Source organism: Apodemus sylvaticus, chromosome 6 (assembly GCF_947179515.1).
Source record: "Apodemus sylvaticus chromosome 6, mApoSyl1.1, whole genome shotgun sequence".
NCBI lineage: Eukaryota > Metazoa > Chordata > Mammalia > Rodentia > Muridae > Apodemus > Apodemus sylvaticus.
This window is the reverse complement of record NC_067477.1, coordinates 1,201,733-1,490,090: the sequence shown is the minus strand read 5'-3', so window position 1 is coordinate 1,490,090 and position 288,358 is coordinate 1,201,733. Positions and strand designations below refer to the sequence as shown.

Here is a 288,358-nt window from a genome sequence, read left to right as displayed (position 1 = left end):
ATGATCACATTGGCAATTAGCCTTCAATACGTCAATTTAAAGGACCCATTAAGATAATCTAGAACTGAGTACTGTGTTTTCTCACAAGCCTTGCTGTCTATAGGTACATTAGCTAGCTTTGAGTCCTAATGACATTTTTCAGGTTGAGAAAATGTTTCCATAGAGGACAAATACTCTGAAATGAAGGTCAACAGGGTTTGCCCTCAAAAGCCCACACTACACCTGCACCATCAAGAGCCTAGTGTGGAAATACTGGGAAGATGGGAAGGAGCCTCAGACCAGAGAGAGAGGGTACAATGGAGACCCTGGGTTTTTTGTTTGTTTGTTTGTTTGTTTGTTTTTTGTTTTTAATTTTTATTGATTCACTGAGTAAGTGTGTGGAGGTATTTGAGTATGAATGTGTGCCACAGCAAGTGTATAGAGGTCAAAGGGCAACTTTTGGGAGACAGTTCTGGCATCCCACCTTATTGAGTCAGGGTCTCTCTTATTGTATATACTCCTGCAATATGTACTCCAGGATATATGGCCTTCAGGCTGATAGAAGATTCTCCCATTTCTGTCTCCTATCTCCCTGTAGGAATTCTGGGATTATACATGTGTCTGACCTGTGCCTTCACATATTAAACCCTCTCCCAACCTCTCTATTGGTCTTCTTTAAAATTCTTATCCCCCTTTTCTCACTTCCTTTTTCCCCATCCCACTCACCCTTGTATGTGTGTGTGTGTTTGTATGTGTGTGTGTGTTCGTGCATGCTGGCATGCAAACATTCACATATTTGTTGCATATGTGTTGAGGGAAGAGGACCATTTTAGGGTGTCAGTTCTCTCCTTCCACCATGTAGGTCCCAGGGATTGAACTCAGGTGGTCAGGACTGGGAATAAGTTCCTTAACCTGCTGAGTTCCCTTTTTAAGTTGGAACTCACTAACAGTTTCTAGGCTCTGTAAACTTACAAACCTTCTGACTTCAGACATTTGGTTTCATAGCTATGAACCTCTTTATTTCTCATCTATTAAAGAATGGTGTCTTCCTCATAGGCTTGCTACTCAGTTGGTAAGAAACCCTTAAGTAAGTGGGATTTATTATTATTTCCAGTGTCTCAAACAGCCTGTGTCCTCCCTAAAATACACAGACCAAAATACAAACAAACAAACAAACAAAAAACCCAAACTCTTTAACCTCTGGATTTTTGACTCAGTGTAGCAAACTTTAAGTCAGGATACCATTTTCATTAACTCTGATATTATATAGTCTTTCTGAGGCAGCATTGCTATGAAAACAATTGTTCATAAAGTAGAAGACGATAGCTATGTGCCCACAGTTTACCTTCCGGTAGAAAAGAAATGGAAGCCCAAGTATCCTCAGAAGTTTCCAACTCTCCAGCCCTATCAATGGCAAATGTGTGTTGCATTATATAAGGTTTTTAATAATTTAATATCTGAGGGATTACTAAGTACAAGTACAGTTAACATCCATCTGATTGGGAGGGGTTAATGATGCTGTTGGCTATTAAGATGAAGAGGATTTGAGAAAATAAGCCATCCTCACAGGTTCATAATGAACCATAGTAACTGCAGCACAAATGAATATGCAACACAAGCAATTTCCTAAAACTGTGAGAAGGCAGAAACCTTCACTTATAATATTTTGCTGCCCACAATTGAGATATCATAGTAAACACACTAAGGAGATTTGACAGATGGAGATGTGACAAATTCTTACCTAAAAGACCTTTTTGCTGCAAGATTTTCCTCCCTACCTCATTTGTTTCTTGGATTAATATGCAGGGTAAATCTTGACATTGATATAGGAATCAGTGTAGAAATGGATTAACAAGGGCTCTCTAGTTTTTCTCTTTTCTTCAAGTTCCCCCAATATTTGATGGCCTTATATGACCCTCTGAGATAGAGCATGTGATTGACTGCTATTTAAATCTTTAGCACCACACAAGACAATATGAGAACTGGGATGCTAAGCAAGGATTCACCATGGTTTCTACTCAAATCAGTGGAATAAATGTCTTTCTCTACAGCCTTAGAGGATAGTTCATTCATGCTGTAACTTCTAGGCTGGAGGTGTAATGTAGCTCAGTAGCAGAACACTTCCCCTGAAATGCCTAAGGCCCCTGAATTTCCTCACTAATTGTGGGTGTGGCAGGAGGGGTGCACTTCAGGAAGGGAGTGTATACTTGAATAGTAGAGCAAATGCTTGCAAATGCAAGGCCCTGGGTTTTATTCCCAACACATAATATGTTGAAATATGATTTCCATTTAAGTTCCTGGAGCAAGAACCAATCCCACTCATTCCTCCTTTACAAGAAAAAAAAATCTGACCTTTATTTTGTTGAGACAGGGGTCTCATTTGTTACCTACCTGGCCTGGAACTTGCTATGTAGGCTGGTTCTTCACTGAATTCACAGTGATCTGCCTACCTTTGCCTCCTGAATACTAGCATTAAAACTATGTGCCAACCCACCCAGCTCTGATCATTATTTTTATTGCAATTATCTTGAAAGGGCCTTTTTCTGAAATGGGATTGTTCTAGCTACCAATAAACTCTGCCAAACCCTAGAGACCAGTATATAATAAAGACAGTAAATTGGTATTTATCATTTCTCTGCTATTCAAGAATCTCATTTTATAGTTGGGGCTGGATGGTGGACATACATCTATCACCTCAATACTCATAAAGCTGAGGCAGGAAGATTGCTGAGAGTTTGAGGGTAGCCTAGGTTACATAAAAAAAAACTCTCTCAATAAATATAAACAAACATATAGATAAATAAATAACAAAACAAAAAACACAATAAGAGTCTCTTCTTTCAGAGAAGAGGGGAGAAAAGCAGAAATAGCTGCTAAGCTGCCAGCATGTTTGTTCAAGTGTCACCTAGGGGATTGGTCTGTAGGATGCAGACTATGGACATCACTTACCAAGTAAAAGAAAGTGAAGAGTGAAAGATTCAAAGTTTCCTGCTGCTGTCCATTTGGTTCTTATGTTTTTAAAGAAATCGTGTATTTAGATTCTTGTGTTAACTAGCAATCTTTCACTTGTAAGGGTAACTTTTATTCACCTGATGCAATTGTCATTTTGGAGACTTACTGCTGAATAAACTCACTCTCTCACACTTTCTGAACTCCGGCTGGCTGCTTCAACTCAGCTGTTCTGGCTCAAACTCCTCTCCAAGATGACTGATTCAAACTGACTTCTCTCAGCTTCTGACTGAACTACTCAGCTTGGCCTCAAACTAATTCTAGCAATCTGTGCTAATCTTCTAGCTCCTTATTCTCTGACTTCAACTGCCTCTGATGACCTGCACTGAACTGCATGAATTCACTCAACTCCCCTACCTTGCATTCATTGCACTGATTCCCAACTCCCTGACCGAACAGAACTGACTCTGATAAATCAGAAATCTCATGAATGTTGAAATTAAAGGCATTTATCACAATGCTGGGCCTAACCTTTTCTTTACCTGGAACTTGCTCTGTACCAAGCTGGCCTTGAACTCAGCAATCTGCTTGCCTCTGCCTCCTGAGATTAAAGGTGTATACTAAGGGCATGCCTATATACCAGCCAAAGCAGCCATGCTGCCAGATTAAAATTCCTAAATCCAGTCCTTAGCTCAAGAACAACAATTAGAAAGCAATAGGAAAGCTGGGAGTATAGCTCAATTGGTAGAGTACTTGCCTAGCATATAGGAAAGCTCTGAGCACTATTCCCAGTTCAATATAAATTGGTCATGGTACTCATCCTAGTTAGAGTTTCTGTTGTTATGATAAAACACCATGACCAAACACAACTTGGGCAGGAAAGGGTTTATCTGACTTATACATTGACATTGTTCATCACTGAAGCCGTCAGGACAGTAACTGAAACAAGGCATGAACCTAGAGACAGGAGCTGATGCAGAGACCATGAAGGGGTGCAGCTTACTGGCTTGCTCAGTATGTTTTGCTCAGTCTGTTGTCTTGTAGAACCTAAAACCAACAACCAGGCAATAAAGTCACCCACATTGGCTGGGCCCTCCCCTTCAATCATTAATTAAGAAAAAAACCCTACAGGCTTGACTCCAGCCTGATCTTATGGAGGCATTTTCTCAATTGAGGCTCCTTTCTGAGACCTCCAGCTTCTGTCAAGTTCACATGATCTAGTCAACACGAGGTGCTCCCAGTGCTTGGGATGTAGAGGCAAGAAGATCAGAAGTTCAAGGTCACCCTCAGTTTTGAATCTAAAGCCAGCCATGGATAGAGAAGACATCGTTTCAACACAAACAGAGCAAGGCAGGTGGAGCAGTGATGTCTTCAGCCTACTTGAGACCATATCCTAGGTTTACCTCTTGTGAGCTGCAGCTGACTATTTCTTACCCTTGAATTGCCATAGCTCAGCCTTTATCTCCTTATCTATAAACTGGAGAGAATCATACTACCTCCTTATAACAGGTCCAGGAGGATTAAATGACAAGAGCCACTAAAGGTTTTTAGTGCCAGGCATCTTGCAAGCCCTGGCTTTGTAAGCTATCATCATTAGTATTCATGCCACTATCAACAGGCTGGGTTCTAGATCAGAAAGATGAATGGACAGTGTAGACCCCACTCTGTGATGCCTGTCTTTGCTAACCCATGAGCCTTTTCCCTGTTGTTAATCATTTTGCTTCCATGTCCCAGAAGAAGTTGGGGGATGCATAGTAAAAATGGTTCCACAAAAGTGATTTTAAAAAGTCCACAGATAGAGAGTTTTGGGAGCCCTGCTTCCAATAACATTCTTAATATTTATTATTATCATTATTATCATTATTATTTTCAGTCATATGACATATGCACATTGGCAGGTGCCTGAGGAATCCAGAAGAAGATGTTAATTTCCGTGGAACTGGAGTGGCAGACGGGTGTGAACTCCCCCAGATGGGTGCTGGGTACCAAACTCAGGTCTTCTGCAAGAGCAGTACTCTTAACCACCGAGCCATCCCTCTAGTCCCCAGTTACCATTTTAAAAAAGCCCACATTAAAAAAAAAACCTAAACACCCCATCGAGTGTTACCCTCCCATATAAAACTATGCTTACAGTAGGAAGTTGAATTTTATGTCTGACTATTCTAAAAGAATCCATGCTGCTGATGCAATGTAGTAACTGTATCAGACCTCAATATCCCCAGTCAAATTGGGTGTTATGAACACTTACATACACAGCAGATAATAAACGAATTCTCTCTTTTCAAAGAGTGAGTTGATGTGTTGTAAATAAATCATTATATTACACCAAAGGTGCTAAAATCAGTAATCACCTTATCATCACTGGCTAGCCTTGTCTGAACTCCATTTTTTGTCCTAATTAAAGGAGAAAAGAGTAAAAGAAATCTTTGTAAACTGTCCTTCATACAATAGAGTTTCAGGCTGTAGGGGGTAGGATGATACATCCATTTCCACTTATAGTATTAGGGAATGGCTAAATTACTTTATGTGCACTCATGAGGGATGATATAATTTTCTAAGTCACATAAAAATACATAAACAGGAAGCAACTTGCTGCACCAGTTTCCTGGGAATTCACATAAATATGAATTTCAAAAAATAATACTAAAGAGTCTTTTTTTTTTCAAGTGTCTTCATTCTCTTTTGAGTTCTTGTCACTTAGCTGTTGACAGAGATTTTAGCTCTGAATGTATAGAGACCCATACATACAGCATCTGTGTTTGGAATATAAGACCTTAAAATGTTACCATTTCTAAGCATGCTTACCACTGTCTCTAATAAAATTAAGCTTGTATCCCTAGTCTGTCTATCGACTCAAGGCTGCATTTAAAATGTTGAGTGACCATTAATACTAGCAATGTGAATTTTATTTAAATTGATTTCGTATCTTCATCACCACTCCTTAAAATGAATCTTATTACTAGAGATAATGTATGTGTCAAAAAAGAAGCCTCAAATGCACTTCCTGTGCTCTTGACAGGGTGACAAAATATTTCTCCTATCCTTTCCTAATTGAGCTGCAGTACAAAGGAGGACATTACAATAATATTAATAATAGTTACATGGATATTTGTAGGTACTGTGTAACCCTTCAGTCCATTTTCCCAGACAATGGTGACTACAAAGAGGCTTCAAAATAGAACATTGCACAATATGAATGCCACTTTTTTCTATCTTACATTTTAAAAACATCATTGAAATCAGAAAGTTCATTTACAAAGGACTGGCAGTTGCAATCACAGCAATAATGTAGTGCTGAGAAAAAAAGGGTAATTGGTTTGGTAAAGATCGCTTTCCATTACACCATAAAGCACTACACAATAGGAAAGGTCGCCAATTAAGCAATCATGAATACCAAGTACTGAAGCTGATGAAAATAGGGCAGTGGTTTAAATAGATTTGCAAGCAATTTACCTTTTCACAATGTTGGCAATCTGATGCAATTTGCTTGCAATTTTGTCTGCTTTCAGTAGCACTCGAAGCTGACACTACACAGACCAAATGGCAAAGAGGCCCTGCATAGAAAATGTAAAACTATCTTGGCTGCATCAGGAAACCAGAATGGTGGTTCATCAGGAAAATTACAACAATTAACATAAGTGCTGCAAAAATCAACACTTTAAATGTCACACTCACTAGTCTGTCCAAAGACTGTAAAAGTACCATCACCATTGCTGGACTAACAGTAAATATGAAGCAATCACCAGCAAACCTTGGGCTGATGGCTTTACAATTGATGTGACATTCTCTGGGTGATAAAATAGCCTCTCATTTTACAAAAGTAAGTATTTTTCTTTTTTAGACTTAACCTGAATTATGTCAACACAAAATTTACGTTTAATTTTTTTCCAACTTTTTTCGACAAAGCCATTTCGTGCCATGTGATGGGTATAGTTGGTCTTGACATTTAAAAAAAATAACTTTATATTTCAGAGAATTAGAGCCAAGTTGATAAAAAAAATCCCTCCTCAAATATTGATCTGAGACTTTCAAATGTAAATCATGGCCCAGATTTATGTGGAAAGCCATTACGGAGGGTGAGGTGTGGCATGTCTGACCAGAACCTACTTTATTATCTTACAGAGGGCTCCAAAAAGCTTTCCTGGAGATTCCCTGGAGAACTGGCTGGAATTACAGATGCCATCAGATGTCTACAGCAATGTATTCCCAGCTAAAAGTTAGACACCTCGAAAATAATTGATAACTTCTGCTTTGGAGGCCATGTGAAGCTATAAATTTGTTAGGCTTTGGGGAGAATTGGCTTATAGTGTAACCCTGATGATTTCTCGGTGAGCTGGGAGGATCTCTCACAGTAAGAGAACAAGAGCAGAATATCAGAAAAATCTAAGTTTCATATCAATATTGACTGACGGAGAGAGTTATTTCACAGTTGTATCTAAAAAGAGCCATCTTCCTATTCTCTGTGAATTGTTTCATCTTTGGGCAAAAGGATAGGGTAACATTTTGACCTTCACAACCAGTTTTGCTTTTCCTGAGTTCACATGCTTTAATTCACACACCAATAAAGAAATGGCAGAATTAGGTTTGAAGTGATGGGAGGTAGCATATTCGCAGTAACAATGAAACAATGTTATTATGAGAAAGTTGGTGAAGAGTATGCTATGGAAGATGAACTCCTTCCTGTGTTCACTACCCAACATGGATTTCCTTTGTTCTTCTAAGTCTGCAGAGAACTGTATTTGAGAACTCAGGATGTCTTTAACTATGGGACCTAACAGATCATGTTGACATGTGATTCTTGGCTCTTTCCTCCAATGACCTCTCCTGGCATCACTACAGTGAGTGTCATCCAGTCAGGAGCTTCAGTCCCAATACTTTTATCAATATTTATTATTAAGCAATAATAATAGCTCCAAGGAAAAATTGTATCAGCGGGCAGTGGTAGCGCACACCTGTAATCCCAGCACTTTGGGAGGCAGAGGCAAGTGGATTTCTGAGTTCAAGGCCAGCCTGGTCTACAGAGTGAGTTCCAGGACAGCCCGGGCTATACAGAGAAACCCGGTCTCAATAAAACCAAATAATAAAAAAAAAACACAACCAAACAAAAACAAAAAAAAAGAAAAGAAAAGTTGTATCAAGTACCTGTTTCTCAGGTTCATTCAATGAATACCCGCAAGCATCATCCAATTAACATAAGTCTCTAGGGTGGTCATCCATACTACCCACTGAAAGCAGTATGAGGATACTGACCAGAGAACTGGGGTCCAATATGAGCCATGTTTGCCTTCTAGGAAGAAGTTCATTTCGTACCTGACAACAAGGGGCTTAGCCTCTGTGGAGCTAACTGTACAGTTGTCTTGAAATAGTCCCATTTTCTACAATATGAAGCTTCTAGGGGGAACTAGTTCCTCCTTGTTTTTAGAAACCCTATGTGTACCTGTTCTCTGAAGGAATGTGGACATCTGTTACCTGTAGTGGAAGACTTGGAGGGTAAAGTCACCATAGGAAATGTATGACCTTCAGCTACTATCTACAGCACGACAAGGGTGATTCTTTGGAAGTTTGGCATTAGCAGGCTCAAGGTAAATTATAGGCTTGGAATAGCAATAAGGAATTTGCCATATCACCAATAAAATGCTCAAAAGTTTATAAAATTGCTCCCAGAGAAGCAAACATTGAGAAGAATTCTCTCTTTCTCCCCTCTCTCCCTCCCTCCTTTTCTCCATCTCTTTGTGTGTGTGTGTGTGTGTGTGTGTGTGTTGACTTAGAATGTTTAAGGGAGTGGTATACAAGAGGGTAGGCAGAACCCTCTCATTAATTTTGGTAAATATAATGACCTGTGGGATTTTTTTTTCTCAGCTGCTGATTGGTACCACTGAAAACAATTATTACTGGTTAATTTCGCTACTGGCATAGTACATAGTAAATATTTTTGTTCTATCACTCTTTATTAACTGCAGAAAAGACTCTTTCGATTTTATTAATCAAATTTGTCAAAGCTACACACAGCTACTATATAACTCTAAAGCATAATGTCTGAACCCTCAAAGCGATTTCAATGCTAGTTACAGCTCTTAGAGGTGACTCCAAAGTTAAAAATTTAGTGGAATCCAGAACTCAGACTTGGAGTTAAATGAAAAAGTTACCGAGGAGGGAATTTTAGAGTCTTTATTAGTTTGGGTTGACATCTATGCTCAGTCTAGTTCTTTTCCAATTCAATGTAAGAATGTGGATAAAACGTTATATACAAGGCTACTCGACTAGACTAACTCCACTGCCAACCCCCCACCCCCAATAGCCACTGTAGAGGTTAGTATTTATCCAAATAAATGTTTTCAATTTTTAAAGAATCTCAAGAAAACAATGAAATGAAAGCATTTCTTAGTGAACATTTAAAGTATGAAAATAAAATGGCAGCTGTGAAGTCCCTTGGGTTAAATAACATCGGATAGAGTTTTACCCTGCTTTTTATTCACTGTGAGGCTGTAGGGAAATCACCTCATCTCTATGCCTAAATTTTGTCTTTTGTAAAGTAAAGACAGAAATCTTACAGGAATCTGGGTGCATGGGGAGCCTTGAATTAGAAATGGCACATATCAGATGTTTAAATAGAGAGCATTGGCTGTAGCCATACTGGCTATTTTAGCTGTGAGTTATGATGGTTGTGAAGTCTACCCTGGTAAGCAGCCAAAAGTCAGGCTTGTTGGTTTGTTTTCACGCTGGTTTTCAAGTGTTTGCAGTGTATCCAGAGCTAAAAATGGGAAATAGTTACTAGATTTGAGCAAGATAACCTGTGCTGAAACATTTGAATTGTGCTATAAAATTGAAGATACATTTAACATAATCAACAAGAAAAAAGGTTTCCTAGAGGGTACTTTTCATGTTACAACTTAATTTTTGGTCTTATAGTTTCCATATAAGACTCTTTCCCATCTATCATCTACCACATACTGACTGTGTATTCCCATACATCTATTCTGTCTAAAAAAAAAAAAAAAGCTATCTGTGGCTATCCTAATTTGTGTAAGCAGAGTCTGGTGTTCACACAATGACAAAAATCAACTATCAATGTAATCTTAGAATGTGTCCTATTGTTGAGCAATGCATGGCTATGCTACAAAACAGTTTTGAAGCTGGAACAATTTGAATTCCAAAGGCTTGGCACATGCTTGACAAATGGGGCTTAGAATTTCTCTCAAATCTATAGAATTAAGCTGATTCCAGTTCTTGTGATGTTTCCTGTATTAACAGTTCTGATAGCCTAGGATAGTAAGGTCTGGGATACAGAAGGCCTGGGATAGTGAGAAAGGAGTAAGAACTCAGAGCTCATGGTCCAGGCTGTCCAGGTAGGAATTCAGTGCAAATCTAGATCCAGAACAAGCTGGACCATGAGACCACAGTGTCTGTCAGAGATGAAGGATCTGGAACTGCCATTGAGAAGGGGAAGGAAATGCTTCTGTGAATGGTAAGATTTTATGAGCACATTTCTTTAAACTAGACTCTAGTGGTTCTCAAGTAGCCTACAATAGCTTCTCTAAGAAACAAGACTGTTGTTTCTCATGACTCACTGGAACTTAATTCAGAGCAGATGTATTTCCCTGAAGGTCTGTGACTACTTGTGAATCCCTGAGATAGTGTTATACTACTACTACACACACACACACACACACACACACACACACATACACACACACACCAAACATACATTGAGTCCCTAATATGGACATTACTTAGTGGAACATGTATGTAATCCGTGGTCTCCATCTCTAGAGAGCAAAGAGAATAGAGTAAGAGATGAGGATACACTATTGTAAGCACATATGCAAATAGAAGCATGGAAATTATAGATGCCTTAAAGAAAATGAAGGTGTCAAGGTTGGTGAATAAATATTGATGATGCCTGTGAATCCATAGTCCAGAGTATAGTGTTTCAATAAACGTTGCCCTTTCCTTCAAGCAAGGCTGATAAGAACATCAGGGAGTTGGTGCTTGAGACCATACTTACACATTTCCCTAGTTCTGTTTTAGACGGGTGGGAGAAACACTTCAATGTAAAAGAACAAAGAAGGAAAAAAGGCAGTGGAAACCCAGCCTCCTCATGGTCAGCAAACTCAAGTCTAGTTGCTACTCAAGTCTAGGAGACTATTTGGCATTTAAAGTGGGACCCTTGTCTGGTTTTAGACTCCTTGGTGCTGTGAATAAGAGAGTTTCTTCCATTAGTTATTCATAGCCTTTCACAGCATGCCCTCCATTTCTGGATTTTGGCATGCATTTTAATTTTCCCTCAAGTGTGCTTAAGACAAGATGACCCTACACTCCAGTTATCTTGAAAGGACAAGCTGAAGTCTGAATGGTTGGATTTTCATTCCAGTGAGGCCCCAATAGCAGTCTAAGGAGACCCAATGATGTCATCTTTATGACCTTAGTGTTCCAGGCTGAACTTGGACACAGCCCCAGGCTATCCAGCTCTTGACTATAAGGTAGCTATGAGCAAATGTGGATGTCACCTGCTAGAGGTTGCTTCAAACTGTACTTTCAGTTCACTGGAAGGGTAGAGTTCAAACAGGAAGTTACAGTCTGTGCCTATTTGTACATTAGTGAACTTTGTGTTTGTATTAGAAATCTTTGTATACACTGAGCTAATAAGCCCGATACCATCACATCTTGTTGTCCTGTGTGGAAGGCTATAGACACGTTTCTGTTGTGGAAGTTCTACCTGCAGAAAACTCGGTCCTTTCTCTACTTGTCCAGTGCTCTATTTAATACCTAATCATACACCATCATGTCCACAAGTACCCTACAGTGGCTCTCATTGCACCTGGGATCTATTGCTATTTGAATCAAGTGCAACAAAGGCCAAATCTTCCTAAGTTTTGATGGCTTTGTAGCCCCCACAGAATGGTGACTTTAGGTTTTGAAGAGTTTTTCCAAGGGAGGCCTTGGGGCTAAGATTATCAAATGTCACAGACTGAGCCTGTCTAACAGCCTTCTTGCCATGGAGCTACTTTATTTCCTGGCTCCTAAGTTTGGTGGGAATAAAAATATTGCACAGATGGGCCTATAACTGACCGTAGCCTGCCCCATTGTATGCCCAACCATCTCTAATTACAGCAACACATGAAAGGAAGAGATTTGAAAGGGCAGGTGACGGGAGAGGAGAGGAACCTGTTTGACTTAAACAGCACAGGATCCCTCACCATCAGGCCTGATGTACATCAGCCTGACAGCTAATTAGGGTAGACATGAATTTTTCCAATGTAACAGATGTTCGCTAATCAGGCCAGATTTGGAACCCTTGCGCCAGCAACATTTCATGCACAATTTAACTATCTAAAAGGAATAAACTACTTAATGCATTGTGCTGAAGGCACAGCTGTTTCACAATCAGAAAATTTGCTGTCAAAGATGTTCTCTTTAAAACTGACATGTTTTTATATAACTCTGATGGGGTGTTTATAATGTATTAATAGTTGTCAGCAAGAGCTGCTGTCATCATCAAGGAGTAAAATATTTCTGAAGGTATATTAAAATGAACAGACTCCTTTCTCTTCCCCCAAAATCCATTCAGATAATTTAACTAGGTTGAATGTGGTCTGCTGGGTTCCAGGGTGTATTTGAAACAAAGAACACCAATGTACGCGATCATTGTGTTCTAAAATTAAGACAAAAGCTCATGCCTCGCTTTTGGCTTTAGTGACTTAAAATAATCATAATTCCTCATTTGGTAGGGAAGGTGGACTTTTCTTTAAATCATTCTACTTTTTGTAGAAAGTCTCTGGACAGATAGCATTTCCACACCAAAAATGTTTTATTGAGGGAAACGAGGTTTTGCTCCTTACAAGCATGCACTAATGCAGCAATGTATAGAAATCTCTCCCTCGCCTTCTCTGTCTTCCTCCACTCTCTCTTGTAATTCATTTACTAATTGGCCCTCTATTATGACAAATGCCTGATAAATGTAAACTTGAAAATCTTTGTATTATCTTTTTAAAAGTCAGTTTAGTCTTGCTTTTTGTTACTTATACTTTTAAAATAGTGAAACAAAAACAGTAAGTGGTTGTCAAAAAAGTTCCTATCTTTTTAAAGTCTGAATGTGGAAGTCTTTGGGTTGTGTTTGAGGTAGACATCATATAGTGGGTCAGTAACTTAAGGTTGTGCAACAAAAAATAGGTTGTGGGGCTGTAGTGATCTGCACTGCCTGTATAATTTAGTAATTTGCTTATTTTAGTAACACAATTTATCAGTTTTTTCACTATTCTATAAAGCATAATTGTGCACTTTATTTTCAAGCAATGATGTTAAAAGTGTCATGAATTATGCTTTATTTGTCAAGAGAGCTGCGATTGATGGTTTATGTAGTTTCTATGGAGACTGGATTTCTATGACCCTCTTTTTCATGCACAGGCCCCTTTGCACTTGTGACTTCTAAGAACTGATTGGATCAGTAGCTCAGATCTGACAAATTCAAAAACGAGGTCTTCAAATTCCAGTCTCAATTGAGGAACTATCCTCAGGGTTGATAAGGGAGTGCAGGATTTTCTATGATTCAAGAGCATCCTGTTATATTTTTTTCCCCGATAGAATGAGCTTTTCACTAAAAACTATTTGCAGGCCAACCATATACAATGTCACACTTTCAAAGGATGATCCCTTGCCACATCCAGAAAGTATTTCCTACCTGTGTTCCAAAGTAGATCATCCCTGAGAGTTGTTCAAAGCAAATTAAAAAGATTGGAAATACAATGTGCCAATTTTACTACACTCCCTGTAGATATTCTGTATAAACATGCTTCCAACCATCATCCTTATGAAAGTCTTAAAGATACATATCTGAGTATTCAAGACAATTTCTTAGTCACCAGTAATTTTGTTTTTGTTTTGATTTTTTTTTGTTTTTTAATATGGGGCATGTTATGAGTTGTCTTTGTTAGGTTTACATTTGCTGTGATGGAATACCATGAATAAAATCCAACTTGGGGAGGAAAGGGTTTATTTCACTCACAGTTCCATGAATCGGGAACTCAAGCAGGGCAGGAACTAGAGGCAGGAGCTGATGTGGAGGCCAAGGAGGAGTGCTGCTTACTGGCTTGCTTTCCATGTCTAGCTCAGTCTGGTTTTTTTTTTTTTTTTTATAGATTTCAGGACTACCAACCCAGTGGTGATATCACCCTCCCCATCAATCAAAATTAAGAAAATGCCCTACAGACCCACCTACAGCCTCATCCTATGGAGGCATTTTTCTCACTTGATGCTCCCTCCTTTCTGATGCCTGTAGCTTCTGTCAAGGTGACATAAAACCAGTGAGGACATAAGCTAAGACTGCAATAAGGCTTTAAAACCCTCACATGAATCATAGGACCACAGTCTTCCTCTTTGATGATTCAGCTGAAATATGTGTATGTTATAGGATAATGCGAAAAGTGTAAAGATCTACACATTTAGATTTCCAGTTAAGGTAAAATTGGTATTTCCTATCATCTAGGAAAGGTTCCTTGCCTGGTCCTTCCACCTCCCCATGGGCTTCCATTGCCTTCCCTGGTTCCCTGTGATCTCACCTATTGTACTCTGCTTCCTGAAGCAAGAGCATAGGGTCTCTCTCCTTATCATTCCTGATTCACTTTTCTAGACTTAGAATGATTTCCCCTCTTCTTATTCTGTCTGACATCTCTTTGCTTGAGTCAACTTAATTAGAGTTTACTTTTTGATATCTCCCTGGAAACCCTACTCCATGCTGCCACTCCCTCAGCTCCTACTGTAAACTCTACTTATTTTCTTATTGCCTTTACAATATATAAAGTTATATATAACATTATATTATAACCATATTTAATATATCATTAACATATCACATACACATTCATATTTTGCTCTCAATTTTTGGCTATCCACTTCAAACCATATCTAGACCTAGTTTCTGGATGCTGTAACTACTAGCTATATGTTACTACTAAGTAATCTATATTAGGTACATTTTAAATGAGATATAATATCAAATGCCATTATTAAATTTTTCTCACTATCTCAGATATGGAATGTTTTTATATAGAGGAAGTTATGATCCACCAGAGACCAAAAGAAAATCTTGACATATGTGTACTTCTACGGTCTAGACTAGCAAGTTGTCTGGCACAGCTTTGTTTGTTCAGTGCATAGATGGATGGATGTGTGGGTTTACAGATAGCTATTTATATATAATTACTGAAGAGTATAAGGATCTCTCCAGAATCAAACGAAGTGTAGGGTGTAGATCACTGGAGCTAAGATTCCAAAGTTCAAGTTCAAGTCCATATTCTGATAGTAATTAATTCTCCACTCTTTGTTTACTTTTTCTCTTAACCTCCAAAGTTCCTATCTTTCTCATGTGTAAGATGGAAGAAGAAAACAGACATCACAGGATTGTTCAGTGGGTGTGTAGTAGGTTTCCACTCAGTGAAGGCTCCCATTATAACCTAACTGATCAGTTAATGGCATGGCAATACCACAGACACAAGATCCCAGGAGGCCATGTTCAAGTTGTGTTTGGATAAAATGAATCCATGTTCTTCTGGATGCTTTAATCACCTCGGACTTGCTTACCATACCTAACACACCACAAATGCTATGTTAATAAAACACTGTGTTGTTTAAGGGGAAATAATGACAAGAAAAAAGTCTCTGCTGTTCAATACTGATTTTCATTTTTCCAATATTTTCCTTCTTTCTTCATTTGGTTGAATTTATGGCTGCAAAACCCATGGATATGGAAGGCACACTGTACTTTAAAAGATGTCATTGAAGAGTTTTCTGTAAGATATCTGCACAAGAGTATATTAGGCCAAAGATCCTGAAAAGTAAAACTTAGCCTCTGTGACACTTTTTGGACAATATAATAGAACACTTTTTTTTTTAAGGAATGTTTTTCCATCATTTTTCAAAAATGCCTTGGAAAAGGGAGCTTCAGAGCTTCAGGCTTGCCACTTCTGACCTGCTTTCTTCAGAACAAACTTTGAAAGTTAGCTTTCCACACAAATAACCTTTCACACATGTCTGCAACTTATGGTTATCCCTTTATTGCTATTGCTATTTCTCTCTCTCTCTCTCTCTCTCTCTCTCTCTTTCTCTCTCTCTCTCTCTCTCTCTCTCTCTCTTTCTCTCTCTCTCTCCTTCACTATCCAACAGTGATTATACATATTTAAAAAAAAGTAGCCCTGTTTAAATGGAGCAGAATGTTGGCCAGAGACAATGACTAAAACTGAACCAGTAGGTAAGACTAGGTTCTTAGGGTTTCTATTCCTGCAGAAACATCATGACCAAGAAGCAAGTTGGGAAGGAAAGGGTTTATTCAGCGTACACTTTTTACATTGCTGTTGATCACCAAAGGAAGTTAGGACTGGAATTCAAGCAGGTTAGGAAGCAGGAGCTGATGCAGAGGCCATGGAGGGATGTTACTTACTGGCTTGCTTCCCCTGGCTTGCTCAGTTTGCTTTCTTATAGAACCCAAGACTACCAGCCCAGAGATAATACCACCCACAAGGGGCCCTCCCTGCTTGATCACTAATTGAGAAAATGCCTTACAGCTGGATCATCATGGAGGCATTTCCTCACTTGAAGCTCCTTTCTCTGTGATAACTCCAGCTTGTGTCAAGTTACACAAAACCAGTCAGTACACTAGGCTAGGGTCTCCGCTAGTTTCTGTTACCCTAGTGACTCTCTCCAAAGCTCCCTGTCTCAGCTTCCCTGCTTACAAATAAGGAATCACATTGCAACTCAGGGGCTTTAGTCCTACTTCTGTGGGGGGCAGGGGGCGTCTGAGATAAGGCTGAGCGAGACCCTTAGTTAAATCAGGTGGAACAGCTTTTGTCTTTTGCATGCCCCTTGAAGGTATGTGGTTTGCAGGTGTGCAAAGTTTATCTGTCAGAAAATTCCTCCGAAGTAGGGTTGCTAGATCAAAGGAGATAAGCATTCATTGCTTTCAGTGATAACAGTTTCCTAGACTTTCCTTTATACATGCATCCATTTATACGACTTCCAATAACAGCAAATTACCTCCTTTCCATGGGCTTATTAAAAAAATTATGCATTTTCACATTTGGGGAAAATTTGAGATTTTAATAGTATACTTTGAACTTGGATATTTTGTTAGGATTTTACATTTTGCTTGCACCAAGGTTCTGTTCTAAATCCAGGATGCATCCATTTTCTATTTACTATTTTCAAGTTATCATTATTACTTTTAGGTTTTTAAATTATTTTTAGAGTGTTTTGACCTGTTGGGACATCTGATTAACATGCAATCATTTTTCCAGCTTAATGCTTTTCTCTGGACTTACTTCCAGGTTTTGTTTCCATTCTGAGGTTTAAAGCATTACTTTCTATAAATTTATTCCACTCTTCTATAATGCTCGTTAAATTTTATTTTTTAATCACAGAGGCCTTTACACACTACAGTCTAAAATGTGGCTTTAGTTTTTGAATCTTTGAATGTACAATGTGAAGAAATAAACTTTTTCCACAATAAACTCGGTCACCACAGCTTTGGGACGCCCACTTCCCCAGCCCTCTGCACATGCACACTGACTTTAGGTCCCACTAGATCACTTACACACTGACTTGAGATCCTACTTGAGCCTGCACACTGACTTGAGGTCCCACTTGATCACCTGTTCACTGACTTGATATCCCACTTTATCGTTTCTGAGACCATATGCATCCAGAAAGACTTTCACTTTTATCAATTGGTCTAAGCATCTGGAATTTAGCCAGAACTTTTGGCCCTTTCTCAAAGCATCTGTGTTTCACTTTTTTTTTTTGACATTGAAATACACTTTATTAATAAAGAATGTTGAAGTGAGCATACCTGTTTAAATACAAAACACTTCTCAACTTGATAATCATTATATTAAAACTGATTTGCCAATCTTATTCACAAGTGTCATAGTTTATAGATAACTTAATTAATATCCCCTCTATTTATTCTTCCTCTTCCTCTTTGTCAGTTAAACTGATGACCATAAACACACTGATTCAAGGTCATCTGAAGTCTTACTGGTCTGAAAGGCTTCAGTGGACCTTTACTGGTATCTATAGAGGACCTGGAAGGAGGCTCTTGGCTGGTTGAAGGAAGATCTGATTCAGCAGATGCTTGGACAGGCTCCTCTTCTAACTGGCTATCAATTTTTAGGCCTGCCTCTGAACTAATACCTTCAGACTCTGCCTCTACAAATACTTCATCTCTGTTGTCACCTGATGCTGTTTCATTTGTTATGGATAAAGTACCTGTAGATGTTGTTACCACTGGAACAGACTTAGAAGCATGTTCTGAAGCATCAGCGATAGTACTCTCAGTAAACATAGTCACTGGGGCTGCTATTTGGAGAGGCATAGTGGGAACGCTGTGGCCGACAGACTCTTCTTCATGAGCTAGAAAGGGAGGTGTTCCATACATTCCCAAACCTTCTTGAGAAGCAAGATGACCAAGATCAGAGTGACTGGAACTTGTCTGTGGCACGTCTCTAGGTGGCCCAAACCGGAATCTAGGAGCACCAGCAACCCATGGGGAATAAATAGCTCCAGTAAACCCATCTGTGCCATGTGGCACCACAAGAGTTAGGGTGCTCGGAACTGTTCTGTATTTGTCATCAAAAAAGTGTTATTGGATGCCACCTATTCCTGGAATCAACTGAAGACCATGCCCTAAAGACTGCCTCTGGGTCATCTGAATTCTCAGAATTGGTGGTACCAACTCCTGAGATGGGGTGTGAATGGTCAGGCCTGGGGGAAGAGGATGAGGTGGGTGCCTTGGTGATTGTGGTGCTTGTGGAGTCTAAGTTATCCAAACTGCAGAACATTCCAGTCACCCTGAGACTGATATATGCACTTTTATCCTGCTTTGCCTAGTTCATTTTTGTAAAACTTGATTTGTCTACTAGACCCACAGAACCATAACACTTCCAAAGAAAGAACAGAGGACGTGTTGCAAGATATTTCCTATATATTTACATTGAGGCAGTGAGAGGCCAGTGATTGGAGGAAAGAGAGGAGGAGTAGCTAAGGGAAGTGACCAGCAGAAGAGAGCAGAGCAGAGAGGGAGCACAGGACTCCAGCTATACAGTATATAGTGGAGAGAAAAAATGGCTGGGATGCTGTGAGAGCTGGCTAAAAGAGATTGGCTTGGTGGCGACCGTGAGAGATGGCTTGAGCTGAGACCTGCCAGAACTTCGTGCAGACGTCTGGAGGGTAGTGCTCATTATTATTTACCCCCACAAGGACACTACTATTGAAATGAAAGCAGTGTGAGGGAGATAATACATGTGTGGAAGATGATTTGACACTCGTGGGGCGTTGATACCTCTCTATACATTTATGGAGAGATGATGCTGCATATATGAAGAGAAAATACATTGAGGGAGATGATACATGTGTGGGAGACAATATGACACATGTGGGGGATTCTGTTATAAGTATCCGTGAAGACAATGATGAGAATGACTTCTAAATGATTAAAAATGTTATTGAATGTAAAGATATATAGGGGCCTAGAGATATGGTTTTGTAATTAGGAGTATTTGTTGCTCTTCCAGAGGATTCAGGCCAGTTAGGACACAGACATACGTATGGGCAGGCAACACACTCATACACATAAAATTAAAATAAACAAAATAAAATATATAGCATTTTTTTCTTTACAATGTATACTTAAGTGAATTTTATCACTTCTAATGCTTTTTAAAGAACAAGTTCATGCTCAAGGAACAGAGACAGAACAATTATCTTTGTCGGCCAAAGAAGTTAACAATGTAACAATGCAATAAATAAAAGACCATTAGGAATTTTTTTTCAGATTAATAGCATATCACCACTGCTGTGCAAAATCCCTCACCACTACTCTATCCTCTGCAGCAGTTATAGATTTCTTCTGTCCTTTCCTTGTTGCACTTCATACAAACTTCCATTTAGCATTTTGTTCTGAATCATAGCATTGCCATTTGCCTGTCACTCCACTGAACTATTGGCTCCTTGTTCATCTTTGAAGCTCAAACAATAGATGGGAATTGCTGGCTCTTAGTAAGCAAACAACAAATGTGGGTGGAAGAGAGGAAGGCAGAGAAACGAGGGAGATAAGTATTCAGAGACATCAGAAGACACTGGAAACTGGGAAACTTGAATGGAAGAACACTGCTCAAGACCTTCTGTGACTCACATAATCCAGGCCTAATATTTCTAGTGAATACTTGGCAGCTAGGGTAATCTTATTAAAGGGATGTCAGATCATGCCTCCCCTCTCGTCAAAGCCCTTCCCGGATCCCAGAATATATGTGAATACTCTTACAATTGCTCTGGCCTGCATGATATAGCCAGGTGTCACGTCTGTGAACTCTTTTGCTCTTGTTCTTGCTGAATACTTCTCCCACCCCCAGGCACATACTACCTTCTCTACTGTTCCTCCAACATGCTGGAAATACTCTAGACATTTGCACTTACTACTCTGTCTAGAAAGTTCCCTTTTCTGATGACAGCTCTGCAATGCTCTTACACACACACACACACACACACACATACACTAACTGAAGAAATGAAAGTATGTTCATTGAGCAGATGTCTCCTATGCATCTGTTTTTCATTCATAGTTATCACTATGTGGAAGACATTTATTTTTACTCCTAATTAATCACATTTGTTTTATAATGAAAAGATTATCAAATACTTTGTCCCTATCAGTTGAAGCATGTGGTTTTTGTTCCTCATCTGTTAATGAAGTGTGTCACTATTTTAAATGTTGAACTATCCTTACATCCCAGGAATAAATCTTATTTTGTCATGGTGTATAGTCTTCCTAACATGCCATTGAATTGGGTTTGCTAGTATTTGGTTAAGGATTTCTGTACTAGTGAGCAGAAAGGATGTTGGGCTGTAGCTCTTTTTCTTTGAACTGATTAGCCTTACCTGTGCTTGGTTTCAGAGTACATCTGACCTCGTAGAATCACAAACCAACATTTCTCATCTCTTTAATATTTTTAGAATAAGTTTGAGGAGGATTGGTAAAAGTTCTTTAAATGTTGGGTAGAAACCCTCCACAGAGCTATTTGGTCTAAGGCTTTTTTTGGTGTTGGATTTATTATTATTATTATTACTATTACTGTTTCAATCTTCTTACTAGTTATGTAGCCATTTAGATACAGTTTGTTTCTTCTGCTTTAATCTTAGTTTTTATAGAAATATGACTTTTTTCATCTCATTCAGTTACTCCATAGTTAGTTGCTTTTTGGCTACTATGGGATTATGTGTCAGTTCTAAAGTTACAGTCTCTATTTTGACTTGGTACCAATTTAACTTTATAACATGTGAAAGCTTTCCTTATAGCTCTGTCCCTGCCTCCTTGGGAAGTTGTTGGAAATTACACGTTTAAACATTGTATGCCCCCAAACATAAGCTAGTGATTCTTTTAAATTCATTGGTGTCTTAAATTGTGTAAAAAAACAAAAACAAAAAACAAAAACAAAACAAAAAACACGGAGCTAGCTATACTAACAAAAATAACTTTGAAATTGATGCATTTTAAAAATGCATTTAATGAAGAACACAAAAGTTGGAGTTGCAAACTGCTGTGACAACACCTTCATTGCCCAACCATTTACTTTTGCTGAGATGCTGTGACTTTTACCTCGCTCTTCTCTCCAGCTACTCAACCTAATCAAAGAGTTTCTCTTCCCAGCACTGTTTCAAGTGCTCACATCTCTACAACAGCCTCACAAACAGGTGTTAGTGAAATTATCCTCTCATACACGAGGAAATGGAGGCATTAGTTGTCTCTGTGAACTCATTGGGGCCAGTAGAAAACATTAGACCTATCTCTTCCTATGCATTCCAGAGTCAGAGCAAATTATCAAATACTTTGTATACCCTTTGTATATAAAACATGTATACCCTTGTTCTTTGTCTTTACCTCATTTGGTGTCTAAGGATTTAGTCAGACCATTTCTTAAAAACTAAGTGGTGGGAGGATGGGATAGTGAGAGGAAACTGAGAAAGGGGATAACATTTGAAATGTAAATAAAGAATATATCCAATTTTTAAAAAGAGAAAGAAAAAGGGAAAAAAAAAGCTAAGTGGCTTCCCATTCCTCTAAGATAATGCTTAGAATCTTTACTATTCTTACCAGATTACTAAGCTCATACCTCAGTGTCTTTGGCTTTAACAGCAATCACCCTTACCCAAGCTCCATACTCCTTGCTCTGATCCAATGCTCTACCATTAATGAGCTCCAGGTCTTTGAATGTGGTGCTAACACTCATACTCCTGCCAACCTTGTACGGAACACTGCCACTAATACTCATCCCTGTTTCCCCTACTTGTCCCCACTTGTCCTTCAGGCCTCACTGTAAAAGGATGCCTGGTAATCTCAGGGTATTCTCTGCTTGGCTGCTACCCTTCAAGGTTGTGGGGTCCCAGGATGAGTTTGTCCACTCCTATGCTAATGGCTTCTAAATCTCTGTTCTGATCTCTCCTTGAAATACAGCCTTGGGGATCTAATCACTGACATCTCTGCATGGAAACACAAAATGAGTACTCCATCAGTAGAACACAGATTCAAGAACAACCCTGCTGTAAGTCTTAGTTCCCTTGTCGCCAACAAATATTCCAAACCCACTACCTTTTCCCAGTCTGTATTTTTTAGAACATGCCAACCTTGTAATTAGGATCCTTGCTTCATTCTTGCCATATGCAACAAACAGTGCAAAAATATATTTAAAATCTAGACTGCATAATGCATTCTCCTTCTCAGGATATTCCCCTCTTTCAATGTCTCCACACCCACTGACCTTACTCCTCTGTTGTTGACTATAAATGCATCTTGTACCTTCTAGGACTAACTTCACCTGCATGTGACAGGAAACCCCAAATAAAGATATATCCATTGTATATTTTATTCTTATATAAAACAAATACAGCCCTAAAGAGTCAAAGGACACAAGATGGGGGCTCCATGCTGTTTGTAACTATAATGATACTATCACCTAGACATGGCCTGTACCATGTGATCCAGGATAGTAGCTGGGTCTCCAGCCATTACAGTCATATTCCTACCAGAGAGAAGGTTACAAGGCATTTTTCTACCCTTTTAGGGAATAAATGTTTTATTCTATTGGCCAACCCCATCAACATAGCACATCACCCTGAGAAACTGTCTAGTGATTCTTTTTTTTTTTACTGTTCACCAGTATTTTATGCAGAGGCATACCACAGACTATTTAACCATCCAGTAAAAGTGTTAGGTTATCTACTACAAAGTGCTATACATTTTGGTATGGATTTTAGTGGTAACATAACATGTTCATTTTTGGGGGAGGGGAAATGCTCAGCAAGCCAATTGCTGGATGTAATAAATGTTTGCTAATATTGTTAAAAGCTACCCGATCTATTGTTTAACAAGGCAATAATTTGTAGGTGATCGAGTTCCTCTTCTCTGTTCAGGCTCTTCCAGAAACCCTTGGGGTTTTTGTTTATTTGTTTGTTTTGTTTTGCTTTGCTTTGCTTTGTTTTTAACCTGAGGTCTTCTCACCTATGCACCATGATGTCTTATTGTGGTTTTAATTAGTCTCTCCTTCCCAACTAATGGCACCGAGTATCTTTCTGTGTAGTGTTGTCCCTGACCATTTCTGTTTTTTTGTGAAATGCTACTATATGTCTCTGGTTTATTTTCTGGCCCTCTTCTTTAATAGTAAGCACTGGCTGTAAATACTCCAAAAGTCCATGGACAGGATTAGATGAGTTGATGTTTACTGCAGAAGGATTTTCTTATTCCCTGGAGAGGCTTCCTAGCATGGAACATACATATTTGATTTCTTAAACAGAGTCATTGGGGTTTAAGGATAGGAAGAGGGACGTAGGCTAAATAAAGAACAAGCAGGCTATTCTCTTTCTTGGAAGCTGAAGCATCATGTGAGGAAGTGTACTGATTGGCTTCATCAACTTGAAGGTTGGGGTGGTAGGCAGGTGGGCATGAGTTGTATAAGAAAGCAATCTGAGCTGGCCATGGAAAGTAAGCCAATAAGCAGAATTCCTCCACAGATTCTGAGTCAGTTCCTGCCTCCAGTTCTTGTCCTACCTTTCCTTGATGTAGTGGAAAATATAAGCCAAATAAACACTTTCTTCCCAAAGTTGTTTCTGGTCAGAATGTTCTACCACAGCAACTGATGAGTAAACACAAACCGAAATAAAAAACATCTAAATGGAAAATTGTTACTTTGCCCTAATAGTGAACAATTTTTACTTGTATAGTTTCATGGGGGCGTGGGGCAGATATGATGGCCATGGGTAAGTCTAGGAAGCTCTGAGATCAAGTATTTTTTAGGGTCCAGTCCTGTTGCCTTTTCACACACGAAAAAGCAACATATTCCTTTTCCTTCCATGAGGAAACAAATTAGCATTGATTATGCCACAGCTGTATTCAAATACCTGTTCCTGTTCTAAAGCCTGGACACACTGAAAGACATTTATTCAGTTCATTGTTTTTAAGAATATAACCTCACAGAGTCATTATATATTTACTCTGGACCTTTCTTACCTTGATTTATCATTTCATGTTACTTTTAAAATATGAAAAATGAGCAATTGTTTTTCACAATTTCACTGTATGAAAGTGAGTTTTCACTTAAATACACTGTTCCATCTCAGTTTTTATTTCGGTTTGTGTTTACTCATCAGTTGCTGTGGTAGAACATTCTGACCAGAAACAACTTTGGGAAGAAAGTGTTTATTTGGCTTATATTTCCCACTACATCAAGGAAAGGTAGGACCCTCCCGCCCCCGACAGGGTGTCTCTGTATAGTCCTGGCTGTCCTAGAACTCACTCTGTAGACCAGACTGGCCTCGAACTCAGAAATCTGCCTGCCTTTGCCTCCCAAGTGCTGGGATTAAAGGCGTGTGCCACCACCTCCCGGCGTTCCATATCTTTCTAACTGGAAAGTTATTCTGTAAAACTTGCCACAGAATAAAATCTCCCTTCATGATTTGGAGCAGCTCAGAGCAGATCAAAATATCAGCACACTAAGATGCACAGATCTGTCCCCTGTATCCAAAACTCTCTGAACTGGTTGTAGAAGTACTGGCCTTTAATCTCAGTACTCAGGAAGCAGAGGCAGGTGGATTTCTGAGTTCAAGGACAGCCTGGTCTACAAAGTGTGCTGCGGGAACAGCCAGGGCTACAAAGAGAGACCCTGTTTCAAAACCAACTAAAACAAAACAAAACAAAAACAAAAACAAAAACTCAAACCACATCAACGAACAGACAAACAAAAGTACTCCTGTAAGGGTTTCAGCACTTAGGATAGGGAGGATAGGGAGGGGCACACAGCTCCTGCCCACACAATGAGTCTTGGCTTTCCATCTCCTCTTCAGAAATGCAACAATGCAGATTTTGCAAGGGTTGCCAACCAACTAGGGCTCCAAGTTTCTCAAAGAAATGGCCTGATTAGAAAATCCTCGTGTTTCCTCCTCGCCACCCTTACCACACCTGCACCTCTCATTTCCTCTAAGGTACAGCGGCAAAACTGCATCTTTCAACCCTGGCTCTTTTATCTGATGTAGTGGATGACAGGTAATCTAGCTGAAAGTTCCGACAATTGCACCACCAGAAAAACACTGGCTGATGAAATCCGAGCAGTTATCACACTAACCATCACCTGTCAAGCCTCTTGCTTCAATTTAAGGGCGCATCAATTTTCTGAAGAGGAAATCAAGGGCAAAGAATAAAAGCGCTTCAGATAAACACTGACAAAGGTCCTTTCTGCTTTCTTCTTCTTCTTTTTTTTTAATTTATGATGGGATGTACTATCATAGGTTGCTCCGTGAGGTTTTATCAACTGTCCTGATACATCCCAGATAGCTCAGAATTCTTTGGCCATTGATGAAGTGCTATACAGCTCTCACAGAAAGGGCAGAAGATTTCCAACTGAAAATTACTTTCACTAAATACCACAAAGATATTGAAGGCAGAGAGCAGGTGGAGATGGGACAAATGACAGCGGTGTCTAACAATGAACCTCTCAGTTCTCTGGGCTGGCAGACAAGACTGATTAGAGTAAGAACATGAAATAATGTTTTCTTAAAGCCAGGGAGCATATTGTATAAAGTGTCAGGTACGAAGAGTTTGTATGTTCTTTGTGGTGAATTGAGAACCTGGTGCTGCTGACTGTACCCACAGTGTGGCCTGTCACAGCTACCAGGCCAAAGTGTATACATGCAAATTCTGGTGAGGAAAGAGAAGGAGGAGGGGCGTGTGTGAATGAAATAGTGGGTGGATGGAGAGAAGGACTTACAACTTGGACTTTTACAGGAAGATCTGCTTGGCTACAGGGACTGAAAAACCATAGAATTGGGGTGCTGGTGTTTTGTTATAATTGTTCTGGGGTTTTAGTGAGTAGCAAACACATAGGACAGGTACTGGTGTTTCCATCCTAGTTTTTGAGGTACTTGGAATTGACCCTAGGCTCGCGCGTGATAGTCCTCTCTCTTCTGTTACTTGTGTATCCCCTTAGTGTTTTCGGTTGAGACAGTCTCAAGCCCCAGCTTGTCTGGAACATAGCAGGCCTAAACTTTTATGATTCTCCTGCCTCAGCCTCTTGAATAGCTAGGATCATAGGCTTGTGTTACTAGGGTGAAATACTACTTTTGGTTATCTTAAGATATACAATTTGATGTGAGGCAAGCTGGAATTTTCTCACTGCTGATGCCTCTGGCAGCTTTTGGTCCACTGGAAAGTGGCAGCTGAGGCTCCTGAGGTATCAATAATTCCTTTGTTTCTTCAAATAGTAAACTATGTGTAGGATAGCCAGGCTTTTTTTTTTTTTAATCAACATTAAAGTGGGATTGGAGATAAAGAAAAATATTCTAAGAGCTTTGCAAGTCACATGGCAATAGACTCAGACTGCTGGCTGAGTAAAGGGAAAACAGCTATAGACCATTGAATGTAACTGAATTTTTCAGCTCTCCCAGCCAGGTGTACAGCCTATCCTTTAGGCGGGGAGGAATAAAGCAACAAGGAAGAGTGTGGACAATGGCTGATAAGTGCCTATAATCCTGATGCTTAGAAGGTAGAGACAGGAAGACTCAAGAATTCAAGACGCATAGAATATTTGCTGTCTATTGGTCACCCAGCTTTAAGGCTGATGAAGAAGGAATATTAAGAAGTTAATTTGCCTTTGACTCTAAGTCACATTCACCAGTGTGTGTGTGTGTGTGTGTGTATAATATATATATGAGAGAGTGTGTGTATGTGTATGTGTGTGTGAGTGTGTGTGTGTGTGTGTGTGTGTTAATCTATTTAATGGGAAAATTGTATTTTGGTTCAGTGTCATTTTAGGTCTGCTTAAACTCTTTGTAGTCCTCTGTGGTCACTGTATTATTAGTAAATGATATATGACTGTTGATTGATAATATTGATTAATGATTGATAAAATTTAAAAAATCACATTGTATGTGAATATAAACCACTAATGGTATTAATGGCCCTAAAGCAAAGGGAAAGTGTTAACTTTTCATGGGGCATAGGAAGCAATGGCCTCTCTTCTGTAATGGTGGGCAGGGTACTTCTATCACCTACTAGAAGCTGAAAGGAGAGATGTGTTTTCTGCGGCACTTCTAGTTCTATATAAAAGTTATCATGCAAGATATTCATTACTCTAACCCACAGTATTATTTTTTCTTATACTCGGAGTCTCTAGATATACTTGTGAGTAAGCATGGGAGGCTGCAATCTGCCTTTTCAGTTTTCTTTTACATTCGGCCTTTTATTGGAGAGTGGAAGAGGGTATGCACATGGAGGTCAGAGGACAGTCTGGGCAAGCTGGCTCTCCCTTCCCACCGACTGAGCCCTGGGGATGAAACGCAGGTTATCAGCTGTGGCTTCTAAGTGCCTTTACCCACTGAGCAGTGTTGCCAACTCTGCCTTTTCATCTTTAAAAGAGCCTTTAGTTTAATGCAGTTATGCCCACTTTTTTTTCTTCTTCTTCAGGGAATTTTACTTTCCCTACAAGTCATCTGGACATAATGGAGAATCATGTGAGATTTAAGACAAACTTGAGAGATTCTAATTCAAGTAAGTGGTGATGGCTTTAGTTTAAAGGTATGGGACACTGGAGATATTCAGATCAAGTGAAACTAGCCTTCATCTGGAAATGGGTAGCTCTCTTCTCCCTAAGAAAATCCCTCTGTGGAGGGACAGGATCCAAGGAGAATACTTCACAGCTCCCGGCACCCAGAGGGCAGTGGTTTCTGATGGGCCTCGTATACTGGTCATTTAGACTAAGAAAAGATTATGTGTGAGAAGGAAACGGCCTCATATTCCCTTAGTTAGAGAGCTTTGGTCAAGAAATTCCAACACATCAGCTGGTAAAAATTCATGTGGTTATGACTTTAGTATAATCTATTTTCAAATGTCTGCTGAGGTGAGGCCAAGCTCAGCATCTGGCTGTGGAGCTATGCGGGATCCCCATTCTCAGTGAAGAGAGTTGCTTCTCTGTGCTTTAGGGTTCTTTAGTTTAGGGTTCTTCTCCTCCTGTATTGTAATGAGCAAGGCTCGAGGTGTATCTCTTTCTAGGCTGGTGTTTCAGCGGCTTGCTCTATGTTTCTCTCCTTGGATAGCATAATTATTAATTCTTTTCTACTCTGAATAATAATTATATTCATAACTCTAAAAGAACCATTTTTTGTTTTGTATTTCTTTTTTTTTTTTTTTTTTTTTTTTTTTTTTTTTTTTTTGGTTTTGCTTTTGTTTTTGGCTTTTGTTTTCCCGAAACAGGGTTTCTCTGTGTAGCCCTGGCTGTCCTGGAACTCACTCTATAGACTAGGCTGGCCTCAAACTCAGAAATCCACCTGCCTCTGCCTCGCAATAAAAGAACCATTTCAGCCAGGTGGTGGTGGTGCACGCCTTTATTCCCAGCACTTGGGAGGCAGAGGCAGGCGGATTTCTGAGTTCGAAGCCAGCCTGGTCTGCAGAGTGAATTCCAGGACAGCCAGGGCTATTCAGAGAGACCCTGTCTCAAAAACAAAACAAACAAACAAACAAACAAATGAATAAAAGAACCATTTCAAACAGAAGATGTCGACAGTGCCTAGCATTGCCTAAACTGGGGCCTCACATGAATTCAAAACAAAGTTCTTAGCTAGAGATAAGAGCAACATACCTGTAATCAAATCACTACAGTGGATGCTGCTAGTAAACTGAATTAGCAATCACTAAAGATTTTTTAAAATTAAAAAGAAGCAGCATACTGACATGGTATATTTAGAAAATGACTATGTCTTGAATTTCTAACATTTTTATGTGGTTAATGGAAAGCTTTAGTTTTGTTTCACACACACACAAAATACCAAAAACAAAAGTAACAACAAAAACCCTCAAGCTGTGTTGTTGTTGTTTTGAAATAAAAAGAACCTGAACTGAAATTAGTTACATACATAGGCTGGGAGTGCTAGCCTGTACCTCTAACTCCAGCAACTAGAAAGCAGAGGCAGGTGGATCTCTGTGAGTTTCAGGACAGTCAGGAATACACAATGAGACCCCGGTCTAAAATACAGACCCACACATACACTCAAACCCACACCCATATCCACCCAGACATGCACACATACACATGCATACACACCCACATACACCCACATACACATGCATATACATACAGATACGTGCACACCACTTTGTACACATATATACATACACATACATACACATACACATGTACACACACACATCCACTCAAACCCACCCCCATATCCACCCAGACATGCACACATACACATGCACACCACTTCGTACACATACACACACATGCACACACACACACACACATGCACACATACACATTCATATATATACACATGCACACACACATACACATACACACCACTTCGTACACATATACATACACACACACCTCACCTCCACCTCACACAGTCGGAAGAACAATGACAGAGAAATAGCCATTGCCTATTAGAAAATTGTTTATTTTTTAAGCCTTCAATTGAAGACTCAAAAATTTAGAGAAATTTAGATTCTTTCAAAACTACTGTTTTCCTCAACTTACATTTTATTTAGTATCACAGCCAAACCATCAGCTTTTGAACATACAGTTTTCTATGACAGAAACAGTAATTCTAAATTAAATCCCATAATTATATATTACCACAAAATAAATTACAAATATGAGACTTTAAGGAACATACCATAAAATACAACATCATTTATAAATTCTTTAAGAGCAGGAAGCCTGTTTTCTGCCTCTCTTTACCTACTATGTTATGTAACAGCAGTAAATACTTTTTATAGAAATGAAAGCGAAGCTTAGCTGAGCTCGTGGTTCATTCATGACTTTGAGACACACACACACACATAGAGAGAGAGTCATATATATAAATCATTAAGCATATACTTCTGCCATTTATCTGGTGGGATAAAAATATAACTTCTTTTAAAATAGTTAATAAATTATCTTCTTCAAATCAAATAGAATAATACATCTTAAGTTATAATTCTAGATTTTGTTATAAATTTCATTTGTAGTACAAATGAAATAATTTTGCCTGATACATAGATGCTATTTTAATATGTAATAGTGATATTTTATATTCAAATCGTCTACTTTAGGCTTTTTTTTTTTTTTACCCCAGGAATAGCTAAACACACAGAACCTGGTAACTGGTGGGGATCTAGCTTGTGTGAAGTAAGAAGACAAACAGATGAAGCCCCCAGGAGAGCAAGAGTGTTTGTATTTTTATTCTGTGAGCACTTTTAGTTCTTCCTGTCTGAACTGAGTTTGTGTTACACGCTCACCCCATTCACAGACAATGAGGAGGTGGTAGGTGGTTTAACAGGAGCTCCTACCTGATCCGTTTTGTGTGTGTGTGTGTGTGTGTGTGTGTGTGTGTGTGTGTGATGTTAGCTGCACATACTGAGCTGAATGATGTGAGTTATGAACATGAAATTGCTTAGAAAGCACAAGAACCTTGGCAAACATTCACAAAGCAGTGCACAATGCTTTAATGCAGCTAAATGATTTAATGACAAGGAGGGAATTACTGTAAAACATAATCCCGGGCCTTGGCTATAACAGCGCCTGCTGTCTAGACTAAGAAATCCAAAATGGATTCCAGGAGGAAGCACAATGCCAGGCTGTGGCGTGCTTGCCTGGTCCTCCTATACTGTTATTACTGTTCAACAGTCCTGAAATCTGAATGGCAGTGGCCGGAGCCCTTTCAAACAACAGAAAGAAGGTCAATTTTTGTAATGAGGAAATGGAAGTGGTGGTGCCGGAGATCACTGACCCTTACAGTTTCTTGTGAGATGAAGGAGCAGTGAAGTGCACCAGGAAATTATGGTGTAGGACAGCGGTGACACCACCATCATAGAACAGAACCAAGCAACAAGGAGCAAATGCATGAAAATGTGCATAAATAAAATGCACACTATTGAATTTGGCTTGATTTCTCTTCTCCGACTGTGAAAAATTGGGCCCAACAGTTCTACAAGGAAAGGAAAAGGCAAAGGGACCGAACTTAAGTTCAAGTTTATGTCCAAGGACATATATTTAAAATGCTTAGCATGTGCTCACTTCGGCAGCACGTACGCTAAAATGTTAGGAGCTTATGGGCTAGGTATGGACCCGTTAGAAGAGACATTGCTCAAGTCTTCCACTTCCTTGCCAGTGGTCCAGGGACTACCTCCCAGATCCTATAGGCACTGAAGTATTTCAGAAGTGGGGTGGCAACTGTAGTGCAGAATCAGTGGTTGCTCACTAACCAACACACATTTGTTTCTGATTTGTGTGTGTGTGTGTGTGTGTGTGTGTGTGCCAGAGGTGAACATGAGTTGTCTTCCTCTATTGTTCTCACCCTATTATAATTTGAGACAGGGTCTTCCAGTGATCATGGTACTCACCTATTTAACAATACTGGTTGGTCAGCAAGCTCCAGGAAAACGTCCTTTTTCTGCCTCTGCAATGCTGGAACTAAGAGGTGCTCACAACCTCACCTAGCCTTTATGTGGATACTGGGGAACAAGTGCATGCCCCCATGCTGGCATTAGAGAGTACTTTACTGACAGAGCCATCTTCCCATCCTATTTTAGCATTTTAAAATCAACCTGCATATACCCGAGGCACACACTAGGTCTGCTCCTAACTCTGTTTCAATGCCATGCTGACTCAGACCATACTTTATAGTGTTTGGCAGAGGAAAAATAGCTTGATATCTGGGCTAGTTGAGTACATGACTTCAATATCTCATCATCTTATATCTCGTATCCTTTTACATTATGTTTCTGTATCATCCCCCCATTTGTAAGCCAGGAGCTTCTGACTAAGGGGAAGCCCAAGTTCATTACCATCTCTAATAACACTTATTTCACTGGATAATAACCTAATGTTTGATTCCAAAGAGGTTTGTGACACCTTCCTAGACTTTCTTTTTGGCAACAAACAAAACTATCATTCTAATGAGGTTAGGCCAGGCTTCGGAGCAATGTTTATGTGTAGCCGCCAGCAGCTACATGTAAACCGGGTTACCTGTTGAGAGAATTTTGGGGTCATAGGGAAGAGCGGCGAAAAGAAAGTACGGCTAAGTCAATGTTCACTGATCAAAGCCGTAAACTTTAATGGCGCCAGACCTTATAACAGTTCGGGCAAACCCTTCCCCCCAGACTCCAGGCTGAGTTCTGGTGGAAGTTGTCTAGCTTCTCTTGGAGGTCTTCGTCTTGACTGCTCCGGCAGCTGGGTGGGTCACCTGTTTAATTCAGGAATCCCTATACCTGGAGGAACAATGAACTTGACCTTTACTACGTGCACTCCACCCTAGGTGGAGCAGGATCCTGGCTAACTGGGAGAAGTTAACCTTGACCAAAGTCAAACTCTGACCAAGTGCAAGACTGCCCCAATATGGCTCTGTACATGTCCTCTCCTTTTTTTATTAATTTGAACACGAGGAGGTAGAAAACAAGTGGATAAATATCCTTCATAAGAAGGCGGGCCCTTAACCAGGAGGGGAAGCATTGACCGTAATTCCTCTTAAATATTGTATAACGTCTTTTTCAGAGGAGGGGTAATAGGCTCCCTTATTATTTTTAAGGACAGCCTCTCGACGTTAACCCCTATGCAATTAGGTGTACTTCCTGGGGACTCAGAAGCAGAAATTCACCTCCCCATGTAGTGCTTTGCCTCGCACGTCTCGCTGGTACCCATGTTTGTTCATAAACAAACACACATAGATCTGAGTTTTATGGTGGCTCTCTCTTTGGAGATCTACTTGTGTAAGTTTTGAAGCCAGGGGGGTCTGCAAGTGTCTTTAACAGACATGTAATCTCTCCATCCAGGTGAGCCTGGGTGGAGACAGCCAGTCTGCTTAACAGACAAGGTCAAGAGTTAAAGGTGGAATAGGATTAACTGTCCCAGAAGTATCCAATTCAGTTGTAAATTAACAACTTTAAGGACCCAAGGCTTGGCCTCTGAGGTGGGAGAGGTAGCCTTGTGAATCAAGAATTAAGCTGTTACTTCTCAGGAAAAGTGGAGACTATATGTTAAATTAACACAGCTGGCTGAAGATTGTTAGCCATCTTCAAAATTGGAATCTTCAATATTGGGATTATTTCTAGACTAGTCTATGGTTAAGTCAGCTGAACACAATAAGGAGAAGAGGTCATTTTAACTCTTCTTTAGATTAATTTTTCCTAAGCTAGCTTAACAGTCTCTATTTTCTGTCCCACAAAGTCTAAAAGCTTGAAGCTAGGCAATTTATCTAACCTGGGACATTTAACAATTGAGGTAAGTCAAGAACATATATCTAATATAGCTCTTATGTTACCATGGTCTGGGCATTCAGCAAGCACACAGTCAGCATATCTTCTGTTGTATTCTGTGGAAAAAACAGAGGACATGCCTTCTCCCCCAATATTAATCAGGATCATGGCATAATGTTAGTAAGTGAATTCCTTCATTTCACCTAGACATCAATATGTCTAATTACAAGATGTCATATACATTTAGCAAGGAGTTTCTTGGCATCTAAATTTTAAAATTTTAAAATTTTCTTAAAAACATGTAAGCATAATTTAAATTATATGCACAGGGACACAATTTCCCCTCTCTTCTTTCTTCCAAGAAGATATTGTTTTATTAATTTAAGTTGGAACACAAAGTATAAACCATAACATAGGCAATAACTATGTAATTATATAAAATATAGTTGTTTTTTCTGTTAGAGCAGTTGCAACTAGACAGCCTAAAAATGAATCATTAGTCACATGTACATATTTTTTTAATCTTTTAAATTAGAAATATGAATATCATTTATCTGTAATAACTAAGTCCTCTAGGATTAACACCATTACGTGGTAGAGGTAGAAATTGAGGACATCAAGAACAAATCTTTATAATTTGATGTGCACAAAATATAAAATTATTTCAAATACCTAAAGGACAGTCATTTAGAGAATATATCCTTTGTTCTTAGAAATTTGAATCACATTTGTACAAACTGTAGAAATTAAGAATTAGCAGTATTAAAAATGGACCAATTTTAAGCAATTATAAACCATGAGCTATGTATATCTACTATTATTAAAAGCTTGACCTTTAACATCTTAAAAATAGCTGCTATAGCACCCAATTCAGGTATCTGTGTTGAAGCAGGGAGAAACTTAAAGGAATAAACATGTGATCTGATAGTACAAATTATCTTTTGGATAACAATTATTAATTTTGTCTAAAAATGTTTGCCATGTAATAGACCAACCATTAATAATAAATTTGATTGTTGCTTGAAGCAAGGAACAAACGTTTCCTACCTTGAAAACAGAGGTTTAAGACCTTCTGTGGCAAGCTTAAAATGAGGTAAATATAAGATAAAGCCAATTAATATATCCTAACAACTTTTGAAAGCCATTTACCTAAAAATTCTAAAAGTCTATAGGAGCAAGGGCCTGTAACAAACATTCTATGAGCATTATACACTGAAAATTTTAAGATCTTTAAGATACAGTTTTTCAAACAAATTAATAAAAAAAGGGAGGACATGTACAGAGCCATATTGGGGCAGTCTTGCACTTGGTCAGAGTTTGACTTTGGTCAAGGTTAACTTCTCCCAGTTAGCCAGGATCCTGCTCCACCTAGGGTGGAGTGCACGTAGTAAAGGTCAAGTTCATTGTTCCTCCAGGTATAGGGATTCCTGAATTAAACAGGTGACCCACCCAGCTGCCGGAGCAGTCAAGACGAAGACCTCCAAGAGAAGCTAGACAACTTCCACCGGAACTCAGCCTGGAGTCTGGGGGGAAGGGTTTGCCCGAACTGTTATAAGGTCTGGCGCCATTAAAGTTTACGGCTTTGATCAGTGAACATTGACTTGGCCGTACGTTCTTTTCGCCGCTCTTCCCTATGACCCCAAAATTCTCTCAACAGGTAACCCGGTTTACATGTAGCTGCTGGCGGCTACATTTATGGTTTTAACATCTTTGCTTTTTTATTTTATTTTCATCAATTCAGTAATTGTGTTAATTTTAAGGGAGCAAAATGGGAAATTTTATAAATAGGATATAGAATAAGATATAGAATGATGAAGGCTTGGAAGGGACTCGAAGATCAAAGGTTCAATATCTTCTTTGTGGATTAACTGTAGTCACTTCTTGATGATTCTTCAGAGGCATCTGGAAGCCTAAATAAATGTTTACAGAAACCATCAGTCACACACCAGTATCAACTCTAACTTCTTCCCTATAACAATGGAAGAAATGCTCTCAGCTTAGTAACTAATAAAAAGAAGACATCCAGTCACCAAGAGGAAGCCAAGGGGCAGGTTGCAGGACTAGACATACCAGTTTGCCCAGTACACAAAACTGTGTATCATTCATAAATATCTAAAAGAAATGCCTCATGAGTGAGCTGAGCTCCCAAGCAGCTAAGTTGGACATAGACAAAAACATTTTTCAGGCTATGAACGGGATGAATATTTAAGGCAATTTCATAGACAAAAACATTTTTCAGGACAGGTCGGAGATGAGTTTTTAAGCCAATTTTTCAAACATACTTAACAAATACTCAGAAAGTGCTGTCTTGGCCACACACTGTTATTACCTTAAGTGCTGACACTTAAGTGATAGAAATAGGCTATGAAAGAAAAACCACAAAGGTCAGAAGTAGAAACCAGTGAATTAAAACTGTGTTGGCCTTTGTTCTGCCTTGTGCTGGACCAAAATATGTTGGTTTTTTTGTTTTTTGTTTTTGGGGGGTTTTGTTTTTTGTTTTTGTTGTTGTTGTTGTTGTTTAATACAAAGAAAATAAAAACTTTTTTACTCCAAGACAGGGTTTCTCTTTATAAAGCCCTGGCTTCTCTGGATCTCAAATGTAGACTAGGCTAGCCTTAAACTCAGAGATCTGCCTACCTGTGCCTCCAGAGTGCTGGGATCAAGGTGTGCACCACCCTATCCAGCTTTAAGCTCAAACTTTTAAGTCTCAGAAATGTTTGCTTTGAAGTCACCCATAAAAGAAAGTAGGGCAGAGAGCTCATAACTCTGAAAAACTATATGCCATGTCATGTATTTCAGGGTGACACCTTAAATTAATCATAAGTGAAAATAGCTGTAAAGAATGTAATATTGACATTTCAAAGTACAACTTTATATCACCGTTTTCTCTGAAAGTCGATGGAACATAAATGCCACAGGGATTTTACTCACAGCCATTTATTAAACAGTTGCAAAACTTGGATTTTCTCCTGGTTGAAGTGATCTTCCACGCCCCTTTCTCATGCCATTTTTATCCTAATATAAATGGTTAATATTTAAGCATCTTTTATTGATTATAATACTTCTCTGTTATACAACAAAAAGAATATAATTAAAAATGTTAACTTAAAATTTTCTGTCGTCACAATGCTCTGAGTACCATAAAAAGCTTGTACGAAACAATTTTTATTAGAAATGTCAGTAGGTGTTACAGGAATAGCTAGGCAAATAACATGTGCCACCAAGCCCAGCAATCTGAGTCTGACCCTTGGGACACATATGCATGTTATGTGGAATCCCCTCAACACACAAGCACACACACATAAATAAAACAAATACTACAAAATAAATGTAATTAAAGAAAATTAGTAGGCCAGAATATAATAAAATTATATCAAGATTTAAGATATGTGATTAAGATTATATTAAGTGTACAAATGCGTCCTCTAATGAAATGGATTAATAATTACACAGTCTTAATTACACCAGAATTATTTCCCATGCTAATGACAAATCACCCTTCTGTACGGTAGCCTAGGAATTACATAGACTGAATATTGTGATGTCTACAACCTATAGGTATATGATGCCAACATAGTCTAACAGAGAGCCCTACTCTTCAGTATCACCCTTAGCATGTCAAAGGTACTCAGAATGCATTAGCTTTCATGGTCTTCTTATTTCCCATCCTTTGAGGTTTCACTGTTGTTAGATAAACTACATCCCTCACAAACCAAGGCACTTATTTCCAAGTCCAAGAGTTTCATTTTAACAGGAATCTTTTAGATAAACAGGAACTGCTCGTTGATGTCATCACATCGTTGTCAAAACAGGAAGCAAAAAATAAAAAAAGTTTTGAACTGAATTATTAATATAGATATGCATGTAATTAAGTGGCTTAATGGACACATATATACCACACACACACACACACATACACTCTCACTCCACTCACACACACACTCTCTCTCTCTCACACACACACACACACATTCAATGTTACTGAAAAGACAATAAGTCCTACATAAGGACAGTTAATACTGCAAAACTACACTGTGAACTTAAAAGAGCTGTTTCTTTTCTGTTGCTAAACCTTTGTGAGCAAACACTATCCAGAGGCACAGAGCAGTTGCTTCCTTCTGAGAACAATGGGGTTTTAGAGGAGTCTACCTTTCCATTGGCATAAGGAGGCTGTAACAGAATGACTCCAATTTCTATCCCCTATCTAAACTCACTCCTTGTACTGCCACAGGCTGACTCCCATCACCTTCCTGCTCCTCACACTGGGAAAACACTCTCTGCAGAAGGTACTTAATAAACAACAACAAAGATGAAAAGACATTAATGACTCATTATCTTTTTTTTAACCAAAGTCTATTTTTTTTTTTTTTGCTGTGTGTTTGGCAAGGATATTCCTGATTCTCTTCTAAAGAAGTGTGCCAAGTACTTAAAGGCCTTTTGAAAAATAAACAAAATCCTGTTTCAAAATAAAAAATTTAGAAGTTCTTTGTAAAGGCTAAACTTGCATTTTGAATGTCCTTTTTGTTAGATGCCCAAATAGAGCAACTCAGCAGTAATTGCTATTTTATAATCTCCTGAATATTGAACTATTTATTATGCAAATTAACACCCTTTGGAGTGTGCACCCAACTATCCACGGAGTTCTCTTTTGTTTATGTATTTTATGTTTGCAGCTTTTGCCATTCAGTGTGAAGAAGCATCTTGATATTTACCAAGCAAAGGCCTATGCAACGTCTACTACACTCACATCAGCTACACTTCACATTCTTTGTTCTTAAGCAGAAGAAAGATGTATGATAGAAATGCAAAATTTGAGGAAGGAAAATAAAAGTTTATAACAGCTAGTAGAAACTTCCAGCAGAATTTTACTCTTATGATTATGGTATAACCATACTGTGACTCTAGAATCCACAGAAGAATGTGGCAGCTTAATAGACAGGGAGCCAGCAGAGCTACAGCATAGAATATCAGGTCCCAAGAAAAGGATTGCAACAGGGGCTTGTTGACAATGGTTTGATAAGGCTTTTCTGGGTTGACAAATTTTGCACTGGCCAGGTCAGTTGAACCTCTAATAAGATGTCCATGTGCAGCTCCACCCAACTTGGGCCTGGAGTTTTGGTGACAGTTTCACATATAGCTGTATAAAAGGAGAAGACAGACAATAAGAAATCATACCAAGAACCAGAGGTCCCAAATAATTCTGGTATTTCTAGTCTCTGGCCAGAACAAAACCAAAGACATGTCTGGTTTCTGGTGAAGAAAACCTGAAATTATAGCTGTAACAAGCTAAGTCAACCCACCTGATCTATTTCTTTGAGTAGAAGCTTTGCACACTCATAATGCTACACAGCATATCCACCCAGCTCCTCTTAGTGCCTTGTTAAGACAGGGCTCAAATCCACTGAAGCCTTCAGAGAAAGACGAGCCTCTGATCTCCCTCATTCATCCAATGTGGGCATGAGTCCAGAAAGTCCAACCTTCTGGAGTTCTGAGTGACAATATGCCACACAGGCTTCAGGGCTTGGTAAAGTATCAGGCAGCTGGAAAAATCTTAAAGTTTCTTAAGATCTTTGGAAATTTATGTTTGCTCCAAATGTGTGCAGAATCCTTAGGTGCCATCTCCAATTTTATCTCGCTTGTCATCATACTATGTTTGGTCATTGTACTTTGGAGACCTTAAACCACAAGAAACGGCATAAATCAATATGTATCCTGACAGGTTTAAAGTTCTAGAAGATGAATTGTAGTTGTCACCTTGTATATAGGCTGTGTTGTCTCTCTCTCTCTCTCTCTCTCTCTCTCTCTGGTGATGCTACCCATGTATCTCTGTGAGCAGTTCTCTGTCTGTTTCAGTGTGTCTATGTTAATATCTTTACCAAGGCACACACTAGTAACTCACTAATGAACAAGCTCACAGTGCCAACCACTGGGAAAATTAAAGATATTTCTTGATGGTGAGCAGTCAGTTGTGTTATAAAAATTCATTGTTTTGAGCATGGGTTCCCAACACTGAGATCTTAAACTAATTCCCAAAGATGTCTCCCCCTTCCCAAATCAAGCATTCTAAGTTGGGTATTCTTGAGTCTAACAGGCTAAAACTCCCTCTTGCCTCACCTGATAGAGCACTGGCTTAAGCTTAAGATGTTCTGCCTGCCACCTCTGCTTCTGGTTCAAATTTAATAACTTCTTTGAATGCTTACCTACCATACCATACGTGAAAACCTGGGTTCAATTGCCATGACCACCTGAATCATAAGTGTGGTAGAGACAGGACAATCTGAAGTTCAGGGGCATCCTCAGCTACATAAGGAATTTAAGACCAGCCTGGAATAAGACTCCATCTCAAAATAAAATAATAATAAAAATAAATAGTCTCCTACTGACAGCATGCCAGTCTACTTCCAACTATATTAATTACTTATGCTCCTTTTTGGAATGAAAGACTTGCTGTCATCTTCTTTACAATCACTATGTACCTGAGGGAACTCTTATGTCAATTGTCAAAGTCTCACCACATCATTTACCTAGACAGCGTCTATGGAAAATGAGACTCATCTAGTTCTATCTTTTCTTTTTAAAAGGAGAAAACCAAGTTGAATAAATTTCAGAGAATGGCCAAAGCCATGCCCGAACTAGAATGTAAGGACCCTGAGTATCAGGTGATTTCTAGAAAGGAGGTAATGTAGGGAATCCTTGTTTAATTTGACCTGCCAACAGAATCAGAGGAGTTGATATCATCACACAAAACCTGTACTTATCCTCAATCTATCAATCAACAACTCAAGTCCAAGTCTTTGACTACCTGTTATATGTAAGCTGGTTGGTCAGATGGGAAAGACATCAAGATCTGGTCAAAGATTGTGACTCAGGCTCAGAGCTCTCTAATATGACTCATTACCATGGTCCATCCAGGATAGGCCAAGCCTGCATACTTGCTTGTTGGCCTGGGAAGGCAGTAAGGACAGATAGGCTTTTACAGTGGACAGCTTACAATCTGTCACTTGCATGAGGGAAGCTAAGCGTATGCCCTGATTTTTCTTATCTATCAAGTAGGGTTATGAGATCAATCATATGGGAAGGCAGGGATAACTGAAGCAGGTATACGGGCACCAAGTATGGGCCTGACACTAAGTAGCTAATCAATAAAAGAATAACTGCAGTATAGCCACTGTTGTCTCTAGTAGCACCCAAATCAGATCATAGATGTCTATCAGAAACATTTAGGTGTCTCAGGATTTATCTGGCGCTAAAGATGGAAGGATGAAAGCTTGAATGAATATGGTAGCTTCTTTGGCAAACAGACAATCAGCAAGAGCTGTTTTTCACTCCATGTTCAGAACCCCTTCACACTTTGGTGACTGGTTATATCAATAGGGATTTCTTTCTCCAAGCTGGGAAGGAACTGTCCTGAGCTCAGTCAGGCTGTCACAGTTTGTCTCTGTGTCTTAAGAGGGTTGTGCAGATATTTAAAAGGTCTAAGAAAGAGCATTCTGGTTCAAGGGTTAATTTTAATGTGTGACCTTGACTAGGTTGTGGAGGACCCAGATATTTGATTAAACATGATTTCAGGGTATGCTTTTGAGCATTTTAAAAGATGAGTTAACACTGTTGTTGACAGACTCAGTAAAGCAGATTGCCCTCCCCAGTGTGGGTGGGCCTCATCCAGTCAGTCAAAGCCTGAAAAGTACGAGAGCCAAGCCTTTCCATTGCAATGCTGACCTTCTCTTGTTCGTCACAATCATGCTTAACTGGCATCATTGTCGCTCCAGCTTGAAGACCCGGATTATGGGATGTCTAGGTTAACATAAGTCTCTCCTCTCTCTTTCTTTCTCTCTCCCTTCTTCCCTCCTTCCCTCCTTCTCTCTCTCTCTCTCTCTCTCTCTCTCTCTCTCTCTCTCTCTCTCTCTCTCTCTCTCTCTGATTCTTGTTCATTCATTACCCAGAAAAACAAGTTGGAGAGAATTCAGGGACTGGCTAAAGCCATGCCAGGATTAGAATGAAAGAACACAGAATATCAGGCGATTTCCAGAAAAAGGGTAAGGCAGAATCTATTTCTCAGGAGAACTCAGACCAACACAGTCATTTACGAAAATCACACACGCCAGAAAGCAAGCAGCAGTGGATTTTCTATGAGGAAGAGAAAGAGCCAGGGTCATGTCCAGAGGAGCATGAGGCTAACAAGATTATATACAGAGTTACAGGACCCAGTTCTGAAGAAGTTGAATAGACCAAAAAAGCCATTTTTCTCTAAAGATTAAGAGGTGATATAGCCTAGTGGCAGAATTTAGGCTGAATCAGTCTTTGAGTTTCCATCTGATAATAATATGGGTTTATTTGGCCATTTAGAAATCCAGAGGATTTTTTTTTTTTAAAAAAAAGTGAGATTTACTATGAAAGTAGGGAATATAGAAATAGAAAATCCAAACTTGGCAATTGATTCTTATCAGCAACAATTATTCTGTATTTATTTATCGTATGTATATATCACTTAAACCATGGGGGGGGGGGAGTGGTCAAATGGTTTATTTCTCTGGATCTGTGATTTAGGGGAGAAAAAAGCCTGATCAAATTGTCTATCATTTTTCAAACTTTCTCCAGCAAGATGACTTAATATATAAAGATGCTTGCCACCAAGCCTGATGGCCTGAGTTCAATTCCTGAAACATACATGGAAGAGAGAGGCAACTCCCTCAAATTGTCTTCTGAGCAAACACATATACACACACAAATGTAAAAATCTATTTCTTCTTTTTCATTAATTTATTTGTTCACTTTGCATCCCTGAGCGTAGCCTCCTCCCTTTTCTCCTCCTAGTTCCACCCTCATAAATCCCTCTCTCATTACTCCCTCCCCATCTCCTCAGAGTAGGGGAAGCCCCCCCCCCTTGAGTACCAGCCCACCCTGGAACATTTAGTCCCAGCAGGACTAAGTGCCTCCTCTCCTACTGAGGCCCAAACAGGCAGTCCTGGTAGAGGAAGGGCATCCAATGGCAGGGAACAGAGTCAGAGACGTTCTCCGCTCTACTTGTTAGGGGTCCCACGTGAAGACCAAGATGCACATCTGCTCCAAATGTGTAGGGAGCCTAGGTCCAGCCCCTGCATGCTCTTTGGTTGATGGTTCTCTGTGAGCCCCCATGGGCCCTGGTTAGTTGACTCTGTAAGTCTTCTTGTAATGTCCTTGATCCCTCCAGCTCCCTCAATCCTCTCCCTTACTTTTCCACAAAACTGCCCAAGTTCCTTCCTCACTGCTCTATGTGTGTCCTTCCTGAAACTGCACACTTCCCCTGAATAGAGGAGAGCCAGTCTTCTATCAAGGCTACATGAGAAGCTGTGCTCCCCTGCTGGAACCTTCAGACAAGCTGTCTAGTAAAATCTATTTTTAAAAACAATTATTGTTCATACTCTGTTCTGAGTATCTTATACTCCACAGCCAGAGAGATCTTTCAGAGGGGAAGAAACTTTAGCTGTGCAGCATGCCCCATGGTTTTCTGTAATTTGCATAGGGTGACTGAGCTGGGCATCAGAAATAGCCTTGGCACAGCCGTTTTCCAAGTTCTGCTTATAAGACAGAAGGGCTTTATTTTAAATTTTTCTAATAGACTAGCTTTTCTAACCACCTTTGTCCATTATTCAACTCATGCAATCCATCACCAATGAATACATGAATATTTATGTGTATTTGTAATATGTATAGCATTTTAGCAGGCAATTCCCTTAAAGACTTCTCCAGTGTTCTGTGAACAAACATCACTGGGCTCCCATGACCCCTTTGTGTGCCAACTTTTAACCTGATTAATTGGATTTGCAATATCACAGACAAGCTCTTACGGGGAAACACAAATATAAAGCCTGTTACTAGGACAGTGAGTTAGAAATACCAGAGGAAGTCACACACACAAACACACACACCAGTTTCTGCTACCCAACAAGTTAAGCACTTTGTTTTATATGGAGATACCCTTACAGGGTTATACTTACCTTCTTGCTTGTATCTTTTCTGCTACAAAACTAGAAAAGTGAGAGGAGTCCACATGAATGAACTCAGAGATAAGAGCCATCTCGTCAATTCTGGTTTTCCATTCAGAGTCAGAACTAATTCGGAGGCAATAAGGAAATCTATCAGATAAAAGCTCCCATATCAAATTTTCGGCTTCTTTACTGATTACCTTTAAAGGACAATATTTAGATGCTTGGCACATCTGGGTTTCCATGTTACATTCCAGCATTTGACCACACTTGCTCAGAAGGAGATGGATTCATGGCACTATAGAGAACTGCTAAAACAAACAAACAAACAAACAAACAAACAAAACTCCTGCAGGAAGGGATACTTTAAAATGGGCTCAGCAACTGTCAATTCAACAGTACTTTCAGAATTACTTAGGAGGCAACCTCTGGCCATCCCTATGCGGGTTTAGGCAGACAGATAAAGTTAGCCCTTGGGATTGCTTGGAAGGAATGATCCAGGTTGGATTCCTTAAGGTGGGGAACACTCAGCTTACCCATGGGCAGCATTCTGTGGGCAGAAGATACATGCTAAGTTAATGGAGAGAGAGGACATGCATCTATCTCTGCTTCCTGACCTGGACACAGTGTGAACAGCTGCCTCGCACTCCTGTCAGCAATGGGACAAGGAATAATCAAGGCTACATGGACCTGCTCACAAGTCCATTGTGTCCTGATTGGTATGTTTCCTTCCTCTAGGAAGTAGAATTAAAGGGTCAAGGATTGGTTAGGAATGCATCTCTGAAGAGTGCCTCCCAAAGGGTGGTTTGAAGACCAGCTTCATCTGGTCCCTAGTGAAAAAATGCAAATTCTGGGGCTACAGACCAACTGAAGAGTCCATTTCATAAGCTCTCTTGGTATTCTCATGTTCCCTGTAGTTTGAGTACCCAGATTCAAAAGAATGAAAATCTTGGTGCATTTTTTTTTTTACCTTGAAAACAAAATTGTTCTGTTGTTGTTGTTGCGTATGTGTCTGCATGCACACACATGAGGACATATGCTTGCCCTATCACATGTGTGGAGGTCAAAGGACACCTTTTTGGAATTTCTTCCTCCACTGTGCTGAGGCGGGATCCCCTATTTCTGCCATGCTGTAATTTAGCTGGCCTTCTAGCTTCTGGGTGATTTCCCTGTCTCTGCCTCTCATCCCACTGGGATTATAGATATGTGCCACCATTTCCAGCTCTTTGCAAAGGTTCTGGAGATTGAACTCAGGTTGTCAGGCCTGCACATCAGGTGATTTTACCTGCTCAGTCATCTTGACATTTCAAAAGTTCCATCTTGGAGTCCTTTTGAAATGTCAAGGTACCTGGGCCTTCTTGAGACAAATCATACCATCATCTCTAGTGTGGAGCCAATTATCAATAGATTTGATACCTATGACGGTGATTGGATATGAAGGCTTTCTGGACATTGCAGATGTTTGAAATTAACCCATCCATTGACATTTTTGTGAGTCATTAGGTAACTCCACCAATCTCTGCTATATACAGACACTGCTGGGGATTTCTCTCCTGAAGTTACCAGGATAGGCACCTCTCAACTCAGGGAAAATCTGTCCTGCAGAGAACATCTGATTGGTACAAGAGAGAGACAACATGCTACTGGCATTTTGTGGGAATATCCAGTAGTACATAGTACTGACCTAGTAACAAAGAAAAGTCCAGTTAAAACTGACAGTAATGTTGAGGCTTTGCCACTCTCCTCTGGAGCATGTGATTTTTGAACCTAACCCTAACCTACTGTACACCCATGTTCAGAGATATGAATGCAATAAAACTGAATTTTTAAAATGATTTATAATACCCTTGCATGAGGACTAGACAGACAACTGAGCAGTTCAAAGCACTGACTGTTCTTCTAGAGGTTCTAAGTTCAATTACCATAGGATCAAAACCATCTATAATGGGATCCAATGCTGTCTTCTGGTATGTATGAAGACATCGACAGTGTACTCACATACATTAAATAAGTAAATAAATACATAAATAAATAAAAAAAACTTTGCATACTGTCTGAGGGTTTTACTGCTGTGAACCAACAGTATGACCAAAGCAACTCATATGAGGGTATTTAATTGGGGCTGGCTCACAGGTTCAGAGGTTCAGCCCATTATCACCAAGGCAGGAACATGGCAGCATCCAGGTATGTATGGTACAAGAGGAGCTGAGAGTTATACATCTGCATCTGAAGGCTGCTAGAAGAACTGGCTTTTAGGATGAGGTTTTGTAACCCACACCCACAGTGATGCACCTACTCCAACAAGGTCACACCTTCTAGTAGTGCCACTCCCTGGGCCGAGCATATATAAACCATCACACATACAAATGACTTATTTCTCTCTCCTCTATTGAGAGAAAGCAAGAAACATAAGTTTTTAATCTCTGTTCCTTCAGGCACCACCATCTAGAGACTACCTTCTTACTCACCAAGCCTCCTTTCTCATTTGGAAGCACATCTTGCAGTGTGTCACACAGTCTGGCAATGCTCTGATGTTACATCATCATGGCTGAGTTCACATGCCCAGGCTGTGGCCCAACTCCTAAGAGTGAGTGCTACCTTGCTGCTTCTTGGTACTCTTTGCAAAGTTTTTCAGTGAGTGCAAAATTCAAGCCCTGTGGTTTTATAACTCTGTAGACAATGTTTCTTGCCATGCTGTTGGAATTCCACAGTGATCTTACTCAGTATGCACAGGTCGTCTCCAAGGATTGAGCTTTCTGAACAAACCTTTCTTCTCTCCTTCATATAACCTTTACAAGAGAACACAGATTATTTCTTGTTCTATGTATTTAATTTTGTGCTGTCAGAAAAGATAGAATATTGCTAGTCAAAGTTAGGTAACAGTTAAAGACAAAATATGCCTTGGATATTTCTCCATATAGACTTTGAGTTTAAAGATATTTGTACTGGTGCAATATTCAAATCTAAGACTCTTTCAGTTTTGGTCTTTTTGGTTGTTTGGTTGGTTGGTTTTGTCTTTTGTTTACCTAAATCTGGAAAGCCTAAGTACATCGTTCCAGGGACACTTTATAACATTTAATATTTATTTTCTCTTTGAAAAAATGTCCTTTTCTTGACTAGTTACTAAATGGTTTTTGTTTTTTAGAATGAAGGCTAGAATGAAGATAGATCACATCAGAACTGCCATACTGTTTGCTAGGTTTGTTAGAAAATTGGTATTTCTCTTAGCCTCCTAAACAGCTTCCCAAGTCTCACTTCCTCCTGAGTCAGCAGCTAAAGGGTTAAGCCCTGGCACTTGAGTGGACACCTTAAAGATATGATAAAACTTCTCTTCCTATTGGACATGATTCAAGTAACTGTTTCTTGCATCAACCTTAAGCATGCGTGCCTCTCATTTTAAATCATGCGAATGATCCTCCAAAGATAACACTCCAATATAGCTATAGTTGTGCCATATCTCTAACGTGTGTGTGTGTGTGTGTGTGTGTGTGTGTGAATAAAAACGTATTTGATGTCTCATACACTCTCACCTCCTTAGCTTTTTCCTTCCACGGCAAACAGTGATGGTTTCTCCTCTTTCCAGGTTGCTCTTGCTACCATAACAATTCTCTGGCCTTCCCTAGGGGTTCGCCATGGTGAGATTTACTTGTCAAGGAGGGCCCATTTATCTTCTCCCTGACAAATTTCAACACATGCACAGCTCTAGCACGAACATTTCTGCAGATTAATCCCTCACCCTTCTCAAAGGGAGGAATTATTCTCAAACAATCTATTTCAATACAGAGTTCCTGGTGTGAAGTTAATTTCCACAAACCTTGTGAGTGTGCTACCAAAAAAAAAAAAAAAAAAAGCCATCTCAGTTATTCAGTGAGAACAGAAGCTCACTGAATGGCTTGTAGTTTTTCATCCTTATTGTTTAAAGGTAAACAGCAAAGAAAGATAGGGCAAAGCATGCGTTTTAAAAATCAGTGATTCCTGCTAGCTTTTGAAATGGCTTCTGTGTACAACAGACAGTGGCCATTAACCATTAATAAATATTTATTCAGCATCTACTACGAACCACTACATGTATATACCATGCTGTGAGTGGCTATAATTCATATTAGTGTGTAAACAAACATTGTGCGGTTTCTTTAAAAAAAAAAACAGGCAGGCTTTGCAAAAGCAACATGATATTTAGTTTAGTATGGATAACAGGGCTTTATTAAACATTCCCGTAGTTCTTCATAAGAATCCATTAACATTTGACCATTGAGATAGCTCAAAAAATACCAAATAGAGCAAGTATAGATTAATATACCCTGGGAAAATTACCAGATACTACAAATATGTAATAGGAAAAGCAGAAACGAACAAATAAAATAGGAAGTGAGCTGGTGATGGCCACAAACTGAATATGAATCAGCCATTCCGTGCTATTGTGATAAAAGTCAATATGATACCAATCAATAGGAATGGAGAGGCCAGGCTGAGGTGTAATTCTTCTTCTGGTCTCCCTATTAGTCAGAGGGAAGAAAGTCTCCTGACTTGGATACACCTTTAAAATAAAACAGTGTAATTGGGGATGCAGCTCAGTGGTGGAGCACCCATGTAACCTGCAGAAGATCTTGGGTTCCATCCCCAACACTGCAGGCTGATGAGTTAGGATTAACTGCTCTTAACAATCAGACCCACAAGGGCTTGAAGACTATTATTAACTATCCAGAGGTTTGTTTTTTTTATTTTATTTTTTAGGGAAATTCTAGACTTTGTGATGCTAATTAAATGGAAAAAATTTCAGTCTAAAGTAAAATGCATAGAAACTTCTGCTATAAAGAATCCTTTTATTATTTCATTAGAATGACAAAGAAATCAAATAGAAACTTGGCACATGGGAGGCAAGAGGATGTCTGTGAATTCAAGGATGGATTCCTTGAATTCTGAGTGAGAGAGAGAGAGAGAGAGAGAGAGAGAGAGAGAGAGAGAGAGTTCCTCACTCTAGAAAAGGAGCCCATAACAGAACAAAGGAACGATTGTACCAACTTTACAATGTCCAACTTCACAAACTGAAGAATTTTACAATTACTTACTCAAATACGGATGAGGGGTTATTTATTGAAGCAGAAATGACTCAAAGACAGTTGCATCAACAAAGTCATCACTCTCTCCTTCAGCATGAATGACAGCTCCCACAATCTGGGATCTTGGAATACACTGTACAGCCTATATAGCCAGTTCAACAGGGTTCCTGGCCATGGCAAGAACCACACAATAATTGTATCCATGCTACACAGATTTTTAACTTTATCCTCAGTTGCCTTATGAACTTGCTGTTGGTCAAGAAGATTACATGTGTGATATGTAAAAGGCTGGTTCTGCAGCCTGGGTTCCATTTTTGGGATGAGAGGGGGTAATGCTTTGATATAGAGAACTTGTCCTCTGACCACACCATCACTGTTTCATTGAATCCCAAGAATTTTTAACTAAAATATGCTATTTTATTTGCTGTTTGTTTGTTTTAGAATTTTGCCTTGATTCAGATAGAAAGGCTGGCTGTGATTCTCAAGTTTTAGCTGTATCCCCACCCTGGTTTTGTCTTTCATAAAGGCTCATGACAGCCCCTTCCTAATCTGCTTCAACACAGCTTGGGACAATTGCATGAAGGCAGAAGCACAAGGCATATTCTGTCCACCTCTTACTTATGTTTCCACTCACATTCTGAAGCTTCTTGAGTAAATGTTCTGGCAACTCATATAGTCAATTACTCATGAATATTAAGGATATCTCAGAAACTAAACACAAAACCTGAATTTGAAATGCTTGTTTTCAAATTTGGCCTTATTTATCCTCCCTTTCCTCATCATAATCATATTTTTATTGTTGTTGTTATTTATTATTATTATTTTGAGACAGGGTGTCATTGTGCAGCTCTAGCTTTTCTGGGTCTGACTCTTTAGACCAGGCTGGCTTCAAACTCAGAAATCCACCCAGCTCTGTGCCAAGTGCTGGAATTAAAGCTGTGGGCCATCATATCTGGCTTGGCCTTTTAGTTGTATTTCCATGCTTACAATAATCACATCCTATCATCAAATGGCTAAAAGTCTCAACATAAGATTGGTAAACACTCAGACTTTTAAAAGCTTAGGTACACAACAATTCAGAATACACTATGCGTGATGCTGCTTGCTCTTATGATAGGTAGGGATACTCCTCTTACAAGATTGAGCTGTAGGTTAAAATTGACTTAAATTGACTTCTGCTATGAACCATTGCTCACTGCTGATAATGTTTGGCAGCTAACTCAACTAGAAGCCACTGCCCAGGAATAACATTCCCAGTGCTAATTCCCAGAGTATAGTTCTTTCCATCTGGGGAGGTGACTCCAAGTCTCTCTCTGAGCATCTGTAGTATTTCTTGTTTACCAGTTTCTAGCCATGTTGTTCTGGCCTTGCCTCTCCTGAAGAGACAGCCTAAATTCCAGAGGTCAAAAGAAGCCTTAGAACAGACAGGACTCTAAACACCTAGGCTGATAGGCCTCACATACAGCACTGGCCACATCAAACTATGTCACCTAGTCAGGTCAGTACCTTAGTGTCTGCAAGTATACTCTATCGTGTTTGCACAATGAAACTATCAAAGGAAGCCTTTCTCAGATGTCCTTGCTAAACAATGCATGACTGAATATGAGTATGGGAATAGGTAACATATAAATATAGCTGTAAATATGAATTGTTATAAGTAGACACCTGCAAGCATGTAAAGTTATGATGCTCATAATGTTAAGGGGAATTACCTAGGCAAATTAGGTTTAGGGTTTTTTTTTTTCTCCTTAATTCTAAGAATAGTATAAAAACAGAGATGAGGGGGGACAGAATGACAAGATGAAGGCTCAAGCAATCACAAAGCCATTTAGCAAAGGATTCAATTCTAAATAAATTGGCCAATAGATAAAATGAATACTCAGTTCACATTTTAGGTGATATGGCTATGGGTGGACTGATAATGAGTTCTCTATAGAAAGATCTTCATTGCATCTGTCTTCTACTTTTTCATTTATCTTACTTTACTTTTATTTAATAAAGTTGCACAACTATTTTTAATGGGATGAAATACAAGCCTGTTCTGCCCTTCTATTGAAGAAAATAGATTGTTTCTTACCAAATACAAACAAAACAGTCCACAAGACAGATAATAAAGTTAAATTATAATATTTTACTGTTCTCATATTTACCTGAAAATTATTCCCAATAACATTTTTAATATATTGGCTAACCTTTATTGTACTTCATTTGATGATAATATTGTTTAAAATACACGATTGTCACAGAAACCTATTGAATTTCTCACAAATTAGCATCATAAAACAACTGGTCATACATCTACAGCATTCAGTGATTCTGGCTTCTTCATCTTGAAGCTGTGTTTGAGTGTACAGTGTTGAAAGATGATTGTCCACAAGAGATGAGATACTGAAATCTAAAAGCACATAATACATCTGATCCATAAAACCAAGGTTGCTAATTGGGCAATATTGTGCCTGCTTATAAATTGGCTATCATAAATATGATGAAGGTACCTCAGGATAGTACATGGAATTTCCTACCCATAAAATACATTTCATTAAATTGGACATTGCCTAACACATTTTATATTTTATAGTTTAAATAAAACTTATATACTACCACAAAATTGAGTTACTTAACCACCTAGCACAAATGCAATAGACACAGAGCAGGTCATTAGAATAAGAAGTAAAACTAATTAAAATTCGACAATTCTGTACCTTAAAAAAGCAAAATTTTTTCCATTAGAGGCCTAAACATAACTTTGTAAAAAACATATTAAATAATTTTTATCTTATCTACCTTGACATTAAAAAAATCACAAAAAAATCATTCACAACATGAAAATTCATTCATTCATCTTTCTTTCTTTTTCTTTCTTTCTTTCTTTCTTTCTTTCTTTCTTTCTTTCTTTCTTTCTTTCTTTCTTTCTTTCTTTCTTTCTTTCTTTCTCAAGACAGGGTTTCTCTAGGTCACCCTGACTGTCCTAGAACTCACTATGTAGACCTGACTGGCCCCAAACTCACAGAGATCTACCCGGCTCTACCTCCTGAGGACTGGGATTAAAGCCATGAGACACCAGTCCAAGATTTGGCTGACCTATTTTTTTTTAAGATTTATTTATTTATTTTATGTATGTGAGTACACTGTCTCTCTCTTCAGACACACCAGAAGAGGGCATCTGATCCCATTACGGATGGTTGTGAGCCACCGTGTGGTTGCTGGGAATTAAACTCATGACCTCTTGAAGAGCTGTCAGTGCTCTTAACCACTGAGCCATCTCTCCAGCCCCTGGCTGACCTATTTCAATAAGACATTTTAGTATCACTTTTCAGTTATTGAATATTTGTTTGAATAGTATTGTCTGTGCCAGTGGAGGCTCAGGACCAGCACTCTAAGAATGGGTCACAGGTACAAAATTTCTATATGATCAAGTCACTTCTGAGGTAGTAACTTCAAAACCTGTATGTATGAGCAAAGCTAAGGGGACCCATCAGATTTTATATACATGTCTGCAGATATATACATATGTATATACAAATAGCAATAATAATTAAAGATGAGATAATGAATTTAGGAAGGCTACAAGAGGAGTTGGAAGGAAAGGAGGAGCAGGAAGGATATAATGAAGTGCTCATTAATTTATATGAGTTAGTTGGGAACAAGTCTAGCTATAAGGCCTACACATTCATAGATTCTTTGTGTTAGTATTAGGAGCTGATGGGTTGAGATAGATCAGCAATAAACACATGCATGCATGTATTTTATCTTATTTTTATTTTATTTTATGTGAATCAGTATCTTGCCTGCATGCATATCTTTATAGCACATACATACCTGATATCTGTGAAAGCTGGAAGAGAGTATTGGATCCCCAAGAACTGGAGTTACAAATGGTTGTGAACTGCCATTTGGGAGCTAGAGACTGAACCTGGAGCCTCTGTGACAGTAACCGTGTCTGGCTGGCGAAGCCCACACTCCTGATTCTTTCCTAGAATGTTCCTATCTCTATCCAGATGTCCCACCTTTCCTCTTCTGTCCTGCTATAAGTTGGCAGCTCTTTATTAAACTAATCACAGGGTGATGATAGAGAGGAATTTTTACAACATATAAAGTAGGTGCTGAGCAATTGGATTAACAATACCAAAGTCCTGGACAGTTCTCAGTACTCTGCTGATAGAGAAATCCACATTTGAATAATACAAAGTCAACCTTCACACAGTGCACAAGAAGCTTACCCCCAGCATGTGTTTACTTTCTATTCAGCCTACCTTCTATAACTAACTTAAGATTGAAAACACCTCTGAAAGTTCTAAAATTTGCCAACAGCACACATCTATTTGCTTAAAAGTAACTACGGAACTATCTATTCATCAGCCCCCCAACTAAATAATCCTAGTCCCACACTAATCTTGATGTGAAAAGAATGCTAACAGGTTTGGTTCCTTAGTGAGTAATATTCCTTTTCCCTCCCTGAACAAGACATGACTGTGGCAGCTATTCATCCCTTCCAACTGTGTTTCAGTTTGGGAAGGGCCCTGACATAGTGGCGTGGATGTACCTGGGGGACAAATTTAAATCTTGTTACCCCTTTCTCACACTACTTCGAAAATGAAAGAATGCTTATTGAGTCTCCTGCGTAGTAACTGAGGGGACTACCTCTTAAATTCCACGCTGTGTTGAGATGACTCATGAGTCGGGAGCAGAGATCGTCGGGATCTTAAGAACCACTTTTTGAACATTTCCCTAAGGCTGCCCAGTGCGTTAATAGCCAAGGTACTTCTGAGATACTGTCAAATGAGAATTTAAGGTGAAAAAAACCTCTATTTGTCTTACTGAAAAAATGATTTTAGAAGACAAATTTTTAGCTCCGTTTATTGACTCTTTGGAGTCTTTAGCAGCCAGTCCTCTTCTGTGCCTAGTCTTGTGATCTTCTGCTCTTTCTTCCAACCTTCTGACCACCGTTATTTTTTATATGATTATTATTTCTTTGGAATTGGAAAATATGTTATTGAGAAGCATTTTTGGTTAGCTACAACTTGGTGAAAAGATACTCAGTCATGCTGTTGAAACTTTAGAGTGCTTCGGTGTTAGGAGAAATATTGATTAATATGGACATATTTTAAAACTGCTTAAGGTTCATCAATCAATTGTTAAACTTTCTTTTTGTTGCAGCAAGATTTAAGGAGTTTTATTACTGCTTTCTTATCTTTCCTCTACTTTCCCTCTCCCCCTTCACCCCCAAAGCTCGGGAGACCAGGTTCTTGAAAATTCTAGGTGAAAGATTTACCAATAACCTATCTCTCTAACATATTCCTTTTATTTTATTTTATTTTTTGCTTAGGAAAAACTTTGCAAATTTTAAGACTCAATTCAATCTGAAACACTGATTTCCACAATGCAAATAATTAGGCAAAATGGGTATAGTTACGCATTTCTTGCAAGCATTTCACAGATATTTCTCCCTTTGTTATGTAAGAGTTGGATCTACCCTGTGGAAGGAATCTCTGTGAATCCTAATCACTGGTATTATCATTCTACAGGTGACCTTCTTCAGGTGACTTTAGACTCAAAGCAAATAGCCTTAGTTGCTACCAGGAAAAGTAGGCTATACAAAATACATTTAGATAAACACAAAGGGCAAGAAGATAAAAAAAAAAGAAAGAAAAGAAAAGCATAAACAGTAACACCAGGGAATTGGCCTTTTACATTTAAACAGTGTTCCAATTTAATATATCATATACAATATTAAAATATGTGTCATTTACCTTTAAGTTACTTGCATCATTCGAAGTATCAACCTTTCCAAACCCTGAAAGATCTGGAAGTCAACAACTCAGCTGGACTATCTCACCAGAGAATCAGAACAAAAAAAGCTGCTTCCTCTGTGTCTCCACCCTTTTCTGCATGACAAAACTTCAGAACTGTGTGGATGGAAAGATATCTCTTGTCAGTCTGTCTGGGCTTACTCAGGTGGCCCCAAGCAGTCAGCTAGGTGGCCAGATGGGCCTGGGAGGTCTAAAGAAACCTCCATCTATCAGCTATCTGGTATAGCTATCAACTCAGAAACTCACTTGCCCTTTTCATCTTCCAGAAAGTAAAAGTTTTTTCAAGATGAATACTGAGACCTTCTGGGAATGACAGACACTGTAGTTTTTTTTAAGTCCTACTTTCTGTGTCACACAATACCATGTCTGGCAAATTCTGTGGCTTTAATAACTCATAAGTTAAAGCCAGAGTCAAGGTCCCCAAGAAGGGATTTCTCTTCTGTATGGAAAGTGATGAGATTGTATTGAATGGATACCTGGAACTGGAGGGATTCATGGTCAGTAATTAAGTTATATCTTTGATTGCAAATGCCAGCTACTCAGTTCCTAGGATAGGCATCTCATTCCAGAGTGTGAAATAAGTGTTCACTGTAAATGTAAGGCAGACATTTGAAAGACACTGTACACAGTGTAACTACAGTTATCTTTTCCAAACCAAACCAGAAACTTGGCCTGATTCCTATCATGCTTTACACTTCCATCCAATACATCCTATAGTATGACAGCAGCCTTAGTATTTTCTAAGAAAATCTAGCAGTTCAGATTCCAAGAGCTCTCCAAGGGTTTATTAGTCACCATTTCTAAATGGAACAGTGTTTCAAATACTCTTTTCAGTAACAACTATATGGCAACCACTATGTTACAGGCCCAAATGAAAAAGAAAGTGATATGTTACATATATTTGATGAAATGGTAGCATTTATGTAACAAGTCTGAAATGGTGCAATTAGAATACCAGTCCTGGAAAGATGGCTTCCTTCTTCCTTAGCATCTTTCTCCAACATGTTTCAAATGTCAGATCATTTACTAAAGAAACTACAAGTAAATACATTGCAATATAAACAGAGAAGGTTGGGCAGAGATCTGTTTTATGTTATTTAAATTCTACTGACAGCATCTACATTTTATAGCTTAGTAATCTTTCACTAGCTATGCCTTGATGTATGTAAAAATAGATAAATAACAAAATTAATAGCATTTATTTTGTCTCATTCAAAGATCCCCATTATTTGTGCTATAAATAACAGTGGCCATTAATACTTGTCTATGAACTGTAAGTACTTTTTAATTGTATCTCATTATGGCAAACACTACAGAGCACAGCTTTCTGCCCCTTTAGTTCTACGTAAAGAAACTATAGATTATAAAGAGGTGTGTCTCACTCACATAGGCATAGTCTTTGTGCCCAAAATCAAAAGATTTTTTCCCATTTTAAATGTTTCCCTTGGACAATGATCATTTTGTGTGTGAGAGCAGTGTTTTATCTTTTAATTTATTTAAACTGCTTGAAATGGACCAGCTGCAGATTTGGGAAGTATGTTGATGTTTATCTGAAGTCTTATCTTTATTAAATCACTTGTATTATTATCCTATATAAACAACTTAATAAACACAGTAAATACTTATCTAACTGGAGTCAGTAAGTCTATTGAGCCAGTCAATTTACTCTTAATTTTCTGAATTAAAAAAAAAAAAAAGATAAAACCTGCTGTATCAGTTGAGTCACTAGGGAAATTAAGTCTTCAGTTATCAAGTCTGCTGCCAAATCCAATGTCTCCCCATGAGAACTTGGAGAGCTTTTGACTCTTTCTTTTCTATAGGCATAGATGGAACCACATCCTGACCTTTTTGCACAATCTACTTCAAAAGTACCAGAATGAACAGGAAGATTTTCTTTTTCTCCACACACTCCCCTAGGCCCAGTAACTTTCAGTTGTCCTCCAATCTAAAGAATAGCACCAAAAGTCAGTATTTATTTATATTTATGTTATTATTATTTGTTAGTATTCATTCTCTTACTCATTATTTAAGAGCAAAGAGATGATTCTTCCAAATTGAAAGTCACAGAACATTTAGAGGATTCTTCGTGGTCTGAAGCCATGTGATCTATTATGGTAGCCACTAGCCACATAATTTAAATAAAACTTTAAGCTACTTTTTTAGTCAATTAATAATTTTTCAGGCACTCAGAAATTATATGAGATAAACATGCCTACCCTTAAAGAAGTCTATGGAACAGAATGTATCTAAACAAAACAAAAATGACCTGGGCACTCTAGCTTGAACACCTCTAATTTTTTTTCTTCTGTTCTACCTATATCTTATTGTGCTCATTAATTCACCCAGACAAACATATATTGAAACCTCCTTTCCTTCTCACCTTCCCTAGCAGGAACTAGTGTCATAGAAACTACTCCATTTTCAGATGAAACATGTTTTTCCTAAGTTAGGACACAAGTATTCAAGAGTACTAGCATTTAACATTTTTTTTTGTTCTGATGACAAACTCATTAAATTTCTTCACTGATCATTCAGTTTAGATGCAGAAGCCCATGACCACTTATGTATTCCACTTCACACTGTGCAAGTACATTTGATTTTATATGTGTTTCCTTAAAAAAATTTCATTGTCGGCCGGGCTGTGGTGGCACACACCTTTAATCCCAGCACTTGGGAAGCAGAGGCAGGTAGATTTCTGAGTTTGAGGCCAGCCTGGTCTACAGAGTGAGTTCCAGGACAGCCAGGGATATACAGAGAAACCCTGTCTCAGAAAAAAAAAAAAATCATTCTCAAAAGTAGCTAAGAATCTGGGTAAGATTTTTTACTTTTTTTGCTTGAATCCAGATCCTTCTGTGAGATTCTTCAGAGCCAAACCTTCCGCCCAAATAAAAGCTCAGGAAGTCAGAGGATGTTAAAAGCATGAAGATTTCTGTGCCACTTGTTTACTTAGAAGACAGTGAACAACTGCAAAGATTAAAGGCGCAATGATACAACCTTTCAGTGACAAGGACTGGTGCTGTTAGCATGCCATTGGTTTTTGAAATATATATATTTAAAGATGTATTCATGTGTGTCCATCTAAGTATATGCCACATATATGCAGGCACCTTCAGAGACCAGAAGATGGTATGAGATACCTTGGAGCAGGAGTTACTGGAGTTGTTAACAACCTAAAAATGAATGCTGGGAACTGAGGTCCTCTGGAATACCAGACAGTTCTTTTAACTACCGAGCATGCTCCTGCATGGCCCGTTTTTAAGTAATGGCCTTGAACATTGGTCCTTCTTCATGAGAACTGGGATTGCATGTCTGGACCAGCTTTATTGAGACTTTCACATGAGAAAGAAATGAAATGCAGTCTTTGCTCTCCTAAGCTTCTCAACAATTAGATATACCTTTGAATGTGTTAAATAAGAACCAGAGCATTCATCTTCATTTTAGGTCAGGACCCTGAGACAAAGATGTGTTCTAGTTCATTCTGACCAGAGATAGGTTACCAATTACATTATGAAACCACGATTGAGCCAGGGAATGGTACACTAATGATTTGAACTCAAACTTCTTGGTCTCTAGAACTGTAAGTAATATGCTTATTTTCAAGCTACTTAGTGTAAGGCATTCTGTTACAGCATCAAAAAAAAATGGACTAAGACAATCTTCTTGTGGCTATAACTTTCAACTTGACCTTTTCCTTCCTGCTTCAGAGTGCCCTTCAATGCCATAAGTACAGGAAACCTGAAGAAATAAGCAAGAGGGCACGGAGGAAAACTTGAAAGGGCACGTAGGACACTCAGTACTTCCTTGGGAATTGCCATGTGCAGGTGATAGCCTGGTCTATTATGTTACATTTTGTGGGCAGAGAGTGGGGGAGAATATTTGAGAAAAGAACTTCACTTAGAAGCTTTGAGGTGGAAGAGAAAAATGCTAAAAAAAAAAAAAAAAAAAAAAAAAAAAAAGCATGGTCTGTACTCATGCCTCCAATTCCACGTACTCCCCAGCAAAGCTTTCGTCTATTTCACAGAACAAAATACCTCAAAGGGAAATTGACTTTTCCCAGGAATAAGGGCAAAAGACACAGTGGCTGCTGAAGAACCCAGAAGGATTGTAACTTGACAGCACCAGAACATTCATCTTCATTTTTGGTAAGGACCCTGAGACGAAGATGTGTTCTAGTTCATTCTGACCAGAGATAGGTTACCAATTACATTATGAAACCATGATTGAGCCAGGGTACACTAATATGCTGTTCATTGTAACACTGTTTTCAGATCTTGCCTCTAGGACAATGTATATACAGACAGTTTTCACGCAGAAAATGTCTCATTTACTCTCCTAAAAAAACACTTTAGCAATTGTTGGTTTTCCTTATGTAAAGATCTTCACTGAGACCATTAAGCACTCCCTTCTTTCCTCCTCCAGCTCTTCTCTTGTTTTTGTGTCGTTGAGATTTTAATCTGAAAATGCAGCTCAGCAGGCAATAAGTAAAACCCAGAAGCTTCCATCTCCTAGCATATTTCTAAATCCTTTGATTGGCTAGAATCTAATATTAAACAATTTTTCAAAGCAATCGCATCATGACATTATTTTCTTGGCATTGAAGGAAAAAAAAAAACCATGACCCACTTTATTAACAGTATTCCTAGTCAAGCTTACAATAATTTCTGGCCTCTGCCCTTTGGTGATTTCCAAGGGATCTAGAAGCCTATATCACCTTGACTGATATGTGATATAACTATTTAGTACAGCTAGGAAATTAACTGTTCACCCTTTAGCCTGGGGCTTAATGGAATCCAGTCTTGATATCACTGGCACTACTTAATAACTCACACACAACCTCTTTCTGAGGCTTCAACAAATGCTGACCACTTGTTGCCTGTTCCGAGATTCCTCATTTCAGCCTTGCCAGCAAAGTGCATCCTTCCCACTCTCTCATAAATTCATTCAACAAATAGTCAGTTAGTACCTACAACTAGTTGTCAGATGCTTAACAATCATGGAGAGGTTACTGCGTTCATTCTAGTCAGAAAATCAGGTAGTGTTCACACTTTTTTTTTTTAACCTTATCTGTATAGACTTGCCTCCTATAGTTAGCAAAATCTCACCTTAAATTTCAGGTTGTTTTTTGGGTCACTGCAAGTCCCCGTGTTTATAACACAGAATTACATGGATGCAGGAGAAGAGTAGAAGTCCAGATAATTTAATGTGTTGGGAAGATATTATATGGTATATGAAACCAGAGTTCTAGACCCTGCTTAGCCCAACAACTTGAATGTATGAGGCAGCACTGAATTCAGTGTTAATATCATGGTACTTAGGAATCGTTGTTTGATTCTATGATTTTGGTTCCTTATTTCTCATAAATTGGAGGTGGAGGGGGGGATGGGAGAAAATTAAGAAAGTAACTTTGCCTGAAGGCATCACAAGCATCATTTGCTCTGTGTCCCCGCAATACTCAACACATACATCTATATGTTACATATTATTTTCTATAACCTGCCTTTTCCATTACAGTTTCCAATTCCTACCCTGTAATTTCTAAGTACACATAATTACTACTTCAGGTGTTAAATTCTACATTTGCAAGTATCTACACCCCAGCCCTCCAAAACAAAAGACAGCTAGCTAAATACAATTACCACATTATGAAATGTGCAAATTTTAGCAATAATAATGGTCTAAGAATATTCAGACTGAGACAGTTTTCCTCAGGTTCCTGATTTAAATGACCAAGTGATAAAAATCTACATTTCTTTCCTTTGATAATTTTGACTTTGGGTTGCGTATTTAATAAGTGACCAAATTCCACATGTTAGGAAACAGAAAGTAGAAATTAACAAGAAAATTGAATGTTACTATATGAATATTCACAGCCTGTCTCTGGAGAGAACATTTTATAGCCTCCTGGTTCTCATTTCAGTGTTCACTGAAACAATCCTTCCCCTACCTGCAAGCACATCTCTAGGCATTGAATGTATTACTACAGGAGAAGCCAAAGAGGTCTGTCCTTTGGTCACTTCTCTACCCACACAGGTAGACTGCTGTATGATCTTAATGCTGATGATGTGTGGCTTGATTAGGACTCATACACTGCATATTGTATGCAATCTAAATGTAGTGCTTTTATTGCCATACCCCCAGCAGTTCCTGGTAATATATTAGTAATAAGAATCACTCAAAATCATCAAGATTGAATGAATTATTTAAACAGGAATTATATTGCAAAAACTAAAATTCTGCCTCACAAAACCATAAAGCTGTACCTTTGGAAGATAATTTGACAATGTTCTCAGCCTCTGTCTTTTATCTGCAGCTTGTTTCTGTTGCAAGATATCTGATCATACTGTGAACCCTGAGGTTGTATACTGGAAAAACCTATCTCTAATTGTGGTGTGTCTCAGCCCTAGCACACACCTTTAATCCAAGAGTTTTCTGTTTATTATAAACAAGATTATAAAGTCAACCATGGGTCAAGAGATAGACCAAGCAACCAGTTGACAGGGAGTGAACATAGGAAAAAGCCACAGAGTGGGAGGAAGTCAGGAGGACAGAGAGACACACAGGAAGTAGAAAGGAGGCACTTTCTGTTGGAAGGTTTTTCAAGGCAGTGTGAAAAGGAGAACTGGCCTTTCCTTTTGAGATATTGACTGAGAAACTTCTTTAAGCTGGGTGCTTTCTCTGCCTATCTCAGCTAGCGGGTTTTCATCCTAGCATCTGGCTCCTGAGTCTTCTTTGGTAAAATCAAATGATTGAGATTTTGTTAAAAATGTTTCTACTCTTTATCAATAGGAATTTGTGCATTAACTATTGTTAAATCTTCAGTTCTTGTCAAAATTCAATTCAATATGCTCCCTGGCCTGGAAGGCCTATTTATGAGGCTATCCTATAGATATGCTTGTATATATAAAATATAATCTATGTAGAAAGGTAGTCGTGAAAACATTATTCAATATAGAAAGGATTGAAAGCAGCCTAAAATGTCCATCGGGGAAGGGCTGATTTAAAACCCCATGGCATATTCATAGAACAGACTTTTTTTTTTTTTTTTTTTTTTGGTTTTTCAAGACAGGGTTTCTCTGTGTAGCCCTGGCTGTCCTGGAACTCACTCTGTAGACCAAGCTGTCCTGGAACTCAGAGATCCACCTGCCTCTGGCTCCCAAGTGCTGGGATTAAAGGCATCCGCCACCACTGCCAGGCCAGACTGTTTTTCAGGGTTCAAAAACATTGATAAATGAAAAAAAAAATAAAGGTAAAAACATTATGTAACCTTTCTTCATTTGTATATATGTGCACGTATGTATGGGTGTATACATATACACATGCTCTATGCCATATGTATATTTATCAATGTATTAAGAACATATCTAAAAGTATGCATAAGAAGCAGGTTACCACTTACCCACAGGGAGGATATTAGTATCCTAATATATTGCATTTAAGGAATAGAGGAATCCCTTTGCTGCCTTCTGAACTTGCTGCTATGATCATGTTTCAGGTCAATACATGTGTAAATATTGCTTACACATATTAGCTTTTTAACATATTTATTTATTTATTTATTTATTTATTTATTTATTTATTTAATATGAATGTGCTACCTGCATGTACACCTGCATGCCAGAGAGCGCATCAGATCCCATTATAGATGGTTGTGAGCTACCATATGGTTGCTGGGACTTGAATTATGGACCTCTGGAAGAGCAGCTGGTACTCTTAACCACTGAGCCAACTCTTCAGCTGGCACACATTAGTTTTTTTAATCAATAAAATAATTGCGATGTCCCTAATTCTCATATATCTATGAAGAAACTGAACTTATTGTGGCTACTAGAATGGGTTACATGAAAATCACACATAATCAAGTACTTCCAGTGTATGTGGGCTGTGTGGTGTTTTTCTTTGTCTTCTCATTCTGACAACATGGCATCAGCCTGTATGTTCTACAGTTTCTTCATGAACCATAAGTCACAACACTGACAAATAGCCTATTTTTAGTTTAGAACCAGTCCAGGGCATTTTCCTTTGTGTTTCTTAGGGTATGGAGTTGGCTTAAAGCAGTTACTCTGAGTATGCACAGATGATTTTTAAGGACTCTGACTAGGGTCAGACTCATTCCTTAGCCCAATTCTAAGAGAAGCCAAAATATTTTGGGCTTGACCTTTAGTTATCACAGCATTCAGAAATCTTTTAGAAGGTATCCAGGTACATGCTTGCAATGGCTTGAAAAAGAGAAACTTAACTCAATTATTTTAAAGGCAATGACTTTGATTTTTCACTTTTCTTATTGTCAACTACTGATATCTATTGGCTTAAAAACAAATAAATAGATTATGTTCAAAGACTACCAGGAAGGATTTTTAATAAGTTTGAATCCCTCAAAAAGTAATGAAACTTTGTGTCAAGATGAATTTAGCACATTAAATCTGCTGTAGGTTTAGATCAATGCAGATGGCACCAAACACAACACAACAAAACAAAATAATATGAGGGAAGATTCAGAAACATTGATCATAGCCAAAATACGCCCCAGCACTGTGAAGAGGTTTACTTCAGTAATATCTGTGGTTATTGACTAAATCGATAAAACTCATTCTTTCAAGAGCATCCAATTATCAGCTTACTGTTGAGTAGACATTCTAATAAATCAGCATACTTTACATAGAATTAGACAAGGGCAACATGCAAATTAATAATAGCAAAAAAAATCTGGGGTGAACTCCCAGCAGGCCCAGAAAATCATCTTGTGATTAATTGTTTCATTTAAATTTGGTTCATAGAAGCAAACATTTCACAGCCATACCCATCTGATAGGTAGTTTATGGCTAGCCATATTAATAGAGTTTGATTAAGCACTTAAGAGAAAAGATCAATACACCTTTGTCATATTTACACAACAAAAGGCAGCATGTCAGTGAGTGGAAACCAGCAGGAATAGAGGTACTATATTATTCCCGAAGTTAACAGTAATATATTTTACAAGCACTTTAGTCATTTAGAAAATGGGCCTTATTAATAGAGCTCAACAGCTTAGATGCAATGAACTGAAAAATGAGTAAAGCAAAAGAATTTCCAGAAACAAAATAAATCAAGTCAGTTAATATTGATAATTCGTTTTGCAAGAAGCATACACAAATTATAAGTAGAAAAGATTTGGTTTACACCTTAGCAAAGTGTTATTAATTATGGCTCAGGCCATGTGATGGAAACTTAGATAACTACCCTAAAATTGTCCCAGAGTGTCATGAGCCTTCTTGCAAGATCCACTGAGAATTACCACTCCTTAGCAGAAATGTCCCACTAAATCAGTGTCTTGTTTTTATCTAGTGAGACTTCTCAGTGGGGTCACCAATCATTTACATCACCTGGAGAACTGACACATGGAGTTTGGTGAGCTGGGTTCCAGATGATCAGCAGCACACTTCAAGAAGAGAAACCAGCTTCTGAACACGGAGGAATTCACAAAGATCATCATTGATTCTCTAGGATTAGAGCCACTGGATGGGTCTGCACTGTCTTGGTCCCATAAAATAGTCTAATATAGCTGGCTCCTGAATAGATTGAGTTTAAAATTTAAGAGCTGAAACTTTAAGGGAAAAACTAGAAATGATATGTTACAGTCTACCCTTGTCCTACGTAAGGACAGGAAAACTGCTAATGGGAAATGGGTAGAGTGGAAACATTATCAACTCTGTAACCCCAAAAACCTGGGTTTGGGGCCAACCAGATGACTCAGTAAAGACACTTGCCAACATCCATGATGACTTGAATTTACTATCAGAACCACCTACAGTATAAAAGGAAAAAACTGATAACTGTAAATTGCCCTCTGGTCTCACTTCATTGTGGTATGCACATGCCACACCCTCCTTTCCCCAACACACAAAACAAATCTGGGGCTGACTCTTCTAACTACATTCCTACTGTCTTAGTTTTTTGGGGTGCAGTGGTGGTTTGTGTGCATGCGGTGTGCATGTATGCATATGTGTATACATACTTTGGGGATGTGTTATCATTGTTTTCACAACAGAATGCTACTATATGAGTAGCTTACAAAGAGCAAGAGAATTCTTTCCTATAACTCTAGAGTTAGAGAAGCCCCGGGTGAATACCAAGTACAGGCCCTCACTGAAGAGTTTCACAAGGCATATGGATGAGAATTCAAGAGACTGGATACTCAAATTTTGTCTTCTTAAAAGGCCACTAATCTTATCCTAGGGGCTTGCTCCATCTATATATCCCTAATTATCTTCAAAAGTTCTCACTTCTAAATACCACTGGGACATATGCTCTACCATGCCTTGTTTAATATGGTGCTAGAATCAAACTTAGGCTTGACATATGCTAGGCAAGCACTCTGTCAACTGAGCTATACTCTTGGTTCCTAGACTATATTCTTATTAAAAAAAAAAGACTGAATGTAGTAAAAAAAAATTGATATGTGATGGTTTTATAAGCTTAAGCCAATTATTCTTTTCTTGTTACTGTTGAACTTTTCAAATGCCAGACCCCTATCTCACCCTAGACTGACTATATCAAGATTCAAGGGAAGGAAAACTCAGTTTTACAATTTGGAAGTTGCACTGAATAAAGGAGGGAGGGTCATGATTGCTCCTTGTATGGTGGAAGAGCAGGTTTATTTTAAGTAAAAGGGAGAAAACATATAGAGGCAGAGGCAACTGGATCACTCTGGAAGAGTACAGAGTGAACATAATCCTGAGCTGGACCATATGAAGGAAAATGACAGGGAGTAGAGACGGGGGAGCCAGGAGACCAGTAGACCAGTAGACGAAGAGGCCAAAAGGGAAAACAGGTAAAAAGGACCCGTGAGCCAAAATGGCTGGATTATATAGGAAAGAGCACCTGGAGGAAGTGCAGCCCAATCCCTAGATTGGAGAATTTGGGTAGAGGGTGGGATGTACCAACTGGACCCTGTAACACATAGGGACTGAGAGATACTGGGAGAACATGGTGTCCAGTATCAGTTTTGATATGTTAATAGGCACCTTGGTTAGTCTTCTATCTTGGCTCTGAGACCTAACATGCACTCTGTGAAGATGAAGAAGCACTGATTTGTAGAGCCTCTCTGGAACATGCCAGTCATTTGGATTACCATGACTTACTTAATTATTCAAGAGAAGAAGTTCAGAGAAGCAACAAAGCCTGGTTTTGAATCCTCCTGATTCAAAGCAGGAATCATTATCAGATGAGCAACCACTAGCTTCCCATTTTCTAACCACATTTGCCAGATTTCCAATACTTTCTTATGTTTGATTCCAATCTCTAGAACTATTTCAAATGCTGTTCTTTCCTTATATTTGTGACATAACAGTAGAGAAGTCTATAAGGGAGGAAATTAAAATGTATCACTTGGATGCTTTCAAAATTGTGTGTGTGTGTGTATATATATATATATATATATATATATATATATCAACAATGGCCATTGTGGCTCAAATTATGGCAATTAGAACCTGTGTGTGTGTGTGTGTGTGTGTGTGTGTGTGTGTGTGTAATTTTTCACACTCCTCCTTTATTCTGTTCCACTGTCTACTCTCACATGATGCAGGAGCCTTGCACGGTGCTTAAAGTTAGAATTGCCACATGGTAAAATGTGTTATGAAGGAGAGTTAAAATTACAGGTCATCAAACTCTGCTGGTTATTCTGTGAAGCATTAGAGAAGAATGCAAATTATTAAAACTCCTGGGCAATCAATTAAAATTGATCCTGGTTTGCTCCTCATTGATTCTGTGGCTGAAACTTGGACAAGAGGGAGTGTCTCTTGGTGACAATAGCTATGAAGTAGTTCCACATGTCCATATTCTTAGATTCTGTGGTATATTGAACACCCTCTGTAAGTGGCAGGTATTCAAGATGGAGATCATTTAAATGTGGGGGAAAATATTATCTGGGAAAAAATACAAGAAAAGGAGATGTTTCCTGTAAGCCAATATTCAACAATAACCTACTCTATTAGAAATCTATCACTATTCATGTTTCAAGGGAAAAAAAAACTACAGATGGGTTTCTGGAAGAGAAAGGTGAAACTGATAGGATCTAAGTGGTATAATATGTAACAGACTGGCAGATGATGGTCTGTAACGATCTGACTGTTATTGCAGTTCAGCTTCTCCAGGTGGCCTCCTTTATGAATAGCTACTTTACCTCTTAGGGGCCAGATTCAAGAAGGACACCTGCTTATTGCTCTCTGTTTTGTATTCCACGTCACTACATTGACACTCCCTAGTCTTTCAATTCCAATGGAGGGCCTAAATGGGATTACTGTAGAGATTATTGTTTCTGATCCAGCAAGCCACTGATTTCTCCTTGTGATCTCTAGGCTGGTATTATTGACCTCACCTCAAGACCTTGATAGAAATACAATTTCTTATGGCCAGACTTTGTACAACTGAATCAGAAATTCTGATAATGGGGCCCAATTGTCTTTGTCTTAGCAAATGGTTCTGATACATGCCAAAAGCTAAAGTACAGCAGAGCAAACACTGTTGTTCTGAGGCCTCACAGTTACAATCCTTGTGTCCAAGATTGAGTGTGGGTAGCCTTATCACTTTAGTTCCTGCCACCAGTTGGCAGTTTTACAATGTCATTATCCACAGGAGAGGTTGCTGGTGTTGTTCTGTAACTTAGGCTAAGATCAATGGAAAGTTAGTACGGCATTCTTCTACCTTGAACTCCAAGGGCTATTTTGTACTTTTAAATGAAGATTTGCCTTGGGCCCTGGGTATAAATTATCAAAGGATGATGACAAATACTTGATTTGAGAGGTTGAGTGGACAGTTGATGCTTTATGGTTACACAGGTGATGGTATTCTTATGAACACAAGCTTCCAGGTAATCATCTCTGGTACCATTTCTTCAACCGTATATAGAGCTGAAAGCTAGAAGTGGGATGTAGAACAACTAGGGATAAAGCCAGAAAGCATGTCTTGAAGGAATGTGTGCAACAGGAATCTGACCAGGCATACCTGAAACACTGTCCTCTGCACTGTGTGGCCTCCTTAAGCTTCAAAAATAAAACCATTGGATTTGGAGACAAGGAAGATCCTTAGCAAATAGAAGATGTCTCTATCTCACAAAAAGGAAGCTATAGCCATCTAGACTGAGGTGCAGCATATTAATGCATGCTGATGACATACAAGCTGAGCCAGGAGCAAGAATTCTGTCTTCTGCCCCTTGTCCTTGCAATGCTTCACGCTGAGCCATCTGAGACCTGCCAGGACTCAAATCTGCTCATGCTGAGGTGGACTCAACTAACTGATGTAAACCATTCCTGACAGACACACTGTAGGTCAGAATGGGGGAAAAATAAGCAATTGTGTCCTGCAGTTCCTGGCAGACCTGACAATCTTTATAAACACTGGGTAATAACAGCTAAACTGTGAGGCAACTGATCCTTCCTAGTTTTTTTCTTTTTGGAGTGAATCCTGAAGTAATTATTGATGTGTTTATAAAAAGATAAAGAGGTATAAAATATGTTCTATGGGGGTGTGGTGAGGTATGGGGGAAGGGAATATCTCAGGGGGCCCATGCCAAAGGAATCCCTTCCCCCTGAGGTACTAGCCACAGGATGGTATAGTATAGAGTTTATTCGGGGCATGGGGAGAGGAGTTAAGAGGGTAGTAGAGGCAGAGAAAGGCAAAAAGAGGGAGAAAGTAGAGAAGTAGTGGCTGGCCATGGCCATGAGCACGTGGAGAGAGGGGGAAGGGAAGAGCCCAAGAGGGCAAGAGAGAAGCAAGTGGGAAGCTAGAAGGGGAAAGCATTCCCTTTTATAGTGGGCCAGGTCTACCTGGCTGTTGCCAGGTAACTGTGGGGTGGAGCTTAGGCAGTACGTTAACAATTTAGACTTTGAAACATTGCCAAGAGGATGACTTTCAAGCACTAACAGAGTACTTCCATGCTTCTTGCAGCTTCAGTAGGACAGAATACTGTGAAAGTATTTAAGATGTTGAAGAATTTTGAATGGCATGGCTTTAAAATGCTTAAATGATGTAGAAATATTTTAAAATGCTTAAATGATGTAGAAATATTTCACTTAATGCAACTTCAACTGTGTTTGGAACTATGTAGATTTTCATTATGCATTTAGAAAAATCATGGAAAGAAATACATCAAAATATCAGTAGTGTTCATTATAGTCATTTAGAAAGAAAATGACTTTGCTCTCTTCCTCCCACTTCAGGTCTGATATGTGTTTTTTTAAAATGAGTGTTTATTATATTTAAATCCAGAATAGAAATCTTAGAAGGGGAGGAAATGCTAGCAATTATTCTTTCATTGGTATTTCCTCAAATTCCCTTACAGGCAAACAGATTTTAATTTATATGTTTATCTGCCACCCACAAAAGCAGCTTCTTTTGAAAAAATTAAATTATTATCGAAAAATCCTCCATAAACCCACTAAGGAATTTAGTTGAAGTTTAGGTTTTTGAGTTTGTTGAAATTCCAAACACACATGGGCTATGACCAGAGGAAGGTAGCTTAGGCAAGTTTCTGATTAACCTTGGGAATTATGTTAAATTCCAAGGTCATGGAAATTTTTAAAAGTCACATGTTATGACTATCTATATTATTGAAGATGGCCTTTTAACTTAGCAATAACACATGGAATATGCCAGGAATTATTTCATTAATAAAATTCTTTGACAGGTTTACCTGGTATATAAATGTGAGTTAATAACTAAATTTTAAGTCCTCCTCCAATATTGTGGCCAATATTGTATGTTACAATTAATTAAGTAACTATAATTAAATACATTCAAAACTTAAAATATTTTCTGGAATGAGATAGTGTATAAATAAATAAATAATAAAAATTATGTATTATATCTTATTTATTAGTAATTTCAAAATGATATTTCAGACTGGCCTTGAAATCATGATCTTCTTACCTGAGGCTCCCAATTGCATATGTATGTATTTTTAGACAGCTCCAGGCGATAACTAAGTAAAGATGAATTCTTTAGAGCTCTGATTCTGAAGAAGCAAAGGAAATTTCAGAATACAAATCCTGTTATAATAAATAAAAATGATGTATCCTGGTATTCAGTTACTAATAATGAATAAGGGAAGTTATGATCCAAAAGGTTTTCCTAGGGAAGTGACCAGAGAAAGGTATGCTCTGAAAGAGACAAAATGCAGAGCAGTGAAATATGAGTTTAAAGTATCAAGACTAAAAATAGATAATTCAAAGAAGAAAAAAGCATATCTTCACTTTAAAATATTTTTGTGAGCAAAATGAAGGGAATGTCATCATTTCTGAAAATATAGTCACTTGGAATTCATTAGCTGCCTAGTCCTGGCAAGACTGAATACCTGTATGTATGTGGGAATAGGGAAGGAAGTCTAGACACAAAATGAGAAAATTAGAAGCAAAATTCATTCTAATTCTCTCCCTCATTCTCATCTCTCTTATTTCTCTCCCTACATTCTCAGCCTTCTTTTCACTTTTTACTTTAAGACAAGGTCTCATTAAGTTTCCTAGGCTAATTTTCTGTTTACTACTGTCTTAGGATTTTAATGCTCTGAACAGACACCATGATCAAGGCAAGTCTTATAAGGAAACATTTAATTGGGTCTGGCTTATAGGTTCAGAGGTCCAGCCCATTATCATCAAAGAGGGAGCATGGCAATGTCCAGGCAGACATGGGGCTGGAAGAGCTGAGAGTTCTACATCTTCATCTGAAGGCTTCTAGGAGAAGACTGGCTTCCAGGCAGCTAGGATGAGCGTCTTAAAGCTCACACCCACAGTGACACATCTACTCCAACAAGGCCACACCCACTCCAACAAGGCCTTACCTTCTAATAGTGTCACTCCCTGGGCCAAGCATATACAAACCATCACAACTGTGTCTTTGAGATTCTAATCCACCTGCTTCATCCTCCAGAAAAGCTGGGATTATCAGACTTAATTAGGTGTGGAGTTTCTTCTGAGGTTAAAAACAATGAGCATATACTGTCCTATATCTATGCTGAAAAGAGCTAGAGCCAAGACTGGCAGCTGGTTGTGCTCATTTGCAGTACTGCATACTGTGCAGCTGTAATGAGGGGCAATGGAACCTGTAAACACTGCAGCAGAGTGAGCCCCATGGATGGTACAGCAATAGGGAAAATAAGCAAGAGACAATTATAGGCTGTGTTATGTAGAAAAGGTAGAATAATGCTTGTGTTTAGCTTTATGAGTATTAATTTGTTTTTTCAAAAATGATTTTGCATGATTTAGTATGTGTGTGTGTGTAATCTATGTGCCACCATAAATGTGTGGAGATAAGAGGACAACTCTGAGAGTTACTTTAACATACAGATCTTGGGGACTGAATTCAAATTAACAGGTTTGGTAGCAAATGCCTTTACCTACAGATCCATTTTTCCCAGGTTCATTTATGTATTTGTGTTTGCCAAAGAACACACTGAATGGTAACCCAAGGAGCTGATAAAAGTAGTTAGCTGCAAAAGAAAAGAAAGCAAAGGAAAATGAAGATGGAAATTTTTAAGTGTTAAAACCTTCAATTATATGTGCCTTTGACTTGGGAACTACGTAAATGTTTTACATAATTTACAATAAATTTATACAAAAGGAATCCTTTTAGATGATAATGCACTAAAGCAAATTAATCTAGCTAAATACATTAATGTGACAATACTGCCATATCATTTCAGATTACTTTAAAATAAAATCATTGAATCATTTTAGTAGAATGAATAAAAGTCAACCACAATGAAATATTAACCTCCTGTGTTTTAAAAGCTGTTAGTGAAAGTACCTACACATATACATATGTGTCCTGGTTAGATTTCTGTCAGCTTGACCCAAGATAGAATCTTTAGTCTCAGAAAAGGAAAGATTAATTGAGAAAATGTCTCCATCAGATTGCTTGCAGGTAGGTCACTGAGGCATTTTCTTGGTTACTGATTGATTTTAGAAGGCCCAGCCCATTGAAGGCAGTGCCACTCTTGGACAGTTGGTCCTTAATAACATAAAAAACAAAAACAAAAACAAAACAAACAAACAAACAAACAAACAAACAAAAACAAGCTGAGAAAGCCAGAGGGAGCAAGCCAATAAGCAATGTCCCTCACTGGCTTATGTTTTAGTTCCTGCCTTTAGTTTCTGCCTTTTCTTCTGTGCTGGACTACACAAAGAACACATAGCCCATGGGCTCTTGAGGCACTCAGCCATTATGATGTCCACAAAGGATATGGTCAGTTTATTCACACACTCTATAATACCATGCTGACATAAAAGTTACACTCACCCTAGTTGGCTAGGCAGAAAACACTGTTGCAAGTTTTCACTGGGGAATTTTCTTCATGGAAGCCCAAGAAGATGCTTTGGAATCTTGTAGACTTGACACATGTCCACTGTGAAGTTCTTCAGCTATGACAGATCAGGAGGATGGCACTGATGGAGGTTCAGAAGGTCCTTAGGAGTATAGGCCAGTGCTGATGGGTGGGCCTGTGTGAGTCCAGCAGTGGTACCAAAAGTTCAATGGTCACTGTAATCAGGGCCACACACAGAGGCTGGTCTCAGGCCCACTTGCCAATGGGTATCAACACAAAGGGTAGAGAAGCCATCTTGCAGGAGCACAGCAGTTGAGAGACCATTTCTAAAGTTCCATTTTTGTATCATTTCTAGCATTTGTGCTATCAGGGCTCACAGCTTCGGGTTGGTTCACTAGCATATCAACATATCCATGAACTTAGTTCATTAGCAATGAATACACCAGAGCTGAACTCAGGACTAGAGCAGAAATTATTCAGAACATACCTAGTATATGTGTACCTACAGCAAAGTTAGCAAAGTCTAGTAGAGTTATATCAAAAGAATAAATAAGTCAACTTGAAGTGACTGCCCCACTGGAAAATCAGATGTCAGTAAACAAAAGAATGGCTACCAAATGCACTGAAAGCTGTACTTTTTACCTTAAAAGGTACCAGGCTGAACCTCTAGATAAGACTCCTCTCAACCCTCATTAGACATTCCTTATAGTAGATGACAACACGGAAGTCCCCAGTCAGTGTGCACACAATAGAGACTATGGCATACTCAGCAGTAAGTGGCATGAATGTATCACTCCCCTGCCTCAGAGGCTCAGGAAACTCCTCAGAAGAGGAAACAGAAAGACTGTCAAAGACAGAGGTTTTGGATAATTTCAATGAAACAATGTTATCTGGCCACAGCAAGACAGTTGCACATATAAACTTCATAGCAGTTATGACAATATGCGCATGATCTACCTAAGTTCAAGACAAACAGAATCCCAAGAGAGAGAAGGCACAAAATTTCACCATTAGATTAGGAACTATTTATATTTCATAGCTGCTGGATGGTAGAGAGGCAGTATTCTTTAAGGGTGTGACCCCATGTAGGTCAACTACACTCCAGGGCATAACACACTTGCATGAAGAGTTGACTAATAGAAATTGGACTTGATGGGTTTGGAAAAGAAGAAGAATCATAATTGGGTAGAAAAGAGGGTAAGAGCAGATAAGATGGATCTGGAAAGAGTCAGGGAAAGGAGTGACCAAATTACATTGTACAAAAATTTCAAAGAATTAATAAAAAAAGGTTTTTTAAAGTTACTATGATTTTAATTTTTTTAAAAAATTATTTATTTGTGTCAGCTATCTTAAGCCAGAGTTTCAGGTAGTTGTGGAGCTGCCTGATGTGCATGCTGGGAATCTACCTTGAGTCCTCTGCAAAAACAGTTATGTGCTTTTAACCACTGAGAAACTTCTCCAGCCCCAGAAGTTCCCAGGATTTTAATGCCTTTAATTAACTGGCACACTAAGTTTGTGTGTACACATCAGTAGCACATAGCCCCAGACAAAGAGGATGCTAACCTGCACTTGTTCTGTAAATTTCAAAGTGCCTCCAATGGATTTCTTTTTAAGTTAAGCAGCTTCACAAACTTACTGTTTTTAATTTATATTCCAGCCCTTATCTTAACACGCACACAAAAATAATGTAGAAGCTCTAAGTTCATTGCATGTACATTTTTAATGAATTAACTCCTAGTCAAGCCTACAAGTTTTTGCCTAGTATGTATTTTTATCATGGATCATTTTTCATGTGTTTTGTATGCAGGCTGTCTGTGTAACATGTTAGGAAGTAACAATTATCAATATCAAATCCATTTCAAGCCAAATTGAATAGAGGCATCAAGTACCCAAAGGCTTCCTGGGCATCACAAGTAGGAAGCAGTAACTGTAGAAGAATAGCTAGGAAAAAGAAAATCAGATTAAATAATTAGTGTCAATTAGCGCCAGCAAAATCATTCCATAAACAATTGGTCTCCGGTGCCCTGCTTAATTATGTGAGGCTTCTATGATCCTCACTAAGCATGCTTTGATTCATGTTGACTCTTGAGTTTCCCAGAGGTATAATTAATTATTGTCTTATACATAAACCCCTGGCAATTAATGGCAGGAGAAAACAATATAACACCCTTTTTAAAAAAGTATTCAAGAAGACCTTGACTGTGTGAGTGACCTCTGCAGTGTGTTTCAGGGGAGACCCATCACATAGTTAGAATAAGCATTTCAGGGTTGTAACTAAAAACTGACAAATGAAACACATGCACTCCCTACTTTGCACACCACAAAAGAAAGTACCATGTGCTGCGTTGCTCTTTAAAATGCTTGGTATTCACTACACACCACTCTAATTTGGTCTTGGACCTAATTAAAATACATTTTCAAACACCCAATTTAAATAATCAAACAGTTTACTTTGAGAGTATTGTGGATAGTGCAACCCACAACCTATTTTTTTAAAAGAAGATCCAAATTAAAATAGCATCCAATTATTCAGGTGTTCTTTGAAAGCTAGCACCTGGTCTTACAGCTCCTAAGTGGCAACTCAATCTTCCCCAGAGAATGGCAGATGCTAGCAAGGTTATCCTCCTCAGCAAACAAAGCTTGATATGTGGTCTATAACTGATGGTAGTTTCCCTCATAGAAATATTTAGGTCCTGTAAAATTTCCCTGGAGGCAGGTGTGATGGTCCACATCTGTAACTATGACACTCAGAAGCTGAGGCAGGAGAATTGCCACCAGTTTGAAACGAGTCATAGTTACAGTGAATGCCAGTCTGGGTCACATAGCAACACATTGTCCCCAAATGAAGCAAAGCAGAATTTCCCTGGCATTGATTTTGGAAGGCCCTAAAAGCATTACAGCTTCATGTGAGACCATTTTTTTTAAAAAAAAAATATATATATAAACAAACCCTTAGAATTTCCAATTTAGGCTGAGAATGGTGGCTCATGACTTTAATCTCAGTACTAAGGAGGCAGAGACAGGCAGATCTCTGTGAATCTGAGGCCAGCTGGGTCTGCAAAGTGAGTTCCAGGACAGCCAGGGCTGTTACACAGAGAAATCCTGTTTCAAAAAACCAAAAAGAAAAAAGAAGAAGAAAATTTCCAATTTAATAGGCTATTAAGCATATAAATCTAAAAAAAAAAAAAAGACAAACAAAAACAAACTGGTCCATCCCAAATTGTGACCCTCGCTATACAGTTGCCATACTGAGACCATAAGTAGTTTTAAGGTTCAATCCAAATTTTGATTGACATGTGTACCCACAAAATTCAAAATGAAGCACCATCTACAGAGACAGCTTGTTGTTTTTCTGCAGACAACATTGTTATTTTAAGATTGCAGGCAATGCGGTCACGTCTCCCTTGTCATGTCCTCCCTCATAACAACCACTAAGCTGAGCTTGTAGCCTCTCCTTCACTGATTCCCATAAATCTTCAGTGACTGTGAGAGTAGGTTAGTCCTAAGTGAGGGAGATAAAGTGTGACGCTATTGAATCCCTCGTACTAGATAACAAATAAATAAGACAGACAATAAATCACAGCTCTTCAGTCTTTACCATGGAAATATTTTATTTTCTTAGTAAGTTGTCAAACTCTATTCAATAATAATAATATCAGCAAATTTAATTTTGTAAAGCAAACTGATGAAAAAACACAACATAAAACCATGAGCTAAATCATGGTTCTTCCTCTCATTCTACATAGAGGCTTGATTGTTTCTAGAAAAATTAAGATGATTGGGAGACTAATCTCTAAAATAAATGCAAAGCACATGACACCATGATTCATGTCTAGTCTATTTTCCCAAATGACATAAAAATGTTTTCAATATACATTATTTTTAAATAGTGTTCTTATACATAATGAAATTAGTAATAATATACCTTAGCCCCATGGTTTTGAAGTCAGGGTTTCCTCAGATTTGATCAACTTTAAAATGTATCCCATATAAGCAGAGAGTGATGAGGAAGTCAACAAAAAAGGCATGAAAGCATTATTAGAAATATGCTTTGTGAGAGTTATATTTTAACTGTAAAACATGCACTAATAAGAATACTAAAAATTAACTGGCACTGAGTTAGTTATAACCCATGCTGCACTGGGTTTTAAGACATAGGTATGATTATGGGAAATTCAACAAAGAAATAAATAGTTTCTAGTAAATTTTACCATGTACATTATGGGGAAAGTTTAATAAAAAGTCATGATACACTTTACCCAAAAGCATTAAATAATTTACATGCAATGCTTAATATATCTGGGGGTGGCCAGGAGGTAACAGAAAATGCACAGCAGAAGAGACTCCTTCGGAAGAGAACTCCCAGGCTCTAGAGACACAACTTTAAAACTCGGGGCTGTGCACATTCATAGCAGACAGCAGGCACAATGACATGTTAAATCATCCACATGATGTATAGTTTAATGAACCCCCTTGTGTTGATCACGCTTGGCATTAATCAAGAGCCATGAACAGATTCCCTTATTTTCTCAATGCTGTTCTGATAAACTACAATTTCATTTAACCTTGGACAGCGACTTTAATAGCTTCCATGGGACAACTGTCGATACCTTTCTGGGTATACAGTGATTAAACCACAACTCAAGATGCATGTCATGAATTTTCTTCATTTGAAATTAGAATTTTTATTCTTAACATCCATTTGCATAAAATATGCTGAAGACACTGAGATGCGTAAGGATTTGCATTTATCCAAAGTCTAAATCTGCCATGCTGTATTGTAAGACAGTAATTGATATCATATTCATAAGCATTTCTACTAGTGTGTTTGTTTTACCTCTTGCAAATAATATAAATAATCTATCTGCCTTGGAAAGAAACTATGGAAGAAAGAAATTAAGAATCAAAGTTTACTTGACACTGCTCTGCTTTGCTGTTCCACTGTGCCCAAGACACAACAGAGGCAGATCTCCATACTCAATTGGGAAGTGAGGTGCCTACTATTCACTTTAAAAGCACAGGAAATGATCCTAGAACATGAACAGAGCTCACTAAACACAGATTGCTCAGAGGACAGTGCCATCCTGATTCAGATCCCCTTCTTGACCTCAGATTTACTTATTTACTAACTTTAACTGACATGAGGTTGATCTTCTAAAATTTAAAAGTGACAGCTAGGTGAAATGTACAGTTGGCTCAGTGTCTATATGTAGACATGGAAGTCCATAAGTTAAAGCATTTCCACCTCTTAAATTAGAGGTGGAACCTGATCTCTTAAATTAGACAAGAGTTTTCATATGGCTTCATTTGGAAAGTCCATAGCATCTCTGACTTCTATTAAGGGAGGAATTTGAGTAATCCACTAAAGGATGTAATTAATATGCCAAAAGACACATTATTATTACATGAAGAAGCTGGAGCTGGCAAATGAGGAGAATGAAAAGTATGAATCTGATGAGATACACGAAGCCCTCTATTAAAAACCAAACCAAACAAAAACAAAACAAAACTTATGATAGCCAGTATATGATGGCTACCTTGTAGGACTTGGAAGTTGAGATCAGAAAGCCTGTAGACAGTTTTAGGTATTCATATTGAGAAGGTGCTTTGTTTTGTTTCTCTGTGTTTTACATGTGGTACTGGAGGCTGAACATAGGGTCTCATACATGTGGGCATGCACTACATACTTGAGCTATTTCCCCAACCCTTACACTGAAAAACTATACTGTGAACTGTTTTTCTTTTAGTGACATCTCCCATTTTTAAAGTTGATTTTATAATTTGGCTTTTTGGAGTCCCACTGGAAGGAGTGGAAAGGTACATCTGGATCAGAGCACTTGATACAGCCTACCCAAGACTATCCATGGAGCTCTGGGAAAGCCATTTGTCAAGGTCTCTTAGAGATGGGTAGGTGTCTTAATCAGTGTTCTATTCCTGTAAAGAGACAATGAAGAGACACCATAACCACAAAACTCTTTATAAAGGAAAGCATTTAATTGGGGCTGGCTTACAGTTTCAGAGGTTTAATCCATTATTAACACAGTGGGAAGCATGGCAGCACATGATGCTGAAGAAGCTGAGAACTCTCTATCAGGTATCAGGGAAAATAGAGTGCCACTGGTCCTGGCTTGGACTTTTGAAATCTTGAAGACCACCTTCCTCCCCCCATAACACACTTCCTCTAACAAGGCCACATATATTCCAATAAAGTCACACCTCCTAATATTGCCACTCTCTATAGGCCTAAGGGGGCCTATTTTCATTCAAACCAACACAGAGAGGGGTTCTGTTTTATCTTTGAGCTTTTCCTGGGATTCGTGTTCTCAGATGTATGACTAACTTCAGTGAGTTACTCCGGTTTGAGTTTGGAATTGTACTTCTTTATTGTGACGGAGTTCCCACTTTGCACTGGGAGCATGTTTTGTGCTCAGTATTGGATTTCCCGAATATGCTCAGATGCTGGTTGCTTGGCAATACTTTAGAAAGTGGCAAAGAGCCATTTTTAATTATCAACCACATCTAATGCTCAGCTGCCTGAAGATACTGTTTGCTCTTCTTTATGCAAAAGAAAGGAAGGGCAGAGCCAGATTGCCTTTTTATAACACATCCATGTCTCCTTCTGTTTTGTGCTTCCAGGAGGATATGTAGCACTAGTAGGGTTTTATTAGGACACTCTTCTGCTGGAGAGAGTCTGATAAGAACAGCCCTAAGTGCAGGAACTCCTGAGTCCAGTGCTGTGAAAGAACACCTGTGCAGACAGGCCACTCTCAGAAGTCAATCAGATAAGTGAGGTGACCCAGACTCAAAAGATGAATCATGGTATGCACTCACTAATAAGTGGATATTAACCTAGAAAACTGGAATACCCAAAGCATAATCCACACATCAAATGAGGTACAAGAAGAACGGAGGAGTGGCCCCTTGTTCTGGAAAGACTCAGTGAAGCAGTATAGGGCAAAACCAGAACAGGGAAGTGGAAAGGGTTGGGTGGGAAAACAGGGGGAGGGAAGGGGGCTGATGCGACTTTCGGGGAGTGGGGGTCTAGAAAACGGGAAATCATTTGAAATGTAAATAAAAAATATATTGAAATGCTACAATTAAAACTAATGTTTTGTGAGGTATGAAGTTATATATTACATTCTTTTTATTTTGCATGTATGATATTTATAAATGTATGTTTGTGTTTGTGCATGCATGTAAAGGCCAGAGCTTACCACTAAGAATCTTCTGCCACCATGTTATTTGAGATGGGGTCTCTCACTCTCTCTCATTAACCCAGTATTCACTGAGTGGATGGACTGACTTCCGAGGTAGCTTCAAGTCTCCTCCTGTCTCTTCACCCCCCAATCCCTCCGTCAGTTTTAGGGTTATATACATATAATCCATGCAGTCATGCCTGGATTTTCCATGGGTTCTAGGGATCCAAACTCTGGTCTCTATGGTTGCATATCAGCCACTATACCAACTGAGTTGTTTCCACAGCCCTCACAGGCTTCATTATAAATATTAAAATCTAGTTTTAGATTTTGAACCCTCTTACACTTTGTGAAAGATCAGTTTTAGTTGGGTAGATTAGGACTTTCTGTTGGGTTTCAATATTCAAAAAACATTTAATGAAGTTGTAGGCCATTTTACTTTGAGTTATAAGGTTATATACACAAGGCAATGAAGTCTGGATTCTTTCCCTGAGCTCAACAGTCAAAATTTAATTGTTCCAGGATAGAAAACAATACACAAGTTTAGATTCCTTGAATATAACAAAAGGAGCATAAAGCACAGAAAGATTTTCCCCCCTCAGAACTGAAAACCTAGGAGTTGAACAGAGAGAGATCTGAAGAAGGGCTGCTTATTAAATCCAAAATCAGTAATAAAACAGATATTTAAACAATTTAAACCAAATGTTCAGTCTTACTCTCAGAAGAGCATGTGTTCTGTATAACAGCAAAGGCAACTATACCTATGGATCTAACTTAACTTTCCTTAGCCTTACACTCTGCACCATAGGTATACCATAGTTCATATTAAGTTCCATCTCTGTGATGTGGTGTATATCTCTTTTCTTACAAATTAGACAGTAAAACCCTTAAGCCTGCACTTTAAATAAGTTTTATGGTCAAATCCTCTGAGTTTTAATACAGGGCTCAATCATAATCAGTACCTGTTACCTTTGGTGTTGGGAGGAGTAGAGACGGAAGGAAATCAAGAAAAACTTAGAGGCTACTTAGTTAATTAGCTGCAAAGGCAATCTATTGCTACATAATTAAAATCAAGAAGGCAAAGTTCAGGGAGGAGCACAGAAGTCCTGGGGAGCCCCAGCAGACTACCTGTTCTGTGTCTCACCAGTTCTAAGCCTGGCTTCTCCTGCCAGGAACTAGGGCGATGTGGATCTCGTTTCACAGAAAGTAATAAATATCTCTATCCTGCCTTCAGGGGAAGATCTAAAATACCTTCCCTTTCTCCAAAGAAAGGGGGTATAAATGCTATACATTTTTATACCAAGCAACTACAGTGATTAGCAAGAGAAATTCATTTTAAAAGATTAGAACTGTTACTGTTTTATTGCTTAATAAATAGGAACTGAAATACTTATTTATTCATAATCCAAAAGCCTGGTGTGGTGGTATACACCTTTAATCCCAACACTTGAATGGCAGAAGAAGGCAGATCTCTGAGAGTTCAAGGTCAGCCTGATCTACATAGCACATACCAGGATTACATAGGGAAAACCTGTCTCAAAAAAAATTAAAAAATCATAATTCATCAGTAAGAACTTTTTCCATGTACACATCAATATATTTTTATATTAGACACAGGCACATGGTGGGGCACTGGCTCTCAACAGGCCCCAGCTCCACATCCAATCACCCACACACAGAAGAAGCAAGGATGCTATATGTGGTAGCTTTTAAAGGGAGAGGGTTAGACCTGGCCCTGGCTCATCTGGGAAACTAGCCCTTGAGATTTAGGAGTGTTCTGACAGGGAAAATGGGGTGGGGTTCCAACAAGATGAGTAAAGCAGAACTTAGCCTGAGTCTCTACTCAGTGCCGTCCACCACTAGGTAGCACAGCCCTAGGGTAGTCATAGCCCTTCCATTCCAAAACGGTCTACCAGAGCTGGAGCTAACAGAGGAAGAAAGAGCAGCAGAGATCAGATCTGGGGCCACCTCACCAGTGACTCAGGTTCTGGAGAGATGGGGCAGAAGATTGGAGTGGGAGAAGCCTGCTTGAAGCAGGAGACCCCGGAAAAGTGAGAGAAGGTAGCCAGGTCCACCCTTGGTCCAGCCTGAGCTGCCAGGATCTGAGTTGAGCAAAGTTCATTTCCTAATAATCTATAGAAAAGAAGCAGGTAGGAGCAGGAGCAGGTCCAAGGAGACAGGATGTCTGTTCTTGTTAGGGGGCCTCTGGTGCCCCTGGCTGGAAGCAGGCTATCTCTTGGAAGATCAGCTCCTTCAGCTGCTCCTTGGGGAGATCCTCCAGCTCCATGTGGAAGATGAACAACTTCTCAGCCACTGGCTCATCTATTGGATCATACATAGTACTGTTCCACGGAGGGGTAAGCCAGTGCTTCATCTACTGTGGTGAGCTTGTTCAGGTTGAAGGTTAACATCCGGTCCAGCAAGTCAAGAGCTTTTGGAGTCAGATTTGGAAAAAAACTTCGCCCAAGCCACCTTGGTTTTAAAAGGCAGAGACTGTAGGTAGTTTTGGGATTTCATATTAATGATACTGTTAAGGTCTTCTTGGGATGGGGAGCCCAGGATGCCTAGAATGTGGTTGAGCTGGTTCAGGTAGTGTTTGCAGGGGAAGATGGGACAGTTGGAGAGCATCTCAGCCAGAATGCAGCCTACAGACCAGATGCCAATGGATTTGGTGTAGCCTTTGGAGTTAATCATGATCTCTGGGTCTCGGTAGCAGCATGTGGCTATGTACTTGGTCATAAAGCCAGTGTGGTTATGTTAGCAATCCAGTCCCGGGCAGACCAAAATCACAGATCTTAAGGTTGCAGGTGGTATTGATGAGCAGATTGGAGGGCTTCAGGTCCCGATGCAGAATACTGGCAGAGGCCCCAGAGGATCTGTAGAGGAAGTAGCCGATGCGATCATTGCTCAGCTGCTGGCTCTTAAGCAGCTTGTGCAGGTCGGTCTCCATGAGGTCCTGAACAACATAAACATTCCTCATGGCTTCCAGGGTGGGTGTTCTGAGGATGTCTCAGATTCCTATGACATTCTCATGGTGGAATGGCAGCAAGATCTGGATTTCTCTCAGCGTGTGCTAGCAGTAGGTTTGATTCTCGAAGCGGCCGATCTTGATGGCCACTCTGGTCTTGAGTATGTGGACATAAGCAGAACTGACCATGCCGTGTGTGCCTAGCTGCATGTAACGTGAACCCACGTCCAATGGTTGCCCCCTCACTACCCGCACCTGCACCTCCCCCTCCCCTGTCCTCCACGTCCTTTGACCCCAGCAGCTCCTCTGGGCTCCCTGCCCCTGCCTCCCAGAGTCACAGCCTTAGCCATCTTCCCAGTAAGAATGTTTTAATGGTGAACTAGTAAAACTTAAATATCAACCACACCTATGAGAATCTGAAAGATTTGCTTGATAGGCCATCTGCTGGTACAGTTAAATCTTGAAAGTACAGCTTTTTCTTGTTTTGATAGCTACTCTGACCTATATTTGCATCTTTAGAACTCTTAACATTGTTACTATTATGTTGACATTTTAGCATTATCATCTTCTTAGCATAAAAATTTTTATAAAACAATCATTATATTTTTACTCACATTTAATTATCCCTTGATTTTCCCCTTTAATTGAAAATAGATTTTTTTTCCACATAATATATCCCAATTATGGTTTCTCCTCCCTCTACTCCTCCCAGTTCTTCCCCACGTCCCCTCCATCTGGATCCACCCCCTTTCTGTCTCTTATTAGAAAACAGATTTCTAAGGGATAATAATAAAATGAAATAAAGTCTAACAAGATAAAACAAAAACGAACACATAATGATTGAAAACAAAAAACAAAAACACAAGTGAAAGAGCCGAAGAGAAGGCACAGTAAATAGAGACATAGGCACATGCTCACCAATCCCATAAAAACACTGAACCTGGAGACATAATACAGACACAAAAGACATCCAGATAAAAGAGTGGAGGGCACATCAGGCGGTCTCCTAGAGAGCTGAGGAAGTGGGTTACAAGGAGAGGAGGGAAAGGTGAAGAGCCTCAGTTAGCCTACCTGCTTCCCTAGCCAGAGTATTTTCCCAGGGAATGCCTGCTGGAGATGGGAACCGAGGTGCAGTGATCTGTGGTGGGAGAGAAGCTTGGAGGGGAGGATCTGTGTGACCCGGTGGAGATGGGGGCAAGAGAGGAAGGGAGACTGCAACAGGGTGTCTGCTGCAGAACTGGAAATGAAACTGGGGTATTGGGTTAGGGAGAGTAAAGGTAGAGATGGAGATCTGTAGTCTACCTGCTTCTGTGAGTGGAATCCACGCCATTTTTAAAATAGTAAAACTGATTATTTTTATATATTTCTATACATCTAGTTTTAATCTTCTCATTTAATGCATCTATGAGGGAATGACCACCGCTCATTGGCAGACTACTTGTCTAGCATGTGTAAAGCTCTAGGTCCAACCCTCAGCAAACACACACACACACACACTCATGCACACACATCTACAAAAAACATATACAGGTTATATCACACATGATGCACACGTACACACATATGCATATACACACAAATACATATGTGTATACACATGTACACAAACATGCATATACACATAAAGGTATGCACACAGGCACACATATGCATATATATATATATAGGTATACATACATGTGTGTGTACACACATCTTTAAAGATTTCAAACAACGTTTAGGCTCTTCATCTAGAAGACAATATGGATTTTCTATTATTTTATACAAAGTCATGAAAGCTCTGAACCTAAGTCACTTTCAGTGGAGATGAAAAAAAACTGGACTTCCCCCAGACCTTTATTCAATATCTGTAGTTTACAATTACTACGGAAAATCTGCTATGTGTTGATTTGCACAAATCACCCACCTTTGAAGGTGCAACCATGTGGCCTGGTCACTGGGGATTCACTTAGCATCTTGGAAGAACCAATTAAATAAATGGACCCTTGTGGCCCGAAGAAGCTAATGGAGCCGCCTCTTCAATAATAAAACATGCCATTTCCTTTTGACAAGATAGCAGTTAATTTCTAATCTGAAAAATAGGAGCTGCCAGCATTGGCTGTGTGTTTCCTTTTGAATATGTGGCTGATGACTCAGAATTACAGTTTTTTAGCCAACTTACCTATATTCATTTTAAACTCTTCACTGAGTTGAGATGAAATGGAAAATGTGAAGGCACAGGTGTTTTGCTACATCTCTAATTCCCGTCCCTTAATGCCTTTAACCCTCTGCCCTGTTTTTAAATGACTCTACTTTAAAGAGTAGAAGCAATCCCTGCTTCTGGTCTTACTGCCAAGAATACTGCCAACTAGTATAAGCTTTGGAGTCTTTAGGAGACCTAAGTAAATTATTTGTTTTCTTTCAAAATTAAAATCAGGGTTAGGCATTGTGGCACACACCTTTAGCCTAGTACTCTGGAGGTAGAGGCAGGAAGATCTTTATGAATTCAAGACCAGCCTGGTCTGCATAGCAAGTACCAGCCTAGCTAAAGCTAAATTGTAAAATAAAATAAAAAGACTAAAATTATCATATGAATTACATTAAATCTGAAGATTATACTTGAACAACATTGCATGTCTTTTTACACAACTGTTTTTTCATTTCTCATGTCTGTATCACGGTCTGTAGGAGATGTCATCTCTGACTCTCCCATTTATTATATCATATATCCAACATCATCCCTTTCCCTTATCCACAGTCACAGATACCTGTGCAAACACACACACACACACACACACACACACACAGAGGACACACTCACTCTGAACATTTTTTCTTCATACTAATGAAAATATATCGTCATCTTATTTACCTGTTTCCTATCTTTCTTACAAAAAAAAAAATCCAAGTTTCACAATTGTAATAATCTACCTTATACAGAGATGTTGCCAGGGCTTGTATAGTGCAGGGCTCACAGAAGACACAAGTATTCATCGAGTTGACGAGACAAACTGTTTTAGTCAGAGTTTCTATTTCTGCACAAAACATCATGACCAAGAAGCTAGTTGTGGAGGAAAAGGGTTTATTCAGCTTACATTTCTACATTGCTGTTCATCACCAAAGGAAGTCAGGACTGGAACTCAAGCAGGTCAGGAAACAGGAGCTGATGTAGAGACCGTGGAGGGATGTCCCTTACTGGCTTGCTTCCCCTGGCTTGCTCAGCTTGCTTTCTTATAGAACCCAAGACCACCAGCGCAGGGATGGCACCACCCACAATGGGCCTTCTCACCCTTGATCACTAATTGAGAAAATGCCTTACAGCTGGATCTCATGGTGGCCTTTCCTTACCTGAAACTCCTTTCTTTGTGATAGCTCCAGTTTGTGTCAAGTTGACACAAAACAGTCAGCACACAAAACAAAACTTTATTATAAACTGAACATGCTATGCAAACAGTTTAAATCTGTTACAGTTAAGTCTGTAAGGAGCCCATGTCAGCATTCCTATGTAGATAGGCATGTGTGACTATGACATTGTAATGAGCATTTATTGAAGATTTTTTTGCCTGTCAGACACTCCGTGTTATGAATAAGTGAATTAATGAATCAGTCCTGGAATTCCAGTGTCCCTCCATGATTAAAGGAACCCAACAGAATTTTAAAGATTAGACTGAAAACAAATAATATTGCCTTAATTTGGACTTAAAGTTTTCTAAGATGACATCATTAGGTACTGCTTTTTATTTCTTTTCATGTACACTATGGTTTAAATATAATTGGAAGCTGACAAGATGTGCGATTAGATATTTTGCATTATAATGGTATAAATGGGCAATTGTCATTTATCATTAATTTTTAATGCTAAAACTCTATAGTCATTTCAAATTCTTCTTAAAATATTTTTAAAATTACATTTCTTTATTTGTGGGTGTGCATATCTATGTTTATTTGTGCATGTGTGTATGTGTATATATGTTTGCATGTATATATGTGTGCATAATAAGTGTGGCTGTGCCAGGCGGTGGTAGTACACACCTTTAATCCCAGCACTCTGGGAGGCAGAAGCAGGTGGATTTCTGAGTTCGAGGCCAGCCTGGTCTACAGAATGAGTTTCAGGACAGCCAGGACTACACAGAGAAATACTGTCTCAAAAAAAAAAAAGTGTGGTTGTATGTGTGAATGCATGCATGTAAATATGTTTACATGTGTGTACATGTGTATATGTGTTTGAAGTGTGTGATATGTGTATTTGTGCATGTGTGCATTGTGCAAGTGTGTGCATGGTTATGTGTGTGTATTGTGCAAGTGTGTGAATAGTTATGTGTGTGTATTGTGCAAGTATGTGTGTTTATGTGTGCATGTGCTTTTGTGTGTTTATGTATATGTTTACATGTATGTAGTTTATGTATGTGTATTTGAGTGTTTGTGCACATGTATATATGTATGTGCATATATACATGTGTGTATATGTGCATGTGTGTAGACCAGAGAACATCTTGTGGGAGTCAGTTGTCTTCTAGAGATCAAATTCAGGTCACTGGGCTTGGTGGCAAGAGCTATCACCAACTGAACCATTTTTCTGCTATATCCTCAAATTCTCAACAAAATATCATTTACTTGCAGAGAAAAATTCAAAACCGTCAGGATGCCATGCAACATTTAAAAATGTATGTAAACAATTATTGTAGAAGATACCAAAGTCACACCTCTTTCCATTCTAAGATGTCCTTACATGCATGAGATGTGATTTCACGGAACAGCGCACAAAGCTGAGGGTGTTGTTAATTTACCAACTCTCCAGCTTACTGCTGAACTGATCAACAACAGAACATACAGGTCTTCTGGCCATTTTATATTGTCTTTAAAAAAAAAACATAACTGAAAAACATTTCCATTGCCTTCCACATCTGCACCATTTTTTAAAGAGCAAGCACCCGGTTCTCACACCCACATAATTTTTCACAGAGACACATCTCTTCTAACCTATTTTTGTTTCCAATGAGAGCACAGCTGTCTTTCATTAGATATGTTTAACTTGCCAGCTTTCTGTATGCAGAGTTTTACCTGCTTAACAGAAAGATTTTAATACAGTTTTAGCTCTTGCTTGAGATAAATCAAACTCAAAGTGACAAATAAGGAAGTGTCGGTAAGAAGTGGGGGTTGTCTGATTTAAAACTCCGAGAGGCTTAGAGAGCCTTCAATCTCAGATTGCACAAATACACATTTTATTCAGCAAGACATGATAGATACTTTATTGCGGGGCTGTTCTTTTTTAAATTCACTAGATGCAACTGAGAACAATCTAAAGCTATAATATATTAATAAGATTAGCCAGGGATAGAGGAAGAAAAACTGGTAATCTAAGTAGTGTAATTTATCAAATGCTTCAGAGATGTTACATAAACATTTTCTAATCTTAAATGGCCTCTCCCAGCTCCCTTGTTTTCATTTTTCTCTATTATACTCACTACCAGCTCTTTTGTGTGTGCATGTACAGTCCAAACACTTTCCTGGTTATTAGGAAACATGATTGTATATGAATGCAAAGCAGCTTGACATTATGCAGGGGAAATGGCTGGCATGCACATTTTACTACATGGACCTAACTTATGACCTTCCTTCTGCTTGATGAAAATTCAGACTTTTAAAACAGCTAGTTTTTCCAATGAGTACAGTCTTTTTGCCTCTCCAAATTAATTACCTATAATAACAGTTTGCCCTTTTGTCTAAAGATGGATCCATTCCCATAGTAGCCTGTCCCATACTTTTAAAAAATAATCTCTAATAATTACTTATGCTTGATCCAAATTTTGAAAATTCAATGCTTGGCAGCTATGCTGGCCAGCCTCCCTTCTCTCTGACAGAAATACATGGAAAAAATAATTTACTTTATAGCAAATAAATTACTGAAGAGAACAATGTCTTTAGAAACAATAGCAGGCACCCCCTTAAAAGAGTTGTGAAGCTAGTTTTACCAAGAGCATGCTAAAATGCCAGGTGATATGACACACTGAAAAGGACATACCTCTGTGAAGATACAATGAAACAAGTGTGTCCACTTAGGCTGTCACCTGAATCTCTCACCATGGGAAAGTGAGCAGACTGAGAAACTTATACAGAAGCATTTGCCTGTCCTCTACAAAGCTGTGACCACTATTAGCGAGCTGGTGCAACTTATATAGACAAGAGGGGCTAGGGAGATGACCCAGTGTGTATAATCTTACTAGTGTGAGGACCTGTATTCACATCCATATCACCCACACCAATGCTGCTCATGTCTGAACCCATAGTACTGGGGAGGGTGGAGACAGATGGAGACAGCCAGATCCCAGGGACTCGTTGACCAGCCAGCCTGGCCTCTTGGTGAGCTCCAAGTTCAGCAAGAGATCTTGCCTCTGAAAATTAAATGGAGGTCAATAGAAAAAGATGCTCAGTGTCAAGTTCTGTCCTCCACACATGCATAAAAACTCTCTCTCACCCAGACAGAAGAAACTAAAAAGGCAACAGTTAAGCACAAGATGTAATTCAGTTTAATGCTGGAGAGGGAGAAAAGGAGCTTTAGCTTTATTTGCTTGTGTTTATTTTCTCTAAAGAACATTATTGAGGCAAATGGTAAAACTGAATATAAACTTATTTTAAGTGATTACTGTTGGATTGAGCTTACATTTTCTGAAATTGGGATTCTTGGGTTTCCTTAATCTGTTAGTACATAGGACAATGTAAAGATGTTTACTGTACGTATTTAGAGATAAAAATTCAGGATATCTGGAGGCTGGTTGAAGACAGCTAGACAGATGACTGGGCATAAAGATAGCTGAATAGACTGATAGTTGACAGATGGATCAAATGTACTAAAAGCTAAAGCAAACACCAGAAAATGTTCTTCCGTTTGGGGACCCTAAGAGAGGTGTATACAGGTATTCATTGTTCTATACATTTCTTAGTTTTATGCTTGGCACTTTCAAAGAAAAAAGTAAAATAGAAGACTGGTTTTTACCTGGGTCAAGAGACTGAGGTGCAATGCCAGCATCCCTACCTGGCAAACCCAGCACCCAATCTTGAATTTTTCAGCCCAGGGGCTGGGCTGCCCTTCCGCCAGAGGCTCCTCTCTATATAATCCAGGCATTCTGCTCTATCCTTCCTTCCTTCCTTCCTTCCTTCCTTTCTTCCTTCCTTCCTCCTCCTCTTTTTCTCCTACTCCTGCCACCTCTCTCTCTCCCTCTCTTCTTCTCTTCTTTCTTTGTGAACAAGACCTTTCTCTCTCCCCTCACCCCCACTGACAACTTCAATGGCCTCAGTCCTTGAGGCCAGTGAACTCACCCTCTGGAGAGCAGGTTCCTAATAATCTTGCCTTGAATATATTAGCTCGTTTTTCCAGCAGAAAACAAATAACCTATCAAGGACTATTACAAACCATGTCACAGAGACAATCATGGAGAAAAAAAGAAAATAGAAGCTAAGAAGAAATTATGCTTCTCAGATTTAGTAAATCTGTTAGCTTTTTTCTTAACATTGAAGTACAATGTCAATATTGATTTTTTTTCTTTCCCTTTGAGGCAGGATCTCCCTCAAGTCTTCAAGACTGGCTTCAAACTCTCCATTTTCAGCTCACCTTGTTGTCTTATTTACTTTTCTATTACTCCAATAAACACTATGATCCAAGCAATTTATAAAAGAAAGCATTTACTTGACCTTACAGTTCCAGAAGACTAGAGTTCGTGACTTCAGAGTGAAGCATGGCAGTAGGAACTTCTGAGATCTCTCATCTCAGGCCAGAGGCAGAGGGGTACACACTGAGAATGGCAGGAAGCTTTGGAAGCCTCAGAATCTGTTCCTGTAAACACCCATTGCAGGGAGCCCACACCTCCCAACCCTTCCCAAGCAGTTCTGGCAACTGGAAGCATTCTAACATGGGAACCTACAAGGCATTCTTATTCAAACCAACACACTAGTGTTGATAGCACAGACATGTACCACCACAGCTGGCTAATAATGAGCATTTTTTAAAATGAGTTTTGTTCTCTGTTTAGTCTGGTGTGTATGTCTATTGCTCCAAATTGTCTGCTAAAGTTTCTTACTTTTGAGATAGCTACTCACTTTAGGGATGTACTTAAGAGTCACAAATGTGTATGCCTGAGAAGTGTTTCAAATATGACTTTCTTTTTTCAACTTTTAAATTACATTTAATTGTTTGCATTTATCTTGTATGTGCATGTTTGGGGGATTCACATATGCTACAGTGTTTGTGTGCAGGACAAAAGATGATTTTCAAGTGTGCGTTCTCTTCTTCCACCATGTGGTTCCCAAGGATGGAGCTCAGATCATTGGGGTTTGGTAGACACCTGGTGAGCCATCTTACTGGCTCAGGGAAATGATTTTGATTTTTCATTAATGCTATTTTTTTCAATTTTTAAAGGAGAAACTGACATACTCTATAACAAGGTATTAGCAAGGTATCTGTTAACTTATACAACATACCATAAAAAATTAGATTAGTATTTATTTCTTCTGCTTGGTCCTCTGTATTTGTTTGTCTCAAAAGTCTTTCTATTCCCTTTATTGCTTAGCTTTGCAGAAGTCCATATAGTTTTTATATGCAATAATTTTTATTTAACAGTATATTAGTCAGGGTTCTCTAGAGTAACAGAACTAAAGAATGAATCTCTCTCTAAATGTAGAAAGGGGACATATTAAAAGGAGTTATAGGCCATGGTCAGACTAATCCAACAATGACTGTCCATGAATGGAAGGACTAAGAATTAATAGTTTTTCAATCCACAAGGATGTCTCAGCTGGAATTCAGTATACAATGGAATCCTGAGGAATTAGGCTTAATGCCAGTGAAGAAACAGACTCATATTAAGGTGAAAACAAGCAGGTAAAGAGCAAAAGTTTCCTTCTCCCATGTCTTTATAGGTATAGAAGGTGAAGCCTAGAAGTGGGTATTCCCACTTCAAAAGATCGAAATTAAAGGCATGGCTTCCTACCCCAAATATCTAAACTAGAAGTGGATTTTCCTACTTCAAATGAAGCAAAAATCTCTCAGAGATGTGCCCCATTTTTGGGTTTTAGCCAGATGCCATGAATTTGACAACCAAGAATAGCCATCACAACTGGTTTCAAGACATAATTTAGATTTCCTGTTTGTATCAGCCTATAGCAAAACCTACACTAAAGCTTACAAATGATGCAAACTTAACGGCTCTTTTTCCAGGTTGGTAGCCCCTCTGTTTGTGCTCTAAGACTTGGCAGCCTTCTTGTGTGTCACATCTAAGTCTACTCTGCTTAAAGTAAGCTCGGGAGAAGATCATTTTATTCATGGGTCCAACTTAGTTCACAGGTCTCCCAATCTATGAGCTCCCAAAATGTAAGAAAATGGATGATTCACTCCTACATTCACATGTATCTCAATTTGGCTATGTAACTGGTTTTAACCAATGAAACAATAGTCAATGCTATGCAAGTAGATGGTTAAAGAGCTTTTGTATATTGAGGCTGACTCTCCCTGGCTGTCCTTGGAACCTCTGTTGTAACCACTCTGGAAGCAAGCCCTAGCTTCAGACTCTTAAATCTGGTAATGAAAAGCATGTGACACCTTTACTCACTCACACTTTTAACACCTGACGCCTAGCTTTTCACCTAAAAGCCAAAGTGGTGTGATGAAACCTGACTAGGACCAATGGGGGTTCCTCCTTGCAGAACCTACAAATTTTATGAACCATATCTATCTGTCATCCATCCATCTATCTATCTATCTATCTATCTATCTATCTATCTATCTACCTATCTATCTACCCACCTAAGCTTCTGGTCTGAAGGCTTTATTTTTCAGAAATAGACAATTAGTGCAAAAACTAGTACTTTGTGGTGACATCTCTTTAAAAAAAAAAACAAGAAAACAGTCTTATGGCTTTAGAATCAGGTGGTTGATGAAGGCTATACAAAATAGTGGGCACATTGCTGTCGAGTTTGTGGTAACAAAACTGCAGGAGGCTAGAAAATACATCATTCTGAGCAAGTTAGTTTTGAGACAGTTTAGGAAAACATCTCTGATAGTAACTAATAAACTTCTGGATTGGGTGAATGTGATAGCCTCACTGAAAATGAGACATTTATTGGCTTCTTTTAGCTGTCCATCATAAGGTACTAGTAAGGACAGATGCACTTAAGGAAGTAGTGAGGGGCCAGAACATGCTGAAAAGGAAGTACATTGTTCCTTATCTTCCATCTTCCCAGTCAATAAAAAAAAAAAAAGTCAACATAAGAAATGACTTCAGGGTAAAGATCAAATCATAGTGTGACTGTAAGTTCCTTTGTTAAGAACTCTGAAATATCTTAGGTTGTGGTTAATGCTTTCAGACAAAAGTGGCTTTTAAGGCTTGGAAGGTTATGTTCATCAACAGTCTGCACACCATGGCAAAAAGGAGCCTTTCACAGGCTCATTGTGGATAAGCTTCTGTGGCACCAGAGGAACCTGCATTGGCTTTCTAGAAGGCTCTCGGAAGGCTAAAGTCACTTGTACAAAGAGAAGTGCCACCATCTTAAACTAAAATATTCATTCACATTGGCACAAAACAGAAAAGAGAATCCTGGGATCCAAACTTCTATAGGAATGGAGGCTGAGGCTAGAGGAGACATTCTGCTGAATGCAGAGGACATTTCTCAGTTTTCTGGAAAGGAAATGATATTCAGAAATTTGAATTAAGGCTTGTAAAGAATAGTAATCTGACCCCCAAACCTGCAGAACAGTAAAAGGCCAGTAAAAAAGGCTGCCAGGGAGTAGTCTTAGCCCCATCAAGTAGAATTCCCTCACCTTGGTGTTCAAGTATCCAAATGTAAGCCTGCATGGATTTTAGAATCTCTATGAGTAGGCGAGGGTATTCATGTGTTATGATGCATGTGTGAACATCAGGAAAACTTTCAGGGACTACCATGTAGTTCCCAGGGATTGAATGCAGATCATTAGGCTTGGCAGTAAGCGCCTTTACCCATGGAACATTCTTGCTAGTTTTAAATGGTAGTTGTTAACTGCTGAATTTAAGATGCATAGAATTCATAGCAAAAAAAAAAAAAAAAAAAAAAAAAAAAAAAAAAAAACAAACCATTCTAGGTCATGACCAGAAAACTGCAGCCCAAAGTCTACTATGCTATTTTGTACAACCTGCAAAGATCTGAAAATGATTGGGGAAGGTAGGTGCAGATGTGTATGCCTGTAATTTTAGCTCTCGAAGGACTCGGGTGGGCAAGAAGATATCGAATTTGAGGCCAACCTGGGCTACCTACTGAGTTTCAGGTAACCCTGGACTACATAGCAAGTCCCTGTCACCATCAAAGAAAAAAAATCAGAAAACAGCAAAAAAGGAAGAAAAAAGATAAAGGAAAAATTAAAAGATGAAAATATTTTATGAATGTAAAACAATACAAATTCAAATTTCAGATTAGAAATAAATAAACTTTACTTGAACATGATGGATATTTGTGGCAGTCTGTGTTACCTGCAAAAAGTGAAGTGTGTGCTGTCTGGTTCTTTACAGAGAATAGGAGGAGCTCTGCTCCAGTTGCAACTCACAGTTATTTACATGTGGTTAAAGGGAGCCTAAGCCTGACATGAGGAAGGAAAATGGACTTGCCATGCCTTGGTGCCTGTCTGTGAGCTTTAGGCCATCAGCCATATACAGCTGAGACAGTCTAGGCTAGAGCTTGGGGAAATCCATCAGAAGGTGAGAATATACAACTCATGGCCAATGACTGCCCTGCAGAGAAAAAATGTGTGGTTCTGAGGACGGAATCTGGGTTTACAATAGCTCACTACTTCCCTTCTGCATGTCAAAGCCATAGCAACAAAGGCCCAAACAGGACATAGCAGCAGAACTATGGCTTTTGTAATCCAACAGTTCCCTACTGCCTTAAGGGAATTTAAGTTTTCATCAAAGCCATCTTCCTGTTAATACTCCCCAGGCACAGACACTGTGAAAGGGAGGGTGACAGAGGCCTGGAAACAAGTGACTAATGTCACTTTTATGGCCTCACTTTCATTCTTTCCTTGGCTCTTTTCTAGTTAAACTTGAATCTGACTGGCAGTGAAGCAAGAGCCAGGATGTTGCCACCAGCTGAAGGCCCACAATACCAAACCCAGACTTTATGCTGACTGTTCTAGGTATGGAGAAAAGCCAGCAAGACACGGCAAGCAGCCATGAAATGAGGCAAAGAGAAAGAAGAGGAAGAAAAGACAAAACCCCCAAACCAAAACCCTATTATTCTAACCTCTTTGCCCTTAATCAGCTACAGTACTGAAGACTTGCAGCTACCAGAGGATTTCAGAAAAACAATTCTCACTGGACCTGTAATCCTCACTACTCAAGAGCCCGAGGGAAGAGGAGCTGCTCAAGGTATGCCTGAGCTATAAGGTGAGTTCAAGGCCTCCCTCAGCAACTTATTGATAACCCGTCTCAAAGTGCAAAGTAGAAAGAAGCCTAAGGAAGAAGCTCAACAGTAGGGAGAAGCTTGCTTGGCATACACAAGGTCTGAAGTCCAAATTTATTGATATAAATAGAACTTCTACAGATGAAGCCTGTAGTCACAAGGAAGTACCTTGGTCATTTAGTCACCTGCTATGTCTTCTAGTCTGGGAAAATGACAAGCCTCTGATTTAAGCAGCTACAACATTTTGTGTGTGTGTGTCATGCTAGCTTTACTTTTTACTGCTTAACTGTTCCCCAGTCACTTTATTTTAAATTAAAGCTCTTCGATAATTTTTTTAATGGCAGATCAAAAGCATGAATGTCAGAGGCAGTTCCCCTTCATTCAGGGGACATATGAGGAACAAATTTATTACTATGACAAAAAATAAACAGGACTTGTGAGACAAAAGGTTTGCTACACAAACCTGACAACTTGCGTTTGATCCTGAAGTGACTATTCCTGGTTGTCAACTTGACTATATCTGGAATGAACTACAATCCAGAATTGGAAGGCTCACCTGTGATCCTAATCTGGACGTTCAGAGATACAAGTTTCTGACCTGGATCTTGGCATGAATCCAGGAGATCTGACCTGGATCTGCCTAGATCTTGAGGCATAGTGGTACTGAATCCCAGAGGATTAAGACAGGGAGATCTCTGAGTTCAAGGTCATCTGGAATAAAGCAAGTTCCAGATCCAGGTCTGGTGGCACACACCTTTAATCTGGGCCACACCTTCTGCTGGAGACCTACTTAAGGACATCGGAAGAAGGAATATTTACTCTTTACCTGCTTGCCTTGTAGGACTGAGCAACTGCTAGATCCTTGGACTTCCATTCACAGCTGCTGCTGACCATTGTTGGGGAGTTGGACTACAGATTATAAATCATCAAGAAATCCCCTTACTATATAGAGACTACCCATATGTTCTGTGACTCTAGAGAACCCTGACTAATACAAATCCCTAGAACCCACCTAAAGGTGGAAGGAGAGAGTGATTCCATAAGGTTGTCCCCTGATTTCCACACACATGGCGAGGCACATATATATGCTCTACTTACACACAATAATAAATGAAATAAAAACTTAAAAATAAACAAGAATCAATCTACTGGGTTGAGGATGCCTAACACATGAGAGGTTCTAGATTTGATCTTTAGTGTTGAGATGGAGAAAAAAAAATCAGTCCATTTTAGGGGATGAGGAGATGGCTCCAGTGGTAAGAGTGCTTTCTGTGCAAGCATGAGGACTTGAGTTTGGATCTCCAGCATCTATGTTAAAGTAAGGCATAGCCCTATATACCTGGAACCCCAACATTGAGGACAGCAGAGACCAGTGGATCCCTGGAGCATGCTGGCTAGCCAGCTTAGCCACACAACAGGACCTTGGGGTCAGTGAGAGATTTTGTCTCAACAGGAAAAAGCAAAGAGGCTGAAAGTCCAGAGCAGGATTCATGCCATCCCCTCCGGCTTCTTCCCATGCACAACCACATGTTCATCACACACACACACACACACACACACACACACACACACACACACACACACACTTTTTATTATCACCATGTACAGAAAATTCTAAATGACAGTCATTGTCAAAATATTCTTTGCAAACCACCCAGCCAACTTCATTCTGTTTCCAGGTACTTCACACTTACTTTTGCCCAGACTCGATAAGGTTATCTGTCTTTTCCATTTCCAAGGAGGCTTTAAAGCCAGCCTCATGAAGATACTTGGAACAAAAAGAAATAGAGACACATCGGAAGCAGCAATTGGCTTTACTGGAGGCTATGCAGAGAATGTCACATAGTTTTCCAGTCACTCCCTCCAGTCCAGATCTCTTCTCTCTTGATCTGAAATCCTTGAGCTTTTCCCCCACTTGCCATCACCTGAACTTTACTTTTTCACCTCAGACTCTGATTCCACCATTAGTGCACCTGCTCCTTTCTGTAGAGAAACATCTCTGATTTCTAGCCTTACGTGTTGCCTTCTCCATAAACCAGAGTAATAAAAATGCTCCTGGGATTATCTGACCCGCTTCAGGAACCTAAAATGTCAGAGGTGAGTATAAACATATAAGTAACAATGGCTTGACCTACCCAATCACCCCAGGACTGCTGGTGTGGACACCATGTAGTAAAATACACATAGGGTATTTATTACAGCACCCACTTAAAATAAATTATGGAAAATCAAAAGCATTAAGGCAGAGAGGGAAAGTGTTTTCCAGGGCTTTCTTTTTATTTACATCATATCTCCTGTAAGAAGGACATATTTCACATATTAGTTTAGCATTTCTGATTTCTTATAGAATTTTAATACCAGTGAAAAATCCTGATACTCTAAAAGAAAGAAGGCTAACACTTTTAGAATCTAGAGCCATGTAAAGTGCTTTCCATGGAGTGAGCTCGCTGTAGTACTTCTCCTTAGAGGAGTTGCTTATAGTGAAATTCTCTAATAGTGAAGTGCAATAAAAGGCCTAAATTGCTTTGGCACAATTCAGTGAGATTTCACTGCACTTATTGAAGTATGCCTTTCCACACAAGCATGTGCAGCTCCTAATGATGCACTTAGTACGTAGTGCTGGGGCAAAGTGCCTATAGCCAACACTGTTTGTCCAGAGCTCAGGAAGAAGGAAGCCAAATGGATTCTCACAGGCTGAAGTGACAGGATGCTGCTGTGTGAGGTCTAGCTCCTCCCATAATGATTCCCACCGACAGCATCAAGATGAAAACAGTCAATTTGTTAGGTTTTCCATAGTCAGTGTCTGGTTTCAGGAAAGAATGCTATGTAAGCATGGTGGGATATGCATGTAATCTCAGTTCTCAGAAGGAGGAGGCAGAAAACTCAGGACTCAAGGCTATCTTCAACTTTGTGGTAAGTTACATATTGTAAGTTCGATGCTAACCTAGGCTACATTTCAAAACAAGTGTGTAAGCATGCTAAACAAATTGCTGGCAGAGTACCACATCTACACTCAAATTCCTCTGGGCAGACTCTCACCATATTTAGTGCCAGTGGCCTGTCTGAAGATGAATCTAAGCCAGCCCTGACTCTCTTACCAATTAAAGTCTGAAAAGCATGTGCTCCTGTTTACAGCTTTTTTTGTCTACAGACAATCAGAAAAACAGCCATTATTGCTCACTCAAGTAAGGCTTCCATATGATTCTTGCCTTCTAAACTGCAGGCTTGAAATATTTTATAACACTGTATCAATAAAAAAGCATAAACTACAAATAATGATAAATGTATTCTCTTTTGAGTTTCTTTATACACATGTATTATTATATTTACAAACTTTTCAAAATGCAAAAAAATTTGGGAGATTTAAACCTGGGCATGTGGTTCACTGGTAGAGCAAATTACTTAGCATGCTCAAAATCCTAGTATAATATTCATTAAATGAGTAAGATAATAATATGTTTCAATACCTTTACATTTGTATGACACACCCCCACACATGAAACCCCCCCACACACACACAAACTTAAAAATATAAAATCAAACTATAAAGGCTTAGTTTGGTTGTGTCTACCTGTAACCCTAGAACTTGCTGATACTGAAATTTATTTAATTTAATTAATTTATTTATTTGGATTTTCTTTTGGATTTTCAAGACAGGGTTTCTCTGTGTAGCTCTGGCTGTCTTAGAACTCACTCTGTAGAACAGGCTGGCCTCAATATACTGAAATTTCTGATTTTACATTCCTGACCAAACTTGGTAGGCTGAGGCAGGAGGGTTATGAGTTTAATGCTAACTTGGGCTACATAGTGAATTCCAGACCAGTCAGGGCTGCATGGAAAGACTGTGTATTGAATAATAATCAGTCAATCGATACTTCTTTAAGAAAATAAGAGCTGTACAGCACAAGAAATGCTAGCAATGTTCTTATCCTCTTGTTCTCTTGTTCCCTCTTGCACTCTTGGGCTCTTGGACTCCCCTCTCTCCTCATTCCCTTCCCCCCTCTCTCCATGTGGTCATGGCTACTCTCTATTCTCACCTCTCTACTCATTCCTTCTCTCTGCCTTTCTCTGCCTCTATTACACCCTTAACTCCCCTCCCCATGCCCTAAATAAACTCTATTCTATACTAAAAGAAAAGAAATGGTAGCAGTAACAGCAAAAAGTACTAGCCATTCAAAAAACAATTTACTACCCACTGTTCCCCTCCCTCAAAGAGGCCTTCCTACTTAGTAAAGTGCAAATCATTGCATTTTCCAAACTGTCAGAAATTTCTAGACTGTCACACAGAAATTAACTTGGGTTGGAAGCAGAAAAGCTGAGAAGAGAGAGCCAGTGGATGGAAGATGGTTGTCACTGAGCCTTCTGCATGTGGGACAATCCTTGCCTGGGTATGCAGTCTTTTCCATCCTGGGGAGACAAAAGGTGTCAGGGTACAAGGACAAGCAAAGTCCTAAATGTTGAAATGAAAGAATAGAGCAGAGTTCAGACCTCAGGACACTGTAGCCTTAAGATCATTCACAGGGCACAAGATTCCAGGGTTCAGGACTCAACATGGTCTCTAAAACTCTTTCTTCATCAGCCTGGGGACCAACAGAGCCGAGGTGGCGACCTCTGCTTCAAAAGGTGAATCTGAGATCATTAATATATCAAATTTAGTTTAAAATGGTCTAGAAAATGAGTGGCCTGAACATGTAATAGTGTGAAAAAAGTAAAGATGAGATGCTAATCCAAAGAAAGCTTCAGCCTGTGCACTAATTTTTTCATTCCTTCATTGACTAAACATTTACCAGGCTTCTACTAAGTATCAAGCACTGTATTGGTTTCTGGAGTTACAATGTTACATAGGATCTAGCACTATTTTGGGTGTGCTTGGGTGTACTGGCTGGTTTTGTGAGTCAACTTGACACACAGAGTTATCACAGAGAAAGAAGCTTCAGGTAAGGAAATGTCTCCATGAGATCCTTTCTCAATTATTGATCAAGGGTGGGAGGGCCCATTGTGGGTAGTGCCTTCCCTAGGCTGGTAGTCCTGGGTTCTATAGGAAAGCAAGCTGAGTGAGCCAAGGGAAGCAAGCCAGTAAGGAACATCCCTCCGTGGCCTCTGCATAAGCTCCTGCTTCCTGACCTGCTTGAGTTCCAGTCCTAACTTCCTTTGTTGATGAACAGCAATGTAGAAATGTAAGCTGAATAAACCCTTTCCTCCCCAACTTGCTTCTTGGTCATGATGTTTTGTGCAAGAATAGAAACCCTGACTAAGACAGGGAGTAAGGTATTAAGTAGAGTCCAGCAACTAAGTATACCATGCTCCAATGTTAGCACAGAGCTTACATTCTGGTAGGGAGAATGTCACTGAAGAAAAAGGAAAACAAAAAAGATAATTCACTTTCTAAAGGATGGCAAATGTTATACAGAGAATGAAAGATACTGGTTTGACCATAACTGGACCATAAGAGATGGGAAGATTTCTGCCTTAGCTCCAGAAAAGCTCTCTGGGAAGATGACATTGTAGCTGAGACTTAACTGATAGACGAAGACAGCTGGGGCAAGAATGGTCCTGGAGAAGGTCCTGAGGTTGAAGCAGAATGAGCTGGGAGGAAACCCTACAAAATGGGAATGGCAGGGAGTCAGCAGCAGATGTGTTAGTTGGCAGTGGGTCTGAGATGCTCCAGGTTTGATTGGAAACCCAATCAGTGGCACTCAGCCTCAGGAGCCCACTGACCACCACCTGCTGATAACACCTACTTTTCCCATCAGCTATCTATACCAAGCTGAGGAATATCTACCTCGACATCTACCTGAACACCACCATGCCCTACAACTGTTAAATAAACCATAGGCTGGAATAAGCAGGGCATTAAAAATAATCCAAGGCAGTTTTCTACATCACTGATCAATGAGGCTTGCCAGCCCCTGGGATCATGGACTTCTGAATCCCCCAAAAGAACCTGTTCTTTTATTCTTTTGTTTGTTTGCTTATTTGTTTGTTTTGAGAAAGGGTTTCTCTGTATAGCCCTGGCTGTCCTAGAACTCACTCTGTAGACCAGGCTGGCCTCGAACTCAGAAATCCACCTGCCTCTGCCTCCCAGAGTGCTGGGATTACAGGTGTGCTCCACCACCGCCCGGATTTTCTTTTATTCTTTATAATTGTAATTTATATTTGTTTATGTATTTGTGTAACAGTGTCCTTGTCAATGGCATGCCTTCCTTCCCATCAGTGCTAGAGTTAGTCCTAACCAACACTAGGATTGGAAACCAGAGAACAACTTGTGGGAATCTGTTGTCCTTCCATAAGGTAGATTCCAGAGATCAATCTCAGTTCCTCAGGCTTGATGACAAACCATTCCAGTAGCCTCAGAGCCTGTCAATTTTGGTGTCCGCAGGAGTTTTGTTTGCCTCAAGGTTCTCTTCCATCTTAAGCATCCCCACCAGAATCAGGAGTCAGACACTATCATTCCGAATGCAACTCTTAAGAAATATTTACCTAGAGTGGGGTTTAATGGTAATGTAGTTGCCTAGGGCAGCAATAACACTCCCACAACGATTACTTTTTTACATTAAGACTTGTCTTTTGGGCTGGTAGGGTGGCTCAGTAAATAAAAGGCACTTGCTTCCAAGCTTGATATCCTGAGTTTAATCCTCAGGACCCACATGTAGAGGAAGAGAACCAACTCCTGCAGATTGTCTTTAGACATCCACATGAAAGAAAATTGTGGGATAGGTGCTTATATGCACACACTAAACTAAATAATGGTTTAGTTTTGTTTTTAGTTTTTGTTTTTGTTTTTTTTTTTAAAAAAAGACTTGGCCCATGCTTGATTGAAAGCTATGAGACTCAATTGCTATGGTGGGTAGTTATGATGGCATTGAGTTGCCAGGTAAATGGCTTCTCAAAGCATCCATTTTTGAGGTACTACCACGAAGGACAATGTACCTGTTCACCTCCTTGAATTCTTGAGCAACAGAATAGACAACAAAAAATGTCTTTCACTGTTTAACATAACCTCAGGACTTTCCCAAGCACAGGGCACTTTCTCAAATGCATGTTGTCTATTGGCTGAAAATCTGGTGGCACTGCTCATGTCCCATAGTCAAACATGTGTACTGTGTTAGAGTGGCAGGTTATATTTGTTCCCTCTGTGAATCTCTTCAGTTATGGGCTACTATGAAATTGCTTGGTCCCTACCCTAACGCTCTCCTATTATTGAAGGACTATGTTTAGTAATTACCTCTTCACTTACGCCTCACCTCTTCAAAAATGGTTTTGTAGTACATTAAAATGCTATGCGTTTTTTTGTGCATCAGCTTCCATTACAGTATTTGAGACCATTGTTAAGCAAATTACAGGCAAATTTCTATTCTTGTTTAGGTAGTATTAGGGGTTGAACATGGGGTTTTGTGCATGCTAGGCAAGCATTCTACCACTGAGCAATTATCTGACTTTTTTTTAATCTTGCATTTTTAGACAAGTTATCACTAAGTTGCCCAAGCTATCATCAGCTTGCAATCTTCCTGCCTCAGTCTCCCAAGTAGCTCATATTACAGACCTGTACCATGAAGCTAAGCAAATCTTTACCTTGTTTTTTTTTTTTTCAAAGAATAAACTTCTTACCTCCTTGACAAACAGGCCTACTTAAAATTTGGAATATTTTTTACCTATCTGTTATCAGATATATAAACATTAGAGCCATACTTTAGGGAGTCTCTCTCTCTCTCTCTCTCTCTCTCTCTCTCTCTCTCTCTCTCTCTCTCTCTCTCTCTCTCTCAAAATTTGAATTCTGTATGGCCTAGGATTGTAGTTTGTTGGTAGAGTGGTTACCCAGCACACATGAGCTCTCTGGACTTCATTCCCAGAGTCACAGAAAATGAAAATGAAATTAATACTAATGGCGACTTATTCATGAGGTGGACTATAAATCCAGAGTGAGCAAGACAGGTTTTATGGAACATTCCCCAGGTGATCCACGGGATACACAGAGACCAGGCTGGACTGCAGAATGGGATCCTATCTCAAAAATAAAAGCAAACAGAAATCGAGAATGATCAGGATAACCCAATCAAGACTAAATTTTCATTCAAATGAACCATGGGCCTTCCTTCAGTCTCTTCTGGAAGCTGTAGAGTGAGCAGGCACAACTGAGCAGCCATTGGCTTATGGGACAAATTCCTGCCTCCCCCGTGGCTCTTTCCTAGTCAAAGCTACCCTTGTCAAGAGAGGAGAGGTGGCGGGGTCTGCCCTCCTCCACGGATGCCATTCCAGGAGAAGGGAGCCCCGCCCGCGAGCAGCGTGGACCAAGGAAATTTTTCTTAGGCATTCACAGCTCCTGACTGGCATCACCTCCCAGGACTCCGAATGCGTCCTTTCTTGTTTTTAATCCTCTTAAGTTCTTTTTCTCATTCCGGGGTAGCTCGCCGGGTTCCTAGTGCCTAGAGGGGAGCCTCACCCGGAGGCCCAGAGAGGCTTTCAAGTTTATGGCCCATTCGAGGTGCAGGCCGCAGGCCGGAGGTGCTGCCCAGGGCTGCGGAACTAATCAGTAATCTTACCACCACCACTGTCCCGGCCTGCAGTTGTGGACGACGAAATGTCACCACGTATTTTAATTGTGAGGACAGAGGAAATCGGTCTTATGAATCACTGATCAATTCTATGATTTCCGGAGTCCACAAAAATCACCCCTCAGAAAAAGACCAACTCAAGTAAGAAAGAACTGAAAAAAAATTTCTTTGCTCCGGGAACAAAATCGACGGGTAGGACATTCAATGTACTGAAAAAAATGCTAATGAAACAAAGCAGCAGTCTGCATGTTCAGTTATGGCTTGTAGGAACCTACACTGAGGGTCCACACTCAAGGTTAATCACAGAACCATAGAATGTGGATTAAACCACCATGGAAAGAAACACACACACACACACATACACACACACACACAAAGCAAGGGAGCAGAGAAATTTTAATCAGGAACAAAGATTACCGTAATTCTCTCGATTTCCTTTGCAAAGATGAGATGTTTGTAGAGGACAAATGTCTGAAAAAAACAATGGGAACGGTGTGCCAAATTAGCCTGAGAAACACCTGATAGGCCGAGGAAATACTGAGAGAAACTTTGTCCATGGACAGGTAAACCAGCCTTTCCTCTGCATCTGGTTGGCTTGGTCGAATTATTCTAAGGCTGGAAATTGAAGTTGTTGAGGGTGTTTCTTCATGCTTCGTGGTTTCTTATATGTAAGGATTACCTTATTCAAAAACTTAAATAACCCACTCTTCTAAGACTGTCTTATTTTCTCAGGCATTCTTGTGGCATAATTATTTCTGTAAAGCTACTTTTCCATTTATTTAGTTTTCCTGGGGATTGAGAGAAAAGTCCACACAAATGCTGCACAAACAAAACTCATAGGCAATTGTAGCGAAGATTTGCTGTTTGGCAATAATCCCACTGGTTTCAATAACTATAGCGTATACAGCAGAGAAAAAATACATGGGTAAGAACTTTCATGCGTCATCATACCTACTAGACTGGACATAGCCACAGGACAAACAAGTTCCTTTTGTCCTGAGTACCCTTCAAGAGAATACTGAGGGAGAATGGAGGTTACTCCTCTGAAGAATATTCCAGACGTTTGTAAGAATGCTGGATGAAAAAACAAAAACAAAAACAAAAAACAGAATTACACCAAACAAAGGTAAATGGTAATGATAAAAATGAGGTAAAAAAATAAATGTAATTTGTGAGCAAGCATTATAGCCCATGCCAGTAACCTGAGTATTTGGCAGATGGAAGCAGAAGTAGTTCAAGGCCAGACAGAGTTGGACCCTGTCTCAAAAATCAAAATATTTTTAAGAAGTAATCTGTGAGAAATTAACATATTAAGATCAGAGAAAATTTTATGAATTATAAATAGAAACTAAAATTGTACATCTACTTAACTTTGATACGAAGAACATAAAATTTTACTATATAACTCATTTTTGTGCCAAAATCTGTTATATTTACCACGACATATTTGTTTAGCAGATCATGATTGGAATTCTGCAGGACAGAGTAGAAAACAAGCTGCAAAGATAAGAATAAAGCACCTTTCTATGGAGCCTAACCCCTTGTTGAGCCAATACACATAACACTCTATATGAACAGACCACTAACACTTCCACGATAATAATACTGTAATAATAACAATCTTGCATTTATTGAAAGCTTTTCACTCTCCAAAGTGTTTTCCCATTTATTATAGTCTCTTTGATATTCTCCCAAATAGTAAGCATTCATCTTTGGGCCCTGAAGAAAATGTAGTCTTCATTCAAAGGCTGTTTGGCTATATGGTTTTGTATAAGAGAAGAGCCCTAGTCAATAAGTACTTTGCTCACAAATAGGAGTTTTGCTTTTCATGTAGCATGATAAAACAGCTTTCTCGTGGAATATGAAATCAGGTTTAAATTGCTGTGAATCATTTGAAAAGAAAGCTTATTGAGATAAATTGTTTATCTTGGAGATAATTCTGCAAATCAACAAAATGATGCTTTGATGAAAATAGCCAGCAGTCTACCAAATCTATTTCCCTTCATTCCTGGGCACATGACTCCCATGAGAGACCATGTTTCCTAGCACCCTTGTGGGTTAGAGTAGCCATGGAGAAAGGACCAGCTCCTTGCCCGGAACTGGGCATGTTTCCTTGTGTCCTAGCAAACTAGAGGAGAGGCAGTTAGTTTTACCTTACCCATGCAGATGGCAACAGCACCCTGGCAGTGGCTTGTATTAGCTGATGGAAGACATCTGATCGCTTAAATGATTTTAGGGAGACAAGTGGCCCAATGCTATTTTCCAGTGTGAGAAAAAAAACTTTTATATTCTTTAGACACATATACACATTCATTATTCATTATATGCATCCATACTTACATGCATACATACATAAGTACATACATACATGCACACAAATTTACCATTACCAAAGAATATCCTCTGGCATACAGTAGAAATTTTATTGCAGCTAAGTGTTGTGACAACTCTTACAATGTTAGCCATACCAGAGCTTGAGACAATGCTGTAAGGCTTACCATGGGAATTTTAAAAATGCATTTGTGAGGAGAAAAATGCCACAATAAGATTGTTACAATCAGAAGTGATGTGGTTTTTCAGTGCAGCAGATCCTTTGTCATGGTGAGCTTAACCCAGGGAGCTAGGATGCTGGGATTGCCAAAGCTGTCCAAATATGAGAATTCTAGGTTCATGTCCATGCCAAAGAAGAATTGATAAGCAGATGCAACAAAGAGTAAACAAAGCAAAAGAAGTAGATATATTAAGAAAAAGGGAGAGACACTCTGAAATGGAAATACAGAGAGAAACAAAGACAGCCTAGTTCAGCAGTCTTCTGAGGTTGAGCAAGAACAGGATGGACATCAAGATAATCTTTATTGAGACTGATCATTCTTGGAGTGGATTGCATGTCAAACCAGTGAGCTGTCTACATACCCTTTGCATAGCTATTCAGCCCTGACAGAAAGGTGACTCGATGTTGCTCATCCACTAATGAGTCATGGTGTTCTTTGTCCACTGTTTCCCTCAATTAGCTTTTCTCATTTTGTAAGCTTTTCATCCAGTCAAGATGCTTTTTGGTTTGGGAACTGTTTGACTAGCTTATGATTTACCCAGGGCCATCATCCTAACTGCTTATGGAGAGCTCACTCCTGTCTTAGTCCTAAGAATAATATTCATCCAGGTGGGGCAAGCCTGTAATCTTAGTACTGGGTATGTGGAGGCAGAAGGATAGCAAGCTGGGGGCTATCCTAAGTTTCATAGTGATACCCTGTCTAGAAAAAAATAAAAGAGAAATTAAGGAGAGATTAATAATTAAATTGATTTATTCAAAGATTAACTAGTAAATGAGTATATTATCTTAAATTCAATGACTAGTTACAGAATAAATTGTGTTCTTTTCAATCTATTTCAGTGATAAGAAGTATGCAAAATCTCCAGTCAAAGTTAACAGTCCCTTTATTGACTGAGTGCATAGACTTTCTGTGGCTTTGAGGACATGAATACAGATCGGGATGAATTGGCACATTCCATTTGACATGACAATATTGTGGTTAATGCCAAACCACAGAGTTCATTGACTTCTTGTGTCACTTTGTAAATACAAACTGCTGGTTTGAAAGCCCAGGATAGATGGTTTAGTGAAACTGATCAAAACTCACTAGTGAGGCAGGAACATCTGAGCCTCTCCCACAAGACATACAAAGCATCTGGCCAGGATCACAAAACCACAGCCAGGAATCTTCTAGCAAATTAAAATTTCTTTAGAAAGGATTACACATTGGATTCTTTTTCTTCTTCTCCTCTTCCTCCTCTGCCTCCTCCTCCTCCTCTTCTTCTTGGTTCTAAGATAGGCTCAGTCACTTTAATCTAGTGTTTTAGGATTTGATTGTAGTGGTTTTTGTCACTTCATTATAAATGAGAAAGGTTTTTAGTCATGCTGAAGGAGATATTTATATGGAAATAGAGGATGTTTTACATTGACAATGCCACTACTCCTGGGACTGAAGTACATATGACTTTCTGACTGCTATACTATATTCTAAAAAGAATTTTTTTAAAAAAACCAAAGACACTGCATATTTTGAATATTAATGTTCTTCCTATTTTATATTAATGTTCAAAATGGAACAAGAGAAGAATATGAAGCATTTTGTCTAACATAAATAACTCTATGTTCACCCAAACTGTATTTGATCATGATTATTTGAAGAAAAATATCTTTTTTTTTTTTTTTTTTTTGGTTTTTTGGATTTGGGTTTTTCGAGACAGGGTTTCTCTGTATAGCCTTGGCTGTCCTGGAACTCACTCTGTAGACCAGGCTGGCCTGGAACTCAGAAATTCACCTGCCTCTGCCTCCCAGAATGCTGGGATTACAGGCGTGCGCTACCACCGCTTGGCTGAAGAAAAATATCTTAACCAAAAAATTTCACTACAATAATTGCCTACAATCCCTGTGTTTAATTAGTTTTGTTTTCTGAAATCTTATGCCCAATCTAATACTACAAGTTAATCTGGAGACTGATTTTCTAAGAACAGAGTCAGGATAGAAGTTAAAAGTTCTTCTCAATATCAAAGACTATTAGAGCTGGGTCAGAAATTTAACTGAGGGTTCTTTCCAAAGGTGTAGATCCAGAATCCACCATGTACATGAATTCATTCACTAACTCCTATCTGTATGAAAGAAGGTGATACAAGTTAGAAGGAAAGTGAAGAGGCATGAAATGCTGGTACTGCCCTCAAAAAACTTTCAGACACACAGAAAAAACAGACAAGAGTCCTGAGAAATGGTTAATTTGGGCCTCTAAGTGGTCCTACAGCACTATCTTTGACTCATCATTTAGACCTTAGGTTTATTTCATATCTATTTATACAGAAAGTAAATGTTTCAATTTTTCATTGAATATTCTTCTTTTTAAAAATGCCCCAGAGAAGGGGTAGAAAGATGGTTCAGCCAGGCGGTGTCTGGTACATGCCTTTAATCCCAGCACTTGGGAGGCAGAGGCAGGTAGATCTCTGAGTTCGAGGCCAGCCTGGTCTACAGAGTGAGTTCCAGGACAGCCAGGGCTACACAGAGAAACCCTGTCTCAGAAAAACAAACAAATAAAAAATAAATAAAACAAAAAAAAAAAGAAAGAAAGAAAGAAAAAATAAATCTTTTTTTTAAATAGAGTCGCCTTTAGGGTCTAGTGAGATGGTTTAGTAGGCTAACAAACAAAGAAAAAGCAAAACAAACAAACAAACAAACTCTTGCCATAAAGTGTGAAACTCTGAGCTCAATCCCTGGGACACACAGGGCTGAAGTAAAAACTGACCCTTATAAGTAGTTCTCTGACCTCCACATGCATTTTGTGGCATTCCCCATCCCACCCCACATAAATAAATGCAATAAACTATTTATAAGGGAGAACAGGTTTATTTTAGCTTATTCTGTGGGATATAGTCCACCACGAAGGAAAGAACCAACAGCAAGAAGGGAAGGGCATAGCAGCGGGATGTATGGGTAGAACACAGTAAATGATGAATATATGCTGTGGCTCAATTCCCTTTTTTCAACTTCTACAGTCTAGAGTCTCAGACAGGGTATGTCAGTACCCACAGCAGAGTCTTCCATCTCAATATATTCAAGATAATTTTCCACAAGCATACCCAGCAGCCCATTTCCCAGATGATCCTAGAATGTCAAGTTAACAATTAATAGTAGCCATCACGATGAGTAACAGGCCTAAGACACTTAGCAGGACTCAAGATTCTGCCTCAGGTATTTATAGTAGTTTATGTTATCTAATATCCACTATTATATGAAAGTCAGTGATACAACTACATTCTCCCTTTACAGAAGAGGGAAATTGACACTAGAAGAATAAATGCCAAGCTCAAGATGGCTTGGCCAGAATATCACACCTTAAAGTTTTTACATCAGAGATGTTTAGAAATTTCAGTCACTCACTCATACACCTTCGTAACATTCCATCATAAAGGAATTAATTCACATTTGCCGCAGACAGGCCAGAGCAGCACCTCCTAACTAATATAGAGACAGGACTGGATCCTTAAGTAAATCTCATACTCCTCCTGTTTTCAAAGGTACCAAAACTGACCTATGCCCAGTATGGCACACAGTCTCCTTCTGCTGCCTTCAGATCAAAACGTAGAACTCTCAGCTTCTTCTCCATCACCATGTCTGCCTGCATACTCCATGTTTTCAGCCATGATGATAATGGACTAAACCTCTGAAACTATAAACTGTCCCTAATAAAATGTTTTCTTTTATAAGCATTGCTGTGCATGCTGTCTCTTCACAGCAATGGAAACCATAAGACTGATGATAATACATGAGTTTCCCAATTTACAGTAAATTGACAGTGGTTTCTTTTTGTGTGGTAACATCACAGCAACAGGCATCCAGTACAAATCACCCTTTGTGTTTGGGTCTGTTTGGTCTGTTCTCACCAACTATATGCATTATGACATTTTATTGTGGATCTGGGGACAGCAGTTTACAGCTCCCAACCATGAAAATGAACAACCACACTACAGGACTTATTTGGAAGCTCAAGTGTATTAAGTGTATTTTTGACTTTTGGTATAAATTGTTTATTGGGCCCATCATTTTTCAGTAAGTAAGGAAGCACTTGTATTGTCCATGTGGTGATGGTGAGCCTAGAGACAATAAAGGAGCTGCAATGGTGTGCACACCTGTCATTGCAGCTCTGGGGAGGATGAGACAAGAGGATTGAGAGTTAGAGTCTCCAGTGGGTGGGGGGGAGAGAGAGAGAGAGAGAGAGAGAGAGAGAGAGAGAGAGAGAGAGAGAGAGAGAGAGAGAGGAAGAAGAAGAAGAAGAAGAAGAAGAAGAAGAAGAAGAAGAAGAAGAAGAAGAAGAAGAAGAAGAAGAAGAAGAAGAAGAAAAAGAAGAAGAAGAAGAGAAGAGACGAGAAGAGAAGAGATATAAAAGGAAGGAAGGAAAGAAATATAGAAGGAAGGAAGGAAGGAAGGAAGGAAGGAAGGAAGGAAGGAAGGAAGGAAGGAAGGAAGGAAGGAAAGAGAGTCATCCATCTGAAACATGCTCAGTTCATTATCAGCCACATTAATGATGCTCTTTAAATGATCAAGTTAAAATAAAATAAGACAAATAACATTTAAACTTTTTTTTTTTTGGATTGGGTTTTTTCAAGACAGGGTTTCTCTGTAGCCCTTGGCTGTCCTGGAACTCACTCTGTAGACCAGGCTGGCCTCGAACTCAGAAATCTGCCTGCCTTTGCCTCCCAGAGTGCAGGGATTACAGGTGTGCGCCACCACTGCCCGGGACAAATAACATTTAATTCTAGATGACTTTCAAAGACCTGAACTATACCAACTACAAGAAGCTAAACAAGAAGATAATTTGTCATCTTTACCAAAGTTCCTGTTAGGCTACCTATCATCTATCTCTCTGTATATCTATATCTAATTTAAGCCTGACAGATAAAAGTGTTGTTTAGTTCTATTTACTTGTTTGGGTCATCTGAAACTATCCACCTGTTCTTGCATAGTAATAATTGAAAAACTAATTAAAATTAGCTGTGTGTCATGGTAATGATCCATAAGCCACATGTTTATAAAAATTGAGCCTGTAGTGCATGCCTTTAATCCCAGCAATGGGAGGCAGAGGCAGGTGGATCTTTGTGAGTTTGAGGTCAGCTTAGTCTATATAGTGAATTCTAGGACATCCAGAGCTACATAGTGAGACCTTGTCTTAAAAAAATAAAATAGGATGTGGTTAATATAAGAGAATCAGCCAGCCATTGTTGGACTACCCAATCCATGATGTATAAGCCAATGTAATAAATCCCTTTTGCAATATATATTCACCCTACCTGTTATGTTCTTCTGGAGAACCCTGAGTAATATCCCCTATATATGTATCTGGTTTCAAATACTCTTAGTCATAGCAAAACCAACTTCTCTCATTCTCATCCTGTCCCCATAATGTCATCCAAATTGCATATATGCAAAATTGTAACATAACACATTGATATCCTATGATAACATGGATAATGATTGAGTTTTTTAAAGAGATAGATGAAAAAGAAAATTTAAAAGAAAAGAAAAAATAGGTTCTCAGTGTACAGTACAGGCTGACTCTAAACACAGGCTCTTCCTACCCTGATGTTTTGGGAGCACTGATATTAAGTGTATGGACAACTATGCTCAGCTTAAGTTTTTTACAAACCAAGCCACCTTCGAAAAATGTACATTTCACTCCCCATTCATCCCACACAGTTACATCAAAAAATTTACTTAAATCAGTAACTGGAATTACTCCATATGACTACATTTATATTGTTTGCTATTGAGCTGAGTGACGTCTATAACGTTTCCTTTTCTCCCATAGCTACTTATTCTCTTACATTAGGCTGGTTTATTTTTCTGTATACTTACAGGTATTTCTTCCCCTCAGAGTCATAATAAAGTTATAAGATGTCCATAAATTTTTCTAAAACTTCACGAACATCAAAAAATCTGTTATTTTAAAATTTTTTGTTGTCAAAATTCTTTATTTTAATGTTTTTCCCTTGGTGTGTAGTCTGGCTACTCTTCCTAAAGCTAACCCCATTTGTTCTTTTCTTCCTTCAATGCGCTTTGCTTAGACTCTGTTTGGTCTCATAATTGCTCATTTCTTGGTTTACTTTCTGGTCCCTCTCTTTATGATTATTCTGTATGATCTGATAAGCTTCTAGGAACAGAAATGTGTGTGTATGTTCAGTCGGCTGTTTTTAATTGGAAGTCCCCAAGCTAAATTTTCTTCTGATCCTGTTTACACTGAGGTAGCCTTTGATAATGGGCTTAGACTCCTTGCCTTTATGAACTTCGTAAAAGGAGAGACAACTATAAATGCAACTTATATTACCACCAGCAGTAGCTGACCCCGGACTGACTGGATTGTGCATATAATTTGCCCATATGGCTGCTTGCTACACAGTTTTATGTGTGGCTTATTAAAGTACATGGTATCATACATACAAAAAATGTGAAATTTGTCTTTAAGAGTTGACTAAATGTTTTAATACAAAACTGATAACACAGATAATAAAAATAAATAGCGTTGTTATATAAAATATTATTTTGTTATATACAAATGATAACACAGATATTGGTTTCCTTCTACCACATGGGTCATAGGGATTGAACTCAGATCATCAGGTATGGTACCTGGTAGCAAGCACCTGCTAAGCCACAGCAGCTCCTGATCTTATATTTTTTGCTTTCTTTCTTTATGAACAAAATACAAGAAACCACTAAATCTTTGAGACCTTGTAGTGGCAGACTATTTCTTCACTTGGATCCAAAGGTAAGAGACAACAGATCTGCCATTGGTGTGTTAGAACTTAGAGTTAGAACTTACAGTTAACTATAATTACAACTGCTGAATCAAATGATGCTGTGATGGCCATTCCTGGTTGTCAGCTTGACTATATCTGGAATGAACTACAATCCAGAATTGGAGGGCTCATCTGTGATCCAGATATTGAGCCTGGAAGACACAAGTTTGTGACCTGGATCTTGGCATGGAGATCATGAGGCATAACAGTTATGAAAAGCTTAGGCCAGGCAAGGTAGTACATGCATTTAATCCCAGGAAACTAAGGCAAGGTGATCTCCAAATTCAAGGTCAGCCTGGAACAAAACAAGTCCCAGATCCAGATGTGGTGGTACATACCTTTAATCTGGGCTAGGCCTCCTGCTGGAGACCTACATAAGGACATTAGAAGAAGGAAGATTTGCTCTTGGATTGCTTGTGTTTACTTACAAGCTTATCTGTTGGAATCTATTTCTACAGAAGACTGAACAACTAGCCTTGTTGAGTTGTTGCTCAGGCCAGCTGGAACAACTAGCTTTGTGAAACTTAGCAAGTGCTAGATCCTTGGACTTCCCATTCACATCTTACCATTGTTGGGGTAGTTAGACTACAGACTGTAAGTCATCACAACAAATTAGTATATATATTATATAGAAACATTCCATAAGTTCTGTGACTCTAGAGAACCCTGACTAATACAGAAGTTGTTAATAACAGTTTTCCATGGGATCAGAATGTGACTATATTTACTGTCTTCCTCATCAATGTATCTGCTGCTTGCTTCCTGTGGTTTGAAATGACGGCACCCATAAATCTAGTTGTCTTTCCTTTATTTTCTTGTCTTGCATGAAATAACTGCAAGACCAACATTAAATAAATAAATAAATAAACAAACAGATTTTTATTTAATTGCTGAAATATATAACTTAAATCAAGATGTATAGTCTGTTTTTTGTTTGAGGGATTATCCAGCAAGCTTTTCCGCCAGCTTTGCCTAGTTTGTGTCTTGGCTGTACTTCTTCTATCCAATTATAGACAGTGTTCAGCCCTAACCATTTGATGCTGGGTTAAGTTTGTTATGGAGTGCTACTGAAAACTTTTACAATGGTGCAGGGGATTTTATTTGGTTAAATCAATGTAGGTCTACCACATAAGGACATTGGGCTTTTAATAATTCTATTATAGACTTCCGATCCAGTGAAGATAGATTAAGACACAAAAGATCCTTGGTGGTTGACCCACCCTAGGGAAGCACTATATCCCTGCCTCTGGTTCTACATGTCCTTGTGTGACCTTTACCCCTTGAATATGAAAAGGGACATCATCTGTGAGTTACTATAATCAGAGGCATTTAGATTCTCTCCTAGGGTTACATTTCTTAAGTATATTAATAATAGCTATGCTCTAAATACTGTCTTTACTGGCTGGATGAAGGCAGTGGAAGCATGACATGGTACTGTTGCAATCTCTAGCCACAGGGCAGCAAACGTACAGGGTCATTAATCATTTATTTGCAAGGAGATGAGTTTGACTAGCATTCTCAGTGATGGTCTTAGACAAATTCTTCTTTGTCAAGCCTTAAGACACAATTACAAATCATTCAATGTTTTGATTTCAGCCTACTAAACCCCAGCTATGTCACAGAAACTGAGGTAGTCAAGAATAGGTTGTTTCACTGGGCAGTGATAGCTGTTGTTTGTATTCTGATGTTGGTTAATTCTGTATCCTCAAGAGGGGTTGTCCCCCCAACCATTCCCCTCACCGACAAGCAGTCAATTGCAGCCTTTACTGATCAGTTAACATGAGAAAAATATTTACACAACATCATCTGAGTACATGATGGACTGCTTGTTTGGGAGTGCAGGACAACCTCTCTTGAGGAAACAGAATTAACTAACATCAGAATACAAGCAGCATCAGGCTAACCCACTACAGCTCACATTCCAACATTCGGGAGGCAGGAGAAGAGGAATCTTTGAGTTCAAGGCCTGCCTTGTTTACACAGCAAGTTGCAAGTTCCAAGTTCCAGGACAGTCTATGCTAAATGGATAAACCCTGTCTTGAAAAACAAACAAATAACCAAGTTGGCTCTTTCACTTGTATGTTTGTGGTAATTTATTAAATAGTAATAGAATATGTCTTTATTCTTGTAGTGAACAAAAAAAAGTAAGAAATGGAAATGTGAAATAAAATAATTTTATGGGACAAGTACAGGGCTGTAAAACCTCTTAGGCCTTGATAAATAAAGTTGCAGAGAGAGACAAGATCTCTGTAAGTGGTGCCTCCATTCTTGGTAGGAGGACCTGACCCTGACTTCTGCATTGGTGAGCAATGGACTTTGAGAGCAGAGAAGACCTTAGTATGGAGAATGGACATTAAAAATATTTGCAAAGACACCCATACAACAAACTCAGTGTTTCCAGGACCTTGTTTGTGATGCCCTTTGACCTTGTTTGTGCAGTCTTGATAGTTACAATGCACTCTATTGTACCCAAACTCACTCTACACATGACAAAACATTAAACACAAATTGCTACTTGGAATGCCTAATGTCACACATCCACTTTGAGTTACAGAGCCCACATCTAGCTATATCTTCAGAAATTTTTGTGACTGAGGGTTCATGGTAACTTTCATCACCACTTGAATCTCTCTTTTAGATCATCACTACAGGCTGAGCTCCTCAGAAACAGATTCAAAAGCTACACCTGAAGGGAGACATGAACTGACACAGAGATGTCACAAAACTCCATCTGACCTCCAGTGTCACTTCTGAAGCAAAGGTGATTTGTGGAGCTATGAGTTGAGGCACAGTCTGGGCCTTTATTCTGGGCATGAATCATCACTGGTGCAGTGTAATCTGATGACAGAGGGTGCTAGCTATCTTTTTCTTTCCCATTAATTAATTAAATTTAAATCCTGATCATAGATCCCACAACCCCTCCCTCATCCCTCTAAGGGGTGAGGGGTGGGTCCTGCCTGAGAACCAACCCATTGGAGGTGTCAGCTATCTTAATTCTTGGTAAAGGACAACTCACTAGAAGATTCTCTGGTGTGAATCTTTTTCAGGGCTACATTTCGGCTAATGTCTCCCTCTGCCTGATCTTGCTGGCCCCCTCACAGTTTGCTTCTGAAGGTAATTATTTTTAGTACTAATACTTAAGAGAAAGCTAAGATTTGTGGTAAATCACCTATTATACTGGGTTCTGACAACTAACATTGTAGTTAGGAAAATGCATCACACTTAAGATCGTCCTTACTTTGACCCCTGCTATTAGATTTCTACAAAGGCTCCTCAGGATGAATGGATGACTCAATGGAAGTACAAGGACCCAAGCAAGGCCAAGTATGCTCCTGTAACCCCAGTGCTGTGAGAAAAAGAGACCACTGGGTCACTGAGGCTTGCTGGCCACTCAGAGTAATGGAAACCAGCTAGTTCTATGCTGAATGGCTGTCTCAGAGTAATGAAGTGACGTGGTAGAGTTGGATATTTAACATCTTCCTCTAACCTCTGCATATGTGTTCACAGGCACTCACACACTCATATATACAAATAAATAAACCAAAAATTACAAAAGATCCTCTGTATAGGATATATGGACTCTATTAAAGGAACTTAAAGGAAAAGGAAATGACTTGTGGTAAGTGTAGTTAGTGGCTGAGAGGAGACATGCAGCATGGCCATTTGGTGAAGAAAGTGGACCCTACTAACTGCTGAACTACTAATAATTTTTCTGGCCAACCCGACTAAAAAGTTTGTTGATAATGCTTTAAACCACCAAGGCTTTACCCACAAAAGGGGGTCCAAATGACTTATTATTAAGGAATTGCGAGAGCAGGACTCAATGGACCTAGATTATTTGATAGTAGTCCAGTGTGAACTGTTTGATTTATGCAGACATGACCTTTACTCATTGTTCTAACTTGCTTTCTTCCTTTTGATATTTGAGGTGCTCACCTCAAGACCTGCAGGGAAGATCTAGAGAAGGGCCTCTCTTGTAACCTCTCAAAGCATATTCCACAGAGCTCATTCTTGGCCTATGGATCTCCAGGTTATCTATGAATAAGCAAGGCTATGATGTGTGTGTACAGTGGAGGTGAGGTGGAATGAGGGAATATCAGAATTCCAACTGCTTAGGCACATGCAAGACCACTTTAATCAATATCCAGAGAGTCAGTTCAAGACACTAGGATTGCTCAAACCCCAAGGGAAAATGAAGTTACAGCCAATGTTAAAAACTGCTAAGACTGAAGGCAAAAGTCAAAGGATGTGAAGGTAGGCAACTTAAGTCCATAACAGCTGTTTGTTAATGACCAGATAGCACCCAAGAGACAGTTTAATTGGGGTAAAACACCAAGAACCAAAGCCTAACAAAAAAAATCCAAACATGTTCTAATGGAGACCTAGCCTGGTTTGAATTTAGTGATTCTGATCTTCTCCACATTGACAAATTGAGCTTCTAAATAACCAAGGACTACTAATTTCTCCTCCAACATCTAACATTTAATTTTAAGGTCTTATTTTGTCTTACTTACCTTCTGGACTTTCCTCCTTCCTCCTCCTCTTCCCTCTCTTTCTTTTCTCCTTCCTTTCTTTCAACTGACACTGAGGAGCTTCACACACAGTAGATGGGCATTTTGTCACTGAGTTTCATTTCCAATCAGTCATTCCATATTTCCTTTTTCTTATTGAGTATTTCATTTGGCATTAATTCCAGTTACATCTGTTCAGTCATCTGTGTTCAAGGGAGAATGTATATGCAGAAATCTTACATTCTTATTACTTGTATCAGTAAGACTCTTGGGGTAAGCAGGTGTGCTTGGTAGCATTCTTTGGCAAAATATATGTAAATCTAAATAAACAAGCAAACAACAACAACAAAAACGGCAAACAGAATTTGTTAATCTGAATTCTTTTTTGTCTCATAATATGTGCTTTCTATGTCTTCCTAGGAACCCAGCTCACTGTCAAGTGGCTCTAAAACACACTTTATAGAACCCCCAAACCCATCTATGGCCTGTCAGAAATTTCTGGAGTTAGTATTACTGGATGGCCACAGACAAATTCAAATACACACACACACACACACACACACACACACACACATTCAAATCAACTTTGATCTTGATGATACCATTTCCAATTGAAAGCTAGTTTGGACAGAATTTACCTAAATAGAAAATCTATTAGACTTTTCTAATTTTGAGTTCCTAGGCCAAAACTGAGACGTTCTGAATTACTAGAACTGGCTAATTCTAAACGCAAAAGACTCTGCTTCTGTCTACAAATCTCACTTGGTCAGTCAACAGATTAGTTCCTATTTAGAAGGAAACCTAAGTGGACTTTCTGGACTATCCTATCTTCTTCTTCCTAACTCCTTCTGGCTATGCAAATGCATCCATGTGGCTATCGGGCATAAGTTATGGCTACAATTTGACATTATTGTTTTATTAACAAATGTGATCCAGAGTAGAATAACTAAAAAGGAACACACAGTAAAAATCAACATTTCATTGACCTTTTAAACTGGAAAGTTCTGTCCCACAGACAAAGGGGAGAATGATACAATTACGTGATAGCGCTCTTATATCCTTGCTGAATGTGTGAGGAAGCCTTGGCTGGCGAGCCCGGTCTTCCCATCCCGTCCACCCAAGAAAAGATTGAAAAGAACAGGACAGCTGTAGTGTCTCGACTGAGATTCAATGGTGAATAGAGTGACAGATGTAGAGCTCGTGCCCCAAAGTGGGCAGGCACTTGTCCCCAACAAACAAAAGAGGGTGACAGTCTCAGAGCCCCATTTATTTCAGTGACTTTTTTTTTTAAGAGCCAGCTGTCTTTTTTATATATAAGACACTGGTATAGGCAGTATTTACCTGCCTGTTCTCAAATGCCATCTTATCCGATAAGCCAAGTAAAACATTTTCTTGCAATTCGTGGCTTTAACTTTATATTCTATTATATTTTGCTAAGCATGTACTGTATACTATAACACTGCCCCTTACTTCAATTCATGTCTCAAGTGAGAGTTTCTGTAGTTGATCTTAAAATGACCATTCAACATCCTGAAAAGTAGGGCTGGGGTAGAGCAGAGTGGTAGAGCACTTACCTCGAATCTGTGAAGTCCTGAGTTCAATCCCCATGACTACAAAAAGAAAAATAGCATTAGAAGTAAAATTCTGTATCTTAAAAATGCCTTGAGTGTTACAAAGCCTTTGTCTGGTTTTGTTATTATTTATAGGAGAATGGATTCACAGCCCCGTGCTGGCTCAGTAAGCCCTCCATCTACTAGCTACACCCCAGCCCTATATTTCTTGGCACAGGGTTTGGTAGCCCAAGCCGGTATGAAATTCATGCCCAGATAAATATATCATCTACATAAAAAAACAAACAAATGAAAATACTGCTGGTTTGACCAGGTGTGGCTTACTCCCAGAACTCAGGAGGCAGAAGTATGAAGGTTTCTGGGTTTGAGGCCATTCCTGATTTAAGCCAGAGATGCATACTGAAACTGTGTCTCAGGAAAATGTAAGAAAATAAGCAAATCAAAGCAACCCCCAAACATTCTGGCTTTGTCTTCTAACAGGTCTCTGTTCCCCAAAGTAACGACCTTAAACTCATTGAATGTGATTTAGGATGCAAAAGCAACTTCCTGTGGTTTTTGCTTTTCTCACCAGAAACTATGCATCTACTAAAACTGAACATGACTATTGCTTGAGTCTCCAGAGTAGACGCCCAGTAGATACATATCACCTCAGTGATTCCTCAGAAACTTATGCAGTTGGCAGTGCAGCAATATCTCTATTCTGTAAATACCGGAACAAAGGCTTGGGAAAAATCATTGATATATCAATGAACCAGCAGGAAAAAGCAGTGAAATTAAAAACAGAAATCAGTTTTGCTAGTTTATAAGTTGGTGCCCATTTTATTAAAACATATAGTTTATCCAAGCGGATGAGAAATTTAATCAGTTTTATATAGAAATGTCAATTTCTTTATGCTGATCAGTAAGATCAAATTTCTCAGGGACAGAGACAGTAACCATTAGCAGTGGTCAGAAAGCATGATGATTTTGCCTCATATGTGGTTCCTAGATTTTATAAGGACATACACGAACATGTAAGTATATTTGCCAAGAAAGTAAATGTGAAGCTATCTAGGGAACAAAGGACTATCTGGAGGTAGAGGCTCTGGGAAAATATATCACGAATACCATGTACAACAAATATATATAATGAAAAAATTTTAAATTTAGGCTTGTGGTCTTAGGGTTTTACTGCTGTGAACAGACACCATGACCAAGGTAACTCTTATAAGGGCAATATTTAATTGGGGCTGGCTTACAGGTTCAGGGCTTCAGTCCATTATCACCAAGGGAGGAACACGGCAGCATCCAGGCAGGCATCGAGCTGAGAGTTCTACATATTCATCTGAAGGCTGCTAGCAGAATACTGGCTTCCAGGCAGCTAGGATGAGGTCTTAAATCCCATACCCACAGTGACACACCTACTCCAATAGGGCCACACCTTTTAGTAGTGGCACTTCCTGGGCCAAGCATATACAAACCATCACACTTGTAGCATTTTATTGAATAAAACAAGCAAACATTCTACAGAAGAGGAGGAGAAAGAAGCATGAATTCAGTATTGGGAGGGATTGCTTATGCAGGAAAATAGCCAGTTCTAAGTCAGCCTCAGCCTGATAGCAAGACTGGATTAGTTATTTTTCTATTTCTGTGTTAAAACACACGATGTAATAAGGATACATGCTCCACTATGTTCATAGCAGCCCTATTTATAATAGCCAGAAGCTGGAAAGAACCCAGATGTCCCTCAATGGAGTAATGGATACAAAAAAATGTGGTATATATACCCAATGAAGTACTATTCAGCCATTAGAAACAATGAATTCATGAAATTCTTAGACAAATGGATGGAGCTGGAGAACATCATCCTAAGTGAGGTAACCCAGTCTCAAAAGAACACTCATGGTATGCACTCACTGATAAGTGGATATTAGCTAGAAGCTTGGAATACCCAAGACACAATCCACATATCAAATGATGTCCAAGAAGAAGGAAGGAGTGGCCCCTGGTTCTGGAAAGGCTCAGTGCAGCAGTGTAGGGGAATATCAGAACAGGGAAATGGAAGGGGTGGATGGGGGAACAGTGGGAGGGAAGAGAGTTTATGAGACTTGCAGGGAGGGGGGATCAAGGAAAGGGAAAATCATTTGAAATGTACATAAAGAATATATCTAATAAAAAAAAGAAAAGACAAGTTCCAAAGAAATGGTGCATTTGCACTAATTGTTCCAGAGAGTTTAAGAGTCCATGATGGTAGCAAACAGCAGGTACAGCAGCTGAACAGAAGCTGGGGGTTAATATCTTGAACCCCAAATAGGAAGCAAAGAGTAGGGGCTGACAAGGTTTTGAAATCTCAAAACCTATCCCAGTGACAAACTTCACTCAGAAAAAGACACACCTCCTAAACCTACCCAAACATTTCCATTAACTCGGGACCAAGTGGTCAAATACCTGAGACTATAGGGGAATATCTCTTACAAACTACCATAAAAACCCTATCTCAAAAAATAAACAAGGGGTAGTACTCAAGGAGGTAAAGGCATCTGCTAGCAAGCCGGACAATCAAAGTGATTTCCCAGAACACATGGTGGAAGGAGAGAATTGACTCATAGAAGTTGTCCTGAGACCTCACAAGTGCGCTGTTGTATGTATACACACACCAGCCCCACCCCATCATCAATGCTACCACTACCCCACACATACATGCACACACACACACACACACACACACACACACGCACGCACACGCACACGCACACGCACACACACATATACACACATACACACACATACTCATACATAAGTGTCAAAAAAATTAATAGAAAAAAGAAAGAGGCCGGGCGGTGGTGGTGCACACCTGTAATCCCAGCACTCTGGGAGGCAGAGGCAGGTGGATTTCTGAGTTCGAGGCCAGCCTGGTCTACAGAGTGAGTTCCAGCACAGCCAGGACTACAGAGAAAAACCCTGTCTCGACAAAAACCAAATCCAAAAAACCAAAAAAAGAAAAAAAAAAGAAAAAAGAAAAAAAAAGAAAAGAAAAAGAAAAAAGAAAGAAAAAAACCCAAGGTAGACATTATGGCATAGGTCTACAACCACTCAGAGCGTAAGGTAAGAGGATTGCTGTGAATTCATGGCCAGTCTGGGCTACATAGTAAGATCCTGGCCATCCAGAGCTACATATCAAGACCTAGTCTCAAAATAACAAAACAAAACAATATAAAACAAGAAATAACAACAAAAGTATAAATTATAATGTATTAATGTTATAATACATTATTATGTATAAACATGTATTATAATTTAACTGTGCAGTTAAGATTGTAGTTTTTATAGCTGAAATTCTGATTAGCCAATCAGTATTTTTTAAAAAGCTTAACATAATCTTTAACATTTTCTTGCTCTGCATTAAAATATAGCTTTGAAAGATATTTTCTACTAAAGGAGATATTTAAAAATATGAACTACATAAGAGTAAATGAAAATATTAAATTAAACTGATTTGTTTTGTTTTGTTTTTCGAGACAGAGTTTCTCTGTGTAACAGTTCTGCCTGCCCTGTAACTAGCTTCACAGACTAGACTGGCATTGAACTCACAGAGATCCATCTGCCTCTGCCTCCCAAGTGCTGGGATTAAAGGTATGCATCACCATGCCTGCCTAAATTAAATTGAAATAATCAAAGTAAGAGTGAATTGGACCCATGGAGGTAATTATGTGTATAAAAAAATTGGATGTTCCCGTTAATTTTTATATAAGGCTGTATGAATTTCAAACCTAACAAACTGCAAAACTTCATCTACATTTATTTCAAAGATGGGCTTAAGCTCCAGGAATACCATGCAGTTTGAAGTTGACTTTTTATCAGAAGAGAAAAATAGCACTAATGAGTGAATACTAAATACAGCACAGTAATTCTGCAGAGGTAAATATCTAATTACCTCCATTTCCCAAAGTGGGATAAATCACACATTAAGTCATATAATAATTTAAGGACTTGTAAGAGACAAGAAGATGTACTTGATATTCTTCAACTAATTACTTTTAATTAACATGTCCATATTATAAAAACATATGAGAACATTTTAAAATTAAAAATGTAAAAATATTCAATGCAAGAAGAATATGGATCTGCACAGCCCGAGGCAACACACCATTGGGAAGATGAGAGATCTTACTTCCATTTCCCCATTAAAGACTAAGTCTAGACATTCATAATTACACCAATTAATTGGCCATTTTGGCTAAATTATGTAAATTGTCTACATACACTTCTCAAAGTACATAACTGCCAATGCTATTTTCACTTTGGTCAAGACTATGCTACATAACAAAATGAAGTGGATAATTAGGACAATTACTCTGATACTTTAGATCAAACATTAATTAAGGTAAAAGCAGATACATTTTTTTTAATTTGAATTGAAATCTAAATATTATACTTGCATTCCATAAGCATGCCAAAAAGTGTCTTTTTCAATTGTTTTTTGAAATCTGATTATATGGCAACTTTCAGTCAGAATTTCTAAATTTCTGGAAACTCCTAAGAAGTCTACACTCTAGGATAGTATTTTAGAGTTATGTATATCATAGACAACACTGACAAAATTTATTAACACAAAAGTAAAGTCCCTAAAATGCTAATGCTTGTGAACCCCAATGAGTAGTATATAAAAGAGAATTTTCTATAGCAGCATTAACGGTATACAGAAAAATACTTTCTGAGCAGGACTTATGAGTAGCTCTAGTTGTAAGTAATCTGATTCTTATATCTAGCCAGATAGAGTAAGTAACAATGACACCCATCCATTCATCTATCCATTTATCCATCCATCTTCTCTCAACCTAGAGAAAACCTAAACAATAGCAATAGAAATATGTTCTTTGAAATGAAATGTTTCATTGGGCCATTATTTTCAGCTTTTTTGTTGGTTTGAAATTATCAAAAAAAAGTTACCCCAAAAGTGCATTTTTAAGCTCCACATAAAATAAGTAATAAACATTCAATACCCATCAAACCTCCATGAATATGATATGCCTGAGGCTGAAAATTCTGTAGTCCCTCATTTCTTAAAACCATACTGTGAAATCTATACTAAAAGATTCTTTCCAATAGGCCTTAAGTGAGCACTTTAAAACATCCCCAAGGTTTCCCATGCAGGGTATAGTTAAAGAGCATTCCACTTGAGATCCTTGCTTGAAAGGCCCTATAGAATTGCAGAGTATCATTATTAAGCAAATGTTCCTGGGCCCTTGGGTGGTTCACTTAAAACACATTTCACTGTATTGAATATTCAACACCAAAAGCACAGTGCTCAGTGTTAAGATTTGCAATTTAAACCCAGTTGGGAGAAGTAAAAGGTCTTGTAATTTGCCTATACTGTATTGCATTGATGTAGTAGTTTTCGTTGATAATTAAGTTCCAAAAATATGAGTTAGATTGCGGGAACAATGGGGGAAAGCTAACCTTCCTATTACAGCTTTAGCTCTTGACTTCTTGTATTTAAGATTACAGATGCTCCATTAAATCGATTTTGTGTTTAATCTCCTCTTGAAAAACAGTGAATGCAAGTCCCCAACTTCCTTCCCTTTCAGAGAACCCAAGTATTTGACAATGAAAACTACAAGGCTCAAACTAGATAATTAATACCACCCACTGTGGATAAGAAAAGTTTAGCAAGTCTTTTTTGGGTGGTTTTCCTTAACTGAATCTCACTGGGTTGGGATGTCAAAATATATTTCAAGTTGGATTTTCAAATACATTTTTTAAAGGAACAAGATTTGAGAGGATAGAGGTGTGCTTAATATGATAAAATTAATTATTTTCACTTTACATACATAGATTATTTCTCTATAAAAAGAACACTTCGAATCTAAAACTGTGCTTTTTTTAAAAAAAATGGCAGTATAAATCACTGCCATTTACTACCTTTGCTGCTTTAAAATCGTTTAGATCCTCAATACAGTACTCTACAATACAACATAATACAATATAAATGTGCATGGCATAGGATTGAGATGGGGAAAAAGAGTAGAGAAAAAGGCCAGAGATTGTCACTAAATAAAAAGGGAAATCCGGGCCTTATGGGTCATGCAATCTATGGAGGCTGAGGCAGGAGGGTTGTGGCAAGTTCCAGGCCAGACCAGACTAAGGAGACCAAAGGAAAATGAAAGTAACTTTTCTCTGAATCTGACTGTGCAGTAGGTACTGAGACTCAAAACTCTGATTCTGATCTTTAAGTTGGTAGTGGCACGCTGGACTCTTAGGTCTTTACTGAAGGAGCCTGAGGATTACCTCCAGGCTTTGGTCAGTCTGTTTCTGCAGGGAAAATGCAGTCGGTACACCTGAGGTTCATCTACAGAAGCTTTAACCTCCAGTGGCTTGGGGTCCTCAGGATATTGGAGAGAGAATGAACAGCATTCTGTGCTTATCAGTGCGGTGCCTGGACCAGCAGCCTTGGGCGTGGACACTTGACAGAAATATACACTACACGGTTATAGTCACAAAACTTAAACTGACCCTCTGGATTTGGCCCAGCAACCTGCCTGGTAATTGGAATAGCTCGGTGGGTGATGCTGATACATAATTCCGGACATAAAGACCAGCACCTCTCTTTTCAAAAGGAGCCTTAAGTCCCATCAAGACCCGAGGGAGAGGTTCGGCCACAGTGGATTTAACTATTGCCCAGGCAGGGAAAGTCCGCTGCAATCTGACCCGGCGGCGACCCCGCGCTCGCACTGGCCTCCAGGACTTCAGGCAGAGCAGGTGTCAGGTGGGCGGCCGGGAGCGACGGGCCCCTCCCGCGGCTGCGCGTGCCAGCCTCAGCCCCCTCCCGCCCCTCCAGCCCCTTTGTCCGCCCCGAGGGCGGCCCCTTCCCGCCCGCAGGGTGTGCGAGCTCTCCGAGGGAGGGCGCGGAGGAGGGTCGGGGAGGAGCTGGGAGGATCAGGACCCACAGCTAAGCTTAGGGGTGGAAGCCGCAGCGCACCCGCAGAGGAGCCGCTCGGTGACCCGCGCTGCAACCCGTGCACAGCCGCCGCCCAGGGACACGCTGGTGCCTCCCCTTTGACAAGAGCCGGCTCGGCCCGCAGCCCAGGAGCCTCTGGCTACCGTGTCCTTACATCACGGCGGGGGAGCGCGGCTAAGCGGATGGGAGGGCCGAGGGAGGGCTGGGGCGGGGCCCGGCCCGCAACAAGCAACCCGGGGCGTGCTCCTTCTTCTACTGAGAAGTCGGACCTCGGCCCGGGCGCGTGCGCTCCCAGGCTGGGGAACTCGGCGCTGGAATAGGGGAAGGCGGGTGGCAGGAAAGAGAGCACTGCCGGGGACCTGAGTATTCGGGGAGCAGCCCTAAAGCCGGAAAGCCCTGATGCCCCCTCTCTCCCCACTGTCACACCTTCCTATGACTACTACATCCTTCACCATTGGCAATGGCTTTCTCTAACGACTGGTGGGAAAAGTGGCCCTCCATTCACTTTCACTCCACCCCTAATACCAGCAATACTACTCAAACTGACTGCCCTCCTGGGATGCTGAGCCATTGCCTCCAACAATGGAGGAGACCCGGAGCCTGTCCTTTTCCTCCTGTGCCATCCTCATTTCCTCTCCTTCCTAGAATCTTCCAGCATGTTAGACATAACTAGGAAACGGCCAGCCAGGTGAATCCGGTATATCAAAAACAGCTGGGTTTACATGAAAGCAGGGGCCAGTCTGAGGCACTACGACAATTAACTACAGAAAACGCAGCTCCGGGTGATTCTCTGCCTGCAGGCATCCACAGTGGGTCCTGCCCTGAGAGGGGCGAGAACGTTGTTCAAGTCCCTCTGAAGGCTGAACTCCGAACTGGGGCGTAACAGGCACCTTCAAAGTCAGCATTGGGTTGTAATTTCTTTGCAGACTTCTCACCCTACAATTTCTCCCACCCATTATTAACCATTTTGGAGTTTCTCTTCCTAAATCTTCGCTGAGGAAGCTAAGGGGAAGGAAATTCTGCTCATCGTCGCTTTTGAAAAAGTGTACTTTTGACTCGTTTGGCAATTTTGCCTAATAAAATCTATTTATGAATATCAAAAGTATATAGCTAAGTTTTAAACACTATATGCTAATAAACAATTTGTTACGTTTTATAATATTGATTAAAACACCAAATGGATTAACACCTTCGATATCCCAGTGTCAGTCAATAAAATAACACTAGTGCGGTTTTGCAATTTTTGGTTAGGTGTGGGCTCTTGGCTTGCTGCACCCTTGTTCTTAAGGCTCCACCTGGTCAGTGTGTTAGTTCTAGCAATCACTTCACTTTCTTCTTAACCAAACCAAAGAATGTGGATCAGTTACTGTCCATAAAAGCAAAGAAAGGATCACACTGGTAGCTTCGTTGTGGTTGATGACAACTGATTTTCCTTACAGCACCAAGGGGTGGGGGCAGGGGATATATCCAGGTTGGAATACCACCGAAGCATCATCTACAGAAAAACTCTGTCCTTAACAGCCGCCCCTTTGAAAGTAATGGACACTCCATTTGAGGGCTGTAAATACCAAGTGTGGACAGCATAGTTGTTTTACAAATGTTTGCTTTCTTCAGTGTTGATCAAAGACCAATGTGTTTGCCTTATGAGGCTGCATTGGACAGTGTTTTTAGAGCAATTACAAACATGACAATAATCAATTCAGCTTCTTTTACCTTATGGAATCTTCTCCCCCTCCAAAAAGCCAGGGAGGAGTTGTGAATAGAATGATTCATTTCAATAAGGACAAAGGAGACCGAAGGAGGAATGACATTGGCTGTGGCCGGATAAGTGCAGGCGTTGCTAGAAGAAAAGTTTGATCCTGCCTCCCTCTGCACTTCTGGGCCTTATTTTGAATTAAAATGGGGCAGACTCCTTTGGTGGCCAGCAGGGTTCTTCTTTAAGACTGAATCTTCTTGGCTAATATTGAGGTAGTACATGGTTTGAAGTGTTTGAAAGAAACAAAGCTTCGTAGCATAATTCAAATTGGAATGGTAGGTTGGAAACGTTTTTTAAGGGTACCAACATTTATTACTTTTCCCATTGGTAAGCAAGAATGAAGACTGAATTTCTTCTTTAAAAGTAACGACTGCTGAATACAGGCATGGTTCTTGTCAAGACCAAAACAACAACAACAACAACAACAACAACTACAAAATAACAACAACAAAACACTCTTTCTAGATGGGAGGGTTTTCTTCTAGGAAACTTGACCCTAATGATGTGGAATCTAATGCCCTTGAACCCAGGGTTAGAAGTGTTACTTTGTAATGGGTTAAAGGGAAAAATCCTAATATCTTTTAAAGTAAAAGGGGTTGATACAAAATGTATAAACCCTGCTGCCGCACCCCCCCCCCCCAGGCCACTAATTCAAAATTTAAGTGGGAAAGAATGTAAGAATGACTCTCTTAAGACAGTGACTGCATATAGACATGACATCAAACAAAAGTAACTTTCTTTGTAGACAAGACTGATGGAAAGAATCACTTGGATTCCTCTAGTTTCCCTCTAGATGTCTTTGACAGCAAAACTGTTCTTTACTTAGGAGGAGAATATTTCTAAGCGCTGCAGAACTTACTAAATGAAGACTTCAAAGATTCTTAGAGTGATGTGTGCCAACAGTTCCACAAAGAGATAAGCTGAGATGGGGGAAGGGAATGCCCATCCTAGTTGGAGCAGAACTCTTGGAACAGGACTCAGGGAAAAAGATCACTATTGCTGCTGTTTTAGGCATTTATGACCAACACAAATGCCTAGTTTTCCTAGGTGATCTAATTTGACTCAAATGTGAGATGTACCTAGTCAATCAAGAAAAGGGTGGGTGGGCTCCTGATTCCCTTCACTTATGGCTTCTGAAAGCCTTTCATTTGGAAGCAACTCTCTTCCTCTTTCCCTCTCTCTCCCTTCTCCTCCCTGGGAGGGGGGGTGTTGCGAAGGTGCTGGCAGACAAACTCTACCTAAATTGTTTTTTTTGAAGCTGTGTTCTTATTTGTAATTTACAAACCTAGTCAATTTCAAAGAGCTAAATGGTGTTTTTAGACTCCTTATTGCAGTGTCAACTTTACTCCAAAATTAGGTTTTCATTTTCTTTTTTATTTACTTAACTCAGAAACATGGGGCCCTTATGTAGGAAATGAGAAATGAATTAGATTTGAGGCCCAATGAAGGTAGATTTTAGTGAAAATCCAAGAGAAGCCACAAGTAAACATATTAATATTCTTCATATACAGGTTGGCTAAACATCTGCAAATCCTCATAAGAATCCCTAGCTCTCTTGGTTTTTTTTGGGGGGGGGGTTGTTTTGTTTTGTTTTTTTAAAAAGTGGCTTCTGATAGCCTCACTTGAGAGAATAAAAGTCAATACAAGCCTGTGACCGAGTTTTGGTTGGGATTCAATATTCTAAGCAAAATATGCTCAACAGATGATAGTGGAGATGAAGCCAGAAAACAACTCCAGCTATTTAAACTGCCAAATGAGACATAAAGCTGCATTGTAAAAATCATCTGGAAAACAGGTTTTCCCATTGAAGTCGCTATGTGTTAATTACTGTGAGCTGGAAGGCTGGAGATCGAACGCCTGGAAGCCGACTTTCACCCCGCATACGTAAACGGAAAAAGTGCTGAACCGCAGCCAGAGGGCTCCTGCCTGGACTCATTGCCATGCATGCCTAGACATTAATATGTGTTCATGGAGGGCTCGTACAGTACGAGGTGTTATTTCCTTATAAAGAAACACCAGGTCTCGCTTTCCATTCTTCTTACAAAATTATTCGCATTATTTATGCTACATTGAGCGATCTAATTTCTTCGTGATAGTCAGCTAATTGCTCTGGCAGGTAATTAGAAGCGGTTTACAACGCAAAGGGCTTTTGCATTGCCCTTCGGATTATTAAGTTGCGCTGTAAATTATACTATATTTGCTGGGGAAAATTCTTTTGAGCAAGTTCTCTTCCTGCGATCCGAGATGAAATCACCCCCCCAAACACACACACACCCCTCCCTAGCCACCCCCACTACCACCACACCCCCTGCTTTTCCTGGACTCAGAATCGAATGATTCTAAAGCTCGCGATTTTGTTCGTGTTCATTGGGCCGAAATAACGTGGCCATTATGGCCTGAAATGGGCCAGGTTTGAAGCGAGCTTCCTGCGCGCCTGCAATATCCAGCAGGCATGTGGGAAAAGAACGGCTTAAATGGGGACATCTGCTCAGTGCTGCTCATCTTGCTCTTACAGCCAGGTCAGGTTAAGAGAATAACCTGTTCGTCACTTCTTTTTTCTTGTTAATAAGACTATTAGAAAAAAAGCAAGCATACACACACACACACACACACACACACACACACCAGCATTGACTGCCATATAAGCAAAGAATCACGCGCGCGCGCGCGCGCGCACACACACACACACACACACACACACAGAGAGAGAGAGAGAGAGAGAGAGAGAGAGAGAGAGAGCAGTAGTTACAAGAGGAACAGTAAAACATAACCATTGAGTGATTTCAGCAGAAAGGCAGACTTTTCTGCAGAAAAACAAAACAAAACAAAACAAAACCTATGAAGAAAAATCCTCATAAGGCTCCCTATAAGAAGGGATTTGTGTAAAGGATCCCATGAACCCATAGGAATAAAACTAAGCTGAAAGTAATCTCCAGTGAACATTTTTTTCCTCTGGCTTTTATGTAGTTTTGAGACACCCTCCCCCCCCACATGCACTTTTTTCTTTTTCTTTTTCTTTCTTTTCTTTTCTTTTCTTTCTTTCTTTGTTTCTTCTTTTTTTTGACGGTTTTTTTTTATTTGTGTGATCTCTTGAGCGCTGATGACGAAACTTAAGGAGAAAAGCACCCTAGTTTGTACCATGGATTTAGAAAGTGAACAATATAACCCAGGTCACAAACATCCCCAATTCCAGAACCCTTTACACTGATTTGAATACATGTGTGGCAGAGCGAGCACAGAGACTCAGAGCAGCTCCTAGATTATTTGTAATTAGACACAATTCCCAAAGTAACATTTATCTTCCCGAAACTGCGATTGCAATTGTCAACCGTCTGGAGGAGCAGGCAACTGGGTGAGCGAGCTGGGAGCATTGCTTCTCCCAGGAACAGAACAGAATGAAAAGAAATCAATAGTGTTGAGGATAAGAATTTAGTAGTTTTTAACTCTGCATGTTAGCTGTGAGAAAGTAATATATAATACCAAAAGAAAAAACAGCCCAAACAAATCTATTCTAGGAAAAAAAAAATCAGACACTCATCTGAATGTCTAAGCTGCTTTTTTTTTTTTTTTACACAACAGCCTTGCACAAGAACAGCAAAACCATCCTCTGAAAACAAGCAAACCCTTTTCCTTACAAGTGTTTTCATCATTTACATAGTGAAGAAATATGGAAAAGCTGTGGAACTGATTATCAATTTTGCCTATAGGCTGGAAAAGATGAATAGGAAATAAACCACTAGCTGTATGCCTGCAGAGGTAGAATAAGGCCACATCAATACGGAACGAAGATGAGTGTGCCTAGAGATAATAAATAGGAAAAAATCTGTTTCTTCATTTAAATCCACTATACACATACAGTGGAGGTTTGGGCTGTGTTTTGGTAAAGCAATCTCTCTCTTCCCCTCTGAACTTGTTAGGGCTGTTTGATCCATCGTGGGAAGTCCTTATCTTCTGACTGTATACAATTTGAATTACCTAGCAAAAGCAAATCAAAGATCATAATACCCTAGGTTAAACCGGTATACATTTTTTAATTAAAAAGTGTTCCTAACTTTGAATGCTTTAAAACGACAGAAAAGAAAAGTGATAAATATTAAGGAGAAATGGAAGAAAATATTGAGTCGGCTCAGAACGAGGTAAAGAGAAAAGGAAATACCCTTCCATTTATTCGAGAAATAATGCTTTGCATCCCTCATAGTCTCCCGGACAAGTAGCTCAAGAGTCATGGCGGCCTCGCTGTGGCCAACAAATACATCCAATTAAGCAATGCCAGGAAAGTAAGGACCCGGCTGTAAATGTGACCGGACAGTTGAAACCGAATAACCTCGCTAATAGGGGCTATTGTTCAGCGTGGAAGTTCCCATTTTCCAATCAGGAAAATACAGCCCTCTCTCAGCTCTAGCCGACTGATCCCTTCCCACCTACGGCTCAACAATCTGCCACCAGCGAGGGGCTTTTATTACATCCCTTCCCAGGAAATGTCAGGCAAGTTCGTAAGTAGAACCACCACCCGAGAGCAGGGATGGGCCGTGGAGGGGCCCTCAGGAATCCACAGGTCCACGCCTGGCCAGGCTTTCTTTTCAACAGGAAAAAAACTTTGACCACAGAAGTCCCAACAGCCCCCACCAACCCCCACCTGGCTCAACCCTCTTCTGCGGGTGCCGGAGGCGCTCGGCCCCACTTGCTTTTTTTAGTAGCCTGTGAGCTTCCGCACCAGGTGCCCACACTGAGGAGAGAGCGAAGCTCTCCCTTCCCACCTTTCCTGCCAGGGCCGCGCGCCGCTGGCAGCGCTGTCAGCCGTGGACAACACCCCGGACGCTTAGCAAAGATAGGGAGCTGCAGCCAAACCTTGGGCAACCCAGACGCCAGCAGCTGGCTTATCCGTACCCGGCAGAGGTACGATGAGCTCCGCTCTCGAATCTTCTCCCACCAGGCATTCCCGTAGCCTTCTTCCTTCCTTTTTTTACCCGTTAACCCGAGTATAAGTCAGACCATATTTGCACTCAAAACTGTATTTGCAATAAGTGCGTTGTGGGATAGTAGAAAGCCTGGGTAACTTTGATGTTTTCAATGATAAATCGCTATTTGTATTTAATGGTAACAAATGGCTTTATTTACTTGTCTTGGAATCTACTTATTTTAATCTATTAATCAAGAAGCAGGAGTAGCGTATCTAACTCCCTACTCTCCCAGAAGGAGAAAGCCGAGAGATTCAAACCTCCTTTCTCTGGTTGTGAGAGATTCCCAGCATCAAAACTGCCTGCAAAAAAAGAAATACACACACACACACACACACACACACACACACACACACACACACCTAAACAACAAAAATCACGACCACCACCACCACCTAAAACAAGAACAACAACATACACTCCCTTTCTCTGCTCCAGCTAAAGAGAAGGTGATGTATACATTGTAGCTGCAAGGTGTTAGATATACTTCAGCAAGTAGTTCCCGGGATGTAAATTAGGTCCCAAAAGCTGTTGTCCAAATCGAAGAAACAGAGAAATTAATCTGGGAGACTATCCATCATCACCGGTAATAAAGAGAGCGACATGGATGAGACAGATGATATGATTAAGGGGCTGTGGTCGTTTTAATTAACTTTTTGCTGTCCTGTAATGATCAAACTGGTCACCAGACCCGGTCAATAAGCATGTTAATATCAAACAAATAAAACCAGGGATGATTAAAAACCTCCTGGTTTATTAAATTTGAAATTCAAATGAAATTTATGCTGCAGATGCATACAGAATGCTAATAGATTTTAGTTTTATTGATAGTGGATCCCACAGGTTTGCAAGAAAACAGCACACTGTCTAAGCATGTTTCTTTCCAGCATGTTAAAGTTCTTGTTGGGTAGGGGAAACTTTTAACTGATGTTTGGAAAGCTGAACTTCCTGTATTTCTTCCTCCTTTTCTCTAACCATCTCAATTATTAAGTACAATACAGCAAAACAATGCTTAATATCAGAAAAGGTGAACTGAACTTTGCCCTCAATGGCTTAACCAGGCAGCTGTATCTGTCATCTTTCATAGGACAGGATTCAAGTGTGCTTGGGTTACTTCTCAAAGTGTGTGTGTGTGTGTGTGTGTGTGTGTGTGTTTGGGGGGTCATTAAGAGTAGTTTCATTTAAAGTAGAAGCAAGACTATGAGCGTTATAACTCTGCTGTTTGATAACCTCATTATACAAACACTCACCATTTCATGGAGGAACAGAAGAAAGGAAATCAAGCAAAGGAGCCCTTCAGCAATTCCTCACTTTCATAATGGGAATAATTTGAATGTGCAAATTTAAATGTGTATATGTACTATACATCAGTGACACACTGATAAATGTTTTCTAGTGTAAGCTTTATATACAAACCTTTACAGAGCTCTCAATGCTGAAAGCAAACCTCATGCAAATGGAAGAATCTTGTATTTTCACTAAATTCACACTAACATTGTGACTCATTGTCATAGGAAGAATGGCATGTAATTCTAAATGCACTTATACAAATGAAAGATCTCAGCATTAGCTTAAAATGGAGTAGCTCAAAATTGCAGTCACATGATGCTGAGTTTTTCTAATTCCTGCATTTTTGAGGAAACAGTGGTTAACGCCTCTGTTTACTCTCATGCTCAGCATTTAACTTTTTAATAGCCCTGCCTCTTTTTCTTCCAGAAGATGGGAGGATAGAAAGATAAAATAACTATTCATAAGAAGGATTCTTCCTTCAAAGCACTTCCCTCCACCTTTGAGGTTGATGGTATTGATTAACGTTAAACCCCAAATTTGAATAACTGTATATTAGGTTCTTAAAATGAATATCATTATGGAAGGAGACCAAAGCAATGAAGTTAATTCTCTTTTATTTGTTAAACGGAGTTCCCTCCTTCCCCCACCCCTTCCTCCTTCTGGGCTGGCCTGTCACGCCTTCTCAACACGCTAAAATCATTCAGAGGGGCTTGCAGAGAGAAACACGACATTTATGGTAAGCGCTAGCCTTCAGAGAAAGAAAGCAGTTCATTAATTTACTTCACAGTTACTTCTAAGTATATGGATGTCCCTTACTCCCTTAATCAATAGATATGATGTACAGTCAATACCCCTACACATGAAAAAAAGGCTCAGAAATACAAACCCCTGCGACACAAACATCAAGTCTAACTGTGCAGGTGAGATTTACAAAAAGGATGAAGCCCTACTTGGGATTTTTGCATAACCCAGGAGAATTATTTCTGACATCTTCAGACCTGCAACACACTTAAGAACAACCAATTAAAAAATGTCTCCCAAGTCAAAACACAGCAGTTTTCTCATCTACTCACATTTTAATCAATTCCCCTTTAGGATTAGACTTCTGAGAGAGTCTTCCTAAAAGGGTAAGAAAGGAATTACTGTGGCTTTAAAATGCATGAATATTCAACAAGACTCCAAGGACCAGATTTTCTCCCTTTATACTGGTATTGGCCTTTTTGTGGCTTAAGAAATTCTGTTATGGTGACCACAGAATTGTAATGACATTCTGAAGACAACTAATAGTAAAAATAGCACGTAAACGAATTTGAAGTAAATTTAAAGTAAATGCACACGATGACCCGACTCCCTCGAACACACTCGTAGATGGCCTGCTCAACCACAGATGCTCCTATAAATGTATCCCAAAAAGCTCACCTCCATTCTTACATAAATGGTACCAACAGATTTCAGTCATTCTGATTTTTCTGTCAGAAAGGCATAGTGGGGTTACCTGAGAAAACTTATAAATTGGTAAAATGCTCCTCAATTTCTCATCCAATGGGAGAAAAACACCCCCCCCCACTCTTCTTTCCATCTAATCCTTTTGTAATTTTACTGCATGCCACGGGGCAAACACACCTCCTCTAGGACTTGCACTTCCAAAGCTGAATCCCACCTCTGGTAGAGGGTAAAGACAACCAGTTCAAAGTAACGACTCAAAGGCGCAGGCGCACACTTGCCCCATATCACTACCCTCTCTTCTAATCTTTCTATTTGACCAAAACATCAGGAAATGGAAGGTAAGTATCAAGATTTTCTTCAAAACTATACTGAAAGAGTCCAGGAAGCTAAGGGGGTGGGGGTGGAGGGAAATCACTCCTTTTTTTTTTATGTTCTTGGGCAGAGGAAGTTAGTGGCTTGGGGCATTTATTTACCGGCCTCACTCAACTTCGCAGTTTCTCTATCCAGATTGCCAATCTCTTAGGCACGTACAGTTTATTGTATTGTTTCGGTTCCCTACCCCCAGCTTTGGGGCTCGCGCGCACGCACACATCCGTCTTCCCTCTCGATCGCGCGCACCTACTCTCCACCTACACCAAACACGCGCGCACGCCTCTCCGCACCCGGGATTGAATGTACTGTCGCTCCTGACTCCCCAGGGTAGAGAGACGCAGTTAACTTACACACTTTACAGCTCTGTCCCGGACCCCTTTTGTCACTCCCGTAGTTACTCGCCCCCCCCCCCTTGGTTGTAAGACCACTGTCTGCCCTTGCTAGGCCACGTTTTTTGCGACCTTGCCCAGCCACCCCTCCGCTCTCTACACTGCTTTCTCCGAGGTGGGTCACATTCGCGATCACTTTACACGCGCGCGCACACGTACACTCTGCGACACTCACACCTCCCACACTCCCGCCGGCGCCGATGACCTCACGGCGCGCGCGCTGCGCGGCCCGGCGAGGGCGCAGATTGGCTGGCCGCGCCTCCGCGGCACTTCAAAGCCGGAGAGGGAGCTACAATTGTGGCGGAATGGGCGGAACTGATCATTGTATTGCACACCTCTAAAAAAAACACTGCCTCTGATTTATCAATATAAAAAAGATCCTCTGAGAGGAGGAGGGCGCTTCTGTGTGATGGCAACTTCACTTCTAGGGGTGAGTCTCAGGATCTTCTCTTGCTGGTTTAATTAGTTTCCTTTTATTGCCTATCTGAGGGGGTTAAACTCGCTCTGGCCAGGCCATGGGCTATCAGTCTCTCTATTGAGAGCCACCCCCCCCCCAATACAAGTGAGTTTAGAAAAAAGAAAGGGGGGGGGGAGGAGGCAGAGCCACTTTTTTTTCAGCATAGGAAAGGTTTGTAGGGCATTGAGACCTGCCACCTCGCAGAGCCTGGCCGCTCCCTGCTCGGGAGAACTGAGCGTAACCCCTAATACACGCGACGATTTCAAAGGGGGAACGCGAGTAAGTTTTTTCCTCCTGGGCATACTGCAGATTCTCTCCCTCCCCCTTAATATTTGTATTGCAGGTACGTTGAGCTCGTCTTATTTCTACCATTCTAGAGAGATATATTGAGAGAGAGAGAGAAGGAGAGAGAGAGAGAGAGAGAGAGAGAGAGAGAGAACACAAACTAAAAGAAAAAATGGAAGAGCGAGTAAGCCTTAAGGCGGGGAGAAGCAACTAAGGATGGGCTGAGGGAGATCGGAACAGAATTTTCAAAGATCTCTCAGGACTGCAGGGTAGATCTTAAACGCAATCCAGAGATTTCTCCAGGTTGTAAGGTTAAAAAAAAAAAAAGTAAACTTCTGCCTCCCTAGTCTGGATCTGGACTTTCTATTCGTTTGATTGAAAGAGTCTAGGGCTTTGTGAACACAAGAGTGCGGTCTTAGGTGAGAATTCTGGTTAAACTCTTCTTTAGCGTGGCGCTTTGCCGAAATCAGACGCCCGCAGCCAAACTTGTCCTCTCCTGTAGAGTAGGAGGCAGCCAGGCGCCAGGGCAGCTGGGGGTGCAGGGTAAGTTGGTGGCAGTGTGCCGCAGCGAGAGATGGGGAACAGTGGGGCGTCTGGAGGCTACCAGGGGACTAATGCACATTTCTTTCCTCCCTCCCCCACCGGCCCTTTGCCCGCCACCCCTCCCCCACCCTCCTCCTCTGCTCCGGTCTCAGGAAGAACCGAGGTTGGGATCCACTCCTCTGGCCATGCTTGCTGCTACCTGTAATAAGATCGGCAGCCCCAGCCCGTCTCCCTCCTCCCTGTCGGACAGCTCTTCTTCCTTCGGTAAAGGCTTCCACCCTTGGAAACGCTCCTCGTCTTCCTCCTCCGGCAGCTGCAACGTAGTGGGTTCCAGTCTCTCTAGCTTCGGCGTGTCGGGGGCCTCCCGGAACGGCGGTTCCTCCTCCGCCGCAGCAGCGGCGGCGGCAGCAGCAGCGGCGGCCGCGGCCCTGGTGTCCGATTCGTTTAGTTGCGGAGGCTCCCCCGGCTCCAGCGCCTTCTCTCTCACCTCCAGCAGTGCCGCCGCAGCGGCAGCAGCTGCGGCGGCCGCTGCTTCCAGCTCGCCCTTTGCCAACGACTACTCTGTGTTCCAGGCTCCGGGCGTCTCGGGGGGCAGCGGCGGCGGCGGCGGGGGAGGCGGCGGCGGTTCCGGAGCGCACTCCCAGGACAGCTCCCATCAGCCAGTGTTCATCTCCAAGGTGCACACGTCGGTGGACGGACTGCAGGGCATCTACCCGCGCGTGGGAATGGCGCATCCGTATGAGTCCTGGTTCAAGCCCTCGCACCCGGGCCTTGGTGCCGCGGCCGACGTGGGCTCCGCGGGCGCCTCCAGCTGGTGGGATGTGGGCGCGGGCTGGATCGACGTGCAGAACCCCAATGGGGCGGCAGCGCTGCCCGGCTCGCTCCACCCGGCGGCCGGGGGCCTCCAGACGTCGCTGCACTCACCGTTGGGAGGCTACAACTCGGATTACTCCGGCCTGAGCCACTCGGCTTTCAGTAGTGGTGCCTCGTCGCACCTGCTCAGCCCTGCAGGACAGCACCTCATGGACGGTTTCAAGCCGGTATTGCCTGGCTCTTACCCCGATTCCGCCCCGTCACCGCTGGCCGGCGCGGGCAGCTCCATGCTGAGCGCGGGGTCTGCGGCGCCGCTAGGGGGGTCCCCACGCTCGTCTGCGCGCCGCTACTCCGGCCGCGCCACCTGCGACTGCCCCAACTGCCAGGAGGCTGAGCGGCTGGGCCCAGCAGGAGCGAGCCTGCGTCGCAAAGGGCTGCATAGCTGTCACATCCCGGGCTGCGGCAAGGTGTATGGCAAGACATCGCACCTGAAGGCGCACCTGCGCTGGCACACTGGCGAGCGGCCGTTCGTGTGCAATTGGCTTTTCTGCGGTAAGCGCTTTACGCGCTCCGACGAGCTGCAGCGGCACCTGCGGACCCACACGGGCGAGAAGCGCTTCGCCTGCCCGGTGTGCAACAAACGCTTCATGCGCAGCGACCACCTGAGCAAGCACGTGAAGACACACAGTGGTGGCGGCGGTTCGGCGGGCTCCGGCGGCGGCAAGAAAGGCAGCGACACCGACAGCGAGCACAGCGCGGCTGGAAGCCCGCCGTGCCACTCCCCTGAGCTGCTGCAGCCTCCAGAGCCCGGTCACCGCAATGGCCTGGAGTGACTGTAGCAATGCCTCCACCTAAATCCCGTCGGGCTTGTGTGCCTAGACTGGACTCCAGTCTAGGCTAGCTGTCTCGCGCTTTCCCCAAACTTCTCATTCACCCTCTCACCGGTTTTCCGCTCTTAACTTTATTAACAGGATGTGGACAGTAAGTAGCACCCACTGGTAGCTGAATCCTTGGCTCCCTTCTGCACGGTGACAGCCATGCGGGGCGCAGTGGGAACCCGCTCCTCTAGCTCCGGGCTGGCGGAACTTTGAATAGGCTGCGGCCCCTCGAGTTAGGACGGGATGAATGAATGAATGGGTTGTCTGGTAGACCCCTATTGCGGCCTTGTAAAGGACAGTGCTCAACCCGATTGAGCCTCAGCTGTAGGGAGAGGGATGCCGGAGTCCTGACAAGGAATCCCCTCCTGGATCCCCGAGCGCGCCCCTTGAACTGTACGGTGTTGGAGCATTACACTGGTGGGAGGACCGCTGCAACCTAGACCTGGTTAGCAGAGTTTAGAACTCCCCATTCAGTTCGGCTAGGTCTTTGTGCCCTGCGGGTGAACCGATAAGAGTTCTGAGAACGGAAATCAGTGCGGCCCCCTCCTTTCATCTTTGTAACTTTTTTTTTAACTGAAAAACTGAGAGGAAAAAAACAAGCAATCTTCCTCTTGGCTTTCCTTTTAGATAGTTTCCTTCTGCTTGCGAGCACGTCTTTCTCTCCAAACTGCTAATATTGATCCCAAAGTTATTTTGATCACCATAACTTATGGGGTGGGGGCGGGAATGTGGGTAGGTGTCTTTTCTTATGCAAAAATATCCCCTTTCCGGTGAGACCAGATTAACCATCTTCTTGTTTGCCCTTTTCTACCTCGGTTTTTTTCACCATTCCCTAGCAAATTTCCCAACCTCCCACATCACCATCACTTTTGGGTTACTCCAGGAGTCAAATTATCTACTGATTTCTGTAAATTATTGCAAGTCATTGAATATTTTTAGGGTTAAACTTTTTTCTTTGTGATTTAAACTCAAGTGAAGAAGGTATCGTTTATTTCAGATGAGGCTGTAGTTTAAATGCCAAAAGAGGGAAATGGGGAAACAATTTTTTAAAATTCTTTGTAAAATATATCTGAACTTAATGGTTTGTACAACTGGAAAATCGTTCTAGATTAGTTTCCCATTAAACATGACTCCGCCGGTGTGAGGTACATTGTCCAGGAGACGATTTTGTATAGTATTTTTCTTGTACATTACTTCCGGTAAATATTTGAAAATATATTGAAGTAAACTTGATTTTTTTTTCTTTTTCGTCAGAAGGAAATATTAAGAGTTATTGCTGAGGTTCTGATGAGCTGCAGGGTTTTTTTGTTTTGTTTTGTTTTCTGAACTCAATTCTGGAGGTGCAGAGCCACACACGCACTTTCCGGGCCTACTTTTGCTCGAATATGAATTTAGATAGGTATCAAGCTGTAACTAAGACACTATTTGATAAATGTTGGATGACATTTAATTTAATGGCGCATGTACTTATTTGCATTTGCTGGCAGTTCAGGTATAGTTAAAGTGAGAGTTCTCCTATACTTCATAATAACGGGGTCTGCCAAACCCATGTATTAAATAAATTGTCCAAGTGATACTCGACTAACTTTGGCCTTTGTGTATTTCCTGAAGGTGATATTGTTAACTGTTGACAAACACTCCTGACACTACATTTAAGTGTTGTTTGCAGAGTCTGCAAACTAACTATTCATTGTCATGTTGAAATAATTTGGATATTTCACATTGAAATGAAAAGCCTTTCTCTGGAACATTAGACTTGCATTTTAAATGCATGAAATGTAATTGATTTATTTGTAATATTTTAAATGGTATTAATAAACTCAGAAAAAAGACTAGGTCAGTTAATTTGTATTTTTTTCCCCTTCTAAAACTACGGGCATTTGCATTTTATCTTCAGTTTTAATGTCTAATTTAAACAAAATATGACCCTGTTTTTTGTGGTAATATTTAATTATTTGCCTTTAAGATATTATGTAGATGGAAGATCTATTTGGCAAAGCTGTTTTCTTTGTTTACCAAGTTAAAGATTATAGTATGTAAGATATGTTATTAATTATTTACCATTAGATTTAGTCAGCACCAGGATTTATTGACCTCTTAAAACTTGTAGTAATTCACAAACAATTCAAAGAAATTCCACGTTGCTGCTTCCTTCTCAGTCTCCTGAAGGAGTCAGGTTGTTGGCCTTTGATTGCATTTAGTGTTTGAAAGGCCAAGACTTAGATGAAAGATCAATACATCCAAAATAAAAGCATCATTTGGGGAATACCTTCTGTTAGGAGACAGATGGGGTCAAGCTAACAAAAGCTTGTTTTTTTGGCATTCTATGTCTTAGCTAAACATTCTGCAGAGGTAAATATCTGTAGATTCCTGTTGAAATGAGTTATCTGTTCTTTAAAAGTCTCTAAACAGCCACCAAAGAAAAGGAAGGTTAAACCTTAATCTATCTATGAGGCTATTGTTCAAAGGTGTCAATGATGCCAATAAGAAACATTGTCTTGTTATGTCTAAGTGCATTTAAGCAATGGGTGTTCCTTGAGCCATACTTTGAAACATAGTATACTTTAAATGTTGATTGATGTTATATCAAACTATTTCACTATTAGATTAATATTATTTTGAATCAAACTTAATAAAAAGTTAGTGTGTTGAGATTCTAATAAGTTTAGCTTCTTTCTTTCTGTTTGCATGTTCTTCACTCAGTTCAGTCTTGGTATCCATCTTGAATTGAAAATTTTGCATTGAAATTTATGTAAAAAATCATAATACAAACAAACAAAAATACAAGTGGTTATAAATACTATATGAAGCCTGGGCAAAAGCAATCAGATTTGTAGTTCAATATGTTGTATAATACAGTTGGTGCCCAAGTAGTAGCCTTTATCAAGTTGTTCATTCTATACACATATGGAGACCTCAAGCCCTTATGGTTATAGATATACAAGTTACCTTTGCTGTGGCTCTAAGAAGCGGTTATGAGGAAAAATAAAACAGTTTCACTTTTTTCCTAGGAATAATGCAGAACACAATTTAAGTGTTTCTTTTTTGTTGAAACTTGCAGCAGCTGGGAGATACCGAGAGGCCAGTTCTACAGTTAATGTAGAGGCAGGTAAGAGGACAGCTGCTTGGCATATTTATAGGAATGAATACTTGATTTGAGAGATGGGTTGTACCAAGGAGGGATACAATGTCTGGAAGACAATTTCTTTGGGGCACAGAAAACGGGACTTATTTTCGCGTTGTAGGTGTTCCAACTTTCACTTTCTTCCTTCAGCTTCCCTCACAGTCTAGCTTGGCTTTAGTCTGTTTTGCTCAGCGTGGAGCAGTATTTTGTTGTTTGTTTTTGTTAGCAGTATTTCTAACTTAGTTTAGTACAGAGTGTGTGTGTGTGGGGGGGGCTAGAATCCCTCTAAGGGGACTAACATCATGTCTCTTTGGGGAGGAAAGAAGATGAAACACAAAAGAGGTTCTTTTTTTGTGTAGTCTGATAATGGCTAGAAACTCACTCCCATGAAGCCAGAGTAGCTGTCACTTTGAACCAAAGGACAAGCTTCCGGGCTTGCAGATCAAGGTAGAGTCAAACTAGCTGTTGACCCAGAGGTCAAGCCCGCATGTGTCAGCCCATCCTCTGGAGACTGGGAAGGCACTGCGCCCACCCCACCCCCTCCCCAAGGGTTGGTGCTATCCAGCCTTCCTAGTTCCTCCCTCAACACTTCCCCACTCTGCTTGCTTTCTCCTGGCTTCTTTTATCACCTTTCGTTTTTAGAAGAGCTTGTTCACTTAGGTATGCGACTGATTTGGTGAAGGCTGACTAATCAGCTAAGATATGCTATGCAGGTTGCCTAATTTAAACCAAAGCGATAGTTGCTCTCCCACAGGGAGAGACACTGGACAATGTCCTTGGGTAGGCTTGTCTCTACACTGCCCTGTTACTCTAGTCTTTGCATAACTTCTTAGTTGGGCTCCTGAGCTAGGGGAACCTCCAACCAAACACTCAAGCAGTAATGAGCAGGATTTCTGCTTCTTAAGTAGATCCGAGAGTTCTATCATCAACACTTTGTCTCCTGGTGGATCTTTTGGTCAGGATACTGAATGAAAAATTTTATTGGGAATAAATGTTTTGTTATAGAAGATTGTTTCACAAATCAGAGGATTGGGGGGTGACTGGTAAATTAAAGCAAACATGTATAGGGTAGTGTAGATTTAGATATCCTCAGACTGCCTAAGAAAATAGAGATAAGTTCTACTCATTTGTTTTTCTTATGAGGTACTGATTTGATTCCAGTATTTTTGAATAAGTATGGTTTTAACTTTTTCTGCCCTTCTTTTTTTAAAGTTTGTGTCTAAGCAGGCATTTTTATTTATTCCCCCCTCCTACTAAATTAACTACAGGTTCGGGTACCCTGCCCCCCCCCCCCCCCCCGTGCACACTTCTTTTCCAAAACAGCCTTAAAATTCTACCACTGACTTTGCAGTTTTTGGAGAGAAGATGTGTACGAGGATAATGCTGTACTCTTGAGATTAATTCGGCAGCTCTCCGAATGCTGTCTTTAAGAGCATTTTGTTCAGTACAATAGTTGCTGTTACTTAAAAATCCAAGATGCAGAACTTGCTTGTGTCCCTATTTCCTGCTTCCGGACCAGGGGAAAGCCAGTAATCCCTTGGTGTCCTGGACTCCAGTCGCTGATTCCTGGGGAAGAGTGCGCGGGCCACCGTGTAGTCTCTCCCTGGGAGCTGAACGTTGATTCGCTGCTGCTGTTGGGAGGAAAAGAGTCCCTGGACGCGTGTTTAATTTAATTTAATTTAATTTAATTTCTGTGGGGTCTCTTGGCAGCAGAGAAGCAGGTTTCTACATTGGCTTTGAATCCTGAAGAAAGTCGAGACTCTTAGCACCCTAGGAACAGAGGAGGGCTTGGGGTGACCTAGCCTTAGGCATAATGTGTTCGCTACAAACCATTCCCGCATCCTTAGGTTTAAAGCCATCTTTTAAAGCTTGTATAGTTGGGTTCTTGTTTGCAGTCCACTCCCCAATTTGACTGCTCCGGCCTTAAGTTCTGCGGAAGGCTCACTGGAAGTGACCGTGCTCTGCTGAGTAGTTCTCCGCCTGGCCCCCAGTTTTTCCGGTTCTCTGGAAACAGCCAGGGAAGCCTGGGAAGAGTACCTTGCCATTCTCCGCTGCCTCCCTTTTTACCCACAACCCTCTCGTGCGGTTTAGCTTTCTTTATATGCAGGCAGTCCTTGCGAAGATTCCTAGCCGCCCCAGGAAGGCTTCCAGCTGCTAAGCTGCACCGGCGCCGACTGCTCCCGGGTAGCAGCGGAAGCCTGGGGTGTCCGGGGCGGTTGTTCTGGGACTGTCTGGGATCCCGGCACACACAAAGGCTAGGCGGCCGCCTGCACCTTCTGCGCGGACATCGAGCGCCACCCTGTGCCCCGCGACCGCGCTGCAGAGTCCCGAGCCCGCGGCTCTCCAGCCTGACCTTGGGCTCCATCAGCATCTCCCCCCACCCCCTTCCCTAAACCGCCTTGCCACTGAGTCTGGCTCACGGAGAAAGCTTGCAGCAGTTTGGTTATCTTTTGTTTGTTTTTATTTTATTTTTTTGTCTGCCTGTTTGTTTTTGGATTTAGGAATAAGTTTAGCCACCTAGCAGAGAGCTGGTAGGAAGGTACAGACTCATGGTAACTTGAGCAGAAGTAAACTTTTCTTAAGCCTTGTACCTAAAGCCCACCTCTATTATTATTATTATTATTAATAATTATTACTTCTTTCATTCACTGGGCTCTCCCACTCTATTCTTTGGCTCACTGGGTATCAGGGCACGCTAGCAATCTTCTCCAGGCCTTATCTCGGTGATATTTTAAGAGGCCCAGGAGAAAAATCAACCGTTTGGAAAGAGTATCCTCATTTGGCAGCATGCAGGCTGTCTGAAGAAAAGAGCCGGCATTTGGCAAAACTTTTCCCATCGTGGACTTTTGTAGACTCCTCTAGGCCCTAGACCTATGGTGTTAACTGGGATCTACTTTGTACCTTTGAGATCGGCCAAGGGTCAAATTTGAAGATTATTGATGGCGCCTGTGTACCATTCTGTATTGGTATGTGGCACCCTCAGACTGAGGCTTTGTCGAAAATCTTCTTAAGCAGTAACAGGAAAGCACTCTGGGATGCACACCTGTGCAAAACAGGGCGCTCACAGTTACTTCTGTAGTTTAAAATCCTTATTCCCATTGACTCTCTACTTATAGTGGGGAAGGAAAGGTTCTTTATTTAGTGTATAGAGTGCCCAACACAAGTAAAGCAAAGTGCTTGCTGAGGCGGGTACAAGTAATGTGGCCACCCGCAGCTCTAGAACAGAATTGACAACTCCCCCTTCAGCACCAGTCTCCTTCCTGAAACCAGCTGGTGACGCAAGCCCACCCCCACCCCCTCCGGTCCGGAAAGCCAGGAAGCACTGGAATGCTGCGTTCTCTCACCCTATTGTGCCTAGGTGTTGCAAACCACTGAAGGACAGAGCTTTGTGCTTTGATCTCATGTCCCTGCCATTCTGTAGCACAGAGGGGTGAGTTTAAATTAAATTTCTTTCTCTGCTGATAGTTCTAATGGGCCTCAGAAGGTGAATAATTATGCAGTAACATTTCATGGGTTGTTGGAGTGGGAATTCCCACTGCGCTGTCACCAGGAACAGAATGTTCAATGCTAAATGAAGCTTCTCAAGTAAGCCACAAGTGTCTTTCAAATCTCCCTGCAGATAATCTAGGACATTTCTACTTTTATCTTTCTTGCCTCTGCTAAGCAGTGTTATTTTTCCTTTACATTCAAGTTTTATTGATGATTTTTAAAAAACGGAAGCAATACTTTAAAAATCATATCTGTTTTTTTTTTTTTTTTTAAGACATGACAAATATGACATTGGCAAAAGCTGGGACAGCATTCTGGGGAAAGGCACACATAACCAGGACAAAGAGCCACCTGAGATTTGCCCTCACTAGGATTTAGGTCTAGTCCTGTCTCACTTTTGTTGAACTAGTGTTTTTCTCTTGATGGTCGAAAGAATAAGGCCTGGAGCAACTGAGTTATTAAGAGGTGATCCGATTACTGGTGTTTTGAAGCCACCAAGTCCTTGCACCCACACAATTTAAATGGGTTCTCCACTAGAGGAGGTTAAAAGGGAAAAAAAAAAGCCTTTGCTGTTCCATGCTACTGAACTGAAGAGGACTAAGTCTTTGAGATTTAATTTAATCTTCTGCCAACAAGTTGATAAGAATCTCCAACAGTTTGGACTCTGTAGATGTGTCATGGCTATTTAATATCAAAAGTAAATCAGACTCTGAACCTAAAAATAAAAGAATTCTAAATTTGTCACTTAAAGCACAATGGAGGCTTTCTTGCTTTTTTTGGTATTATTATTATTATTAAGAAAATTCATTGTTCTTCATTTGTCCTAGTGCTGCATTCCACACCATTCTCCTTGTTTGGTTTCCTTTAAGTTTCTTCCCTTAGATGAATTGAGCTCCCACAAGCTTCAAGATTTCTAAAGCAACACATAGAAATTGGAGCCTGCTTATCAAGTTTTCTCTCCTCTCTTGGCAAGCCATTTGAAAGGGTACAAACAATGAGTTGATTTACAGTTTGCTCACTTCACCCTGAACTCCGTGCAAATGTTAGAAGCATTCAATATTTCACCTTGGGTTACCTTTGTGTCTGTAGGGGAACCAATCCTTTCAGCTTTCAAGTTTTTGGCCACTCCATTTTAAGCCCTGAAACAGAAGAAAAAAAAAGTAGATGGTCTCCCCATTCCCAAAGTTCAAGTAATTGTCTAATTCAGCTGAAAGTAAAGGCTCAGTACTGCCCAATTTGGCACCCAGTTTAATGACCCTAATTACCCAGGGACCCTATCATCAGATTTCTCATCATTTCAGGAAGTTGTGTTCTTCCTCCTTTGTCAGATCAGTACTCATTTCTCTTGCATACCTGTTCCTTTCTTCAGCTCCCCCACCCCCACCGCTTCCCTAAGTTGGTTCTTTTCCATTCACTTTAGCCAACAATGATCTTTGTGGCTGGTGGAAATGTATTTAAAAGATGTACTCATTGATTTAGTGTTATTTTAATGAGATTGTTGAGTTAGACACATGAACTTCTCATCTGTTGGAAAATAATCTTTGCAGCATTATGCTAGAAATGCCTCAACTTTAATTAAAAGAATGAGCTGTATTGGGTTACCATTTGCTAACTTTTATACTTTGAAATAAAGTCAGTTTGCGTATTTCTTCTAAAGAATAACTATTTTGCTTAAAACTGTGGGAGTTAAGTTTGGGTAAGGTACACATACATATACATTACAATTTCCATGTCCTCAGCATTAATGTATTTTAGGCAATATCATAGTTGAGTATTGTATTAATGACTGGAGAACAATTAAGCCACTTAATAAATATTTTGGGAACAGAACATCACACTATATACACATTCATGCTTTGTAGGAGGCAAGGCATGCTTTACTTAGTATGTAATTATTAAGTGAAATGTATTGCCAGTGACATGTTTACTTGTGTGTCTTAGTGTGAATACCCTGAAAGTCAGATTTAGTGAAATTCTTCCATTCTTAAACTTCTACTTGCTTTGCAGGGAGCTACTTTCACAATAAGGTAGTGGTAGGTTCCTGGTGGAAGAGAAATGATGCTTAGGGCTGTGACTTCTTTTGTCATTTTATGCTCTGAAAGCATGAATATTTTAAAATTCACTTAAAACTATATTTTAAAATTAAGAACTATTGGTTCTGGATCTTAGGTAGTATACAGAATTTCTTTGGTTTCCTCTCCACCATGGCCTGAATTTAAAATACACACACACACACACACACACAAAATCTAGTTTACTTCTATGTTTTATTTCATGTATGGATGGCCAGATTAAAATCTTAATGGTTAGTATTCTTACTTCGAATGATTGAATATGTGTTTTATTGGCATTCGGTTTGTAATCTATACTTTAAAATTTTTATATTTTGAAATGACTTTATTTTCCTTATTATAGTTACTAAAATACAAATAATTTAATGATTTCATTTATTTATCTTCTTATTTTTTTGAATTAGTTTTAGGCTGTGCTTGTTTTTAAAATTGAGTTTGTCAGAGTACAAACATATTTAAAAGTTGGGTCCCTTTCTCTCTCTCTTTCTGTCTCTTTGTCTGTTTCTTTCTCTCAGTATGTCTCTTACATTGAAATAAAATGTGTGTATTTTTGTCTTGTTTAATTAAGATTATAGCTAACCAGAAAATATATTTTACTTAGAATATCTTTCATATAACTAGAAAAATGTGATAAAAAATTAGAAAGGACAATATTCTGTGCTGTTTTAAAAAGAATTAGGATGTGAAATGATAGGATTGTTCATTACCTGGTGGGTGAGCTTGTGGAATTGAATTTTCTTTTTACTGTTTTGTGTGTCTTCATTTGCAATCCATTGTGCTATTGTTACTCATTAGCCTGGCTGACTAAGAAACCACACCTACCTAGTTTAGAAGAGAAATAGCTGGAGACTGTTGCTCAGCCACTCCACAGTTCCTGATATTAAAGTTGCAAACAGGAGGCATCTGAAATGTATTCAATCCTTCCAGTTGTAACTCTCCATTGAAGTTTTGTCCTGTGCATTCTACTCCCTGCAATGTTACACTCATCTCTGGCTGATTCGTTTTCATTGTAATTGTTCAAAGGTGGACTCATAGAAGCCTCAAAACGCTCACTTGAAAGGTATTGCATACATTGTAACCAAACGATTATACATGAAAGTTCTCTGTTTCAGAAGAGTTTCTTTTTTCTTCTGTGAAAGTATGGTTGTAGGAAACCAGTTACTTGTGTGTGGCTTATGTGTACTATTAATTTCATTTTCTGATAGCTTCCTCTCTTGTGATAGTTACTGTTTATGCGTATTTCCAGAAATGAGTAAAATTCTATGTGGCTTATACACAGTACTAATATGGGAGAGTTAGATAAAGACCTTGCTGCTTACAAGATGTTCATCTTGCCTTATGTAGCACATCTGAGGAAGCAAGAATTGTATTAACAGACCATGTATGTCCACCAGATAATCAGAAAGAACAACACACTGCCTTTTACATATATACTGAGGACACCTTTTACACCTGGGCTTCAAAGAGAGATGCTCCTTAAACTCCACTTTTACTAGGAGACCCAGCCACAGCCAAATTCTGAAGGAACTGGAAGGTGGAACATTTAGGGATTTTTAATGTGAACTGAGTCCATGGTAGCATTCCCTGGGATGCTAAATTGTATGTATGCTCCTACAAGTGACTCTACTTCTCTCTGACTGCTACGTTAGTGATAAAAATCAATTAGCTATAAATTTGGATTAATAATTTAAAAATATATTTACCTCTTTGAATGCCTGTATAAATGAAGTGTTTTTTTTTGTGAGTACTCCTGCTGCTATACTAAATCTTCAATTTAAATACTAATCTAAATACTTCAATAAAACTATCTATCTATTTTGCTTGCTTGCTTTTTCAATTTCCAGAGCTTCCTTTTGCCAGGCAGGTGTCCTGTTGCTAAGTCCTATGAAAATTTAAAATTTCTAGTCCTAATGAAAATTTTAAACTCTATTATCTTTTTCAGAAACAATCTGGTGCTAACTGAAACACACAAGAAATTATAGATAGAAACTGACTCCATTTCACTTCCCGAATGTAATTATGTCTTCATAAACTTTTTACTGTGTGCTTTTTTATTTTCCTTCACTAATATCAAAATAATTTTCTCTTATATTAAAAATTATAATCTTAAACAGCTAAAAGTGCATATTTCAAATGTTCAAAATGTTACGCACTTGCCTAATATTGAACATTTAGTTTTCCTCTCACATGATCTATATACACAGTGATACATTGGACATCCTTAATTGCTACTTTGTATTGTTGTTCTGGTTTGTTTTTGAGATGTGGTCTCATATGGCTCAGGCTGGTTTTACATTCCCTGTGTAGTAAAGGATGACCTGTCTCTGCTTCTACCGTGCTGAAATTTTAGGACAGGTATGCATCATCATTCCTGGTGTATGCAGTCCTTAACTATCAGACTCTGAGACTTGTGCGTGTTAGGCAGGTGCTCTACCAGATACATTCCTGGGCTAAAAGATACTTTAAACTTCTGATTAATTTTTTAAGACTCTAGAAAAGTACAGGTTACTGTGAGATAAGAAAATTATGTATGGGGCTGGAGAGATGGCTCAGGGGGTAAGAGCACTGACTGCTCTTCTGAAGGTCATGAGTTCAAATCCCAGCACCCACATGGTGGCTCACAGCCATCTGTAAAGAAATATGAACCCTTTTCCAGTGTCTGAGACAGTTACAGTGTACTTACATATAACAAATAAATAAATATTAAAAAAAAAAGAAAATTATGTATGATAAAGTTCCTAGGTAGAAGGGCTAAATCTTGTGTGGCTATGGTGTTTTATTTTTTCTTTCTGTTTTTAAATGAAGATGATAATCATCAAAGAGAAAAAAACATGGAGTATTGTTCCAGTTCCAGAATAGGACTGAAATGTTTACATTTTCTGGCTGGTTCTGGCTATGCTGGGTTTGTATATCATTTGCCAAATGCTTTAATTTGTCTAGGTTAATGCCCTAAGACTTCTACCAGTATATGATAGCCCAAGTCATTTTGGGCTATTACTAGTGGACACCCCAATTTTAAAACCAGTTCATTACTTGAGTCAGTATTTAGTAAAGTATAAAGTGTGTGTGTGTGTCTGTGTGTGTGTATGTCTGTGTGTGTGTCTGTGTCTGTGTGTGTGTCTGTATCTGTGTGTGTATATGTGTCTGTGTCTGATGCTGGAGATGAAATCCAGGACATTGTACATGAAAGCCAAATGCTGTACATTCTCTACCCTTAAAGCAGTATTTATTTTAGAATATTTAGAAAGTCATTCACAACAATTCAAATCTCAGTAATGCTTGGACTGAGAGTTGAAATTCAGTAGAGTTTGGACTGTTACAGTTGCTTTCTTCCAAATCTTAGTCATTGTTCCACTCAGTGATTATGATTCTCCCTAAAAGACCCCACCCTCACCAAAGTTACAGTGTTGTAAATCTGTCTCTTAAAATTCTTTTTTATTGATGATGATGATGACAACAACGATGATGCATCTAACTTAGGGTGGGGACCTTTGAGCATCATCTTCCTCATTGCTTGTCTTGGTTTTGCAAGATAATTACCAAAATCTTTCTTATCTAGACCAAGGAGAAGAATGATACAACTGGGTTGCAGAAAGAACAAAGAGTTAGGATAAAACCCTGAAAGTGAAGGTAGCAGAGATGATTCAGTAGCCTGTGTAGACATCAGGTCTAATCTCTTCTTGCATTGAGTGTTTGTAGCAAAGGCTGGGGAAGCCTGAGATCTTACTGGGTATCATCTTTGGAGGCATTGGATTCCAGTTTCTCTGCGTTGTAATAAGGATGTATAAGAAAAATATTTCAGTATAGAAGGGATGGAAAACAACAGTAGCAACAACAACAAATGACAGCTCCACACCAAAATGAAAAGCATAGACCTTTGTTCAGATATTTGTATAGCCTAAGGAGAAGTCACATCAAAAAATATTTTTCCATCACAGTTGTATCCAAGAGGGTTGGTGGGTTAGCTGTTGGGATTCCATTCAGGAAGCATGATGGGTATGTTATATGGTGGGATCCCAAAATGACTCTAGCTTATGTCAAGTTAATGTAAAACTCCCGGCACAATAAGGTTTGAGTAGTAAGTCAAAACACGTGGGCTCAATCATACTGAGCTAGATAGATGAGTGTGAGCTTCATCTATCATGTATATTCATGTGAACATACTCTTAATGGTCCCAGCCAAATCTATGCTATTGATCTTAAATCCTACTACTTTCCAGAAACACTCAAATTTGTAATTCCTCTTGAATTTCTCAGTGTCATGTACATGAATTTTTTAGAATGACTAATCAAACCTTTACATTTTCTCTGCTCCTTTGAAGATTTTGTCCTTCCCCATGTTTGAGAATTATGTTGAACTTGTTGAGTTCAATGCCTTCTATTCTAAGCATTCTGTCTGTCCTGGAGAGCCAGTTTTTTATTTTGGACTTTTCTACTGTTTAGTCTGTCTTCTTAGGGCACACAGCTTTAGGAAACGGAAGAGTAACAGAATTTATGAAACCAAGGCAGGCAAATTTTGCTGAAACTAGAGCTTTGGGACCAGGAGCTTCTATGCTTGTCTTATGTGGGATTTTCTGAGGACCTAATGATGAAAGATATTTTCCTTCTAGTACAAATCTGCTTGCTAGAGTGTCTTACATTACTTAGCATTTGAACAATAGCCTCTCTCCCTCCTTCCTTTTCTCCTTTCTTTTTCACCCCATTCTTCACTTTCTTCCTTTCTCTTGACTGTTGAAACAGCTTTTCCTGAGATAGTCAGTCTTGCCTTGGGAAAACAATTTCAGGAAGGAGAAATTGTGGGTGAGACACATAGTCCCCTACATCTGCAACAATTTTCTTATTACCAAGCCCTTCACCCTACCCCTATATAGGGTTGTAACCAAAATTTCCCCCTTGCAGACCTCTTCATTTCTCAGGGGAGAGAGGCTGCCCTCATTGTGTATGCTAATAAACCCAGTTTAATATGTTGAAGTTAGACTATAGTCTCTTTCCTGCCTTCTGTCTTTTTATTCTGCATTCAGAAATCTTGACAGACATATAACCTGGGCACAAAGGCATTTTTCTGCAATCCCAATGCAGGGTCAGTAGATATGGAGGATCTTTGGGATTTTGCTGGTCATCTGATTTAGGTGAATCAGTGAGGGACTCTGTCTCAAAAAAATAATGTGGAGAGCAGCTGAGAAAGACACCCAGTGTTGACATCTGGACTCTGCATGTATGCTTCCCTCCCAACACACACACACACACACATACACACACACACACACAGAGAGAGAGAGAGAGAGAGAGAGAGAGAGAGAGAGAGAGAGAATGAGAGAGAGAGAGAGAGAGAGAGAGAGAGAGAGAGAGAGAGAGATTTGTTAGTGGGTAAGTTGTCCATGTTCTCCTAACCCCTCACCCGAGTTCCTGAAACAACCCCTTATTAAAGTCTCTGTATAACACACAAAGGGACATGGAAGCAGAAGGGGAACTGGTTGGGAAGAGGGACAGCAGAAGTGGGTGGACAAACAAAGGTGGCATGTGATGAATGTGATCAAAGTATGTATGAAATGAAAATGTCATGTATGAAGGTGTCACAATGACATCCATTACCACACATGACATATATCTTAGCAAAATAATTTTAGAGAGGGATAAAAGATGACATTATGCACTCAAGTAAGTGGAAACCACGACTCAGTTAACTAATATTGCTATTTATATAGAATTTGTAAATCACATATTACATATTATTAAGTACATATGAATTTAAATAAATTGTTTGATCCAATACTGGGAATCAGTTTTCACTCACCATAGAAGGATCTTTTATTTTAAGTGAGTGTTCATACTTCAGTAAGCCAATGCTTTATACTGAACACCCAAAGTTTGGAATGGAATCTTCAGGAAGGACAAGTCATGTGAGGTTCTGTACTAGCTGGAGGAATCAGGAGCCATCTCCTCTTACTAGCTACATTACTGTGGAGAGCTGTGCAGTACTGCACCTTAAAGATGACGCCCGTTTCTGCCTTCTGCTGTGCCACAGAGAGTGTTCTCTATGGTAAACAACTCCTTATTTGGTTGTAGCTGTTGATCTACGGTTGTTTCCTCATATGTGGACCTATCTGCTTGCGCCACGTGGCTCACATGGGTTGGCTGCCTAGTGGGTTCTTAAGCTTTGCACGGGTGTTTCCTGGGGTCAGAAGTGAGAAGTCAGAAGAAGTCAGAAGTCAGAAGAAGTCAGAAGTCAGAAGTTAGAAGATTGTTCAAGGGCTCCTGAATAAACTGCTCAAAGAAGAGTTCGTGTGTTGTGTCTTTCCTCGCTGGATGAGATAGGCGCTGACACATTACCCCGTGCTACTCTCAAACTCTCCCACCCCTGCCCAATGAGGGGATATAACAGAATCTTAGAAACTGAATATTTATACAGTCTAGAGAAAAAGAAGGCATAGATAGTATGCTGATATGCTGCAAAGCTGTCTTCCCAATTAAAGATGCTCTCTGAAGTGCCACATGCCTAACTTGATGCATCTTACCCTTTCAGTCAAAACCTTCCAGCTAGAAGATGTTCTGCAATTTTATCACAGCACTTCAATAGAGAAATGCCTTTCTTTTGCCTAAAGCTGTTTACAAGGAAATGTGTTAGGATATGTTTATGAAATAAGAGATACAGGCACTTTTCTCCAGGTGAATTTTGTAAATGTTTGGTTTGATGTTGAGAATCAAACCCAGGTCCCCCAGAAGATCACAGTCAGTGCTCTAAAACACAGCCACCTCTCCAGCCCCTTTGGTTTGCTTTTAAAAATCTAAAGAGAAGACACTTGATCAGAACATGTCTAATTATAGGTATTAACTATTCAGTAAGAGTCTAGAGCAGGCCAAGTAATGACTTCATTACATCAAGATCCAAGCCCATACAGGGCTGGCAACATCAGAATACCCAGTGAAGCTACTACTAATGTGCAGCTACTAATTTAAAGTATGTGTCTCCATTTCTCAGGAGCTCCTGATGAGTTCCCTGCTCCTTGATGCTTCCATTTTGCAGAACGATGATCATATCTGCATTCTGTATTGTGGAGAGTCTGTGAGCCACCACTAGGCAGGTCTTCCCACTCCGGGCTTTATCAAGGGCCTGTTGGACCACCTGGAAGAAAAAAAGGACCAACTGACTTTCAGCTTGGGGTAGATTTTCCTAAACATGCCTAAACTCAGTTGTTCTGGTAATCTAATAATGTTCTTTTGCTTTACTGCCTGACTTTGGGAAATACTCACTCTGCCAGGTAGAAATGGGAAAAAGTGCTAAGGTAGGATTGGGTTGGAAGAACATTTACAAAAATGTGTGTTATACAGGTAAGGAGATGGTCCCAAGATTGAAACCAAGGGCCCATGTTTCTGTACCCATGTCCCCTCACCATCTCATTTTGCTCTAACCACCAGAAAAGTCTGGGAAGGTAGACAACGGGAATGTTCTCCCTGCATCAACTTCTTCCTCCACACATAAACTCTTCCTTTGCTAGATGATTTAGCATCAATGGAGAAGAACAAACTAGAAAAGAATATTTCCCTGGGCTTTTCCTGACCGGTCAGATACTTTCAGATAGTGACTCATTTTTCTCTAAGATGAATTCAAAGGAGAAAACCTTTTCAGAACCTGGTTGCCCAGCTTCAACCCTCACCTCTTCACCACCACTGGGCCTTCACTTCCCCAATCTGACCTTAGTATTTATGATATCGCACACTCCCATTTGACATGAACAAAGAATAGGTTGTTTACCTTCTCACTCTCATTGTCAAGGGCTGAAGTGGCCTCATCCAGCAGTAAAATTTTTGGTTTCCGGAGAAGAGCCCTTGCAATAGCCAGTCTTTGTTTCTGGCCGCCAGAAAGCTGCACACCTCTTAGTCCCACTTGGGTGTTGTATTTCTGTCTCAGAAACATTCAGGTTAACAAAGCACATTAGCAACTGTGGGAGAGAGACATCTAAAGAGTTCACATTTCAATACTTTTTAAAGGTGTGTCTCGACACACCTGAAATCCACTCTTAGTCCTATGAACACCATGGCCATTATTCTATGAAGGAATTTCTTCTTTCTTTCTATTCTCTCCCTCCCTTCTTTTCTCTTATTTTTTTCTTTATTGAGATAGACTGAGCCCAGGCTGGGCTTGAACTCCCTCTGTAGCCAACAGTGACCTTGAATTCATGATCCTTCTTTCTCACCTCTTGAGTCCTGGGACGACAAGCACGTGCCAGCATGCCCCATTTAGGTGATGCTAGAGATTGAACCCAGGACATTGTGCATACCAGCAAAGCACCTTACTAACTGAACTACAGCTTTTTCAAAGGAAACCTCAGAATTATAGCACAAGGGGAAAATAATGAAGAAAAGTGTTAGTAAACACAGATGAATTTATACTCCCTGCTTCTCAGTCCAAAACAATTAAAAAAACTTAAAACCACCAGGCAAAGAATGAGGTTTCCATCTCATGCTAATTCTCTGTGATCATATCACCAGATAGCTGGATGCAGTCTTCACTATATGCATGTCTTCTGTAAGTCAGAGATCCTGGCATTTATGCCCTACCCATACACATAGCCATACCCAAGTGCTCATGGTAACACTCTGCTCCTCTCGGTGTCTCCATGGTGTCTCTACCACTGCTTTAACACAAGCTTCTGCCCTCACCAGAAGCTTTTGGGTATTTCTGTCTATTTCTTTTGGAACCAAGGCCTCAAGTAAGTCAGCCTTGAATTTGCCTTGTAGTAGAGGCTGCACCTGAGCTCCTAATCAATTACTAGTGTATGTGACCACACCCATAATGCTCCTTGGATTCCTGGAAGAGCAAACAAAAATCTCTCTCTCTCTCTCCAATCTCCATGCCCCTCCTATCTCTCTTTTCTTTTTAATTAATTACTTAATTATATGTGTATGGGTGTTGTGCCTTCATGTGTGTCTATGAACCACTAATGTGTAGTGTCCTTGAAGGTCAGAAGAGTTACAGGAACTAGAGTTACATACAGTTGTGAGTGCTAGGAATTGAACCCAGATCTGCTGAAAGAGCAGCTAAGGTGTTAACTGTTAAGCCATTTTGCCATATCTCTCATTTTCTTTAACATAGATTCTAGGTTAACTGTGTAGCCCAGACTGACTTGGGACTTCCAACCCTCCAAAATGTTACTTTCAACAGGTGTTTTTATTCTTTAAAAATGTCATCCTTATAGACAACAAATAACCTCTGCACCTGGGAGGTGGAGCCAGGAGATTCACGAGCTGAGTTAGCATGTGGTCAGCATTTCAAGGCCTTCTTTCAAAACAACAAACCAAAAACCAGAAACAACAACAATCTTAAAAAAAAAAATCACTTTTTTTTTTTTGTATCTGCGTTTTGAGATCACAGGGCAACTTTAAGAGAAGCAGTTTTCTTTTTTGACTATGCAGTCCTCTGTTTCTATGGTGAGTGTTTTTACCTGCTAAGCTATGTCTCTATCCCTAAAAGCTTTTTTTGATCATTTCCCTTTCTAAAAATACCTAGAAGCATACCACTTCTATTAAGACAAAGGTAAAATGTTTTAGCCTGGGGTTTTCCACATAGAGTACTGCTCTGTTTTGGCCACACTTCAACTCTTCATTGTTTGATATATGCATCAGGATCTTAAAGTCCCCCTGAATCTAAAGCTTCTTTTAGGTGTTTGCATATTGATAATTCATCTGCTCAGAATGGTTTCACCCTTTCCTGACTAGAGAACCCCTATGTAATCTTTAAAGCCCAATTTAAAGGAATGAAAGTTAAATTTTCTTTGCTTGCTTCAATGGTTAGTCTTAATTACCCACTTGACACAATCTTGAGTCACCTGGGAAAGTAGTCCCAGAGAGGACTGTTTAGATTAGGGTGGCTTGTGGGTATGTCTGTGGGGGAACTCTCTTGATAATTTTAACTGAGGTGGGAAGACAAACCCACTCTGGGTGGTAGCATTCCCTAGGAAGGAGATCCTAGGAATCTGGAATGTGGGATTAGAGAAAAGGAGCTGAGCACAGGTATGTACACATTAATTCTTTGCTCTCTGCTTTTGAATATAGATATAATGTGACTAGCTGCTTTAGATTCCTGCTGACTTCTCCAAGGTGATGGACTGTAGTCTGGAATTGAAAGCCAAATACATTTTATCTTAAGTTGCTTTCTTCAGGGCATTTTATGAAAGCTACAGGAATTGCATCTAAGACAATTTAATTGGTATTTAAGTGCTCATTCAAACCTTGTCAGGCTCATTAAATACTATACTTTCATATATTCTTCTCCCTAGTCCAAACACGTAGCACTCTGTGTCTATTCTTATTTCAGACATTTTTCTTGAGATGTTGTCTTGTTAAGTACTGTAGGTGACTTCTGCTTTACCCTCTTGAGTCCTGGGATTATAAGTGTAAGCCACCACACTGGGCACCACTTAGAGAGTCTCTGTTGCCATGTCTTTGCTCACATACTATCCATAGGATCATCATTTAGAATGTTCTTTGTGTGTAACAATTATTTTTGTGAGCATGAGATTGCATTTGATTTGTCTTAAGTAATAGCTCGGTAGTGTACAAAAAGCAAGGCTGTGGTAGCTGTGTTGAGTAAATAAAATAAATTCATAACTGTTTGGATGAGGGTGAGGATAGGAGGTACAGAATCTGAGCCATCAGGACATGGCAGATGGATGAACCCATAAAGTCTAAAATAAAGGTAAAATAAGTCATCAGAAACTGACAGGGTGGCAACCATTAAATTCACTAAATTATTCCTGGAGAAATTAAGATTAATGCTATCTAGATGTTGGGGAAGACCCTGCAGTGCCTGGTGTATGTGCAGCTGTGTTGAGAATTACACAAGTGTACTTGCAAAGCTGACCTCTTTTTTTCAGAATTTTACATGGATATTGTGTTCTCAGACTGGGACTGATGTCAAAATCAGTTTGTTTGCATTAGAAATTCTTTTCTTGGTGGGTGGTGGTGGTTACAACTTGGGAGGTAGAGGCAGGCAGATCTCTGAGTTTGAGGCCAAAATATTATACAGAGTGAGTTCCAGGACAACCAGGGCTATACAGGGAAACACTGTCTTGAAAAACCAAAATGAAAAAAGAAAGAAAGAAAGAAAGAAAGAAAGAAAGAAAGAAAGAAAGAAAGAAAGAAAGAAAGAAAGAAAGAAAGAAAGGAAGGAAGGAAGGAAGGAAGGAAGGAAGGAAGAAAGAAAGAAAGAAAGAAAGAAAGAAAGAAAGAAAGAAAGAAAGAAAGAAAGAAAGAAAGAAAGAAAATCTATTCTTGGACAGGTGTGGTGGTACATAACTTTAATCCCAGCACTTGGCAGAGGCAGAGGCAGAGAGGCAGAGAGGCGGAGGAGGCGGAGGAGGCAGAGGTGGCAGATGCAGAGGAGGCAGAGAGGCAGAGGCAGAGGCAGAGGCAGGTGTTTCTTTTGTGAGTTAGAGGACAGTCTGATCTACATGGCTAGTTCCAGATCAACTAGAACCACATAGTCAGGATACCTTGTCTTTAAAAGAAAAATCTATCTGAAGAAAAGCTTGGGCTTCATTTTTATTTCTTCCCCAAATATTTATTTCAGAGTGACACTATATCTTTTAACACCATGTTTACACCAAGGCAGAGTGCAAGCACATAAAGACATAACAAATCAAAGTTAGTCCAGTGCATTACATATGAATGGCTAGCAGGCTGAGAAAAAATACACAAAAATATCATGTTTGTTTTTTGCATCTAGCTTTATGTGAGACTGCATCAAAATCAGCACTCGTTTTGTAGCTCAAGATTTCAGCTGAATCCTTACCCTGGGGAGCCCTTCAATGAAAGAATGGATGTTGGCTGCATCTGCGACCTCTTTGATCTCCTCTAAGGGCACCATGCGGCTGTTATCACCATAGGCAATGTTCTCAGCAATGCTACAGTTGAAGAGCACAGGCTCTTGGGAGACGATGGCTGTCTGGGAACGTAGCCACTGCACGTTCAATTCTTTTACATCAACACCATCAAGCAGCTGCCAGAGCAGAGTGGAGACTAGTTTGTTAACAACCGTGTCATGTTACACTTCATGCTATTCACACATATACAAATCATAACAAGAAACCTAGGAATTCAAGCTATTTTTTGAAGTATATGTTGCCAAAAGAAGATTCATAAATCACCTGTTGGATAGGAGCTCCCAGCTTATAGCTTACTGAAAGTACTGATACATATACTTCCATAATGGCTACAGGTTCCAGGGATATGCACAGAGAGTAGGGTATACCCAGTGTTCTGTCTCAAAGTCACATAGAAAATGATTGACCTCCCCTCAAGTAAAACACTTACGGATCCCCAATCCATTATTGATCTCCAATGAAAGATTTGGCTGATTGATACAGGAGTCTATCTGTAGAGATGGGCACTTGGCTCTGGGCCATATGTATTCATTCACACAGCTACTTCATCTGCTGTTTGATGAACTTGCTTGCTATGTGCCTGGGGCTCTAGGTACTGGGGAAGTAGTAATGCAATGCAAAACTCCTCCTTACCCTGAGAGTTTGTACTGTGCCTGACAGATGCACATACCCTAGCAACTCAGAGAAGGTGGCATGAAGTCAGGGTAATGGAACAGAGAAGGACTGAGGCAGAGGGCATCTAGGATGCCATGGGAAGGAACTCTGGGACCATGCCAGATGAGACACAGGCAGAACTTGAGTCATAATGAGCTAGTGGAGGAGCAACAAGAAAAAAGGCACACAAACTGTTAAGATGGATGTTCAGCACACAGTGAGAGGGAAAGGGAAATTTGGAGAGGGAGCCAGGAGCCAGATCACAAAGGGCTTTGGTGGTGTTAAACCATGTTTTTGCTGGGTGGGGAACCACTCTCCATTGGTTTCAAGGAAGGAGTGTTTATGCTTCCTGAATAGATGCTACCTCATTCAAGGGAGCTTTATGAACAGCTGTTTTCCAGATGTTAGTTTAGACTCTATAATGGAGAAGACTATAAGTTATAGGAGAATAAGATTAACATGACAACCTTTAACTTTTAGGGAACTATAATTTTTATTGTGTAAGGGAGGGTTCAAGATGCAAACTTTGTGTATATAAGAAGGGGAGAGAAGAGAGGAGAGATGCAGTGGTGGGGGAAGGTAAGATACGAGCAAGGTCAAGAATGTAATCCTTGGGTTCAAAGGAGGAAGATATTGTTTCTTTTTAAGATTAGGATTCTCAGCTTAGTTGATTTGGAGGTTGATTTGGAGCAAGTCTTAGCCTTCCTGCCTCCCCTCCCCCTTCCCCACCCCTGCCACCAATGGTCTTGACAGCTGAGGGTGTGGACGGCCAGTGAGATCAGCCAAAGGGTGGAGACCATTATGGGTCTTGAGCCAGAACAGGGGGCAGTGATAATGTTCATCCATATTCCAAAAGAATTCTACAGCTTCTAAGATAAGAACCGAGGGTGTCAGGAAAATTTGATTCTGGGTCATTGTCAGTTTCAATGTCCTACCCACCAGTTTTGTTGTGGGGCTGCTGTTTCCTTAGGTAAGAGTAGAAGAGAGTTGCTTTGTTTGTCTTTGTGTTTGCTCTGCTAGGCTTACCTGCACATTTAAGGGTTTGCCATAACGCCCAGCTTAGGTGTTTTAAGTCCAGCTTACCACTTGTCCTTTCATGGGGTCATAAAATCTTTGTAGCAGTTGAATACAGGTGCTTTTCCCACAGCCACTACTCCCAACAAATGCTATAGTCTTCCCCTTCTCAATGTTGAGAGACATGTCCTGAAGGACAGGAGCTTCTGGCCGACAAGGATAGGAGAAGGAAACTTCCCGAAATTCTAAGTTCCCTTCACAGGTGTCCTGTGAAAGGAAGGGAGCAGTGTTTACAGTAGACTTAGGAAGGTTGGACCCATGGCCATGCCCTGGATAAGTGCTCAGTGTAAAATCTTCACGTTCCCACACCATTCTGATGTCAAACACAATCCTCTCCAGAGAGCCACTGACTCAAGGCTGGTCCTCATCAGCATTTGCATGTGTGATTTTATGTGTGTATGCCTTACTGCCTTAATTGCTGGACTATGTTCCTGCAAAACACTAGAGTATTTCTGTTTGCCATCACAGCCTGCCTGTTCTGCTGATTAGCTGACCATATTCTCTAAATAAAAATTGTTGTTCTTTTTCTTAAATTTAGTTTGAGCTTTAAAAACCATTTCCAGCTTAACTCAGAAATGCCTTATAAAACTCTGCACATGTTTTACTTTAAAAACTGGACTCTGTTTTACAGTTAATATACATTGCTTTGAACTATGAGTGTTCTTCATTTTCAGTTAATCATTATTTGACAATAAGACTTAGCTGAAAGTTTACTTTTCTCTGTGTTTTCAATCTCTTTAGTCATTGGTGATTGTAAGCTAATACTTTTCTATGCTAATGATATTCTTTTTAAAGTTTTTTATAGTTTATTTGTTTGTTTGCTTATTTAATTATTTTTAATTTTATGTGCTTTGGTGTGAGGGTGTCAGATTCCTTGGAATTGGAATCACAGACAGTTTTGAGCTTCCATGTGGGAATTGAACACAGGTGTTCTGGAATAGCAGCCAGTGTCCTTAACTGCTGAGCCATCTTTCCAAACTCAACTAATGATAATCTTAAAAAACTTTCCAGAACTATAACTAAATGATGGTTACTTATTGGCCTTTCTCTCTCCTTCCTTTCCTCCCTCTCCTCTTTTTTTTCACATTTCCTCTCTCCTCTCTCTCTCTCTCTCTCTCTCTCTCTCTCTCTCTCTCTCTCTCTCTCTCTCTCTGTGTGTGTGTGTGTGTGTGTGTGTAATTCTGGGAGTCAAGGTCAGAGTTTCATACATGCTAAGCACATGCTCTACCACTGAATTGCATTCTCCAACACATTAAAGTATTTTTTGGCTTTTGTGATCAAGGTAGATGCAGACTAAGGTTAGACTTTCAGACAAAACCCTTAATAATCATGTGCTGTATTCTAAACTCAGGAGAAAAAGTACAAAGCATGTTTGGGGAATAGGTGTGGAGTTCAGGAGAGGAGCACTTGCTTAGCATTTGAGAAGTCCTAGGTTAGATCCCCAGTACTGTGGATGCGGGGTGGAGTGACTGTGGCATTTGGGAGATGGAGGTGGGAGGATCAGACATTCAGAGATCACTTTTGGCTACATAATGAGTTTGAGGCCAGCCTGCCCAGCACGTGTTCAATCTTGTCTCAAACATAAGCATAAAAATACAAACAAAATTTGTTTGAGACCCTAAGATATGGTTAAAGGTTCAGGGAGCAGAAGAAAATACCCACTGTGGTGCATACTAGATCTAAGAGGGGAATAGAAGTCATTTATTTTTGGTTTGTTCATTTTCCTTTTGCTCCTACAAACATATACTATTTGGGGGGTGGGGGTTGCAATTGTTTCTCTGTATAGCCCTGGCTGTCCTGGAACTCACTCTGTAGACCAGGCTGGCCTTGAACTCAGAAATCCGCCTATCTCTGCCTCCCAGAGTGCTGGGATTACAGGCGTGCTCCACCACTGCCCAGCCAAACATATGCTATTTGCTTCAGTGTTAAAATACAGCAGATAATAGATAGAACAATTATGTTCTGATACCTTTGGAAAGTCACAAAGAGATGTTCTAGAAAATCCCTAGATCTTAACACATTTCAAAGTTTATTCTTACTATTTTAATTAAAATATGGAAAAATTCAATCTTATATAAATGGGGGAAATGTAATAGGCTGCTATTTGTCTGTTAGCTTGCTTTAGTCCATATCAATATGTGGAATTTATTTGCCCAGATTTCAATTTATCAAAGCATAGGTGATAATTTGAAATTTTTTGTATTAAATAAAATACTGAGTAATTTTGTAGTCTTTATATGAAATATTTGTGTTCTATGTCATGAATATAATTTATCCCTTCTTCCCTTTCTCCTTCCCTTTCCTCCCTACCTCCCTCCTCAGCTTTTATATGCATATTGTTCTAAAGGGCACATAGCTGTGAGATACTCAATTTCTCTTTGAACTTTTAGAAAGAAATAAAAGCAGCATTTTCACACTTAGAAATCCCAAAATCTTAAATATTCTCATGTTCTTTGCTTTCCAATATGTTTGATTTTCCTGTGATGTATCTTTGAGTATTCCATTTTGAGAATTTTAAGGTATTTTTATTTCTGCTACCAAATATGCACACAAGCAACTTACTAATTTTACACTTCCACTGATACTGTATTACCTTAAACTGTCATATAAGTAAATCTACTATTAAAATTCTAGAGAGAAATAGTGTACTTTTAAGTGAAAACTTTAAGTACATACTTAATGATGATTCTAATTTTTAAATATAAAATTCCTAGAAAGGTTTTGACACTGAACATGTACTTAATGTACATGTTGTGTTATCAAGAAGTGTATCATTAAATTATTTAGCTCTCCGTTGTTTCTTTTTCAATACTCATGGTTTCTTAAAGTTTGTAGTTAAAAGTGTGTACAATAATAAATGTATTCTGTTCCTCCTTTTCCTCTTATGCAAATATGTTTTCCATGAAAAACTGTGTTTGACCTAAAAGACATTGTTTGCCTTGAAGATGTGATTAGAAAAAAATGGATGAAATCTAGTCAACATTCATGCAAGACCAAAACCACTGTTATCTAAATACATTTTGACTTAGTAATCAGTCTTTCATTGAACATTCTTATGATATTAGGCATGTAAACATAAACATTTTTTTAAACATAAAACATATTTTAGGATTAGAGGTGAGAATCTGACTGGAATCAGGTACTCCTCCTAGAGGTGCTAAAATTCTTCTAGACAAACTTCTGATACCTGATCTTAGCAGACTATTCTATGTTGTGCTTACTGGCTTTTTCCCGTTTTGACTGCAGCTGTCTATAGTTGGTTGGTTTTTCAGCAAAGCAAACAGGTGTGCAGCTCCAGCTTTGGCTTTGGAATATTCAGGAGCCCAAACAAGTGTTTCTCCGATGGCCATAGCCCCATATGCAATGGCGGTAAAGACTCTGTTGGAAGAAAAGACATCAGTGTCTCAGGTCTATGGTAATAGCAGAACTTGCAGAGTAGAGGGCACATGTGAACGAACAGAAGTCAGATGGCACCACTGATGCTAAAGGCTCAACAATAGCATCTCCTTGTAGCTTTCTGCCAGGTGCTCTGTCAGCAAAACAACCTTTGGGTTATCTCAAAAATGCCTCTTTTGATTAGTGATCAAACATTCCTGCCAATGAGCATGAAACTTTTGATAAGGGTGTGATTGTTGGAGATCTGGCAGGGAACCCACTGACAATAGGGAGAATGTGCTATAGTGGCAAGATCTGATGCAGGTCCCCTCTTTGTTTGAATGCAATGTAGTTAGAGCAGGTGACTGAAACTGGGTTAGATTAATCTTCTGCCTTAAGCCTTACACTGTTTGAAGAGCAAACCATGCACTTACACTTTCTTACCCTTCCTGAAATGACTAAAGGACACTTCAACAAAGGATAGAGGAGGAGATATGTTGTAGTTTGCTGCAGATTCTGATCTCAGTTTTGACACGCTTATTATAACCCAGCAAGCAGGCCAATAGTGTTTGATAGCACACAGGACATTCACAGAGTTGTGACCTAATATGTGGTTAAATATCTTTTTCCTATTTTTCTGTTTCATTTTAGATGTGCAAATAAATAATTCAGCCACAGCAGGACACACTTCATCACAACATTTAAGCACTAAGCGAAAGGGCATTTTTGGACACCAGTACTTGTTTGCTTTGATCTATCTTAAGCATGTGTAGGGGTCTGGCAGTCTAGGGTACCACTGTGATCCCTGCAGTCAGGAGGCAGAGACAGGCAGATCTTTGTGAGTTCTAGATCAGCAAGGTCAACATAGCAAGCTCTTGGCCAGTCAGGGCTATGTAGAGATACCTTGTCTCAAAAGCCAAACCAAACCAAAACCCAAATGTGTCTGGATTCCTCGTGAATTACATCCTTTGCTACCTTGTGACCTCTCAAAGGATGGGGGCTGTGATCTCTTCAGTGACTTTGACTTTGGACAACCCCCGCCCTCCAGTCCTGCTGGTTTCACAAAGAAACAGAGTAGAAAGTATACCAATACCCAGTTTACAGGTTATTTGTTGCTAAAACTACTGTTGTCAATAGTTTTTTGGTACTAACAAATTTTTATTACTTTTTAAAGAAATTGTTTAATGTCTCAAAATGCCGTTCAGAAGCTAGATATAAAACTATAACAAAAAGAATTTTCAAGTTTATGTAACATGCTAAATAGTCTTGTTTGTTGTTATTTGATGCAATGTATCTTTATGTCACTTAGGCTGTTCTTGAAATTACTACATAGGCCAGGCTGGTCTTGAACTCCAGATACCTTGCCTCAGTCTCCTGACAACTGGGATTACAGGATTGTCTCTGTGCTCTACTGTATTTGTTTTAAATGCAAAGGGAAATTCAGGCTGGATCAAACTGAATCCAAGATCAGGATTCAGTAGGTGAGATGGCAAGACAGCTGTACTCAGAGTGTGGTGACCTGAGTCCTAAATTATAGGGTGGAGCTTCACAGGTTCTCAGAAGTCAGCAACTGAGAAAGCCTAGTATCTTTCTTAGTCACTGCTCTATTGCTGTGAAGAGACACTGTGGCCATAGTGACTTTTATCAAAGGGAGCATTTAATTGGGGATTTGATTACAGTTTCAGAGGTTGAGTTCATTACTATCAAGGTGGGAGCATGGTGGCATACTGACAGAAATGGTACTGAAGAAGTAGCTGAGAGATTCACATCCTGATCCACAGACAGTAGTGAGAGAGACAGGGCCTGGCATGGGCTTTTGAAACCTCAAAGCCTTCCCTCAGTGATGCTTCTCCTCCAGTAAGGCCACATCTCCTAATCCTTCTAATCCTTTCAAAAAGTTCCACTCCCTAGTGACTAAGCATTCAAATATATGAACTTATGAGGTAATTCTTACTAAACCTACTATGATGTAGTTTAGTATGTGCACAAATATTCATCCATCCTAAAATTTTTACTTTTAGAATCCTTTAAGCATTAGGCACAGATAACCTGAGCTTCCTGTCCTTGACAGTTTCCTCTTTAAAATGGGAATGTAACCCAGAAGGGCTTTTCTTTTCTTTTTTTTTTAATTTTTTTTATTCGATATAATTTATTTACATTTCAAATGATTTCCCCTTTTCTAGCCCCCCCACTCCCCGAAAGTCCCATAAGCCCCCTTCTCTTCCCCTGTCCTCCCACCCACCCCTTCCCACTTCCCCGTTCTGGTTTTGCCGAATACTGTTTCACTGAGTCTTTCCAGAACCAGGGGCCACTCCTCCTTTCTTCTTGTACCTCATTTGATGTGTGGATTATGTTTTGGGTATTCCAGTTTTCTAGGTTAATAACCACTTATTAGTGAGTGCATACCATGATTCACCTTTTGAGTCTGGGTTACCTCACTTAGTATGATGTTCTCTAGCTCCATCCATTTGCCTAAGAATTTCATGAATTCATTGTTTCTAATGGCTGAATAGTACTCCATTGTGTAGATATACCACATTTAGAAGGGCTTTTCTTAAAGCCTAGTTTGTGTGGGAGAGCAATGACCTAAAAAATGGACATACCTGCTTTGTGCTCCCATTTGCCTAGATTGACTTAACTAGCAGTGAGCTGAACTGCAAATCTTTACAACTCAACAGACATTTAATATACAGACAGAATTCAGGGCTGAGCTCTACAATACAGTCAAATCAGATCTTTCAAATCCTGCTCAAACTCCTACGGCATTGGGATGGAGGGTCTACCCAGAGAAATGCACCATCAACCTTCATGCCAAACTTGGCTTGGGGCATCTCATCCAGGGGTTAGCCATGAGGCTAGTCAGATATACTAATAGATAGTTAAAGTTACTAAAATACCTTCATTACATTAAACATGAAACACATCACACGTTATAAGTGATTTTCCTATTGAACTAACTCTTGAGACACAAATATGTAAAGTGGGAATTAAATAAGGCCCAAACAAGATTTCATTGTGTGAGCTGATTTGAACTGAATTCCTATGTAGCTAGGCAAGCATCCTACTCATGACGCTCTCCTCCCAGCCAGATTTCTCTTTTAAAATTATTCTTTGAGTTGGCACACAAAGTAATGGGGTTTGGCATGAATTTTCATACATTCTCTGTCTTCATATGCCTGTGTTGCCCATGGGAAGAAATTTTGGTACAGCATATGCCACTGAATTGATCATGAAACCTTTGGTGTTGGCCAGAGTGAGTAAGAAGGGTGAACAGGGAATTAGGAAGGAGCAGCCTGGCACTCTTAAGCCTTGTATCTTACTTCTGTGGGTTGTCTAACATGGACAGCACTGCCACCTTCTTATTACATTGGTCCTTCCAATGTTCTGAACACTGTGCAAATACCATCACCTATTATAACTATTAAATAGAAGTAACCCCCTAAAACATAGACATAAGCGATTCCAGTTTTAGCACAGCTGATCCAAACAGGGGTAAGCAGCATCTTCACTGCTCATGTGTCTCCTCTCAGCCCTGTTCCAGTTTGTAAACAATGAGTAATTGATCCCTCCTGAGAGGAAGTTTAGTATTCCTCAAGCTGGTTCCCAGGATCACATCTAAAGTCCTGCTTATTTGCCCAGCATGTCTGACTTGAGTTGTAAACAAGAGCTAAGAATAGCTACAGGTTCCATGGTGGTTATCAGAACTAAATGATATATGGCACCTGGTGGTAACAAATGAATTTGTGTGTTGTTCCTTTCATGAAATGGAGAGTTACTGGGATCTTTCATATAGTACACGGTAGGTCTCATCATAACAGTCAATACTGTAGAGTATAAAGTCCTCTTTGGGTGGAAAGTAGAGTAGCTGTCATCCTGGAAGTGCTCATTCAAAGTGCTCATTATCCTCTTCCCTTTATCCAGATGCAAGTCAGAGGCCCTCTCCTCCCACTCCACATCTTATTCATGATGGATGGAGGGATACCACAAACCACTGAGATTTATTTGGTTCTCTGGAGCTGGAGAATGTTTTCAAACACATGATACAATCTGACCACCTAGGAGATAATTAGGCCAGGAACTTCCCAGTTCACAAATTAGGAAACCCCAGCTCGTGAAACTCATGCAGCTGGCCCAAGATCACACAGACTGCAAAGTGAGAAAGTCCTGCTGACTGTGTTTCTTTCACATGCTGCGCTTTCTGGTGGTAAGCATGGTGTCTGCCCTCATGCCTTGTTTCATTAGCCCTTGTTCCTCTCCTGGGATCTACACAGGCCTTAGATATGCATTCTACTTTGACTTTCCTCTACAGATCCCTCCTCTGGTAATCTGACTGGTTTATGTGGCTTTTCTTTCATGTAACTCCTGGGGAGGAGCCAGAAGGAGTGGACAGTTGTCATGAAGGGCCCAAATAAAGAAGTATTTCCTGTTTGAGAACTGAGGTGACTGTTTCAATTCCAAGGTCAGTTCTTCTAAGCAAAGATGGCCACAAAGGCCTAAGGTTCTTCTTTCTAGCCCTTAAGTGTTTCAAAGTATCAGTCTGCCTTTAAGATTTATTTAAAATGAAACTTTGTTACTATTGTTCTGGTAGCTATATTTGATTCTGAAAATCCAGGGTAGCTTTCTTTTGAAAACTGTATTTAGATTTTGAAGAACAGGAAACTCACTGCATGAGCATGAGCATGTGTGTGTACACACTCAAGACACACACACACACACACACACACACAGAGGCACCTATGTGTTGACTGTCTACTTTAGGAAATTCCCAAGCCATTATTATTAGTATAATATACTGCCTGGATTTCTTTTTTTTTTTTTTTTTTTCTTTTTTCTTTTTGCCTGGTGCAGTATTGAGTTTTGTCTATGTGTACTACAAAGAAGGAGGTGACTCACTGATAGAAGAAAGCCTGAAGTAGTCATGGTGGGAAGGTCCAGAAGCCTCTGCTAGTTACCAATAGTTTCTGGTTTATATTGTGAAGGCATATCAGCTAGGACCTTGCCTAGTGACACCAGTACCAAACCTTTCAGTTTTTGCTGTGGATGGACTCTTGTTATATATAGTTCATGCTAGCCTAGAATTCACTATGTACCTAAGTTGGCCTCCAACTTTTGATCCTCCTGCCTCAGCCTCCAAAGTACTAGGATTACAGGCTTTTGATTGGATACCTACTTTATTAATGCAGAATGAGAAAGGGGAAACTAAATTTATTTTGTATCCTCAAAATTCTGTATGTTCATAGAGAAGTAATCAACTGAGCTTTGTCAGGCTAACAGTGAGGGGACTATTTTACCACCCCCTGAGTACTAGGGGCCTACACAGGCAGTTTTCTGCAATCTCCAATCCCTAGCCCAAATTCAACAGGATAAAAAAAATCTTATTATCCTATTTAAAAGCTCACTTCAGGGAAACTTCTACAGCGGTGTAGATGATACTGGTCATCTCTTGTTATAGGCATGCCTGCTCCCTTTACCAAGAGGCCCTTCCCCTCATCAACAACATGACAAACTCATGTGGCTGCATGAGGAGATTGTGCTGTGGTACTGTCTGTATACCTGCACTTCTCAGCACATTGACTCTTTTGAAGACAGTTTACTCACACCTGTACTTGTAAGCATTGAAAATATACTCATATTTTATTGGGCAAAGGATACTATTATTATTGTCATTATTTTATTTTATTTTATTTTATTTTTTGGTTTTTTTGAGACAGGGTTTCTCTGTGTAGCCCTGGCTGTCCTGGAACTCACTCTGTAGACTAGGCTGGCCTTGAACTCAGAAATCCACCTGCCTCTGCCTCCCAAGTGCTGGGATTAAAGGCGTGAGCCACCATCACCTGGCTCATTATTTTATTTATTATGCTTTGTGTGGCAAATATGATATGTGATGTAATGAAGAGAGGGACATGCCACAGCATGGAGATGGAGGTCAGAGAACACTGTATAGAGTTGTTTCTTTTCTCTGTATGGGTTGGATTAAAAATCATATCATCCGGTTCACGCAGCAAGTGCTTCTACCTGCTATGTCATCTTACCCTCTCATACATCATTATTTTAACAATAAACTAAATCATGACTTCCCCAACTTTTCCATAGTTCTAGGTAAGTTCCTGGTAGTAGACTAAATAAATGAATAAGAAATTTATTCTGGTACAGGGAACAGAATAGAATATAGTTCTGGTGTTCATATTTCTTTAACGTTTGTGTGGTGCTGGACCTTGGAATAATCTGGGATATTTAATTAAAATCCATATTTCTTACTCTATATCAGGTCTGTAAATCAGACTTTAGGGCGAGCTCTAAGCACCACCTTTTAAAACCAGCTCTGAGATTGTTGAGTTGGAAAACCTCCTAAGAGGCCAGCACAAGAGGATTAGCTTTAACTCCTGAGAGGTTTCTAGGAGGTGATTTCCTTTTTGAACTTTTTCTGTTCAATTGCGTGATTAAAAAGCAAGTCCTCTGCTACTCTACACTGCGGAAGGCACATAGTCTCAGTATCCAAAGGGACACTTGAGACACATGGTAGTAGAGAGTACACTAGCCTCTATAATATAATTAAGACAGTTCTCAGCCTACAAGTCTATACCATGTGTTATATTACTCTGCCTCTAGCTAGGGCAGGCTGTTCCTGGCCCTGGGAAATACTATTGTGGTATTATTCTGATTTACAAGTGTGTGTGTGTGTATGTGTGTGTGTGCGAGAGAGAGAGAGAGAGAGAGAGAGAGAGAGAGAGAGAGAGAGAGAGAGAGAGAGAGATATGTGGGGGGAGTGGAGGGGGAGAGGGAGGAGAAGAGGGAGAGAGAGGGGGTGAGAGGAAGAAGGGGAGAGAGAGGGAGAGGGGGAGAAAGAGAGAGAAACTCAAGAAGACCTCAAATTCACAATCAAGAATGAGTGCTGGTATCACATATACGTGCCTGGTTTTCTATGGAGCTGGCCAGGCCTTTGTGCATGCTAAGCAAGTACTCTACCAGATGAACTACATACACCTCCTGCTCCATTAATCACTAATCTTGTGCTAATTACCTTGGTTATGTTCTGTGAACTAGAACTAAGAAAGTTGAACTTACCTGTGACTACCTACATGGAAGGTTCTGTGAGCTCTCCAGCCCTTCCACACATAGAAACCTAGAGCCATAAAGACAGTAGAGAAACTGGGGTCCATAACTTAGAAAAGCCTAGAGAAACAACAGAAGAAAATTCTGAAAGGAGATGGTAGTGAAAGGCCTGGCGAAGGGCTGGAGAATTTCGGACTCATGGTTGATATGGAGGTCAGCAATGGCTCTGATAATGTCTTACTAGTGATGTGGAAAGAAATGAGCTTGGCCTCAGGATAGTTGACAAAATGTAGAGACACTGACATGGGTGAGGGGAAGATTCTTTTCTTTTTCTTAGGTGATTAAAAAGCAAAGAAAGCCAGGCATGGTAGTGCATACCTTTGATCCCAGCACTCCAGGGGCAGAGACAGAGGCAGGCAGATGTCTCTAAGTTCAAAGCCAGTCTGATCCACACAGCAAATTCCAGCCAACCAAGTCTACAAAAGAGGCTGAGAATTTGAAAGAGAACAAGGAAGAGCATATGGGAAAGTTTAGAGAGAAGAAATGATAGAGAGAAGTGATGTTATTATATTTTAATCTCAAAAAATAAAAGAAACAATTAAAAGCAAAACAAATCAAAAAGCAAAGAAGTGTAGTGATTAAAAAAATCGTCAGAGAGAATGACATGTCTGCTGTGAGAGTTAAACATCACAGGACAAGCTACAGACCGTGCTCAGTAGGCTTGCCAGATAACCTGCAGGCACAGTGCCCTGGGCAGTTATAGGGGCTGGAGGTTAGAGGGGGCAGCTGTTCTAAGTTTCTTGTATTTGTTTGAAAGTCAAGCTTTGGAAGACAATGAATTTTTAATCCTGGGAGTGGCTATGTGACTTCCTTCCGGAACCAAAGCAAAGAGTTGATTTAACTAGGCCTGTAAACCACATAAATTAATCCATGTGATTTGGGGTTTTGTTTCTTGTTAATTTGACAAACTGGTCTAAGCAATCAGAATGAAGCCCAAGGCTATATGCCCTAATTGTGTTTTTACAGATTCACACAAACAACATTGGCTTCAGTCTCACAGGGATGTGCCTGCTGGGATTAAAGTCATGCGCCAGTAGGCCCCACTCCATTGTAGTTTTAAATGCAGATATTTGTTTGAAAGGAATCTCTTCTTTAGGACAACTGTGAAGCACAATTCCCATGGACCTGCTGTTTACTGTTAGCTGGTAAGAGTCAGGAATGCTGATTGGTAGATTGACTTGTAGATTGCTTCTTATCAGTGCTGAGCCAAGAAACGCCCTAGGACATCTATAAATAGTTATTTTTTGTGTGAGTGGGAAATAAAAGTTATTTTAAACTACCTTAAAATTACAGGGTTTCAAATGAGTTTTGGTCATTTCTTTTAGTTGAACACATCCTCAAACTACAACTATGTTCCAGGGAGGAAGGAACAGGAACTATCAAGAGCTGTAGAGGCCAATGTGGAGCCCTAGTATTTCCTAAATAGCCCCAGGTTCAGAACAAAGGCATTATCTTTAGGGACTGAACCTTGCTTTAGTGTGCAGGCAGAGGTAGGAATGGGTGAGTGGGTGACACCCTCTTAGAGGCAGGCTCCTGGAGGGGGACTTTTGAAATATAAATAAATAATTAATAAAAATATGACTTTTCTGTAGTTGTAAACAGCTAACAACGAGAACTGTAATATAAATGGCAACATTTCTGGCATTTTAGGCTGGGGCAACTGAAAATTAGCATTCAAAGTTTTTCCAGTTGCAATAGTTAGTTGTTCTTATCAAGTGAAAAAAAAAAAAAAAATACCTGCAGTTTAAACAGGATCTGACAGCACAAGTTGCCACAGCCATTTTAGGAGGCAGCTTTAATGATGGTCAATTCCTGATTCCTGACTCGTGCTCTGACTCCTGAAAGCCATCTCTACATGGGGAACTCCATGACACCTCTGAGTCCCCCAAGAAATGAGATTTGCTACTATAACCCACATTGTGATGAATGGAATCTGAGAGCAATTTATTTGGGAGTTCACTACAGATTATTTGCTTGTATCAATGTATACACACTACATAATTCAGAGTTACTACACCAAGTTTAGTTATGTTGTGCTTCTTATAGCTACCAAGTACCACCAACAAAAGAATCAACTTTGATTTAATCATTTCAACATGCAAGCAACTGTTAAAACACAATAGTTTGTTCTGTAAGTAGACACAAATATTATTTGTCAAAAACAAAATGGCACACACATTATAGATGCACTTAAATGTTTCAAGAGGCCCTCTTCCAGGTGGGATCTAGATGAGAATCCCCCATAAACTACATATGTGTGCATAATCCACTCACAGTCACAACTTACATGAACATTCCTTCCGGCATCATCCGTCCAGCTTGAATCAAATAGGCTCCAAATCGAAACCCTGCTGCATGGGCAAAATGCACAAAAGCATGGCTGACCGCAAAACAGCATCCAGTGATGTGTGCTCTCTTCAAGGCATTTCTGAAATACACAATTACCAAATGACAGGGCACGGGTGATAAAAGGTCAACAGAATAAACTTAGAGTGATGAACATTGAGACCTTTGAAACACTGTAATTCTAGGGATATACATTTTTGTAAGGATTGCAGTGTTATTGCAAAGAAGACAGGCGATCTTCTCTATTTCTGTAGATGGTTTACTGTAACATACTTGCCTTTACTTTCAAATCCATGGACAGGTGTCAGGAAAGAATAAGGAATTAAGAGTTAAGGACAAGTGCTCAGTAGTTAGAAGTATTCTTTAATTTCCATCAAGGCCTTACATTAGTAGAATACATAGTGCCAATCAGTGGGTGGTGCAGACCACAGACAGCAGTGCAAACGAGAACAAAACTAAGTCTCTGATAAATACAGAGCCAGAGGCAGTGTGATAAGGGCCATTAAATAAGCTCAGCATATCTGCTTCATATTTAAGCTCTCTTAGAGATCTAACGTTAAAGGATGAGCCATCCTATTTTCTTTCTTCTACTCAACTTTCAGAAATAAGCTGATTCTCTGCCTTTGCTGAGGATCAGATGATCACGTGAGGACCTATACCTATTTGTTGTGTTAGATAGCACTTGATTTCCTCTTAGTGAAGTCACATGAGAAGTTAGGATGTGTTGGTCTTGGGAAAGATTACCATGGAAAGAGATTAGGAGGGAAACCACAAGGGTCACCCTGAGCACCACAGGACAAAGTCGGTAGAGTGGGCTTGAGCCATAGTCACCTGTGTTGGGTCTGAAGCGTCTCCTCATACATTTTCTCAAAGGTTTTCTCTCTTGTTAATGACACTACCGTACGTATGTTCTCCACAGCTTCTGTTGCTATCTTATAAAGTGGGAAAACATAATACAGAAATAATATTAGTGATGTTAAACTCCCTGGTAGTGAACCAGTCTAGGGACTACAGAATTTTGAGTCAATCATTTTTCCTGGCAATTAGTCCTGGCAATCACCCCAAATAGATGAACATTTCTTTAGAACATATTTAATACATCTAGTTTAGGGCCCTTAAGTCTTTACCGAATTTCAATTTCAATTGTTTCCCCAGCAGAGAAATCAAACACTGAAGAGCATTTTCACTTGCAAATAAGCTCTTCTAAATTATGAAACAATTCTTATCAAAAATAGCAGACAAAAATCAAATAAGTAATTATTCTGTCACAGAATTACAAATCATAGCCAAACAGAACTCAAACAAAGTGACTGAAAATGCTTTATAAGACAAACCATTTCTCATTTTGAAGTCTGGGAACTTAAAAAGATACGTAACTAAAATATGACTAATGTCATATTTCTTTATGTTTAAATATTGTTCAAGAAGAAAACATTTAAGTGGGTTTCAAAACGGGGGAGGTTTCTGGGTTGGAATAACATTTGAATCTGAGAATGCAGTTTAGTTTGAAAGACAGACAACAAAGTGTTGCAATATTTTGTTTCAGACTGCTTCCGTGGACTGATACACAGGGGGCCCAGGTGGACATCTCACATTTATTATTTTGGGCCTCAGACTCTGCTCTCAGTTTTCTGTTCTCAGAAATGAGCCGCAATAAGAACCTTTTTTTTTTTTTTTTTTTTTTTTTTTTTTTTTTTGAGACAGGGTTTCTCTGTGTAGTCTTTGCTGTCCTGGAACTCACTCTGTAGACCAGGCTGGTCTCAAACTCAGAAATCTGCCTGCCTCTGCCTCCCAAGTGCTGGGATTAAAGGTGTGCACCACCACTGCCCGGCAAAAAGAAACTTTTTACAAATAATTTTTCACTACTTTTCCCTGGCTGGCAGCATGGAGGCTGCATGTTGCCTGGAGTAAAGGACATTAACTAGCAGGAGTTCGTTAGAGCTCTGGCAGCCTTCCTCAAAGTCCCCGAATGGGTGGATACAGTCAAGTTGGCCAAACATAAAGAGCTTGCCCCATATGATGGGAACTGGTTCTATACACGAGCTGCTTCCACAGCACGGCATGTGTACCTCCGTGGTGGTGCAGGGGTTGGTTCTATGACCAAGATCTACGGAGGAAGGCAGAGAAATGGTGTCAGGCCCAGTCACTTCAGCAGAGGCTCTAAGAGTGTGGCCCGCTGGGTTCTCCAAGCCTTGGAGGGGCTGAAATGGTGGAAAAGGACCAAGATGGGGGGCGCAAGCTAACACCTCAGGGACAGAGAGATCTGGACTGTATCACTGGACCGTTGGCAGCTGTCAACAAGAAGTATTAGAAAAAAGGATGGGTTGATAAATTGCCTCATTCATAAAAAATAATTTTTTTTCATAATGGAGAGGAGGATATCACTAAAGAAGCTTGGAAAATACTCCAGTCTTTTTAAAAAAATGTATATTTGTTCATGTGATTGTCTTGCCTGCACACATGTCTGCACACCTTGTGCATGCCAGTGTCTACAGAGGTCAGAAGATGACACAGGATCCCCTGTAACTGGAGTTATGGGTGGTTGTTAGCCATCATGTGGGTACTGGGTATTGAACTCAGGTGATTTGGAAGAGCAGCAAGAGCTCTTAACCACTGGAGTCACCTCTGAAGCCTCAAGAAAAACAATAATCATAAGAAAAACTAATAAAGTCATTTTACATTAAAAAAAACAAAACTCCAAGCATTTGATGATTTCTTCCAGCTTACATAAGCAACTGAAAGAAAGATGTACTGGCTGTTTTTGTGTGTCCACTTGACACAAGCTGGACTTATCACAGAGAAAGGAGCTTCCCTTGAGGAAATGTCTCCTTGAGATCCAGCTGTAAGGCATTTTCTCAACTAGCAATCAAGGGTAGGAAGGCCCATTGTGGGTGGTGCCATCCCTGGGCTCTATAAGTCCTGGGGTCTATAAGAAAGCAAACTGAGAAAGCCAGGGGGAACAATTCTATAAGCAGCGCTCCTTCATGGCCTCTGCATCAGTTCCTGCCTCCAAGTTCCTGCCCTCTGTGAGTTCCTGTCATGATTTCCTTTGGTAAAGAACAACAATGCAGAAGTAAGTTGAATAAGCCCTTTCCTCCCCAACTTGCTTCTTGGTCATGATGTTTTATGCAGGAATAAAAACCATTACTAAGACAGAAGACCAGCATCTTTTATTATTAAAACCTTAAAGTTACACTGATGATTCATTGATTGATGATTGATTGTGCATGTGTTTGTGTATGGGAGAGGGTAGGGTGTGCTTCTACATCCTTGGTGAGGGTAGAGGACAACTTTGAGTGGTAGTTTCCTCCTTTACCTTGCAGGATTCCAGGATCAAATTCCAGTCATTAGGTGTGGTAGCAAGTGCCTTTACCTGCTGAGCGGTTTCACTGGCTGCTAAATTGAGTTGTTAAAAGTTGCAGGTACAGATTTAGATTGCCTAATTTAAAGGCAATTACTAATCATACAGTGTCACGTTAATCTTATAATACAAAAAATCAGATAAAAAATCTAATTAATGTCTTAATAATTTATAAAATTTCCAAATTACCACCTTTTTAAAAGCATACAGGGAGGGTAAACACTATCTCTGAGACAAATATTTGCTAAGCAATTCAGTTTATCCAGCACAAGTAGACATTCCAAGGCTCCTTATCTAGTATAAGAAATGTAAAAAGGTCCAAGGGTCAGGCAAACCTGATCACGAAGTAACTGTCTGCACTTAAGAGTATTTGTGATGTATATGCTATGCTAGCTCTAATCCAGTTTCTGTAAAGTGGACTCTAGATGATGTTAAAGTAATTTGCATATTCAGAGTACAGCTGTCAATATGGCAGAGCTTTGAAGCCAGGCGACTAGAGGAAAAAGTCTAAGGCCTAGAATGTGTATCTCAGAAAAGACCCAGTATATGCATGCTGCAATGCTGTCATGATAAAAAAACGAATGTGATATACAAAGCTACCTAAACAAAACCAAGCCCAGAATACTTCCCCCCTCCCCTCCCCACCAAGCATTAAAACACAATGTAACTGTAGCCACCCTGAGATAGTAATGCATTGCTAGCCACTAGAGGAACAGGTGGGTAGAAGATGAATAAATCACAGCACTACACAGAGAGGATACCTGGGTGAAGTCAGTCCTTAGGTCACATGACCCTCTTTCATCACAGATGGTTAGCTCTATGTCAGGGTTTCTCTAAACTTCAAAAACTGTGGTTTTTTTGGTTTGGTTTGTTTGTTTGTTTGTTTTAACTGTAGTTGATCCCGAGAAACTTAAATGTGCCAAAAGAATATATGGTTGCATGAATTGTTTATTTCAATTATTGATTATTAAAATAGAATTATTTAGGTGTCAATATCAATATCTTTCTTATACTCAGTAACTGTTAAGATTTCTTGACATTTTGAAATATAAAATGCCCAAGATTATTATTTGTGAAATTTTAATTATTCAGTAAATAGAGGATGGGGGTCTATGGAGTTAGAAACCTCCCCTGGACAGTAACAGTAATAATGGAGGACATTGTTGTATGTGCTTGCTATCTTCTGGTTGCCGTTCTAAATGTTTTGTATGACATTGAGGTTTTGTTTAATGCACAGATCTGTAAGTGGATACTCCTCAGGGTGGAAACAAGAGCCTGTACCTTACCTTTCCAGCACACTTAAGCTCTTGCTTATCTTTGTTGGCAAAGCCAGCCGTTGCTGCGGTTTGTATCATTCCTGTCACTGCGAGTACAGGCGCAAAGCTGAGAATCAGGAGTGTCATCTCCCATCCATATACGAAGGAGATGAGAATGGACAGACTCATGTTGGTCACATCTTGTGTTATGATCCCAAGTTTTGAAGTCGCTGCCTAGAACCAGACATATTTGGAGTGGGGAGTTAAAATTCTTCTTATAGTTTCCTGTAAAATAAGGTGCTTCTAAACTTCCACTTGAACTTGTTCTTTAAGACTATTTTTAAAGATTAATGAGGACACATATTTCTTGAAAACCTGGCTAAGGAATCCTTTCATTTTTCAACCTTACATCTAGAATTGAGACAGCCACATGGAATGTTGTCTATTTTAACACTGTATGCATTTGTAGAAGCATGGTAGATGTTTTAGATTATTTGAAATTGAATATGACCTGCTTCGTTTGTTTGCTTTGTTTATTTTTTGTGTTTTTTGAGACAGTCTCTCTTCATAGAATCCTGGCTGTCCAAGAGCTTACTGTGTAGACAAGGCTGGCCTTGAACTCCCAGGGGTCCGCCTACCTCTGCTTGCTGAGTGCTGGGATTAAAGGTGTATACCACCATGACCTGCAAATATGACCTATTATAAGGTTACTCCAAGAGTTCATTTTAGCTGTATATGATTTCACATTCTGATAAAAATTAAATGTATGGAGAGTTGAAGTAACAGGATTTGTCTCTTTAAAGATGTTCTGTGTTTGTACACACACACACACACACACACACACACACACACACACACACAGAGTAATTCATATGGATTTCATACCCTATCTCAATCCTAACTTATAAAATATTATTACTACATTGCATGTGTGTGTGCATATGTGTGTGTGTATGTGTGTGTGTGTGTGCAGGCCACATGAAGAAGTCAGAGGACAGCTCTATGAGTTATTTCTTTCTGTTCACCTTTATGTGGGCTCTGAGAACCACTCAAGTTCTGGTCAGGTTTGAATGACAAATGCAGAGTGATCTTACCAACCCTCTAACTCAGAAACTTGTGAAAATAAATGAGAAGCTTGAATCAGTAGCAGAGTAATGAGTACTGTAAGCAAGAACAACAAAACAAAAAAAAGTAAGAGTGACTTAGTTTTTTGTGAAGCATTTTTTTAGTGTTTGCTGTGATGAAATTGTTGTTACATTCAGTGGGAAAATAAATATCTTAATATTTAATACCGCTAAAGTACCAGTTTTGCAGACTTGCAAAATGTTATGCACTTAAAATTTAAGTGCCTGGAAAATATGTTTTAAATTGTGTATATGAACTTTCACAAAGGTTTCATGTATTATATTTGCATAAAAAGAATTCTGGGCTTTAGCTTACATATTTATTAAAATCAACTCTTAGTCTCTAAAAAGATCCTAAGGTAAATTGTTAACTTCTATTTTAACAATATTTTCTTATGGAATCTGCAAACTTGAGATTTTTGTGTAGTTTTGGCACAGTTAACCTGTCACATGACTTCCATCAGTCACTCTTGCTCATCTCATAGCAGTGCTGAGCACTAGGCACCTCCATGAGTCCTGGATTACACATGAGAGAGCACGAAGAGACAAGAGTACTTGTAGGAAAGTGCAGTATTGCTGAGGAGATCTGTGCTTCTTGTGCTCATTGTGATTGGACTGCCAGTGAGCAGAACTGGGAGGCTGTGTGTGTGTGTGTGTGTGTGTGTCTGTGTATTTCTGAATGTGTGCATGTATGTGTGTGCACATGTGAGTGTATGTGTGTGAGTGTGTATATATGAGGGTGTGTGCATGTCTGTGTATGAGGGTGTGTGCATGTGTGTGTGTGAGAGAGAATGTGTATATATGAGGGTGTGTGCATATGTGTGTGAGTGTATGTATGTATGTGTGAGTGTGTATATATGAGGGAATTTGCATGTGGGTATGTGTATGTGTATATATGAGGGTGTGTGCATCTAAGTGTGTGTGTGTATATATGTGTATGTGTGTGAGTGTATATGTGTATGTGTCTGTGCATGTGTGTATGTGTGTGTGTATGTGTATGCATGTGTGAATGTTGGTGTGTGTGAATGTGTACATATCTGTATGTGTATGTGTGTGAATGTGTACGTTTATTATTTACATCTGCATTTACTTATTTAAAATTTCTTGAAATCCAAGAGTCTCTGCAGTTTTTCCAATTCCCATTCAAGACTACAAGATTGGTTTCAAGTTGATAGAGAATACAGTGGTGCTACAGATGCTGCCCTGTTACTGCCATTCTTACAATTGTAACACATCACGAATCACTGTGTGTTCTCATTAGATCACACAGTTATTGGCCTGAATGCTGTGATACTGCATACTACTAAAAAAAAAATAAAAAAGTGCTACCAGAGTGAATACTTATCATACTCACATTTTGTAGGAAAACAACGTTCAGAAAAATTAGGAAATTTGAAATGGAAAGCCAAAATTTCTTCATAATATATGAAGAAATGAAACTTAAACCAAAGTGATTGTCCAAGTGGCTTATTTATCAGCCAGACCAAAAAAAAAAAAAGATAGTAATAGTTAGCTTAATTACATTAGATAGTAGCTGTGGAAGAACTGCGTCCAGAATGCAGATCGTATTACAGTGTTGTTACTGGTTTAATAACTGTTGCTTGAAGCTGAAGATACAGAGAGAGCACCATCAATAGTCAATTTTTGATAACTAGATTATTTTGATAGACAATTGGGTGGTACATATTTGTTACCTTGGAAAGCTGAGGCAGGAGGATCTTGAGTTTAAGGATATCCTAGGCTGCTACATAATTTGAGGCCAGCCTAAGCCACATAGCAAGTCTCTCTCTCTCTCTCTCACTCTCTCTCTCTCTCTCTCTCTCTCTCTCTCTCCCTTAGTATGTGATGGTGATTATTTCTCTATTAATATAAAGATGTGCATATATTACATATATAAAGATTTATATATAAATTTTTGTTTTTAAGTGGGTTCCTGGCTCACAATGGGTTTACATATGTTAATGCTACTTCCTATTCAGTTTGTTTCCATTTCTTGTGAGTGGAACTTAAAGTGACTGAAAAGTTAGATAATGTTATTATTTCCTATGTAGAACTACTACACATGAGAATAGTTTTAAAAACCTGAGAGAGAACAACCTGAAGTGGAATCTACTAAGATGTATTATAAGTGGTGGTCGTGAAAATATTTATGAGAAGAAATAAGAATTAGTTGGACAAACAGATAAAAGCTTGCCATAATATAATATAATACATGCAAACTATATTTACTCATTGCTATAATTCAGCAGTGTGCATTTGGTGGAAAAGCATAGAATTTATCATGTGTTTATCATAGATTTGAATTTCAGATTTTGCTACATACTTGATAACCATTCTTAATAAACTTAGACTAAAACCTCCAGGCAGGATTATAATTATATGTTAGCTTATACTGTGCTAAATAAAGTCATTTCAATAACTACTAATGTTTCTTGGCTCAAAAGGACTATCAAGTTGTTTTATATACTTCCCATGTCAGAAATCAAGAAATGAGATCATCATTGCCCAAGTTAATATACTAGCACAAAGTGATCAGCTCATTGGCTCTGAAATTAATAAATGATGTAAGTGTTTATGATTTCTTGAGGCAACATAATTATAGCTTTGAGGAGCAGAGATCTTGGCATTAGCATTGGGTCTGCTGGTGGCATAGAATGTGTTCCATGGTGATGGTAGGATTTTTCTTGTGTGAAAATGAATAAGAACTTTGGCTGATGACAGAGTTACTAGAATATACAGAAACAATACCTTGTAATCTTGTAGAGTCTAGATTCCAAAGAATCTGAAATGGACTTAGACTTTTATTAAAACTACTTATTATATGAGAGTTTGTTGACGGATAGGTGGGCAATAAGCCATTACTCTGGGCTAAAACAATACCAGTTAAAGAGGCTGTGTTATTCAACTCTTTTAGGAAATGTGTTGTGACTGCATTTCACCAATGTGTTTTGATCATAGTTCTCAAAGTATCAGAACTTCTAAAAGTGACAGTGAGAATATTTGTCATCAGAAAAAAGAATCTGTTGGACAAATTCACAAAAGCTGACTGTGTGCATGTACACATATAATATAGAAGATTATATATTTGGGACCATTAGTAAAAGGTTTCTAACTAGGACATTATTATTAAGGGTTTGTCTTATTAACATTCACACTATTCTACTTGACAAACTATAACTGAAATTGCACAATACAGGAATTGGAATATGATTTAGCTAAATTCATAGGGTAGAAATATGATATTAAATTGTTTCTAGACACATCTCTAATCTTCCTTCTTGAGAAAGGTGTTAGCAGGCAAATAAGACTGTCAAGTCACTCTTTGTCTGACATGAAGATTACCCATCACACTGGGTGTGATGTCACCCTTATGTGACCAGGCAAACATTTTTGTGGACTTGTATTAAAAGAGTATCAGACTCCCTTATACTCAGAAGTCTTTTCTCATTTTACATCTTAAAGTCATCAAGTTCAAAGTACATATGACCTGACCATTTATTCTATAAATACTACTTTTCGAAAAAGGTCTTATTTATTTTTATTTTACGTGTGTGGGAGTTTTGACTACATGTAATGTCTGTGTACCATGGGCATGCTTGGTGCCCATGGAATCCAGAAGAGGACACTGGATCTTCTAGGATTGACATTACAGATAGTTCTGAGCTGCCATGTGGGTGCTGGAAACTCAACCCAGGTCTTCTACAAGAGCAATAAGTGTCCTTTACCACTGAGCCATCTTTCCAGACCCATCACCATTATTTTTTTCTACTTTTAATAACTTACTGATTTATTTATATGACTTTAATTAAAAGCTGGAATGGTTTAGTATGTATGAAAAATAAATTATCTTATATATAATATATATCTTTCCAATGCATAGCCATGGAAGTGTTCACCAACAAATGTCGTCTCATCATCTACAAGGACTATCTCCAACAAGGAAAAACTGGTGACCGAGACTCCTAAAAGCACAGTGCAGCACACAAATGACTACCCACTGAGAACTCTGTTCCTCCTAATTCAGAACAGGGGGACGTATTGCAAAAGGGCTCCACTTCCGTGAGCCTAGTGGATACACAGGGGATACTGCTTCTGTGTTTCTGCAGCTGTAGCACAAAACAGTCTGACCTTCATATCTTAAGGTTGTTGTAATTATGCCACACATCCTATGGCCAGAGCTAGAGTTCTTATCCCCAAATCATTTAAAACCTGTTCCTATTGTATTCACATCCCTCTATCTCCCTCCCTCCTTCCCTCCTTCCCCCTTTTTTCTTCCCCCCCCACCAGGGTTTCAAAATATGTGACAGATAGGCAGTATGAAAAATTTAGCACATTGGCACAGTAAAGGAAAAAAAATCCCACCTTTTGGGAGTAGGGGGTTTCTATGGATTTACCGGAACTGACATTTTCTGCTTAAGGTTGTAACTACTATTTCAAATGTACTGGCTATTCATGACAACCTATTGCCTATTAGACAAATACTGTGCTCAATTTGTTTTACATATTTTTTTTTTTGCCCATGAATGCTAGTAAGATTGAGGTCTTCAGCCATATTTTAGAATTGAAATCCTACCTAATAAAATCTTAGAGATTCTCCTTAACTCTTCCAGAGCTCATATCCTAACAGAACTTTAAAATTTTATCTTGGAGTGGAAAGGTGGCTCAGTGGACAAAAGCACTTGCTTTGAGAGCCCGAAGGTCTAAGTTCTGGTCCTTTACCACATAACTTAGGCACAGCCATATGCACCTGTATGCATAGCACTGCAGGAGCTGGAGACAGATTGCTGGGGTGTTCTGGGACCAGCCTAGCTCCAGGTTCATCCTTGTTTCAAAGGAATAAGGAAGCAGGTGACTGAGCAGATGCCTGATGTCCTCCTCTGGCCTCTGGCCAAATATGTATGGGCCCACTCATCCACACATGTGCAAGCACACACCCACATCCATACTAAGGAAAACCCAACTCACCTAAATTAAGAATAAGACAATTTGCTTTATACTCATTTTCTCATTTAGATTAAAATTTTAATTGTCTTATAAAAGTTAATTTCTTTTTCAATTTATGTGAGTATACTGTTGCTGTCCTCAGACACACCAGAAGAGGGCATCGGATCTCATTACACATGGTTGTGAGCCATCATATGGTTGCTGGGAATTGAACTCAGGACCTCTGGAAGAGCAGTAAGTGAGCCATCTCTCTGGCCCTATTTATTAATTTTAATAAAATAATTAGAAGAAAATTGAAACTTGTCCTATCTACCTATTTATCTATCTATCCTCACCATCTAGCCCAGGCTGGCCTTGAATTCATTATGTGAAACAAGCTACCCTGGAACTTGGAGTAATTCTCTTGCCCAGCTTTCTGAATCCTGAGATTACAGTCATAAACTACTATACCTGGCTAGCAAGTTGTTCTTTTCCTCCTGCACACAACCCTGTTCCTGCACTTTTCCAAGCATCATGTTCAGTGTGCTGCTGCTATGCTAATAACATGAATATTATGAGCAGTGTCTCATTTCCTTGTAATATGACAGGCTATGGTTATATACATGGCCTAACATGATCTGCAGAGACATACCACTGAGTACACATTGATAGATATCCCTTTAAATGAGGTCTTAGTTTCTGAGGAAATGAAAATTAAACTTTTTCCTTCATTGACATTCTGGAGCTGGGTGAAGCATGGGTCTTTAAGTCTAGCATTTGGAGCCTGAGAAAGGAGCCTCATGGGTTCAAAGCCAGCCTGGGCTACTTAATGATGCTCTGCCTCAAAACAAAGCAATGGAAAGTCTGTGCTGTATGTATGTGTGTGCGTGTTTTCCTCTTGCTATTTTTTTGCTCTGCAATTTCTTTGTGAACTCCTGTCTCTAATTCAACTAATCTCTTTTAGTTTTAGAATTATTCTAGTACATGAGCCAAAGATTCTTTATTTTAGGTGGAAAATAGCCTGATGATATCAAAGATATCCTTGAGTCTTTCCTTAGGAATTCCCCGAGGGCCATGATACTACTTAATGCTGGACCATCTCAGCATAAGCCACAGACAGGCTTAGATGAATATGTGTAGGTACACATGCATGCCACTCAGAGTGCTGTTTAATAAATAAAACGACAGGACTGGTAAGATGAATCAGTGGGAGAAGTCACCTCCCACCAAGCCTGGTGCCTGAGTTCGATCCCCAGGTCCCATGTAGTAGGTGGACAGAACCAACTTCAGAAAGCTGTCCTCTGTCTTCTGCATGTGGGCTGTGGCTCATGCTCACTCACCCATGGAACACATAAATGTAAAAACAAATTTTAAAATCACAATAATACATACACCCTGAATCTGTGCTACATCCATGGCTAACGTTGTAGTCAGGGCTCCAGTGTTGTTCTCTTTATCATCATACCAGGCCATATCCTAGAGAGAAGGGAATTGGCATATGGTTAGAGAGACATTCTTCTCAGGTCTGAGATTTTTGTTTTATATTGTTTGAAGGAATTTAGTTGTCTCCTCACTTGCCTGTAAACACTACAGATCAACTGACTTCTGCATCTTATTTCATTTTTTTTAATTTTTTTATTTATTTTCTATATTCTTTGTTTACATTCTAAAAGCCTTCCTCTTTCCAAGTCCTCCCCATAAATCCTCTTCTCTCCATCCATTCTCTATCTTTCCCCTCCCTTTTCTCTGTCCTGGTACCCCCCTACAATGCTGGATCAAGCCTTTCCAGGATTAGGGCCCTCTTCTTCCTTCTTCATGGGAATCATTTGATATGCTAATTGTATCTTCAGTGTTCAGAGCTTCAGGGCTAATTAATATCCACTTATCAATGATTGCATTGTATGTGTATTCTTTTGTGATTGCATTACCTCGCTTAGGATATTTTCTAGTTCCATCTATTTGCCTAAAAAATTCATGAATTCATTATTTTTAATTGCTGAATAGTACTCCATTGTGTATATATACCACATTTTCTGTATCCATTCCTCCACTGAGGGATATCAGGGTTCTTTCCAGCTTCTGGCTATTATAAATAAGGCTGCTATGAACATAGTGGAGCATGTATCATTATTGCATGCTGGGGAATCCTCTGGGTATATGCCCAGGAGAGGTATAGCAGGATCCTCTGGAAGTGTCATGCCCAGTTTTCTTAGGAACCGCCAGACTGATTTCCAGAGTGGTTGTACCATCTTACAATCCCACCAGCAGTGAAGGAGTGTTCCTCTTTCTCCACATCCTCGCTAACACCTGCTGTCTCCTGAGGTTTTAACCTTAGCCATTCTGACTGGTGTGAGGTGAAATCTCAGGGTTGTTTTGATCTGCATTTCCCTAATGGCTAATGATGTTGAGCATTTCTTAAGGTGCTTCTTGGACATCCGAATTTCTTCAGGCGAAAATTCTTTGTTTAGGTCTGTACCCCATTTTTAATAGGGTTATTTGGTTCCCTGGGGTCTAACTTCTTGAGTTCTTTGTATATATTGGATATTAGCCCTCTATCAGATGTAGGGTTGGTGAAGATCTTTTCCCAATTTGTTGGTTGCCATTTTGTCCTTTTGACAGTGTCCTTTGCCTTACAGAAACTTTGTAATTTTATGAGATCCTATTTGTCAATTCTTGATCTTAGAGCATAAGCTATTGGTGTTCTGTTCAGGAACTTTCCCCCTATGCCTATGTCCTCAAGGATTTTTCCCAGTTTCTTTTCTATTAGTTTCAGTGTGTCTGGTTTTATGTGGAGGTCCTTGATCCACTTGGAGTTGAGCTTAGTACTAGGAGATAAGAATGGATCAATTCGCATTCTCCTGCATGCTGACCTACAGTTGAGCCAGCACCATTTGTTGAAAAGGCTATCTTTTTTCCACTGGATGTTTTCAGCTCCTTTGTCAAAGATCAAGTGACCATAGGAGTGTGGATTCATTTCTGGATCTTCAATTCTATTCCATTGGTCCACTTGCCTGTCCCTGTTCCAATACCATGCAGTTTTTGACATTATTGCTCTGTAGTATTGCTTGAGGTCTGGGATACTAATGCCCCCAGAAGTTCTTTTACTGTTGAGAATAGTTTTAGCCATCCTGGGTTTTTTGTTATTCCAGATAAATTTGAAGATTGCTTTTTCCAACTGTGTGAAGAACTGAGTTGGGATTTTGATGGGGATTGCACTGAATCTGTAGATTTCTTTTGGTAAGATGGCCATTTTAAGTATATTAATCCTGCCAATCCACAAGCATGGCAGATTTTTCCATTTTCTGAGGTCTTCTTAGATTTCCTTCTTCAGAGACCTGAAGTTTTTGTCATAAAGATATTTCACTTGTTTGGTTAAAGTCACACCAAGATACTTTATATAGTTTGTGGCTATTGTGAAGGGTATTATTTCCCTAACTTCTTTCTCAGCCTGCTTATCCTTTGAGTATAGGAAGGCAACTGATTTGCTTGAGTTGATTTTATAACCTGCCACTTTACTGAAGTTGTTTATCAGCTGAGGAGTTCTCTGGTCGACTTTTTTGGGTAACTTAAGTATACTATCATGTCATCTGCAAATAGTGATAATTTTACTTCTTCCTTTACAATTTTTATCCCTTTGACCTCCTTATGTTGTCTAATTGCTCTAGCTAGAACTTCAAGTACTATATTGAAAAGATATGGAGAGAGAGGGCAGCCTTGTCTAGTCCCTGATTTTAGTGGGGTTGCTTCAAGTTTCTCTCCATTTAGTTTGATGTTGGCTACCGGTTTGCTGTATATGGCTTTAATTATGTTTAGGTATGGGCCTTGAATTCCTGTTCTTTCCAAGACTTTTAGCATGAAAGGATGCTGAATTTTGTCAAATGCTTTTTCAGCATCTAATGAAATGATCATATGGTTTTCTTTTTTTGAGTTTGTTTATGTAGTGGATTGCATTGATGGATTTCTGTATATTGAACCACTCTTACATCCCTGGGATGAAGCCCATTTGATCATGGTGGATGATTGTTTTGATATGTTCTTGGATTCGGTTGGCAAGAATTTTATTGAGTATTTTTGCATCAATATTCATAAGGGAAATTGGCCTGAAGTTCTCTTTCTTTGTTGGATCTTTGTGTGGTTTTGGTATCAGTGTAATTGTGGCTTCGTAGGACGAGTTGGGTAGTGATCCTTCTGTTTCTATTTTGTGGAACAGTTTGAAGAGTATTGGTGTTAGGTCTTCTTTGAAGGTCTGATAGAATTCTGCACTGAAGCCATCTGGTCCCGTGGTTTTTTTGGTTGGGAGACTTTCTATGACCCCTTTTATTTCTTTAGGGGTTACGGGACTGTTTAGATGATCTATTTGGTCCTGATTTAATTTTGGTGTTTGGTATCTGTCTAGGAAATTGTCCATTTTCTCCAGATTCTCCAGTTGTGTTGAGTATAGGCTTTGGTAGTAAGATCTGATGATTTTTTGAATTTCCTCAGTTTCTGTCGTTATATCTCCCTTTTCATTTCTAATTTTGTTAATCTGAATACTGTCTCTGTGCCCTTTGGTTAGTCTGGCTAAGGGTTTATCTATCTTGTTGATTTTCTCAAAGAACCAGCTCTTGGTTTTGTTGATTCTTTGTATGGTTCTCTTTGTTTCTACTTGATTGATTTCAGCCCTGAGTTTGATGATTTCCTGCCTTCTACTCCTCCTGGGTGAATTTGCTTCTTTTTGCTCCAGGGCTTTCAGGTGTGTCATTAAGCTGCTAGTGTATGCTCTCTCCATTTTTTTTTTTTTTTTTTTTTTTTTGGAGGCACTCAGGGCTATGAGTTTTCCTCTTAGCACTTCTTTCATTGTGTCCATAGATTTGGGTATGTTGTGTCTTCATTTTCATTAAATTCTAAAAAGTCTTTGGTTTCTTTCTTTATTTCTTCCTTGACCAAGGTATCATTGAGTACAGTATTGTTCAGTTTCCATGTGTATGTGGGCTTTCTGCTGTTTTAGTTGCTATTGAAGACCACTTTTACTCCATAGTGATCTGATAGGAGACATGGGATTATTTCGATCTTCTTATATTTGTTGAGGTCTGTCTTGTGACCAATTATATGGTCGATTTTGGAGTAGGTACCATGAAGTGCTGAGAAAAAGGTATATTCTTTTGCTTTAGGGTGAAATGTTTTATATATATCTGTTAACTCTAATTGGCCCAAAGCTTCAATTAGTTTCATTGTGTCCCTGTTTAGTTTCTGTTTTCCTGATTGGTCCATTGAGGAAAGTGCAGTGTTGAAGTCACCCACAATTATTGTGTTAGGTGGAATGTGTGCTTTGAGCTTTAGTAAAGTTTCTTTTATGAATGAGGGTGCCCTTGCATTTGGAGCATAGATGTTCAGGATTGAGAGTTCTTTTTGGTGTGTTTTTCCTTTGACCAGTAAGATGTGTCCCTCAGTGTCTGTTTTGATGACTTTAGGTTGAAAGTCAATTTTATCTGATATTAGAATGGCTACTCTGGCTTGTTTCCTGAGACCATTTGCTTGTAAAATTGTCTTCCAGCCTTTTACTCTAAGGTAGTGTTTTTCTTTGACACTGAGGTGTGTTTCTTGTATGCAGCAAAATGTAGGATCCTGTTTACATATCTAGTCCGTTAGTCTATGTCTTTTTATTGGGGGAATTGAGTCCATTGATGTTAAGAGATATTAAGGAATAGTGATTATTATTTCCTGTCATTTTTGATGTTATCTTTTATATTTGATTGGTTATCTTTTTTTGGGTTTGATGAAAGAAGGTTACTATCTTGCATTTTCCAGGGTGAAGTTTCCCTCCTTGTACTGGTGTTTTCCTCCTATTATCCTTTGTAGGGCTGAGTTTGTGGTAAAATATTGGGTGAACTTGGTTTTGTCAAGGAATATCTTGGTTTCTCCATCTATGGTGATTGAGAATTTTGCTGGGTATAGTAGTTTTGGCTGGCATTTGTGTTCTCTGAGAGTCTGCATGAGATCTGCCCCGGATCTTCTAGCTTTCATAGTCTCTGGTGAGAAGTCTGGTGTGATTCTGATAGGTCTTCCTTTATATGTTACTTGGCCTTTCTCTCTTACTGCCTTTGTTTAGTACATTTGCGGTTTTGATTATTATGTGACTGGAGGTATTTCTGTTCTGGTCCAGTCTGTTTGGAGTTCTGTAGGCTTCTTGTATATTCATGGGTGTCTCTCTCTTTAGATTAGGGAAGTTTTCTTCCATAATTTTATTGAAGATATTTGCTGGCCCTTTAAGTTGTAAATCTTCGCTCTCATCTATGCCTATAATCCTTATGTTTGGCCTTCTCAATGTGTCCTGGATTTCCTGGATGTTTTGGGTTACAAGCTTTTTGCATTTTGCATTTTCTTTGACTGTTGAGTCCATGGTTTCTATGGTCTCCTCGGCATCTGAGATTCTTTCTTCTATCTCTTGTATTCTGTTGTTGACATTTGCATCTATAGTCGCTGATTTCTTCCCAAGGTTTTCTATCTCCAAAGTTGTCTCCCTTTACGATTTCTTAGTCGTTTCTACTTCTGTTTTTAGATCCTGGATGTTTTTGCTCAGTTCCTTCACTTGCTTGTTTGTGTAATTCCTGTAATTCTCTGAGAGATTTTTGTGTTTCTTCTTTCATGACTTCTGCCTGTTGATCAAAGTTCTCCTATATTTTTTAAGTGATTTTTGCATTTCCTCCTTATTGGCTACTATCGTTTGACCCATATTCTCCTGAATTTCTTTAAGTGATTTTCGTGTTTCCCTTGTAAGGGCTTCTAGCTTTTGATCATTTTTCTCCTGAATTTCTTTAAGAGATTTATTTATGTCCTTCATGTGTTCTTGTAACAGCATCATGACCAGTGATTTTACATCCAAATCTTGCTTTTCTGGTGTGTTGGGGTACCCGGGACTTGCTATTTACGGAGAATTGGGTTCAGATGCTGCCATATTCCCTTGATTTCTGTTAGTAAAGTTCCTACGTTTGCCTTTTGCCATCTAGATCTCACTGGTGTTAGTTGGTCTTGTTGTCAATGCAGGACTCACCCGTGCAAGCTGCCTCCCTGCAGCAGGTCTCTGGATGCACCACTGGCCTCTGCACTGCTTGGGGACAGGGCGCATGGCCCAAGCTGCTCCTGATCCAGAGGTGGTGACCAGAAGGCTCCCACCAGAGGCCTCCAGATGGATCCTCCACTTTGCCGGGTCAGACCTGCATCTTATTTCATAATGCTCTATGTTTTTTCTTTTTAGACTGAAGAATGTAAGACAGACTTGTGGACTCATTACCATATTATAATATGCAGAGTATAGAACTACAATTGTAGAATGTTCATTGTTAAAATGGCCATTGCAACAAAAGAGTGATTTTCAGTTCTATTCTGTAAGCAGTTTGTGAGGAGAAGACTACTTATTTATTTATTAATTCATTTGCTTAGGGTTTTGGTACTGGGGAATGAACCTAGCACTCACTGCATGTTACACAGCCATTCGCAGTGAGCTGTATATCTAGAACATTCTATTTGCACAGTGGAGTAATGTCCAGTACAATTTAGGAACGTTTTCAAATCTGTTTTTTACCTAAACAGATCAGTGTCAAAACAAAAACAAAACGAAAATAAACCACACAAAAAAAAACAAAACAAAAAACAAACAAACAAACAAAAAACCCCCCAAAACCCTATTTCTTTCCTTTCGGATTCATACAGGCAAGATTTTATGTGACACTTTTTACATACTTCCTGAGTTTGGTAACTCATTGGCACTATGAAGTAAGAGGTAGAAGGAAGGCTGGACAGATGATGCCTAGAAGCACAGAGTCTAAAGAAGGCAGGTAAAAAACATGAGCAATAAAAACACAAGTTAAGAATTTGTTCCTTTTTAGCAGCTGACAGACACAGCTCTTCAGAGTATTTAGCCTGAGGAAATGATTTCTTTTTATTGAGTGTTTCCTCCTCCTCACTCAGACCACACTTTGGGATTAAAACCCAGTGGAGATACTGATGAACATGGTTCCTATAACAACAACAACAATAACAACAACAACAATAACAACAATAATTAAGAAACTGTTGGCTTGATACAACCCAGCTAGCACTTTGAGGCCCAGGTTACACAGTGCTGTCAAGGAAACAGAAATTAAATAGAAGCAGGGTATGAGTCATGCAGCATGTGAGAAGAAAGATCTATGCAGGAGTGTGTCAAGAGGAGGATGGGTGTAGCTGTGTAGAACCGTGTGAGCCACTGCCATGAGAAGCTTTTCCAAAGGATTCAGGGGTTTAGGTGACCCAAAGCTGTGATGACAGTCTCTGCGTGAAGCAAGGGGAACAATCATGAGATGCAATATGGTTACAACACTGGAATCAGAAGTTAAATACTTGTTATTCTACAGAACTTGCCCTCGAATTAAGAGACTCAATCCACTTTCTATTTGTATCTAGACTTCAATATAACATGGGACACATGAAGAAACTTTAGGTGTGATATGACAAATATGGAAAAATGAAATCTGAATATTATGGTCTAGATTCTGTAGTACTCACTATACCACGCAATGAACAGTCTTAGTCACCTGTCCAATCAGCAGTATGGCTGAAATTGCTTTCTACAAGTGAGCAATTGTGCACCCTAGAGATTGTCTTCTTATGTACTGAGCATGTGCCAAAATATATAGCAGATTTTCTGGAATTTAGCTGGTACTGAGTGAAGATTGGCTTGCTTTTTCTGTCCTCCCAGAGGTAAAGTAATTTATAAATAGAGGCTATCAGGAATTTTGATATACCCTTATCCTACCAACAATTAATACAATCACACTCGAAGAAGAGTGTGGTGTGTGTTTTTTCCTGTAGTTATTACAACAGTCCCATGAGGTATTATGAATCCACATTTTGTAGATTGGGGAAATGGATGTATTGAAGGAGAGATGGAGGGACTAGGTCAAGGACACACAGCTGACAAGTGCTAGGGCTGGGATTTGAGTTTCAGTAAAGAGGCCACAGTTCTTAAGAAACTGTCTTGTTGTGCCTCTCATCTGACTGAGGCATTCTGGCTGAGTTTTATTTCTTGTTTTTTGAACTCTGGGATTTGTTGCCTCACAACCTTTTGGAAGAAGTTCCAGGCCTTCCTGAGACTTCTACGTGGCTACTGTCAGTGATATTATCTGATGGCTGAAAGATTCAGTTTCACCTAGACTCCCCCAACAAACAATTTTGAGGGAAAATCAGAGTGTGGGGAAGACCCTAAACCTTATAGCTCTGTATATCAATATTGACCACTAAAAAATGCGGTGAACAATAGTTTCAATCATGGAACTTAGCACAATCAGAGTAATTATTTAGCTGAAAGGCTCTTAAGTAATCACATAAAAGATAGATTGTATATCTATAGAAAACCACACCCGATTCTATAAATGTGTCTACTTCGGTGAGATTCCAAAATGGTTGTAAAAAGGCACTGCAAGCCTCAGCATGCTTTCTAAGGCTTCTAAGTTTTATCTTAGAACAGAAACCCAGACAATAAAAGTTAGCTAAAATCTCCTATTGGCTGTCTCCCTTACCACAGACAAAGCAACATTGTGAAGGTACTTACAAAGAAAAGACTAAAACTGCTATACCCACACCAGCCCCCTCCATCCCAAACAAAGCAAATACAAGGTGCAAGAAGAATTCTGAAGAACAGTTGGAAAAAGAAAAACAAAAAAAATCTGCTGAAAGGGACTGAGTGAAATTATAGCAAAACTGAATGAAGTTGGTTAAGCAACACACAGATTCTGTTTAGCTTTCATGGTTTTGAAGGATAGAATGGTCTGGACAGTAGCAAGCCCTTGTTTAGAAGTGTTATAGTGCTGGCGATCTTCACACAGTTAAAGTTAGAGAAGGGTCTGTGTGGCATCAACCACCAGAGCACTTGACAGCTTCTCTGGACATTAAAGCAGCTTAGGATCTTGAGGCTCTTTCTCTTAAAATATTTTGTGAACATGGTCTGGAGAGATGGCTCAGTGGTTAAGAACACTTGCTGCTCTTCCAGAATACCCTAGTTCCTAGAGCATAAGTCAGGACACTCAACAGTTTCTAACTCTAGTTCTAGGAGACCTGAAGCCTCTGGTTTTCTTTATTACCTGCATTCATGTGCACATACCTACATGGACATGCATACTAATAATTAAAAATGAAATAATAAATCTTTAGAAATTATTTTGTGAACAAAGGGGAAGTTCAAAGTAATACAGAAAAATGTTAAATATTAAGATAATTCAGGAAGAAGTTATAATTTCCATGGACATAAATAGATCTGAACTAGGGGAAACATGAATTCATGAAGAGAGAAATGGTGAGTCAGTAGGTGTGAAATATAGTTTTAGTTAATTACAGTCTCACATTAATTAAGATTTGAGGTGGAGACATAAGGTGTTAATAAGTAAAGAAATAGAAATTTACTGAGAGAAACATGCAGGGATTAGAGCTATTTTTTTAAAAAATTGTTTTAGATTAGAGGATATTTCTATTGTGGGGAAATTTCTGAGCTAGGACCTTTCTGCACAGAGAACATGATGGCACCCACTGCTGGAAGCTGTGTGCTGTAGGACACAGGCCAAGGAATTCATTGAATGGCAGTCTCAAGACTGCTAAGAAGATGTGAAAACTGATTTTGACAACTGCCCTGGAATGATAATAACTTCATTTCTGAAAAGCAATTGCCAGGCAGGACACTTTTCTGACAAGCTCTGCTGACAGAAGGTGAAGCAAGGATCAATGACTATGGGATCTTTGGGGAACCCCATCTACCTCAGGTGCCAGACTTCCCTGGTGGGAGATTAGAACTTGATCCACCTAGTTCAGCTATTTCCAAGAGTGACTGGCCATCTGCAGCAGTGTGACCCCAGGCACACAAATGTTATGTGAATTGATGACTTTCTCCAGAGTAGCTGCGAGCCTTTGGAGAGAAAAACCTTCTCTGGCCCATGGATGAGACCTTAGTACATCAGTGAGTCCTACAAGGGTATTCTGAGGTGCCAGAGTTCACATCTCTCCTTTTCAGTTTTACATGTGGTCTTTCTTTTTTATCCTCTGAAATAACCTTGCTCATCAAAGGGAAGATGAATGCAACGAATACTAGTAGACCTGAAATCTGTTATTTTTTGAAGCCTCATAATTCTCATAATTTGGATTTTAAAAATTTTAATTGTGTGTATGAGTGTGTGTGTCCATACATGGGTATGTGCATGTGAGTACAGTTCTCTCAGAAACCAGATATGGTCACATTCTTTAGAGTCAGAATTACAGGTGGTTGTGAGCTACCTCATGTGGATTCTGGGAACTAAACTCAGGTTTACCAGAAGAGCAGTATGCATTCTTAATTGTTGAACCATTTCTCCAGACCCAGGATATGCTTTTATTAGAAGAATATGCTCATAAGAATTCTAATGGTAGATTTTTGCTGCCTAGAGCAATAACACAAAGTATGCTTTTCAATGATCTGATATAAAGACTATGTCAAGAAATGAGAAAGAATGAAAGGTTAGAATGTTAGAATAGACAACAAATCTAAATTAAAGGAAGAAAAATTCCACTCCTTTCACTGACCTGGTAGAGCATGGCTTTGAATGCCGTGTGTCTTAATCTCATGGCTAAATTTTCCTCTGCTCTGCCATAAAACAACCCCTAGGAAACAAACAAAAAGTTCTACATTTATTCTTAACTCTCTTTGTAACATTCAGTTATATTTTTAATTGGAACAGAGAAGATAATGTAAACATAGAATCCTGCCCAGGGCTGTTCAGCCAATAAAAGGCTTACCTGCATCAAGTAGGTGACAAGAGCTACTACGCCCAAGACAACTAACATCATGGAGTAGAGCTCTGCATCCTGCTTTAATGTAGCTTTATTTTTATCTTCAAACATCTGCAAAGGAACAGAGTTTCCTTCAGAAGCTTGGAGGAAAGTGTAAACAGAAAACAAAACCAGCCTCATTTAAAACATCTGCGTACATCAGGATTTTCTACAGGAATTGCAATGTAAAGAAAAAGCTATGCGTTTCTGGGCAAAACCAAACAAAACAAAACTATACACTATTATTATTCCCTGGTGTACTTTTAATACACACGATAAAATCAACTTACTTTTAATTGCCAGCATTTGCTTGGTTAATATATTAGACAAATGAGTCTTGTTTCACAGCATGTTTCCCTTTTTTATTATTTGAATTCTCTCCCTCCCTTCCTCCTTCTCTCCCTTTCTTCTTTGAATTTGTATGTGTGAAATGGACTATTTGTGTATAGGTCAGAGGTCAACTTTGGTAATGGATTCTTTTTTGCCTTTCACCTTGTTGAGGCAGAGTACATCCTGTTTCTGGTGTACTGCATATTCTAGTCTGCCATCCATATATGTCTTGCCTATGCTCAGTTTCCATCTTGCCATAGAGTACAGATGTACATTACTGCGTTTGCCTTTTTATGTGCATTCTGGGGATCAAACTCAGGTTGTCAAACTTATGTGGCAAGCATTTTTACCCAGTGAGACAGTTTTCTGACCTTACAGTTTTTTTTCAATTAGATCAGCAGTTTGAATTATCATTTCTGATATTTCACATTTCTTAATGTTTTTCTAAAGTGAGACATTTGTATGTGCCCCTAGAAGTTATTCATAAAGTTAGGTATTAGACCTACACATTGACATGGAATGCAGCTGTGTGCAGGACTGCTGAAGTCAGTGTTGGTCTAGTAAGATCCCGAACTAGTCAACTCTTCTAGGGCTCTGGCACAATTTCAAATTCCTACTCTCTCTCCCTGAGCTGGCAGGTAATAAAAGTCTGTCATTGTTTGGACAGGTTGGGAAGAGAGAGGCTGTATCTGTCTCTTTTATTGCTTCAGTGCTTAGGAATGCTGATACAACATTGGAGTCAGAATTAAAAAACAAAGCAATTTCTTTACAGATCTCCCAACCAACAAGACCCAGCTGAACATTACATAACAGACATGGTTCATCTCCTAGGCACAGGAGCTACCTTTCCTACCATGGACTCTGCCCTGGGGATGACCCACTGAAAGTTCTGGTTTCCATTTTGTTGATTAATACACTACAGCTCTGTGCTCTAAGATGACACTTAAGTTGTTAAAAGCATAAACAAGCGAGTTTTACTTACAGTGACTAATTTTCCGAAGATGATGGAAAATGCTGGATGAACAGACCCATTTAAAGCCGAAGCCAATGTTCCCAGAACCACAAAAGGCCATTCAGACTTGCTTAATTTAAATATTTTTAATAGTGAAACTTCAGGAAGACTTGTCTACAAATAAAACAACATCAGTCTGAGGGCATTATGGAACCTAGAGAAGTGAGGAGGGACACACAGAAGCACACTGGAACCTATCAAATATAACAAATAGCAGTGCGCAGTTGTATTCTTCTTAGAAAAAATTACTAACGATGAGTCTCAAACATAAAAGAATCTTACATCAAAGTGATGATTTGTATGACATTAGTTTTTGAAATTTTACTTAGTTGTACTAAGAAAGTACAAAATGGGGTTGGAGAGATGGCTCAGTGGTTGAGAACCAGGATTTGATTCCCAGCACTTACCTGGAAGATCATAACCTGTAACTCCAGTCCCAGGGCACCTGGTACCCTCCTCTAATTTCTCAGGCACTATACACAGGTGATACTCAAACAAGAAAAAAACAGTCATATACATAAAAAATAAAATAATAAAAAATTTAGAAAGAAAGCACAGGAGGTCATTTGTTCAGGTAGCTAAGATCACATGAAATAATAAACTTAATTTTTCTTACTATTGTCAGATTGAATATCATGCTCTAGGCAAGGATAAGGTTTAGGCAGGAAATCAGCAGAGAAAGTGCCGGAGATCAATGTTTTACTAGCATTTTAGCCTTGGAAGTGTTCCAGTTCAGTTGTGTAGCAAGGTGTGAGGGCACACATCCTGTAAGGGGCACAGGCTGTGTGCTCATAGACCGCAGGGATGCTTTCCTATGCAGTACAGGTGAGACAACCAGGAACACTGCTATGTTCACCGAGTGTATGGAGTGTATGATATTGAGTTAATGTTTAGCTGCCATGCATTCAAAAACATTTTACTGTTGTCAATTCTACTTTTGTGATCCCAGCATTCAATTGTGATGCCCTTGTTTACAGTTGTGAATTACAGTTTTAAAAGGTGTATTTTTTATATCCCTATGGATTTAAAAAGCCCAGATTATTTTAATTAAAAAAAAGAGTACTGTTTAAATAGTGTTAACAAGATAGAAAAGAATAGCATAAAATAAGGCAAAATAAAAATGAAAATCTCTGTAAAATCATGAACAATGTCATAAGACCTAATATAGTATAGATTGAAGAATGTTTAAAGACAATCTGATGTAGAAATATGAAATAGGCATTTTATATGGAAGCACAAACCAATCTGACGAAGTTAAGAATCTCCTAAAGAATTTTAAATATCATCTGATTATTTTAGAAGTTTATTAAATTATGATTTGTACAGAGCCAATTGCACATACGTGAATAATTTGAGCATTTGGAAGCAGCTAGTTATTCATGAGACTATTAACAAGTGCCATATTAATATACCTGCTTCTCCAGAAGCTTCCTCGTACCTTTTGCAAGCCCTTTCTCTCCAGCCTCTCAGTTGCCAGGCCAGCTCCTTCAATCTGTGCCCACCCCTGAAACTCACATTATATTTCTGTCTCTTCATTTTTTTCTCTCACTTTGTATTTGCGGTGCTGCTAATTTTTTTTTCAGTGTTTTGGGAGTTTTTAATATAGCCCGATTCAAGTGCTACAGCAGATAGGTGGTTTATAAATACTTTCACTTTATGGTTTATTCTGTTGCTTAAATCTGTTTTATAAATGGCAATGTTCCTCACTCCAATAATGTCTGACTTGTTATTATTTTTTTTTTCTTATCAGTATGTTTTTGGTATTATAGCTAGGAAATCTTAAAGTCACAAAGATTTTCTACTAGGAATTCTCACATAAATTCAATGTTTTTACATTAATAAAATTGTGTGTGTGTGTGTGTGTGTGTGCATGCACATGCCATTGACTACATGTGTAGGTTAGAGGACAACTTGTAGGAGTCTAATCTATTCTACCATGCAAGTGTGGGAATTGAATTCAGGTTACCGGAAGTCTTTACCCCCAAGCCATCTTCTTAGCCCTTTTGTTTTGTTTTCTTTCTCTACTAATTTTTTATTAAATGCTAGATGTTGTAAATTTTACTCTATTGGTTACTTGAAATAAACGAAAATTCCTATGATACCCACTGATGACATCTACAGTCATCAACAATTGGCAGTGTTGGATAGGCTAGCAGAAGGGCTGGGGTATACAGTCCAGAGCTCAGGAAGAAAACTGTCAAAGCACAAGTACAAAGCATCACACAGGGCTCAGGAACGTGGAGCTGGGGAGAAGGAGAGCTCTGGGGCTCAGGGGAGGGGGTACGTGGAAGATGGTGGGTGATGCTCATGGTAAGGCATGCTGGCTTTGCTTCTTTGTTTTTTGTCAACTTGACACAAAACAGAGACTTTAGGGAAGAAGGATCCTCCATTGAGAAAATGCCTCAACATGTAGGCCAGTCTAACGGGGGCATTTTCTTGATTAATGATGCATGAGGGCAGTCCCAGATCCTGTGGGCAGTGCCACTCCTGAGCAGGAGGTTATATGGAAAACCAAACTGAGTGAACCACAGGGAGCAAGTTGGTAAGCAACCTCCACAGCCTCTGCTTCAGCTCCTACATCTATGCTTCTGCTCCCTTCATGGTGTACTACAATTGTATGCTAAAATAAACCTATCTTCCCCAAGATGCTTTTGAGTATGGTGCTTATAACAATAGAAACCTGACCAGGGAAGGTCCTGAGAATGTTCAGTTGTGGATCTAGAGCCCAAGGTGGGTTAGAGGAAGAAGTTTCATTATGACAAGAAATGAGACAGGGTAGAATGGTGTGATTAAAGAGAATACTGAAGAGTCTCAGGGGCAAGGAGGGATAAACCAGGGTGACCTTTGTGCTGGGAGCAGAGAAGAACAAGCTTGGGGACAAGTATCCCTGTTCATAGGAGCAGAGGGTACTGGAGGCCTGAACTGTGCAGGTGGCTCATCTGTGTCCAGGCTGTTGCAGCAGGAGTGGCAGGTGAAAGAGACATTGAGATGAACTAGAAACCCTTCTCCACATGCAGGGAAAGCAGATAGTATGTAAATAACCAACAGGGTCATGATATTATGGCCTGGGGTTTAAGAATCTTGAGTTGGTTGTGACTCCCAGGCTCTCCTCCATTCTTAGAAGTGCCTTTTTCTTCTTTAATAGTTGGTTTGAATTTCTATGACTGTTCACTTGCTGTTCATCCAATTCTTTGTTTAAGTCCCACTGGGTGCCTTCCAGACTCAGATCCACAACATCCTAACCCAAATTAAGATGGTGGTGACTCTGGGGTGGCTGGGGTGGCACTTCAAGCTGCTGTTTTAACCCATAGTGTTCTTAGGAACAGCATGTTTTTATGAAAAAATTTTCCTCCCCTTTTAGTGTCACAGAGAAGTGAGAGCAAACATTTTGTGAACTGAGTGGCACTGAACTATTTTATTGTAACTCAGTTCTAAATTTTATAAGGATTAATTGGACCTTGGAGAACATGTATGCAAGCATGTTGGCAGGTGAACCATTACCTTTTGATGGTGTACGGCTTCCTCCAACTGGTCAGTGCAGGGTAACTTGGCGCTATTCACATTGCACAGAGAACCATAGCTGGTGTTTCCTGTGGTGGAACATGTCCTTGACTCCATTTGTTCATCGGCCTTTTTAATATCCTTCAATGAAGAATGTGCATGCTGTCATAATGATGCCTTAAATGAAGAGTGTACATGCTGATGCCTTAAAAACACAAAGGCAGGGATTGGGAGACAGCTCAGCTGCCAAAGTGCTTGTCTAGAAAACACAAGAACCCAGGTTTGGTTCCCAGGACTCAAGTTTTTAAAAAACTGGGTGTGGTGAACTACACTTAGCATCCTAGTGCTGGAGAGGAGAGGAAGGGGTGCTACAGTATGGGTTGGAAGATGGGGTCAGGGAGTAGCTGGAGTGTGAAGATGTGGACAGATAGACATAGATTGATCCTTTTGGCTTGTTGGTTACCAAGTTTAGCATACTTGGTGAGATATAGGCTAGTTAGAGACTCTTACATTAAAAAAAAAAACTCAAGCATATAAAGTAGATGGTGCTTTCATACACATACATGAATACACACACATTCATACACATGCACACATACATTTGCACACACACACATGCACATCCATGCACTCCTGCATGTATACCTACAGAGCATACACATATACACTCATGCACACACATGTATTCATATACACATGACTCATGCCTGCACACATACACATGTATATATACATGTACACATATACAAACACATACATGCACACAATGCATTCATATATATACATACACATGCACTCATCTGAGCACATATACAGATACATACACACATACACTCACACACATGTATGTATGTGCACACACACACACACACACACACCAAAACACTCAAACGGAAAGAATACAAAGGTATTTTGTTGTGTCATTTTAAAGTTTATGTGTGTGTGGCCAGGACCTGAGGCAGAACTTAAGAAACAGTAGTACTTTCCATAGCCCATAGCCCATAGCCATAGCCCAATCCAGACTGAGATTTCAAAGCAAAATGGGTGTTTCTTGGTATTTCATGAGAATAAAGTGTTATAATATATAGATTAGTGTTAAATTCTAAGTTAGATTGCATTGTTCCTAGTTTTTCTTTTTCTCCCCTCCTCTTTATTTTTTTTTGTAATTCAGAAAGATGAGGGCAATTTTAGTGAGACACCCAAGCAGTTCTCCATTGATTCAGTAGTGAGAAAGTAGATTTGTGATTTTACCACATGTCCCTTCTAGTGCAGGGAGCTTGTACAAGGTGGGCTCCCAGATAGGGTAGCAGCAGAGAGAAGGGCAGTTGGCCAAGGAGCATGTGCAAAAGGACCACATTCCAGGGATGCTTGAATTCTTTACTAATCTGAAGAACAGCTAATGAGTCACAAAGGTACAGTGAATTTTAACCAGGCTGACTTGCCATTATCATCCATAATCAGACACTTCTATGCTATCATCTTCCTTTCTGTTATTTTTCTACCATGGAAGAAATCTTTTGTCTATCTTTTTTTTCTTCTTCAGGAATTACTCTGTGGAAAATTTAAAATGTACTTTGACCAGTTTTCATAGTAAAGTTTTCTAAGAAAGAGTTCCATTATTGATCAAAGATCATTTTTCCATGAGCTTGCTAGACAAAAGAATAATGAGAATTGGGGGAGTATTAAATGTTTTAAGTAGAGACAGGGGAAAGGGTAAGGACCAATCAAAACTGAGGATGTATGAAGAATTCTTATGGGAAACTATTTACTTAGTTAACTAAAAAATTATAATTAAAAAAATAAAAAGGAGTTTGAACATAGGTACCCCGCGATAAATGCAAACCGTAGTGCCAGGACTTGGATACTTTACAACTTAAGGAGGCCCCAGAGGCCGCCAACACAACATAGGCTGTTGTCATTGCTCTTAGCTGCTCACCAGAACTAGAGAGATGGTAGGACCCTACTGTTGAAGAGAAAATGCATTTTGATTGTAAGACATAGAGAAGCCAAGCTGAGACTGATGTGAGAACTTCCTGCTTTGCAAGAGCTGGAAGACTGTACAGGAAGCTGGGGAGTAAAGGCAGAGTAGTCTTATCCAGCTCTGGACCCTGAGTACTACAACACTGACTTACCAGGCATGGCAATGCAATAGCAGCATGAAGGTTACTGGGGTAACTGCTTTCTTATTAAATCTGAGGTCTGGACATGGGAGGAAATTGATGTTTAACTGTAAGTTACATGACTGTAAATATGGTCAAAGGTCATAGATTTTTAGATGGTCATAAGTCCTAGGAGGGAACATATATCATATGGTTAAATGAACATGTCAAGTTGTCTTCTAATTACACTTATATTCATTAGTGCTACTCTCAATCTTGTCCAGAGAAGCTACCGTCTACAACGAGCAGCAGTTAATGCAGACACTGAGAGCTGGCTAAGGTGCTGAGAATAAGTGACTTATGGTGATCTGGACAACTCAAGACTCAAGGAACATAGTGGATAAAAGGCCGAGGATGAGGAAGAACACTGTGGTGTACTGTCTTCTGGATGTGACAGAGCCACTGTACCTGCTGACTCACCACAGCCACAATCACCTGAGCAAAATCAAGCCAAGACAAATATGAAATAAAATCAAAATCAAGTAATTAATCAAGTAGGTTGTACTTTCTTACTTTTCTTTTTTTTTTTAGTGTGTACATGAGTTTTATAAGTAAGTGTGCATGTGTGTGTGTGTGTGTGTGTGCATGTGTGTGTGTGTGTGTGTGTGTGTGTGTGTAGGACAGAGGTTAAAATTGAGTGTCTTTCTCCATTTCTTCCTCCATCTTACTTTTTGAGGTAGGTTCTTTCATTGAACCAGGGTTCATGAGTTTGGCTAGATTGGCAGGCCTTCCCCTTTAACTAGCCAGTATGAGCTCTGTATCTCACCTATGGGACTCATATGTATGGAGCAGAGTTTGAGTGTATGTGTGTTCATTCCACAGATACTTATTAAGTTACACTGCATGCCATGAGCACTGTCTGCTGCATTCCACATTTGAACCTCACCCCCATCGCTTTTCAGGCAGGCTTCTAAGAACTGCTAATAACTCTTCCTCACTGTCTCTCCCAGCATTATTCTCCCAGCATTCGTTGTTCTTCATGAAAGGCTAACCTTTACCATTCAGTTGCACAGCCAAGTGGGTGTTTTGGTTGGTTGGTTGTCTTTTTAATCTCTGCATTGTTGACTTATCCCTCTGGCTTTCTTCTCAACATTATCCCCCACCTCATAGTCTTTGAAGCCTTCTGTGGGGAATGTAACCCCACCCTGCCCTGTCCTGCTACTTACTTTACAAAGAAACATATGTACGTAACAACAACCCCGTAGTCTACCTGTGCCATGGCGAGGGAGTAGTACAGCCCCTGCTTTGCCATTAGTTCAGCATGGGTCCCTTTCTCCACCACCATGCCATCGTTCATTGTCACAATCAGGTCTGCCCCACGAATAGTGGAGAGCCGGTGTGCTACCACAATTGTGGTCCGGCCTTTGCTTGCCTACCGAGCAAAAGACACGGAAAGTAATCAGGAGTGTTAGAGATAACTTGTGCAATAGTCAGGGCAACTTATTCACACAATTATTTTTTACAAAGAATCTCACCCTAGGATATAGAAAACTTCAGACTTAGCAGACTAGAAGGTCTATTGGAAATTACAATATAAAAAAGTAATTTGTTCCAAATGGTGTTTTTTTTTTTCTGGAGTAGCTTTTTTGTTGTTGTTGTTGTTTTAAGATTTATTTATTTATTATATGTAAGTACCCTGTAGCTGTCTCCAGACACACCAGAAGAGGGCATCAGATCTCATTACGGATGCTTGTGAGCCACCATGTGGTTGCTGGGATTTGAACTCACAACCTCTGGAAGAGTAGTCAATACTCTTAACCACAGAGCCATCTCTCCAGCTCTGGGTGTTTTTTTTTTTTTTTTCTGTTTTTTTTTTTGTTTTTTTTTTTTAATAAAATCCATAACCATAGTATCTTAGCTCTAGAAAGAAACCTAACAAGAGTTTTTGAGTTATCTAACCATAAGAGCAAAATCAAGCTAAGATTTAAACTCATTGTCATCTGTCAAATGAGTATGCTCTTTAACAAGTTATGTGCAGACTCAAGGTTAAATGTGTTTTAATCTGACTAAAACAATCATTAGTACATAGGTGGTACACATAAGGGCATCGATAGATACATTTCAAACGGAATTTATCTAGCTCACATGGGCACGTCATTACCAGCATTTAGAAGCCAACACTTGCCCTGTCTTGTGACTGCTAGTGCTTACCCACCAAAGGGACCATTTAATTCCTAGTAATGTGTGTGTGTGTGTGTGTGTTTATATATAAATGGACTCTGTGGTCTATATCCTTGATTATCCACATATTCATGGCTTTGAGACTAACCATTTTACCTCCTATACCTACAAAGTATTTTACTATATGAACATAATTTATCCATTCTATTAATAACTGGGTTTGAGTTATCTTTAGTTTGTTTTCTATAACATATAGATTCTTTCATGTATTTATTTATCAAACAAATTTATAGATATCTATAATTTATACACCTCAAAAGGAGCTGCTATAGGCTGTCCCAGTCTATAGAGGCCAAGGAGCAGGACAATCACACATTCCATTTATACCAACAATGGCAGATCCCTTTTTGCCTGATGATGAGTGTTATTATATTGAAACTTCTACTTATATTTTCTAATGAATAATGAAGATGAGTAACTTTTCAACTGGTTAGTGAAAACATGAAGCTTCTGTTTTGTGAATGGCTCAGATCTTTTGCCCATTTTTGAATGGGAGCCATCTTTTCCTTGCTAATTTTCAGGAGCTGTTTGCACATTAACACAACATCACTTCAAATAGAGAAGCCTCGACTTCCAGTTATCTTTCTCAAATAGTACTGGTCACTGCCATCAAATGTGAGAGACTTTAGAATGATCCTTGGGAGGCATTAAAGAAGAAACATGGTTAGAGGAGAGAAAAATTCCATTAGTGTGAATGGACTAAGCAAAAGATTCCAGCTGCTGTTTCTGTGATCAGGGTGTTGTTGCTATGGGCAGATGAGACCTGCTGGAATGGACCAGTGTACAGGTTGACGGTTTGCATATGTGGGGGGGGGTGTGCACACAGGCATGCACATGCATGTGTATGTGTGTGCATGCCAACTATAGACTTATTTCTCCAAGTAATCCTGGATACACACTAGAGGAACTCTGGAAACTACTATCTGGTATCCAAAGAATCCCAAATCTGTACTTTCTCTTTTACTTAAAAACAACAGTGAACCAGGAGTGTGGGACTCAGAAATGATTCGGCCCACTTACCTTCTCCAGTGCAGTTTGAACAAGTGACTCACTCTCTGTGTCCAGGGCAGATGTAGCCTCGTCTAAGATCAGAATTTTGGGCTTCCGAACTAGAGCTCGAGCAATGGCGATTCTCTGTTTCTGGCCTCCACTCATTTGAGCTCCTTTTTCTCCTACCAGTGTATCAAATTTCTAATGAGACATAGAGAGCAAAGAGCACAGACATAGATGGTGGTTCAATGATTAGAGGATGAAATGGCAGGCACATTTGTGCTTTGATACCAGCTTAATGATAGCTTTATTATGGCCATTCAGAGCCTTTGACTTGGATCATTATAAAAATGAACATCTCTAAGGAAAAGTTCTAGTGAAGAGAATGAGGAAAGGTGACTTAGAACCTAACCAGATAAACAGAAAGAAAGGTTCTTAGAAAAATTCTTAACTGGGGTAAGTTTTCAAGTTTCTTTTAGATGACCCCAGAATACTTTTAAAAAAAAATCTGTGAATCATTCACTGTAATAGTAGTTCTTAGCAATTTGAGATGTTCATTGTCTATACTTTTCCTTTGGAGACTCTGAAAAATAGTAAGACAAAAATAAATTCCACTTATCAGGGTGTGCTGATGTCCACTGTAAGCCTAGTGCAGCAGAGACACGGGCAGAATGGCCAGGAGTTCAAGGCCATCCTCAACTGCACATCTAATTCAAAATCAACCTGGCCTACAGGAGACTCTGCCTCAAAACCCAAACCAAAAGTCCAGGTGTGATAGCACACTGCTTTAATCCCACTATTCAGGAGGCAGACGCAGATGGGTTTCTGTGAGTTCAGGCCAATCTGGTCTACCTCCAGAGTTCAAGAACAGGCAGGGCTCTGTAGAGAGACACTGTCTCCAAAACCAACCAACCAACCAAACAAACAAACAAACAAAAAACCCCAAACACACAAAACCCAAACAGACCGAACCAAACTTATCACAACTTCTTTTTTAAAAGACTTATTTCTTTTTCTGAAACATCTTTCAGTTTTGGGAAACATTTAAGGCCTTCTCTATTCATTTATTTCTTGATAAACACATTTTTAACAAATTGAATATTTTTATATTACAGTGGGTAACTTCTTGTACCTGTGGCCTGTTAGTTATATTCTATTGGGTTATGGTGCACATCTCATCAAGGATAGAAGTTCATATATTTTTTCCAAACCTAAAATTTCTATAGATGTATTTTCCCCCCTGTTTTTAAAAAGGTCAGTCTTGGGACTGGAGTGAAGGCTCAGCTGTTGAGAGCACTGGTTACTTCTGTAGAAGATCCACATTTGTTTCCTAGAATCCACCTGTTGCTCACAATCACCTGTAACTCCAGTTTTTAAGAATCTGATGCCCTCTCCTGACCTCCAGGGACACTGCACACATGTAGCATGCAGACAAAAATGTAGGCAAACACTCAAACACATCAAAAAAAAATCTTAAAAAGGGTGAAATTTTTCAAAAAGAAATCAGTCTTACTGTAGAGTAATTATTCACAATAATTGGACATACTTTATGGATATAGCCCTGTTATTTTTTGGCAAATAAACTAGCACTACTGTGACCTACAAAATCTTCTCAGGGTCCTTTTCAGTCCAAACGTGATCTTACTTTAAAATAGTTATATTTGATTTTGACAGTGCAAATTTATTTATTATTTTTAAGACAGTTTCTCATGTGGCTCAGGACAGCCACAGATTTGCTATGCAGCCTAGGATGATCTTGAACTGTTCTTGTGTCTGCTTCCTGCCTCTACCTCCCAAGTTCTGGGATTATAAGCGTGGGTCATCATGTCTGGATTTATATGGTGTTGGGAATTGAGGGCTTCTTCCATGCTTGACAGACTCTCTACTGAGTTGTATCCTCAGTCCATGTAGCAGTGTTCTGGGTTTTTGTTTTGTTTTGTTTATTTTTTCCCTCTTTCCTATGGTGATTTCATACATATATACACTGTATTTAGATTCCGTCTACCCTCTAGGACCCCATTCCATCTAAATGCCAACTCCTCCTGCACTTGTAGCTTCTGCTCCCAACTTCAAGCTCTGACTCTCTACCCTGAATCGAGCCCAGTGTACTTGGGTGTAGGGGCATCTGCTGGAGCAAGTGTCCCTTACCACAGCCCACACTCCTGAAATAGCCTGCCCTTTCCTTCTTCAGTATCATTTGCCAATAGCTCCTCAGCTAGGGGTGTTTTGAAATTTGCTCATGACCTGAAGGTGGTTTATGCTGTTGAGTGTTGTGTTTGTCTGTGCCCCACAATGTCAATTTGCCTTGGGTTCTCAGGTGCAGCCTCACTAAACAAAAACACCCCCAAGCTCTACTGAGGTCAGTCAAATTCAAATTTCAGAAAATGGTTGACATATCAAAGCTTTAAAATGCATTGTTTCTCTGACATCTAAATTAAACTGGGAACCCTGCCTTTTATCTGGTAACCCACTCAGCTGCCTATTTCCAAGTTTTGATTATTATGAATAAAACTTCCATGAATATTCATGGAAAAGATAATTTGTGATTGTGTTTTCTTTTCTAGTAGAAGATGATACACAGGAATGGTGAGCCATCCCGATCCCACGTCCATCAGTCTGGCAGGCAAATTGTTTTATCCACTGCTGCTCTTCTCAGATGGGAGGGGTGGTCCAAGTGCTTATTGTAGCACCAAAGTTACTTGAGCAGCTCTCTCATTTTAGCCATTCTAGCAAGTGTATCTTTCTTGTTGCCACTGTGTCTTCCCTCTTCTTGCGGGATGAGTTCCCGGCCTTGTGCATGCTACCAAGTTACATCTTCAGCCTTAAGTCTCAGTTTTTAAAAATTATTTTTTAGAAATGTATATAATGTATCTTGACCATATCTCCACCCCTCTTTTGAGGTGTGGATATGGTCTTATTATCCAGTCTGGCTCTTTTCAAACTTGACATTCTCCTGCCACTGCCTCTGTCTCTTGAATACTGGGATTACAAGTGCAATCACACATACTTGGACAGTTTACACTTTTATAAAAAAAATTCTTAAAAAAAGATTTCTTCCCTCCCTCCCTCCCTCTGTCCCTCCCTCCCTCCCTCCCTCTTCCTTCCTTCCTTCTCTCTCTCTCTCTTTCTCTCTCTCGTTCTCTCTTTTTTCTCTTTCTTTCTTTCTTTCTTTCTTTCTTTCTTTCTTTCTTTCTTTCTTTCTTTCTTTCTTTCTTTCTTTCTTTCTTTCTTTCTTTCTTTCTTTCACTGTAGCTGTCTTCAGACACTCCAAAAGAGGGCATCAGATCACATTTCAGATGGTTGTGAGTCACCATGTGGTTGCTGGGAATTGAACTCTGGACCTCTGGAAAATCAGTCAATACTCTTAACCACCAAGCTATCTCTCTAGCCCCTTATATATTTTTTCTTTAAGATTTTTTTAAAAAAAAACTTTTTTGCGTGTATCTAAGTGCCTAGGGAGGCCAGAAGATGGTTGTGGTCCCCTGGTACTAGAGTTACAACATGTGTGCTAGGAGCCAAATTTTAATCTTCTGGAAGAGCAGCAAATGCCATTAACTATTGAATTATCTCAGTAGCTCCTGTGATACCACTTTAGAAAGCAGTTCATAGCTTCCTAAGAGTTCTTTGCTTACCTCAATATTATGATTCTCTTCTTTATGCTAAGGTATTAAATTAATTAATTAATTAATTATTATTTTGAGAATGTCTTACCAAATAGTTCGACTGGTTCTGTACTTGTTATGTAGTGTGGGTTGGCCTCCAAATGGTCATTCTCCTGCCTCAGCTCTCTAAGTGATCCTCTACATTTTTACTTTTAAAACACAAGCTTAATATTTTGCTTTGAGATATATATCAAGTTAATTTGCATGTGTGGTGTGATGCAAAAACCACAGTTTATTGGATGTATTGTTCCAGTACTATTTACTTAATTTTTTTCACCTGCTCAATTCTAATAACCTTGCTAAAAATTAATTGATATATGGTCCTGTTTTGTGTCTTTGTCCTCCTGTTCTACATGTCCACAGATGTTCCTCCACTACTGTATTGGCTGTTGTCTTGAGCCAGGTGTTGTGAGTGTATGCTAGCATTGTTCTGTTTTTAAATCTGTTTTGTCTATATTCACATTTTGATTTTATAAATACAAAAATATTTTTGAGTCTATAGATCACTTTTTATACATAGACAAAACAGTCATGGAATTCTCTAATTGGTAAAGTATCACATTTATAGGTTAACTTGGGAAGAACATTTAACTTTAAAAACAACCAGCTCTTTAATAAATAAGGCACAATTTATTTAGGTCTTTACTTTTATTATTTTGGCTCATCTTTTATTAAGAGTATCCTTACAAAAATTTTATTTTGAAGACTCGTGAGGGCTTTACATTTTTTTAAAATAACTTTTGCCACTATTTAAAAGCTTAGTTGATTTGTAAGAAAGTTTGGGCTTATTAATTATTTGTCTTGTCTTTAATTTGGCATATTTTGGCAGTTTGTGACTTTGAAGGGATTGACCATGTTTTAAGCTTGTTGTCCTTAAGGCCAACTTTTCAGTGACTGTGAGATCAGTGGTCAAGAATGTCTTTTGTTCCTGAGTCTCTGTCTCTCTGTCTCTGTCTCTGTTCCCCCCTTCTCTCTTCCTTCATTCTTTTCCCTCTTTCTCTTTCTCCTTTACTTTCTTCCTTTTCCTTTCCTCTCTCTCTCTCTCTCTCTCTCTCTCTCTCTCTCTCTCTCTCTCTCTCTCTCTCTCTCTCTCCCCTAGTTAATATGCCTGTGAATATTGACCTTCATTATACTAACCTTTAGTTTCTTCTTTTATTCTTTGGATCACAGCATTGTGACTTACAGCAAAGGGCATCTTTATTTATACATGTTCTTTTAATAAAGTAAATACCAACTTGCAGAGTCAAGTTGAAGAATACATGGAAATGCTCTTGAATTCTAAGTGAGAGGCAGGAGAGCACTGTGCATTTGAGGAAATTCACTGAATGGAATAAAAGACCAACAAAAGGCAATGTACTGCTTCCCAACCAAGGAAAGGAACCTTCAATCCCTTAGTGATCTTGCTGGCCTGCATGCTATGTTAATCACTATGTTAAATCAGGGCATAATAAATGTTATTTTTAAAAAAGTTAGTTATTTTGTTACAATGCACACAGTGTGGTTTTTAAGTATGTCCTCAAAAACTAATGCTTTTGTTATTGTGACCCTCTGGAATGATGGGTTGTAGATGTAATTTAATTTCAAGTGTAAGCTTTTTATATCTGATTAGGTACAACCACAATTATCAGGTGGTTCTAATGAGCTTAAACTTCAGAAAACATAGGTAATTGGTTTAAAAATTATCACACAATGTTCATTAATACTCATTTCACTGCCAAGAATTTCAAATTTGTCACATCTTTTTACAGTTCTACATTTTTAAATACAGCATTTGTTCCTTGCTCTTTTAGAAACAATGAAATTCTTAGGCAAATGGATGGAGCTAGAGAACATCATACTAAGTGAGGTAAACCAGACTCAAAAGATGAATCATGCTATGCACTCACTAATAAGTGGATATTAATCTAGAAAACTGGAATACCCAAAACATAATCCACACATCAAATGAGGTACAAGAAGAACAGAGGAGTGGCCCCTTGTTCTGGAAAGACTCAGTGAAGCAGTATAGGGCAAAACCAGAACAGGGAAGTGGGAAGGGTTGGGTGGGAAAACAGGGGGAGGGAAGGGGGCTAATGGGACTTTCGGGGAGTGGGGGTCTATAAAGGGGGAAATCATTTGAAATGTAAATAAAAAATATATCGAATTAAAAAAAAAGTCTCGTACCCTCAGCACACCAGTCCTGACAGCGTGTGTGAACACGCCATTTCTACTACGTGCCACTAGATGGAGTTACAAACCAACGTTTATTCTCAGTTTGTGCGCCTGAGTTTCTCAAATTTCTTTGTCCTGCTTTAACATAGATATTATTTTCTCTTTTCTGTGTACAGTGACCTGCAGAAAAATTAAACTTACCTCTCTCGATTGGCCTTTCACTAACGTATTCTTTCTTTTGGACTTTAGCACATTCCTCTCTCTGCAGATGCTGCATCTAAACTACTCTCCACATTAACCCACGTAATTAGCCTACCCTAGGCTGTGTGGAGCCCTCGGGTGCTCTGGGTGGATTTTGAAAACCCAGGCAGCATAACGCTCACCTTTGGAAAGGCCATTATGAAGTCGTAGGCGTTTGCCTCCCTTGCTGCCTGCTCCATTTCCTCTTCATTGACGTCTTCGCGCCCAAACTTAATATTGTTACCAATGGTGGTCCCGAACAAAACCGGCTCTTGTCTGACCACTCCAATTTGCTCTCGGTAATGTCGCACGTTTTGGGCTCTTATGTCATTCTCATCTACCGTGATCTGCCATACCAAAGAACCAAGCAGGCTATGATACTGCCCAAGGTCTTGACTTTCAACTGTCTTCTTAATCCAAAGAATAAGCCGAGAAGTAGCATCTCAGCAAAGACTGACTATGTTTTATGGTAGATTGGAACTAACAAATCTTCATGAAATTTTAATTAATTTAAAATCCCATGAAACCTCAAACTAAGTATTAATAAAGTTGTTAATAAGACACACATACACAAACACTGTCGGTGCTACAAATGTTATGTAGACACCATCAGTTGTTTTAAGACTGATGGTGTCTATAAGGTTCTAGCCTTTTTTATTTCTCAAGGCCTTATTCAGTCACAAAAGGTAAAAGTATCTTCTAGTAATTTTTTTAAATTAAGAGTAAATAAACTCTGTCTTAGTAGCATAGTCACCTCAACACATTCCAGGGAGAGAGTTGGATATGGCCATCAGAGACTCCGTTCCTCACAGCCCTGGCATTTGTGTGAATTGACACCACTTTACACTGACCCAGTAATCTATTTAGTCAATATTAGCATAAACTCAGGCCTACAAAGTTCTTCCCCCCCCCCCCAGCTCTGTAGACCAAGCTGGCCTCGAACTCAGAAATCCACCTGCCTCTGACTCCCAGAGTGCTGGGATTACAGGTGTGTGCCACCACCGTCTGGCACCTACAAAGTTCTAAACAAATTTTTCTTTTAAAGACAATGTAGTCAGTGTTAAGTAGAAACATTAAGAATTAGGTTTTTTTCTTTTTGTGTAGCCAAGTACATGTTCATGTGTGTGCATGCCATGTGTGTATAAAGAACAGTGTTTGCGTATGTGCACATGTGTGCATAGGGACCAGTGTTTGGGTATGTGCACATATGTGCATAGGGACCAATGTTTGGGTATGTGCACGTGTGCATAGGGACCAGTGTTTGGGATGTTCATATGTGTACATAGGGACCAGTATTTGGGTATGTGCACATGTGTGCATAGGGACCAGTGTTTGAGTATGTGCACATGTGTGCATAAGAACCAGTGTTTGGGATGTTCATATGTGTGCATAGGTACCAGTGGTTGGGTCTCTTCCTGGATCAATTTCCTCCCTAGTTTTTGAGATGGGGTCTCTTAGGGAATCTGGAACTTAGCAATTCATCTACACTTGCTGGTCAGCAAGCCTCAGATATCCACTTCTCTAGCACTGGGATTGCAGATGTGCAAGCCACAAGCTGGGAATATAGCACCTCTTGATTTCACGGCAAGCCCTGGGACACTGAGCCATCTCCCCAGACCCTCCTACATGATTTTTCCTAGCAGTCTGCACTTACACAGCCTTCTTCTGGGTCATACAGCCTCTGCAGAAGCTGGACTGTTGTACTCTTACCACTGCCACTGGGTCCAACCAAAGCTACTGTCTCTCCAGCCTTAATCTTGAGATTGAGACCTTTCAGAATCTGTTATATGCACAGGAAATGATACAGTTAGGAATGGTAGACAATTATATACATGCAGTCAGAAAATTAATCTGTAATTATAAACAGACAAATTCCAATGTGGCACATGAAAACAGTTTAGATCTTATATTTATTTGTATAATACCTCATTTATACCTATAGTAATATACAGTTTGGGAGTATAGTATTTAAAAATTTCTTTGTACATAGATGAGATCTAATTTAAGAGTTATCTAGCCACAGAAAACTCTTTGCATATTTTTATTAGCATATTTTAATTGTACAAAATTATAATGTGTTTTATTATGACATCGCCATACGTATGTATAATATATCTTGATCACATTCATCCTCCATTGCTTTCTCTTTCCCTCTTTCCTCTCTTTTCCTTGCTCCCTTCCTTTTTACATGTGAACATTGTATGTGCACATGATGTATGTTTGCATGTATGTATACATGTATGTGCATACACATGGAGGCTCCATGTTCACATCAGGAGTCTTCCTCAATTGTTTTCCACCTTATATATTGAGGCCAGGTCTCTCTCTGAGCCTAGGTTTTCAGTGAGTCTGGATTAGTTAACATTTTGGGAGGATTCCATCTCTGCCTCCCATATACTGGGATTATTAGTGGGCTGCCATATCCAGGTTTTAAATGAGTGCTGGAGATCTGGACCCTGGGTCTCATGTTTGAGTAGGTGAGTACCTTACCTGCTCACTACCAAGTAAACCATCTACCATGCCTTCAAACTGCACATTTTTAACTGAAATACGTTACACAAATCTTATGACAACCACATTATCTTTTGATTTGTAAGAAGTGGAATCTTGACAAGTAATTGAGTTACTTATGAAAGTTCCCCTTTAGGATAGGTCTAATATTCTCACAAGGTAAATTCAAATAGCAAGTTGGAAGTGGAAAACCAAGTCTTGAAAGCTAAGCTGTTCTTGACCTTAACCTGTGCAAAGTGGCATGCCCCTCCCTTCCTGTTCCCACACGGATGCACAAATTAAAGACTGTTGTTTACCCAGATAAGGTGGCATATGCTAGTCAGTAGTTTGCCTGGGGTGCTAGTGAGAACCCAGATTCAAAATAAAGAAACAAACAAGAATTGTTTAGAACCCAGAGATCATGGCCTGGGGCGTTATTGGCATAACTGGTGCTCAGGGTCCCAGAAGCCAACCTAAATGTACATTCAAAATGCTGTCTAAAATGCTCTGTTAGGAGAGAGGCAAAAAAAACCAGACAACGATGGTGACAAACGTCATAAAACAAAAGACTTTGAGAAAAGAATTTCAGTAAAAATGTTGTCAGAAGAAACAGAGAAGGAGTGGGCACTTTATTTTTAATGCAAATTCTATAAAGCACATTAGAATTTGATAGCATTAGCAATCTCATCTGTTTTACTTAAAATTTTGTTCCCCCTTCTTTTATCCTAATTACATATTTTGTTAGTAGCTGCCTTTTGTAATCCTTAAAAATGCTACTTTTGAGGGTAGGTAGCAGAGGGAGAAAATGCATTAATTAAATATAAAGAAAATGTAATAAGAGAAGCAGACATATTTTCCCAAGAATTATTAATTATTATTATTGTTGTTGTTGTTGTTGTTGTTGTTGTTGTTATCATTAGGTTTTTCGAGACAGGTTTTCTCTGTGTGGCCCTGGCTGTCCTGAAACTCACTCTGTAGACCAGGCTGGCCTCAATCTCAGAAATCTGCCCAAACTCAGAATTACAGGCGTGTGCCACCACTGCCCAGCTGAATTATTTGTTTTTTAAAAGATTAGTTTGTTGAGTGAACTCCAAGAGAGCAGTAGGCTGGGCATTAGCTAGACTGAGTCTCCTTAGAACTGAGTGATTTGAATGAGACAGACTCGGTGTTTTCATAAGTGTGTGTGTGTGCATGGGCACAGGTATGTACATGTGCCTGTGAGAGGAAGGATATTTAAGCTACAAATGCGCATGCAGTAGAAGGCCCAAAGGTGGGAGAGGGAAGGACTAACAGGTACACATCTGAAAGTTGGAAACTCTAGATTCAAATGAATTAAATTCAGCTGGATAATATCCCGGCACCACCAGTAGGTGGCAGCATTAATCCAAGACGTTTTAGTGGGCTCAGAAAAGAAGAGAGGGGGAAACACAGTAAAAAATGCCTATCAGTCAAGTACAGGAGAGAGGAAGGAAAATATAAATCATTGTTCCAGATAGCCCACGTAGGGATAACCCACGTCCACAAGGGTTGTAAGGGATGTTCTTGTATTCTCAATTGTTAATAGCTGGGTTGGCAGCACCGGGCTAGCAGGTTATCTAAACGTTTGTTGCTTCCTCACCTGACCCAAGAGAAAAGCAAGCTGCAAGTGGGGAAGATCACACACTTCCCCTCTCTACCCCCAGGTCAACTGGACGAAAAGGAGGGGCCATTTTGCATAATAAAGAGCTGGCGGCCAGAGCAGGGGCAGAAGGGTGGGGCAGGAGGATTGGCAGGAGAACTGGGAGAGAGACAGAAATGTAGCAAGGCCCTGAGATAGAGCAGAGAGAGAGCCAAATGGCTGGGGAAGTCAGCTTAAATTATATGGGCTAGTTGTGAGACTACCCAGCAAACAGGCCAACGGCCTTATACTATACATATGTCTCCACATCTTTATTATTAAACCACAAGCGGGTCCCCACAAAGCCCCACAATATTCAGAGATATTTGTCTATTGCTTGTCAATCTGCCTAGATATTGGTCTACTTTAACCAAGTAGACAAAATCTGGATCAAAATCATCCCAAAGATTGGGGAGATGGCTCAGTGGGCAAGTACTTGGCATGCAAGTGTTGAGGGCTGTAGTTCAACTCCTGAGAACTCCTATCAGTTCTGGAAGGGGTGGGGCAGCCCATCTGTAATCCCAATGTGGGAAGCAGCAACAGGGCAAACTGGCTGAACTGGTAAGCTTCAAGAGAGACACTTCTGCAGTATGTAAGGCAGAGGCTGATCATAGAGGACAGCAAATGTTGATCTCTGGGCTCCACAGGTGTGTGAACACATGTACATGCACATTCCCACATGTTAATGTGCATATATTCACACACCACACTAACATGAACAAAAGAATCTTTAAAAAAAAGCATTCCCACAACAGAAGATTGTCTTATGGCTTGAAGGTAATTGTCAGAAAACAGAAGAATGAAACTGAATTTAACATACCTTGGCAGAAGGTCTTGATGGATAGCTGAAAGAAACGTTTTTAAATTCTATGTTTCCTTCTATACATTCAGGTTTATATCCAGCTGTTGAAAAGTTATCTATGTTGGGTTTCTTGGAAAAACAAAGAGATTGTTATACATCTTTAAAGGGTTAAGTTGACACTGCCTTTATCCCAGAATAGTTTAGAGATAGTCCCTAAAGTTCTTTTAAAATCTTCCTGTTTTAGAAGTACATGAAGCTAGACACGAAGTTTTGTCTTTTCTTTTTTCTTTCTCTTTCTTCCTTTCTTTTTTCTTTCTTTCATTCTTTTTTTTTGTTTTTGTTTGTTTGCTTGTTTGTTTTTTTGAGACAGAGTTTCTCTGTGTACCCCTGGCTGGAACTTTTTCTGAAGACCAGGGTAGCCTCAGACTCACAGTGATCTGCTTGCCTCTGTCTCCTGAGTGCTGGGATTAAAGGTGTCTGCTACCATCATAAGGCAGACATGAAATTTTCAATAAAAACATTTCCCCCAAAGGTTAACCACAATCTTTCATTCTTTAACCAAATGACCAATATGTAGGTTTTACCGACCCTGTGGTTTTAGTGAGTTGAATGCACTTGTCTTTCAGGTTCCTTCTTGCAGTAAGGACAGCTGTCTTTTAATGCAGCAAGAGTTACCTTATCAATAACCCCTCCATATCTCCTACCTTATCAATAACCTGGAAAATGTTAAAGGCGGCTCCTCTGGCTACAGTGAAGGTTTCCAAGTGAGGGGCTACAGATCCAATGCAGTAACTACTATGGATCACACTGAAGAAAACCTATAGGGACAAATAAACAATAGTCACCTTGTAGTGATGTAAGAAAGACAATGGGATTTGGAGGCATGTTTGGCCTGTGCTCATGGACTATGAGAGGACCTACATAAGAATATGGAAGACAGGATGAAGACTGTAAGGAAACACAGGCTGCCCCAAGCAGTCTTCCCCTATTCACAGGATGCCTCTCCACTGCATGAGTTGTGTCTCTCCAGCTGCAGCTTGTTTGAGCTGCCTGAACCATGCTGCCCCACAGGAAGTTGCCCACAAGCTGAGGGTGCTCCTATCGGCTCCTCCCTCTACTATGGCCAACCCTGGGAGATTAGCAAGAGAGTGATTGAAGTGACAGTTCAGAGACATTGTATTGCTTCCATCCTCTTTTTAAAACTGGTCTGTCACTCACTGTCCTTATTTAGGCAAATGCCTCTGCAGAAAAAGGCCAAATAAGAAAAGAATTCTACAAGGTCATGCACTTTTCTCTGTCATTCAGATGTGGGAATTAAAGAGTAAAAATGTCATCTCCTAGTTCTTCATATGAGATGAATGAACAGTTTGGACCCTTAACTATGAAAGTCTCAAATTTAAAAGATCAATTTAGTTGAAAGAAGAGACATCTATCTAAGATGGAAACACCAAACAAAAATAGAATCAGTAGAGAAGGTCCCTTTGCTTACCATGACAGATGTCTTTAAGCCTAAACTGATGTGTCTGATGTAGAGACTGGAGGTTAATGGAATGATTTACAATTTCATACATAACAGAAGCAGTTTAAAAGACTCTGGATTGCAAGATTGAAAAGGGTTGCACGAAGCCCCCTCTCTCTTTTTCTTTCTTTTTTTAAAAATATTTCTGTGTATGTATCATTTTGTAGGTGTTTTTGTATACCATTTCAGATGTCAGAGGAGGCCAGAGGGCATTGGATTCCCTGGAGTTGGAGCTGAAGATAAATGCAGTTGTGAACCATCTCTATCCAACATGGGTGCTGGAACTGAACTTGGGTCCTCTGCAAAAGCAGTGCATACTTGACCACTGAGCCACCTCTCCAGCCTAAACTCATCTAAATGCTGGAAAGGATAGAGGTACAACAGATGGATCCAACTACTGTAGGACTCTTTGTGGACTGTGATCAAATCTCAGGAAACCTGAGAGGAAAGGCTTCACTATAGATTGGCCATTTTCAGTGCTAGATTAAGAAAACTGTATTTATTAGTGAGGAATTCAATTATGACTCTCCTAAAAGCACAATGCTTGCCACAATGAGGACATAAAACCTATTAGATGAATAAATCTTGTTTTACTCACACACACACACACACACACACACACACACATACACACACACACATTAGAATTTAAAAGTACATGCAAATCCTGAGAAGGTAACCATTCTTGTTCAAAGCAAAAATTTTAAAACTAAACTCTAGCTAAGGAAAGATGATCTAAGCCTGCTGACTTTGTTTCCAAATAAGACTTACAGCAAGAATAGTCCCAACGGTGTAACCAGGCTCTCCACCGAAAATCAAGGAGGTTCCATACCAAAAAGCCAGTCCATAGGCTCCATTCATAAAGAAGTAGACGGCTCCAAGAGACAGCTTTGAAGCTATAGCCCTCTTTATGCCGGCGTCCTTTGCATCCTTTAGATGCTGTATATACCTTACAAAGCAAAACACCAAGTAGTAGTAGCCTTTGGAGAAAACAGAACCAAACATCTTTTATCATAATTAAAGGGACAGACCTTTGAATTTCTTTCTCTTGGGCTCCAAAGGCTGTGACTGTTCTGATTGATGACAAGGCTTCTTCAGCTACAGCCCCAGCTTTGGAATAGGCATCCAGTTCCTTACTGGTCAATGAGATGACCATCTGGAATAAGCACAGTCACTATTAGGCAAAGAATGAGTCTGCTATGATTTGAAATGTTTCCCAGAGGTTGGCTCAGCTGGTGGTATAATTTTTGGGGAGTCTATGGGATCCTCAGGAATGGTGTCTAGCTGATGGACACTGGCTATTACAGGTAGGCTATACTTCACGTCTGGCTTTACTCTCTTTTTCTACTTCCCGGTCTTTGGAGGTGGGAAGTCCAGTCACACCCTTCATCCACCACTGGCTCACTCTCTACTTTTCCTGTCAAGATGGATGGAAATAAATTATGAATCCCAAATTGCTAGAAGCCATCAGCTTGTGGTACCTAGAACAGTAAGAGAGAGTTGAAAGTCAGGGGTCATCAGCCTTTGGCCTTTGTCTGACACTGTGTCCTACCTCAGCACCTCAGTACCTCACCCTGTCAGGGCAGGACTGAAATAAAACTTTATTCTCTTTTGTTATTTGTGCTACAGCAACACAAAACTGACAATGATGGTTAGTTTTAATTGTGAGCTTGACAGATCTTCAATTAGATCAGCCTGGTCTGTGAGAATGTTTGTTGAGCATTATCTTGTTTATATTAATTGAGGTGGGTAGACCTACCAATTACAGGTAGACTGATTCCCTTGGCAGGTGATCCTGAGTTGTGTAGGATAGAAGAGAGCTGAATACATGTGTGCACACAGTTATTCTCTCTCTGCCTTGACTTATCTGCTGTGATGGAAGGTATCTTGGAACTATGAGCTAAAACAAACCCTTCCTTTCCTAAGTTGCCCTTGTCAGAGTAGATTTTCATAGATGCTGGAAAGGAAGTAGGCATTTACCAATTGAGAACCAGAGGAAGAAAGACTTTACAGAGCACTTAACTCTCACCAAATCTGAAACTCAAAAAGCTTCTCATTACCCAGCATCTAAATTTTTATCTGAATTTTTCTTCTACCAGTGCAGCTTCACTGAAATCTCTGTATTTTAAAAGCTTCTTTCAGATGTAGATATTTTTACGGGTACAATGAGGAATATTTGACTTAGCAAAGAACATTAGAAATATTATTTGTCTCATGGACTTTGAAAAGACTTAGTGAGTCTGACTTGAATTGATTAGTTATTGGAAGCATTCAGGGGGATTAGGTTACAGGAACATCACTTCTCTTATGAATGGAGAATGGTCCTGAAGTCATTGCTATTCATATATGCTGGAATATGGTCAGTGAATGTTTTATTTCTCAACACTAGGAGATGGGACTTAAAAATAAAAAAGATCATTACTATTGGGGACAGTAGGTGGGATTATTTGATTTCTTAAAAAATCTGAAATAGCAGCTACCCCTTCCTTTATTATAATCCATTTGTCAATCCTTTGGAGTTTTATTAGTAAAACAGTTCAGAGAGAGGGAAAAACAACAGTACCCCATCAAAGTTGGTAGTTTTGTCTTGCCTACTCATGTAACAAACCATTTGTTTCCAAAATGCCAAAGCATTCTATACAACTGGAGTTGATTTGGTGTAGAAGAAGCTTGCCTAGCTGGTGATATCATGGGATGGCATAAAGTGAATACTAATTAATATATCAGTTAGCGTTACTATTTCTGGAATGGAATACTATGGCCATAGCCAACTTGGGGAGGAAAGGGTTTATTTTGTTCATAGTTCTGTATAACAGTTTATCATCAAAAGCAGTGAGGGCAGGAACTCACACAGGGCAGGAACCTGAGGGCAGGAGCTCATGCAGAGCTCATGGAAGGGTGCTGCTTAATGCCTTGCCAGTGTGCTTTCTTATAGAACCCAGGACAATCAGCACAGTGGTGGCACGATGGCCCTCCCCCATTGGTCACTAATTAAGAAAATGCCTTAGAACTGGATCTAATGGAGCATTTTCTCAATTGAGGCTCCTTCTTCTCTGGTGACTCTATCTTGTGTCAAGTTGATATAAAACTAGCCAGAACAGCTAATAATTTTTTGAGTTTACTTAACAAAGATAACTCCACAGTAGATCACAGGAGGGCAACACCACGTTGTGCTAAGCCTTGTTATATTAAATATTTAGTAATTGCTTGCCAAATTAAATTGAATTAAAGGAGATCACACACCCTAATGACTCTAGTAATTTTTGGGGGGGGGTACTTTGTCTCTCACTTGCTTTCCCTTCAGTTAATATAGCAGTGGAATTTTACAACTTCTGTCCACTTTTCTCATAGGACGATAAGGTTGTGCTCTTAGTAACACATTCTGGGTTTTTTGTTTCCAATTGAGTGATCCTCATTTGATGCAAGCTTGAGCTAAAGATGAGGATTGCAAGGTCAACACAAGGAACCAGACTATCACAGACCTGCTGTCTAATGCTCTTCTGTGGGATAGCCTTTGCTAGGTTGTCCATGTTCCTCTAAGCAACCACTCACTCACATGCCTGTGAACAACCCATTAAAACATATTGAGTCACAGGCACAAAAGACATGAAAGGAGAAGGGTGATTAGTCCCGAAGAGGAAGAGAAGGAGAGTAAGAGTGGGTAGAGCAACCAGAAAGGCAATTGGGGGAATGTGATAAACTACATTTTATACATGTATGAATGAATCCCATTGGTATGTACAATAAATAAATGCTAATAGAAAACTTTAAAAAGATCTGTTGTCTAAATACCCTTCTTTTAAGAAAACAGTCAACTACAGAATATTTTTATTGCTAGAAATCTTTAATTGAACTTGTATTATCCTGATAGCAAGAGAACCAGTAAATTTTATGGATTTGATATTTGAAAATTTAGTATTACAAAATTAAAAGTACAGTGCCTTTGATGTGATGGTCAGATGCACTGGACAACTGCATGATTTTGAGAGATATTAGGGATACTTGGGCTGCTGGAGGATGAAAACACACACACCCTTCACTAGATTATAAACACAATTATTATCTTCTGGTATGTGCACTAGAACACTGCTCAGAATGCAACTGAGAATGCAAAACAAATTTGTTTAACGAGCTGAGCCATGTATACTTAGATGTTAACATACTTTCTAACTCATTTAAAGGCATGTACAATGTAAACTTGAGGAGACGGCTATCAAACAGCACGTTAAGGGTGTTACTTGAGGATCTTTCCCTTCTGTTCTACACAGTACAATGAACTACAGTGCTTTCATTGGGGGGGGGGGTTAGAATATACAAGACTCCCCCTGCAACAGCTAAATGCCCAATGTGTAATGCCATCATCCTCTATCTGTGTTATCATTTGAAGCAGTACTAGGCTATTTTTTTCCATTAGTAAGATATTAATGAAAAATCATATGTTAACCATGTAATTTAAAAGCATAAAGGTGATTATTAGTTAAAAGATCAAAGGTTGATAAACTCTCTTATACTCTGGGACATGCAGAATAAACAGAAGTACCCTTATCTCTTTTGGAAATTTGGTAAGCATTGTGCTCCTTCTTCAGCTGCCAGGACCAGGACTAGCTTGCTTACCCTAGAGCAGAGTGCTGATGAAGCCATTATGAGAGGAGATGTAGACAGAACCACCAGAGAGAGTTTCCAGCTCTTTATCAAGCTTATCACCAGGCCAATAGAAAACCCAGATATGTTCTGAAACATCAGAGGAATCTTATCTCCAATACCATCACAGAGTTTGTTGATGTCACTGCAACAGAGAAGTTCCTGTGGTTCAGTTACACGCACAGACCGTTATGTTAACACCAAGGCCACACGGACCCTTCTCCTTCTCTTACCCAGTCATTCGGGTGTTAAGTTCACAGATGTCACTGCCATCAAACCAGCTGATGTCTTGTGCCAAAATTGAATGAAAAAACTGTTTTCGGATTCTTGTGGTTTGCCTGGCTGCGGTTATGACCCAGAAGGAAATCTGTACATAGCCAAAAATGAGGGCAGCTGCTCCTATTCCAGTATAATAGAGAGTCAACCTGAGGGAAGATGACTGAACATTAGGCAGGAACACAGCTTTCCCCCAATTAAGACAAATAAATCAAAACCATCATCAACAATGCTACCCAAAATAGAAAAGAAATCTAACATTTGGTAAAATTTATTCTGGAACCATAGAAATCACCCATGACAGAATGAACAAATATTGAATAGTATTCTGAAATTTCCCTTAAGACATCCAGATAATAACTTTGACATTATTAGTAGAAATTAGTACTTTAAAACATGTTCTATCTACTTTCAGTACTTATAACTTTTTCAGGTGGGAAAATTACATTGATGTAATTAAGATAGGTGTAAGTGAATAGGAGGGGAAAGAAAATGTTCCTATTCATAAATAACTGACAGAGGAAATACCACATATTCTAAAATCCAATGTAAGGAATTTGCGATAAGCTAATATGTACAAAAGTTAAACTTTGTGGGTGGTCATTTTAGAACTCATAATAATACAGAAGAATAATTGAAAGTAGTTTTAACACTTAACTTGGAGGACAAGTAAGAAACAGGGTTATTTAATCACCACATGTGGGGAACACACAATATGAGGTTCTAATGAAACATTCTGATGGAAAGACAGACAAGACACAAAAAGAAAGAATTTCAAATGATGTTGTACTTCAATGGCATTAACCGGGGATAGGCCTCAGAATAAATGGTAGAAAAGCATAAGTTGGAAGAACTAATACAGATAATAAAGTGCTTAAGAAAAGTTTCTTTGAGGAATTAATACTACTGCTGAGTTCTAAATTGTGAAACAGCGTTAATTGTTAAAAACTGGAGAGAGAAGCTAGTGAGATGACTTAGTAGGTAAATCCTAGCTGACAACCTGAGTTTGATCCCTTGGACATATGGTAGAAGGAAAGAACTGATTCCCATGAACTGACCTTTGACCTCCATACATGTGGTATGGCAAATAAGTGATCCTATCTTGCTAAATAAATAAATGTAAATATATTTACATATAAATTATAAATGTAAATTTATATAAATATATAAAATATATTTATTTAAGTATATAAATATAAATGTATATAAATATACACAAATATGTATAGCATGTATATATAGCAAATATACATATATACTAATGTATATACATATTAAAAAGAACATTCTAGGGAGAGAGTTCTTTACTGGGATGGTCCAAGAACATGTTTATTTGATAAGGCAGGGGAATGTAGCATAACACAGGCCTTTAGAGATCCTGTACTCTTTTCATTTTATTCCAAGGGAAATGAAGGATCATCAGAACAGCCATGCATAGGATGGTCCTACATGGTGAACTATGTAAAAAAAATCTGGCCTCTTTGTGGAGAATTGGTAGACCTGATGATAGCAATGGAACCAGGAAATCACTGCAATGCACTGTGGGAAAAGGATAAGGACTTAGATGAGAACTGTGGCACCTAAAACTATAAAGACATAGAGAAATGGTAAAGGTGCTGGCTACTGAGCCTGATGACCTGAGTTGGATTCCTGGAGCTCACATTATAGGAGAGAACTGATCACCACAAGATGTCCTTTGACTTAAACCACCATGTTCATAATGACATAGGTGTACACACACAGAGAGAAAAATTCATATATACATTAAATAAATAAATAAGAATTTTTAAAAGTACAAATAGTCTAGTTATATTTTGGAAATACAAATTGTCAGGCAAATGGGATCTTCAGGCAAATAGTCTTCTTTGTTATAAAGACTACCATAAATCTGTAAAGTAAAACAACCCCCTCCCCACTCTGTTTCTACCTCCATTAATTCCATATACCTTGAGAATATGTCCTCCCTCTTGATTGCCAGCCTGCACATCCTTAAGCTCAGTGCCTCTCATGATCCCTATCAGGGAAGGAGAATCAGCTCCCCCTGATGGCCCTCTGTACCTATGGTGAAGCTCTCTTTATGTGGAGTCTTATCTGTAACACCATCCCTGAACCAGATTGATCTTGCTGATCTCTTTACTATGACACAGGTGTTTTGATTTCTCAGTGATTTTCATTTCTTTGTATCTTATGTTTATAATAATAAGCCAATCTTCGTTTAATGAACAATTGAAGTTACCAACAGAACAGGATACAAGGAACAAAAGCAGGAGAGACACCAAGGATGACTTCCTGGCTTTTGACTGACCAATGGGGTCAGCAGAATACTCTTCACAGACATGGGGGGGGGGTGGGGGGTGGGAACAGGACAGATTCTCAGACATTATGAAGAGTTCAGGTTTAAACATAGTAAATATGCTGAAATGGTAGTCTGAAAACTGAAGGGTTACAAAAGTCACTAAGCTGGAGATGTAAATTTGAAAGCTAAAGCTTCCAGGCAGTAATTGCAGCAAACAGGCTGAGAAAAACTACTATGAGAGTCCTAAAATGTATGAAGGAGGTACCACTCAGAACAGCCAGGATTACTTAAAAAAGGAAATTGTTCTGGGACTTAATTTCTGATTTTATTTACTTCTTAACTAAAAAGATACCATGGCTAAAAATGTTTGGTGCTAGCATAAAGATATATGAATCTATAATTCAGAAGATAGAACTTAATCCTTACAGTTAAAGAGAGTTGGCTTTTTACAAAAGTGCCAAGCAGTGGGGTTGAGAAAGCATAATCTTGTCTTTCACAAAGTGCTAGGTCAAATGTGAGAAAGATGAGGTTAGAACCTTCCTTAGTCATAAATTAGCTTGAAATGGACACAGGTCTACAGGTAAGGGCTAAACCATTAAAACTTATAGAAGAAAATAGTAACTCTTTGTCACTCAAAAAATGTTTAAATTCAAAATCACAATCTTACGAAAATCGATAAATTTAAAATCATCAAAATGTAAAACATTTGTACTTCAAAAGAACCATTTAAGTAAATGAAGACTAGCCAAATCTGAGCATGTATATTCAGAATTTATAAGATCTCTTTCAGCCCAATCACAAGGCAATGCAACAGTTTTAAAACTGTGTACTTCAAAGAACATCAGTCAATAGGTGTATCCACAGACAGATGTACTCACAGAATCCATGAAAAATGACACAGACTGAGGAAGTGAATTTAGAATTTACTTAACTTCAATTAGTTTTTGTCTCTGTAGATACATGTGGCTGTGGCTAACATACTAGACAGTGCATAGTGACATATTCTCATAACTTGGCCCTAGGATAGAGGTTAAAGAAGGAGGATTATGAGTTCAAGGCCAGCTTGAGTTCCATGGAGAGTCCTAAGTGTCAGTAGTACAGATCCTATTTTAACCAAAGCAAGTAAACTGAGCTAAGGCACAGAAGAAAATACTAGATATTACTTTGGTCTGTTTGAAGACTTTGAAACTTTTAGTGAGAGAAATATGAAGAGACCAGTAAAGATGGAACATTTGTGATAGATAATAAAGTCAAGTCTACTATTACCTCATAATTTATAAAACAGAATGCCTTTATAACTTTTTTATTATTATTTAGACTTTGAGATTTTTAATCTGGATGGAATCAAGTCTCAGTTAATCTTTATTATTTTTTTAAATTTTTATTTTCAAAATTAGTTGCTTCACTGTATTCATTTAATTCATGTACCTTCTTTCCTTCCTTTTTTCTTTTTATGATGCTGAGGATCACACCCAAGGCCTTACACATGCTAAACTCTTCTAGTAAATTCTTTTAGCACATCTTTTCAAATTTAAAATCTATCTAAGTAGCATTTTCCTATAAAGGGTGGAAAGAAAAACAATTTTGAGAAAAAGGAAAAAGAATCCTCTATCCTCTAAGAGATGTTCTTTCAGTTCTAGGAACAAAAACTGGTGTAAAGTCACAGATCCTCACAGCTTTTGGGTTGGTGACAATTTTGTCAAACACAGAGTCCAGCTCAAAATATTGAACTTAATTCATTTGGACTTACATAATGATATCTTCGTTCAGCTTTTCTTGAGACTGAGAACAGTTTTCATATTTAGCTGTAAAAAGAGATTTGTTTTTTAAATTATAAAGAAAATTAATTCTTACCCAAAGTGTTTCATAATTTTCTCTTCTAACCAAATACACAATTTTTGTTTGCTTGCTTGCTTTTACATAAAATGGAATCAATGCCTCAGGATCATGATTCCATGCTGCCTATGTTTTTTAAAGGAGAACTTTCAGGAATTATCTCTTCTCTCAAGACTGTTTCCCCACAGCGAAAGCTACGAGGCAACACTGTTCTCATGTCTCACACCTGGAAAGAATTCTCTAGGATACCTTTAACAATCAGCTGACAGCCAAGAGAGTTACAGCAACTGAATCCTGCTTTCGGCCCAAGGTTATGCATTTTAGAATTAAATTCAATATGTCTTCAAGAGTGACTTAGAAAGTTCAAGAAATGCAAGTATATATGTGGAAGTTGTAAAAGATGTTGTGGCAAAAATGGACACAAATATTATTGAAATATAGGTGGTTATCACCAAAGGAACTAATAACAAAATTGTTTCAAACAATCTTTGCTTATGAGTCTTATAGTTGTCTCCCTCATGCCATTTATGGAATCTTAATACATAATTTTAGCTAGCACATTTTTTTTTATTTTCTATATTCTTTGTTTACATTCCGAATGCTTTCCCCTTTCCAAAAGTTAAATTTGATGCAGATAGAATACAGACAATAGATCTTAGTAGAAGTGTTAACTGAGATTTAACCCAACTACTAAAGATAATCAATATGCTTTGTAAAATGATATCACACAGACATAGAAATAGTGTAATCTCAATTTGACATTATATCACTAGAAGTAGACAATGCAAAAGTTCAGTGTTTATACAGAAAGGAACCTCTAATTAATGATAGTTACTATTTTTATTTTGTTTGTGGGAAATAATCCTCTTTTATTATCCTCCAGAAAATTAACACCAGTAATTAGCATAGCTATCATTAAAATGTTAAAAAATACTCCTTCATATTCCTTCATCTCTCTAAACATTTATTTTTATTTTATGTGTATGAGTGTATTGCCTGTGTGTATTTATGTGCCCCACTTTCCTGTCAGGTGCCCATGGAGATCAGAAGAGGGCATCAGATTCCTTGGAACTGTAGTGTGCTGGGATCAAATCCTCTGCAACACCACCAAGTGCTCTTAACCACTGAGCCACCTGTCCAGCCCCTGAACATCTCTTTAATTTATGATATAACAATAATATCCAAGAAACTTACATAAATCTAAACTGCTTTTACCTTTACCATAGTGATAGTTAATCATGACTGACATCTTGACTGGGTTGACAGTGCTGGGGAAACTAGCAGAGCACATTCTGTGTGAATCTGTGAGGGCCTTTTCAGGGACAATTGACATAAGAGAAACAGCTGAAGGAGAGGCCTGCCCAGAATGCAGGCAATGCCATACAACAGGGGCCTGCATGAGACAAAAGCAGAAGGAAGAGGAGGTCACCAGCTCTCTTTGCCTCATATCTACCAGGAAGTAAGCACTTTTGCTTTGCTCTGCATTCTGCCACACCCATTTTCATGATTCTCTGCTTTATCACAGCCTCTCCCCAAAGGAGGAGATAAATTACCTGTTTTCCTGCCTAGAGAGCTGGGAGTAGTTATTGTTAATGACCCAATGGACCACTTTGCTATCTTCATGACCCTTTTACTATAGAGGCAGACTTCATTTAACTCCCCAGAATGTTTATTCCAAACTCTCCTTGCCTAGATCTTTATCTTTAGCCACAGAATTCACCTTCCTGGTGAATGTATAAATACTTTGTAAAGGAATTTATAATTAGTCACACAGTAAACTTTATTGTGCATCTGGAATTGGAATGATTGTTGCCTGGAAAACTTCTTCACCCTCCCCCCCCTCCCCGAATTGTACTGTGTTTTAAATATGCTGACAATGAACTGCCTGGCATTAGAGTCCCTGAAGTCTGATCCAGGTTGATGAAGTCAACATGAGCTGACTTTCATTTTCATCTCTTTGTAGGTTCACTTCCCTGCCTGGACAACTGAAAGGTCTCCATCATTTTTTTTTGCATATATATTTTAGTGTATGTGTGTATATGTGTTGTATCTATACATGTGTATAAGGTGTGTGTGCCTGCCTACATAGAATATGTCAGGTGTCCTGCTTGATCATGCTCTACACTTTTTCTTTAAGACATGTTTTCTCACTGAAGGAGCTAGGCTGTTAAGAATTCCCTGTTTCCGTTCCTGCAGCATTGGGGTTACAGGTGTTATGTGTATACACACACACACACACACACACACACACACACACACACACACCACATTAGCATCATGAGTGTTCTCACTTGCTGAACTCTCTCTCCAGCCTCTATAAAGAACAAACTTTTAATTTTACTCACATATTTAGTTCTGTCTTGTTTATATCATTAAAATGACAAAAATCTCATAACTGTTTAGGGAGGAAGCAATCACTCCACTTGGGAAGGCACAGACACAGAAGCAATGGGTTAGTTCCACTTGGATAAAAGGGAAGCACTTGAAATATCAGCCAGGGAGTGGAAAATGAAAAGACATGATCTATTTAAATTCAAGTAGGGCACAGAGGGAGGCACACTGTAAAAGCTAGGCAAGTGTCTAAGAGATGGTACAGGTGTCAACCAGACATTTGTCTCAGTTGCAATAAATAGCTTATAAGGATACTGAATTTGGAATACATATGTAAAGTTGAAGAATTACTATATTTAAAATATCCATTAAACCACATCTAGTATATCCATGCACAGGAGAACCACTGGAACTATATACTAAGTTAAATGCTGCCTTAAAAGACCTTGGAATTATATACTAAGTTAAAGCCACCTTAAAGGACACCACCTTGAAGCTGTGTGAGGGATGTGATGTAAGAAAGATGCTCACCAACATGAGGAGCATGGCAACATGCTTTTAGGTTCTTTGCTAAGGTTCTTCTCTTGTTTGCTATTGTTAAAGCATTTGATTTTAGCAAAATACTTTTCTGCATGTTCTTTGCTGCCTTCATACTGAATTATGACTGATAATACCACATATATTCACATCTAGGTAAAAACCCCAAGAAGCTAGTGAACCAATAGAACCAAAAGTCACACCTAACTCTCTGATCTCTTCTTCACAAGGAGACATTATAGAGGAATGATGCAAATGGGCCATGCTTTTGATTAAATCCTGATACATGCACCATTATTCTCAGAATATTATTAAGTTTCTAGAGACAAGATGAACTACAGAGGATCTTGGGTGATTCATATATACGAACAATAAACATCCTTTGGACTTTAGCTACATCACTGGATCTTTCCTGCAAGACCCCGAGTTCTCTAAACCAGTTTCTTTCCTCCCCTCTCCCCTTTCTTCTTCATCTCTTCTCATCCCCCTTACCTCTTTCTTCATTTTCCTTTTCTCTTTTTCTTCCCCTATCTCCTCTTCCCCACTTTCCTCTCTCTCTTCCTTTTCCTGTTTTTTTTTTCTCTCCACCACTGTTATATATCCAGACACACATATTACTGGTGATTTTTCCGAAGATCTCTAATACAGACCTTGGTTATTTAGTATCAAGCAATGTAGACAAGTACATATTATAAAATATTGTTTTATAATAATCTGTAAACTCAATGTCTGATTACTTTATTTAATGTGTTTTAGTCTCCAGTAATACAGAAAGATTTTGCACTTACTTCTGTTAGTTCGGACTAGGCATCCATTAATAAAATGATCACTTATTTCTCCTAAAACCAGGGACATTAAAGGAACAGTGGCTCCATTTATGATGGATGCTAGTATTCCCAGGGTCATGAGGACAATGTCCAGATTATCAGCAAAGCAGAACTGAGAAAACAAAGTGTGAAAATGTTACTGTTGTAAAACACAAGCAAAACTGCTGGCCTATAGCTCTACCCATAGCAAATATTACCTAACCAGCAGATCATGAGGTTAAATCAATTTTTAAAACCATGGGTGTGCATTTCTCTCTACAGGAAAAAGCAAACAAGCATCCAGTCTTAGCTCTGAAAGTTTCACATCAAGGTTTGAGGAGATGCTGAAAAACGAACTAAACCAAAAAACTCAAACTGTATGAAAATATACTTCAGATCCCATGTGGGAGTGATTCCAAAGCTTTCATTTCCATTTATTTTAAAGGACTTGATGCAAAGTCAGTCAACACATTTTTGTTCATGAGCGTTATTGCATTGCCATCACTAACTGTAAACATCCAGCTTGTAAAATGATATGAATTATGTTTCATTGTTATTACAGTTCCTTACATTAAATTTGCCCTCAAATAATGCCTATCTTGTAAACAAGGGTCAATAATTATTTATAGGGATGTTTGTAGTAAGATGGGATTTCTGAAAGCCAAACATTGAGTGTTTCATCTTATATCAACTCCCCACAATATCAATCTAATACCAAATCATGAATGACAAGTGTCATGGGTTTTCATTCTGCTGAGAGAGGAGGATTATAATGTAATGTATGCTGAAATGCACTGGATTCAAATAAAAGCACACACAGTACATATTTTGTATATGCAAACTGTATTTTTGTTCACCCATTGCAATAGCTCAGCAGTAATTATGAAGTAATGTCCATAGCATTTTTCAGTACTGCATATGATACACAGGTGTTTGCTCCTCTGCTTTTCACCAGCATAGTCTGTTATCTTGCTTCTTAAATTAAAAAAATTGAGAATTTCATATATGAATACATTTAATTTACATAATTCTCACCCCTTCCTCTCCCGTTCCTAAGTCCTCTCATGTCACCCCAAGTCCCTCTTGAAACCATAATCTCTTCTATAATTATTATTGTTACACACACATATACACACACATTCACATATGCACACACACATGCACAAACCATATCCAGAAATCCGAACGAACATTACTAAATATATTAGTGTTTTTCACATGTGCATGTGTTTAGAGGTCTATTGTCTTGTTGATAAAGTTATGCACATTCTGATACTTCCTAGATTTTAAACTTTTGAAAGTTAGATGTGTTTTGTTGTGACAGATAATTTTGATTGTCAACTTGACATACCTGAGAAGAGAAAACCTCAACTGAGGAATTGTTTCCATCAGATGGGGCTGTGGGCTTGCTTATGGGGGCATTTTTTTTAAAAAAAATTATTATTAATGTAGTGAGAGATTAAATTTTTTGGGTTCAGACTCCATCTTAGAGAACTTGACCTAAGGTTGAACTCAAGTTAACTAACAGGCTGGTACCTAGCACCAGTTTCCAGGCTACCCCCCAACAAGACCTGCATCTCCAGGTTATTCCCCCAACAAATCCAATGTCTAGAACCAGTTTTCAAGTTATTCCCAAACAAAACTGCACCTTGAGGTTACAAGCCTGCCCTTGCCTAATAACCACCAGGAAACCACCACTAGGAAAGCAGAAGTTAAATTTATGGTTTGGCTTCCAGCACCAGACAATTATGCTAAAGGCCATAACGTCCCCCCTCCCCCAATCAGATGTGTACCAGGTTAGATACCCCTTCTTGTCTCTATAAATGCTTGCCTAAAACTAGGTTCAGGACAAAACCTTCCTCCTGTGTCAGGGTTAGCAGGGAGCCCAAGCTCTAGCCTAAATAAAGAGACCCTAATACGATTACATCAGATTAAGCTTCTTGGTGGTCTTTTGGGGTTCAGGAACATTTCATGACACAACTGTAGGAGGGTCCAGTCAACTGTGGGTACTACCATTCCTAGGCAAGTGGGCCTGGACTCTTAAATAAGTTAGCTGAAATGAGTCTGAGAGCAAACCAGTGAGCGATATTCCTCCTTGGTTTTTACTTCAAGCTTCTGCCTTGAGCTCCTGCCCTGGCTTCCATTGATGGTGGACTATAAGACATAGACCAAAATAAACCCTTTCCTCTGCAGTCGCCTTTTTGTCATGATGTTTATCACATCAACAGACACCAAACTATAACAGTTGGCATATCACTGACAACTAAGCAAAGAGATTAGTGTTGGAGAGATGTCTAAGAAGACATGCATGATAGTATTTTTTGAACAGAATTCCAAATGTGTGTGTTGATATGTTTTCTACTAAATACAGGCTTTACATAATAATTATTTTAAAGCTTTTTATACCAGCTTGACTTCTCCATGTCCTATAACTTAAGTATGTAAACTTCAGCAATAGGATTTTAGTATCAAGTTCTGGAGGGAAACTAAGTACAGTGCCAATATCTTATAATGTTTGGGGAAGGTTTATGGGACCCCAAATGACCAGTAACATAAAAAAAGGCACCAAATTTCAGGCACTAGACTTTTTGTTTGATAGCCTGTGCCACCCCAGGCTTATTTTAGGGTAGTAACTTCATTTAAACTCTTTTTATACATATATACATACATATAAACATACAAATATACAAACATACATACATAAATATAAGTTTCTACAGTAGTAGGTGTCCATATGATGTTTTTAAAACTTTTTAGAGTTAATTATCCCTTATATGTTTCCCAATATTTTCTCACCTTCCCTGTCCTATCACATACCACCCCTAACCCTAGTCAATGCTTTTCACTCCATTGAAAGGTTCATCACTTCTGACTGGTGTTCTTAGTGTTAGAAGGTTCTATTTCAGCTACTGTGGGAGAAAATTAATCAACAATCTTACTCAACTATAAACATTATGAGCCACAGTAACTGTCTTGGCAAGATAGGTCTGATAGTACAATAGTGGTACACAACATAACCAGCCACTTTCTGATTGGATTTAAGGCCTGTTCTATAAGACATAGTTTATGCATGGTATAGTCAAGTGGAAAAAATCTAATGGCCTGGTTGGTTGCAGACTTTAGGGTAGAGCTATAATTCTATAATTCTGCTAAATGGATAATACTGTCCCCAAAGTTCTATATTTATATCCATTGATTAGTGCATTTCTCAACTCTCATCAGAGAAACTTCTTTTAAGTACATGGTAATTAGGACAGCAACACACCACTGGTAAATATGCTGAGGATAAGAGACTGAAATGTTTGGCTCTAAGTGGGACTCCTATATCACAAGGCATCCTCTTTCCCAGGCTCAAGGATCATAGTGAAAGAGGAAGCAGAACGGTTGTAAAAGAATGCAGTATTAAACATCCAGAGGGCATAGATGAGTGCACTAAAGCAGTATCTTACAGACATGACAAGGCTATGGCACACGTGCACTCTCAGTGGTTGGGACTGTGTACCTGCAAAGAATAAACCAGACAAAATCCCAGCACAGAGCTAGGAGAGGTCCATGAAATCCCACCCTTAGCCCAGGAGCTATTGGCAGCTGATGGCTTCTGGGAATGGGAGAGTCAGTCTTCTTCAAGCATGATGCTCCTGAATGACAAATGCTTTAATTGATGGCCCTATATCAATGGACATACTGGCAGCACCAACTGATCAGTGGATTTTTATAAAAGGACATATGATGGAGGGGAGGGTACAGTGATGAGATGGAATAGGGAAAAAAACTGAAAGAGAGGGCATTGGTGGATTTGATCAAAATTTATTATATGCCTATATAAAGTTCTGAAAGAATAAAAAAGTATTAAAGAGGCTACCTGAAGAAAGAAATTCTATACTAATTGCATAAATTAATGTTTATATATTGGAACTTTCTCAAGTGTAAACATAGCAAAAGTCATGCATAACTGTCCATGCTGTTGAGCGCTCTCAGGTAGCATTTTTGCTCATCACATCACTTTATGCTGCTGAAAGCTGATAGCATTGCTTAGAGACTGCATGTTTTAATTATCTTTCACTATGGAGTTTTGAGATTCTTTTGTTTTGTCATTTTGGAAAATCACTGTGGTGGCTTGAATAATGATACTTGTAGGCTCATATATTTGAATGCTTAATCACAAGGGAGTAGAACTGCTTGAAAGGATTGAAGGATTAGGAGGTGTGGTCTTGTTGGAGGAAGTGTATCTCTGGAGATGAGCCTTGCAGTTTCAAAAGCCCACACCAGGCCCCTCAGTGTCTTTTCCTCTCTCTTCCTATGGGTCAGGATGCAGCTCTGAAATACTTCTCCAGCACCACACCTGCCTGCCACTATGATCCCTGCTCTTAGGCTCCCTGCCATGAAGATAATGGACTGATCCTCTGAAACTGTAAGCAAGGCCCAGTTAAATGCTTTCTTTTAAAAGCATTGCCTTGATCATGGTGTCTCTTCACTGCAATAGAAAACTGATAGTGGCAGACACTATGATGAATGTTTTCTAATTCTTTTTTTTTCACATAGAAGATGTAAACTACCAAATAAATGAGAACATTCCATATGCTGCTGCCAATTCCCACAATTTTCTGATGTACACACTTGTGTCCTGGTTTTACTTACTATCTCAATAGGTCCAACAGCTTGATTTTCTGCTTTAGGCAGTTGTTCTTGCAGAGGTCTGAAAAATAAATACAAAGACAGAAAAGGCACTATGTGAATAGAATTTATATAATTTCCCAATTAACGTTTTGCCAAAGTGTGCCAAAGAAATACTACCTTTGGCAAGCTTGTACAAATTACTAAGTGTGAAAGCAGATTTAATGACAGAAAGTACGAACTTTTGAGGTTGACTATGGCTGCCTGTATAGAAGTGAATACATACGTCTGGAATGATAATGGATAAATTGTGTTAAAATATACATAGCAGACACCAGCTTTCATAACCACTGTAAGTGACAAGGAGGCCACCAAAGGCATCTTTCATGTCTCCCATAGAACTCTTTTCATCACAATACTGATTCCCTTTGCCTATTGAACACTTTTCCTTGTCCTAGGTCCCCAGCCACCATTCTGCTTGTCTCTATGAACCTGACAACTGTAGTGACTCAGCTGAGTGAAATCATATAGTACTTCCCCTTTTGTGATGGGCATAATCTCTTTAAGGCTCATCTCGAAATCTTGGAATCACTCACTTAGGATAGTTTCCTCCGTGCTGCAGTGGAGTCCCTCTCCACTATTTAAGGTGGGTTGCTAATCTCACTAAACTTCATGTCCTCCTCACATCAGTCAGCACTCACTAGGATCTCTTTCATGCTTTGACAATTGCTACCAATGTGTCTATGATTATGAATGTACATTCTGCTTTTAGTTTCTAAACAATACACCAATTATGTTTCTAAATTATGTTTAAAAGATTTTATTTTAGTGTGTGTGTGTGTGTGTGTGTGTATCCCATAGCATATGAATGAAGAGGATAACTTACTTTAGGGAGTTCTTTCCTTCCAAAGTGGGATCCAGGGTTGAACTGAGGGCATCAGTCTTGCCCAGTAAGAAGTTTTATCCATTGATCCACCTCACTAGTCCTGTTTTTAATTATTTGAGGAAGGCTGTGCACTTTCCAGAACTTTCCTACCATAGTACATGAGGGGTCTACTGCTTCACATCTACACCTGTTCTTGTGTCCTTAGGACAGCAGCATCCTACCAAGCATGAAGAGTTGAATTAAAAACAAACACACAAACAGCCTTCTCTAACAAAACACTGGAGAGCAGCTGTGATCTTTACAGGGACAGAATTCTGTCAGGTGTGTTGCTTGGGATATTCTGAATTTTGTCGATACTTTGAAAAATCCTTAGCTCACATTTCAAGGACATTCAAGTGAAGCATGTGACTTTTGTACTTTGGGTGTATATCAAACACGCACAATTCTGAAACACTTAACACATTATAGACAAGAAGGAAGAGGTGTAACTTGTGGCAAACTTGCCCTTCCATGTCTTTTCTCCAGCTTTGGAATGTGTAATTGTTGTCACCATGATGAATTCCTTTCTGTGTTTGTTCTCATGCCTCAGGTTAACAGTTAATTTATGTACTGGCTGGTGTCTAGGAGGAGGCATGGAAAAAAAACCAAACCAAACAAAACACAAACAAACAACACAGTACTTTGAAACTGTAAACCCCTTTCCTATGGCCATCCTCACTTTTGTCACTTGATAAATTTCATGTAAGGGAGCACATTTCCTTGCCCTGACCTTTACAAGGTTTGCATCGGCTTATGACAGACTTCTCTCTGTCAGAAGCAGGAGAGGATGCATAGGTTGGCTCCCAGAGGCTAGGCTGCCAAGGTGCACGTGCATAGTTTGGGCACCCAGGTACAGCCAGGCTGTCTGAGTCTCTGTTCGCAGGCCCTGTGTGTGCTCTGCTTGACTGCAAGCTGAGGTAACTTAGTGATTCAGTAATTAAATTTATATGACCCAAAGCACCCACATTTCTGCTCCTAGCACCAACTGAGCTTTGCCCACCTCCTCAGAATCATGCCCAGATTTTTAGGACAGAGCCAACCCTCAAGTTCCAGGAATCTGGCTTTTCAAAACGGTTCAACCCAGCCTTTAGTTCTCACCACGGGCTGGTTTCTAGCATCATCCTTTAGTCTTGTCTCCTCTAATGTAAGTCAGCTGTGTAGCTTCTCAGTCCCACCAGGAAACTAGCAAAATTAGCCATCTCCTAACTTTAGGTTTTCCCCAAGCATTCCTTACTTGCCCTGTGGTCTACAACAGTAGTAGACCGACAAGGGCAGCAGTGCCACGGCTGTTTCAGAAAAGAGTAAACTGAACCAAACTGAACAGTCCTAGTTTACACAGCTCGGGACTGACCTTGGTTGTAATTCAAAGTTTGAATTTTCATCTACATAGTCATTATGATGCTGACAAATGTGAGCCGAAGATACGCGTTTTATTTGATCCACAGGTGATGCTTAAATGAACAAATGAAATCTAAAACAGATTTGTCTCCTCATCTGCCATCAATGGCATAGCAATCAGAGAAGAAACATTCAGTTTATAAGAAAACAGCTCAACAATATGGGAAAATAACTACATCAAAAGATTAAAGGTATATGAGCATACAGGTGAGGGATGCAACTCTTGACTTTCTAAGTGTTCCCAATACTTATTTTTAAAATTTTAATAATAGCCACAAATTCAGCTATGTGAAAAATAGTACAAGTATGTGTCAAATCTGCAAATAAGGCCAGGCATGGTTGCTCACATCTCTAATCCCACATTCAGGAGGCAGAGGCAGCAGATATCTCTGAATTCCAGGCCAACCTGGTCTACAGAGTGAATTTCAGGACAGCCTACAGCTATATAGAGAGACTCTGTCTCAAAAATTAAAACAAAAGACAAAACAACAGTGAAAATGTAAACAGCTGGACTGGAGGGATTAATCAGTGATTTTGAGCATGCACTGTTATTGGTCCCAGCACCCATAATGGACTGCTTCAGCTCCAAGGGATCTGACCCTTCCAGTATCCATAGGGTACCTGCACACACACAGACATACACTCATACACATAAGTGAAAATAAAAAAAAGAATATAAACCCCACTAAAATAGAATAACCAAATGATCCATCAATCCCACAATTATGCCTTGAAAGGAATTATAATCAATGTGCTGAAGAGTTGTTCTCTGCACGTCCATGTTTAGTGCAGGAATAATCATACTGCCAAAACCTGACATGCCCATCAGCAGATGGATATGTAAGAACTATGAATACATAAGAAATATTGATACATAACAAATATGGATACATGACAAGCATGGATATATAACAAATATTGCTAGGTAACAAATACAGATACCTAACAAATATGTGGCATAGATGCACAGTGTTAGCATTTTGTTTAAGCTCTGCCCACAGTTACCTGGCAACAACCAGGTATGTCTGACTCACTATAAAAGAGGATGCTTGTCCCCTCCTCCTCCTCTTGCTCTCTTGCCCTCCTGCTCTTGCTCTGTCCTCTCCCCTTTCGCCCTCTCTCCCATTACCCTCCCCCATCTCTCTCCAAGTGCTCATGGCCAGCCTGTACTTCTCTACTCTTAAACTCTCTGCCTCTCTTTGTCTCTACTACTCTCTCAACTCCCCTCTCCATGCCCTGGCTGGTCCCTCAGGATGAAGGGATGCCTCAGCATTGGCCTTTGAAGGCACCCTCTTCCCCCATACCTGACTACACCACCACCAAACATTTTCCTTCTCTCCCTTGAGAGAGGGGGAAGGGGTGAGAGAACAGAGCAAGAGCAAAAAGGCAAGAGAGCAAGAGAAGGCAGAGGGGGCAAACAGCCCCTTTTATAGTCAGTCAGGCTTACCTGGCTGTTGCCAGGTAACTGTGAGGCAGAGCTTAGACAAAATGCTAACACACAGCACAGTAAAATTTTCTTATGCTTATTTATATTTTAAACATTCATGTATTTTTATTTTATATGTATGTGTATTTTGTCTGCATAAATATATGTGTATCATGTGTGGTGTCTGGTACCCACAGAGATCAGAAGAGCACATCAGATTCCTTGGTTATGAATCATCATGTGGATACTGGAAACCAAACCTTTGCAAGAGCAGTTAATACTTTTAACTGCTAAACTATTATTTCATCTCTTATTTCTTTTAAAAAATTTTAATTTTAAAGTCTCCTCTCTCTCTCTCTCTCTCTCTCTCTCTCTCTCTCTCTCTCTCTCTCTCTCCATATGTGTATGTGTATATGTGCATGTATATGCAGGTGCTCATGGATGTAAGAAGAGGATGCTGGATTCCCTAGAGCTGGGGTAATAGGCAGTTGTGAACAACCCTTTGTGGATGCTGGGAACCCAACCTGGATGCCCTGAAAGAGTAGTACACACTAAGTTATCTCGCTGTCTCCTTGCTTCCTTCCTTCCTTCCTTCTTTCCTTCCTTCCTTCCTCCCTCCCTCCCTCCCTCCCTTCCTTCCTTCCTTCCTCCTCCTCCCTCCCCCCCTTTCTTTCTTTCAATAGTTGCTCACTATGTAGCCTAGGCTGGCATTCAGATACTCCTATTTCAGCCTTCCTAGTATTAGGAATACAGATGTGGGCATTTTGGATGGGAATATTGAGAGGGCAAAATGTAGCTACTAAGTTTCTATGGCCGATCCACCAGGATTTGCCACCTGAGGATTTAGATTTAATATGGTTTACAAGATTAGGATTCTAGTTGTTGCACCGAGAGATTGAGTTACCATTGCTTCAAAACTAAGTTTGTGTGGAGATTTCCTTTACACTTCGGTTCTACTGGGTTCTGGTGTGCCAAATGGTACACCACAAAGGCTGTGGGGGTTTTGAAGCATGGGGCTGGTGTGGTAGTCTCCTGCCAGTGGGAACTTAGTGAGCTGGGTGGAGAGTTTTGGAGCTCTGGGGCAGAGAGTCTCCATGTGATAAGAACTGGTCATTGAGACTGCCAGAGCTGAGAATAGCTGGGTGAAGTGCAGGAAATTGGAGTTCATTTTAATATTTCTTGCAACAGGTGGCAAATCAATGTGTTGGGCAAGAATCCACAAAAAAATTAAAGATTATTAGCCTGAGGATTAGAATTTTATTTTAGTTTATTTTTGTTAAGTGAGTTGCTTATTAGCACTGAGATGAGTCTCAAGAGAGGGGCTCAAGAGAGGGGGTGGGTGGAGGTGGGGGGAATTGAAACAAAGAAAGCAGGCTCTGAGGTCCCTGCTGCAGGGACTGCAGGCTTCTCTGAGACAGAAAAAGGAGGATGGAAGTTGCCTACTTCCTAGGGCAGAGATGGATTGAACTGTGAATTTATAAAATTGGGATTATTTGCTTTTAGGAAAGATTTATATACAGATTTTTTTTCTGAATCACGTGGAGATTTTCACCTGCAGAACTAAGATAGGGAAAATTAGTCACTGATTCCCAAGTAAAGAGGGCAGTGATAATTACCTGCTATAACAGGCATTAACTAATAAATGTCTGTAGGTCCAGGCAGAGAGCTCAACAGGTAGATATTATAACAGGTATTGATGAAATTAATGTCTTTGGCTCCAGGCAGAGAGCTGAACAGATAGATGGTATAACAAGATGGCTGCTATAGGCAGAGAACCAAACAGAAAGAAGATATAGAGATACATTGCTCTAATATGCCTCACAGGATACTCAACTTTTGTCTAATGTGAGCTCCAAAGGAATCTTGGGTTTTTATCCTGCTTGGCAAAATAGAAAAGACCTAAGAATAGGCACAAACAGTATTTTAGTTTACTTCATTTGTTTTGAATTGCTTTAATTTTCAAAATGGGTGTGGTTTTTGAGTTTTGTGGTTATATTATTCCTCTGGGAGAGAGTTAAATATAAAAGTTTTTTGGTTACTGGCTCAAGGATATGCTGATTTGGGAGAAAGGTTTTATCTTTGCGTTTTTAGAAAAGGTGATTAGTGTCTGTATACCTTCCAGAGTAATATGAGTCAGATTTGATAGAGACCCCCAGAGAATTAGATTCCAGAGATTCAAACAAAAAAGTTATCTTGATGATACTAAAATTTTGTTTTGAGATTTGTATATTACAGAATATATAGCCTTAGTGAGTCTCATCCTCAGACATGCTGAATTGACCTGATTAAACTCCTGATGTCCTAGACCTTCAGCCAGATCCAATCAGGACACAGACATTAGAGACTAATACAACCGTCTGCCTGGAGGTGGTTATTCTAAGGTTGCCTTTCTAGGGGAATTTAGAAATGGTCATAATTGGAACAGGGAGGAAATAGCCAGAATTGATTGTATAGCCATGATCTCATTTGATAGAAATTTTTTATAATTGTTACTAAGTTGAAGTCATAATTTTTTATTTTGGTACAGAATATATTTTGATGAAAAATCAAGGTTTTTATTGGTATAAATTTCTTTTATTGATACAAAATTTTTAAAAGTACAGGGCTTAGACCCAGTCCTTCTATAACTTTAATTGTAAACTGATGTGAGATGTTTAAGTCTGTGAGTTAAGGGCCTAGTAGCAAATTCATGGCTCTGAGTTAGTTGTTAGGGTGTTTTCAGATGTTTTAATTAGAAATAGCTTAGGGTAATTAATGGATAACAGTCTAGATTACTTTACATAGATAGTTTTCAACAACGTCAGAAATCCACAGAATGTAACATTTAATGTTATGCATTCACTTGTTGTTGAGACAAATCTGTTCCTAACAGCTTCTCAATTCACGGATTCAAAGAAGCAGTGATCATCTGTACCTACAGGTGAGGCTGTACATTTGTGAAATTGCCAATCTCCCTGCAGACCTGTGCTGTTCTTGAAAGGACACAATTACAAGTTAGGACAGCTTAGTTCTGCTGAGACAGAATAGGCTAGTCCTTAATAACTCCAGTTTTTCAAAGGTCTGTCAGATGATCCTGGGCTAGAAGGCTGAAGGTGAATGTTTCAACTTCCTGACTTACTGGGGCTATACAGGTAGGCAGTTGTCTCCATAATTTGTCTTAGTTCTGGAAGCTGTGTTAGGCTTCCTATATATTTTCAGTTAATGTTGGTCATTTGCGGATTTCTGAGGGTGTTGAAAGACTACTTATAGTTTCATAGCCATCCCAGGCTATTTACTTTGAGAGAACAGATTTGAGAGGATGGTTTTCAAATGGCATACAATCTAAAGCTGGGATATAAGTCAAGTGTAGAATTATAAGTCTTTCAAGTTAGGGTAGATGACAATGTTCTATTTTAGTGACAAAAATGATGCACTGGGTGTCAGCTCTATCTTATACCTTATAAATTACAAAATGGTAATAGTTGTGCTCAATTTATTTTTGAGAGAAAGGTTTTGTTTTTTATTAGAACAGAAAGGGGGAAGTATTGTGGATGGCCCTGGAGTGCTTGTGTTTTGATGTTAATTCAGCTTTCCCAGGAGAGGTTGTCTGGAACAATGAATAAGTCATGTATTCAGGTGACTCCTTGTGAACCATCCCCTAATGAATAAAGGAAATCAATCACTGGGCAAGTAGGCAGGTCTTCCAGGTTGGATGGAGGAAGAGAGGAAGGAGGAAAGAGTTAGGGACTTTTTGGATGGAGATAGTGAGAGGGCAAGATGTAGCTACTAAGTCTCCTGGTTTCTATGGCAAATCTGCCAGGATTTGCCACTGGAGGATTTAGATTTAATATGGCTTACAAGATTAGGATTCTAGTTGTTGAGCCCAGAGATTGAGTTACCATTGTTTCAGGAAAAAAAGGTGTGTGTGTGTGGGGGGGGATATAGATGTGTCTCATACTTCTCAGCATTTAAAAGAAAAGAATTATATCATGAAATCACGTAAGAATCTAGAGCATTACCCCAAGTAAAAAGACAAATACTATGTGGAAAGACAAATACTATGGTCTTATTTTTATCTGAAATAAAAGTTACATTCACAATCAAGACTGTGATTGTGAGTATTGTAGGCTGAGTAGGGCAGGTGGTGATTGAATGTTGAATGCTTGAAAATTGTTAAAATGGTGGGAGAGTCTTTTCTGGATATTTCTTGTTAATATACCATGAGGGCTAGGGAGTTGTTCTCTACCGATACAGAATGTGTATCCAAATATAACCTGTGGTTAATAGCAAAAGTGAAAATAGGATTTAAGATTCTTTTTATTTTGTATCTTTACATGAATGCATTCTGGGTCTAGAAAACAGTATACTGTACACAGGCACAAAGACGTCTGTTTAATGAAAATACATGTACCATATGGAACCAAGGGTCTACCAATGTGAAATGAAATCATGTGGCCATCTTTCCTTTGCTTTATATACTGCCACAAGAAATTCAAAAGAGTTGATATCTGAATTCCTAACTCAACAATTTCTGTAGCAATTGCCTGTCCTGGAACCAATGTGGAAGCAATTGTAATAACAATTGTAATGGTAAAAACAATAAAAGTACAGCTAAATACAAACATTGTTACTTTTGAAAAAGAAAACTTTTTTTTTGTTACAGTTGGGAAAAGGATAATGTATGTTTGAAGTCTCAGGAAAAATTGTAGAATTTAATAGAAACTTACCCATATCTCTGATTACTTTCTTGCAAGCCATTGGCTCTTTCAGAATGTGCCATATTGTTTATAGTTTAATTCTCCTGAAATAAGATAATAATAACAATATAGTATGAGTAGGTGAAACTTTCACTTGATTGGTATACAGCAGCATGCTTCATCTTTTAACAGTCTGCCACAGAAGCTGCTCAGAATGCACCCTGCCTGCATTCCCTTGCATATGAAGCTTCTGCGTAGATAGTTGATCTTGTTCATATTTTGTTATTGAGTTTGTGACTCATTCACCTCATTCTTAGATGAGAGTTGGAGTTAACTGAAATTGAGAATTGGAATAAAACAAGGAAAGTAAACTAGAAAATGTACTGTTTGCCCAGATATTAAATTTCATTCCCACTCTAATTCTGATTTGATATTGGCAGGGGAAATCTTGAAGCTCCCTAATACTTAGGACTCTCTATAAGATGTGCAATATTACTTTTTGATATCCAGCATTCTAAGGGGGGTAGTTTTCTCTTTCACCAACTACCAAGTTAGATGATCTACCATAAGTAGATCTGTAGTATTAAAACCTAGTATATTTTAGAAACCTATTTGTCATTAGAGCTGCATTAAGCACAACACATCCTTTCTTTGGGTTATACTTGTCCTAATCCCATCAATATGTGCATAAGTTATTATTTCACTACTGATGAAATATGCCCTTGATCAGTCTCATTTGTTAAAGCATATAGCATATAGCCCTGTACTGAGATGATACTAAAGATATGGGTATAACCTGTAGAGTGGAATTACTAACTAATTAAACAGTACAAAATATATGGCATTGTTAATATACTTTCAGATAATGACATTCCCAATGAAATAGTGTTCCAAGGAGTCAGAAAGGAATGCAGCACCAAGAAAGAGAAAAATGTAGTCATTCACCCTAGTGAGGATGATAGATATTGACACTTTCCATAGCGACTTTATAGCATCTCTAATTTAATATATACATAAAAAAGCAATAAAATAAGAAAGTCATGCAATAGTTGGTAAATATCATTAAAAGATTATGAAACTAACAATTACATAATAAAAACCACACATTCATAACATGAAAGTGTCTTAAATCTCACCTCAGTAAGAACATGATCTGTTGTCCATAACACTAGACTCATGTGTGGTTTTTCTCCCCAACAAATAACTTTTCTTTAATCTTGGTGCTTAGCCAACCTTGTATTATGCTCAGACAGCTGTACTATCTGATATAATCAGTGATGAAGTCCCATGTAAAGTACACGGTGTTCCTCATATGATGTTGCTGTTGGAAATAATGAAAGCAAAGCGAATCCACTGAGTAGAATAAGTACTCTTGAAAACAGTCTGCAATGATTGCACACATAGTTTCTGTTGTTTAGTTCCAGACTTTTAAAATAGCTGAATAAAATGAAATTATTAAGTACACCAGCAGTGTTTTGACAGAATATGCAACAGCTTACATGAAGCTCTGACTGTACTGATTCACACTGCTCCCTAGGATGTCCTTCTGAGTTTGCTATTTGTTAATATCTATATTATGGTCAACGTTTGGCTCACCTTACAAATATATTACCCAGGTATATTATATGCCTTACTAATTCATTTACAAATGACTTCCAAAATTATGAATTTATATATGAACCATTTATTAGTTACAAGACTCTAAAAGATATTTCTTTTCCTGAGGAGCTTACAACATCACCTTTCCATATAAGGTCCATACTGAAGTCTTATAACTCAGTGTCTTCAAATAAGCAGCTAAATATGTGAGACATTAATAAAAATGCAGAATTTTAAATTCATTTGTTTGTATCAAAATATAGGTAATATAACCTTAATAATATCACATTTTTAAAGTGAAGAGTTTAAGGTCAGTGACAATAGGCTCCTATGTAGTGTTGACAACCAGCTTAACTAGTCATCTGCAAACCAGGCTCATTCCCCCAAAGTGAGTTGTGTTTACATTAAATAATAACTCTTTCACTGTCAAATTTTAATAAGTTCTAGTAATACTCTGCCTCTATAATTTGTCTTTAAGTCATCTCAAAGATGGGGAATCAATGTCTGATTCCTTTTGTGTCTGGATTTTTTTTACTTAGCATGTTTCAAGGTTCAGCTGTTCATTAGAACTGAATTCTTTTTGTGATTGAAATATTACTCTGTGTGAATATTCCACCTCTGGCCTTTTATAAATAAAACCCTGTGGACATTTTCATCCAAGTTTCTGTTTGAGTGTTCTTTCATTTTGCTTCATGAATCGGGAAGAGAATAACTGGACCATGTTCTGTGTTTCTGCTTTTGAAGACTCACTAATCTTATTCTTGTGGAGATTGCACCACTTGTCATGTGCACAAGCAGCACATTGTTGTTCCCATTTCTTAATATCCTCATCAAAACCTGCTATGCTTTGCTACCAGCAACAGTAGTCCTAAAAGGTGTGAAGAAGTGGTGTCTCATAGTGATTTTTATTTTCCTTCAAAATAGTGATTCTGAGGAACTGTTAGACACTTGCTAGCCATTGCATAACTTTTTTTGGAGAAATATCTTTATTATAAGATTGTTAAATGTCTTTAAATTTACAAAATGGTGCTGAACTTTATTAAGTACTATATTGATATAATCATGTTTCTTGATTGTTAATTCTGTGTATCACATTGATTGATTTCTGTGTTGAAGTATGCTTACAATTGAATTGTATGAATTTCACAGATGGTATTTAATCACTTTCATATGTTGATTACATTTTGCTATTATTTGGAGAAATGTTTTGCATAAGTATTGTTTTAGCTTCCAATAGATTTGACATAAGTGATTTATAAAGACAGAAGATATATACTATCTTAAAATTTCAGAAGCTGCAGCCCATGATCAGTTGGCTATGTTGATTTCAGACCCGTTCTCCCCTGATTTTGGGAAAAGAGAGATCAAAGAGGAGGCAGCAAGGGGGTTGATGGCAGGAATTGGAAAAGGGGAGAAAGGATGAAGGAGGAGCAACAGGAAAAGGTTACAGATGAAGAGACTGGACTCCCAGTGATTCCTTCAAAGTTATAAACCGTTTGCCCTCTTAACTTACTTCCACTAACATCTGACTCCTAATGGTTCTTTACCCACACCTTGGTGGTCAGCAGATGTTTGACACATGGCTTCTGGGGAAGTTCAGATCCAAACTACAGCAAGTATTCACAAGGAACATGGACATGTTTTCTTTTTTTCTTTCTTCTTTTTTTTTTTTTTTTTTTTGATGTTATTACTGGTATTAGAGGATACCTGTCTTTTGGGACAAATTAAGAAGTATGACAGCTTCAATTTTTAAGAAGAAGTAAAGAAAATTGCTGTTATTCTGTAAGAGATTGGTGGGATTTACTAGCAATGCCACCTGGTTCAAGATTTAACAGAGATGTTTATAGTGATTCAAGCCCAGTCTGGTCTACAATGTTCTAGGCCAGCTTGGACTGCAGTGTGACCCTGTTTCAACTCCTACCTAGAAAAACTAACAACCTAACGTCCTACACACACACACACACACACACACACACACACGCACACACACACTTTCTTTTTCTCTAGAGAGTCTTATTAATATATCTGGTAGGAGAGGACATTACATGATGAATTTTATAAACAGTAACTAATCTAGCATATGACAACTCTGAGAAAGAACAGCATGACCCCAAATGCTTTCTTTTACTTGTAGATAAGAATGATCTGAGGTAACTTCTGGGAAGGTGACTAAGATTTTATCAAGGGAAGATGCCTGGAGGAAGAATAGGGGCAGTTTCAGGAATGCAAGGTGAACTGTTGGTCAGTAAAGCGACGAGTTCAGTTGTCAAGTAGATAACGTTGTTCTAGGCATTGAACCAAATCTTTTGGCAACTATTATAATTTTATGAGAACAAGGGAGAACCATCCTTCTGTTATAGAATTAATCTGATGCTATGGTAGACTGGGACTTGAACAAAACAGAGGCAGGTAGACTGCCTGATTGAGTTTGTGGTGGCAAGACATACTTTAGAGCAAGGCAGTTAAAGGGAAAATTGACAAGGAAAGAGTAAAAGGTAAAAATTCGATAATCAAATGTATGAACTGGCATAAAAGTGACTGTGAGAAACTGAGGAGAGATGGCTGTGGTCATGGAAGGTGACATTCAGCGTTGTCTTAGAACGAGCATCACATGAAGTTATTTGGCTTAAAGATAGAGATGTAGCCATCAGAAGATGTGAGATATACTCCCAACAGTCATTTATACTGAAGGAATAATTGGGTTTGCTTTTATATTCTGATGCTGTTATATAAAATCATGGGGAAGAGGTAACACAGCTAAGTGTGTCATTCCCAGGGGCATCTATTTGTGCAACAGATTTTCTGTAAACCTGATGGCAGTTTCTTCTTCCTCCGTATCATAGCAACGGGATATATATACCTGTTTATTAACCTAGAAAACTGGAATACCCAAAACATAATCCACACATCAAATGAGATACAAGAAGAAAGGAGGAGTGGCCCCTCGTTCTGGAAAGACTCAGTGAAGCAGTATTCGGCAAAACCAGAACGGGGAAGTGGGAAGGGGTGGGTGGGAGGACAGGGGGAGAGAAGGGGGCTTATGGGACTTTCGGGGAGTGGGGGGCTAGAAAAGGGGAAATCATTTGAAATGTAAATAAAAATATATTGAATAAAAAAAAAAGAAAAAAAATATGTACCTGTTCACCAAGTTCAATGAATGCTGTGAAGAGCAAGTGTCTAGTTTTATTTAATACATGATGTGTACATTTAGAGGGTACACTGCAATGCATAGAGAATAGATATATTGCTATTCATGATAAAATTAGGATAATTAGCATTTCTTTGTGTTTGGAACCCTCTGACTTGCAGTGGTTTCAAGATGCATAATAACCTGCTGTAAGTTACATCCACCTCTCTCTAAGTCTGGATTCCTAGAACTTAGTCTTCCTTTCTGTATCCACTAATCCTTTCTTCTCTATCCTTGCTGAGGATTCCCTAACTTCTTTTTTTTTTTATTCAATGTATTTTTATTTACATTTCAAATGATTTCCCCTTTTCTGGGTCCCCACTCCCTGCAAGTCCTATAAGCCCTCTTCCCTCCCCCTGTTCCTCCATCTACTCCTTCCCACTTCCTTGTTCTGGTATTCCCCTATACTGTTGCATTGAGTCTTTCCAGAACCAGGGGCCACTCCTCTGTTCTTTTTGGACATCATTTAATATGTGGATTATTTCTTGGGTATTCCAAGTTTCTAGGTTAATATCCACTTATAAGTGAGTGCATACCATGATTGATCTTTTGAGACTGGGTTACCTCACTTAGTATGATGTTCTCCAGCTCCCTCTATTTGTCTACGAATTTCATGAATTCATTGTTTCTAATGGCTGAATAGTACTCCATTGTGTAAATATACCACATTTTTTGCATCCATCCTTCCGTTGAGGGACACCTGGGTTCTTTCCAGCTTCTGGCTACTACAAATAGGGCTGCTATGAATATAGTGGAGCATGTGTCCTTATTACATGCTAGGGAATCCTCTGGGTATATGCCCAGGAGTGGTATAGCAGGGTCCTCTGGAAGTGCCTGCCATTTTCTGAGGAACCTCTAGATTGATTTCCAAAGTGGTTGCACCATTTTACAGTCCCACCAGGAGTGGAGGAGTGTTCCTCTTTCTCCACATCCTCGCCAGCCCCTACTGTCTCCTGAGTTTTTGACCTTAACCATTCTGACTGGTGTGAGGTGAAATCTCAGGGTCGTTTTGATTTGCATTTCCCTAATGATTAATGATATTGAACATTTCTTAAGGTGTTTCTCAGCCCTCCGAAGTTCTTCATGTGAAAATTCTTTTTTTTTTAGCTCGGTACCCCACTTTTTAATGGGGTTATTTGGTTCTCTGGGTTCTACCGTCTTGAGTTCTTCGTATATATTAGATATTAGTCCTCTGTCAGATTTAGGGTTGGTGAAGATCCTTTCCCAATCTGTTGGTTGAAGTTTTGTCCTTTTGACAGTGTCCTCTGTCTTACAGAAACTTTGTAGTTTTATGAGGTCCCATTTGTCAATTCTTGATCTTAGAGCATAAGCTATTGGTTCTATTCAGGAACTTTTCCCCTGTGCCCATGCCCTCCAGGGTCTTTACCAGTTTCTTTTCGATTAGTTTCAGTGTGTCAGGTTTTATGTGGAGGTCCTTGATCCATTTGGAGTTGAGCTTAGTACAAGGAGATAAGAATGGATTGATTCGCATTCTTCTGCATGCTGACCTCCAATTGAACCAGCACCATTTGTTGAAAAGACTATCTTTTTTCCACTGGATGCTTTCAGCGCCTTTGTCAAAGATCAAGTGGCCATAGGTGTGTGGGTTCATTTCTGGGTCTTCAATCCTATTCCATTGATCCGCTTGCCTGACATTGTACCAATACCATGAAGTTTTTATCACTATTGCTCTGTAGTAAAGTTTGAGGTCTGGAATACTGAATCCCCCTGAAGTTCTTTTACTGTTGAGAATAGTTTTAGGTATCCTGGGTTTTTTGTTATTCCAGATGAATTTGAGAATTGCTCTTTCTAGATCTATGAAGAACTGGGTTGGGATTTTGATGGGGATTTCATTGAATCTGTAAATTGCCTTTGGCAAGATGGCCATTTTAACTATATTAATACTGCCAATCCATGAGCCTGGAAGATTTTTCCGTTTTCTGAGATCTTCTTCGATTTCCTTCTTCAGAGATCTGAAGTTCTTCTCATATAGGTCTTTTACTTGTTTGGTTTGAGTCACCCCAAGATACTTTATGCTGTTTGTGGCTATTGTGAAAGGTGTCATTTCCCTAATTTCTTTCTCAGTCTGCTTATCCTTTGAGTATATAAAGGCTACTGATTTACTTGAGTTGATTTTGTAGCCAGCCACTTTGTTGAAGTTGTTTATCAGCTGTAGGAGTTCTCTAGTAGAGTTTTTTGGGTCACTTAAGTATACTATCATATCATCTGCAAATAGTGATAGTTTGACTTCTTCCTTTCCAATTTGTATCCCTTTGACCTCCTTATGTTGTCTAATTGCTCTAGCTAGGACTTCAAGAACTATATTGAAAAGATATGGAGAGAGGGGGCAGCCTTGTCTAGTCCCTGATTTTAGTGGGATTGCTTCAAGTTTCTCTCCATTTAGTTTGATGTTGGCTACCGGTTTGCTGTATATTGCTTTTACTATGTTTAGATATGGGCCTTGAATTCCTGTCCTTTCCAAGACTTTTAGCATGAAAGGATGCTGAATTTTGTCAAATGCTTTTTCAGCATCTAATGCAATGATCATGTGGTTTTTTACTTTGAGTTTGTTTATGTAGTGGATAGCATTTATGGATTTCCGTATATTGAACCATCCCTGCATCCCTGGGATGAAGCCTACTTGATCATGGTGGATTATCGTTTTGATGTGTTCTTGGATTCAGTGGACAAGAATTTTATTGAGTATTTTTGCATCGATATTCATAAGGGAAATTGGCCTGAAATTCTTTTTCTTAGTTGGATCTTTGTGTGGTTTTGGTATCAGCGTAATTGTGGCTTCGTAGGAGTTGGGTAGTGTTCCTTCTGTTTCTATTTGGTGGAATAGTTTGAAGAGTATTGGTGTTAAGTCTTCTTTGAAGGTCTGATAGAATTTTGCACTGAAACCATCTGGTCCTGTTCTTTTTTTTGGTCGGAAGGCTATCTATGACCCCCTCTATTTCTTTAGGGGTTATTGGTCTGTTTAGATGATCTATTTGATCCTGGTTTAATTTTGGCATTTGGTATCTGTCTAAGAAATTGTCCATTTCCTCCAGATTCTCCAGTTGTGAGGAGTACAGGCTTTTGTAGTAGGATCTGATGATTTTTTGAATTTCCTCAGTTTCTGTTGTAATATCTCCGTTTTCATTTCTAATTTTGTTAATTTGGATACTTTCTCTGTGTCCTTTGGCTAGTCTGGCTAAGGGTTTATCTATCTTGTTGATTTTTTCAAAGAACCAGCTTTTGGTTTTGTTGATTTTTTGTATGGTTCTCTTGGTTTCTACTTGATTGATTTCAGCCCTGAGTTTGATGATTTCCTGTCTTCTCCTCCTCCTGGGTGAATTAGCTTCTTTTTGTTCCAGGGCTTTCAGTTGTTCCTTTAATCTTCTAGTGTATGCTCTCTCAAATTTCTTTTTGGAGGCACTCAAAGCTATGAATTTTCCTCTTAGCACTGCTTTCATTGTGTCCCATAGATTTGTGTATGTTGTGCCTTCATTTTTGTTAAATTCTAAAAAATCTTTGCTTTCTTTCTTTATTTCTTCCTTGACCAAGGTATCATTGAGTAGAGTATTGTTCATACTTATGTATGAACAATAAAAGCCCATGTGTATGTGGGCTTTCTGTTGTTTTTATTGTTAATAAATACCACTTTTACCCCATAGTGATCTGATAGGAGGCATGGGATTATTTTGATCTTCTTATATTTGTTGAGGTCTGTCTTGTGAGCAACTATATGATCGATTTTGGAGAAGGTACCATGATGTGCTGAGAAAAAGGTATATTCTTTTGCTTTGGGTTGAAAAGTTCTATATATATCTGTTAACTGCAATTGGTCCAACGCTTCAATTAGTTTCACTGTCTCCCTGTTTAGTTTCTGTTTTCCTGATCGGTCCATTGATGAGAGTGGTGTGTTGAAGTCACTCACAATTATTGTGTTAGGCACAATGTGTGCTTTGAGCTTTAGTAAAGTTTCTTTTATGAATGAGGGAGTCCTTGTATTTGGAGCATAGATGTTCAGGATTGAGAGTTCTTCTTGTTTAATTTTTTTCCTTTGACCAGCAAGAAGTGACCTTCCATGTCCCTTTTGATGACATCAGGTTGAAAGCCAATTTTATCTGATATTAGAATGGCAACTCCTGCTTGTTTCCTGAGACCATTTGCTTGTAGAATTGTCTTCCAGCCTTTTACTCTAAGGTAGTTTTTGTCTTTGACACTGAGGTGTGTTTCTTGTATGCAGCAAAATGTAGGGTCCTATTTACGTATCCAGTCGGTTAGTCTATGTCTTTTTATTGGGGAGTTGAGTCCATTGATGTTAAGAGATATTAAGGAGTAGTGGTCATTGCTTCCTATCTTTTTTGATGTTAATTTTATACTTGTGTGGTTATCTTCTTTTGGGTTTGATGAAAGAGGCTTAATATCCTGCTTTTTCCAGGGTATAGTTTTCCTCATTGTAATGGTGTTTTCCCCCTATTATCCTTTGTAGGGCTGGGTTTGTGGAAAGATATTGTGTAAATTTGGTTTTGTCATGGACTATCTTGGTTTTTCCATCTATAGTGATTGAGAGCTTCGCTGGGTATAGTAGTCTTGGCTGCATTTGTGTTCTCTTAGAGTCTGCATGAGCTCTGCCCAGGATCTTTTAGCTTTCATGGTCTCTGGTGAGAAGTCTGGTGTAATTCTGATAGGTCCTCCTTTATATGTTACTTGCCCTTTTTCTCTTACTGCCCTAAGTATTCTCTCTTTGTTTAGTACTTTTGGGGTTTTGATTATTATGTGACGGGAGGTAGTTCTGTTCTGGTCCAGTCTGTTTGGAGCTCTGTAGGCTTCTTGTATATTCATGGGCATCTCTTTCTTTAGGATAGGGAAGTTTTCTTCCATAATTTTGCTGAAGATATTTATTGGCCCTTTAAGTTGTAAATCTTCACTCTCATCAATGCCTATAATCCTTAGATTTGGCTTTCTCATTGTGTCTTGGAATCCTGGATGTTTTGGGTTACAAGCTTTTTGCATTTTGCATTTTCTTTGACTTTTGAGTCCATGGTTTCTATGGTATCTTCGGCATCTGAGATTTTTACTTCTATCTCTTGTATTCTGTTGTTGATATTTGCATCTATGGTCCCTGATATCTTCCCAAGGTTTTCTATCTCCAAAGTTGTCTCCATTCATGCTTTCTTAGTTGTTTCTACTTCTGTTTTTAGATCCTGGAAGTTTTTTGCTCAGTTCTGTCATTTGCTTGTTTGTGTTTTCCTCTAATTCTTTGAGAGATTTTTGTGTTTCTTCTTTCATGACATCTGCCTGTTGATCAAAGTTCTCTTGTATTTTTTTAAGTGATTTTTGCATTTCCTCCTTATTGGGTACAAACTTCTGACCCATATTGTCCTGAATTTCTTTAAGTGATTTTTGTGTTTTCCTTGTAAGGGCTTCTAGCTTTTGATCATTTTTCTCCTGAATTTCTTTAAGAGATTTATTTTTGTCCTTCATGTGTTCCTCTAACAGCATCCTTTCCAGTGCTTTTAAATCCAAGTCTTGTTTTTCTTATTTGTTGGGGTATCCAGGACTTGCTATTGTTGGAGAATTGGGTTCAGATGCTTCCATAATGCCTTGGTTTCTGTTAGTAACATTCCTATGCTTGCCTTTAGCCATCTAGTTCTCACTGATGTTAGATGGTCTTATTGTCACTTGCTGGTGCTTCAACCTATTGTGGACCTTTAGGGCTATTTCTGAGACACTGGATGACTGGGTTTCCTCTGGCACAGATTACTGATATGCTGCCTTTCTCTTTTGGGCCTTTGGAGGCCTGCTCAGTCTTGCCTCAAGAAAGGTTATACTTAGGTTGTCAAGGTGAACCAGGTGTTCTCAGACTGCTCTGTTATGGAGCAAAGATGGTATGTGGGTGGCCACTCCCTCTGTTGATTCTCATGTAGGATACAGGCCCCACGACTGACCAGCTTGCAGATAAACCACCTATGTTCTCAGGTCCTGAGCGCAGGTAGACCCCTGGAGATTTGCATCCCCAGAGATCTTAAGCTCAGGATAATACAGTACCTAGTGATGTTTTTCTGCCCTGGCAGGCCATGAAGATGGCCAGGGGGAGTTGCTCCCTTTGTTGTTCTCTGTGCAGAATACAGGCCCTAAGACCTATCAGCTGGTAGATGAACCACCTGTGTGCTCAGGTCCTGGGCACAGGCAGACCTCTGGCAGTTTGCACCCTCAGAGATCTAAAGGTCCGGGTAATACAATACCCAGTGAAGCTCTTTTGCTCTGGCAGGCAGTGAATATGGCCCGCGGGGATTCTCTCCCTCTGCTGGTTTCCAGGCAGGACACAGGCCCCATGGTCGGAGATCTGGCAGACAAACCGCCTGTGTGCTCAGTTCTTGGGTGCAGGCAGACCCCTGGTGGTTTGCACCCCTAGAGATCTAAAGCTTGGGGTGATACAGTACCTAGTGATGCTCCACTCTTAGCGAATATGGCCGCGGGGGTTTCTCTCCCTCTCATGGTCTTCAGAAGGCTTCCCTAACTTCTTCTTTTTTTTTTTTTTAATTTTTTATTCGATATAATTTATTTACATTTCAAATGATTTCCCCTTTTCTAGCCCCCCCCACTCCCCGAAAGTCCCATAAGCCCCCTTCTCTTCCCCTGTCCTCCCACCCACCCCTTCCCACTTCCCCATTCTGGTTTTGCCGAATACTGTTTCACTGAGTCTTTCCAGAACCAGGGGCCACTCTTCCTTTCTTCTTGTACTTCATTTGATGTGTGGATTATGTTTTGGGTATTCCAGTTTTCTAGGTTAATAACCACTTATTAGTGAGTGCATACCATGATTCACCTTTTGAGTCTGGGTTACCTCACTTAGTATGATGTTCTCTAGCTCCATCCATTTGCCTAAGAATTTCATGAATTCATTGTTTCTAATGGCTGAATAGTACTCCATTGTGTAGATATACCACATTTTTTGCATCCACTCTTCTGTTGAGGGATACCTGGGTTCTTTCCAGCATCTGGCAATTATAAATAGGGCTGCTATGAACATAGTAGAGCATGTATCCTGATTACATGGTGGGGAATCCTCTGGGTATATGCCCAGGAGTGGTATAGCAGGATCTTCTGGAGGTGAGGTGCCCAGTTTTCGGAGGAACCGCCAGACTGATTTCCAGAGTGGTTGTACCAATTTGCAACCCCACCAGCAGTGGAGGAGTGTTCCTCTTTCTCCACACCCTCTCCAACACCTGCTGTCTCCTGAATTTTTAATCTTAGCCATTCTGACTGGTGTAAGATGAAATCTTAGTGTTGTTTTGATTTGCATTTCCCTAATGACTAATGAGGTTGAGCATTTTTTAAGATGCTTCTCTGCCATCCGAAGTTCTTCAGGTGAGAATTCTTTGTTTAACTCTGTACCCCATTTTTTAATAGGGTTGTTCGGTTTTCTGGAGTCTAACTTCTTGAGTTCTTTATATATATTGGATATTAGCCCTCTATCTGATGTAGGATTGGTGAAGATCTTTTCCCAATTTGTTGGTTGCCAATTTGTCCTCTTGATGGTGTCCTTTGCCTTACAGAAACTTTGTAATTTTATGAGGTCCCATTTGTCAATTCTTGCTCTTAGAGCATACGCTATTGGTGTTCTGTTCAGAAACTTTCTCCCTGTACCGATGTCCTCAAGGGTCTTCCCCAGTTTCTTTTCTATTAGCTTCAGAGTGTCTGGCTTTATGTGGAGGTCCTTGATCCATTTGGATTTGAGCTTAGTACAAGGTGACAAGAATGGATCAATTCGCATTCTTCTGCATGCTGACCTCCAGTTGAACCAGCACCATTTGTTGAAGGCTTCCCTAACTTCTAATGACCTTTAGTCTGTTCTATTTGTGAGGCATCAAAGTTTTAAATTTCCATTTGAGTCAGAGTCTTCAGTTTTTATCTTCGGATTCCTAATTTCACAATCTTTAATGATTTTATTTACAATTTCCAGCTTTATTATAATATAATTGACAAATACAATTGTATGTACTTAACAAGATGGTTGGATGAACATATTCATTTTTTTTTTATTATTCGATATAATTTATTTACATTTCAAATGATTTCCCCTTTTCTAGCCCCCCCCCCCACTCCCCGAAAGTCCCGCAAGCCCCCTTCTCTTCCCCTGTCCTCCCACCCACCCCTTCCCACTTCCCCGTTCTGGTTTTGCTGAATACTGTTTCACTGAGTCTTTCCAGAACCAGGGGCCACTCCTCCTTTCTTCTTGTACCTCATTTGATGTGTGGATTATGTTTTGGGTATTCCAGTTTTCTAGGTTAATATCCACTTATTAGTGAGTGCATACCATGATTTATCTTTTGAGTCTGGGTTACCTCACTTAGTATGATATTCTCTAGCTCCATCCATTTGCCTAAGAATTTCATGAATTCATTGTTTCTAATGGCTGAATAGTACTCCATTGTGTAGATATACCACATTTTTTGCATCCACTCTTCTGTTGAGGGATACCTGGGTTCTTTCCAGCATCTGGCAATTACAAATAGGGCTGCTATGAACATAGTAGAACATGTATCCTTATTACATGGTGGGGAGTCTTCTGGGTATATGCCCAGGAGTGGTATAGCAGGATCTTCTGGAAGTAAGGTGCCCAGTTTTCGGAGGAACCGCCAGACTGATTTCCAGAGTGGTTGTACCAATTTGCAACCCCACCAGCAGTGGAGGAGTGTTCCTCTTTCTCCACACCCTCTCCAACACCTGCTGTCTCCTGAATTTTTAATCTTAGCCATTCTGACTGGTATAAGATGAAATCTTAGGGTTGTTTTGATTTGCATTTCCCTAATGACTAATGAAGTTGAGCATTTTTTAAGATGCTTCTCTGCCATCCGAAGTTCTTCAGGTGAGAATTCTTTGTTTAACTCTGTACCCCATTTTTTAATAGGGTTGTTTGGTTTTCTGGAGTCTAACTTCTTGAGTTCTTTATATATATTGGATATTAGCCCTCTATCTGATGTAGGATTGGTGAAGATCTTTTCCCAATTTGTTGGTTGCCGATTTGTCCTCTTGATGGTGTCCTTTGCCTTACAGAAACTTTGTAATTTTATGAGGTCCCATTTGTCAATTCTTGCTCTTAGAGCATACGCTATTGGTGTTCTGTTCAGAAACTTTCTCCCTGTACCGATGTCCTCAATGGTCTTCCCCAGTTTTTTTTCTATTAGCTTCAGAGTGTCTGGCTTTATGTGGAGGTCCTTGATCCATTTGGATTTGAGCTTAGTACAAGGAGACAAGGATGGATCAATTCGCATTCTTCTGCATGCTGACCTCCAGTTGAACCAGCACCATTTGTTGAAAAGGCTATCTTTTTTCCATTGGATGTTTTCAGCCTCTTTGTCGAGGATCAAGTGGCCATAGGTGTGTGGGTTCATTTCTGGATCTTCAATCCTGTTCCATTGATCCTCCTGCCTGTCACTGTACCAATACCATGCAGTTTTTAACACTATTGCTCTGTAGTATTGCTTGAGGTCAGGGATACTGATTCCCCCAGATTTTCTTTTGTTGCTGAGAATAGTTTTAACTATCCTGGGTTTTTTGTTGTTCCAGATGAATTTGATAATTGCTCTTTCTAACTCTGTGAAGAATTGAGTTGGGATTTTGATGGGTATTGCATTGAATCTGTATAGTGCTTTAGGCAAAATGGCCATTTTAACTATATTGATTCTGCCGATCCATGAGCATGGGAGGTTTTCCCATTTTTTGAGGTCTTCTTCCATTTCCTTCTTCAGAATCTTGAAGTTCTTGTCATACAGATCTTTCACATGTTTGGTAAGAGTCACCCCAAGATACTTTATACTGTTTGTGGCTATTGTGAAGGGGGTCATTTCCCTAATTTCTTTCTCAGCCTGCTTATCCTTTGAGTATAGGAAGGCCACTGATTTGCTTGAGTTGACTTTATAACCTGCCACTTTGCTGAAGTTGTTTATCAGCTGTAGGAGCTCTCTAGTGGAGTTCTTTGGGTCACTTAGGTAGACGATCATGTCATCTGCAAATAATGATAGTTTGACTTCTTCCTTTCCAATTTGTATCCCTTTGACCTCCTTATGTTGTCGAATTGCCCGAGCTAGTACCTCAAGTACAATATTGAAAAGATAAGGAGAAAGGGGGCAGCCTTGTCTGGTCCCTGATTTCAGTGGGATTGCTTCAAGTTTCTCTCCATTTAGTTTGATGCTGGCTACCGGTTTGCTGTATATTGCTTTTACTATGTTTAGGTATGGGCCTTGAATTCCTGTTCTCTCCAAGACTTTAAGCATGAAGGGATGCTGAATTTTGTCAAATGCTTTTTCAGCATCCAATGAAATGACCATGTGGTTTTGTTCTTTGAGTTTGTTTATGTAGTGGATTGTATTGATGGATTTCCGTATATTGAACCAACCCTGCATTCCCGGGATAAAGCCTACTTGATCATGGTGGATGATCGTTTTGATGTGTTCTTGGATTCGGTTGGCAAGAATTTTATTGAGTATTTTTGCATCGATGTTCATAAGGGAAATTGGTCTGAAGTTCTCTTTCTTTGTTGGATCTTTGTGTGGCTTTGGTATCAGCGTAATTGTGGCTTCGTAGAAGGAATTGGGTAGTGTTCCTTCTGTTTCTATTTTGTGGAATAGTTTGAAGAGTATTGGTGTTAACTCTTCTTTGAAGGTCTGGTAGAATTCTGCACTGAAGCCATCTGGTCCTGTGCTTTTTTTGGTTGGAAGACTTTCTATGACTCCTTCTATTTCTTTAGGCATTATGTGACTGTTTAGATGGTCTAGTTGGTCCTGATTTAATTTTGGTATTTGGTATCTGTCAAGGAAATTGTCCATTTCCTCCAGATTCTCCAGTTGTGTTGAGTATAGGCTCTTGTAGTAGGATCTGATGATTTTTTGGATTTCCTCAGTTTCCGTTGTTATATCTCCCTTTTCATTTCTAAGTTTGTTAATTTGGATACTTTCTCTGTGCCCTTTGGTCATTCTGGCTAAGGGTTTATCTATCTTGTTGATTTTCTCAAAGAACCAGCTCCTCATATTGTTGATTTTTTTGTATGGTTCTCTTTGTTTCTACTTGATTGATTTCGGCCCTGAGTTTGATGATTTCCTGCCTTCTACTCCTCCTGGGCGAAATAGCTTCTTTTTGTTCCAGGGCTTTCAGGTGTGTCATTAAGCTGGTAATGTATGCTCTCTCCATTTTCTTTTTGGAGGCACTCAGGGCTATGAGTTTTCCTCTTAGCACTGCTTTCATTGTGTCCCATAGATTTGGGTATGTTGTGTTTTCATTTTCATTGTGTTCTAAAAAGTCTTTAATTTCTTTCTTTATTTCTTCCTTGACCAAGGTATCATTGAGTAGAGTATTGTTCAGTTTCCACGTGTATGTGGGCTTTCTGTTGTTTCTGTTGCTATTGAAGACCACTTTTACTCCATAGTGATCAGATAGGAGGCATGGGATTAGTTCGATCTTCTTATATTTGTTGAGGTCTGTCTTGTGACCAATTATATGGTCGATTTTGGAGAAGGTACCATGAGGTGCTGAGAAAAAGGTATATTCTTTTGTTTTAGGATAGAATGTTCTATATATATCTGTTAAATCTAATTGGTCCAAAGCTTCAATTAGTTTCATTGTGTCCCTGTTTAGTTTCTGTTTTCCTGATCGGTCCATTGAGGAAAGTGCAGTGTTGAAGTCACCCACAATTATTGTGTTAGGTGCAATGTGTGCTTTTAGTTTTAATAAAGTTTCTTTTACAAAAGAGGGTGCCCTTGCATTTGGGGCATAGATGTTCAGGATTGACAGTTCTTCTTTTTGTATTTTTCCTTTGACCAGCAAGAAGTGTCCCTCAGGGTCTCTTTTGATGACTTTGGGTTGAAAGTCAATTTTATCTGATATTAAAATGGCTACTCCAGCTTGTTTCCTGGGACCATTTGCTTGTAAAATTGTCTTCCAGCCTTTTACTCTAAGGTAGTGTTTGTCTTTGACCCTGAGGTGTGTTTCCTGTAAGCAGCAAAATGTAGGGTCCTGTTTACGTATCCATTCAGTTAGTCTGTGTCTTTTTATTGGGGCATTAAGTCCATTGATGTTAAGAGATATTAAGGAATAGTGATTGTTACTTCCTATCATTTTTGACGTTATTTTTTAAATTTGAATGCTTAACTTCTTTTGGGTTTGATGAAAGGTTACTATCTTGCTTTTTCCAGGGTGAAGTTTCCCTCCTTGTATTGGTGTTGTCCTCCTATTATCCTTTTTAGGGCCGGGTTTGTGGATAGATATTGGGTAAACTTGGTTTTGTCATGAAATATCTTAGTTTCTCCATCTATGGTGATTGAGAGTTTTGCTGGATATAGTAGTTTTGGTTGGCATTTGTGTTCTCTTAGAGTCTGCATGAGATCTGCCCAGGACCTTCTAGCCTTCATAGTCTCAGGTGAAAAGTCTGCTGTGATTCTGATAGGTCTTCCTTTATATGTTACTTGGCCTTTTTCTCTTACTGCCTTTAGTATTCTTTCTTTGTTTAGAACATTTGGTGTTTTGATTATTATGTGACGGGAAGTATTTCTGTTCTGGTCCAGTCTGTTTGGAGTTCTGTAGGCTTCTTGTATATTCATGGGCATCTCTCTCTTTAGGTTAGGGAAGTTTTCTTCCATAATTTTATTGAAGATATTTGCTGGCCCTTTAAGTTGTAAATCTTCACTCTCCTCTATGCCTATAATCCTTAGGTTTGGTCTTCTCATTGTGTCCTGGATTTCCTGGATATTTTGGGTTACAAGCTTTTTGCATTTTGCATTTTCTTTAACTGTTGAGTCCATGGTTTCTATGGAATCTTCAGCATCTGAGATTCTTTCTTCTATCTCTTGTATTCTGTTGTTGATATTTGTATCTCTGTCCCCTGATTTCTTCCCAAGGCTTTCTATCTCCAAAGTTGTCTCCCTTTGAGTTTTCTTAGTTGTTTCTACTTCTGATTTTAGATCCTGGATGGTTTTGCTTAGCTCCTTCACTTGCATGTTTGTGTTTTCCTGTAATTCTTTAAGAGATTTTTGTGTTTTCTCTTTCATGAGCTCAGCCTGTTGACCAAAGTTCTCCTGTATTTCTTTAAGAGATTTTTGTGTTTCGTCTTTCATGACCTCAGCCTGTTGAGCAAAGTTCTCCTGTATTTCTTTAAGTGTTTTTTGCATTTCCTCCTTGTTGGTTTTTGTATTCTCCTGGATTTCTTTCAATGATTTTTGTGTTTCCCTTGCAAGGGCTTCTAACTTTTGATCCATTGTCTCCTGAATTTCTTTATGTATGACCTTCATGTGTTCCTGTACCAGCATCATGACCAGTGATTTTAAATCCAAATCTTGTTTTACTGGTGTGATGGGGTATCCAGGACATGTTGGTAGAGGAGAATTGGGTTCAGATGTTGCCATATTGCCTTGATTTCTGTTAGTGACGTTCCTGCGTTTGCCTTTTGCCATCTAGATCTCACTGGTGTTAGTTTATCTTGTCAGTGCTGGACTCACCAGTGCAAGCTGCCCCTTCCCAGTTGGCCTCTGGTGCACAGCTTACCTCCTGCACTGCTTGTAGACAGTGTGCTGCTGCCCAGGCTGTTCAGATCCCAAAGCAGGCACCGGAAGGCTCCCGCTGGGGCCCGCTGGATTCACTGGAGCACACTGACTTCTCCCAGCTGGCCGCCCGGAAGCCCAGCTAGCCACTTGCAGGACTTGGAGATGTAATGCTGCCGCCCAGACTGATCTGGATCCGGAAGCGGAGAGAGTAGAGCTAAGGGCTTCTGCCTGAGGCCTTGCCCCAGATTGTGTCTGTGGAGCAGATGGAGCCAGTGTGCACTCCCAGGGAGTGCCGACGGTGTATGCTACTGTGACCTCCCCTGTGTACCGCTCACTCCGGTGGGCAGCCGATCTGCCAACCGGGCTGTCGCACACAAGGTTAGCCTGGCCGCCCAGTCCCTGAGTCCAGGCAAAAGCCTGGGAGGCCAAGGTCTGAGCAAAGTTCCCCTACGGCTTTGACTGTTAATTGGGTTTGCCAGGTGACTAGGATGGCGGGCGTGCGCGCCCGCGCTCCCTGAAAGCGCCGGGAGAGTCTGCTTTGCTAACAATCACCTGGGCGGGTTGACTCACAGATGGCCCACCAAGCCGCCCAGTTCTTGGGGTCAGTCCTGTGCCTTTTGGGGCCTGGGCCCCCGCTTTGTTAGCCTTAGGCTATGCCTGTTACAGGTCTGCCCGCCTGAGCTCTCTGTCGCCCTGCAGGCAAAATGGCGGCGGCGCGCTCGCAGGCCTGGGCAAAAAACCTCCTGGTTGGGTTGGCACCCCGATGGCCCCCCGACCCGCCCAGGGCCTGGGTGCAGGCCAACGCCCGTCGGGCTCAGACCACCGCGGTGTTGGCCTCGGATTATGTTTGTGTACCTCAGTCTGTCCGATTCCTGGAGTACGGAACCAAGATGGATGCTCCTCTCCTGACTGGTGGGAGGCCGAGTTCTGAAGTGGCCTCCGTGCAGGAAAGGCGCCGCACAACTGCAGCTGCTTGCTGTCCGGCTGGTCAGCGAAGGTCAGTGGTCGTGGGCGCAGGGCCTAACTGGTCCCTGTGACGCCTTGGTTCCACTGCTGATGGCCCTTCAGCTGGAGCAGCCACTGCTGCCGCTGCTGCCGCCGCCGCCGCCCGTGAACATATTCATTTTGAAGTGACTGCAATTGTGTCAGCTAACTCATCTGTCACTTCACTGTACATGTGTCTGTTTGTGGTAACAACATTGGAGTTATGCTTTTTGAAAACAGAATCATTATGCTATACTTTAGGACATCAGGTGTGATTTCTGGATTATATAACTTATATTTATGGTTTTTCTTAGTTGATTTGTAAATAATTACATAAGAGCTGCAAAGGGCCAACAAGATAACTCTGTAGCAAAAGAGCTTTCTGACAATGTGAATTTGATCTCCAGATCCCATAGTGGAAGGAAAGAACCAACTTCTGAAAGTTATCCTCTGACTTCTATGCTCTTACCATGGTATACATGTTTAACACACTCAAACACACACACACATGTGCACACACCATTCATACATATAGTTTAAGAGTGCAATGTCTTTTATATTGTTGTTTGTGAGACATAGTTTCTTTATGTAGTTCAGTCTGGCTTTGATTTCACAAATCTTCCTGCTTTAGTAACCCAAATGCTAGGATTGCAGGTGTGTGTCATCATGCCTGGGTCCATGGGATGTTTTGATACATGTGTTCACTATGCAGTGTTTAAATCAGGGTAAACATATTTATCTTATCAAACATTATTTCTTTCTGATGAAAATATTCAGATTCCTTTGCCATCTTTAACAAATATACAGCAAATTATCATTGCCTATAGTTACTTACCATGCACAGAAAACAAGTTTCTTACTAACTTTGTACCCATTGTCCGCTCTCTCTGTGTCTTCTCCCTTCCTCAGCCTTGTTAATCATACTACATCTTTCTGTTTCTGTGAACTTGAGTTTTTATGTTCTGTATATAAATAGTCTTAAGTTTTACATTCTTTGCCTGACTTATTTTATTCACCGCAATATTCTTCAGGTTCATTCATGTCAATGAAAATGATAAAAGTTCCTTTTTTGAAATAATTAGTCAAGCACAAATGTAGTTTGACTAATGTGCTTCATTTTCATTCATCCAGCTATTGATGGACATTTAGGTTGATAAATGTCCTAACTGCTGTGAATATCACAGCAGTGAACATGGAACTGTGATATTTTTCACACACATTTTTCTAGCCCTTACGACACATATTCCCAGAGGTGAGATTTCCATATCATATAGAGGTTATTTTAGAATTTTGAAGACTTTCCATATTATTTCCAGTATCACTACCCTAATTTATATTCTCACTAGCAGTGCTCAACTGTTCCCTTTCTCCACTTTCCTATTATCAACATCGTACAGTAATCCAATTGTTTTTTTTTTTTTTTCAGTTGGAAGAAATTCAGGAACATTGAAACTAATTTTAAATATACATTTACAGGTCATTGACTGAACACATCTGAGGGAATTTTCTGTAAAGTGGCTTTAGCTGCTGCTTTTCAGAGGCCAAGGCTCCCTTGCGTAGTCAGACCACTAAAGATGTGAATTCTGTAGGTCCACTAGTGCAGTGATTTGGATTACAAACACAGGCTCTTTACAGTACCTGTTTATACAGTATTTGAGTACACACAATTGTTGATTCAAATGCTTATTAGCTTATGCAAATTTCTTTATATAGCAAGTAAATAGTTTGTCTTTCAAGTGAAGAAGTAAGATTCAGAGATTCAAACAGTCAATGTGTGTGCTTTCAGCAGTCAGTGGTGCTCCACCATCACCAGTACTCTCCACAGGTGGGGAGGATCTACATTAACACTCCCATCCTCCTCCTGCTCTTCTTATCTCAGCCCAACAGTCCCCTGATCAAGCCACCCAGGCTCCTCTTTTTGCTCCTCTCCCCTGAGTCTGGAGGCTGAGCCATCCTTCCATTTGATGATCTCTTACTCTCTTACTTATTCTCTGAAAAGGAAACTAGAAGGTCCTCACAGAGCTCACTCACTGAGAACTGGGAGTGTGATCTTCCAGATTTCTTTGGAAGGTAAGAGCTCCCAGGAGAAGACATTTGTTTTTCAGGAAGATGGGTCAGGCAAGTTGACAGGAATCAGAAGTTTCAGGATTATTTAGTCTAGTGAAGACTATTATAAATGACTGGCCAAACTTGATCCTCGACAAAGAGGCTGAAAACATCCAATGGAAAAAAGATAGCCTTTTTAACAAATGGTGCTGGTTCAACTGGAGGTCAGCATGCAGAAGAATGCGAATTGATCCATCCTTGTCTCCTTGTACTAAGCTCAACTCCAAATGGATCAAGGACCTCCACATAAAGCCAGACACTCTGAAGCTAATAGAAAAGAAACTGGGGAAGACCCTTGAGGACATCGGTACAGGGAGAAAGTTTCTGAACAGAACACCAATAGCGTATGCTCTAAGAGCAAGAATTGACAAATGGGACCTCATAAGGTTACAGAGTTTCTGTAAGGCAAAGGACACCATCAAGAGGACAGATCGGCAACCAACAAATTGGGAAAAGATCTTCACCAATCCTACATCAGATAGAGGGCTAATATCCAATATATATAAAGAACTCAAGAAGTTAGACTCCAGAAAACCGAACAACCCTATTAAAAAATGGGGTACAGAGTTAAACAAAGAATTCTCACCTGAAGAACTTCGGATGGTGGAGAAGCATCTTAAAAAATGCTCAACTTCATTAGTCATTAGGGAAATGCAAATCAAAACAACACTAAGATTTCATCTTACACCAGTCAGAATGGCTAAGATTAAAAATTCAGGAGACAGCAGGTGTTGGAGAGGGTGTGGAGAAAGAGGAACACTCCTCCACTGCTGGTGGGGTTGCAAATTGGTACAACCACTCTGGAAATCAGTCTGGCGGTTCCTCCGAAAACTGGGCACCTCACTTCCAGAAGATCCTGCTATACCACTCCTGGGCATATACCCAGAGGATTCCCCACCATGTAATCAGGATACATGCTCTACTATGTTCATAGCAGCCCTATTTATAATTGCCAGATGCTGGAAAGAACCCAGGTATCCCTCAACAGAAGAGTGGATGCAAAAAATGTGGTATATCTACACAATGGAGTACTATTCAGCCATTAGAAACAATGAATTCATGAAATTCTTAGGCAAATGGATGGAGCTAGAGAACATCATACTAAGTGAGGTAACCCAGACTCAAAAGGTGAATCATGGTATGCACTCACTAATAAGTGGTTATTAACATAGAAAACTGGAATACCCAAAACGTAATCCACACATCAAATGAGATACAAGAAGAAAGGAGGAGCGGTCCCTGGTTCTGGAAAGACTTAGTGAAACAGTATTCGGCAAAACCAGAACGGGGAACTGGGAAGGGGTGGGAGGGAGGACAGGGGAAGAAAAGGGGGCTTACGGGACTTTCGGGGAGTGGGGGAGGCTAGAAAAGGGGAAATCATTTGAAATGTAAATAAATTATATCGAATAAAAAAAATTAAAAAAAAATGACTGGCCAAGAACATGACTGGCTAATGGGCGATAGGACTCAATGCATGGCTGGGCAGATGAGCTGTGTTTTGCTCAATGATGGAAGCCTGAGCTAGACTATTCCTAGTCATTTGGGATGACTGTTTTGGCCAAAGACTACTTGTACTGTAAGACATCTCTACAGTCTAGAGAGCCTTCAAACTGTAGGGTTATTGGCCTGCATCTGTGCTGGATATAGCTGCTTGGGGAGGTAGAACAAGGAGAGTTTGACTGCACTTATCCCACACCTCCACTGGGTGGGTGTTGGGCCATAAGAAAACACCAAGGCACCACTCTGGGGGTGGGAAAACTCAGTCTTAGTCATGGAAAAACTAGAGCTGGTTGGGGGTTCCCTGGGCCTGTGACAAGTCTGGAGCTGTGGGGTTCTTAGACTCTTGGACATCTAGGTGCTGCTGGATGATGAGCAGAGAAAGAGTGTGTGTGTGTGGGGGGGGGAGGTGTGGGCTGGGCACAGCAACTAGCCTGGAGCTGGTGGATAAGGGGAGCTCTGGCCTGTTCCATCCCGGATGATTGTCCTTAGTTTGGCAGAGGCAGGCTTGATAGAGGTTGGGGCTGGGATTGCAGGGAGGCCTTCAACAGGAGATTAGAATGAGGCTCTGTTGGGGAAGGCTTTCTTTATGGTTCCCCACAGTGGATCTTGGTGAAAAGATAGTTTATTATCATAGTGGAAAGTGGATGAGTAAAACCATATCCCACTTCTCAGGGTGGGCCTAAGATTTAAATACCTTTTGCAGGGAGCGATGTCTGAGAAGGGAAGCTTATTGGCTAAGCCCTCTGGGCCTAGGTATGTCATTAGCATGGAGTTTATTTGACCATAGGATACATTTCTTTTATGTGAGAAGCAAGGTATGTGTTCCAAGCCAGGAGTTTGGCAGGGAGCTGGGAGTCACCTAAGTCTCAGGTATGTGCCCACAGAGTCTCTGGGTTTCAACCTGCTCTGCCTTACTAAACTTCCTGGCATGGTTTTACAGTCCATATTAAACCATGTCTTCCAATGTTTCCCTCAGGGATTTTGAATGAGGTCAGTTTCAGTTTATTTGGAGCATTCTGCCAAAACCATGTGGGAACCTAGAAATTTGTCTTGCCTACTGTCTAGAAGCTGCATTTAGGGACTTTCTATTTGTAGGTAGGACAATACACAAGTAGGCTATTTTTCTTTCATTCGGGGTACTACACTGGGTGTTCTGGAGGCAGCATTAATCACTTGATGAGAGTGACTCTTTTGACATCGACATATCAGGTTTTCAACAGCCAGGATTTTGTCATACATAGTACTCTCATTAGTGACTTGAAGACTCCAGTGGCTTGACTTCTTTAACTCTCACTCATGAATTCATTTCTCAGTTTCCAAATCAAAACCAACAGGCTGAGTAGAAGGCTTAACAGGCAGTCTCTTGGGAAAGATGGAGCCACTTTCAAAAATCCTGGGATCAAGTTCAGGTGCTTTGAATTTGTATTGCTGCAATTTCCCAAGCTCCTCAGCCTCTTGCTCTGCTGCACTTTTGCAGGTGACAACCCTTGCATGATATTTGGTCTGTGGTAAAGGGGTCTGGGGGTCTCAGGTGATCTTGTTCACAGATTTGGAGCATAACATGCTCTCATCCTTCTTGTTCCTCAGATGGTATCTATTAGGGGTTTGTCTGTGGAAGGCTTCAACCTGCTGTGCAATGGGCACATATGTATAAGCTGCTTCATCAAATGTTCTTTTCTTTCCTTTGGACAGATTGAAAGGCTTAATGATGGTACATCCTCTGGTCCCTCAGGCAGGCATGGAAGAATGCTTTCCAAGTTCATACATGAAGTTCATTTCCTTATACTCTTCCTGGTTCTTGGGATGTTGTTTGCTTCACTCATCTGTGAGGAAGTGAAAGTCAACTGCTTTGGTCACCTGGCTCATGGATTTCTTCACAGGTTTCCCTGGCCCTGTGAGAGCAAGTATCTCTTCATTCTTCTTCCCCATCTCCACCACTTTCTGTTGCATTCTCAGTCTTTTCTCTATCTCTTGCTCTTCAGTACTCTTTAGAACTCTCTCCCTTGTGGGTGGCACACCAGGTACAGTGTGTTTGTCCTTGGCTTTCTCCAGGGTTTCTCTTTCATCCTTTCTTGAAGTAGCTGAAGCACTGCCTTCCTCCTCTTCCTCTGGTTGGTTTCTTTTTATGAGAAACTTTCATTCTTTTGTTGGGGGTGGGGGGAGATAATCAGCAGCGGGAACAGTGCATCTTTTGGCTTTCATTTCAACAGAGGCAACATGGTTTTTCTCTTTCTGCTCTAAATCCTTCTGAACAGAGAGTCTAATAGATCTCCTCTCAGGCTGGACAGGAATATTTCCTGATACAGCTCTCATAGCATTCAGGGAAGAACAACCATTTGATGGGATAGATTGTTTCTGAAGATTTTCTGTCTCTTTGTACTAAGTGTTGTCAACTACCTTCAATGGCGTGACACAGCCTTGTGGAAGTTTGGCTTTTCTCAAGGAAGCCTTCCCCTGAAAAGATTCTCCTCTTCTACCCTGCAGAAGAAACTTGTTCTCCAAGTTGGCCTTTTCATCAAACCATGAGTCTATATTTTCAGTATCCTCTTCAGCATCCAAAGATGAAAAATTGATTAAGTCGGTGGGGACATCGAAAGAGTAAGGAGTTGGGGCTGTGCCATTGTCCTGACTTAGTGCAGAAGAATACGCTTTCCAGGATTTGAACACTCTCCCCAATAGTTCATCTTCACACTACTTTCCCAGCTTCAGCTTGCAACAACTCTGAGTCCATTGTCTCACAACTGCTCAACTGGTTCATACTATCTTTTATCATATTCTCTAAGAGGTGGCTGCTGGAGATACAGCACAAGGAAGAATGTTGCTTTCAGGACATTGGTAGAAAGAGTAATCTAGAGCAACTGATTTTGAAGGTTAACCTATACCTTTGTTCTTTATGTTATTCTATTTTTAACTGATCAATTTGATCTGTGATTATTTTGTCTAGAATTTTAGCACCTATATGAATGACGGATATTTATCTATAATTTTCCTCATTACTTTTGTCAAAGTATGCTAGACTTATAAAATAATTTGGCAATCCGTGTTTTACAGAATAAGTGTTTAGAAACTTCCTTAGAAAGTTTATAGAAAAGCAGTGTTATTTATTTTTAAAATATTTGAATAACCATCTGTTAGGCAAGATGTTCCTACTGGTACAATAATGGTATCACTATTTTAGGGTAACAGATTATTTTATTGCTTGGATTTGAGATTCACTCCATAGGAGAGGATTCGTGTCTGGTACTGCCAATCCTAGTCAAAAACCAGTGGTCCCCAGTGCAACTGCAACTGGTATATTGCTACATGGGCACAATGTTTTTGTCAAATTTGCCTTCTAATTCTTTATGTCTATGCCTATAGGTTAGAACTGATGGTAGCTTTTGTCACAGAGGTCTTTCTTTAGTGTATGGTAGTTATTGCAGAGGCACATGGTTGACCAAAACTTCTGTCCATAGTGACTGTTAAATGCTCAGCTGTAAATAAGACATTGATATTATTAAGGTTAAGGGAACATCAAGGAAGATGAGCTGAAAAAAATGTAAGATCTGGAGAAAGGGACAGAGTGCTGTAGAATGCTTTCTCCTGACCATGGCCTTTTTGATCTTATAGCAGCTGTAGACTGTATAAGCTGTAGCTTATGCAGACTGTAGATTGGACCTGTCAATGTTTTATCTTCAGGGAATTTGTTGTTATGGAGGAGGGGCTTATAAAGCCTATACCTCCCTGAGGATTTACAGGTTGTTGGTGCAGGGAGAGTCATTTTTTTCATTGATGTAGCCACTGGCAAGTTGCTTATGCTCTCAAAAATAATCATTCACTCACACTCTTGTGAACAAGACCAGTGAAATTCACTGAGTCATGGTAAATACATAATAAATAAGTAAAGACATGAAAGTAGAGCAGAGCTATTTGATAAGAGGCAGGGTTTTTGTGGGAGTAGGGGTAGACTAAGAGAAAATATTGGGGTAAACATGATCAAAATACTTTCTATACATGTATGAAAATGTCACAATAATACCCATTATTATGTATTCTTACTTATGCCAATAAAAATCTTTAAAAATATTTCTTCAAATGTTTTTGTTTATCTGTTGAGTCACAAATGTTATTTTCTTTTTGTCTTTAGTTGATAAATATTTGTTAATTATATTCACTTTGCTATGCCATAGAACCTCAGGACTTACTCTTCTTATCAAATAATCTTTATACCCATTGGTTAATCTCTTACTATCCTCACTGCTCTGGCCTATGGTAGCTGCTGTTCTATTTTCAATTTCTATGTGATATTATATCCAACATATGAATGAGATCATATGGTGTCTTCCTTTCTGTCTTCAATTTATTTCACATAATATATTTTTCAGATTCACTTAACATATTTTTTATGTTGTAATTGACAATTTTATTCTTTTTATGTCTAAATAGTATTGTATGGTATGAATACTACATCTTCTTTATCTGTTTGTACATTAAGAGACAATTAGGTTGATTTCCATATCACAGCTTTTGTGAGTGATGCTGTAGGAGAGATGGAAGTGCAGTCTGAATAGATAACTCTCATGTCTTCTAGGTAAATACCTTGAAGGACTAAAAACCTGTATTCTGAGGTAGTACCACTTTAATTTTAGTTAAAATAGTGGACTATCTATTACCCATCCATCCATCTATCTATCATCTACCTATTATTTATTATCTATTTAACTATCATCTATCTACCTATTATGTATCTATTATCTATCATTGTAATAACAAAAACTAAATTATTTGATGGTGTCAATAATTCTGAAAACACAGTAACTATTAAACAATTTAAAATAGTTAAAATGTGTTGCTGCCAGCGGCCACATATGAACCGGAATACCTGGAAGAGCATTCTGAGGTTAACGGGAAGGGGGCGAAAGAGAAATGAGTCAAGAGGAAAGTTGCCCATAGAGACCGACTTTACTATCAATTAGCCAATATTTATAATCTTTGGAAAAACCACCCTGCCCCCCAAATGGCCGAGAGTTCATTAGATCTTCTTCTCGAAGGGTTGTCTGCTTTCAGTCACGCAGTTTTCTACTGGTCTCCGGGTGGAGCTGCGCTGAGGCTGCCTTGGTAGTTAAGGTGAAGTATCGTTCCCAATGGAACAAGGGCCCGGAGATAACGCCAGGGGAAGGGTGGAGGCTGTAGGCCAGGAATGCCACAGCTTGAATAGGCTGGAGATAACGCCTGGGGAAGGGTGGGGGTTGCCAGCCAGGAGGGTCACAGCTAAATGCTGTGGGGGGAAGGGACAAAAATGTATTTGACCTTGTTTTAATATAAACACTGTTACTTTAAGAAAATATTAAGAACATTAATAGTTTGATTAATATAAAAATTTGCTTGATTTTTATAGAATTATTGGTTTGTATATCAAGCAATCTTATTAATATAAAAATTTTTATTTTTAATTTTAAACTATATTTGAACCATGAGTTCATTCAAAAAAAACTCTCATTTGAATTCTTTCTTATAAGTTTTTATGAGAAGGAATTAAGAGCAGTATATCAGTTTCTTATAATTCAGAGGATGAAAAACTACCTAACCATAAAAATTTTCAGACACAATAACATCAACACTATAAAAAAGAGGAAGAAACATCAGAGACAAACATTGTTATTTTTCACAACCTCTGGTAGATGTTTGTCTAGTAACGCAAAGATCCTAGGTAGGACCAGGAGTGCCTTTTAGCAGGGAGAAGTGGTTAGAAAGCCTCATTACTTATTCTGTGTTAGAGTTTTAATTTGCATTGCCATTTCAAGAAAAATGTAAAGCTGTTTTGTCCTATCAGACATTCATTTTATGATTTCATGTTTCTAGGATTGAATTTGACCACAATGATCTATTAGCAGGCAGGTTCATGCCTGGGTGCATTCTGACATCTGTAAGATGTGGGAACCAGAAAGGAGTTAAAGTTGCTTTAAAAAGATTTTCATGAAAAAACCTCTTTAATGACTCCATAGACTTGCAGTTTCATGCCTTCCAGTATCAGCTCTGTTCTCAGTAGGCTCTGCTTACCACATTTCTCCTGAAGCCTAACCCTTGTCTCTAAAATTCATGGGAATAGAATTGTTAGTTTACTTTGGTTTGAGCCTAAATGAACTCTTTAAAGAAACCCATTAAGAATCCTCCCACCCTGAAAGTGTTCTGCCAAGACTAACTGAAAGCCACAAAAGATTTAGGGTTGGTTCTAAATTGGAACCTGTGTGGGCCTTAAACTGAACAAAAATCCATCCTTATCAGAGGCTCAGAATATTAAACATAGGAACACAAAGTCATTTTCTAGACCCAAGAGAGTGTGGGACAAAACCATGAAATTCTACAAGGGAATTCCTCAAATGGAAGATTTTTCTCTTTGCCTTTTTTTCCCCCTTTTAAGTGAAATGAAAGAACCACAGAAATTTCTCTAGAGAAGGGTTGGGTCTTAGGGAAGAAATCCAACACTTCCATTGAGTGCTTTATGATCTGGGCCGAGCCTCTGCATGCCTCCTGTTTCCTTAAGTGAGTGTAGTGTTGACTACCTCTGCATTTGCTTATATTAGGAAAAAATGGCTTTGTTCTCAAAGTCTGCAAAGGTTGACATAGCTTCCATGATAAGCACTTATTCTCTGAAGTATGAGAATAATTATATGGAATTTCAATAAATATTCCATATTATGATGCAAGTAATATTATTAATCACGGAGTGTAGCCCTGTTTTTACATGAGTCTTGAGTTTAGAAGACATGTTATTGTCTATATAATGCAGCTATTCAAGTGAAGTAGCTAAACTGCCTACTTCAAAATTTATGTTCTGAACTGTGTTCTGCTGTCTTTCTATACATCTAAGATTCACCATTACTGTTACAGTTTATAGGTGCTTGTAGGGACATGCCTTGCTTATTTCAGAAGCAGGAGAATCCCCCCATATCCTCCCAGATCAGTGGTTGCTCAGGGTTATTCATTGACTCTGAGAAGATGTCTAAGACAGCAGGCTGAGGCTGAACCTCAGGTCGAGTGGACTCATATCCTGTGTCATTTACCTCAAAGGCATCTGTAAAGAGATGGCAGAGTTCTGTATGAATGAGTTCTGGAAACCAGGCAGCAATGGAAAAATAGCCTCAAATCACTGAGTTTCTCTGCCCCAACTCCACCCTGTTTACAGAGCCTTCAGTCTTTGGTAGGTTCAAAGTAGATTTAGACAATTGCTTATTAGCTTCTCACCAAAATTTCATAAAAATGGTACTGTAGCGTCTTTTTAAAGATGAGGAATTAAGATTCTTAATGCTTACTTTGTTATTTGTCATTGACTGGCCTGAGTTTTATTCAATTCTCAGTCTGAAAAGAGAGCTCTTAAATCAGATAGATACAGATATGTGTGGTGGCGTGCATGCGTGCGTGCGTGCGTGTGTGTGTGTGTGTGTGTGTGTGTGTGTGTGTGTGTGTTCATGTACATGGGTCTACACATAATTTTAAATATTGCCATTCACATGTTAATATGAAGCCAATTTAAATAAGTCAATGTTTAGAATCCAGCCTGTTCTACATGTACTAAAATAAGGAAAAGAAAAGGCACAAAACTAATTTCCTTGGGACAAGGAAATAATAGCCAATTACTTGAGGGATCACATGTGCTAGTAGCATTTTCTACAATGTTAAGCGTGAACTACTGGATATAAATGAACAATTAAGTTCTAGAAGAAGTAATGTTCCATTTGAGTTTCTAAAGGTTTCTGAGATAATTTCTAATCTAAGGAGGGAAAATTATTTTCCTTTAGATAAGTTGTAGTATTTAAACTTTTAGAGATTTTGTAGTTCATTTCAAAATACTTTCAAAGACTTGTATTATCATTCTGTTCTGAAAAAAATGTATTTAATCATCTGGTCCCTGTAAAATTGGTAATAACCCTTGAATAATAATGTGTGCTAATAAAATATTTTTAAAAGTAAATAGTTATAAATGGATTGCTTTAAGATGAACTCAGAAGTGGCCCAGATAGTTCAGTCAGTACAATGTCAAAACTTTTCCAAATGGTCTAGGTATAGTTAGATACACAGACCTGGAAAGAACTGTCAGGAAGGATGAAGCTTAACCTAACAGGTCTGCCAAGTTGGGTCTTGGTATAGCACTTGGCTTAGTCAGGATAGTGAGAATATAGGAAAACCAGGCAATCATCTTTAATGCTGTTCCATTAGAAGGGTTAGGTAAGCCTGCTCATAGTTGGCTATCCTGAATAACCCTAGTATGATCTGGGGAATAGGAGATACCTTTAGTTGTTCAGTACTTGGCCTTATGGTGATTAGATCTAGAGATAGTGTGAGAACCTGGTAAAGAAGCAGGACAAGGTTCTGACTCTGAGCCCATGTTCAGGGGTATGTTGTTGCTGTCTGTCTTAAGCAAGAACTAGGGCAATTCTCTTAAAGTCAGCAAATTTTTAGTATCTTAAGGCATCAGAAAATAGGACATGATTAATACAGGGAAATATTTTTGTGCTGTTACTACAAAACAGGACAGATGTTTGAATTCACATCTAAGGCACTTGTGCTGTGCATAACAGTTTCTTGTTTTGTTTTTGTTTTTTCGAGGCAGGGTTTCTCTGTGTAGCCAGAGAAACCTACACAGGGTTTCTCTGTGTAGCCAGTGAGTCCTGGAACTCACTCTGGAGACCAGGCTGGCCTGGAACTCAGATATCCGCCTGCCTCTGCTTCCCAAGTGCTGGGATTAAAGGCATGCACCACCACTGCCCGGCTGCATAACAGTTTCTTAAACATGAGGTTTCTTCCCATGCAGAGTGTTAATGTTCTGTCAGGAATACTAACAAATAGCCTATGTTCTTATTATATTGTGTATTACAATGACACTTAAAATTAAAAGAGAAAAACTATGGCAGCATTCATCAGCTAGTTCTATCTACTTTATAGTTCTACATATGGCCAAAGAGAAATGAACAGATTTTCAGAATGCTAATCATGAGTGAGGGATGGTGGAAACCAGAAACTTTTCAACCTGAATTGTTCTACCTTGAGAATTGTACTCTAGATTTGGGGTAGTGAGTTGGTAAAGATTTCTCCATGTTCTTAATAGATAGGAGGCTTTGGCACAAAGATCTATGAAAGGAGGCAGAGCAGTATTAGGTAGAAGGAGTTAAATATAGAAACACAGCAGTAGGCATAAAAGGAGGAGTTATCCCATATTCCAAATGGTTTCATATAATCTTTCTAAAATACCTGTGGTAGATTTTGTGCTTTCCTGGCTTCAAGAACCACAATTTTTTTCTTAGGGTACTGAAGGCCTTCAGTGTGAAGGACTGCAGTGGTATGGAAGGAAATGCTTTGGTCTAACCAAGATCACTTATCTGCCTTACCCTTCAACCTTTGAATGTTTTAAACAATAGCACTGTATATTTTGGAGACAGGGTTTGGTTAGAATCATTGAGCTGTAAACCATCAAATTCAGTATGAATGAGCATAAAATGAAATATGATTTCTGGTCAAGTCAGACACAGAAACTAGTTAAACCTAGCCATGTGTCACCCAACCCAGCAGAACATGTGGGGCACTGGCAAGAAAAAGCATTCCTGCTATCCACCCCGGGCCTCTCTGCACTTCGGGGCCTCTCTTCAGGATTTCAGTTTCTCTTGAGTGAACAAAAAGTAGAACTTTGAAAGCTGACCACAGACATTGGGATCTTGAAAGTAACTTAGAAAGCCCTAAATCCCCTGTTTGGCTGTTAATGAGTACTTATTGACCACCTAGTTTCTAATCTACTGATGATATAGTACTGAGAAAATTCTGGGTTTTATTTGATAATAACAAGGATATATTAGCTATTAAAATGATAAAAACAGAACTCATCTCAGTATTAGCAAAGAGCCAAAAATGATTTCAAGCATATGTAGTGGATAGATGTTCTCTCATGGGAGATATTCTGAGAGCTTGGCAATGACAATGGGGAAAATGATGTCTTGTGTTAGCTCTCCAGGGAGACTTGCTTTCCTTCGAATGATACTGACCTCCCCACTGTGAGAATTTGTGTGTTCGTGGCCTGATAGAAATCCCTTTATTGTGTAAAGGAAGATTATTTTGGTAGGTTTGTCTTGTTGTTTTGTTTTCTTTGCTATGAAATGGTCTGTTTAGCAAATGATTAAAAACAACTTAGTTTTAAAAAGGTTCATTCATAAGATATGCGGCATTAGGTCATTATTTTAACAACAGGCAAGGATTCTATAGACTCTATGGGAAACTAAGGACAGATTGACAAATGGGGTAGGTAAAAAGGACTCTTGATTTAAAATCAGTTTTTTGAGTGTGATTTTGAGAGGCATGACAGGAAAAGATGTGACCACAGATGTAGTAAGCCCATACCATGTGATTTTTATCAGTGACAACTTGATACAGGAACCCTTTTTTAAGTTGAAAAGAAGATTTTTTTCATTTGATGTATTCTGATCATGATTTCCTCTCCCCTAACTCCTCCCAGATCCCCCACTACCTCCCCACCCACCCAACTTCACACCCTATCTTTCTCTACAAAACACAAAATAAACAAACAAAATAAAACACCCAAAATATGACAAAATGAGCAGAAAAAGAACCAAAGATAAAAACACTAGAAACAGGTACAGATGCAGAGACACTCATTCACACACACAGAAATCCAATAAAAACCACAAAATCTAAAACCATAATATATAGGCAGAATCTTCTAAGGTTAAAAAAATGCCTAGACAAAGTATTATGAGACAAAAAACCCAAACCAAACAAAAACAAACATAACAAAAATACAACACCACCTTCAAAAATAACATTTGAGTTCATTTTGTGTTGACCATCTACTACTGGGCATGGGGCCTGCCCTTAAGTATGGCCTTAACTGTCAGTTTGTGGAGAGCTACCAATAGCTTTGGCAACAGCCTGTGTTGTTTGGGGGTTTCCATGAGGCTCCTTTGTCCAACAACAGAAGTAATCCATTCTTGGTACTGAATGTTTCATTTGGTGGCAAGAGATGTCTAGTTAGGTCTTTGTGTCCCTCCTAGTGGTTGCCTCTTCAACAGAAACCTAGGAAGAAAATGACATGAGACAGAACCTTCAGTCAACCTGCAATATCCATCATATATGTAGGAAATAAGCCTCTGTTGCTTTAATACCTTGAAATTCATGGTTGCTTAAGCCCAAGGTAACAAATAATGAAAGTGAGAAGTCCAGATTTTTACAAGCACTTTGCTGAACTAGTCTGAGGAGCAGAGGAGATCATTTGCTCACATTGTCAGGGCTGCCAATCAGAGAGGGTATGTATTCATTATCATCAATCAACACTTAACACAGAGAATTCAAAAGCCTTCAGCCTAGCAATTTGGATGTTCTTTGATATTCTTAAAGATGTATCACAGGCTTTGCTTCTTGTTTCTTCTCTAAAAATACCTTAGGGGAGGAAAGGATTTATCTGATTTACACATCTAAATAAAAGTTAATCAATTAATAACATTGATCAGAAACTCAATTAGGAACCAGAAACTGAAAGTGTAGAGGAACAGTGCTTGGTGGCTTACTCAGACTCATGCTCAGAAAGCTTTCTTACACAGCAGAGACCTACATGCCTAGGGAGTGGTGCCATCCACAGTGGGCTGAGCCCTCCTACATTAATTAACAATCAAGATAATCCCCTAAAGAGATGCCCACAGGGCAGCCTAATCTGAGCAGTCCCTCAATTTAGACTACCTTTACAGGTTAGTCTAAGCCGTGTCAAGTTGACAGTTAAACATAACTAAGATGCTCCTTACTGTAGACAATCTGTGGAGTTACAAAATTGAGATTTATTTATAGGCTCATTTGTGGGAAAAATGGGAAAGGAAACCATTATATACAAAATTCTTTATGTAAGAAAGGCTGACTGGTGATGTTTTCTAAGCAAAACACATTTTAAAGGGGCAATTGTTATTCACATTCTTCCCAGAGAGAGCAAAAAAATCTGCACAGTGCTTGCAGGGTGTTTGTGATATGCTTGTTTGCATTTCTTTGCAGAGCCCCATTTTTTTCTTTCTTTCTTTCTTTATTTATTTATTTTTATTCGATATAATTTATTTACATTTCAAATGATTTCCCCTTTTCTAGCCCCCCCTAGAGCCCCATTTTTAATTTTCTCAGATTCAGGTTTCCTGAGTATGCTGGATAATTTTGTGTTGATTTGACACAAGCTAGAGTTATCAGAAAGGAGGGAACCTCAATTGAGAAAATGCTGCTAAGCCGTAGGCAAGGCTGTAGGGCATTTTCTTAGTGATTGATATTAGAGGGGCCAGCTCGATGGGGATGGTGCTATTTTGGGGTTGGTGGTCCTGGGTTCTATAAAGAAAGAAGGCCGAGCAAGCCATTTAGAGCAAACCATTTAGAGCAAGCCAGTACACAGCACTCCTCCATTGCCTCTGTATCAAGTCCTATCTCCAGGTTCCTGCCCTGACTTACTTCAATGCTAGAGTAAAAGATGGAAATGTAAGTAAGCCAAATAGCCCCCTTCCAACTCACTTTTGGTTATGGTGTTCCATCATAGCAATGGTAAACCTCATTAGGACATAATTTAAATATATTATTTTTCTAAGTGCTACTTACAGAGATAATTATTGTCTGTTACTCTTCTTCCTCTCCTCTTCCTCCTCCTTGTTCTACATTTGGGTTCTAGAAATTAGAATTCCTGTTTCATTTTCAGACATTTTAAATAGTTTTCGCGAATTTATTTTTTTTGCAACAGTAAGTAAAACCAGGAGACATGAGGTAATTTAATTAGTATTAGATTCCAACTTTAAAAACCAGGAACTTTGTTTTTAAAATGTCAGACTGGAAAGAAGAAGACTTATTATCCCTAGTAAAGAATAGAGCAAGCCGGGCGGTGGTGGCGCACGCCTGTAATCCCAGCACTCTGGGAGGCAGAGGCAGGAGGATTTTTGAGTTCGAGGCCAGCCTGGTCTACAGAGTGAGTTCCAGGACAGCCAGGGCTATACAGAGAAACACTGTCTCGAAAAAAACAAAATCCAAAAACCAAAAAAAAAAAAAAAAAAAAAAAAAGAATAGAGCAATAACAATAGTTGTCTATCATTTATTGACTGTCTGCTTCAGGTCAGAATTTTATTATATAGGATTCTATTGCACCCACTCCCCAACCCTCAGTGGCTTGGGAAAATGTCTGTCATCCTTGTTTAGGATGAGGAAATTGAGCCCCAGAGATGTCAGGCTGTCACAACAACCACATAGCTTCAGTGGGAAAAGTTGACATTTGATCCTATGTCCCCCAGATGCCACAGTCTACCAGCTTTGCTTTGTGCTCATGGTGATTCTCACACTGAGCTTTGAAATGAGTTTGTTCTTTGCCTATCATAGTTCCCATCTCAAGTTTCTTCCTCAATTGCATATTTTATATCCAAAATAAATATTTTTTCGTATTAACCTCTATCTGTACAGGAAGTAGAAAGTTAAAAGTCACATAATTGTCACAAAAACTTCTGGTGATCTTCCACGGGAAAGGGAAGTTGTGGTTTGTAAGTAGCTGGCAGGGAAACTTCAGCATGTTTGTGGGCCATTGGTCTACAGAAGAGGGAGAAAGCAACCAGGCAGACAGAGCACATCAGTCTGTGTTTGAAATCCCTTCATAAACATTCACAATTAATGGGGATAATTTGGCTCCATTAAATATCTGTAATACTTTTTTTTTGTTCATGTCTCATTGCCTTCATCTAAAGAAGTTATGCTGCATTTTGACCACTAGATATCAGTGTTGCTTACAAAATAGAGTTGTGCTATCTCCAGACAAACCAAGTGTCAGTGTAGTCTTGACTTTGTGTCTGTTGTTTATCCTTTAGCTAAGAGTTGTAAATGGCATCCAAGATCTAAAACACATGTTTCCTGCCCACAGGGGACTTGTGTTTGGCCCTAGAGAAACAAGCTGAACTAATGTAAACAATTACAGAGCATCACAGAATTGTACATTTATGTATAACTGATTGAAGATATTTAAGACATAGGAAACAAGAGTTCTGAGGCCACAGGGAGAGATGCCTGGAAACTGCATGGAAACTCTATGGAAATCCACAGGTTGGGACATAGATGGTATTCTAATGGAGGAGTAGGAATAAGGTAGAAAAAACTCAAAGTAGGTCATCCTAGGGAGGTGGCAGGGTCTGAGTCCTAGACTAAAGATAAAGTTTGGGCAAGGGAGATTGACATGAGGAAGAGTGGGAGTCCACTATGGGGGGTGGAATGACAGATTTTCCTGGATTACAAAAATCAGAAGCCTTGAATGTATTTTCTACTGACCCTGTCTCTGAAATGGAGTGATGTGACTGAGGTTGCATTTTAAAAGAATTGACTCTACGTTGTAAAGTGGAAGAATCTAGGGAGGGACTCTAAGGAGCTCAAACATTGCTAAGGAGGTAAGAGAACGTCAACTATAATCTCAAAGAAGTGTGGTATGGCAGGAGGCATGGAAAGGACAAACCAAACAACTACTGTCCCATGACCACTTGATTTTGATTACACATTCTGCAATGGATGGAGTTTAAAACCGCACATGCTGAAAACTTGTCAATGGCTCTTTATGCTTTTTAGGATAAGATCCCTCCAGATCACCTGAACCACACACCAGCCTGTGAGCTTGGTCCTTATTTAAGACCCTTGACTTTCCTGTCTTTTTCCATCTCTTCTTCTTACGTTCTTCCTTTAGCTTCAGTTCAGTTATTGCCCCACAAAAGCCTTCCCTTTGTACCTGTCGGCCTCTTTATAATAGAACATATACAGAACGTATCATAAAGTCTGTTCCAATATAATGTACCGTTTATAATATGCACTGTTAGCTTTTTTTTGTCACTATAATGTAATATCCAAGTAGACTATTTACAGAGAAAAGAGGTTTATTTGGTTCTTACAGCTTTGGAGGTTCAAGGACAAGGTGCTAGCATTGGAACCTTCAACTGTGTCACATCACGAAGGGTAAAAATGATAAGGGCACATGTTTGAGGACGTGCTCATACTTCAGAACAAATGAGGCATGGCTTAGGATTTTATAACAGCCCTCACTCCAGAGAAAGCAACACTCCCAGTTCATCTAAGGACCTGGGTACTAACCCTTGGCTTCACCTCTTACTGGCTCCCTATCCTTGCCTAGTATCTTGAAGCTTTGACTTCTGACAAACAAGACTTTCAGGTGTCCTTAAACTAAGAGTAACCACAATACTCTCATAGAATCAGGAGCTCTTTCTTCATAGAAGGAATCTCCTTTCCACCCCATATGAATGTGATCGATTAACTTCAGATCCCTTACGAATTCATGGGAACAGGATCAGTATATGCTTTTGCTTATCATTACTTTTATTTGCTTCATTATGAAAGACAAAAAAGACTCAGTATTTTCCTGTTCTGTGCCTCTTGTGATCTTATGAAGTGGGAAGGGGGTGGTTAATAAGCTGAAAGTTCAAAGTCAGATGACACTGGCTGAGAAAAGCCTAATGCTTCAGCGTCACTCTGAGTTGCCAGAGAGAGCCATCTACAAGAGGCCTTGGCATGGCAAGCAATACTAAACCACTCATGTTTTGATCCTTGTATCAAACACATTAGTCTTTGATAGTCTGTTATAATAAAATGTTACAATGGCTGACTTGATTGAATATGACGAAACTGAATGAGTTCAAGCCATTCTAAGCACATTGTTAAAAATAATAAGGGCCTTCCCTAGAATTGTTCAGAAAAAAAAATTAGTAATTCTTGGTCAAGTCATCAACATTGCCTTTTATAAAAGAGATCTGTATGGCTGCCTAGGACAAATAGCTTGCAACTCTCAATCAAGAATCAAACTTATGCCTTTGTATAAAGTTGGTAACTAAGTCCACACTATAGTTAACACATGAGTGTATATTTGCCATGTGGCTGAGACACAGGGTTTTGTGTGATGACAAGGCTTCCTCACACCCAGTCTACGGTATGGGAACTCATGCTGATTTCATGTGAATGGCAGATCTTTGACATGTTTGGTAAGAGTCACCCCAAGGTACTTTATACTGTTTGTGGCTATTGTGAAGGGTGTCATTTCCCTAATTTCTTTCTCAGCCTGCTTATCCTTTGAGTATAGGAAGGCTACTGATTTGCTGGAGTTGATTTTATAACCAGCTACTTTGCTGAAGTTGTTTATCAGCTGTAGGAATTCTCTAGTGTAGTTTTTTGGGTCACTTAGGTAGACTATCATATCATCTGTAAATAATGATAGTTTGACTTCTTCCTTTCCAATTGGTATCCCTTTGACCTCCTTATGTTGTCTAATTGTCCGAGCTAGTACCTCAAGTACAATATTGAAAAAATAAGGAGAAAGGGGGCAGCCCTGTCTAGTCCCTGATTTTAGTGGGATTGCTTCAAGTTTCTCTCCATTTAGTTTGATGCTGGCTACCTGTTTGCTGTATATTGCTTTTACTATGTTTAGGTATGGGCCTTGAATTCCTGTTCTTTCCAAGACTTTAAGCATGAAAGGATGCTGAATTTTGTCAAATGCTTTTTCAGCATCCAATGAAATGACCATGTGGTTTTTTTCTTTGAGTTTGTTTATGTAGTGGATTGCATTGATGGATTTCCGTATATTGAACCAACCCTGCATCCCTGGAATAAAGCCTATTTGATCATGGTGTATGATCGTTTTGATGTGTTCTTGGATTTGGTTGGCAAGAATTTTATTGAGTATTTTTGCATAGATATTCATAAGGGAAATTGGCCTGAAGTTCTCTTTCTTTGTTGGATCTTTGTGTGGTTTTGGTATCAGTGTAATTGTGGCTTCGTAGAAGGAATTGGGTAGTGTTCCTTCTGTTTCTATTTTGTGGAATAGTTTGAAGAGTATTGATGTTTGGTCTTCTTTGAAGGTCTGATAGAATTCTGCACTGAAGTCATCTGGTCCTGTGCTTTTTTTTGTTGGAAGACTTTCTATGACCCCTTCTATTTCTTTAGGGGTTATGGGACTGTTTAGATGATCTATTTAGTCCTGATTTAATTTTGGTATTTGGTATCTGTCTAGGAAATTGTCCATTTCCTCCAGATTCTCCAGTTGTTTTAAGTATAGGCTTTTGTAGTAGGATCTGATGATTTTTTTGAATTTCCTCAGTTTCTGTTGTTATATCCCCCTTTTCATTTCTATTTTGTTAATTTGGATACTTTCTCGGTGCCCTTTGGTCAGTCTGGCTAAGGGTTTATCTATCTTGTTGATTTTCTCAAAGAACCAGCTCCTGGTTTTGTTGATTCTTTGTATGGTTCTCTTTGTTTCCACTTGACTGATTTCAGCCCTGAGTTTGATGATTTCTTTTCTTGGCTTTATGCTGTTAGACCTCTCTTTACAGCTAATAATGAGATTAGATCTGAACAAGGGCAGATTTGGTTATAGGAAATTACATTATTTACATTTTATTTTATGTTTATATTCTTAGAGTTTTGCCATGTACTGCATTTAAAATATATTCCAAGTCACATTTCTCATTCTGTGTGCTTCTCATATACTCCCCAAATACCTTCATGCCATGCTACCCCCCACATACTGAAGTTTTCCTTCTTTGTTTTGAATTCAGATGACATTGTGTCACTATCTTAGCAAGTAGATAATGGGAAATGACTCTGTTTGACTTACATATTAGATCCAAAATGCATTATGACTTCATGTGTGTGTGTCTCTGAAAGATGCTCACCCTTGGATATACACCAAAGGCAGGGTAGGGGGAGGTCTAGCAGCCTGTCTTCTCAGCATATGTCTCATCTTGCCTGTTCATGGTGGTTCAGATGTAAGTGCATGTTGAATCCTTGTTCCCATCTTCATCCTGTGTCAGATGATACTGTTTTAAGTACAGTTACACTGACCTCATCCAAATTGCAGCTTTATGAGCAATGTGACTGTTAATATAAGGCACCAGGTTTCTGACTCACTTGTAAGTAACTGAAGAAATAGTACAAACTGATAAAAGCTACATTCAAGCTTGCCTTGCTCCTTTCAGTTGTTTTATGGATCTGAAATAATCTTTTCACTTAATTTATTCTACCATCTACGCATCAAGCTTAGCCTTTATGTACCAATTCAGGCACTAATCTTAGGAGACATTCTTCTATAATCTTTCATCATGTGCCTCTCTGTGTGTGAATATTTATTACAGACCCAGTCAAATGGTTGCCAGGGTACATTTACATGTCTGATGTTTGCTTCAGTCTGTACACTTAGCTTTTCATTACATATTTTTGTATCATGAACCTTTGGTAGATCCAGATACTAAAACAGTGCCTGGTTCTACCACTTTTGTGAGTTCCATAAGCTAATGAATATCCCTAAAACTCCCTTTCCTTATCTTTGAAAGAAGATAAGAAGGCTTGGGGTGTGGGAATTAAAGAATAAACTCATCCATGGTGCTGGTACAAGGCAAATGTTACATCAATTCTGCTGTGATCCTTATTAGAGTTACCTAAAAATAGGATAAAAATTTCTGTATTGCAGGAAGCAGGATGAGCTGATACTGTCTTGAGATCCCTTCTTCAGAATTCCGTACTTCATGTTTCTGCTCCTCAGGAGCTTAGAACTCATCACCCCCACCCTCCCAACATGTAATTTTCTTCACATATTGCTTTCTGTGTGAGGGCTGATATACTTAGAAAAGAGATGTCAGTTGGATTTATGATTAAACTCATACCAAACATATAAATCTTAAGGGCCAAGTGCTTGAGGCAGATAATTAGTTTTTATGTTCAAAAGCTTGTTTGTGGTATAGGAATATAAAGTCTTGAAAGTGAAATGGGGATTTTGTCAAGATCTGCAGAAACTATTGTGATAATGGGATTCAAAGATTACCTCAATCACCATCTTTTCCCCATGTTACACATAGGAAATAACGGACTTGTAGCTTAGAGTTCCATGGTTTGGCTAGGATAAACTACAACCTCTTAGAAGCCCTTTGATTATAGTGTGGTTGAAAGAGCAGACTCATGATGAAATGACCAAAACCTGATCCCTTAGGGTATTCCTATAGTGTGTGAAAAAAAAGGATCTAGGAGAGCTACAAGGAGCTGATGGACTTAACTTGAAGGAACCTGGGGCAAAGCAGAGGAAGACATGGAGTGTGTGTGTGTGTGTGTGTGTGTGTGTGTGTATGTGTGTCTGTTTTCAGAGCAATGGTTAGTATTATTAGTATCTGCCAGCCATGAGACCAAACACTCTTTGAAAAAATGTACAGCTCTTTGGACACCAGATCTTACAGTATTTAGTATGATGTTAAATTTCCAGATGCAGGTGAATGACTTCAGTATAACTTATTGGTCAGAGACTCCTTTTGTCTTCAGCTACTCCCTTTTCAAACTTCAAGTGAGTTGTCAGCCTGGCTATATCCAGAGAATGACATAAAGGCTCCTCTGCCAGCTTAGTGGGTTTATGACCATCTAGTGACCATTTCCTGTTAATAGCCTTTCATCAATGAAAACTTCTTGCATGTGGTTTTCTGAGCCAGCTCTCTCCAAGAAGCCAATGCACAGGCTTCCATGGAGGCCAACGGAAGTGGCTTCTCCTACAGCTGCCTGGTTAACAGGAATTGCAGCTCTCAGCAACATCACCCATCTTATCACTTTCATCTGGAAGAGCACATGCTGTTCTCGAGGATCTTGGCAACAGGCTTTATGAGAAAATTTTGTGCAAGTTGTCTTTTCAGTTATAGCTAAACCATGAGGGTCAAATTCTATTTTGTACTCAAGATTCATGGCTGAATGCTGCTGCAGAAACTGTCATCCACAGAAAGAAGCACCCACAGAAGGGAAGCACAGCAAGGGCAGATCTAAGAGGCACTGATCAATCTGGTTGCTTTCTTGCTCCTGATTGCACATTTGCAAAGGAGCTGTAGTCTCTGTTATTCAACTTTCTTTGCTCTAAATAGAGCAAGAAGTGCTTGCCTTGGGCTAAATGAGAAAAGTGGTCTACACAAGCACAACGCCTAGCACACTGGGGGTTCCAGTGAATGTTGGTCTTGTTAATCATGTTTATTGTTAATGCTAATATTCACAATGGCAGGAATATTGTGAGTCCTAATTGGACCCATACAGGCATTTACTAATACAGTGTTCTGTATTCTTTGTAACCAGAGCACATGATTGTGCATGATTTGGGAATTGCAGTCATTTGGTTTGAGCACAAGGGAATGGTTTTCATGATGCCCACAGGTGAAAATGTCCATCTTTAACTGCAAAACATGAGGGAAGCAGCTTGCCATCTCCAGACTGGCAGACTAGAGTGTAGAAGTCTTAAGAGAGGACAGTATGTGCAGAATCTACCGCAAACACAGGCAGAGTGAAATTCAGGAGGGCTGGTTCGTTCTTCCATAACCATTTTGTGTAGACATTTTCAGAAGTTACATTAACCATAGTCATGTGGTATTTTGTTGCAAATTCTGGAGATTATTATTGTCATTGTTGTACTTTTTGATGCTGGAAATTGAACTCAGGGCTTTATGTGTGCAAGCCACATACTTACTGATGAGCAATACTCCAAGCTTTTCTGAAAAAGACTGACTCACTGTTCATGCCAAACTGTACTCTTTAAGCTTTTGCCATGGGGTGTTTTCTTTTGTGGATATTATTTTTACCATACTTAATATATAGAATTATTACACATCAAAAATTTGATCAAAAAGATTAGCTGTGACCTTTTAAAGAATAATAAAGATTATTGAAGATGAATTTTAAGAAAGAACTGATACAGCCAAAGCCTGGCTCTCCACTGCCTGTTGTGTACTTAGAATGGCTGACTTAACTAATCTATGCTTGCATTCATAAAAGAGATATTATTAAGGTTTAGATCAACAGATTTATTTTACACCAGAGCTAATGGGACTTATTTTCCTTAAGCTTTCAGAATAGCAATTGGAACTCCAAAAGTGATATA

General features: G+C 39.5%; 2 protein-coding genes and 3 pseudogenes across 2 annotated transcripts; 2 read left to right on the top strand and 3 right to left on the bottom strand.

Annotated features, from left to right (window-relative positions):
- Window positions 1–81,209: 81,209 nt before the first annotated feature.
- Window positions 81,210–82,193, bottom strand: LOC127687757 (mitogen-activated protein kinase 3-like; annotated as a pseudogene).
- A 53,719-nt stretch (window positions 82,194–135,912) lies between these two features.
- Window positions 135,913–138,434, top strand: Sp8 (Sp8 transcription factor). Its single transcript, XM_052186671.1, has 2 exons — window positions 135,913–135,933; window positions 136,941–138,434. Exons 1-2 carry the CDS (start codon window positions 135,913–135,915, stop codon window positions 138,432–138,434), a joined length of 1,515 nt encoding a protein of 504 aa, XP_052042631.1.
- A 15,664-nt stretch (window positions 138,435–154,098) lies between these two features.
- Abcb5 (ATP binding cassette subfamily B member 5) lies at window positions 154,099–244,619 on the bottom strand. The gene is made up of 27 exons (XM_052186653.1): window positions 244,567–244,619; window positions 236,136–236,193; window positions 231,480–231,630; window positions 227,738–227,792; window positions 223,649–223,840; window positions 223,389–223,560; window positions 219,806–219,930; window positions 219,546–219,723; window positions 217,960–218,073; window positions 217,274–217,384; window positions 213,961–214,086; window positions 212,450–212,653; window positions 206,284–206,454; window positions 204,293–204,454; window positions 200,924–201,064; window positions 197,393–197,536; window positions 196,048–196,152; window positions 195,835–195,912; window positions 185,665–185,748; window positions 178,256–178,459; window positions 174,440–174,540; window positions 173,550–173,690; window positions 163,996–164,152; window positions 160,784–160,981; window positions 158,956–159,162; window positions 154,918–155,064; window positions 154,099–154,287 (listed from the first exon to the last, which is right to left on the bottom strand). The coding sequence occupies exons 1-27, from the start codon at window positions 244,617–244,619 to the stop codon at window positions 154,099–154,101; spliced, it is 3,768 nt and encodes a 1,255-aa protein (XP_052042613.1).
- LOC127686781 (40S ribosomal protein S19-like) lies at window positions 175,504–175,919 on the top strand (annotated as a pseudogene).
- A 24,112-nt stretch (window positions 244,620–268,731) lies between the features above and the next one.
- LOC127687754 (targeting protein for Xklp2-like) lies at window positions 268,732–285,988 on the bottom strand (annotated as a pseudogene).
- Between the last annotated feature and the right edge of the window lie 2,370 nt (window positions 285,989–288,358).

Excerpts from the sequence above, each read along its gene's own strand:
- Sp8 (XM_052186671.1), top strand. The coding sequence starts at position 135,913 with ATGGCAACTTCACTTCTAGGG. Across the intron at positions 135,934-136,940 it reads TGGCAACTTCACTTCTAGGG|GAAGAACCGAGGTTGGGATC; the intron begins GTGAGTCTCAGG and ends CTCCGGTCTCAG.
- Abcb5 (XM_052186653.1), bottom strand. The coding sequence starts at position 244,619 with ATGGCACATTCTGAAAGAGCCAATGGCTTGCAAGAAAGTAATCAGAGA. Across the intron at positions 185,749-195,834 it reads TCAAAGCCATGCTCTACCAG|GATATGGCCTGGTATGATGA; the intron begins GTCAGTGAAAGG and ends CCTTCTCTCTAG. Across the intron at positions 154,288-154,917 it reads TTGACAATGAGAGTGAGAAG|GTGGTCCAACAGGCCCTTGA; the intron begins GTAAACAACCTA and ends TTTTTCTTCCAG.